This window comes from Rhinopithecus roxellana, chromosome 5 (assembly GCF_007565055.1).
Source record: "Rhinopithecus roxellana isolate Shanxi Qingling chromosome 5, ASM756505v1, whole genome shotgun sequence".
NCBI lineage: Eukaryota > Metazoa > Chordata > Mammalia > Primates > Cercopithecidae > Rhinopithecus > Rhinopithecus roxellana.
This window is the reverse complement of record NC_044553.1, coordinates 170,412,963-170,700,104: the sequence shown is the minus strand read 5'-3', so window position 1 is coordinate 170,700,104 and position 287,142 is coordinate 170,412,963. Positions and strand designations below refer to the sequence as shown.

Here is a 287,142-nt window from a genome sequence, read left to right as displayed (position 1 = left end):
CAAAAGTATGGGGATTACAGGAATGAGCCACCATGCCTGGCCCAAAAATTAGTTAAATTATTTTTTCCTTCTTCTCCTTTTTGCCTTTCCCTTAATTTTTAGTAAATTTAAAAAAAAAAAAAAAGCTACTCAGCTATTTAAACTTTTCACTGTTTTTTAGAGTGAATTTTTAGAGTCCTAATTCTTGTTTTATGTTTTCTTTTTCCAGTTATAGTATTCTCCTTTTAAAAACTCTCCACCACCTGTTCATTTTGGAGTATTTCTTTTTTTTTTTTTTGAGATGGAGTCTCACTCTGTTGCCCAGGCTGGAGTGCAATGGCGCCATCTCGACTCACTGCAACCTCCGCCTCCTGGATTCAAGTGATTCTCCTGCCTCAGCCTCCCAAGTAGCTGGGACTATAGGCGTGCATCACCATGCCTGGCTAATTTTTTTATTTTTAGTAGAGATGGGGTTTCATCATGCTGGCCAGGCTGGTCTCGAACTCCTGACCTTGTGATCCGCCTGCATCAGCCTCCCAAAGGGCTGGGATTACAGGCGTGAGCCACCGCACCCGGCCTCATTTTGGAGTATTTCTTCTTGTTTCACTACATTCATTAGATTCAGCAGGGCTTTTATGCAGACAACATGCTGATAACTGTACCGGGCATTGGGTATACTAAACAATACCCAGTTTTTGTTCTCCCAAAGACTACAATCCAACTCCTAACCACTCAGATTGCTTCATTCCCTCTTTCTTATTATATGTATTTTCTTTGCTAGGGCATACGTATACTTCTTACTAGCCAGTACTCCAGTGTTGTTTTAAAAGGGTTTCCGAATTTCATTTGATGTAGGTATCTTTCACTCATATCCTGGTAAAGTGGCTCAACTGTACCTTTCTCTTGCATTCTGAAAGCATAGGTGATGATATTCCAAAGGCAATGTGAGGTTTGTGAATGTTGGATACCATTGCATCTGTCCATTTCTTCCTGTGGCCTCTGTTAAATGCTGTTATGTATACGAATTATTTTCTCGTAATTGTGTATGATCTAAATTATACATGACTTTGCTTGGTTTTGTTCTTATTTCCAGCATAAAACCTAGGGTTCGTTGTGAGATACAACCCCCTTTTTTTTTTAACTTTGAGAGTTTAACTGACTAATGAAAACTATGCCAATCTTTCCTTCTTCCAGCATTTTAAGTCTTCCACATCAAGCATCTCCAGTATCCCGCACCCCAAGCCTTCCTGCTGTAGACACAAGCTACATTAATACCTCCCTCATCCAAGACTATAGGCATCCTTTCCACATGACACCCATGCCTTATGACTTACAAGGTGAGTCACTGGTTCTTCTGTATTGTCACATAGCATTATGAATGCCTTTGATCTATATAGTTCTCTTCTAGGTGAATCTAAGGAAGAACTGGAAGGTTGAGCCAACAGGGCCTTGAACCCAGGGAACTGAGAGAAATAATATGCTTTTGTTAAAAATACTGACCCACTTCCTGTACTGTCATCAGTAGCCAGTGTTTTACTCCCAGTGGTAAAACTAGTACAATAATCTTTAGATTTTGTGAGCTCCTGAGTACTCTGCAAATTGTTTTTGAATGATCGCTAGTATGTGGGTTTGAATTTTGGTATTTATGAACATTATTTATTTATTTATTTATTTTTTGCCATGGAGGATGGAGTCTTGCTCTGTTGCCTGGGCTGGAGTGCAGTGGCACGATCTCAGCTCACTGCAACCTCCGCCTCCCAGGTTCAAACAATTCTCCTGCCTCAGCTTCCCGACGAGTAGCTGGGATTATAGGCGCCCGCTACCACACCCTGCTAACTTTTTTGTGTTTTTAGTAGAGATGAGGTTTCACTATTTTGGTCAGGCTGGTCTGAAACTCCTGACCTCGTGGTCCTCCTGCCTCGGCCTCCCAAACTGCTGGCATTACAGGCGTGAGCCACCGCGCCCAGCCCTATGAACATTATTTATTGTTCCCTGACTTCAGTTGTAATGCAACAGGCATTGTGGGTAACTATGTTGTATTATGTTTTAATTAATGGTGAGTTGAGACATTTGAAAGTTTTAGTTTTTATTCTAATGAATTTGATCATTTAAAAAAAATTTTTTTAATTGTGTGGGTACATACTAGGTGTATATATTTATCTGATCCTTCTTTTTAAAAGCAGTTTGAAATGTCAGTAGACTCATTTGTATATTTTGAGTTCATAATAATCATATCAAAAAGAATTGTTCTTGTATATCTTTGTAGCATTATAATTTGTATATTAGTCATATAATCTAATAACTTTTTTATTGAAAAAACCATTTATGTTCATTGTAGAAAATTCAACACAGAAACATAAAGTGAAAGTTTCCCTCTACCTATCCCCCAACCCCACTCCCCGGAAGTTATAGCTACTGTGTGTGTGTGTGTGTGTGTGTGTGTGTGTGTGTGTGTGTCAGAGTTTTGCTCTTATTGCCCAGGCTGAAGTGCAATGGCACAATCTCGGCTCACTGCCACCTCTGCCTCCCGGGTTCAAGTGATTCTCCTGCCTCAGCTTCCCAAGTAGCTGAGATTACAGGCACGCGCCAACTTGCCTGGCTTGGCTAATTTTTTATTTTTAGTAGAGACGGGATTTCACCATGTTGGTCAGGCTGGTCTCAAAACTCCCGACCTCAGGTGATTCGCCTGCCTTCACCTCCCAAAGTGCTGGGATTATAGGCGTGAGCCACCACGTCTGGACAGTTACAGCTACTCTTAACAGTTGGTTAGATATCTTTCTATACCGTTTTTTCTACATGTATGAAATGCACTGTCACTATCAAGAACAACAGTGCTATGCATTTTGTAAGCCCTCATGTTGTAATCGGTTATAATGTAGACAGTGAGTAGATGCCCAGAGTATCTGTGATGTTGTAATATATTTATCTACATCTGCGTGTTTTACTTTTCCCCAAGTTTAGATATCACAATGAAGCATTTAATTCATGCCTGTTTACTTGCTCTTCATTGCATTACACATTGGGTGATCTAGAAAAGAATGTTAATTGGAAGGGGACTGCTTGCAGTGAATCCTCAGCAGCCAGGTATCAGGGCTATTCCTTCTTATGTAATAGCCAGTTTGCAGGCACTCAGATCTCTTCTCCCCTCGTGCCACTGCAGTCTGTCAGTTGAATCTGATAGCAAATGAGCAAAATTTTAAGAAAGAAAAATCAGTGCAACAACTTACTTAACCTAACTCTTTCAACTTCAAACTTTCTCACCTGCAAAATGAGGGCAAAAATAATTACATACTTCATGAAGTGCTTGTGAGGAGTAACTTTGAGAGTAGATTGAAAGTTTCCTTAAGAGGAGTCGATGAGAGTATTTGTTAAAAGTACTATGCCAGTTTAAGGATCAGTGTTAAATCTGACAGAGTGATCATGGCCTCAGTCCCCCAAATGGGGTCACAGAGAAGACAAATCATTGCCAAAGCTTAGTTTTCAGCCTTAGTAATCTAAAGATGGGAGAGACGTAAAACATTTAGCTCAACTCTTCATGTTTAAATAAAATTCTGAGTGACATAGCATTTAAGACTTGTATTTGTTTTTGAAGTATTGGGGCATTTGGAAGAGTTTTTCCTTCTTTTTTTTTTTTTTAACTGAAATAATTTTTTTCTTCCACAGGATTAGATTTCTTTCCTTTCTTATCAGGAGACAATCAGGTATGTTATGAAAAATTTACTATTACTTTAATTGTACATTAAAAATACAGTCATGTGCCGCATAATGACATTTTGGTCAATGAAAGACCATATATGTATTCCATAAGATTATAATGGAATTGAAAAATTCCTACATCAATTATAGCCATGGTAACATCGTAGCACAAGGCATTACTCATGTGTTTGTGGTGATGCTGGTGTGAACAAATCTGTGCCACCAGTCATGTAAAAGTATCGCACATATAATTATGTACAATATAATAACAACTACATTACTGGTTTATGCATTTACTTTATTTTTTATTGTTATTTTAGAGTGTACTACTTCTACTTACTTTTTTTTTTAAGTTTGCTGTAAAACAGTGTTCAGTGTTACTCCAGGACAGCCTCATACATCCCAGTTAGGCACATCTCTTGATTGCATCATTTCGTCTTGTGCTTGATTAAATCTTGTGTTGTTTTGTTCATCATGGCCCCTAAGCATACAAAATCCACAGCTAATGTTGCCAGTAAGAGGCCACATCGAGTGATTGACGTGGCAAAAAAATTGAAAGTGATTAAGGACAACTAAAGTGGAAGATCAGTGATGGTTATTGCTCACCAGTCAGGCAGTCCCATTCTACCATATCTACAGTCTTAAAGAACAAGAACAAAGTGACAGAAGCTGTTAAAGGATCTGCTTCATTGAAGGCAACAAGACTAACAAAAATTTGAGAAGGGCCTGTATCAGATATGGAGAAACTTGTAGTGACCTGGATTGAAGACCAGACGCAGAAACATATCCCTCTCAGCATAATGATCATGGCCAAAGCAAAAAGTTTGTTTGCAATGTTTAAAGAATTCAAGACTGGACCCAACAACAGTGTTAAATGTACTGCTAGCTCTGGGTGGTTTAAAGGATTCAAGAATCATTATTCATTATGTAATATCAAAGTGAGTGGAGAGTCTGCATATGCAGATGTGAAGGCAGCTGAAGAATTTTTGGAAACTCTAGATAAGCTGATTATGAAGGAAGATTACTTGCCAGACAAATTTTCAATATGCATGAAACCTCCCTATTCTGGAAATGAATGCCTGAAAGGACTTTCATCCATAAAGAAGCCAAGTCAATGCTAGGTTTCAAGGCTTTTAAGGACTCGATAACAGTCTCGCTTGGGGCAGTATTGCAGGCTACAAATTGAAACCCTTCGTGATCTGGTACAGTGAGAACTCCAGAGCCTTCAAGCATGTCAACAAGCACACACTGCCCATGTACTACACGAGCAATAAGAAGTCATGGATGACTCAGCTCTTCTTCTAGGATGTCCTCCTGAATTGCTATGCCAGCAAAATGGAGAAGTACTATTTAGAGAGTAACATACTTTTCAAGATTATGATTTTTGTTGATAATACACCCACACATCCTCATTTGATTGATGATCTTCATCCCAATATCACAGTGTTGTGTCTCCTTCCAGGTACCACATCTTTGATCCAACCAGTGAATCAAGGAGTTGTAGCAGCTTTTAAGGCCTATTAAAAGATCCTGAGGAGGAGGATCCTTGCCCAGGCTGTTGCTGCAACTGAAAAACACTGAGAAGACACTGATGCAACTCTGGAAGGTTTACAACAGCTATGACTGCATGAAGAACCTTGCTTGGGCATGGAGTGATGTCACCAAGGAGTATGTGAATGACATCTAGAAGACACTGAAGAAGTTTGTTCATGACTTCAAAGAATCTGCTAAGGATGAAGAGGTTGCAGAAATCAACAAGGCTGTGGTTGAGATGGCAAACAACTTTAACCTAGATACGGATGAGGATGACATTGAGAAGCTCCTAGAGATGGTTCCTGAGGAATTGACTAATGAGAATCTGTTGGAACTGGAACAGGAACACATAGCTGAAGAAGGTGCAAGAGAAAAGGAAACTGCAGGAGACAAAAAGAACCTCCAAGAAAATTCACAGTGAAGGGTTTAGCAGAAGCTTTTGCAGACCTCAACAAGCTCCTTAAAAAATGTAAGGCCAGGCGCAGTGGCTCACGCCTATAATCCCAGCACTTTGGGAGGCTGAGGTGGGCAGATCATGAGGTGAAGAGATCGAGACCATCCTGGCTAACACGGTGAAACCCGTCTCTACTAAAAAATACAAGAAAAAATTAGCCGGGAATGATGGCAGGCACCTGTAGTCCCAGCTACTCGGGAGGCTGAGGCAGGAGAATGGCGTGAACCCGGGAGGCGGAGCTTGCAGTGAGCCGAGTTCGTGCCACTGCAGTCTAGCCTGGGCGACAGAGCGAGACTCCATCTCAAAAAAAAAAAAAAAAAAAAAAAATTAAAAACATGGGCCCTGGCTGGACGTGGTGGCTCACACCTGTAATCCCAGCACTTTGGGAGGCCAAGGCGGGTGGATCATGAGGTCAGGAGTTCAAGACCAGCCTGACCAACATGGTGAAACCCCGTCTCTACTAAAAATACAAAAATTAGCTGGGTGTGGTGGCATACACCTGTAATCCCAGCTACTTGGGAGGCTGAGGCAGAAGAATCGCTTGAACCTGGGAAGCGGAGGACGCAGTGAGCCAAGATTGCGCCACTGCACTCCAACCTGGGCAGCAGAGCAAGACTCCATCTCAGAAAAAAAAAAGGAAAACAGGTCCTAACAATGAAGGTTTTCATTAATAGAGAGGAAGGTTTGTGGTACATTATCTACTTACAGGCAAATCTATGATAAAAAAGAAACAAGCTAAGCAAAACACCATGGACATATTTCTGAAAAGAGTGACACCTCCTTAAGAAGAGCCTCACGCAGGCCCTTCAGTGGGTGTGCCAGAAGATTGTTGTCATAGCAAATGACAGCTCCATGCATGCTCTTTTCCCTGAAGACCATGCAGTGGGACAAGCTGTGCAGGTGGAAGACAGTGACATCGACAACCCTGATCCCCCTATGTAGGCTTAGGCTAATGTGTTGTGTGTGTCTTCGTTTTTAGCAAAAAAGTTAAAAAGTAAAAAAATATTTTAAAATGTTAAAAATGGAAAAAACTTACAGAATAAGGATATAAAGAAGGAAATATTTTTGTACAGCTGTACAATGTACTTGTGTTTTAAATTAAGTGTTGTTACTAGTCAAAGTTTTAAAAAATTAAAGTTAATAAAATTAGTTAGCTAATGTTAATTTATTATTGAAGAAGGAAAAATATTTTTAACACATTTAGTGTGGCCATAGTGTACAGTGTTTATAAAGTCTACAGTAGTGTAGACTGTACAGTAGTGTACAGTAATGTCCTAAGTCTTCACATTCACTCACCACTCACTCACTGGCTCACCCAGAGCAATTTCCAGTACTGCAGGCTCCATTCATGGTAAGTGCCCTGTACAGGTGTATTATTTATTTATCTTTTATACCGTATTTTTACTGTACCTTTTCTATGTTTAGATACACACATACTTAGCATTGTGTTACAGTTGCCTATGGCATTCAGCACAGTACCATGCTGTACAGGTTTGTAGCCTGGGAGCAGTAGGCCAGACCACACAGCCTACGTGTGTAGTAGGCTCTACCATCTAGGTTTGTGCGAGCACACTCTGATGTTTTCACAACCACAAAACCGCCTAGTGATGCATTTCTCAAAACACATCCGTGTCGTTAAGCGACGCATGACTGTATTTAAAAGTATAATGTGTAGCCGAGAGAAAGAATAAATTTCCTTGGAAAACTTAAAGGTATTCATACCCATTATTATGGCTTTAAAATTTAAATAAAAATTCTTTCTTTCAGTGGTGCCTGAGTGTATAGTAAGAACAGTGTCTTGGTTTCCAGTACTGTTTTATAAGAAACTGGGCAGTGAGTCATATTGTCTGATAGATTTCTTGGCTAAGTATCTCCTTACTAGCAAGAGGGTGGACTCTCTGCCCCTTCTGCTGCTTCTGAGCATATACTTCTTAGGAAATAGAATTGATAATTGCTTGCAATACAAACTAAAACAAAAAACAATGAAATTTTTATTTTGTTTTTCCTCCAGTTTCAGATACAAAAATGTCTTCTCAAGATCAATGCTCCAGTTGTTACATAAGGTCATTTGATTTTGCAGAATGTCTTAGTAAATATTTCAGAAACCCTAGATACTCAGGCTGTCTTAAATGTAGGGCTGTGTTGTGCTGAGGAGAAAATGTTTTAATTTAGAAGTATAATTAACATTTTTGTGTCTTTTGTTTCCCCTCCCTAGCATTACAACACCTCCTTGCTTGCCGCTGCAGCAGCAGCCGTTTCAGATGATCAAGACCTCCTACACTCGTCTCGGTTTTTTCCGTATACCTCTTCACAGATGTTTCTTGATCAGTTAAGTGCAGGAGGCAGTACTTCTCTGCCAACCACCAATGGAAGCAGTAGTGGCAGTAACAGCAGCCTGGTTTCTTCCAACAGCCTCAGGGAGAGCCATGGCCACACTGTCACAAACAGGAGCAGCACGGACACGGCATCCATCTTTGGCATCATACCAGACATTATTTCACTGGACTGATTCCCAGGCCCTGCTGCTCCCATCCCCACCCCAGATCAAATGAACTTGGCAGAAAGAAGAGAACTTTGTGCTCTGTTTTACCTTACTCTGTTTAGAAAAGTATACAAGCGTGTTTTTTTTCCTTTTTTTAGGGAAAAAATTAAAAGAAATGTACAGAGAACAAAACTATATTTTCAGTTTTACTTTTGTATATAAATCTAAGACTGCCTGTGTGATAAAAACACTTGTTTAAAAAAAAAAAAGGAAAAAAAAGAAAAAACAAGCACCCACAAACCACCTTCAGCTCATTTTTTTCTGGATTCTGAAGATTTTTCATCATTTGTCCTATGGTTTTGGTTTTATTTTACTTCAATGGCATTATTTTATTTGCAATAACAGAAAAGGAATTGCATGTATGAAGTTTTAAATTGTGGGCTTTTCTTTGTTGTGGGGAGGGGGTCGGGGGGATAGTTTGATTTCCATTTTCTGAAAACGACAGACTTGGATTCTGTTTGTGTGTGTGTGTACATATTTTATCCAGCCTTAAGTTATAAAGCTCATCTGTCCCGCTGCATTCCCTGTGTATTTTCAGGACATGGCTCGTGGGTGTGTGTTCATTGTGTGCGTCTGTATGTATTTTTCTGTCATCACTGTTTCCTCTCCTCCCGAGTGTGCATTCAGTTAATATAATCAGTTGCTTGCTTCTTTCAAAGTGCTTTGAAGGTCTTGAACTCACGTGTGAGCATCTTTATCAACTATCCCAATTGCATGTTCTCCATCACATATTCTCTTATTTGCTCTGTACCCCCTGAGAATATGTTTTAGAGATATTGGAATAAAGCTGTCTGGGTAAGGAGTAGGCTTAGCCGAACTATGAATAATACACTTTAGTCTAGTTCTTTATTCTAAATCTGGATTGCCAGTATTGTGTATTTAAACCAAGTCTGTGAATACCTGCTTTTTTTGGCCACAGAGTAACAATTTTTCATGTAAGATCTTCATACCAAAGTAGGAAGTAAAAATATTTTAGAAAGCCCTGTCAGGTGTTTTGTGCAGCTGACAGAGGTAATGTTACATCACCTCAAAAAGAAAGATAAATGGTCAGTTATTCTAAAAATAAATTGTTTGGAAAGTACAATGCACCACATTTTTGTAGAAGTCTACTATTTGATAAACAGTTGAAATTCAAGATGTGTTTGACCCTTAGTCATTTTTACTCTTTGGTTCTGCGTATACCTATTTTCTTAGCATATCTACCTTGTTTATCTTTTTCTTCACCTTTTAACAAGTATGACATAAGAAAGTCATTTTTTTAGAATTCATGGGTCTGATCTACTCTTATTCATAATGGAACATGTAAATATATTGAAAACTGTTTTTCAGGAGAGAAATATGAGTTGGAGGGAAGGAAAAGTGGTTCTACTTAACGTTCCAAAATCCTCATCAGAGAAGGTATGATGTTCTCAGGTGTGGAAAATATTTTTTAGTTGATTGAGAAAGCAGGTTTAACAGAAAACATAAAGAAGGGGCATAATGATTGCTGTTTTTCCAGACTGGATTTTCTTACCACAACTGTTAATGTTCTCAGAGTTGATGAAGGACCACCTTTGTGTATACACTTGTAGTTTTAAACCTTGCATTGGTAACAAAATGATCTACTTTAATCCAGGTAGAATTCAAAATGGCTGTACTTCAGTTGTATGATAAAATTAATGGTTCTCATGACTGTGTGGCATCTAAAAATAATGTTTTTATAGCATCTCTCTGCCACTAAATTGTTGACTTGAATTTTGGAAAAAAAAAAGTTGGTGTTGATATGTATATGTGTGTGTGTATATATGTATTTATAAACAAGTGTGTGTGAGTAACAAGTGAGTTTCATAGTCTTCCCCTACGCATGTGTATTCCACACACAAATGGCTGAGTTATAGTCATAAAACAATTTGCAATAAAAAAAAAACAAAACAGATTGTCGGTTAACTAGGAAACAGTTACGTTTTTTAATGAATCTGGTATTACAGTGAGTAAATGTCATATTAATTTAGGCTAATTTCTAATAGTACCATAATTTGTGTCTAAATTTGGATTGGGGTAGAAATTACTAAAATTGTGGGGAGTTTGTTTTCTGATTTTACATTGCTTTAGGAAACATATGTTTACTAAATCAGCTGTCTTAGGTAAAATGAATAGTTTTCTTCCTGTTTTTTTATGTGTCATTGTTAGTGGTCTCAAAATTCTGATCAGTAACTTTGTGTATGATGCTGAATTATACAAACTGTTTGAATGATCCAGTGGAAAACGTATCCCTCTACGTTCTTCAGTCCAGTTGTAGAGAAGGTTAATTTCCCTCAGTGTCCCACATTTACTATCCTAAGAGAAGAACAGGTAATAGGGAGAAATAAACATAGGGTGGTTTCAGTGGTTTTGGTCATGTGTCCACAGGAGAAACTAACCATTCAGTTGTCTTAATTGTAGTTCATTCCACCCTGTAAGGAGTTTGTTTCCATCAGTTGTTGATTTTCCAAAATGTTGCATTAAGTAGTAGTTGTCACTCTGTTGGCCTCATGGTCAATATCAATCACACTTCATGATCTCTACTAATTACTAGTAGAGTCATGTACTATGTCTTTAACTCCTAAGTTTAAAGAAAAGCACATAGTCACTTCATCTCTTTTTTTCTTAGCCTACCCTCACTCCCCAACCCATGCCAACATTGACATGCTATCTGTGGACAAATAGCAGTTCTCAGAATCTAGTCAAGTTGCCATCATCCCCCTTGCCTTGGTCGTTCATAGTAGGTATGTATATGTTTGTTTCTGTACAGTACTGTGTGTGTGTGTATATTTACATCTGTATGCACACATCTTTGATAAAATAGCTATTTGACTAGCAGGGTTAAAGTGGCTTTTAATTACTTTGTGAGTGTTATTGGATACATCTTTTAAAAAAAAAAATCTGAACCAGAACCATGCCACGCTTGGTTGACTATTTTGAGCATTAAAATTGCTTTACTAATTATGTAGACATTATCACAATTCTGTATCTTTACTGACTTAGGAAAGATTCACGTAAGCTCTGAAAACTCTGATTCCTTGGTAGATTTTCCTTTGAGTCAAGTGTCTGAAATGGAATGAAAAGATATCCTAACTCTAAATTAATATGGAAAGAGCATTGTTTTTAAAACAATTTCTATTTTAAATACATAAAACTTTCAAGATCTTCAGGACTTTTTAAAGCACATTTGAAATTATTTTAGTAAGAATTTTGTTTTATCAATATATGTTGAATTCTGTTTTTTAATTAAACATAAAGCTTAGATTTCAGAAAGAGGGAGGGAAAATAGCTGGTGGTCCCAGAGTGTGCTGCTGTTAATTGTTTAACAAAGGGGAAAATGTATATAAACAGATAGAGTTACCATAAATTCCATGAACTTAAATCTGTGATTCATTGCCTTAAAACTTTCTCTCTTAGAATTTCCATACCGCATGCCAAACCAGTAAAATGGCTTTTAAAAATGTATAGTAGACAATGTCAGTTTGTATAAAAGTACCAAGTGAAAATATTTATTACATGCATTGGAAAAAAAATTGTTTACCTATTGAATGTTACCTGTTTATGTAGAGCTCTTTAGATGTAATAAAAGAAAAGCCTTCAGTTAATTTGTCTTCTGTAAAATAACACTGCTGGGTGTTCAAGGGGACAAAATCCCTGTGAGACAAGTGATAATGGTTTGTGCTTCCAAAGCACCTTTCATCCAGAGATTTCAAAGCATGACAAGTAACTAATATTCTTGCAGCATGCTTTGAGGTAAGTAATGAATATATAGCCATCATTTCCCTCTCTTGTTGAAATATGGCTAGCTCTTTAATAAATCACAGCGTCTGTTTAGTATAAGTCTGTTTAGCATCTGCAGTTTGAATGCTAAGAGCACCGTGGCCTTCTTAACACTAGGTGCTAGAGAAACCAGCTGGAATTTCAGGAATGAGCTTGAAACCAGGACAGGAGTAATATAACAGCCCTTCCTCCAGTAGAGGTTTGAATCGAAACACTTCACAGGATCTTAGGCTCTGGACCACTGAATCCCCTTAATGAGGAGCAGGGAGTCTGTGAAGAGGAGCCCCAGGTTCGAATTCCACACCAGCTGTGTGTTTTTGGCAAGCTATACTTCAGATTCCTGTTAGGCAAATGAAATTCATGAAACTTGCTTTAAAGCCATACTGGGACTATTCAGTGATAAGTACAGACATAGAAAAGCTTTGACGGAAAGTACCCTCATTTTTTATAGCCACAACTTGCTCTTCCTGTCCCATCTAAATCATTGGTATCTATCTCCCATCTAATCTTTGGTATTCCAGGTTGGCTGTGCGGGATTGAAGGTAATGAAATTTAAGCACAAGGACCCCTCACTTGCCCTGGTCCTGGGAGCAGCCCCAGAAATTCTGCATTTCTGTTTTTGTATTCTTAAGGCAGCCAAATCTTATAAACCTCAGATCCCACAAAACATCTGCTTCTACACTGTGCAGACCTGGGCTTCCCAGCCAGATGGTCACAATTTCACCTAGTTGGCATTTCGACCATTTACTTACTCTCACCCCCACAAAACTCTTCTCTGTGGTTCCTAGGAATTCCTACTTACTCCCTTTGCAGTTACACTTGGGGAAATGAGAGTCTCCTTCCTCAGGGCCTTGTTTGGGTCTGAAGCCACACGGCATTGTTGAGACAGTGGCACTAACACTACAACTCTTGCTCCCTGCAGTTTTCCCTGTGCCCAGTGCCTAGTGAAAGATTTGTGTCTTGTACATCTTCCCAAAAGACATATCCCATTTGATTTGGTTTTCTTCTGCTTTAGCCACTAGACAAAGCCGCAGCCCAGAGAACCCACTTTTGATACATAATGAAAATCTTTGCACTTGGAGCCCTGCAGCCCCTCTGTGTTGCTGTGGTACTCCAGCCCTTTTTAGGACTGTGCTGACACTATGAATGATCCAGATTTGACAAGTGTATGGCACCTCTGAATCTTTGGCAGCACCAACCTGGCACCTTCTGGCTAACTCAAAGCCACTCGAACTGGATGGACTTCCAGAAAGCTTAGTGCTCCTACTGTTTTCCAGGGCTATTGTACCCTGGCCATTGCTGGTTCCATCCCCTTATTTCTCTCCATAAGTCCTGGGGAAGTGGCTTAAGGCTATGACCAGTGTGGGCCACTTGAGCAGACCTCCCTGGAACCTCTCTGCCTGGTAACAGAGCCCAGGGAACCACTCAGAACTCTCAACAGCATTGGAAGCCCCCTTCTTGAGCTCTGCAAGGCCAGTGAATTCAGCAGCTCACATCTGGTTCGCTTTGGTGTGAGGTGTAAAGTAGATCACTCTTCCCGCTCTCAGCTGATGCTGCCTCATTGTAGCATGTGTTTTCACGCTGCAATGTTTTCACTCTATACTCTGTGTTTATGAATGAACAGCCTGAGCTTTGTCACTATATCTATTGAGATAGAAATGAGAATTTGTAAATGGGCCTCTGGCACCGCAAGAATTATCGTGTTACAGTTTTTTGTTTGTTGCAGCTTCTCAGCTAGCACTGGCTTCATCTTGGAAATGTGGAAGATGGTTCTAGCCCCCAAATACAGAGTAAGTCTCTTGGTAGATTGCCCTAAAGTCATTAGCTCAATCCTTCCTCAACAGGCTCCATGAGGTAAGAAGTGGGAATCCAGCTTGTGTGAGGGCCCTGAGGCTTTGAGGGGTGAAATGATTTGCCCAAAGTCAGTGGGAAGCAGAAGAGCCAGGACTGGAACCCAGGCCAGACTCCAAACCACAGACTCCTTCCATGCTTGAAAGGGCTGGACTCATGGTAGTTAATAAAATCAATACAAATCTTTTATTAAAAAGATCTGCTCATACCATGCATGGCTGAAATCATCTATTACTGTTGCTAGTTAGCCTTCTATAGTTGGGTAATGTTGTCTTGCCACTGTGTTTGCCATCTCCCCCAAGTGAAAAGAACACTTTTTCTTTTTAAAAATTAATCGCTCTGAGTTTTCAGGCCCAGGGGAGGCTCTCGCATTCTCCTCTTTCAATAGTCCTGTCCAGGAAGGGTGATCTTGTGGATAAATTCATCATACTTCACTTTGCCGTTGGGTTCAATATCTGCTTCCCTGAAAAGATCATCCACTGCAATAAATCACATTAATTTTTCAGTTTGGCTTTAGTGTTCCATTATAAAACAGTGAGTTCTTTGGGGACTGGAGCTCCCCTAAGGTCTTCCCCGAGTGTCCAGTTGACTATTCCTGTAGACCAGGAAGTAAACCAGTGAACAGAAAGGGACAACCCACCGCCGCCCTCCTGAGATCACGGATTCCGTTGAGAACTAATCAGGCTTTCTGCAGGGGCAGGGAGTAGGGAGGTGTACTGGTAAGGATTCGGTCACTGATGCCACCCTGGGCTTTTTTTTTTTTTTTTTTCTTTTTTGAAACAAGAGTTTCACTCTTGTTGCCCAAGCTGGAGGGCAATGGCGCAATCTCCGCTCACTGTAACCTCCGCCTCCCAGGTTCAAGTGATTCTCCTGCCTCAGGCTCACTTGAATTTAGCTTGAATGTAGCTGGGATTACAGGCGCGTGCCGCCACGCCCAGCTAATTTTATTTTTAGTAGAGACGGAGTTTCACCATGTTGGCCAGGCTGGTCTTGAACTCCTGACCTCAGGTGATCCACCCACCTCAGCCTCCCAAAGTGCTGGGATTACAGGCATGAGCCACTGTGCCTGGCCCACCCTGGGCTTTTATTTTTATTTTTTCATGAAAATATGACCCCTGTGCCTGTATTTCTAGAAACCTTTGTCCTGGAGTTTTTACCTTCCACCAGCTCAGCCTGCAGGCAGAGCGAACATCCTCGGCAGCCCCAGGCTTCCGCCTGCCCCTCACTTGCCTGCCTTCTCCCCTAAGCCAATGCTCCTCACTACCCCTTCCCCCACCCCAAGAGAGGACTTAGTGAAAAGCACTGTCTGCTACCATCACTTATAAAAAAAAGTATGTTTGGGGGATGGGGTTTTTCTCATAAAAATAAATCCAACTGTGTTGAGAGCTCACAGCATACAAGACTGCCATTGTTCTCCATCGCTCCAGGAAAAAAAAAAAAAAAAAAAACTTCATTTGCTTGTTTCTTCTGGTTCTGGATTCCTGGGATAAAATACTAGCTTGTCCCAGGCGTTGGCAAGAGCCATTTCAGATTGTATTCTCCACAATGGCCTCTTGGGGCCAACCTACCATGCCTCTTTAGCCCATCCTCATCTCACTGCCCTGTGTCAACTTCCCAGGCCTGGACACCTTCCACACACACACCCCTGCAGTCAGTTAGAAAATATCCTGTGATTCTGTGCTTAACTATCCTCGAAAGTACAATCACCGTGCCTTGTGCCTAAGCTGATAGTAGTTCTGAGTATTGGGAGAATTTGAGGACACTAATTCATCTCATTTTGTGGAGAAGCTTCTACAATCAGCCAGCTGGCTAAAACCAACCTGGGGGGCAGGCCAACATCGGCTCCAGGGCCAGTCACTGCAACCTCTTCCCATCTGGGCGAGGGACAGCACTTAGCTAGGTGCCGAGTCTGAGGACACCTGAGTAGAATAGCCTTTCCACTCCGTCTCACTTCAAAGACCCATAAAAAGCCAGTGCTGAAGTCAGCCCGTCCCAGGCCTCAGGAGGAGAAGGCTTCACCTGCAGCCGTTCCAAGGATGCTTTTTAATCAAACTGAAAATTGTCTTTCGATCACCCAGAGAAAGGATTCCTGCTGCTGGTATCATTCTTCCCATCTCCTGTGGCAAGTGAGAGGGAAATCGGTGTCCCTGCTTGTCTGGAACTCACCAGTTTCTGTGAAACACTCCTCTGCTGGTTATGAGAGATGTATGAGTCTGGGGCCATGGCACTGCTTTAGGACAGAGATCATTAACCACAAAAATAAGGCACTGCTCCCTCTGCTGACTCCACCTGCTCCCTAGAGGGCTGGGCAGTGTCCTGCGGGGAGTCTGGGAGGGAAGGATGGTCCATGTCTTACCTGTCCATGTGAAAATAGCCACAAGAGGTGAGCCTGGAAAAGTGGGGTATGGAGACCCAGCCTGCTGTTGGGCGACTGATTATTTATTTATTTACTTTTGGGGATGAAGTCTCATTCCGTTACCCAGGCTGGAGTGTAGTGGCGCAAGCTCGGCTCTCTGCAACCTCTGCCTCCCAGATTCAAGCTGTTCTCCTGCCTCAGCTTCCCGAGTAGCTGGGGCTACAGGCGTGCGCCACCACGCCTGGCTAATTTTCATGTCAGGCAATTTTTAAACTCTCTGCACTGTGCCTTAATGGCGGCAGCTAAAATCTGAGCAGACTGATTTGTAGAGTGGTAGCTCAGAGGGACCTGAGGGGTCACCTACTGTTCCTTCATTTCCAGCAAGGAAAGTGAGGTGGGAGAGAGGTCTCCCAGCACCCAGGATTCAAACCACAACCTCAAACCCCTCCTCCAGTGGTTTACTGTGATTTAACCAGGGACGGAAAGTCCGTCATTTTGAAGCCTCTTTTCAGTCCCCACTTGTGGCCAAGCCCAGCTCTCCTGTCCCAACCACAGGCCAGCAGGGCAGTGTAACTGGAAACCCCAGGCTCTGAGGTCGGGGTCCCTGGCCTTGGGCAGAGGCAGAGCTGGCTGGCTGCTGCTGCTGTGGCAGAGCTGGGCAGGAGGGTCCGCAGGCTGGAAGAACAAAGACTGCAAATGGCCCGGCGTGGGGATCCCTTTGACAGTGTATACAAAGGGCTTTCCTAGAAAACCCCAGGCTTTGGCCTGCTCTGAGGCAAGAAGGCCTGTTGGGCTGCAGGAAGGCACAAAGCAGAGAGACCCCTTCTCATGGGGCTCTGGGACCAGGAACCCCGCCTGTCTCGGCAGTTCTCCAAGTGTCCTGGCAAAGTTCCCTGTGGAGCCCCCTTCTGGAAGAGCTTAGAGCAGCCTGAGTTGGAAAGGAAGCAAAGCAGCGCCTCAATTCGGAAACTCAACCTCAGCAGCAACTGCAGAGACTGCTGTGATGGGAGGAGGGGCAGGGATGTCTAGACCTGCCTTCACTCCCGCACTGCTGCTGAGGAGCCACTCACTCCCCCTGCTTCTTTATCAGTAGAAGCAGGCACTTGTGCTCCCAGGGGTGTCATATGCACTAGACGAAGCCCCCCAGTGAGAGCTTAAATACAGGGGGAGGCTGGACTGCACGCTCCAGCTGCCCTGCCCTGTGGGGTCCAAGCTGGGTTTCCCCCCAGCTGTCCCTTCACCCTGGCAGACTTCTCCCTGCGCCCCTCCAGGCCCTCTGGTTCTTCCCCAGGCTCCAGTCCAGCACCCACTTATTATGGCATCTGCTCACAGTCTCCTGCGCGTGCATCAACAGAGGTGGTCTGCACCACCCTGGTGGCATCAGCCGGGCTTTGGTGCCCTCCTCCCAACTTCCTAACCCCCTCCGACTGTTGGGAGACAGGCCCCAGGCTGTTACCTTCCTTGTGGGTGAGCTTCTCCCCGAGGCTCGTAAGTTTTGACCGCAGGTCGGACGCCATGATGTAACCTTTCTTCTCCTTGTCCGCCATCAACATGGCTAGAAGAATTTCTTTCTTTGGGTCTTCTTGTTTTATTTGCATGTGCATAATGGTCAGAAAAGTGGAGAAATCCAGCTCTCCATTTCCATCTAGGAAACCCACAAACACAGCAGAGTGAGCAGAGGGAAAAAGGCTCTTGGGAAGCCAGTTGGTCCTCCTGCTGGACCTGCACATCCAGTTCAAGGGCCACCGACCAGGGAACCCCAGGATGTGGCAGTGGTCACAGTGAAGAGGATGCAGCCCCTCCCACCAAGTTCCCACAACGGGCCCCTCACTGGAATGGACATTCTTCATTTCAGCAATGTCCTCAGTGATGATGCTTATCATCACCCCAAAACTCAAGAAAGCGGGCTCCCATCCACAGATGGAGGACTGGGCTCCTCTACTCCCTTCTAGCGCTTCCGTCCTGCCCTGAACTGGAGGGAAACAGGTCCATGTGTCCATTCCACCTTTGACAACCACCACAGCACATCTACCAGGATGGATCAGCGCCCCAACCTGGGGCCTCAAGCCTCAGTCCCAGGCTGGGCTGCTCACCTGCCTTCCCCTCACTGCAGTTTTCACCCCAGCCCCTCTTCCACGCGCCCTGGCTGGGATGTAACTGCAGGAAATCAAAACTTCCCCTGACTACAACTTCCTATTTGTTTAGAGGAGACAGAAATCAAGGAAACCACCACCGCTTTGGAGCTGGACATGGGGGATCTCAGGTATCAGACCAGTGAGCAACCCGCTGCCAGGCTGCAGGCCTTCAGAGGTCCACCTGGGCCCAGCGTGGCCTGCCCCAGGGCAGGATCCCAGTGCCACTGCAGGCATCCTCTAGTGGGGCCTCCGGTAACCCTAGCAGATGGTGGTGACCCCCATGAGATAAGGAAGCTGGGGGCCTGAGACTGAGCAGCAGCCTGTGGGCTCCGAGTCAAGTGTTCTTCCCAGGGGACCCCCTTCCCCTGGGCCAGTCCCTTCTTCCTGAGTGTCCAGCCCCCAATGCAAACAGCCACCCCAGCCTCTGAAACTACTTTTTTTCTTAGAAAAAAATACAACAAAACATAAAATCTGTTTCTGACTGTGAAAAGCCGCATATGTTCTCATTGTTGAAAACACAGGAAACAACAATAAAAGGAATAAAAATCACCCATAATCCCATCACCAGAGAGAACCACTTGGTAACATTTTGGATGGGTTTTTTTCGGCATTTTTTTTTTTTTTTTTTTTTTTTTTTTTTTTTTTTTGCGTAGTTTTTTGGTCAGTCTTTGGTATCAGAAGAATTGGTTTCTAATCCTGATGCCCTCACTGGCTCAAGAACTTAATGGCTGTAAACCTTGATCTTTGCTTGTAAAGTGGGGTTAGGAGAAAGCGAGACACAGTGGCTCATGCCTCTAACCCCAGCATTTTGGGAGGCCAAGGAAGGCAGATCACCTGAGATCAGGAGTTCGAGACCAGCCTCGCCAACATGGCAAAACCCCGTCTCTACTAAAAATACAAAAATTAGCCAGGTGTGGTGGCGGGCGCCTGTAATCCCAGCTACTTGGGAGGCTGAGGCAGGAGAATTACTTGAACCTGGGAGGCAGAGGTTGCAGTGAGCCGAGATCTCACCACTGCACTCCAGCCTGGGCGACAGAGCGACTCTGTCTCAAAAAAAAAAAAAAAAAAAAAAAAAGAGAAAAAATGAGGTTAGGAGAATGCCTACTTCTTAGGGTTTTTGGAGGTAAGCACATGACAAATACTCAACAAAGGGAAATGTTTCTATAAAACATTGGGATCGCTGTCAGCGCGGCTTTTCCCTGGGTTTGGTAAGTCTGTTGGAACGTCTAGATCCCGAGGTCTGTGAGATGAGGTATCACTGATTGCTATGAGGATTCCAGGAAGCCAAAGTAAGGCACAGCACTGCTGATCTGGGGCTGCCACAGCTGGGTCCCCAGGAGGCCTCCCTGCCACCTGCCCCTCACACTGCTGAGCTTTTCACACCTCTACTGTCTGCACCCACCTGCCGGGCCCCTCCCCACTCCCCGTTGTTCCCACCACCACTCACCTATCCCGTGGGTCTGCAGGTGCTGCTGCACCTCCCATGGTGTCGGGCTGGCCCCCAGGCACCTCAAGGCCACCATGAGGTCGGTGGCTTTTATCTTCCCCCTCTGCTGCTTGTCATACAGGGAGAAGCATTCCTTGTACTCTGTGCACAGCCCAGAGGGAGGGTCAGCAGTGTCTGGTCACTCTCCGCCGATGCCGCCTGTCCTCAGTCTCTTCTCCCTCTTTTCTCTTCCCTTTCCTTTTGCCCACTTCCGCCATCCCTCTCTCCCCTCCCGCCCCTCCCAAGGGTGCTAGATATAGCAAATGAAAATACAGGACTACCAAGTTAAACTGAACTCAGAAAAACACTGAATACATTTTAATTGTATGCCCCAAATTTTGCATAGGACATATACTTCTATTGAGAAAGTATTTGTTGTCTGAAATTCTATTTAGCTGGGTGTCCTGTATTTTATCTGGCACTTCCCTTCCTCCCTACTCCCTCCCTTCCTTCTCCCTCCCCCTCCCCCCAACCCTCAGGACTACAACTCCCCACACAGTACTCCTCCAGGGCTCACAGGGCAGAGCAGAAACCCGCAGCAAGGCGTCCAGACCCCCAGGGGACCTCTGCAAACACAACTTTTCTGGACAATGGGAATAATAAGGCCTCAGGATTACTGTGAGAGCCAGAAATCCCAGGAGGCCTGGCAGAGAGTGGCCCTCATATGGTGATATTATCGTCATTACAGCTGGGGCATTTCTGAGCCTATTGCCCTTGCCCTGGCCTCCAGGCTGCTGAACCCTCAAGCTGTCCTTGGACTCGGGCCCTGGTCCTGTTCTTAAGAGACTTCAAGGGGTCCAGCTGGGAAATTCTCCCAAGGTCTGAAGCCCTTTCTCCCTGGGTACTTGGTAGAGGTAGAAGGCAGCCGGAGCTAAGGCTCCCCTAAATCCACAGTCTCCCGGCCTAACACAGCTGTCCCACAGGCTCCTGGCCTGACACAGCCGTCCCACGGGCTCCCAGGCCTAGGAGTCCCAGGAAGGCCAGCTGGGAGTTCGGGGAAAGTCCCTGGGCCGCACTGACTGAACGTCTGATTCGGGGGTAGGTGGGGCTGCCATCAGGACAGGGAGATTCTCATCCAGCCCAGACGAGGTACCCGGGCCTGTAGGTGGAGCCATGGGAACCCAGTGGCCTGGTGCTGGCCATCCCAGGCTGGGGCTCAGGGCTCTGTTCTCTCTCCTGCTTCTCACACCACCCAGGTGGGTCCTTAGAGGCCTGGACAACAGCACCTTAGCTGATGACAGCAACAATGACAGTTCACATTGCTGAGCACTCTGCCCCCAGGCCCTCGCTTCATCCCCACCACCCTGTGACGCGCTCCTCATATTCATTCCCATGTGCAGACAGGGCACTGAGGGCTGCAACACTGACAGCCTGGCTGTGGGCAGCTCTGGCCACCAGGCCACACTGCCTTCAGTTCCAGGGCAAACACGGCTGAGTGCAGCAGAGTGAGGGAGAGGATGTAGAAGGAGCCCCCCCAAATCCCTAGCCCAGACCAGGGGTCCCTTCATATTCCCTAATGAAGGCACTCAGGCCTGCCTGGTAGGATTTCAGGGGGGTCACTAAAGACAGGCAGATTGCCATGTACCATTTAGAGACAAATTCGCGGCCTTTGTGGACAGACTGAGAGGAAACCCCCAGCCCCACACACCTGCCCTTTCAGAATGTTCCAGAGCCTGAGCTTCCAAAGGGGCAAACCAAAGATAGGACCAGGTGGCAGGGGCCGAAGCGGCCCAGAGGAAGCAGGGCCAGAGTCTGGCCTAAGACCCCAGCTTTGATTCCCATAAAACCAAATTGCCTGCAAGAGGGCCCAGTGCCAGACGGGACAATGCCATCACTTCACGTCAGGGGGACAGAGAGAGGGCTGTCCAGTCACAGAGCTTAACCTTAGCACTGCAGGGGGTGCCCCTGGGACTTCTCATGGCCACCCTCACCTTGTCTTTCTGTCTGGGTTTGCCCCTGGGTGAGGGTGGGCCAGAGGCCCACTGCCGTCCCTGCCTGACCTGTGCTGGAAGGTGCTCATCGTACCCTTGGGGTCCAGAATCAGCCTGGATCTGCAGATGGGTGCACTTCACCATTCCCTGACAAGCCCTGTCAGTCACTGGGGACCTGTGGTCCTTGCCAGCAGCAGGGCCAGGGCTCAAATAGAGGCCCACCTCCTAACAAACCTTCACATCAGATATGTGCTGTCTCCCTGCCTCACACGCCTTTGAAGACCTGGAAGGCCAGATGTGAACTTGGAATTCCTGCACTGGAACAGACAGCAGGGTGTTGGAGACCCACCTGGGCTTCCCGCTGGGCCCTTCCTCTACCCTCTCCCCACTCTCCCCCTCACCTCCTGGCTCTCCTTCCTGCTTCTCCTCCTGCCAGGTCGGCCCTCTAACATACTAGCATATATATTTCACCACGTTCCCCTCCCTCAATGGTGACCCCCCGTGAGGAAGGGATTTTTGTCTTTGTGTTCACTGTTGTAGCTCTAGTGCCTGGAACGGGGCTAGCACAAAGAAGAGACACAAACATTTGTTGAATGAAAGGATTAATTGGGTTAAATGAATTGGATTAAAAATCCCCTTTAAGTCTTCTCTTTGAAAAATGCAAATCCCCCGGGACAAGAAAGAGACCTGCGCAAGGCCTAGGATAACACCAGCTGTGCTGGATGTTTAACCATCAGTTCTGATCATAGATGTACTTGTGTCCTCTGCACTGTACAAACATAAAGGATGTGTAGCACACAATTTACAAATAATACGGAAATGTACACTATTCTTTATTATAAATTCCATCTAGGGCTGGGCGCAGTGGCTCACGCCTGTAATCCCAGCACTTTAGGAGGGCAAGACAGGAGCATCACTTGGGCCCAGGAGTTCGAGACCAGCCCAGACAATATAGTAAGACCTCATGTCTACAAAATATTTAAAAATATTTTGTGTGTTGTGGTGCGTGCCTGTAGTCCCAGCTACTCAGGAGAGAGAGGTGGGAGAATCCTTTGAGTCTGGGTGATGAAGGTTGAAATGAGCGGAGATCATGCAATTGCACAGAGCAAGGCTCTGTCTCAAATAAATAAATTCCATCTAGCCACTTGATTACCACAAATGAGTTTTGCCAACTCTTTTTTTTTGAAAGAGTTTCACTCTTGTTGCCCAGGCTAGAGTGCAATGGCATGATTTTGGCTCATTGCAGCCTCCACTCCCACATTCAAGCGATTCTCCTGCCTTGGCCTCCCATGGAGCTGGGATTACAGGCATGCACCACGCACCATCACAACCGGCTATTTTTTTTTTTTTTTTTTTTGAGATAGAATCTCATTCTTGTTGCCCAGGCTGGAGTGTAGTGGTTTGATCTCAGGTCACTGCAACCCCTGCCTCCTGGGTTCAAGTGATTCTCCTGCCTCAGCCTCCTGAGTAGCTGGGATTACAGGCACCTGCCACCACACCCAGCTGAATTTTTTGTACTTTTAGTAGAGATGGGGTTTTGCCATGTTGGCAGGCTGGTCTCGAATTCCTGACCTCAGGTGATTCCCCCGCCTTGGCCTCCCAAAGTACTGGGATTACAGGCGTGCACCACCGCGCCCACCCAGTTTTGTATTTTTAGTAGAGATGGGGTTTCACCATGGTGGCCAGGCTGGTTTTGAGCCCCTGACCTCAGGTGATCCACCTGCCTCGGCCTCCCCAAGTGCTGGGATTACAGACGTGAGCCACCAGTGCCCAGCCCAAGTTTTGCCAACTCTTATATCCATTGCCAACCTATAGTTTTGATTCAACTATGATTTGACAGATGAAGCTGTATGCCAATGAGTGTGATTCTTTTTCCAATGAAAAATCGGATGTGATCTACTGTTAAACTATTTCTCAGCCTTGTACCAAATACATTCATTAAATTGAAACTTATTTGAAATCACCAGCTCTACTGATCACAATAGGGCTGTCTTTTTAACTTTTTGTACAGATAGATGCAGGGATTGAAACATTGTTTGATCCTACATTATTTAATAATGGCTGGCTTTAACATCCTGCTTGCAAAATTCCTAATGGCTCTTGCTAGCTGTAGTGAGCCAGCCCCAGCCTACATGTGGGTGACACCTGCCTGTGCCTGGCCCAGCGTCCAGCATGTAACTGACATTATCCCCCTCTGTCCCTGGGTCGCAGCAGCCTGGTGAGGTGGCATATCCCTACTTCACAGGTGAGAAAACCGAGGCTCAGGGTGATTAGGCTTCAGGTCTGCTGCCTCCAAAGCCCCTCTTCTTTCCACTTCACTAGGCCACCCCATCCAGTCTTTCACACACTCATGAAACATTGGTGGCCACTTTCTTGGTGTCAGATACTGGGAAACAAAGAGAAATTACCTTCTTCCCTTCTGGGAGCTTTGGCCATCCCAGGAGGGAGGGTCAGTGAGCCTTAAAACCAGGCATGGGTGGGAGGATGCTGAGGCTGAGAGCTGAACTCCAGCCCTCAGTCTACCATTCAGTATCACCCTTAGACCTGGACAAGAGGGTGCTGCCCCAGGCCCTGTGTTTTAAAAGTCCCTGCTCCTGCCCTGGCCCTCCTCTCGGGATAAAGAGCTTGAGGGGTCTACATGGAGGTGCCCGCCTGGAGCTCACACTTCCTGCCCCTCTAGCCCAAGCGCGGAATACCCAGAACTCTGGAACTCCTGGCCGGGTAACCCTAACCCCACTTGGCTGGGCTCTCAGGACCCTGCCCTAGATGACAAGGGCCCAAGGTGCCTGTAATTTGTTGTTGTTGTTGTCGAGACACAGTCTCACTCTGTCGCCCAGGCTGCAGTGCAGTGGCAGGATCTCGGCTCACTGCAACCCCGCCTCCTGGGTTCAAGCGATTCTTCTGCCTCAGCCTCCTGAGCAGCTGGGAGTACAGGCACCCGCCACCACACCGAGCTAAGTTTTGTATTTTTAGTAGAGACGGGGTTTCAACATATTGTCCAGGCTGGTCTCAACAACTCCTGACCTCGTGATCTGCTCGCCTTGGCCTCCCAAAGTGCTGGGATTACAGGCGTGAGCCACCGCACCCAGGCCTTGGTACCTGTAATTTTAGCTCCAGTAGTCAGCGAAGGACTCACTGAGAAGGCGATGTTTCAGCAGAGACCTGGAGGAATAGGGACGCCTGGGGGGACTCTCAGGCCCATTGACGTCCACTGTTGGGACAGGTTCAGGGTCACAACCTCAAGCAACAGCTGGCTGTGCCTCCTGGGCCTCTCCTGCCAGGTACGGGGGGCTGCAGTCATGAGGCTCCCCTGGCTCAGGTCTGGCCCCCTGAGTTCTTTGTAACCCAACTCTTTGCTCTTGGCCTTGTGGAAATAGAACCTGCACGGTGTGAAACTGAAGCCTGGTCGAGGGCTGGCAGAATAGGGGACCCAGGGAATAAAGTGCTCACACCCAAACCAGGCTTGATGCCAGGGCAAAGGGGACTCAGTGGACCCCCTCCCATTTTACAGATAGGGAGACTGAGGCGTAGAGAGTAGACACATCCTGCTGGAGAGTGCAAACCTGGCCTCTGTTCTGTCTCAGTTACAAAGCCCCTCCTCTTTCCCTGCTGTCAGCCATACCTTTAATGGTCTCTCTCTCCATCCCCAGTCCCCTCAGTCCCCAAATCCAACTGGTCAGGTTCTGGAGGGAAACCTAGTGGGCTCTGTCTTAGTGCCCTGGCTTGTAAATCATACTGACACGTATAAAGCCACATTTCTATTTTGGAGGCTTACTCCCGACCCCCACCCTGCCGACAGCAGCCTCCCTGCAGCTCTTGGCCCCGTGGGTGGGCCCAGTTCTCCCCCAGCCACCTTCCCTCCCACCAAGAAAACACGAGCAGAGCAAATTGCCTAATGAGACCCATGTTTTGCTGAGTTGCTAATTAAAGAACAAACCCAACCTACCATTAATTTGGTCTTGGGAAAGAAACTTGGCCTGCAGCAGAGAAAGGAAAGCAGTCAGGGGAGGGCTCTCTCACCCCCAGCGCCGGCCAGGCCGCACAGACCCTCACTCACCATCCTGGGGCCCCGGCTGCCACTGGGCTCGCTGCTCCCAGAACCGCGTTCAGTTTCCTCCAGCCTCAAGTCTAAAGTCTGCCAAGCTGGGTGGAGGCCCGGGTAATAAATGCTTGGCTGCCATGGAGACCGGGCCCGACGCCACCAGGGTCAGATTCCAGCTTCCTGAGCACAGCTCATGACCCGCCACCTGGGCAGGTTGGATTTTTGAGGAAACGGGGCTGCGGAAGGCTCTTCCTGGGCTCAGTCTCTGCCTCCAGAAGCCGAAGCAAAGGGACAAATGCCAGTTTCTTCCTGGGAGCCCTGGACTCCAGGAAGGGGTCTTCTCTCTCCTGGGACTCGGTGGGGACACCATCAAGCCCCGACTAGAGTTGGACACTTTACACCCTGGGTCGTATTGAAGGCTCCTCACACACCATCTTGGAGGAGGAAGGGAACCCTTCCAAGACGGCCCAACTCAGAGATGGGCACCAGGGCGCGCAGGCCTGGGGCGCGCAGGCTTGGGGCTCAGTATTGCAGGGACACAAGCTTCCGTGCTCTCAGGCTGGTATTCAGTCCTCCCCGCCTGCTGACTTGCTGAGTGACTGGCAAGTCATTCTACCTCAGTGTGTGCCTCAGTTTCCTCACCAGCTAAATGACAGGGCCGTTGGCAAAATCAAGTGGCCAGCGCACAGCCAGTTCCCAGCCTGTGCCAGTTCACTTCCCGCCTTCTGGGGACTTTACAGGTCGGGGAGGGGCCCGGGCCGGGTCTCCAGCCCCACCGCAGGCTCCTCGGGGGCTTGGAGTGAGGCCTCTTAATGCCAGTTACCCTGGCCAGGAAGGCTCCCCTTTTCTTCCTTCCTCTCCTCTCTCCACCCTCAGCCCCACCCCTTCCGCAGAAGCTGCTGATGCTCCCAAGTCTTCAGGGGTTCGTGCTGCCCCCTCCCCCACAGGAGGAAATGGGGGCAGGGTGTGAGGCTTCCCTGGCTTCTTCCCCTTGAGATCCCACTTCCGTTTGGGGCGTGAGGTTTTTGTCCACAGCTGTCTATGGGGCTCTACACCCAGGGTCCGGCCCACAAGTAGGCGTGGCCGCACAGGTGTGCCCTACACAAGGGCCCCCAGCCCAGGTGCGAGGGATTGCTGGCCAGGGGCTGCACTGCCCATAGGAAGGGGGGCATCGTGCCACTTTGCACACAGGCACAGGGACAGGAGGGGCTGCCTGTGCCCCATTCTCCCCTCCCCTCCCCTTTCCTGACCACCTCTGTGTGGAAAGGGCGCTTCTCCCCCAAATCACATCCCCAGAGTCGCCTCTTTACCCGTTTCTAGACCCAGAGAATTTTAGCTGGGGACTCGACTCCTCCCTGTCAGAGTTTGAGGCCCCTGCTCCCTTACCCCGGGGCAGGGATAGAGGAAAGGCTGCCTCTGTGCAGAGGATGGAGAGAAGGACGTTAAGGAAGTCACCTGGGCTCTGGAAGGCTGAAGGTGGCCAGGCCAACACGCTCTCACCGAATTCCTCTGCCTGTGGGAAGGTGCTCCAGGAGAAAAGAGGTAGGCTCCTTGGAGTTAGGCCAGTGTGCGCTGGGGTGCCCCGGCCAACTCCCTCCTTACGTGTGTAGGTGTCCCCAGGGGGTGCCGCACAGATGGAAAATACCAGCATGGGGCAATGGCTGCGTGGGGGTTCACGACACAGCAACTCACCATGCTGTGGGGCGCACCGTGTGCGCTATACCTCAGCACAAAAGGGAGAAAAGACAAAAAACACCTCCAACACCAACTGCGGCTGTGACTGTTTGCTTTATTCTTGAATCCCGGGTCCCCGTGGCTGGCGGTCCCTTCCCATCCCTGGGTACCACCATGACTTCCTGTGGGTCCCTTCCCTTCTGTCGCCGACTCTGTAGAAGCCCCCATGGGAGGGGTCCTAGGTAGGGGAGGCTCCTCCTCCCTCCAAACCAGGGTGAAAGAGATCAAATGAAACTAAAAGGCAGGAATGAAGTCCACAGGCAAACAGCCCGGGCGGCGCCCTGAGCCTAGTTAGAGATCGACCCCGGACCTAACCGATTAGGTTATCTATAGACTCCAGACGCTGAAAGGACAAACGTTGTGAAAGTCTCTGTCCTGCTCTGTTCTGTTCTAATTACCGGTGTCTGCCACATATCTTAGTCCTGGGCCCAGTACAAGCACATTCCTCTATTTGTTCCAAACTTCCTGAGCCCAACACAAACACATCCCCCCAAACATCCTAGAAACACCACCTAGAGAGCCCCTGATAAGGTCACAACCGTTTGTAGTTTTATTAAATGCGCGGGAACAAATAGAAACTGTTAATTGTATAACTTAGAATATTAACCAATTACCAATTGTGATACTGTGACCAAAAGAATTTCTTTGTACCTCTGTAACCTTACATATCCTGTATGCATCGGACTATAAAAAGCGGGCACATGCATCATTCGGGCCCTCTTGTATGTTGTAGAACGGAGGGACCAAGTTCGAACTTGCATTAAAGATCCTTGCCTGCTTGGCTTTGACTCTGGACTCTGGTGGTCTTCTTCGGGGAACAAACGGTCTGGGCATAACAAGGGGTCATGCTGTCAAGGCAAAGCCTCTGGACCCAGCACCTTGTAAAGGCTTTGATGAGAGGAGCTCCAGCTTTTGCTCAGGGCCTTCGGCCCCACCACCCAGGAATGCAGGTGCTCAGAGCCTGTGGCCAGGCTGCCTGAAGAGCGTGCCACAGTTCTGGAGTGGGAGCAGGGGGACAGAGCTTTGGGTAGAGGAGGGTCACCTGGAGAGCTGGAATGCCAGGGGAGTTGGTGGCGCCCCTGGCTCCTGGGGGCCAGGCTGGCTCCACACCTCTTGGGCCTGAGCCTGGGCAGGGTCTGGAGTGCACATAGCCCCCAGGCAGGGAGAGGGCAGTGACAGGACTGAGCCACTCTTCTGTCCCAAAGCTGCCCCCAAGGGGTGTCAGCAACCCCAACCCACTGACCTACTTTGGGACCACAGGCCCATCTAGTGCAAATGAGGTCCAGACAGGAGAAATGCTTTACTCAACAGCCACAGAGGCTGACATAACCTATGTGACATAGGGTCAGGGTGGGCCTGAGGGATGAGCCAGGTGGTGGGTGGGCGACACACCAGGTCCCCTCCTGGCCTCTGCCCCACCCAGCCCTCTCCTGCACAGCTACCAGAAGAACAGACCAGCCCCAGCAGGGAGAGTGTGGTCAGGTGCAGAGGAGGGCAGGGGCCCGGATCCTGGCCCAGAAACACTCTAAAACAGAATCCAATCCTGAGATGATCCAGATCAAACAGAAACTTGATGGAAATAGTAGAGTCTGAAAATGATGCACTCTACACACACATATACAAGACACACACACATATGAATCCATGCACACACGAATCCACACACACGCACACGAATCCACGCACACACGGCACACCCCACTCATGCTCTCAGTCTCCGGTTACACACTCACACCCACACCCCCCCACCCCTGTATTCAGACACCCTCTATGGCCCACCTCCCACCCAGCAGAGCGCCACAGCCTGGTGTCAGGGACTCAGTGCCGACTGCTGACGTGAAGGGTGTAGAAAGCCCAGGGCTCAGGGACGTAGATGACACCCGGGTACTTCTTCCTGAGAACAGGGTCATTCCACAGCCAGGCGACCCAGAGCGCCACAAGCAAAAGGGTCAGTGTGAAGGAGGAGAAGAGGAAAAGGCCGTTGCTGTCCAGGAAGAGGCGCTTGCGCTTCTGGTGCAGGACGAGCGCCAGCATGGCAAAGAAGGTGAAGATGAAGAGGATGAAGATCTGGCCCTCGGTGACCAGGTACCTGGAAAGGCCAGGGGTGGAGTGAGGCAGCTGCTGTGGCAACCCCATCCCTCCCTGCGCGTCGGAGCCAGGCTGCCCTCCGGGCAGGCAGGAGAGTCCTCTGACGCCAGGGCTCAGTGAACCCTGCCGCTCTAAGCCACAGCCCACGGGCAGCATACTGATGGAGCTGGTATAGTTACTGTGTTTTAGATGTTGATTTTGTTGCCAATATTTAAATAACAGAAAGCTACAAATGTATATTTCTGGCTTCTCTGGTCACATTAAGTTTGTATTTCCACACAACAAAAACTGACTAGAGGAGAAGGCAACAAACAATTGCCAGGACAACAGCAGCTATCCCCGCGGCAGGACGCCGGGGTGAGAACCAGCAGGAAGCGCTCCCCTAACATCTTTCCCGCTCACTGTAGCTGCCGCCCATTCTTTGTAACCCCCAGAGAGCACACGGATGAGCCCCAGCGGGCCATCTCAGCCACACAGGGGACAGGCTGGGGAGACGGTCTAGAGCTGGCCCAGGAAAGGAGGCCCTTTTCATTTTGAGGGAGGCCTCCCATTAAAGAAGGGCCCAGTCCTGCCCCCACCCTGTCCTTCCCATGATACCCACAATCCCAGGGTGACCTGTCTCCAGGGCAGAAGTGACAGAGGAGGGCTAGAGACTGGCTGAGGCTGGAGTCCTCTGCGATGGGAAGAAGAGAGAGTCAGAGGGAACAAAGACCCCAGGCCAGGTGCCCCTATGCCATTAAACCCCCCAGTCTGTCTTTGGCCTCACCATAGTGCTTTACATTTGACAAAGCCCCTCTCTGTCCTCAGCATCCTCATCATCTGAGAGGTAGACAGGCAGGTACCATCATTCCCATTTCACAGAGGTGGAAACCGCAGCCCACCACAGGGCTTGGTGTCGGAGGTGGGTTGTACCGGCCCCAGGGCAACACTGGGGTTCTTGAGATGGGGCACACAGCGAGAGGGGCTTGAGGATGGAGAGAGATTGTGCAACTTCACCCTCTCCTCCCACCTCCCTGCCATACCCAGGCCTGGGCTTCATGGAAACAAAGAGGCCACCACAGGGCATTGTCACAGTCCCCACTAGACACAAGAGGAAGCAGGGGCTCAGAGAGGGCCAGTCTCCCTGGGGCCACACAACAGGTCCATGGGCAAGTGCAGAATTTTGCTGCCGTGGCTCACTCAGTGCCCCTGCCTCTGCCCTCATGCTGATGTCTACTCACCAGTAGTACAGGCCACTGGGCGCCACCAGGAGCAAGGCAGGCCCTGGCATCCATCGCTCAGCTTTAGAGGCAGTAAAGCAGCCGCTGAAGTACGTGAAGAGGATGAGGAAGAAGGGGATGTACCTACGACAGGAAGGCCAGTGCCTTAGAGGCCTGCTCAGCAGTCCCCATCCCCAACACCTCTGCACCCGCTCCCACGGGGTCCCACGGAGTGCCACGTCATGGTTTACAAAATGCCTAGCCTGGGTGAGAGGCGCTCCTCTCCACCCGACCTTGCTTGTGCTGGGCGTCAAAGATGGGACAGAAACAGAAACGGGAATGCAAGGCACGTGTGAGTCAGAGGCCCACAGGCATCCATACGGCCCCGGGCACTTCACTCACTCTGTGGTGGTGGGGGGTGTCTGGGGGGTTGTCTGTCTCATGCACCGCAGATGCCAGCAGCCCAGCCCCACACTAGCCTGGAGACAGAGGCACCTCCCAGGCTAAGGATGGAGGTCCACATGTTAAAAAAGAGAACAGCACCTGCGGGGGCCTCTTGGTGAAGCGCTGCACCCACACTCAGCACACAGCCCCACCCCCACCTCAGACACCTTACCCCAAAATACCACCCTCTCCCCTCTCCACACACTGGCTCCCTTTCTCCCACCTGTGCTGACTTGCACCAGTATACCCGCCTGCCTCTTCTCACCCACACCCACTTCCTGCTGGGGCTCCAGCTCTGTTTCTAGCCCCTCCACCCTTTCCCAACTTTCTGTGGGAAGAGGCTCTGGCAAAGGACAGGGAAACATGGCAGGAGGCCTGTCCAGGGACCCTGGACCAGCTGAGCCAGGAGGATTGACATCGCAGAGCCCGAAAACCTGGAAACACCTGTGCAAGGTGCATGTGCCATGAGCACCAACTCAGGAGTGAGCCAGGTCCAGGGCTGGCCCTCACCTCCCAGCTATGCTGCAGCCCTCAGAGCCCTCCTCCCGCTGGCCTCAGCTTCTCCTGGCTAAGATGGGAGGCTGGAACAGATGATGCCTCCCAGCCTGGGCCCGGGATCTCCTGAGGCTGAGGCCACATTTCTGAGGTCTCCCCTGACTCAGGGGCGGGGTAGGTAGGAAAAGGTGTCCCCCTGGGAGTTCTGAAGAGGGGAGAGCGCAAACAGCACGCCCCTCCCCAGCCTGATCCAGCTGACTTCCTGCAGCTTCCTCCACTCCCAAAGAGCAGGCCCGACACAGGTGGGGGCCCCTGGCTCCGCCCCCACCCTCCACATTACCATCTGGGGGTTGTTTATCAGGGACGTGTCCTCCTCCCCCACCCTCAGGGCTCAGGCTTGTTGAGGGAGGACCAAAGCTGCTCGCTGCCCTCTGCTGGCCACTGCGGGCACTGAGGGCTGGGCGGGGGCAGCGATGCTGGCGGGAAGCTGGGGCCCCGAGCCTGGGACAGCTGTTGGGTCTCCCGGGCAACCTCGGGGACAACCTCACCGGAGGTTGAGCTCACAGCGCCTTTACAGGGGATGAGACTCAACACATGGAGACCTGCGGTCCAGACAGCCTTACTCAGTGTGTCCCTGAGGCCAGTGACAGAGCTAGCTGGTGGTCGGGGCCCCTGGGATAGACAGATGGGCCCATCACTCACCACATGCAGTGACCCAGGTACTCATCATAATAGTAGAGCAGCTCAAAGGAGTCGATCTGAGGCACGGGCAGGGCAGAGTTGGGGGGATGTCGATGTCAGTCCAGGGAGGTGCTGGTGCCCCAAGCATCCCCTCTGACCACGCTTCTCCCAGTCCCAGGCCTCCCCCACTGCCTTATTCCCTACCCGGGGCCTTGCCCTCTGTTACAGGGGCCCAGGTGGGAGCCAGTCTGTGCACCACTTCCTAAGAACACTTGAGCATCCTAGCTTGGCGTAGGCGACGGTGCCCTCACCTAGCAGAATGCCTTTGGTGGAAGGACAGGTGCAGCGAGGGGTGGGGGCTATTTCTTCAGCCTCCCAGGACAGACTGTGCCTCTAGGGCTTACAGGCAGGGAGCAGGAGGTGGCCTCACCAGCGTCTCCGGCTTGAGATTCTTGATGATGGGGTTCTCACGGACAGATAGGTGGTGCTGGTAGCCACTGAAGAGCAGGCGATGGTTGACAGAGTCGCCCACCAGGTGGATGCTGGCACCCATGATGAAGATGATGATGCTCACGTAGGTGACAGAGCGTGGCAGGGTGCGGGGGGACCGCTCGATGAGCTGGGGTTCAGAGTGGGGTTGACAGCATGACCTCACCTCCGTCACAGTATGTGACACCCTCTACTTCTCCCCTCACACCCAGGGTAGGATGGATGCTTCCAGCTGGAATGTCACTCCAAAAAGTGGCTGGTCCCTTTAGCAGGCCAGTCCAGCCTCCAGATCCTCCCGTGACCCCTATGAACCCAGGAGGGACTGGGGAGCAGCACCGCCCCCTCCCACAACTTTACCCAGGGAGGAAAAAGACCAGAGGGCCCAACTCCTTTCCCAAGGTCACACATGAGCTCCAGCATGGAGGGGACAGCCCAGCCTTCAATGCAGGAGTCCAGGCTCAGGCCCAGCCCTCCCACTGTCCCTGGTTGTGTCCCTGGGTGGCTGGCCCAGCCTGCTGAAGGCACCTTCTGATTTCTGAATGGTCCCCACAAACATGAAGAAAATGTCAGGGATGGGGCAGGTGCTTCTCAAATGCCACTGTTGAACTGAAAACATACCGGGGTTCTGAGATTATACCCCTCCTACTTTTGGAGATTTGAAATATCTTTCTCCAATACAAAATGATGGTGATAGTAAATGGAGATACAGGCTGAGCATCCCTTATCTGAAATGTTTCAGATTTTGGATTTTGGAATATTTGCATATACACAATGAGATATCTTGGGAATGCACATGCAAGTCTAAACATGAAACTCATTTGTTTCATTTTTCTTTGAGACAGGTCTCACTCTGTCACTCAGGCTGGAGTATAGTGGCTCAAGAGATCCTGCCACCTCAGCCCCCAGAGTAGCTGGGACTACTCTGTGCACCACTGTGCCCAGCTAATTTTTAAATTTTTTGTAGAGACAGGGTCTCACTATGTTGCCCAGGCTGGTCTCAAACTCCTGGCCTCAAGCGATCCTCCTGCATCAGCCTCCCAAAGTATTGAGATTATAGGTGTGAGCCATCATGCCTGGAAAAATTCATTTATATTTCGTATATACCTTACACATACAGCCTGAAGGTAATTTTATGTAACACTTTAAATAATTTTGCACATGAAACAAAGTTTATGTTAAGTACTTATGTGTAGAATTTTCTCTTTTTTTGAGACGGAGTCTCGCTCGGTCGCCCAGGCTGGAGTGCAGTGGTGGAATCTTGGCTCACTGCAACCTCTACCTCCTGAATTCAAGTGATTCTCCTGCCTCAGACTCCCAAGTAGCTGGGACTACAGGCGCACACCACTGCGCCTGGCTAACTTTTTTGTATTTTTAATGGAGATGAGGTTTCACCATGGTGGCCAGGCTGGTCTCAAACTCCTGACCTCAAGTGATCTGCCTGCCTTGGGCTCCCAAAGTACTGGGATTACAGGCATGAGCCACTGTGCTGGCCCTAAGTTTTTTGTATTTTTTTCTTTTTCTTTTTTTTGAGATGGAGTCTCGCTCTCTTGCCCAGGCTGGAGTGCAATGGCATAATCTTGGCTGAGAATCAAGCGATTCTCCTGATTCTCCTGCGTCAGCCTCCCGAGTAGCTGGGACTACAGGTGCCTGCCAGTATGCCCGGCTACTTTTTTTTTTGTATTTTTAGTAGAGATGCAGTTTCACCATGTTGGCCAGGATGGTCTCAAACTCCTGACATCTGGTGATCCGCCCACCTCAGCCTCCCAAAGTGCTGGAATTACAGGTGTGAGCCACTGTGCCCAGTCAGTTTTTTGTATTTTTAATGGAGATGGGGGTTTCACCATGTTGGCCAGGCTAGTCTTGAACTCCTGACCTCAAGTGATCTGCCCACCTCAGCCTCCCAAAATGCTGGGATTACAGGCTCAAGCCACTGCGCCCGGCTGAGTTTTCTACTTGTAGTATCATGCCAGTGCTTAAAAAGTTTCAGACTCCTTTGGAGCATTTCAGATTTCAGATTTTTGGATTAGGGATGCTCAACCTATCTATAGTAGTTTTAAAGCCCTTATTGGCAAAGTGCAAAGCCAGCAGTTCCTGCTTGTGCTCCCAGTGACATCTCAGGGCTCTCCAGGGTGTAGGACGGAGTTCAGCTGCTGCTGCTGCCTCTCCTGCCACCTGGCTTCTTCCTCTCTTCCCAGTGGGTCCCTGACCTCTTCCTGGACCCCCAGTCACTCCTACCTCAGCCTCCCCAAATGTTTTATGGTTTCCCAAGCACGGCCTTGTCTTCAGGTCCTTCCACCTGAACACCTCTCTGCTTCCCCCGCTGGCACGCCAGACTGACGCTCAAATCAAAAGCCCTTCCTTGGGGGCGTATTTTCCATCCCTCCCAGCAGCCAGCAGCTCCGCCTCCCCCGGGACCCAGGCCCTGGACATGCTGCTCTGCTATAGCCTTCACCCCCCAGCAGCAGGCAGGAGCATGCTTGAGTCAGGACACAGGGCCTAGCACCACCTTCCTGCCAGGTGTGCAAAGAATGGGGATGACGGGGGGGGGGGGGGAACCTGGGACAGTACCTTGAGCAAGAGAAAGGGCGTGATGACATTGTAGGCCATGTGGAAGTAGTCCCCAACACTGGGCTTGTTGAGTGGAAACCATTCGAGAGGGAATACCAGCTGGGGAGCAAATAGAAGAATGGGCTCACCTGGGCACAGCCCCACATGGCCCTCAGGCCTCAAGGGAGCCTGTCCCTAATGCCGCCCACCCCCACCCCTTTCACCCCCCACCCCCATCTGTACACTTAATTCTTTCTGTGATTGCTGGACCTTCTTGGCAGCCCTGGGACAAAGGTTTATCAAGACAGGAAAGCTGAGTCCCAGAGGAGGTAACGGACTCGTCCCCAGACACACAGCAGATGCAATTCCAGGCAAGGCCTGACCCCGTGCCCCTCACCCAGCAGATACCAAATAAATGACCCTGATACCAGCTTGGGAGTTGGTAGGCTTCTCAGGGACTCTGTTCTGACACCAACTTGCTGGGGGACGCTGGGCTAATCCTTCCCTTCCCCGGTCCTCGGTTTCCCCATCTATAACACAAGAGAGGTGGCCCAGAGGGCCTACTTGGACGCTTTGGGTTCTGGCACTCCAAGATCAGTCTCCTGACTGCTAGGCCCTGGTGTGGAGGGACTGCTTCCAAACCAGGTTCAAAGTACACATTAGGAGACAAAGTAGAAAATACGAATGCTCTCGCTACAAAGTGGCTTCAACTCTTCCTTCCCTACCTTCCCAGAGAGACGAAGGCAGGCCAGGGGCAGTTCATCCCTCTGGAATGCTCTCTCTTCTGAGCCCTGGCCTTGTGCAGGCCAGCATGAAAGCCCCTATGCAGGGTCAAAGCATTTCACAACCCCCAGACTGTACTCCTCGTCTCTGTGGATTGAAAACACACGTAATGCCCACAAGTTTCAAGGAAGGATTTAGATGGTTATCTCTTTTAACACAGAAATGCCATATTGGATAAACTAAACCTGCAGAAATAAAACTCACAGAATGCAGCAATCTCAGTCTCTGTCTCCCTCTCTCTCTCACTCAGTGTGCATGTGTGTATCTCTTTACCTACATCATATATATACTTGCTAAAATATTCTGTGATAGCAAAATACCAGAAGTAGGTTGACTCTTCAATCAAACAGGACCAGTGGAATCCCTGATAGTACTTCTAAACCATGGAAGGTTAAGTAGCCATGAACAGAAATGACACTTTGTATGTACTGACATGGAGAGAGATGTATAATATATTCTGTTTTTTTCTTATTTATTTATTTTTTATTGAGAGGAGGTCTCCCTATGTTGACCAGGCTGGTCACAAACTCCTGGGCTCAAGTGATCCTCCCACCTCGACCTCCCAAAGTGCTGGGATTATAGGTGTCAGGCACCAAGCCCCATTAATTTTTAAATGATTTGTAAAAGCAGGGTCTTGCTATGTTGCCAGGGCTGGCCTCAAGCGATCCTCCTGCCTTGACCTCCCAAAGTGCTGGAATTACATGTGTAAGCCACCATGCCCCACCATATGATATATTCTAAAGGAAAACAAGCAGGTTGCAAAATAAAGTATAAAGCAAAATCTCATCATGGTTAGAAGGGAAAAGGATGTATATAAGTGTTTGTATGAACAGAGAAAAGAGTGAAAGGGGTGTTCCCCAAACTGTCAGCAGTGGGACAGGAACGGGGTAGGGAGAGTCTAAGACTTCTTTATGTTACAACTATGTTCCATCTATGACATATTACTTTTATAACTTGTAAATGTTTCTGTTTTTAGTTATTACAAATTTGCAACTATTATGCATACATTTGAAAATCTCTAGCTTATATATGAGCTTTTCAAATGTCTACTCTCCAGCAAGTCCTACTTAGGGTTGCAGTGGTCACAGTAGCTCCGAGCAGGACAGGGGAAGTGATTTGCCCAACAGGAGACCCTGTTATGCCAGTAGAAGCTGGGTCCTAGTGAGTGAGGGGAGCCACGAGCCCACTCCAGGCCTCATCTCTCCCTCTCCCTAGAGCACCAGTTTGATGGGCAGCTTCTTTGGTCCCTGGTATGTGGTTCCTTCATGCTAGAAGAGGGTTCAGAGCAGCCAGTCCAACCAGTCTTCTTGGATAGGAGAGAAATGAAGCCCAGGACAGTGACTTGCCCTAGGTCACCCACAAACTCAACCAGATGCCCCAACTCTTGGCTCAATTCCTCTTATTTTTCCACATTTAAAAGGCAACCTTCAAAGAGTCTGCAGGAAGGAGAACCAGCACCCACCATCACTCCCTGACAGCACTGCCAGGACAGCTTTTCTTTACGCCTATCAAGTCTTTGATCCCAGGTAGACAAGCTCGTTATTGACTTGCAATTAGTCAGCCTGCATGTCATTTAGGAACCTTTTTTCTCCTTAAATATTCCAGCTTGCTCTGTAGTATCCATAATTTCTGCTTAATGGCCAGGAAACATTCTCTATAATGGACATAGCAAAACTGATTTACCCAGTCCCTAATGCTGGACACTCAAGTCACTTCTAAGGTTTGGCTAATATAAACACCACTGCAATGAACATCTTCGAGTTAGAGGATGCTGCTGTCTTCTTGCTGATTATCTGTCTTGCTGCTGCTTCTTGCTGCTGTCTGTCTTGGTGATTTGGTTCAACCTGGTTCACCTGCTTCCAGACACAGGCCAGAGGGGGTTACAGTATTACAGTATGATTGTTCAGGACCACCAGTTCCTCCACAAGAATCGGGGCACAGTATGACTCTTCAGGCCCCCCCACTTGCTGGCAGTTGCCTGATGGGCCAAGTCATAGAGTTAAGGATATGAAGGCATCCAGGCCTATATCCTTATGGGCAGATTCTCGGAAGGGTATTACTGGGTCAGCAGGGATGAATATATTAGGATTCTGGATATTTATATGACAGATAATTCAACCTCGTCAGGAAGGGGCTCTGGGGCCAGGATGCCTGGGCAGATGCTGGCCTCTGCGCTTGCCTTGAGCCAGTTACTTATTCTCTCTCTCCTCAAGTTTCCTCATCTATAAAATTGAGATTAGCAATAGTGTTGATATGAGAATTAAATAAACTGAAACACATCAAGAGCTTAGAACAGAATAAGCATTCGATGTTTAGCCACTATTCTAACTTTGCTGTAATTATTAGTCATTCAATAAAAATGCATTGAACACTTATTGTGTTAGGCACTATTCTAAGTACTAATCTTGCCAAGTTGTTACTTATGAATTACTACTGCTTTCCAAAAAGGCTTTGCTTTTTGTTTGTTTTGTTTTTTGAGACAGGGTCTCACTGAGTCACCCGGGCTGGAGTGCAGTGGTATGATCACGGCTCACTGCAGCCTCGACTTCCCAAGCTCGGGAGATCTTCCCAGCTCAGCCCTGAGTAGCTGGGACTACAGGTGCACATCACCACACCCAGCTAATTTACATATCTTTTGTAGAGACGGGGTCTCACTATATTGCCCTGACTGGTCTCAAACTCCTGGGCTCCAGTGATCTTCTCGTCTCAGCTTCCCAAAGTGCTAGGATTATAATCATGAGCCACCATGCCCGGCCCCAAAAGGGCTTTGCTAATTGGCATGATCACTAGACGTTACAAAGTGCCAGTTTCCGCACTGGATATCGTTATTTTTACACTTGAATTTGCTGAGTGACCTTCGAAAAGTCACTTCCCCTTTATCTTCCAGTAAACTGAGAGAATAGGCCCGGATGCCTTCATATCTTTTGGCTCTATGACTGTGGCCCCTCAGGCAACTACCAGCAAGTTGGGTGGGAGGGGTCTGGGGGCCATGAATAGTCACACTGTGCCCCCACTACCAAATAATGACTTGATACCTGGTAATACCTCACTCAATTTTCTTCACGTTCATCTATTTATTATCTATCATCTATCAATTATCTATCTATCTATCTATCTATCTATCTATCTATCTATCTATCTATCTATCATCCATCCTCCCACTACAAGCAAGGGGCACTGGTGCCCTCCCAGCATTAATCTCTTCTGTGGAGGCCACCACTGGATACTAAAAGATGAAGTAGCCTTGGAGGGCAGGGAATGGTTTCACTGGATGGCATTAAAAATTACCCATGGCGGCCGGGTGCGGTGGCTCAAGCCTGTAATCCTAGCACTCTGGGAGGCCGAGATGGGTGGATCACGAGGTCAGGAGATCGAGACCATCCTGGCTAACACGGTGAAACAAAAAACAAATAACTAGCCGGGCGAGGTGGCGGGCACCTGTAGTCCCAGCTACTCAGGAGGCTGAGGCAGGAGAATGGCGTAAACCTGGGAGGCGGAGCTTGCAGCGAGCTGAGATCCAGCCACTGCACTCCAGCCTGGGTGACAGAGCGAGACTCTGTCTCAAAAAAAAAAAAAAAAAAAAAAAACTACCCATGGCTCAGTCATATATAATATGCAAAATCAGCCTATGCACTTCAACTCCAGAAAAAATAATACTATCCCAAGGTAATAGGGAAGGACGGGTGGGGGGGGGGGGGGTGGATGGGGGGGTGCTCTACTTCCTTTCCCATACTCCTTTGTCTGTCTTGGTGATTTGGTTCAACCTGGTTCACCTGCTTCCAGACACAGGCCAGAGGGGGTTACAGTATTACAGTATGACTGTTCAGGACCACCAGTTCCTCCATAAGAATCGGGGCACAGTATGACTCTTCAGGCCCCCAACTTGCTGGCGGTTGCCTGACGGGCCAAGTCATAGAGCTAAGGATATGAAGGCATCCAGGCCTATTCTCTCAGTTTACTGGGAGATAAAGGAGAAGTGACTTGTCTAAGGTCACTCAGCAAATTCAAGTCACAACAAGTGTCCTCAGTGCTGGTCGGGGCCCTGTGCACCATTTCACACTCACCATGGCAATGGGGCGCCCAAAGTCCAGAACCCAGTTCTGCAGCGTGAAGTAGAACCAGAGGTCGAGGTGGAAGGGAGCTGTGCGGGCAGCCTCATCAGCGCTGACAGAGCCATGCCTGGGAAGGAACCAGACGAGAGAGGTCAGCTCTTCTCTCCTCCTCCACCAAAATCTTCCCCTGAGATCAGCCACAAAGAGGTCTGGGGACTTGAGGACAGGAGGAGACACACACAGTTGAGTTCTAGGAATAGGGTTTTGCTGGAAATTCTGGGGTCTGGCCCTGTGGTCCAGGGGAAGGTGGACTTCAGCTGCCTCGACCTTAGCTTCCCTGTGATTCGGGAAGGAAACAGCTGAACAGGTATAACTGCTGGGGTTTCTCCCCTACTGAATGATGGAGGAAATCAAGTAAGGCAAAGGATGCAGTCATGGTTGAAAAGCATGAAACATGATGATGGATGATGGCAGCTGACCTCAGTTGAGCACTTACTGTATTCCAGGCACTACTGTTAACTGTTTACATGTATTATCTCATTTAATCCTCACAGAAACCTTTCAAGGCTGAAATATTACCCCCATTTTACAAATGAAAAACCTGAGGCCCAAGAGGCTCAATAACTTGCTCAAGGTCACACAGCTAAGGATTTGAACCCAAATGATAGGGCTCCTGAGCTTATACTTTTAACCTCCATCCCATAGTTGAGTCCACCATGATGGGTCTATGGGATGGGTGTGTGACCAGAGCTGGGCCAATCAGAGCCCTCCAATGAAATGGGCCTTAGAGACTGAAACGGGCAGGGCCTCCTGCTCCCTTGATTCCAGCACTATGAGGTCAGGTTGGGCTGCTGGTGCTTCTCTTCTCAGCAGGCCACAGTGGAACCTGAGGAGCCAGCAGAAGCGAGGTGATGTGAGAGACACAGGAAGTGGAGTACCGCCTCACCACATATCTTTGGAGGCCTGTCCCTCTCAATAAACAGTTGGTCATCTGCTGTTCGCAGATGCACTGAAGTTGCAGGACCAGTGCTGCCTCCTCTGGGAAGCCCTCCCTGATGAAGCTTTTCCCAAAGCCCCACCAGCGCACTGCAGGGAGCGCTTCAACGCCAACTCAGTCTGGCATGATGGGGCTGGAATTGTACTCTCCCATCTAGACCCTCGAGAACAGGGGTGACCTTTAAGGCTCTCCCAACTCACCCACCTCCCTAGCAGACTCCAAATCCTCTTTACAGAGTCCCTGCAATTACTTGCACGCCTCCAGGGACAACAGGTGCATGCCATCATGATCGGCTAATTTTTTTTTTTGGTAGAGGTGAGGTCTCACTATGTTGCCCAGGCTGGTCTCAAATTCCTGGGCTCAAGTAATGAACCCATATCAGCCATCCATAGTGCTGGGATTACGGCTGTGAGCCACCATGCCCGGCCAACAGCTTGCTATTCTGTTTTTGATTACTAGGCTTATCAGGAGATCAAGTTAGAAAGGGATCAGCGTGGCCTAGGGCAATACACAAAGCTTGCATGAGAGAAGGGAGTCTCAAAGCAGGGATGGATGAATCTAACTAGGCAGAAAAGCAGGAGAGCAGGGTAAAGGCCTGGAGGTAGAAGTGAAGAAGGTTCTGCATGGAGCGGAGATGCCTGGCTTACTGGAGCCAGAGAAAGAGAAGGGAGGGGCGGTTGGATCTTCAGATTGGACAGATAGCCAGTAACAGTGAGGACTGCTCAGTGGTCTGAGACGAGTGACCAACAGAGGCCCCACCCAGCTCCTTCTTCAGTGGCCATCAGGGTAAGGCCTCAAAAAGCAGACAGTGATAACCTCCAGGCCCAGAGAACTTAGGTGGTGAAAGAGATAACAGCTTTCAGTTTCTTGCTCTGATTCCTCCAAACTGGGCAAAAAGTAGGATGTTCGGTAAGAGGAATAAAGGGATTTTGAAAGCATGAACACTTAGATGTGTGTATCTGGAAGTTATGTGTACCTAGCACACACTAGAGGCTCGGTGACTACTTCTCCTCCACCTCAGGAAGCACCTCGGCCAATGAGAATCCCTGCCATTAGTCCAGCCTAACTTAGTAGGACAGGGAAAAAAAAAAAAAAAAAGAGGGGGGGCTGGGCCCAGTGGCTCACGCCTGTAATCCCAGCACTCTGGGAAGCTGAGGTGGGCAGATCACCTGAGGTCAGGAGTTCGAGACCAGCCTGGCCAACATAGTGAAACCCTGTCTCTATATAAAAATACTAAATTAGCCAGGCATGGTGGTGCGTGCCTGTAATCCCAGCTACTTGGGAGGCTGAGGCAGGAGAATCGCTTAAACCTGGGAGGCGGAGGTTGCAGTGAGCCGAGATCGCACCATTGCACTCCAGCCTGGGCAAAAAAAGTGAAACTATCTCAAAAAAATAAATAAAATCTAAAAAAAAAAAAAAATTAAAAATTAACTGGGTATGGTGGCACACATCTGTAGTTCCAGCTACTTAGGAGGCTGAGACGGGATGATCACTTAAGCCTGGAAGGTCGAGGCTGCAGTGAGCTATGACAGCACCACTGAACTTTAGCCTGGGTGACAGAGTAACAGTTTATCACCAAAAAAAAAAAAAAAAAAAAAAAAAGCAGGCGCACAGAGTGGATACTCAGCAACCAGCTTGCAAATTAAGATTAAACTGGGCGCAGTGGCTCATGCCTGTAATCCCAGCACTTTGGGAGGCCGAGACGGGCGGATCATGAGGTCAGGAGATCAAGACCATCGTGGCTAACACGGTGAAACCCTGTCTCTACTAAAACTTCAAAAAATTAGCCAGGCGCAGTGGTGGGCGCCTGTAGTCCCAGCTACTCGGGAGGCTGAGGCAGGAGAACGGCGCGAACCCGGGAGGCAGAGCTTGCAGTGAGCTGAAATCGCGCCACTGCACTCCAGCCTGGGTGACAGAGCGAGACTCCATCTAATAAAAAAAAAAAAAAAAAGCAAATTTAACTGTTAAACATTCTTTGGCTCTGTTAGAACAATATTTATTAAATACATGGCTTAAATAACATACACATTATATATTAATTTTCAATGTTCAGAGTCAATCCACAGATAAAACATGGAAGATAATTATGGTTTTAAAGCAGCAGATAATTATAGTCTACTTTGATAACATGAAAACAGAGGACAGAAATTGTAGGAAAGGGTGACGAAAGCTAAAGTTAAGGGTAAGGGACTAATATCCTCTTTTTATTTTTTATTTTTTGAGACAAGGTCTTGCTCTGCTGCCCAGGCTGGAGTGCAGTGGCACAGTCATGGCTCATTGCAGCCTTGACCTCCCAGGCTCAAGCAATCCTCCCATCTCAGCCTCCTGAGTAGTTAGGGCCACAGAAAGGCATGTGCTGCCACACACGGCTAATTTTTAAAATTTTTCATTTTTTCTAAAAGGAATCAAAGGCTGGGCACAGTGGTTCATGCCTGTAATCCCAGTACTTTGGGAGGTCAAGGCGGGTGGATCACCCGAGGTCAGGAGTTAGAGACCAGCCTGGCCAACATGGTGAAACCTCATCTCTAGTAAAAATACAAAAATTAGCTGGGCGTGGTGGCAGGCACCTGTAATCCCAGCTACTCAGGAGGCTGAGGCAGAATTGCTTGAACTCAGGAGGTGGAGGTTGCACTGAGCCGAGGTCGCACCACTGCACTCTAGCCTGGGGGACAAGAGTGAAACTCTGTCTCAAAAAAATAATAAAATAAAATAAAATAAACCAAGAAATAGCCGTTGAGTGTAGTTTAAGAGTGTGGACTTGGCCGGGCACGGTGGCTCACGCCTGTAATCCCAGCATGTTGGGAGGCTGAGGTGGGCGAATCACAAGGTCAAAAGTTTGAGACCAGCCTGGCCAACATGGTGAAATGCCATCTCTACCAAAAATACAAAAAATTAGCTGGGCGTGGTGGCAGGCGCCTGTAATCCCAGCTACTCGGGACGCTGAGGCAAGAGAATCGCTTGAACCTGGGAGGCAGAGGTTGCAGTGACCCGAGATCACACCACTGCACTCCAACCTGGGTGACAGTGCGAGGTTCCATCTCAAAAAAAAAAAAAAAAAAAAAAAAGAGTGTGGACTTTGGAGTCTATTTGGGTTCATATCCCAGCTCTGCTTCTAACCAGATCTTCAGCAAGTCACTTAACTTCTTGGGCCTCGATGTCCTCATTTGTAAAATGGAGATAATAGTAGATCCTATATCTCCCTTTTTTTTTTTTTTTTTTGTTTGAGACAGAGTCTCGCTCTTGTTGCCCAGGCTGGAGTGGTGCGATCTCGGCTCACCGCAACCTCCACCTCCTGGGTTCAAGTAATTCTCCTGCCTCAGCCTCCCGAGCAGCTGGGACTACAAGCGCACGCCACCATGCCTGGCTAATTTTTGTATTTTTGGTAGAGACAGGGTTTCTCCATGTTGGTCAGGCTGGTCTTGAACTCCTGACCTCGTGATCCTCCCACCTCGGCCTCCCAAAGTGCGGGGACTACAGGCATGAGCCACAGCGCCTGGCCAGTAGATCCTGTGTCAAGGGTCGTGGTTTAATTAATAATTAATTAATTAAGCAAATTAAATAATTTTTTTAATTAATTAAGCAAAAACTTAAGAGCAGGGCCTGATCCACAGAAAGTGCTACATAGTGTTTGCTATTGTTACAAGCCTATTATTTGAAAATACGAATTTGACTCTGGTAAAGCTAAGCTGATTGTCTGGTGCCAGGGAAGGGTGGGACAGGGATTGCTGCTTTTTAAAACTTGAAGATTTTGTTATTGGATTTATCATGGGCATTAATTATAATATTTTTTTCTTTTTTTTGAGACAGTCTCACTGTTGTCCAGGCTGGAGCGCAGTGGCGCGATCTCGGCTCACTACAACCTCCGCCTCCCAGGCTCAAGGGATCCTGGTGCCTCAGCCTCCTAAGTAGCTGGGATTACAGGCACGGGCCACCACACCTGGATAATTTTTGTATATTTTAGTATGGACGGGGATTCTCCATGTTGGCCAGGCTGGTCTTGAACCCCTGGACTCAAGTGATCCACCCACTTTGGCCTCCCAAAGTGCGGGGATTACAGGCCATGGCACCCGGCCTAATTATAATACTTTCATTATAATACAAAAACTGGCAACAAAGCAGGTGGAAGCTGGAATGGGTTACCTTAAGAGGCAGTGAGCAAAGCACAGATGCAGCAGAGAAAATCCAAGCATCCTAGGAATTGGACAGGATGATTCTGCCTACTGTCTCGAGCAGCAATTATACTGGGAATGGGCTGAGGCCACGCTGTGGGGGGCAGAGACACCCTGGGAGACAGAGAGTTCACGCCTCACACCACCCCCTTGGGAACACCCTGGTTAGTGGGGAGCTCACACAGGAGAAGAGGGACATCACTCCTTAGCAGCCAAAGTGGAGTCGTAAGAGCAGAGCCCATATGTCAGAAACCCTGGGTTTAGGCCCTGGTTCTTGCCAGCAAATGACGTAACCTCTCTGGGCCTCCATTTCCCCATCTGTACATTGGAAGTGACATCTGGCAGCTCATTGTCAAGACTGAGCAAGATGCTAAACATGGGAGCCCCACACAGGAGATAAAGTGGTGACCGTATCTGAGACCCACAGGCTGTTCCCACTGGGCTGTCACAGTTCAGGGCAGTCAGTGACCCCCAACTTGGCGAGGGTTCAGAACAGAGACATTCCACAAGCAGAAGAGGCTCCCCGGAAGAGGGGAGCTGGCAAATGGGTTGGGTGGAGGCCACAGCAGGGATGAAACCACTGGACACGGTGCGGGGCAGACAGCCTGGGGACTCAGCCAGTCAGGCTCCTCAGACAATCTGAGCCTGTTTCCTCATCAGTAAAATAATACTTAATTCACAGGCCGAGGGAGACAGGTGAGCTACAGTACGCGGTCTATGGTCAGTTCATTGTTTCTAAGTGAAAACGGACACGGTCCACAGCTGCTCAGCCCCCATGTCCTCAGCAGCAGAAAGGAGCCCAAGCCCTCAGATTTCTCCCTTCATCCTGGTCGTACCAAAAACTTCCTAACAAGAACTTTGCGCATTGCCAGTGCTCAGAAACTTCCCACGACTCCCCAGTGACTATGGGATAAAGACTATTTCCTTAACCTGTCACCTAGGACAGGAACTAGGGTGAGACAAGCGAGGCCCCCAGGGCCCAACATTTGAGGCGGCACTCACTGTCACGGCTGTGCGCCTACCCCTAAGTTTTGCACTCTAGGCCCTCACTCAAGTCCTAGATTTGCTGCAATTAAAGACCCTTCACAATCAGTCTGCATCCTCCTGTCACTTTCTTTTACAGCCGGAAAGCTCCAACACCACTAAACTCCTTGCCTTTCCCTACTGTTTCCCTGGCTGGAACAGCCTGTCTTCCCTAGGTCCCCTACAGAGTCCTCTGAGACTCAGCTCAGTGCCACTTCCTCCATGAAGCCCTCCAAGATGACCTCTCACTCCCACGTGGGCTCTGTCTCTCCTCGTCCCTACTGGACGGCAAGCCTCTCCCACCTTCACCCTGCCCACCCCCTTACTGCCTGGCACAGAGCTGGGCACACCACAGGCGCTTAAAGAATGCCTGCTGAATGCAGTGAATGTTTCTGGTAAGTAAAACGGGACGAAGGTAGAATGGAGCTCTGCTCGTCCCAACCAGATAAACCAAAAACTGAGAAGGGACCCTCATGCATTCTCTGGACGGGAGCTTCCGCCCTTCTCCGCTGTCTCTTCCATTACATTCGCACATTCTTGGGTGCCCCAGGTCAAGCAGAGAGCCTCCTGATTAACTGCAGAATCAAGTCCTACTCAGGGCTGGAAGGACCCAGAGAACGCGAAGGTGGTGCCCGGAACTTGCGGATGACTTGGGGGCCCGAGTGACTAAGTGTGTGTGTCCCCATCCCCCTGGAGAGCTCTCCCAGCGCCGCGGCTGTCCCGGCGCCGGCCCCGGTCGCAGGGGAGCGCGGGAGGGGCGGAAAACCCCAAACTCCGGGCAGGGACTCCTCCAACCCGAACAACTGCGAAGCGGGGAGGCAGAGCCTCGCTGGTCCCCGGGCTCCCCAGGGGAAGAAGGAAACGCGGAAGCGCAGCCGCCAGGGTAGCGCGCTTCCAAGCCCCCCGCGCTAGGCTCCGCCCCGGCCCGCGCCGCACACGAGGTACCGGCCAGGCAGCCCTAGTAGCGTCACGTGGCCGGGCCCGAACCCCCAGTGCACAGGCGCCTAAGCCGCCCGCTCCCCGCGGCGCGCGCCCACCTGGCCTGCAGGAAGGAGGCGCCCAGCTGCGCACCCGGGCCTCCCGCCGCTCCCGGGTGCTGCCGCCTCCGCGCCGCCTCCATGACTGTCCCGCGGGCCTCTCGGCCCTGCCTTTCCGAGGAAGAGACCGGTTCAGCTCGGCTGGCACGGCGGATGCCGCCGCAAATTCCCAGCGCGGGGCGGTCCCGGGCGGTCTGGGGCGGGCAGGCGAGAGAGCACGGCTCCCGGGAAGAACGGGCGGGGCTGCGGGCCCGGGGCGGGGCGGAGGGGAGGGAGGCGGGGCAGGCTCCGCGAGGGGAGGGCCGGGCGCGGCGAGTGTGGCGTCCTCGCGGGGCGGTGGCTTATGGCCTGTCCGGGCTGCGCGCGTGACCACCAGCGGGCTGGGATGTGTTGGGGTCCTTTGCCTGCCTGGGTACGGGAATCTCTGCCTAGGGTGACTGAGGCCTGGGTGTTGGGCTGGGGCGGGGTAGGGACCTGGAGATAGACTAAGCTGACTCTCATGCACCCGGGGGCAGAGGGTGATGTGGGATTTCCCTTGTTCTTGCGGGTGGAGGAGAGGAGGCAGGACAGGAGACCTGCACGTGTGGCACCCGCGTGCTGCAGCACGTGGGTTGCAAATGTTCTAGTGAGGGGCCTGGGTTGCTGGCGGTGATAGTGGGAAAGAGCGAGTTTGTGACATCTAGAGTCGTGTGGGAGGTACGGTGACTGGGTCCCTGGATGTGGCGGGTGAGGAGAGAGGAGTTCAGGCAGTGGCCGGATTCTGCCCCTGGGTGGATAGTGGAGGCACCCCCCGGGAAGTGGGCTGGAGCAGATTTCGTGTAAATAAAGATTCATCCTTAAACGCATTAAGCTTGAGATGGGTCAGGAAGGCTGTTGGACCGGTGGTCTGAAGCTGAGGCGAAACCTGGGAACTAACCCAGCGGTGAGGCTCTCGTGAGTCACCGGAACATACATGACAGACAGAACCTAAGGGGACAGCGTCCTCAAATGAAAAACAGAACCAAGGGTCAAACCTGAGAACCGCCTGCAGGGCAGATTGCCAGGACTTCATTAGTGGTACCACTTTGAACTAGCTGTGACGCGGGCAAATGGCTCAACCCCTCTCAGCTTCAGTTTACTCATCTGTAACAAGAAGATGCCTATTGCATCTACTACACTGGGGTTGTGATGACTAAATTAAACCCTTAGCAGAGAGCCCGGCACTGGTGGACTAGTTATTAACAGTAGCCCCTCTCGGGACCTAAGGTTTCCCTCCACAGAAAGGTTACCTTCCACACCACTCTCAACGTCACAAACTCTCTCCTTCCATGGTCTCTGTCAGCAGTCCAGCCCCCTCACTAGAACAACTGCAACTACCCTCCATTCTCCCCCACCATCCCCGTGCTATACCAGGCACACGCTACATATGCAGGTCTGCAGTCCTGCCTCCTCTTACCCAGCCTCAAGTCGCTGCAGAAGCGATATGCCTCATGGAAGGGATGTGCCTCAGATGCAAATGCAATGTGCCCTTCCCCTGGCCAGTATCTTTGGTCTGCTTCCCAGACCGTGAGGGGTCTGAGTTATGCCTATTTCTATTCTATTTTCTTTCCTGTCTTTCTTCTTGGGAGATTTTTATTGGGTTTATTTCTTTCCCCTTTGGTCAGAACCTGCATGTCCTTTCTTGGCTGTGGGAGGCTAGGGCTGCCTGCCTGGGAGTCATTTTCCATCAGCCCCATCCTGGGCTCTAGCAGCCCACAGGCCACACCTTAATTCCCACCCCAGCCCTCTGAAGAACACATTTGCTTTAAAGCTTTCTTTGTTTCATTTGATCCACACCAGGTCATAAGGAGAGCAGGTGATGTCTCTGTTTTGCAGCAGAGAAAAACCTAGGCCCTGAGCTGAAGTAGTGTACCCAAGGGTCAGCCAAGGACAGCACTCAGACCAGGCCCCAGACTTAATTCTGGTGAATCTGATCTACACATCTATCTCGGTATACACCAAAGAAGGATTGAGGCTTTCCGCTCTGACCCCAATTTCTTATCCTCTGTAGGCTTTGCAAGCCTGCTGGGCTCCAGAGGGAGGGGCATGCAGTGCCCATGATGTCATCATCGATTTAATAACACTCAGAGGTGGGCTTCCAGCCATCAGAGGATGAGGCTGTGTGGAGGGAGCCTTTCTAGCTCATTTAATCCTCCAATCCCTTAAATACAAACACATCTGCCTTCTTTCTGGAGTCTGCTGCTGCCCCTTGAGTGGAGGGGAGTCCAACCTGGCAGGGGCCGGGCCTTTCTGAATGAACAAGATGAGAATTCTCCCTGTCCAGTGGGATTATCAGGCCCCTCCCTTTCCCATCTCACCAGGACACTTTAAAAACACCATCTTCATTAGCTCTTTAAGTTGCATGGAAACTTGGGTGAGGAGAATAGAGGTAAACTGAGGGATACACATTTTCAGGATCTTGTTTGTGATTATCTGAGAACATGGGCCCTGCACATCAGAAGGGAGTCTAGTCTAAGCTCTCTGAGCTGCAATTTCAGTGACCAGCATCAAGAAATCTTCCAGCTGAGAAGGTCCTTTGGTATTATGCATCTTGGTGGTTTTGACTTTTCTTTTAGTAGAGATTCCTGCTACTTTTCAATCATAGCTCTATCCGATGCCTTTTTTTTTTTTTTTTTTGAGACAGAGTCTCGCTCTGTCACCCAGGCTGGAGTGCAATGGCACGATCGTGGCTTACTGCAACCTCTGCCTCCCAGGTTCAAGTGATTCTCCTGCCTCAGCCTTCCGAGTAGCTGGGTCTACAGGCATGCACCACCACGCCTGGCTAATTTTTCTATTTTTAGTAGAGACGGGGTTTCACCATGTTAGCCAGGCTGGTCTCTATCTACTGACCTCGTGATCTGCCCACCTTGGTCTCCCAAAGTGCTGGGATTACAGGTGTGAGCCACTGCACCAGGCCTGTATCAGATACTTTTAAATGTACCGCCTAAGATGCGTTAGACATACCAGTCTTCCAGCTCCTTGCCACTTGTTTTGTCCAGCTGTTGTGACAATTGACTTCACCCAGGCAGAATTCAACTGCACCTCCTCTCCCCTTGGCCCCACACCCTTGACCTCAGAAGTGCAGGAGTGTTGGACACTCCATGGAGTGAACTTTGACTAGCAAGAGACAGGGATTAGCAAATAAATTTTTCTGTCTTCATTTTTCTGGACAGACTGGCCTAAGTTCCAAGTTCACACAGCCACTTTAAATAAGGTCCTGGGCCGTGCACAGTGGCTCACACCTTAATCCTAGCACACTGGGAGGCCGAGGCGGGTGAACCACATGAGGTCAGGAGTTCAAGACACGCCAGGTGTCGTGGCGTGCGCCTGTAATCCTAGCTACTTGGGAGGCTGAGGCAGGAGAAATTGCATGAACCCAAAAGGCAGAGGTTGCAGTGAGCCAAGATCATGCCACTGCACTCCAACCTAGGCAACAGAGCAAGACTCCATCTCAAAATAAGTAAATAAATAAATAATAAAGAAGGTCCTGTAAGGTCTAGCATCCATCCGGACGGGAGTGGTGGCCAGCTCCGCAGCGCATTCTCCTGTGTGCCCTCTCTCCTCCTCTCTCACTCCCCCTTGTCCTCACTTCCCCTTCCCAGCCAGCGCACTCCCCCATACAGTGTTAGCATACACGCTGCCCTGCTCTGCTTCTTCAGAAAACTGGGCTAAGACAAAGATCTTTCCAGGATGCTTAATGTATGAAACACCTACAAGGGGGGATGCCCTGAATGAAGAGAAGCAGGGCCCCAGGTGCCATCTCTTCTCCCCTTATGGTTCCAAGGCCATGGCCAAGGCACCTCCAAAGGGCTCCCTGGAAAGCTTTGATCTTGCCTAATTCCATCATTCTGCAGCTGAAGAAAATGAAGTGTAAAGCCACACAGCGAGTTAGAAGCCAGGCCAGAATCCAGTCTCCACTCCTAATCCAGTACCCTTTCTATCCAGTCTCTTAAGAGCTTTTGAAAATCTGTCTTTCCTCAAAACATCTTCCCACACTGCCCTGCCACCAGAAGGCTTTGACGGCCCCTGCTAGACTGCAACTACCATCTGAGAGACATGACACACAGACTCCTGAATCCCGAGGCTAGGACTCCAGAAGGCAGATAGAGGAAGTGGGACTAGGAAGGCTCGGTTACTTTGGAGAGACGCAGCCAGGAGGGGCTTGACTAGGGATCTCTATGTGTGGGCGACAAGACTGCACAGTGAGAAGGCTGCACAAGAACAGACAGCAGGGGACTGGGGCACTGGGAGGAGATGGAGACTGTCTTTCTGTGTCAACTGGTATTGCCTGCAGGACACTCCCCATCCGGCTGAAGAAGCTGGGAGGGTGACCAAAAGTCACACTGTGGGGAGACAGAAGAAGGTATTTGCCCCAGGTTGCTTTAATTCAGATTCTTGTGGTTGTGATTACTAGAAACAACGGGGGACAGGTTGATGACAAAAGGGGATTTCTATTACAAGGATTCAGGGGTGTCTTAGAGAATCTAAGCATAAGGATGCAGTTGGGCCTCAGGAACTAAGAATGGTGCTGGGACTTTGGGAGCCCAAGAAGTCGCCACCGGCAACGCTGTTTCCATGTCATCCTTCTCTCTCCCTGCAGACTGGTTTTCCTGGCTTCCCAGGAAATACAGCAGCCGATGGCCTCAGTCAGCAGCTCCCAAGTTTATCTTTCTTCCATCCAAGAGATAAGCAGAATGCTGCTGGCCTCTTCTGGGCCCAATTCAAAATTCCCGCGGAGGGATTCTGATTGGATGGCTTGAGCCAATGCCCACCCTGAGCCAGGCGGTGTACCGATATGGCTGCTCCCTCTCTAACCAGACAGCCAAGGGAAGGAGAAGTGTACAGTTCACGGCCCTGAGTTTGCACATTTGAACAAAAGCCCTAATATAGGAGATTCTGTGTTCTATTTCCACCCCTTAATGGAAGAGATCACTGCCTTATACATGTGGCTATAAATTCAGACCCTGCCCAGAAGCCTGCTGTCCCCACGACAGCCCAGAGCTGAATTGCTCTCTGTTAGCCCCTTCCCCTCCCATCTGCTGCTGAGAGCTGGGAGAAGCTGAGAGGCTCCCAGGGCCCTCCACTGTCCTCCCTTTTTCCTTACCATTTCTTTCACTCTTAACAGTTGACAAAGGCCGGGCATGGTGGCTCACACCTGTAATCCCAGCACTTTGAGAGGCTGAGGTGGGCAGATCATTTGAGGTCAGGAGTTTGAGACCAGCCTGGCCAACATGGTGAAACTCGGTCTCTACTGAAAATACAAAAATTAGCTGGGCTTGGTGGCAGGTGCTTGTAATCCCAGATACTTGGGAGGCTGAGGCAGGAGAATTGCTTGAACCCAGGAGACGGAAGTTGCAATGAGCCAAGATTGCACCACTGCACACCAGCCTGGGTGACAGAGTGAGATTCTGTCTAAAACAAACAAACAAAAAATAAAGACAAACAAGCAAAACCAATAGACATGTATTGTACAATTCCTGCATGCTAAACCCTGATCTCAGTGCTTAATGTGTATTATCTCATTTAATCCTCACAGTAGCCCTAAGGGATAGAGCTAATCTTGGCTCCTGCTTATAGATGAGTTAACTCAGGTACAGAGAAGCTGAGTCATCTGCCCCAAACCACACAGCCTGTCCGTGGTGTAGTCACAGGTGGACCTGGGCAGCCTGCCTCTGGGACCTGCATTCTCCAAAAACCACCACACAACTGCCTGAACAGACAGGCCATGGAGGCTGGAGGGAGGTCTTTCCACAGCCACGGTGAACCACGGGTAATATCTGCTTTGAAATTGTTTCAGAATTGTCAACCTGAACTCTATATAGTCAAACTTTGGAATTTAATCACTTATTAGGGTGCTACAGGAGACCCACAGCTGTTAGTCTTTAGAGAATTTTGGCAGGACATGGAGGCTCATGCCTGTAAGCTCAGCACTTTGGAAGGCCAAGGTGGGAGGGTTGCTTGAGGCCAGGAGTTCAAGACCAGCCTGAGCAACATAGTGAGACCTCGTCTCTGCAAAAAAATTAAAATATTAGCTGGATGTGGTGGCACACAGCTGTAGTACCAGCAACTCAGGAAGCTGAGATGGGAGGATCACTGGAGGCCAGGAATATGAGGTAACAGTGAACTATGATGCATGCCACTGCACTCCAGCCTGGGCAACAGAACAAGACCTGGTCTCTAAAATAAAAATAATAATAATATGGTCCCATCTAGGTTAATTCAGGGCTATGTAATCCTGGAAACTCCAACCAGATTCTCTGAGCCTTGGTTTCTTTATCTATAAAATGAGCATGATCACAGCAGCATCCTCCAAGGTTATTGGGAGGCTCAAATAAAGTGGTAGAAGCCTGATAACTATTATTGTTCTGATGGCAAGAAACATGGGATGCTCTGGAAAGGCAATTTTTAATCCAGAGGAAGTGGTAAGATTAAAAGTTCAGCACCAACATGGAGGGTGTCTAGAGGACTTCCTGGGTCCCCTCCAGCCCCACCAGGTGGTTCAGTGTGCCCCTCTTCAGATCATAGGAATGGCCCTGAATTTCTTTCTTGGCTTTGATTCTATGGACTCTTGAAGCAGGAAACACCATATAAAGTTCTGGTTTTAGAAGCCTCACCTAGAAGCTAAGTGAGAACGAGTCTCGCTCTTTGAGAATGAGTTTCCCTCTTGTTGCCCAGGCTGGAGTGTAATGGTGTGATCTCGGCTCACTGCACCCTCTGTTCCCCGAGTTCAAGCAATTCTCCTGCCTCAGCCTCCCGAGTAGCTGGGATTACATGCCAACACGTCCTGCTAAATTTTGTATTTTTAGTAGAGACAAGGTTTCACCACATTGGCCAAGCTGATCTCGAACTCCTGACCTCAGGTGATCCACCCGCTTTGGCCTCCCAAAGTGCTAGCCACCACGCCTGGCCGGAATTCTTCTGAAGCCCACTGACCTGCCAAGAAAATGAGTCTAAGAACAAATTCAGGTAGACTTGACTAGTCTCAGGTTTTACTAAGAGATAAATACCTCAAGTCACATCATTAAAAGTAAATTGGCTTTACTGAGGCATAATCTACATAAAATAAAACATTTTAAGTATGATTTGATGAGGTTTGGCAAATGTATATTCTCATGTAGCCACTGTCACAGCCATGATAAAGAATAATTCCTTGACTAGTCGCAGTGGCTCATGCTTGTAGTCCCAGCACTTTGGGAGGCTGAGTCAGGCAGATTGCTTGAGCCCAGGAGTTCGAGACCAGCCTGGGCAACATGAAAAAACCCCATCTCTACCAAAAAAAAAAAAAACCCAAAACAACAACAAAAAAACCCCAAAAATTATCTGGGGGTAGTGGCACAGGCCTGTAGTCCTAGCTACTTGGGAGGCTGAGGTGGGAAGATCACTTGAGCCCAGGAAGTCAAGGCTACAGTGAACCAAGATTGTGCCACTGCACCCCAGCCAGGGGTACAGATTGAGATCTTGTCTCAATATAATAATAATAATAATAATAATAACAATAATTCTGGCCAGGCACAGTGACTCATGCCTATAATGCTAGCACTTTGGGAGGCTGAGGTGAGAAGATCACTTGAGCTCAGGAGTTTGAGACCAGCCTGAGCAACATGGTAAAAACCCGTCTCTACAAAAAATACAAAAAAAATTAGCCAGGTGTGGTGGCCTGCGTCTGTAGTGCGAGCTACTGAGGAGGATGAGATGGTGTAACCGCCCAAGGGGTTCACCTTGCCGGCTGCCTAGACAGAGCTGGTTCATCAAGACAGGGGAATTGCAATAGAGAAAGACAGCCATGTAGAGCCAGCTGTGTGGGAGACCGGAGTTTTATTATTACTCAAATCAGTCTCCCCGAGCATTTGGTGATAACTTGGTGGGTGCGGTGAGCCAGGAGTACTGACTGGTCAGGGATAAAATCACAAGGAGTCGGAGCTGTCTTCTTGCGCTGAGTCAGTTCCTGGGTGGGGTCACTAGATCAGATGAGCCAGTTTACTGATCTGGGTGGTGCCAGCTGATCCATCAAGAGCAGGGTCTGCAAAATACCTCAAGCACTGATCTTAGGAGCATTTTAGGGAGGGTCAGAATCTTGTAGCCTCCAGCTGCATGACTCCTAAACCATAATATTTAATCTTGTGATGGCTAATCTTAGTCCTTCTACTACCCTCAAGCTCCTGGCAGACACTGATCTTTCTGTCATCAAAGTTTTGCCTTTTCTTAAATTTCATATTCCTGGAGTCTTGCAGCTTTCTCTGGATGCTTTCACTTAGCGTGATGCTTTTGAGATTCATTCGTGCTGTATCAGGAGCTCAGTTTTTGTTGTTGTTGAGTAGAATTCTATTGTTTGGATGTACCACAGTTTGCTAATCCATGCACCAGTTGAAGGGCATTTGAATTGTTTCCAATTTGGGACTAGTATGATAAAGCTGCTAGGAGCACATCACTGACAAGTTTCTGTGTGAACACATGTTTCACTTATCTCGAGTGAATACCTAGAAATGGGATGGCTGGATCATATAGTGAGGATATGTTTAACTTTATAGGACACTGCACACTGCTTTCCAAAGTAGCTATACCATGTCAAATGATCTTGTGATGGTTAATACTGAGTGTTAACTTGACTGGATTGAAGGATGCAAAGCATTGATCCTGGGTGTGTCTGTGAGGGTGTTGCCAAAGGAGATTAACATTTGAGTCAGTGGGCTGGGGAAGGCAGACCCACCTTTAATCTAGGGGGCATCATCTAATCAGCTGCCAGTACAGCTAGAATATAAAGCAGGCAGAAATACGTGAAAAGACCAGACTGACCTAGCCTCCCAGCCTACATCTTTCTCCTGTGCTGGATCCTTCCCACCCTCAAACACTGGACTCCAAGTTCTTCAGTTTTGGGACTCAGAGTGGCTCTCCTTGTCCCTCAGCTTGCAGATGGCCTATTGTGGGACCTTGTGATTGTGTGAGCTAATATTTAATAAACTTTAATAGGATATATGTATATCTTAAAAACTGCAGATACTCTGCCTGGTAGTAGCAGTCAGGAAAGATTCCCTTCTGGGTTTATAGCAGTAGGTAACCATAGTAATATCCTCTTGATGGAGAGAATCAAGTTGAGCATGTAACTCTCATGGCCTGGAGACTTTTCATCACTGCAATGTGAGAGGAAAGCTTTAAACTGGGTCATCCACCCCCGCCCTTATCTCTCATGCTCCCTTGCCCTTCCAGGATTTTCCTGTGTTGGGCCCTAGCCTGAGTGCTGAGAACAGAATCAGGTCAAGGCAGTCTATACATAATATATGGATTGTCTGGGAATTAGGTTTCTACCTAAAGCAAAAAGCCCCAGTTGTCTGACTTTAAATTAACTATTCATTTGTTTGGCTACAGGATCCCCCATCAAACAATGGGCAAGTTATAATTCTAAATGGACCCAGCAGACAAAGCAGGATCCCTTTCTCTAGCTGTGCAATTAACCAGAGGCAGTTCTCAGTTACCCAATTAGTGAATAGGCATTTGTTAAGCTGTAGCAGGATAAGGCATACACCAAACCAATATTTCCTGCAACCCTGACTGTGCTCCCCTGACAGCTCCATGCGCATTGGCATTGCTCCATGACAGATGATTAAACAGAAACTTGGAGATGGGAGTTAACCTGTTCAAGGCAACCCAGCAGAAGCCAGAGTGGACTCCTGGGTGTTACTGCTATGCTGCTCCTGTGTCCTGGAGAACCAAGTCTACCATGCATGAAACAAGGCAATCCAGTTTTTCAACCAGGGCAGTTCTGAAAACAGCTGAGCAAACTGACCACTGCATAAGATGGTGCTTTCCTCATAAAAACACTGTTTGAGTTGGGAGTTTGTTACTGATTAAGGTCTTGACACAGGTGATAAAAATCTCATATAAATAAAGTTATTATAAATAGATACCCTTATAATACTTTGTTAGTAAAACTATGCTCAGTGTTTATGAGACAGGCCTGAACACATGGTAGATATTAATTACACAAGCTGGCCTATTCCACTGCAAATTTTTTATGCAACTTGACAAACTTTACTATGTCTTTAATAAAATTTAAAACCAATATGCTAACAATGGTGAATGATAATTTTTTTTTTTTTTTTTTTTGAGACAGAGTCTTTGCTCTTGTTGCCCAGACTGAGGCACAGTGGGACAATCTCAGCTCACTGCAACCTCTACCTCCCAGGTTCAAGCGATTCTCCTGCCTCAGCCTTCCAAGTAGCTGGGATTATAGGCACCCGCCACCATGCCCCGCTGATTTTTTTGTATTTTTAGTGCAGATGGGGTTTCACCATATTGGCCAGGCTGGTCTTGAACTCCTGACCTCAGGTGATCTGCTCATCTTGGCCTCCCAAAGTGCTGGGATTACAGGTGTGAGCCACAGTGTCCGGCCTACTGAACATTTCATTAGAAATCCTTTTGTGTGTGTTTAGAAAAGCACTGGGGAAACAATTCAAATGGCTTTGGATTCTTTATAAAAGCTGGGCTGCAAAAGCTTCTTAAGCTGATAAGCAACTTCGGCAAAGTCTCAGGATACAAAATCAATGTGCAAAAATCGCTAGCACTTCTATACACCAACAACAGACAAGCTGGAGCCAAATCACGAACTAACTTCCTTTCACAATTGCCACAAAAAGAATAAATTACCTAGGAATACAGCTAACAAGGGAAGTGAAGGACCTCTTCAAAGAGAATTACAAACCACTGCTCAAAGAAATCAGAGATGACACAAACAAATGGAAAAACATTCCATGCTCAAAGATAAGAAAAATTAATATCGTGAAAATTGCCACATTGCCCAAAGCAATTTATGGATTCAATGATATCCCATTAAACTACCATTGACATTCTTCACAGAATTAGTAAAAACTATTTTAAAATCCATATGGAACCAAAAAAAAAAAAAAAATAGCTCAAATAGCCAAGGCAATCCTAAGAAAAAAGAACAAAGCTGGAAGCATCACGCTATCTGACTTCAAACTATACTACAGGGCTACAGTAACCAAAACAGCATGGTACTGGTACAAAAGCACATAGACCAATGGAACAGAATAGAGAACCCAGAAATAAGACCTCACAACTACAACCATTTGATCTTTAAAAACCTGACCAAAAAAAAAAAAAAAAAAAAAAAAAAAAAAATGGAGAAGGGATTCCCTACTTAATAAATGGTGCTGGGAGAACTGGCTAGCAAAATACAGAAACTTGAAACTGACTGCTTCCTTACACCATATACAAAAATTAACTCAAGATAGATTAAAGACTTAAATGTGAAACCCAAAACTATAAAAAACCCTGGAAGAAAACCTAGGCAATACCATTCAGGATATAGGCACAGGCAAAGATTTCATGATGAAGATGCCAAAAGCAATTGCAACAAAAGCAAAAATTGACAAATGGGATCTAATGAAACTAAAGAGCTTCTGTATAGCAAAAGAAACTATCAACAGAGTAAGCAGACACCCTACAGAATGGGAGACAATTTTTGCAATCTATATATCTGACAAAGTTCTAATATCCAGCATCTATAAGGAACTTAAACAAATTTACGAGAGAAAAACAACCCCAAAAGTGGGCAAAGGAGATGAACAGACACTTTTCAAAAGAAGACATACATGTGGCCAACAAACATATGAAAAAAAGCTCAACGTTACTGATCATTAGAGAAATGCAAATCGGCCGGGCGCGGTGGCTCAAGCCTGTAATCCCAGCACTTTGGGAGGCCGAGACGGGCGGATCACGAGGTCAGGAGATCGAGACCATCCTGGCTAACACGGTGAAACCCCGTCTCTACTAAAAACACAAAAAATGAGCCGGGCGAGGTGGCGGGCGCCTGTAGTCCCCAGCTACTCAGGAGGCTGAGGCAGGAGAATGGCGTAAACTCGGGAGGCGGAGCTTGCAGTGAGCTGAGATCTGGCCACTGCACTCCAGTCCGGGCAACAGAGCGAGACTCCGCCTCAAAAAAAAAAAAAGAAAAAAAAGAGAGAAATGCAAATCAAAACCACAATGAGATACCATTTCACACCAATCAGAATGGCTATTATTATAAAAGCTGAAAAAACAACAGATGCTGGTGAGGTTGTAGAGAAAAGGGAAGGCTTTTACATTGTTGGTGGGAGTGTTTATTATAAAGATACATACATGCATATGTTCATTGCAGCACTATTCACAATAGCAAAGACATGGAATCAACCTAAATGCCCATCAATGATAGACTGATTATAGAAAATGTGTTACAAATACACCATGGAATACTAGGCAGCCATAAAAAGGGATGAGATTATGTCCTTTGCAGGGACATGGATGGAGTTAGAAACCATTATTCTTTTTTTTTTTTTTTTTTTTTTGAGACGGAGTCTCACTCTGTCACCCAGGCTGGAGTGCAGTGGTCGGATCTCGGCTCACCGCAAGCTCTGCCTCCCGGGTTTACGCCATTCTCCTGCCTCAGCCTCCCGAGTAACTGGGACTACAGGTGTCCGCCACCTTGCCTGGCTAGTTTTTTTTTTTATTTTTTAGTAGAGATGGGGTTTCACCATGTTAACCAGGATGGTCTTGATCTCCTGACCTTGTGATCCACCCGTCTCGGCCTCCCAAAGTGCTGGGATTACAGGCTTGAGCCACCGCGCCCGGCCAGAAACCATTATTCTTAACAAACTAATGCAGGAACAAAAACCCAAACACTGCATGTTCTCATAAGTGGGAGCTAAATGATGAGAACACATGGACACATGGGGCCTGTTGGAGGGTGGGGGATAGGAGGAGGGAGAGCATCAGGAAGAATAGCTAATGGATGCTAGGCTTAATACCTGGATGATGGGATGATATGTGCAGCAAACCACCATGGCACACATTTACCTGTGTAACAAACCTGCACATCCTGTACATGTACCCCTGAACCTAAAATAAAAGTTGGAAATTAAAAAAAAAAATTGCAGGCTGAGATTTTGTACATAAACTCCTAATTTCTTTTTCTTTTTTCTTTTTCTTTCTTTCTTTTCTTTTTTTTTAAGATGGAGTCTCGCTCTGTCACCCAGGCTAGAGTGCAGTGGCTCTATCTCGACTCACTGCCACCTCTGCCTCCCGAGTACCTGGGACTGCAGGCGTGCACCACTGCGCCTGGCTAATTTTTGTATTTTTTAGCAGAGACCAAGTTTCGCCATGTTTGCCAGGTTGGTCTTGAACACCTGGCCTCACGTGATCTGCCCGCCTTGGCCTCCCAAAGTGTTGGGATTACAGATGTGAGCCATCGTGCCCGGCCTCATTTCTTTTTGATCAGGTTCTTACTCTCCATGAACAGGGTCCACAAATCGGTGTCAGGGATCTTTGAACTGCTTGAAATTGTATGCCACATGTGTTAAGGATACATACATATTTTTCGGGAATCCCTAGCTTTCATTAGATCTTCAAAGGCCTCTGTGATGCAGTCACAAGTTTGAATCATTTACTTCTTCAGTTTTTTTTTTTTTTTTTTTTTTCGGTTGCAAGCAGTGGAATCAAAATCACTCCACTGACTTTAGAGGAATGTTCTGAGTGGGAATAATGTTTTTAAGTAGCCTGGATTTTCTGTTTTTGGCAGTGATTGAACTATTAATAAAATATCTGAAGGGCTTCCTCCCTATTAAACAAATGGATCCTGGAGGTGGGGTTAGGGGAATGCTTTATTTAAAAAAAAAAAAAAAAAAAAAAAAAAAGACAGGGTCTTCGGCCAGGAGCCTTGGCTCACACCTGTCATCTCAGCACTTTGGGAGGCCGAGGCGGGCGGATTGCCTGAGCTCAGGAGTTCGAGCCCACCCTGGGCAACATGGGGAAACCCCGTCTCTACTAAAATACAAATATCTGGGCTTGGTGGCGTGCTCCTGTAATCCCACCTACTTGGGATGCTGAGGCAGGAGAATTGCTTGAAACCAGGAGGCGGAGGTTTCAGTGAGCCGAGATCGCGCCACTGCACAGCAGCCTGGGTGACAGAGCGAGACCCCGTCTCAAAAAAAGAGAGAGAGTCTTCCTTTGTCTGCCACGATAATAGCTCACTGCAGCCTTGACCTCTTGTGCTCAAGCCACCCTCCCACCTCTGCCTCCTGAGTACAGGCGTGTGCCATCATGCTTCACTAATTTTTACATTTTTGGTAGAGGCAGGGTCTTGCTATGTTGCACAGGCTGGTCTGAAACTCCTGGCCTCTAGTAGTCCTCCTGCCTCAGCCTCCCAAAGTGCTGGGATTACAGGCGTGAACCACCGCACTCAGATCTCCCTCGTCCGCCCAAAAATGCTTTTAATGCATTGCTCGGTTCCCCACCACTAAAATCAAACCAACAACAAAGTTGTGGCGCTGAGACTGCGGTAGGCAGCCAAGGAGCGCACAGGAAAGGTCGGGCTGCCTTCAGGACAAAGGTTCAAGTCGGCTGCTACTGGGAAGCCTGCCCTGGGGCCAGTGACGACGTGGGGGGATCTGACCCAAGACTCCACATAAGCTTAAGTTTCTCTAAGGGACTGCATATTGTCACTGCCACCCCCTTCTGAGGTCTCCTCAGCGTCGCAGAGAAGGCGAGAACTACATTTCCCAGAATCCTGTGCCACGTGGGGCTTCCGCAGAGCCTGCAAATGAGAAGTCCTGGTAAGAGATCTCTGATATGCAGGCGAAAGGGAGAGGGCGCAACTTTGCACAGGTGCCGCAGGCGGACGCGCAGGCAGACACGCATTTGCTGCAGCTTCTGGGTGTGCTTCTTGAGAGTCACCTGCAGTGGTGCTGCAACCCGAGTGAGTGGGTGGGAGCCTCCCGGAGGCCCTGGAGATTAGAGTGGCCTCAGAGCAAGCCCTTGAGCTCCACCCACTTGGGTGCTGCAGACTGAAGTGCTGCGGAAGGCTCCCTTACCTTTGCTCCCCCAGCCTCCAAATAGTTGTATGAACCTCTATTTCCCTGTATCCAAAACCTAGGTATTTGGTATGCTAATGATATATTTCTTGCCTCTTGTTTCCAAATTCACTTTTTAATACCTGTTCTGTGATAATGGGCAACATTCCTTTAAACGTATCTCCTTATAGTGAGCATAACAAGCCTATTCAGTAGAGGGCCCCGGAAGGCCATTTAGGGGAGGAAGACGCTTCTCCTGCTGGCTCTGGCTCTGTATCTTCGATGACTGGTGAGAGTGAGAGGCCGTCCGGTGGTGCACTGTCCCGGTCAAGCATCCAGGACACAGTCCCTCGGTGACCTCAAAGCCTCTGCCCGGCCTGGTAATCACCTGCCTGAGGCCCTCCAACATGGACAGTGGCTGCTTCAGGCCTTCTGCCCCTAGTGGTGCCTTAACTCCTTCTCTGCACCTGCATGCTCCCCTACCTGATTGCTCACCTGGGCCCCAGAAGGTTGTTTCTTTCCTGTCCAGTGACTGAGGACAAGCTCTGGGCCAGGCCACCTTGTGAACTTCTCTGCCATTCAGTGGGCAGCAACCACATCTCCAATGAGGTCTGAACCCCAGCTCTGGGGAGGGAGGCCCTCTCAAAGTTTGCCCTACCTTAGGTAGTTTCTCTTACCCCTATAGTTCTCTTGACATCTTGTAGTTACTTTTTAATCATCGATTAATTGATATGTATATATTTTTAGACAGAGTCTCGTTCTTTCGCCTAGGCTGGAGTGCAGTGGCACGATCTTGGCTCAATGCCGCCTTTGCCTCCTGGGTTCCAGTGACTCTCCTGCTTCAGCCTCCCAAGTAGCTGGGATTACAGGTATGCACCACCACATCCGGTTATTTTTTTTTTTTTTTTGTATTTTTAGTAGAGATGGGGTTTGGCCATGTTGGCTAGGGTGGTCTCAAACTCCTGACCTCAAGTGATCCACCTCGGCCTCCTGAAGTGCTGGGATTACAGGTATGAACTCCCGCGCCTGGCTTCTTTATGTTAAATTTCATTTGTTTAAATCACTGTGTAGTTTCTGTCCTTTGATTGGACACGGATAGATACATTTGGAATACATAGGGCACAGGGCTTCTGTTTTCCTAACTAGACACTGACTGACAGAGGCTAACATAGCTCTATATCTATCAACACCCTGGCACCTGGAAGAAGCAAATGTACATGCTATTTGGGGTTTACTCTTCTGCTTAGGTCTTTGGAACTCATTTATTCATTCAACAATGATTTGTTAAGCACCTGTTACATTTCAGTCATGGTTCTAGATAATGGGAATATAGCAATGAATGAAACAAAAGTCCTACCTTGCATTTCTCCAGGAATGTATCAAACACAGAAGGAAACAAGCCACCATGAATGAGAACAGATGACAAAAAATAACACATTTAGAGCCCTAAACTTTTTGGTTATTGAAATTTCAATAGCAGATTTAAAATAACTAGGTAGGAAATGTTTAAATAAATAAAACATGGTATCACAGGAATAAGCAAGGGATGAAAAAGACAAATAATAACACATGTTGGTGAAGATGTGGACAAATTGGAAGTTTCATATATTCCTGGTGGGATTATAAAATGGCACAGCCCCTTTGGAAAACAGTCCAGCAGGTCCTCAAACTGTTAAATATAGAGTTAGTACATGACCCAGCAATTCCACTTCTAGGTACAGGGCCAAGAGATCAGAAAAAAAGTCCACAGAAAAACTTACACATGAACGTTCATAGGAGCATTATTCATAATCGCCAACAAGTGAGAACAACCCCCAAATCCATCAACTTGTAAATAAATTACAGTATACACATTCAGTGGACTATTATACAGCTATAAGAAGGTACTAAGTACTGATGTAACATGGTTCAACCTTGGAAATATTATACTAAGTGAAAAAAGCAAGTCATAAAAGGCCATATGCCGTATTAGGCCATTTATATGAAATGTCCAGAATAGGCAAATCTACAGAGACAGAAAGTAGACATAATGAGGACAGAAGGAAGCTGATAGTGATGGCTAATGGATACAGGATTCCTCTTTGAGTTGGTATAAATGTTCTAGAATTAAATAGTGGTAATGACTTCACAACTTCTGTGAATATACTAAAAACCACTGAATTATATACTTTAAAAGGTTGAATTTTATGACATGTGAATTATATCTCAATAAAGCTATTAAGAAAATAAGGCAAAGACCTTTGCAATTGATCAGGCATATCTGAAAAATAAGCAAATAGAAATTTTAGAGCTTAACAATTTGTTGACATTACAACTGAATGGAGGCCAGGCACAATGGCTCATACCTGTAATCCCAGCACTTTGGGAGGCAGGGTGGGAGGATCACTTGAGGTTAGGAGTTCAAGACCAGCCTGGGCAACATAGCAAGACCTCTATCTATATAAAAAAAAAAATTAAAAAATTAGCTGCTGTGGTGGCATGCTCCTGTAGTCCCAGCTACTGAGGAAGCTGAAGCTGGAGGATCCCTTGAGCCCAAAAGGTTGGGGCTGCAGTGAGCCACAACTGTGACACTGAACTCCAGCTTGGGCAACAGAGACCCCATCTCTAAAAATAAAATGAAACAAAACAAAACAACAATAACAAAAACTCAATGGACAGACTAAACAATAGATTAAATAAAGCTGAGTAGTGAATTGGTAAATTGGAAGCGAGATTGAGAAAATTACCCAAAATGCTGCACAGGGAGTTAAGGAGATGACAAACATGAAGGAAGAGTTAAGAGAAGACAGGGTAGAATGAGAAAGTCTAAAAAATATCCAATCAGAATCCCAGGAGGAGAGAGTAGAGAGAATAAGAGAGAAGCAATATTTGAAAAGCTAACCACTAGATAAGAATTTCCAGATCTAGTAAAAGACACGAGCCCACAGATAAAAGAAAGACAACATACATCAAGAAGTGGCTCACAGCCGGGCGCGGTGACTCACACCTGTAATCCCAGCACTTTGGGAGGCTGAAGTGGGGGGATCAAAAAGTCAGGAGTTCGAGACCAGCCTGGCCAAACCAGTTTCGTTTAGTAGAGCGAAACCCCGTCTCTACTAAAAATACAAAAATTAGCTGAGCTTGGTGGGCTGAGCTTGGTGGCGGGCGCCTGTAGTCCCAGCTACTCGGGAGGCTGAGGCAGGAGAATCGCTTGAACCCGGGAGGCAGAGGTTGCAGTGAGCTGAGATTGTGCCACTGCACTCCAGTCTGGGTGACAGAGTGAGACTCTGTCTTGAAAAAAAAAAAAAAAAGTGGCTCACGCCTGTAATCCCAGCACTTTGGGAGGCCACAGCAAGCAAATCAATCAGGAGATTGAGACCATCCTGGGCAACATGGTGAAACCCTGTCTCTACTAAAAATACAAAAATTAGCTGGGTGTGGTGGCGCACACCTATAATCCCAGCTACTTGGGAGGCTGATGCAGGAGACTCACTTGAATCAGGGAGTTGGAAGTTGCCGTGAGCTGAGATCATGCCACTGCACTCCAGCTGGTGACAGGGTGAGACTCTGTTTCAAAAAAAAAAAGAAACCCACATCTGGAAATGGTGTAGGGAAACCACAGAGGTCCAAAAGCAAAGATCTTAAAAGTAGCCAAAGAGAAAAGAAACCTTGTTTACAAAGAAACAAAAACTATACGGTGGCAGGAACAGTGAATTTAGAAGACAGAAAAATATCTTCAAAGTATTAAGAGAAAGTTAACCCAGAATTGTGTGCCCAGCAAAACTGTCTTTCAAAAATGTATGTAAAATAGAAACAGGAAGGTGAAATAGGGACATTTCAGAATAAAACCGAGAGATTTTTACCACTAACAGACCTTAACTAAAATAATTTCTGGAAGATATACTTTAGGAGGAAGGAAAATGATCGCAGAAAAAGGGAAACATGGCCGGGCGCGGTGGCTCAAGCCTGTAATCCCAGCACTTTGGGAGGCCAAGACGGGCGGATCACGAGGTCAGGAGATTGAGACCATCCTGGCTAACACGGTGAAACCCCGTCTCTACTAAAAAAACACAAAAAACTAGCTGGGCGTGGTGGTGGGCGCCTGTAGTCCCAGCTACTCAGGAGGCTGAGGCAGGAGAATGGCGTAAACCCGGGAGGCGGAGCTTGCAGTGAGCTGAGATCACGCCACTGCACCCCAGCCTGGGCGACAGAGCGAGACTCTGTCTCAAAAAAAAAAAAAAAAAAAAGGGAAACATTTCTAAAAATATATAACTTATCATTTCAATGCAAGAAAGAATGATGAGCAAATAAACTATTAAGTATGTAAATAATTCCAAAAATTGTCTGCAAAAAACTTCTAATGAAAGGTGATGATGGTCTATAATTTGTGGGGTTAAAAAAGGACACACACAAATACTGGGCAATATTTATAGATGGGTGAAGGAGGCCCGAGGTTGGTGGGGAGAGTTAGACTGTTCTAAGTTCTTTGTATTCTTCTAAGTGAAGGTTCAGGTATTTGTTCACTTTAGACGTTGTTAAATGTGCATGGTACAATTTCAAGGGTAATCACTAAAAACAGAAAATGTGTAACTTCCATACCAGTAAAAAGTAAAATAGAATAAAAAAACAAAAATCAAATGTAGAAGAAAAAGAAAAAAAATAAGTTTAAAAAAGGAAAACAAATGGAAAGCCAAAAATTAGTAGGGTGAAAATCTAAATATATCAGTAATCACAATAAGCATAAATGGACTAAACAATAAACTAAAAGACACATTCTTAGACCTAAATTAAAAAATATATAAGACACACTTAAAATAAAAGGACAAGGGTGTTTGGACGAACGGAGGCAAGATGGCGCAGTTCCGGGTTCTTCACTGTCAACTTTCCCGCGCCGGGGAAAGACATTGGTCGACTGCACAGGCGCAACCCGACCTCCGACGGAGAAGAACCGGAACCTGCCTAGCCACGCCTACTGCCCCGCCCTTGACCCGCCTATGTCCCGCCCACTGCCCGCCCACTCCCGGGCCCAGGACATAAAAGCCTCTCCCGGCTGGTGCGCGGTGCGAACTTCCTCGGCCTGTCCTCGTGCTGACCTAGGAACCTCGTCCAAGAACGCTGGAGCAAACTTCCTCGGACCCTCCTCGTACGTGGGACCCAGGAACCTCGTTGGAGAACGCCGGAGCGAACTTCCTCGGCCCCTCCTCGTACGCGGGACCCAGGAACCTCGTCCGAGAACGCCGGAGCGAACTTCCTCGGCCCCTCCTCCTACGCGGGACCCAGGAACCTCCTCCGAGAACGCCGGAGTGAGCTTCCTCGGCCCCTCCTCGTAGGCGGGACCCAGGAACCTCGTCCAAGAGTGCCGGGGTGACTTCGTCGGCATCCACCACCAGAGACCGGTGAACCTCGCCCCTCCCTCACATTGGTTTGTAAATAAAGTTTTTTTTGCCTTGCCTACTTGCCTTTTCTCTGGCATTTGCTCTGGGGGTCGCATTAAAGCAAATAAGCTGGTGCCGAAACCCGGGAGGAGACCCCTCCTCAGGGCCCCCCAAGGTCCCAGGAGCCTTCTCCTTTCACGCCCCAGACGGACCAGGACCTGGACATCGCTTTCCCCACCTCCAAGTCTCCTAGGGGTGAGTACCTTTTGCCTCTCTCTCATATTCCTTGGCCAGAAGTCCTGCGCAGGCCCAAGGCTTTTTTTTCCGGTCACCAGGTGACCCAGGGAAGTTCCCAAAGGCAGAGACGTCTGCCCAAAGGAACTCCATTCCGTTCCGTGGGAGACCCGTCCAGGACGGAGACGTCCGCCTGGAGGTAATCTCCATTCCGGCTCCAGGAGTCTCTCACCGGTCTCTGGTGGCTCCAAAGGACGCTTTGTAGCCAGGTAGAGTTCGGTTTCCGTTTCCGCCTATTGGCGAGAGGAAGGCAGTGGGAAACCCCCAATCCAAAATACCTAGAGACTCCCCTTTAGGGTGTCTTCTAAAAAACCTCAAAACTTTGCAATTAGAACAAGATCTCAGGCGAAAGCGACTGGTGTTCCTCTCCACTGTGGCGTGGCCACAATATAATTTAGACAATCAGTCTCAATGGCCGCCTGCGGGCACTCTAGACCGTAACATTTTAACCGACCTCAGTAGTTTTTGTCAATGCTTAGGCAAGTGGTCAGAAATTAATTATATACAAGGATTTTGGGCCTTGCGTTCTCGTCCGGACCTGTGTGGCCGGTGTTCCTTGGCTCAAGTCATGTTGGCTAGGGACGCAGGCCTAACAGGGTCCGAAAAAGAGGAGTCATCTTTACTGTCTGAGTTGCCCGAAGACCTTACTTCCCCTCCCTCCCTTCCACTCCTGCCCTATACTCCACCTCCCCCTCCCGCTTCGGCCCCACCTCCTCTTTCGGCTCCACCTCCCCCTCCCGCTCTCGTGGTTGTCCCGCCTCCCTCCTCAGCCTCTCCCACCATTGTTGAGGCTACACTTCCCTCCGACCCCTTGGCACTTCCACCTGGTCATCTTAGTTCGCCTATCTCTGCCCATACCCGCTCTAAAGATTGCCTAGCTGCCCCCGCTCCTACTCCCACCCTATCCAACCCCCTGCGGTCTTAGCACCCTTGCATGAGGTGGCCGGAGCAGAGGGGGTAGTTGGAGTTCATGTTCCCTTTTCATTAGCAGATCTTTCAAAGATTGAAAGACGCCTAGGAGATTTTTCTGCCAACCCTACAATTTATACCAAAGAATTTAGATACCTTTGCCAGGCCTACGATTTAACCTGGCATGATCTCCAGGTTATTCTTACCTCTACTCTAAACCCTGAGGAGCAAGAGCGCATCCTGGTGGCCGCCAGGCAGCATGCCAACCAATTACACTTAACAGACCCTGCCTTCCCACTAGGGGAACAAGCAGTCCCCTCTATAGACCCAGACTGGAACTATCAAGTAGGCCAGCCAGGCCGCTGAAGACGAGATATGATGACTCAATGTCTTCTGGCTGGTATGCAGGCGGCCTCAAATAAGGTAGTAAATTTTAATAAACTAAAAGAAATTATTCAAGGTCCAGATGAGAACCCGGCCACATTTTTAAACAGGCTAACTGAGGCTTTAATTCAATACACTCGGTTAGACCCAGCTTCCCCAGCTGGGGCCACCATTCTATCATCATATTTTATTTCACAATTGGCCTCGGATATTCGGAAAAAACTCCAAAAGGCAGAGGATGGACCTCAAACTCCTATTCAAGACCTAGTCAAGTCGGCCTTCAAGGTCTATAATTCAAGGGAGGAAACGGCTGAGGCCCAACGACAGGCCCGCCTAAAGCAGAAGGTACAGCTCCAGACTCAAGCCTTAGTTGCTGCTTTGCAGCCTAGCCGTAACCCAAAACTGGAGAGCAAAACCCCTGGAGGCTCAAAGACAATAAAAGGGGCTTGCTATAAATGCGGTAACCCAGGGCATTGGGCTAATAGATGTCCCCAGAGTCCCCAACTGCCTGAGCCAGTGCGGCCGTGCTACACGTGCGGAGTAGCTGGACACTGGGCTAAAAAGTGTCCTAACCCTCGTCTGCCAACAACTCCTTGTCCAGCATGCCATGAAGAAGGGCACTGGAAGTCTGACTGCCCCACCCTGAAAACGGGCATGGCGCCTCAACGTGATGTCCCTTCTCAGGACCCTGGGAGCTCCTTCCAGCTCTTACATCTGGATGACGACTGAAGGTGCCGGGACTCGGGGACCCCCATCACCCTCGCCGAGCCGTGGGTAACTCTCCTGGTAGCGGGTAAGACAATTACTTTTTTAATCGACAGCGGGGCTACCTACTCTGTTTTGCCGTCTTTCGAAGGGCCTAGCCTTCCCTCCAATATTTCTGTTGTAGGAGTCAATGGCTCCCCGTCCAGCCCTCGAAAAACCCCACCCCTTAATTGCTGCCTGGCCAATAACTATTTTGCACACTCGTTCCTCATTATCCCCTCATGCCCCACTCCCCTACTGGGCCGAGATGTTTTAAGTCAACTGAAAGCCTGTATCTCCATCCCTACTAGCGCCCCCCACCCTACCCGCCATCTGCTTCTAGTATTGACTAACTCAAATGACTCCAACAATCCTACTAACCCTTTCCCCGATTTCCCCATTCCTATCGACCCCCAAGTGTGGGACACCTCCACTCCTGTCGTGGCGGACCATCATCCACCAATACTTATAAAACTTAAGAAACCATCTCAGTTTCCAACCCGCCCACAGTTCTCTCTCTCCACAGCACTTATGAGGACTAAAACCAATCATTACTAGGTTACTCAGCCAACACATCCTTATCCCCATTCATTCTCCCTGTAACACCCCAATCCTACCTGTAAAGAAGGCAGATGGAACTTTTCGGTTAGTGCAGGATCTTCGTCTTATCAACGAAACTGTTTGTCCCACCCATCCGGTAGTTCCCAACCCCTATACTCTTCTTTCTCTCATTCCACCTAATACAACACACTTTACTGTACTGGATCTAAAAGATGCATTTTTCACTATTCCCCTGCACCCAGATTGTCAGTTTCTTTTTGCTTCTACATGGGAAGACCCAGACACCCACACCTCCACCCAACTGACATGGACAGTGCTTCCCCAAGGGTTCCGAGACAGCCCCCATTTCTTTGGGCAGGCCCTAGCAAAAGACTTAGCCTCCTGTCCTCTTACCAATAGTAAAATTCTCCAATATGTAGATGACCTTTTACTCTGTAGTCCCACAGGACAGGACTCTCTTTTAGACACTGCGATCCTCCTTAATCATCTAGGATCCAAAGGTTACTGAATATCCAAACACAAAGCTCAACTCGCACAACAATGTGTCATATATTTAGGTATTGAGATCACTCCTACGACGCGCTCTTACTACAGACCGCTTAACTCTAATACAAAATATTTCTCCTCCTCAAGACGCTAAGGAAATTCTATCCTTCCTAGGCCTAGTAGGATTTTTCAGACACTGGATTCCTAATTTCGGAATCTTGGCTAAGCCTCTATATGCAGCTGTCAAGGAGACTCCCCAAGGACCTTTGTCTAACCCAAAGTTAATCTATAAACATTTCACTCACCTGAAAAACTGCCTTCTCTCACATCCTACTCTCTCACTCCCAGACTTCCAACGCCCCTTCCAGCTTTTCACAGATGAAAGACAAAAAGTTGCAGTGGGTCTTTTAGCCCAATCTATAGGCGCCACCTACCGCCCCGTGGGATATCTATCTAAACAATTAGACCCCACCGTACAAGGGTGGCAGCCCTGTCTTCGGGCCCTAGCAGCAGCAGCCTGTCTAACCCAAGAAGCAAAGAAACTCATTAGGGGTGGTAACCTAACAGTCTTCTCTACTCACCGCCTTCAAGATCTTATTGCCCACAGAAGTTTTAGCCATCTAACCCCGTCCAGGCTCCAACTCTTTCACCTCTTATTCATAGAAGACTCCACCATTGCCCTAGGAGTCTGTTCCTCTCTGAATCCAGCAACCCTACTTCCTGACCCTCTCAAGCAACCTAGTACTGAACACTCCTGTCCAGAACTTTTAGAGGCCCAACCACCTAGTCACTTACATTTACATGACCAGCCATTGGAAGGCTCACAGTTAACCCTATTTGTAGATGGCAGTTCTTTTATAAATTCTCTAGGAAACAGACAGGCAGGATACACGGTAATTACATCTTCTGCTGTCCTAGAAGCTAAGCCTTTACCACAAGGAACAACATCACAGCAGGCAGAACTTATCGCACTAACTAGGGCTCTCCTCCTATCCAGAGGAAAAACGGTAAACATATACACAGACTCCAAGTATGCCTTCTTGATTGCACACACCCACTCTGTCATCTGGAAAGAGAGAGGGTTCCTAACCACCAGTGGTACCCCTATAGTCAACAAAAAACAGATACTCAAACTGCTAGACGCTTTATCAGCACCTTCCAGAGCAGCCATCATACACTGTAAAGGTCATCAGACTCCATCTAACTCGGTGGCGGCTGGCAATAACTTTGCTGACACCACTGCCAAGTCGGCAGCCGGATTCTCCACTCCCACGCTTCCCTCTATTTGTTTTTTCTCTCCTCAATATACCCCTACTTATACCCAAGAGGAAAAGACCGAACTATTACAAGATTCAACAGCCAAACTAGCCGCAGACAATTGGATTTACCTCAATAATAAATTAGTTATTCCTGACCTGAAACTCAACTCCACACCATTCTAAAAGACATACATAATTCCCTACACATAGGACCCAAAGCTTTATATAACCTCCTAAGCCCCCTCATTCACTGCCCCACACTTATGAAACACCTAATTATAATCAACCGAGAGTGTTCCACATGTCTCAAGTCAAACCCTCAAGGTGCATTGCGCAACCCCCATCCGAGCCATCAACTCAGAGGGCACCAACCAGGCGAAGATTGGCAAATTGACTTTACCCACATGCCAAGGCATAAAAAAATTCAAATATCTCTTAACCCTCGTTGATACTTTTTCAGGATGGATAGAAGCCTATCCTACTACAGGAGAAACTGCCAATATAGTTGCCTCCATACTCACTGAACACATTATTCCTAGGTTTGGCCTCCCGCTCACTCTTCAGTCTCACAACGGCCCAGCATTCATCTCCAAGGTGTCCAACAGGTGGCAGCCCTCCTACACATCACCTGGAAACTCCACATCCCTTATAGACCTCAGTCTTCTGGTAAAGTAGAGAAGGCCAACGGGCTCATTAAGCAGCAACTCACCAAACTCTCCCTTGGGACTCGACAATCGTGGGTAACTCTCCTTCCCCTGGCCCTAACCCGGCTGCGAGCAGCCCCACGGAGTCCAACAGGCCTCAGTCCGTTTGAATTAGTTTACGGCCAGCCCCTCACCCTCCAGCAGTTACCCACCCTTTCTTCCCCACTGGCAACTTATCTCCCATACCTCACCCTCTTGAGACAACTCCTGAGACAACATGCAGAACTAGCACACCCCTCTCCAACAGACACCTATAGCCCACATCTCTCTCTCAGCCCAGGAGACCAAGTATACTTAAAAGATATCCAAGCCAAAGATCTTCAGCCTAGGTGGAAAGGCCCCTATACTGTCCTCCTATCCACATACACAGCAGCCTTCCCCTAGTCATCGGAGTCTCCCTGGCCGCCTCATTAGTGGCGTCAGGGCTTGGAACTGGGGCACTTGCCCACTCGGTACAGTCTACCCAATCTCTAGCAGCTCAAATCCGAGAGGCCATAGAGGCTTCAGCTGAAAGCCTGGCCTCTCTGCAGTGTCAAATTACCTCAGTGGCCCAGGTAGCAGCACAAAATAGGCAAGCATTAGATTTACTTACTGCCGAAAAAGGAGGAACATGTCTCTTCTTAGGAGAAGAATGCTGCTATTACGTAAACGAGTCAGGCCTAGTAGACACTAACATCCAAACCCTAAACAGGATTAAAGCAGAATTAAAAACCTACAATACCCCCTTCACCCCCGGACCACCGGTATGGCTGCTGCCCATAATACAGCAGATGCTCCCGTTCCTAATTCCCATACTAATCCTCTGTTTTGTCTTATGTCTTGCTCCTGTTTTAATCAAATTTCTCCGAGCCAAAGTTCAAGAGATCACGCGTGTCACCTTCAACCAGATGCTTCTTCATCCGTACATCCAAATACCAACCATAGACCCCAACCTTAACAACATCCCTTGACAGCAGGAAGTAGCCAGACAGACCACAGCGCCCCTTATCACTATTATCAATAAAAGGTTGGACTGTTTGGACGAACGGAGGCAAGATGGCGCAGTTCCGGGTTCTTCACCGTCAACTTTCCCACGCCCGGGAAAGACATGGGCCGAGTGCGCAGGCGCAACCCGACCTCCGACGGAGAAGAACCGGAACCCGCCTAACCACGCCTACCGCCCCGCCCCCGTCCCGCCTATGTCCCGCCCACTGCCCTCCCACTCCCGGGCCCAGGACATAAAAGCCGCTCCCAGCGGGCGCGCGGTGTGAACTTCCTCGGCCCCTCCTCGTGCGCGGGACCCAGGAACCTCGTCCAAGAACGCCGGAGCGAACTTCCTCGGCCCCTCCTCGTACACGGGACCCAGGAACCTCGTCCAAGAACGCCGGAGTGACTTCGTCAGCCTCCACCGCTGGAGACCGGTGAACCTCGCCCCTCCCTCACATTGGTTTGTAAATAAAGTTTTTTTGCCTTGCCTACTTGCATTTTCTCTGGCATTTGCTCTGGGGGTCGCATTAAAGCAAATCAAAGGGAAAGATGAAAGTAAAATGATGAAAAAAAGATATAGAGGCAATACTATTAAGTTGGTGAAAAAGGAATTGTGGTTTTTGCCATGACTTTTGTGACAACCTAATAGTTAAAAGAAAGTTGGTGTAACTATATTATCATTAGACAAAATAGACTGTAAGAGATAAATAAGGACTTTATATAATGATAAAAGGTTTTATTTATCAGGGAAATGTAATAGTTCTAAAGTTGTGTTCCAAATAGTTATAAAGTATTGACTAAAATAGCATCCAAATATATAAAATAAAAATTTATAGAATTATGGAAGGAAATTGACTGATCCACAAACATAGTGGGTTATTTCAACACAATGCTCCCAATTATTGATGAGTCAAGAAAGATTTGAATAACACAATTCACTAGCTTAATTTAGTGAATTTAGTGATATAAATTACCCTGCATTCAACAATCAAGGAACAGACATTCTTTTCAAGTGCACTTGGAATGTTTTAAAAAGTTGACCATATAAAAGGCCATAAAACCAGCCTCAACAAATTTCAAGAATCTGATGTACATAAACTACATTTTATGACCTGCAAGCGTAGATTTAACTTAAGCAACCAAATTAGAAGTTCATAAAAGAAAGGTAAGTGACATATCCCCTAGGTTTTGGAAATTAGAAAGCACACTTCTAAATAACTTATAAGTCAAGTAAGAAATCATGAAAGAAATAAAAAGTACAGAAACTGATAAAAATTATACATATCAGGACTTAGGGATACAGGAAAAATAGTAATTACAGGGAAATTTATAGCTTTAGCTGCTTTCATTAGAAAAGAAAAAAGACTGAAAATTAATAAGCTAGGCTTCACTGTAAGAAGAAAAATACTCCCAACAGAATAAACTCAAAGAAAGCATAAGGAAAGAGATAATAAATATAAAGGTAAAAATTAATGAAGCAGAAAACCAACAAACAATAGCGATGATCAACAAACCAAGGCCAGACAGGGTGTGGTGGCTCATGCCTGTAGTCCCAGCACTTTGGGAGGCCAAGGCAGGTGGATCACTTGAAGTCAGAAGTTCAAGACCAGCCTGGCCAACATGGTGAAACCCTGTCTCTACTAAAAATACAGAAAAATTATCTGGGCATAGTGGCACATGCTTGTAATCCCAGCTATTTGGGAAGCTGAGGCGGAAGGATCACTTGAACCCAGGAAGAGGAGGTTGCAGTAAGCTGAGATCGTGCCACTGCACTCCAGCCTGGGCAACAGAGTGAGATTCTGTCTAAATAAATAAATATATAAATAAAAAATAAAATAAAATAAATAACAAGCCAGGGAAGGGTCAGATAAAATAGATAAATGTTGGGCAAGATGCCTTTAAGAAAAGGGGACAGGGCTGGGCGTGGTGGCTCACGCCTGTAATTCCAGTACTTTGGGAGGCCGAGACGGGCAGATCACTTGAGGTTGGGAGTTTGAGACCAGGCTGGCCAACATGGTGAAACCCTGTCTTTACTAAAAATACAAAAATTAGCTGGGCGTGGCAGCGGGTGCCTGTAATCCCAGCTACTTGGGAGGCTGAGGCAGGAGAATTGCTTGAACCTGTGAGGCGGAGGATGCAGTGAGCTGAGATCACACCACTGCACTCCAGCCTGGGTGACAGAGGGAGACTCCATCTCAAAAAAAAAAAAAAAAAAAAAAAAAAAAAAGGACAGTAGCATTCACAGATAAGCAAGAATATGAATGAAGAACAGAAGAAAGCTGTAAATATGGAAGAGATGAAAAAGATAAACATGCCATAAATAACATTACCCTAGTAAATTTGAAAATTTATTAGAAAGGGAAACATTTCTAAAAACATGTAACTTACCAAAGCTGCATCAAGAAAGCCTGGAGACTTCCAGTCCCAAACTGGTGGTGTAGAAGCAACTTGGCTACATTCCTTCCCACAGAAAACCAGAAACAAATACCCAGTGCTGAGATGATCGGCACAATTCCAGCAATTTTCCAGAACCCAAATATGAGGATGAGGCAGTTCCTGGAGTCATGGAGAAGTGAAAAAGCTCTGAGCAGTCAGTAAGATAAGTGGATTTCTACATCCACAACTCCTCTCCCTATAATCTGCCCAGCACCAAGTGCATGGGCAATTTCCCCTGACTTGTGATTTCTGCACTGGAAAAAGTGAGATTGAGGTAGACGACTAGCTTTCCCACCATTGCAGGTTTCCTGGCAGGAGACCTTGCCTCTGCCTCAACCCATGGGAAGCATCATGATTGCCTGAAGGAAGAAATATCTCTGAGGACACAGAGACCAAGGAGGGAGGTGAGGATACTATCCCTAGCCCTGGAAAACACTGTTCTGTAACTCAGCCAAAGAGGACACCAAATCAGAGTGGCTGTTTAGCAGCACCACACTGTAGCAGTTGCATTCCACAGGTCGCCTGGGCACGAATCCCTAGCCAGCCTATCCATACTGCCAGGATATCTGCTCTGGGACCTCCCCAATTTGGAACTTCAGTGTTCCAATTGTTTATTAGAGCCAAGGCAAACCTGGGCTTAAGGAATCATCTAGTGCCAAAAAGGAGGCAGCGACCTAGTGGAAAACAAACAAACAAACAAACAAATTCAGCAGTATATTACAAAGATTCTATAAGCAAACATACCCAATAAAAAGCATAACAGGCCACACAGAGAAGACTTGAATAAATAACTAATCTTTCAATGCAAAGATGTAGATGTATATCCACAAGAAACAACAGGAAACAGAAAACCATGACCACCCCAAACAGACGAAGCATGGAACCACTGATGACCCTAAGAAGTTGCCAATATGTGAGCTCTCTGACCAAAAATTAGCAGTTTTAAGGAAACTCAGTGATCTACCAGATAATACAGAAAATCAATTCAGAATTTATTAAATTTAGCAAAGATACTGAAATTAAAAAAAAAAATCTTGGAACTGAGAAACACATCTGCTAAATCAAAAAATTCACTAGAGACTCTTAACAGCAGAATGGATCAAGCAGAGGAAAGAATCCATAAGCTCAAAGATAGGCTATTTGAAATTACATAGAGGAGAAAAAAGAAAAAAAGAATACAAAGGAATGAAGATTGCCTACAAGATATAGGAAATTGCCTCAAAAGATCAAATCTAATAATTATTGGTGTTGAAGAGGGAGTTGAGAAAGAACAAGGGGTACAAAGCTTACTTAAATAAATAATGAAGCTGATTTGAGTAATAATAAAACTCCGGTCTCCTGCACAGCCAGCTCTGCGTGAATTACCCTTTCTCGATTGCGATTTCCCTGTCTTGATGAATCAGCTCTGTCTAGGCAGCAGGCAAGGTGAACCCCTTGGGTGTTTACAAATTTGGTGGCCCTTACAGGAATTGCCCTTGTGGCTACCTGCCTGTGGTTCAGTGGCCCCCCTCCAGCGATGGATCCAGAAGCCAGCCCAAGCGGCCACCTAGTTCTCTTGGACTGGGGGCTGACTCTGGTACTCTCTCTACTGGTGGGGTGCTGCCGACCCAGTGCGCATGGATTTAATTGCAATGGAGAAGTAGTCATGGGTAGACATCCCTTAATTGTAGCCCTATCACAGGGTGTCTGTGTAGCCCCATGCTGGGGTGTCACTCTGTAGCCCCATTGCAGAGTGTCTGGATTGGTGAGTATCCTAGGTGCTGCCAATGCCTCCTTTCTTTTCCTGACTGGGTCTGTACCCCTATGGTGGGGTGTCTGTTGCCCTATTCGGGGTGTCTATTTGTAGCTCTACCATGGGGTGTCTTGTGTCTGTAGCCTCATTGTGGGGTGTCTGTTTGGCTCCTGGGGGCTCTCAGTTGGCTCTTTCTAACTAGTAGGAAGAATCCTGGTTTGGAAGACTTCTCAGTCAGGAAGATTTCAAGGCGGTTTCTCAGATGGCGAATAGGATAGTTTGGAAGGGAAACTCTTGGAGTTCTTGATTAGAGATCTAATTTGGAAGGCCTTCTGTCTGTCTCATCTTTGTGTGTGTTTGTATATGTGGAAGGGATCTCAGAGGGGTTGCTGATGGAAGTCCAGCAGGTCCAGCTCAGAACCGTCCTTATTTGTCTAGTCACATTCGATGTGCCCTAAAGAAGGCTCAACGGACCTGTTTCTTAGGGTGACTGTCTGCTCTTTGCCTCGCCCAGAGATCTCATTGTGAATTACCATTTGGAGGTCGTCCCTCCCCATCTGGAGTGGATCAGAAACAGGGAGCAACAGGAAAAAGATTGAGCTTTGCCAGGCTGATATTGGGTGCTGAACAAGGTGACTAATGTCTGTTTTGTTATGCGTATTTTGCTGGGATGGAAAATGTTAATTTGGTTCCCCACACAGCCCGTTGGGCAGCATCTTGCAAATTAAGAATGTTGCCTATGATTCCATAAAACAGCAAAGAGTGATTTTTCTCTTGTAAAGTGGCTTGAACCCCACAGCTATAGCAGAAGTGAGCAGGGTCATCAGAAGCCACTCCGTTCTGGAAGCTGCAGTAAAAGGGAACCCAGAAACCTGGTATGACAGCAAAAAGGGTAAGAAATTCTTACCGGCCAGGTTTCTGGTCTCTCTTTCTCTTTCTCTGTCTGGGTAAACAGTAAACTATTGGTCTCCTCTGCAAGGGTTTGACTAATAGAAAAAAGGGTTTGTGAGACTAATCTTAGGCGGTAGCCAATCTGCTGTACATTGTGCAAAGAATTTGTCTTTCTGTGTTCTGTAATGGAGAGAGGGGTATCACAGGATAGAATGTGGGTTTAAGCCCCCTATAAGCTCACTTTTCAAGCCAGCTTGGCAGGCTGGTCAGTTACAAACCTTGCTACGGGTCCCTGAAACCAATACTGGATGAAATTCCTGTCTTGTTTTGTGTCCTTAAGAGCTTAACCTTGTGACCATGTGGGGATACTTTCTCTGGGTTTTCGCCATCCAGAGGACAGGAATTCTGGGGTTCATGTTGTAATTAGTCCTAAAAATTTTTCTTGAGCAGTTAAAAGCCTTGCAAGCTTGAAATTGGCTTCTCTAGGCTCCTTCTGGGGAGAGCAATAGAAACTGCTCAATGCTGAATAGCTCAGTGGCTAAGACTTTATCTTCTGACAGCAGTGGCCTGGGTTCAATTGTTGGCTTCTGGAGTGATTCCTTTCTGGTTTGTTGTTTGTGTAACTTTGCCATTTATTGAGTTTTTCTCCCCCATAGTTAGCTTCTGATTTCCTCTTTTGAATTTTCCTTTCTCTGAACTACCTTGTGGAGATTCTAAATCTTGTAAAAAAAGAAACTGCTTACCATGTCTTTGAGGCACCTAGGAGGTTACCTCTGGTAAAGTTCAGAGGCTAGAAATACTGGCCACTTGGCATAGCTAAAGTCAAGTAGTAAGAGATTTGAAAAGATTTCTTTTTTAAAGAGCACTATGGTTAAAAGTCAGCATAATTTAAAGTGGATAAACAAGCTATAGATATATTTAAAGGCTTTTATGTTTTTCTCTTCTTGGAACTTGTTTTTCTGGAAAAAGGTTTTTTCTTCTCAGTCGACTGAATTATTTTTCTCCTTTTTTTTTTTTTTTTTTTTTGTCTTGCCACTCTTAATGCACACATAAGAGGCCCTAAGATAACTTCTGGTAGCCTGGGACTCCTTGGGAAAAACAGAGGAGGCGCCACAGACCCCGTTTTGGGAAAAAACTTCTGTTTTCCTCATGAAACCCCAGGAATTAAAAGCAGATAGATCCCTCTCAAAATCAAAGGCTCTGTTCTGTTTTGCATTGTGTTATCCGATGGTTTTGAGTTTTGGGGGGTATCAGAAATTACTTCACATTATGATAACTAGGTAGGAAATGTACTTTAGGGGATGGCTAATAGTAGTTATGGAGGGATACTTGACTCTGCACACTTGGATCAGAGACATTGCTCTTGGCCACCTGGAAGATAAGGAGACATCCCTGCCCCACACTGCGAGATGAGGCTCCCGTGAGAGATGGGCCGATTACAAAATGGGCTGATTGGCTTTGGGTTGCCTTGAATGGAATGCAGGGTAGAAGCACTGCGCGGTCTTCTCCCACAGTATTTCCCTCCTCTTGGAGATCCAGGATCCCATATAAAATGGCACCCTTAATTTTGGGATCTGTCTTTGCCTTCATCTGCTTATTTGCTGCTTATTTGGCCCAGAAACGCATGCTTTCCCGGCCCTGTTCCTCCAAGGGCTTCACCCTGAAGCCAGTCATCCAATTAAGAAACTGGCAAATGAAAAATTTTACAAGTGCTGAATCTTCTATCTGTCTTTGTATTTATATGTATTGTTTGTTTATATATAAAAGAGCTCTGATTAATTTGCTTAGAAAAGTAAGTGCTTAGACTGGGCATGGTGGCTTGCGCCTATAATCTCAGCACTTTGGGAGGCCGAGGTGGGTGGATCACCTGATGTTAGGAGTTCGAGACCAGCCTGGCCAACATGGTGAAACCCCATCTCTACTAAAAATACAAAAATTAGCCATGGTGGTGCACACCTGGAATCCCAGCTACTCAGGAGGCTGAGACAGGAGAATCGCTTAAACCCAGGAGGCAGAGATTGCAGTGAGCCAAGATCATGCCACTGCACTCCAGCCTAGGCGACAGAGCAGACTCCATCTAAAAAAAAAAAAAAAAAAAGGAAAAGAAAAATAAGCGCTTAAATAAAATATTTTGCCAGAAAAATAGAAACTTTAATGCCTTTTTGCTCATGTGACTTTAGTAATCATTTGGAAATAAAGACAGTTTTAAAGATTATTGGTAAAATAAAATATCTTGAAAATGTGGACATTTGGTCTAACTTCAGGTCAGATATCAGACTTGCTAAGTGCTTTAAGGTCAAACTATTTCTCTGACTTTTGAAAACTGTTTGATTTCCCTACTTTGGAGCATTAGATGATAGATAAGGCCTGGGGACATATGGAGAGCCAGGCCCGCCAGCTATGCTAAGCGTCAGACCTTATCTTCATTTCTGGCTGATGTCCTAGGCTCCACCCCAGTACATAATTAAAATCACTTACCAGGTTTTTCACTAAAAATAAAAGTTGCTAAGATTTAACATTGTAACATGTAGTTGAGACCACTGGAGAAACAGTTTTACATACAAGGTGTGTGGGGAATGTGCTTTTGGTAAAAGATTATAAAAAGTCACAGGAATATATGGCTTTTGTTAAAGGGAATGTAATTTTGTCTATTCAGATGATTTTAAAGATTGTCTTAACCTAAAAGAGTAATGGAACAAAACTGAAGGTTTAAGCAAAGTGAAAAGGGTTTGTAAAGGGTTGACCTTGTGCTGGGCGCGGTGGCTCACACCTGTAATCCCAGCACTTTGGGAGGCCGAGGCGGGCGAATCACGAGGTCAGAAGATCGAGACCATCCTGACTAACATGGTGAAACCCCGTCTCTACTAAAAATATAAAAAATTAGCCAGGCATGGTGGCGGGCGCCTGTAGTCCCAGCTACTCGGGAGGCTGAGGCAGGAGAATGGCACGAACCCAGGAGGCGGAGCTTGCAGTGAGCCAAGATCGTGACACTGCACTGCTTACGGCCTGGGTGACAGAGCAAGGCTCTGTCTCAAAAAAAAAAAAAAAAAAAGTTGACCTTGTAAAAATTCTGTGAGTATAAACAAATTGGCTAAGATTAAAAGGAGTTATTTAACTTTTTTCCTTAGGTTAAAACATTAAAATCATACTGATGTGGGGCCAGAATCTAGGCCTATTTTTCCAAATTACAGGGTTTTCTTAGAAAATTAATCTGCTGTTTGATGGAAAATTGTAAAGGATTCTAAAAAGTTTATGAAAATCTTACCTTGGCTGCGTGTGGTGACTCACGCCTGTATTCCCAGCACTCTGGGAGGCTGAGGCAGGCGGATCATGAGGTCAGGAGATGGAGACCATCCTGGCTAACATGGTGAAACCCCGTCTCTACTAAAAATACAAAAAAAATAGCTGGGCGAGGTGGCTGGCGCCTGTAGTCCCAGCTACTCGGGAGGCTGAGGCAGGAGGATGGCGTGAACCCGGGAGGTGGAGCTTGCAGTGAGCTGAGATGGTGCCACTGTGCTCCAGCCTGGGCAACAGAGATAGACTCTGTCTCAAAAAAAAAAAAGGTAAGAAAATCTTACCTTATGGTCAAACTAGTTAAGACTGGATAGAGACATTTTATTTTAAAAACTAGCTTTGGCAGGCACAGTGGCTCATGCCTGTAATCCCAGCGCTTTGGGAGGCCGAGGCGGGCATATCATGAGGTCAGGAGATCGAGACCATCCTGGCTAACATGTGAAACCCTGTGTCTACTAAAAATACAAAAAAATTAGCCGGGAGTGGTGGTGGGCGCCCGTAGTCCCAGCTACTCAGGAGGCTGAGGCAGGAGAATGGTGTGAACCCGGGAGGCAGAGCTTGCAGTGAGCTGAAATTGGGCCACTAGCTTTAACATTAAAGCTTTAACATTAAAGCTTTAACATTAAAGATGCACTAATGCAAAATAATAATAATAATAATAATAATAATAATAATAACAGAAAACTTTCCAAAGCCCAAGAAAGTTATAAATATCCAAGGACAGAAAGATCAGAGAACACCAAGCAGATTTCGCCCAGATAAGACTACCCTAAGGCATATAATAATCAAACTCTCAAAAGTCAAGGACACAGAAAGGATCCTAAAAGCAGCAAGAGAAAAATAAGCAAATAACATATAAAGGGATTCCAATTCATCTGGCAACAAGACTTCCACAGAAATCATAAAGCCAGGAAGGAATGGGACAGCATTTTCAAAGTGCTGAAAGAAAAAAAAAAAAACTGCTATCCAAGAATACTGTATCCAACAAAGCCATCCTTTAAGTATGAAGGAAAGATAGTCTTTCTCTGATAAACCAAAACTAAAAGAATTCACCATCCCCAGACCCATCTTAAAAGAAATGCTAAATGGAGTTCTTCAATCTGAAAGAAAAAAACAATAATGTGCCAAAAGAAAACATTGAAAGCACAAAACCTACTGGTAAAATTAAGTACAAAGACAACCCCAGAATACTCCGATACTGTAATTAAGATGTAAAATTCACTCATAACTCTAATACAAAGCCTAAAAGAGAAATCTATCAAGAACAATAGTAGCTACAGCAACCTGTTAAGAAATAAGCAATAGTGGCTGGGCACGGTGGTTCACACCTGTAATCCCAGCGCTTTCGGAGGCCAAGGTGAGTGGATCACTTGAGGTCAGGAGTTTGAGACCAGCCTGACCAACATGGTGAAACCCTGTCTATACTAAAAATACAAAAATTAGCCAGGTGTGGTGGTACGTGCCTGTAATCCAGCTACTTGGGAGGCTGAGGCAGGAGAATCATTTGAACCCAAGAGGTGGAGGTTGCAGTGAGCTATTGCACCATTGCACTCCAGCCTGAGTGACAGAGCAAGACTCTGACCAAAAAAACCCCAAAAAACCAAAAAAACAAAAACAGAGAGAGAGAGAGGGAGATAGGCAATATAAAAATATGTGAATTCAGATAACAAATAGTCAAAATGTGGGGAGATGGAGTTAAAGTGCAAAGGTTTTATTTTGTTTTGTTTTGTTTTTGGTTTTCCTTTATTTCTGCTCTTTTTTGTGATCTAAGATAAGTTATCATCTCTTTAAAATAAGTTATCAGTTTTTTGTAAGCACCATGGAAACTATAATGCAAAACCTATAACAGATACAATGACAATAAAAGGTGGCCATTCGTGGTGGCTCATGACTGTCATCCCAGCATTTTGGGAAGCTGAGGCTGGCAGGTTGCTTGAACCCAGGAGCTTGAGACAAGTCTGGGCAACATGGTGAAACCTCATCTCTACAAAAAAAGTACAAAAATTAGTTGGGTGTGGTGGCACATTCCTGGAGTCCCAGCTACTTGGGAGGCTGAGGTGGGAGGATCACCTGAGTTGAGGGAAGTTGAGGCTACAGTGAGCCATGATTGCACCAGTGTACTCCAGCCTGGGTGACACAGTGAGACCCTATCTCAAACAAAACAAAACAAAACAAAAAACAGAACAAACAGAAAACAAGCAACAAAATGACAGTAGTAAGTCCTTACTTATCAATAATATGCTGAATGTACATGGGTTATTCAATGTTATTATTAGGTTTCATTGGAGAATTCAGTCAATTCTGTAATTAAGAGACAGACAGTGGCTGAATGGATAAACAAGGCCCAACTATATGCTGGGTGATATTAACTAATATGTTATTATCACATGAACACAATCAAGAATAAGAAACCCAACTTAGCAATAGAGACATAGACTGAAAGTGAAGAGATGGAAAAAGATATTCTATGCAAGTAGAAACCAGAAAAGAACAGGAGTGGCTACACTTATATCACATAAAATAGACTACAAGTCAAAGACTGTAAAAAGTGACAAAGAAGACCAATATATAATGATAAAGGGGTCAATTTAGCAAGAGGATATAACAATTATAAGTATCTATGCACTCAACACTGGAGCACCCAAGTATATTAAGTAAATATGAATAAACCTAAAGGCAAAGATAGACTGTAATACAATACAGTAGGGGACTTCAACACCCCACTTTTCAGTAATAAACAGATCATCTAGACAGAAAATCAACAAAGAAGCATCAGAGTTAAACTACAAACTAGACCAAATAGGCCTAACTGACATTTACAGAACATTTCACCCAACTGCTGTAGAACACACATTGTTTTCAGAAACACATGTAACAATCTCCAAAATAGACTATATCTTAGGCTATAAAACAAGTCTGAACAAATTCAATAAAGTAGGAATTATATCAAATATCTTTTCTGACCACAATGGAATAAAACTGGAAATAACAACAGGGATCTCAGAAACCACATAAACACACAGAAATTAAACAACATGCTCCTGAACAGCCAATGGGTCATTGAAGAAATTAAGAAGAAAATTTTTAAAATATTTCAAACAAATCAAAATGGAAATAAACATAACAAAATATATGGGATATGGTAAAAGCAGTACTAAGAGGGAATTTCACAGCAATAAATGCCTACATCAAAAAAGTGAAAAGATTTCAAATAACAACCTAACAATGCACTTCAAGGAACTAGAAAACAAGAAAAAACCAAACATATTAGAAGGAAATTATTAGAATGAAAGAAATAATAAATATCAGAGCAGAAATAAATGAAATTAGACTAAAATATAGAGAAGATCAATGAAATGGAAATTGGCTTTTTGAAAAAATAAAATTAATAGACCATTAACTAGGGTAAGAAAAAAGGAGAGAAGTCCCAAATAAATAAAATTAAAAAATTTTTAATTTTTAAATTAAAATTAAAAATTAATTTTAATTAATTTTTACATGGGCATGATTACAGGCGTGAGTTGCTGTACCCAGCCTAAAAATCTGTAGCATTTCTATGCAATAATGAACTAGCAGAGGAAGAAATCAAGAAGGTAATCCCATTTATAATAGCTGCAAAAACAACAACAACAAAAAAGAACCTAGGAATAAATTTAACCAAAGAGGCGAAATATCTCTTCAAGGAAAACTACAAAGCACCGAAGAAATATATTGAAGAGGACACAGCAAAATGGAAAGCTATTCCATGTTAATGGACTGGAAAAGTTAGTTGTTAAAAGTGATAATTCCACCCAAAGCAGATTACAGATTTAATGCAATTGCTATCAAAATACCAATGATGTTCTCAACAGAAATAGAAAAAACAATCCTAAAATTCACATGGAACCACAAAAGAACTAGAATAGTGAAAGCAAGCCTAAGCAAAATGAACAAACCTGGGTCAGGCATAGTGGCTCATGCCTGTAATCCGAGGCTGAGGCGGGTGGGTCACCTGAGGTCAGGAGTTCAAAACCAGCCTGGCCAACATGGCAAAACCCCATCTCTACTAAAAGTACAAAATTAGCTGGGTATGATGGCACATACATGTAATCCTAGCTACTTGGGAGGCTGAGGCAGGAGAATCGCTTGAACCTGAGAGGTGGAGGTTGCAGTGAGTTGGGATCGTGCCACTGCACTCCAGCCTGGGAACTAAGAGTGAAACTCAGTCTAAAAAAAAAAAAAAAAAAAAAAAAAAAAAAAAGAACAAATCTGGAAGCATCACACTGACTTCAAAATATACTACAAAGCCATAGGAACCAAACTAGCATGTTATTGACATAAAAACAGACACATGGACTAATTGAACAGAATAGAGAATCCAGATATAAATAAAAGCATTTACAGCCAATTCATTTTCAACAAATGTGCCAAGAGTATATAATGGGGAAAGGATAGTCTTTTCAATAAATGGTGCTGTGAAAATGAAATAACCATATGCAGAAGAATGAACTATACTCCCATCTCTCACCATATACAAAAATCAAATCAAAATAAATCAAAGACTTAAATCTAAGACCTGAAACTATGAAACTACTAGAAGAAAACCTTGGGGGAAATGCTCCAGGAGATTGGTCAGGGCAAAGATTTTTTATGTGTAAGACCTCAAAGGTACAGAGAACAAAACCAAAAATAGACAAATGGGATTACATCAAGCTAAAAAGCTGCTGCACAGTAAAGGAAACATCAACTAAGAGGAGATAGCCCACAAAATAGGAGAAAATATTTGCAAACTATCCATCTGACAAGGAATATATAAGGAGCTCAAACAACTCAATAGCAAAAACAACAAACAGCAACAACAAAAAACATTCAATTAAAAAATGGGCAAAAGATCTGAATTGACATTTGTAAAAAGAAAACATACAAATGGCTGACAGGTATTTTTTAAAATGCTCAACATCACTAATCATCAGGAAAATGCAAATCAAAGCCACAATGAAATATTATCTTACCCCAGTTCGAATGACTTTTATCAAAAAGACAAGGAATAGCAGAGGCTGGGAAGGATGTGGAGAAAGGGGAACTCTCAAACACTGTTGGTGGGAATGTAAATTACTACAGCTGCTATGCAAAGCAGTATAGAGGTTCCTCAAGAAGCTAAAAATAGAACTACCATTTAATCCAGCAATTCCACCATTGGGTATATATATCCAAAAGAAAGGAAACCGATATATTGAAGAGAGATTCGCATTCCCATGTTTCCTGCAGCACTATTCATAATAACCAAATATGGAATCAACCTAAGTGCCCATCAATTGAATGTATGGATAAAGAAAATGTGGTATAGACATACAATGGAATACTGTTCAGCCATAAAAAAGAATGAAACTCTGTCATTGTAGCAACATAGATAGAACTGCAGGTCATTATGTTGAATGAAGCCAAGCACAGAAAGACAAAATATATCTCATGTTCTCACTCACATATGGGAGCTAAAAAGTGAATCTCGGCCGGGCGCGGTGGCTCACGCCTGTAATCCCAGCACTTTGGGAGGCCGAGGCGGGCGGATTACAAGGTCAGGAGATCGAGACCACGGTGAAACCCCGTCTCAACTAAATACAAAAAATTAGCCGGGCGTGGTGGTGAGCGCCTGTAGTCCCAGCGACTCAGGAGGCTGAGGCAGGAGAATGGCGTGAACCCGGGAGGCGGAGCTTGCAGTGAGCCGAGATAGCGCCGCTGCACTCCAGCCTGGGTGACAGAGCGAGACTCCGTCTCAAAAAAAAAAAAAAAGTGAATCTCATAAAGATAGAGAGTAGATTGACAGTAAGGGAAGAGTGGGTGAGGGGATGGAGAGGTTGATTAATGGGTAAAAATACACAGTTAGGTAGAAGAAAGAAGACCTGATGTTCAATAAGGTGACTGTAGTTAACATTAATCTGTTGGACATTTCTCCTTTTTTTTTTTTTTTTTTTTTTTGAGACGGAGCCTCACTCTATTGCCCAGGCTGCAGTGCAGTATGATCTCGGCTCCTGCAACCTCTGCCTCCTGGGTTCAAGCGATTCTCCTGTCTCAGCCTCCCTCCCTGTCTCAGCCTCCTGAATAGCTGGGATTACAGGGGCACACCACCAGGCCTGGCTAATTTTTGTATTTTTAGTAGAGATGGGGTTTCACCATGTTGGTCAGGCTGGTCTCGAACTCCTGATCTCATGATCCACCCACCTCGGCCTCCCAAAGTGCTGGGATTACAGGCCTGAGCCACTGCACCTGGCCACTATTGGGCATTTCAAAATAACTAGAAGAGAATAATTCAAATGTTCCTAGCATAAAGAAAAGATAAATATTTAAGGTGACAGCTATCCCAATGGCCCTGATTTGATTATACAAATGTACCAAATTATCACATGTACCCTGAAAATATGTACATCTATTATGTATCAATGAAAAATAAAAAAACTAAATTCCTACTAAAGAAAAGAAAGCCCAAGTAGTCCAATAGCTATGGGATAAATTGAATCAGTGACTTAAAAAAAAAAAAAAAAATCAAGCCGGCCAGGCACAGTGGTTCATGCCTGTAATCCCAGCACTTTGGGAGGCTGAGGCAGGTGGATCACGAGGTCAAGAGATCAAGACCATCCTGGCCAACCAACATGGTGAAACCCCACCTCTACTAAAAATACAAAAATGAGCTGGGCATAGTGGTGCATGCCTGTAGTCCCAGCTACTCGGGAGGCTGAGGCAAGAGAATCTCTTGAACCTGGGACGTGGAGGTTGCAGTGATCCAAGATCACACCACTGCACTCCAGCCTGGGCGACAGAGAGAGACTCCGTCTAAAAAAAAAAAAAAATCAAGCCTAGATAGTTTTCACATAATTCCTAGCTGATTTTCATGGAGCAAATGATACCAAACATCATAGCTTATCCTAACCTAACTTAAACATGCCCAAAACACTCACATTAGCCTACAGATAGGAAAAGATTAAAATTCGAATTTTGAAGTACAGTTTCTATTGAATGTGAACCACTTTCAAACCACCATAAAGTTAAAAAATTGTAAGTTGGGGACTGTATTTGCATTCTAATTTTATACTATTACAAAGAATATCAAAAGAAGCATACTTCTTAACTCTGTATGAGGTTAGTATAAACTTGATATAAAACTAATTAAGGACTGTATGAGAAAGGAAATAACAGACCAGAATCTCTCATGAACGTGGATGGAAATATTATAAACAAAATATTAGGAAACTGAATCCAACATTATGTAATAAAGACAATTTATCAGGGCTAAGCTGGATTTATCCCAAGAGTATAAGAATGATTTAACATAAAATTCATAACTTTAGTCCATCACATTAAATGGATTAAAGGAGAAAAGTTATATAATTATCTCAATAGATACAGTACAGGCATTCAGTAAAAGTTAACATCCATTTATGACAAAAGCTCTTAGTAAAGCAGAAATAAAATGAAACTTCCTATTGTTAAAAGGTTATTTTTTAAAAGCCTATAATCTTAATCATTCTTAATGGTAGATCACTGTAAACATTGTTCCATTAAGAGCAGCCAAAGATAAGGTCAGGCGCAGTGGCTCACACCTGTAATCCCAGCACTTTGGGAGGCGGAGGCGGGCAGATGGCTTGAACTCAGGAGTTTGAGACCAGGCCAAGCAAGATGGCAAAAACCCATCTCTACAGAATATACAAAAATTAGCTGGACATGGTGGTGCACACCTATAATCCCAGCTACTTGGGAGGCTGAGGCAGGAGAATTGCTTGAGCCCAGGGTTTGGAGGTTGCAGTGAACCAAGATCACCCCACTACACTCCAGCCTGGGTGACAGAGTGAGACACTGTCTCAAAACAGAGTAAGGCAAAGATGTCTGCTATCACCCCTTCTAGTCAATAAGGTGAAGGGTAAGACAGAAAATCATACTGTTATTATTTGTAGGTAATATAATTGCGTATATAGAAAACCTCAAAAGAATGTACAGACAAATTATTAGAATTAATAAGAGAGTCCAGCAAGGTTAACTGCAAAAATACAAAACTGGAAGAAGGTATTTGTGACATACAGAACTGACAAAAAGTAAGATCTAGTGTGTGTGTGTGTGTGTGTGTGTATGTGTATGTGTGTGTGTGTCTGTGTGAATATTTTTTTTTTTTTGAGATGGAGTCTTGGTCTGTCGCCCAGGCTAGAGTGCAATGGCATGATCTCGGCTCACCGCAACCTCCACCTCCCAGGTTCAAGCGATCCTCCTGCCTCAGTCTCCCAAGTAGCTGGGATGTACAGACATGCGCCACCACACCCAGCTAATTTTGTATTTTTAGTAGAGATGGGGTTTCTCCATGTTGGTCAGGCTCGTCTCGGACTCCCAACCTCAGGTGATCCGCCCATCTTGCCCTCCCAAAATGCTGGGATTATAGGCATGAGCCACTGCGCCTGGCCTTGTGTGAATCTTAAAATAAGAAAGAGACAAACCGGTAGGAAGATGAGCAAAATACACGAATAGGCACTTTACCAAAAAAGGAAACATAAATTACCCACGAACATGAAAAGATGCTCAACCTCATTGACAATCAGGTAAATATAAATAAATGCCACAAGAAGATAGCATTTTACTCCAACTCTGTTGGCAAAAATTAACAAATTTAGTATCAAGTGCTGGTGAAGACATGCATCAGTGGAGCCTCTTTTATACCACCAATATTGTGTCAATTGGAACAATCTTGATAAAGACTTTGGCAATATTTTGTACAATTGAACTGGATATATTAGAGGGAAATTCTTGCACACGCATAACAATATTCATTGCAGTACTATTTACCAAAAATTGGAGCCTATCAAATGTCTACTGATAGGAAAATAGAAAAATAGTGATATATTCACAGAGTACATGCACTATAGCTACACACATCAACCTGGTAAAATATAATGTGTCAAAATGGCACACTATGGAAAACTAAATAAAGTCAAACTTGTATAAAGCTCAAACAAATAAACTAAACAAGATCTTGTTTAGTGATATCTATGCCTATGATAAAACTACATATTTTTAAAAATCAAGCATATAGTCAATATGAAATTCAAGCTAGTATTACCTCTGGTGAGGAGGTAGAGCAAGACAGGAAAGGGGAATACAGGTGGATGCATGAATAGGCAGTGTTCTAGTTCTTAAGTTGAATGGTGAGTTTCTAAGTCTTCATTTCATGTTGCATTTGTTCTTTTGATGTATCAAATACTATAGTTTAAGAGAGCTGTAGTTTCCCTCTTTCGCCACTACATGGCAGGCTAGCACCTCAGTGAAACAGGTCCTGAATGGGAAAGGCTGGTGTAAAGGGACATGTACCTAACGCAGTATTCTAGCAGCATTCTAATTTCCCCACAGGGATACAGATAAACTAGGGCCTGATGTTCTCAGAGTGTTTAAATGCACAACCACAGCATCTCAGGTGTACATCACTGTGGCATGGATCTTGCAGCCACGTGACTGGGTTTTTTGTTTGTATTTTTCCTTTCTTTCTGCCTGGTTATGTAACTATGTTTGCAAACTTAGAAGTCTCTCTGTTTGAATGTTGAGTTTTATTTCTCAGAATGTTCCGATATTTCCCAAGGCATTCATTCCTAAATTAATAACATGGAGCAGGAGGGCAGTCCCTCATGGCAATTGACACATCTAACTTGCACTTTTATGTCTAATGTTTTGGTGCTGTGTTTTTCACCACTAGCATTAGAACCACTGTTTAATAATGTCTGACGACACTATTGCAATATATAAAGTAATACTTAAAATTTAGTACCAATCAATGTTAAAATAGCAATGCAACAGTCATCGAAATCACTCACGGAAAGTCTGGTGCCAAATAGCTTATTGACGTGATGTGATTGATGTGATAGTGACAAATGTCGGCAGGTCCTTCTTTTTTAGCAGCCAATATTATGCCACCAGTGGTGACACACAAACAGCATAAAGTCTAACTTCTATAAATCTCAAACAGGCAAACTCTACAGTATCTTCTTTGGTAATACCTATGCCTATGATAAAACTACATTTTTTTAAAAAATCAAGAAAATGGTTGACATGAAATTCAAGCCAGTATTCTCTGGTGAGGAGGGAGGGCATGATAGGAAAGGGGCATAGGGAGCACACAGGTGGATGCATAGCAGGTAATGTTCTAGTTCTTAAGTTGGATGGTGGTGTGAGCCACCCACTTGCAGCTTCATGCTCTAGACTTGCCCTGTCTGCTACCATAGCACTAGACACATGTGGCAAGGGAGCACTTGAAATAAGATGTGCTGTAAGTATAAAATACACACTGGAGTTTGAAAACTTAGTATGAAAAAAAGGTCAAATGTCTCTTAATAAATTTTAATGTTGATTACATGTTGAAATGATAACATTCTGAGCAGTGTGAAGACGAGAAGACAGCAACCCCAGGACAGATCAAAGCCCACGCCGCTGCATCCCACGTGCCCAGCGCCTACGTCCTGCCGCCGTTGCCGCCACCACCGTGCCCAAGAGAAAGGCTGAAGGTGATGCTAAAGGAGATAGAACCAAGGTGAAGGACGAACCACAGAGACGATCCGTGAGATTTTCTGCTAAGCCTGCTCCCCCAAAGCCAGAACCCAAACCTAAAAAGACCCCTGGAAAGAAGGCAGAGAAGGTACCCAAAAAGGAAAAGGGAAAAGCTGAGGCTGGCAAGGAGGGGAATAACCCTGCAGGAAATGGAGATGCCCAAACAGATCAGACACAGAAAGCTGAAGGTGCTGGAGATGCCAAGTGAAGTGAGTGCATTTTTGATAACTGTGTACTTCTGGTGACTGTATAGTTCGAAATGCAATTTTTTATCAAGTTTTATAAAAATGTAGAATTTTGTTTTACCTTTTTTTAAAGCTATGTTGTTATCACACAGAACACTTCATTGTGGTTTTTGGGGAAGGGGCATATGTCACTAACAGAATGTCTCTGAAGCTGGAGTGATGTGGGGAAAACCCCTTTCCCTTCTAGTTTTGGGAGACTTGCTCTTGGCTCCCAGGAGGGGGGATTCCCTGACTTTGACACCCAAGGCCCCTTGGCACAAAAGCCTCGTGGGATGGAAAAACAAATTCGTTGTTATGTCCTCTTCTCCCTTTCCACCTTTCAGCATAGACTTAACTCTCTTAAGCCCAGACACCTGTTGGGACCTGACCCTCAATAATTGGCTACTGGTGTGTCAGACAATCTGGACTTTCCAGTGATGCCACTGAGATGGAACCCCTTGAAAAAGCAGTGGTTCCGTTTCTAGATTGTGGATCTTCAGAAAAATTCTGTCATTTTCATTTCATTTCCTGAAGGTCAGGGTCAGCTCGTGAAATATTGTTAAACAACATGCTAAATGTGAAATATCAACCTCACTCTAAACTTTCCCTGTTCAGAGCATCAGATGAGGACTTCATTTGGGTTTTACAGTGGCTTTCTGATTTTGGGTAGTCCATTGAAGGAGGGAGTTTGAAAGTCGCTGCATACTGTTAACGATTGTCTGCCCATGTCCTGCCTGAAGTGCCATGATTGTTTATGCACAGTATCTTTAATAAAGCTGGATACAGTTTGGCTTGGGAAAAAAATAATATTTTATATATGTTTGGTTAAATGAAATATTTCAATTCATTTCACCTGTTTCTTTTTACTTTTTCTTTCGTTTTTGGAGTCAGGGTCTCCCTTTGTCACCAAGGCTGGAATGCAGAGTTGCAGTCAGCACTCACTGAAACCTCAACCTATCAGTTTTAAAAGATCCTCCTGCCTCAGCCTCCCCAGTAGCGTAGCTGGGACTATAGGTGCGGGCCACCACTCCCGGCTAATTAATTCTTGTAGAGACAGGGTTCCACTATGTTGCCCCGTCTGTTGTCCAACTCCTGGCCCGAAGTGATCCTCCTTCTTCGACCTCCCAAAGTGCTAGAATTACAGGCATGAGCCACAGCCCCCAGCCTTTGCCCTCTTTTTTTTTTTTTTTTTTTTTGAGACGGAGTCTTGCTCTGTCTCCCAAGCTGGAGTGCAGTGGCGCCATCTCGGCTCACTGCAACCTCTGCCTCCCAGGTTCAAGTGATTTTCCTGCCTCAGCCTCCCATGTAGCTGAGATTACAGGCACGTGCCACCACACCCAGTTAATTTTTTGTATTTTTAGTAGAGGCGGGGTTTCACCACGTTGGCCAAGCTGGTTGCAAACTCCCGACCTCAAGCGATCTGCCTGCCTCTGCCTCCCAAAGTGCTAGGATTACAGGCGTGAGCTACGGTGCCCGGCCCTTTTTCCCTTTTTAAAATGTGGTTACTAGAAAATTTAATATTACATATGTGGCTCGCATTGTATTTCTGTTGGTAAGCACTGCTCTAGACGTTATTACCAATACGGTACTTGTGTATTACAGCACTCGTGTATCACAGTATTAGTTATTACAATACTGTCTTTGCGATCCCTACACACGGGGCTGGCTTCAGGGGTGTGGGCAGTGCAGTCGCACAGGGCCCCACGTTTAGAAGGGCCTCGCCCTTGGTTTAATGCTCTGCTCTCATTGCCTTCAAACCCTTACTTTTACCTTTCAATTTGAGTTTTCTAAGCGAAGTCTCACAGGACAATGGAGACTGCGCCAGTGGCTTGAAGGCTCGGCTCAAGCCCGCCCCACCTCCCTCCCTCCTAAGGATGGCTCCCAGTGTCTCTGGCCGGGGCCTGCCTCTTGCCGCTCCTGCCCAGCAACGGCTGCCATTTTCCCCCCAGGCAAGGTCCTGGGCGCGGCTCTGGGGAGGGTCAGAGTGCGCGTCCCGCCGTGTCGTGGGGCAGGGTATGGTGATGGCCACGCATCCCTTCCCCGGGCTTCCCCGGCCCACCTGGATCTAGGGACTGAGCGCGACTGACGCAGAGGTCGCAATACCGCTGGGGGCTGTTTGGTGCCATGGGGTTGGGCCGCGGGCCCACTGGGAGAGACACCTGGCCTGACTTCTGCAGGCCTCTCCCCGCCAGGGAGCGCACCGGAGCGGTGCCCAGGGGCTGGAGGCAGCGGAACGCACGCGCCCGACGTCGCTGAGGGCCTGCGCCGGCCCCAGATTATCCTCGTGCCCGAGGGAGCGCGCCCGCCTCTGGCTCCGAGCTTGGGGGAGGGGCGGCGTGGGTGAGGGAGGATCCTCTTTCCCTGGTTCCAATCTTCCTGAGTCGTTGTAGTGCTGTTTGTCTCTTCTGGTTAGTCAGAGCAGCCTCTGGGGACAAGCCGTAACGTACGATTTGGGTAACTCGGTGATTCCACATTGCACAATATGAAGATAAATGGTAAAATTCATGCTAATAATTTAAAATTGTATTTTTTCTTTATTTAGAAATTTTCATAAGTAGCATATAAAAAGCACAAAAAGTCCGGAGAGAGAAGGCTAGAATCTAGGTAAAAGCTTTTACTTGCCTTTTGAATAAGGCATCCTCATTTTGCACTGGACCCACAAATTATGTAGCCAATCCTGCTTCCATAATCTAAATTTCAAGCACTCTAGGCTCTGGCCACTACTTTTCGGTTGTCCAGAACCACAAGTCCAGCAACCCTTTGATTCCCATACGACCTACAATTAATCTTACCACCTTTTCTCTGGATATGTGTGTGTGTGTGTGTGTGTGTGTGTGTGTGTGTGTGTGTATCCTGGCTTCCCTCCTTTCCTGGCTTAAATTTCATTGTCCACTATTGTGGTCATTCCTGTGGATACACCCTGAACTCCCTTGCCCCGTCTCCGTTCACAATACCCATCTGGCCCACTCTAGTAAAGCCCAACTCTCTGCTCTGGCGGTCTCTTAGGCTCCACTAGGCAGCCCTGGGTGCCTCACTCTGCAGTCTCCAAAGAGCAACAAGAGGGGAAGCCCTGATGTGCAAGAGCTCTTCATACCTCTGCTTTAAAGTCATACTTCCCAAGTTCCATTGGCCAGCACAAGTCACAGGGCCAAGCTCAGCCTCAAAGGGTGGACAAATAGATTCCATCTCTTGATGAAAGAAGCTACAGAGTTACATTGTTAAGGGGCTCATGTCCATAGATGAAGAAAATTTGTGGCAATTTTTTCAATCTACAACAGACTTTAAAAGGAAAGAAAGTATATCTTAATCTTTATCCTCCCGGGAGGTATGTTAGTTTCTGCAAATCTGACTACTGTCTCTAGGAACCTCAGTTATTGAGATAACAGGAAGGAGAGGGGCAACTTTGTCAAATCATTAGATTCTCCAGAATTATGTTGGTCTGGTCACCATACATAAGGTGACTACTGCTTAAAAAACTTTTTTTATTTTTAGACAGTGTCTCAGTCTGTTGCCCAGCTGGAGGGATTACAGCTCAATGCAGCCTCGCCCTCCAGGGCTCAGGTGACCCTCTCACCTCAGCCTCTTGAGTAGCTGGGACTACAGGTGCTTACCACCACACCCAGCGAGGTTTTTTGTTTGTTTGTTTGTTTGTTTGTAGAGACAGGGTTTTGCCATTTTGCCTAGGCTGATCCTCGAACTCCTGGGCTCAAGCTATCTGCCCGCCTCAGTCTCCCAAAGTGTTGGGATTATAGGCATGACCCACCATGCCCAGCCCCCACAGAAAATCTTTTAAACATCTATTGAGTACAATGTTTTGCATGGATTATAAAATACTTGCTCTATTTCCTCATTATCATTGAGGAAATAGAGACAAAGTAGTTAAAATATATGCATGAAGTCACACAAGTAGTAAGTGGCAGAATCCAGATTTGAATACAGGTCTGTTTCAAGTCAGAGCATGCAACCACTATGCTATGGTATCTCCTAATGCAGTTTGTTTCTAAAATAACGCTTGCTTCATGTGGCATAAACGTGGTGATAAATACAGACGGTTCCTGACTTATGATAGCTTGACCTGGGATTTTTCCACTTTATAATAGTACAAAAGCAATACACATTCAGTAGAAACTGTACTTTAAGTTTTAAGTTCTGCTCTTTTCCCAGGCTATGGTACTGGCATATGTGGTAGGACACTCTCCCATGCTGGGCAGCACCAGCGAGCCGCAGCTCCCAGGCAGCCACTCGATCATGAGGGTAGACACCTGATACTCTACAGTGGACTGTGTTGCCAGATGATTGTGCGCAAGTGTAGGCTAATGTCAGTATTCTGAGCATGGTTAAGGCAGGCTAGGCTAAGCTGTGATGTCAGTAGGTTAGGTGTATTAAATGCATTTTCAACTTGCATATTTTCAACTTACAATGGATTTATTGAAACATAGTCCCATCCTAAGTTGAGAAACATTTGTACTGTTTTTCAAAAAATTTTCATTCTATAACTTTATTACATATAAGCTACATATCCACTTAACTTCTTTAGTGAAACATGATGAAATTATTTGTACATATTATATCCCAAGGAATCAGAGACAGAGACATAACATATAATAGCATAGTAATGTTAGACCCCATACTAGATGGTAAAGTAGATTGTAAAAGTCATAACTTGTATATCACCATTTAATGTACTTTTTAATCTTTTTTTTTTTTTTTTTTTTTTTGAGGCAGGATCTCACTCTGTTGCCTAGCCTGGAGTGCAGTGGTGTGATCATGGCTCACTGCAACCTTGACCTCCTGGGTTCAAGCGATCCTCCCACGTCAGCTTCCCAAGTAGCTGGGACTACAGGCACACGCCACCATGCCTGGCTAATTTTTTGTATTTTTTGTAGAGACGAGGTTTTGCCATGTTGCCCAGGCCACTCTCCAACTCCTGGGCTCAAGCAGCCCTCCTGCCTCGGTCTCCCAGAGTGTTGGGATTACAGGCATGACCACCACACCTGGCCTTAATCTTCAAAGAAAGAAAGATTGTTCTAAAATTCAAAGAGAGATATTCTAAAATTTATTATTGAATAGGTAGGACATGCACACAGTACAGTAGTCTCCCATTATCTGTGATTTCACTTTCTGTGGTTTTGGTTACCTGCAGTCAACTGCCATCTGAAAATATGAAATGGAAAGTTCCGGAAATAAACAATTTATAAGTTTAAATTTTGTGCCATTCTGAGTAGGATGAAGAAATCTCTTACTGTCCTGCTTTCTCTGTCTGGGATGTGAATCATCCCTTTGTCCAGAGTATTCATGTTGTATGTGCTACCAGCCTGTTTGTCATTTGGTACCCATCTTTGTTTTGAGATGAATAAACATACTATACATAGGGTTCAGTACTATCCAAGGTTTCAAGCATCCACTGAGGATTTTGAAACATGTCCCCCAAGGATAAGGGGGGCTTCTATATACAATTTAAAAGGCACACATATATAGCAAACAGTTTGGTGGCTTTCCACAAGGTTTTTTTTTTTTTTTTTTTTGAGACGAAGTCTTGCTCTGTTGTCCAGGCTGGAGTGCAGTGGCACAATCTTGGCTCACTGCAACCTCCACCTCCCAGATTCAAGCGATTCTCCTGCCTCAGTCTCCCAAGTAGCTGGGATTACAGATGTGTGCCACCATGCCTGGTTAATTTTTGTATTTTTAGTAGACAGGGGGTTTCACCATGTTGGCCAGACTGGTTTTGAATTCCTGACCGCAAGCGATCCACCCACCTTGGCCTCCCAAAGTGCTGGCATTACAGGGGTGAGCCACTGTGCCCAGTCGCTTTCCACAAGTTAAACATAAAATTTCCATGTGACCTGCCAATGCTGCTCCTTGGTATATAACAAAAATAATAACGAGCTCAAGCAAAAACTTGTACGCAAATGTTCATAGCAACTTTATTTGCAATAACTAAGAGGTAGAAACAACCCAAATGTTCATCAATAGATGAATGGATCAGCAAAGTATGGTATAGCCATACAATGGAATATTATTTAGCTACCAAAAGTAATGAAGTACTGATGCAGGATACAACATGGATGAACCTTAAAAACCTTGAAAATATTTTGCTAAATGAAGCCAGACACAAAAGACCACAAAATGTATGATTCCATTTATATGCAATATACAGAATAGACAAATCATAGAGACATAAAGCAGATTAATGGTTTCCAGTGGCTGGGGGGCAGAGGAGTGACTGCTTTATGAGTACAGGGTTTCTGTTTGGGGTGATGAAAATGTTCTGGAGCTAGATAATTGTGATAATGACATAAAATTGTAAATGTACTGAATGTCACTGAATGGGATACTTCTAATGCTTACAATGGTAAATTTTATGTTATAGGCATTGTACTACAAAAAGAAGCCTGAAAAGGGGTACACAAGAATATAGAGTAAAAACTGAGAGGCTGACTTGGGGTTCACTGCCTATGAGTTAGCACTGGTCTGCAAGGAGCAGTCCCATTCAATAAAATATTGCTGTCTATACATATATTTTAAAAAACACAAAACGAAGACAGCAAAAAACTTTAAGTCTTCCTCACATCCCTGTCTTCTAGCACCTAACTTCTTTCCCCAGAAGTCACTCCTGCTATCAATTTGTTCTATATTTGTACTGACAAATTCTGTGCATCTATGAACACATATATTTATATTTAGTTTAACAATATTTTCATATAATTATAAAATATTGCAGTATCATATACCTACTGTATTTTTTTCCCTTTTGTTCCCCAACCCCCCAGTATGGAGATTCCTCCCTTTCACTACCAACACAGAACTAACCCATTCTTTTACATAACTATTCAATGTTCCTTTGTTTGAAAGTTTTAAAATTTGTTTATCCTCTTTTGATAGAAATTTCCGTGCTTTCCAATCTTTTGTTTTCTTTTACTTTACAAATATCTTGTGAGTAGTTACCCTAAATCAGGGATTAGCAAACTACAACCCAGGGGCCAAATCTGATCCACCACTTGTTTTTGTCTGACCTGCAGGTTAATAATAATTTTTCATTTTTAAATGGTTGAAAAAAGTTTTAGGCCGGGCGCGGTGGCTCAAGCCTGTAATACCAGCACTTTGGGAGGCCGAGACGGGCGGATCACGAGGTCAGAAGATCGAGACCATCCTGGCTAACACGGTGAAACCCCATCTCTACTAAAAAAAAAATACAAAAAACTAGCCGGGCGAGGTGGCGGGCGCCTGTAGCCCCAGCTACTCGGGAGGCTGAGGCAGGAGAATGGCGTAAACCCGGGAGGCGGAGCTTGCAGTGAGCTGAGATCCGGCCACTGCACTCCAGCCTGGGCGACAGAGCGAGACTCCATCTCAAAAAAAAAAAAAAAGAAAAAAGTTTTAATTTCTGTCTCTCAGGTTGGAGTGCAATGGCACGATCTTGGTTCCCTGCAACCTCCACCTCCCAGGCTCAAGCAATCCTCCTACCTCAGCCTCTCAAGTAGCTGGGACTACAGGCACTCACCATCATGCCTGACTAATTTTTGTACGTTTTGAAGAGATGGCATTTCATCATGTTGCTCAGGCTGGTCTCAAGTTCCTTAACTGGAGTGATCTCAAAGTGCTGGGATTACAGGCATGTCCCACCTTACCCCATAACCCGCTTTTCACATGTATGAATGTATCCACAGGACAAATTTTTTTAAAGTAAAACTGTGAGGTCAAAGGCAATGTGCATTTTATAATTTAATAAATATTACCAAATTGCTCTCCATAGAGGTTAAATCACTTTACACAGTTTGACCAACACTGTATGTTTTCAAACTTTTTGATCTTTGACAATATGATAGATTTTTTAAAAAATGTATAGCACAAGCTATCATTTATGAGACAGAAATTTGAACCCTGATTGAATATTTACAAATATTAAGGAATTGTTGTTAATTTTTTAGATATAATGATGGTATTTTGGAACACTGAATAGGTATTTTGGAAGATATTTTGCTTAGATATGATGATATTTTGGTTATATATTATTGAAAGACAGACTAAAATAATTATTAATGAAATAATGCAATGTCTGGGATTTGCTTCAAAATAATAGAATGGGAGTGCATGTGGGATGGGGTATGGATGAACCATGACTGACTATGAGTTTATGATTGTCAAATCTGGGTGACGTGTACTCTACAGTTTTCTCTTCTTTTGTATATGTTTGAACCTTTCCAAATAAAAAAAAAAAATTCACTTCCAAAAAAAAAGGAGTGACCGAGAGGAGAGTAATTGGAAACAATGAATCCAGACAGCTCTTTTTAGGAATTTTGATATTTAAAAAAGAAGGGGAAAAAGGCCACTAGCTAGCAGGATCAACAGAAAGATATATTTTAAAAAGAAATTTAATTATTCAAGTATTGCATATGGGTGGAAAATGCACAGCACAATGAATGATCAGTAAGTGAACATCCCTAAATACGAACGAAAAGGTTTACTTATTGGATTTTTTGGTAAACATTTTGTTGATGTATAACTTACATACAGTAAAGTGCGTAAACATTAAGTATACTAAACTCGATGGATTTCAACAATGAGTTGTCCCCATGGAACCAACACCCTAAGTCAAGAACAGAGTTGTAAATCACTGTGGTGTCTGCAGGGAAAAAAAAAAAAAGAATAGAGCTGGGTGTAGTGGTGTTTATCTGTAATCCCAGCTACTTGGGAGGTTGAGGCTGGAGGATCACTTGAACTCAGGAGTTTGAGGCTGCAGTGAGCTGTGAACACGCCATTGCATTCCAGCCTAGGTGACAGACAGAGATCCGGTCTTTAAAAACAAAACAAAACAAAACAAAACAAAAACAAAAACAGAAAACATTTCCAGAATGCTAGAAGCTTCTTCCTTATCTCCTTCCAGTCAAGCAGTCAATACTCCCCACAAAAGGTAAACTCTCTTGCCTTCTTTTGAACTTTATATAAATGGAATCAGTACAGTAGTGACTGTTTTGTGTCTGGCTTATTCTGCTCAAGATGATGTCTGGACATTCATCATGTTGTTGCATGTAAAGGGCATTCATTCTCTTTTTGATGTATACAAATACATAATAGTAGAACATTCTGATGTATGAATATAGCAACAATTTATCCATTCTACTGGTCATGGACATTTGAGTTTTTCCAGTTTGGGACTATTACCAACAGGGCTGCTATAAACACCCTAGTATATGCTTTTTGGTATACATATGCACTCATTTCTGTTGGGTATATACATAGGAGAAGAATTGCTGGATAGTAGAGTATGCATCTTTTTCACTGGTGGGCACCACTTTTCCAAAGTAGCCGAATCAATTTCTATTCCCACCAGCAGTGTATGAGAATTGTTATGATCAGTTTTTTAAAGTTAGACACTCCAGCAAGTGGACATCGGTATCTCAGCGTTGTCTTAATGTGTACTTCCCTGATGACTAATAATACTAAACTCTTTTTTAAAATATGCCTATTGAGCATTCGAATATACTCTTTGGTAAAGTGATTGTACAAGTCTCTTGTTCATTTTCCCCCTTGGCAGTCTTTTTCATAGTGATTTGTCAGAGTTCTTTATATATTTTGGATCTGAGTCCTTTGTTGGATACACAACACACAACACACACACAAAATAAATATTTATATTATTATATATTATATAAATAAATTATATATAACATAAATATTTTCTCTCAATAGTGTGTATCCTCTATGTTCTTCTTCCTTCTCAAGATTGTCTTTGCTCTTCTTCATTCTTTGTAATTTCCATATAAATTCTACTGAGCTTTTTTACTTCTACCAAAAGAAAAATAGGATTTTGAGTGACATTGCATTGAACCCAACGAATAATTTGGGAAGAGCTGACATTTTTACAACATTGTGTTTTCCAAAGTATACACGTTAACTATCCTTCCATTTACTTAGGTCTTTAACATTTTAATTTAATTTAATTTTTTTTTTTGAGACAGGGTCCCCCAGGCTGGAGTGCAGTGTCACGATCCCGGCTCACTGCAACCTCCGCCTCCTGGGTAACAGAAAAACCTGTTGATCAAGCAAAGTAAGTCTGAATACTTATTTTAGTACTTACTTTTAAAGTAAGCGGGTAGGGCATAAGTTGTGTTAGCCTTACTGCAGAAAGGAAGAACACTACCTCGATAGAGAATTAGTAGTATGTCAGAGGGAGATTTCGAGAAAGGATATTTGTAGGATTTGGGGGTCTGGGCTCAAATAGTTTAAGATGGTCTTACAAAGAAAGAAACTGATGGGAATTACGCACAGTTTATAACATTTAGAAGAGTTAGGATTAGTAGACACAGAGAAGTAGAGGTCTCCATGCAAGCCTTGATAAATAAACTGTCATATACGTGAGCTTTTTGCCTATTTGAGCAGTCTGTTATCCTGACAGGAGAGTTCTTTGGCCAGATGAGCAAACTGTTTTCCCCAATATGTTAATTTCTTGAAGCAAACAATAAATGTTGGTTTACCACGTTATCTTCCTGGGCAAGAATTTCCTAGAAGACTTGTGTCATGTTGACCCAAGTGGTCTTAGTCCTCAGTCAACAATACCAACTTCTTAGTCTGAAATCTCCTGTCTCATAAAAGTGGAGACCTATTTTTGCTGTCTGTCCTTTCTATACTGTGACTTTACTGTGGGTAGGGCATAAATCTTATACTCCTGAATGTGGGGTTTGTTTATTTTTACATATTTGTAGCCAAATATATATTAATTATTACTTATAATAAATGCTTTTTTCTTCTTTTTAAAAACTTAATAGTGCATCACAATAATTTTCACATTATATTATACAATCTTTATAAAAACTATTTTGATGGTTCTATTATTGAGATTGTTGAGGTTATATCATTAGCTAGATTCCAAGAAATTGAATCACTGAGACAAAAGGTATAAACCTTTCTAGAACCTTCATAAATATTATCAATTGCTTTCCTACACTTGATCTTAGCCAAAAGGCTGAGAAGCGATCAATTGCTTTCCTAAATAATTTTACCAATTTCCACACCTTTCAGCCAAATATGAGGAGTCCTAATTTATCAAACTCTCTGTAACACTGGATATTAATATTTTAAAAAATACTTGCTAATTTGCTGTTGCAACTGTTATCTTATTTTTATATGGATTTATATTTGTTTGATTCCTAAAAATGTTCAGATTATTTTCATATACTTGTTTGCTGGTTCTATTCAATTCTTAAATTATTTGTTGTATTTTTCAAAATTGTACTCAGGTCATCAGGTGGAGAAAATTAATTAATTGCATTTCTCAGTTCATAGTTTATTGTCCTCACAGGTTAGTACAATTGCTCTCTTGAAATTTTTCTTTTTTCTTTCTCCCTTCTTCTCTGATTCCTACCATACATACTCATTCTTTTTTTTTTTTTTTTTGAGATGGAATCTTGCTCTGTCTCCCAGGCTGGAGAGTGCAGTGGCATGATCACGGCTTACTGCAACAACTGGCTCCCAGGTTCAAGTGATGCTCCTGCCTCAGCCTCCTGATTAGTTGGGTTTACAGGTGCCCACCACTACGCCTGGCTAATTTTTTGTATTTGTAGTAGAGACAGGGTTTCAGCATGTTGGCCAGGCTGGTCTTGAACTCCCAACCTCAGGTGATCCATCTGCCTCAGTCTCTCAAAGTGCTGGGATTACAGGTATGAGCCACCGCACCTGGCTCATACATACCCATTCTAAAGCATTTGTTATACATCCTTAAATATATACCTTGCATGTATCCTTAGAAAACATGTATTATTATATTGTTTGTATATGCTATTTAATGAATAGAATCTAGTTATAAATCTCATTCTGTTTCCCCACTTTTGCACTTGACCCTATGTTTGTGAGGCCCATCAATGGTGTTTTATGCATATCTATTCCATCACTTCTTTCTCCAGCATTGTATTTTCATAGTGTACTACATATTAGTTGCAGCGACACTAGTTGCTGTAATAAACAAACCCAAAAGCACATAATGCTGAACACAAGTGAAGTTTATTTCTTGCTCTTGAAATCCAAAAAATGGGTATTCCTCATTAGTGTGTAGGTTTCTCCCCAGTGGTGATTTAGAGAACCTGGCTGCATCTATCTTTTGGCTCTGCCTTCTTTAACACGGCTTCCAAGATGGTCACATCCACCTGCATTGCACTGGCAGAAGGTGAAAGGCATAAATATCTTGTGTGAGAGGTTTTCATGGGCCTGGAATAGCAACATCATTTCCATTCATATTCTTTGACTAGACCTCAGTCAAATGGCTGTGCCTAACTGCAATGAAGACTGGAAAATGTAGTCTATTTGTGTGTCTTGGAAGAAAAGGAGATAGATTGAGCCACTAACCAATCTTGCCAGAGTGAGCAGCCATTATAAGGTTCTTCTCCATTTGTGATAATGAATACCTAGGTTGCCCTCACTTCCCCACCACTCAGATAAAGCCATGAAGAAGGTCCTTGTACATTTCCTCCTAAAAACCTTTGTGAGTTCTCTGTGATAAACACTAACATTTGGTTTTGCCTATCTAATTTTTGCCATTCTGACGTCCATGTATAAAAAGTGGTATCTTGTGATTGCATTCCTCTGATTACTAATAAATTTGAGTATCTCTTCTATTTTGGGCTTTTGCTTCTGTGAATAACTTGTTCTTTTCTGATGCTATTTTTTTTTCTATAGGGTTTCCTGTGGCGTTTTTTTTTTTATTGATTTGCACGAGTTTTTATATAACCTAGAAGATAATCACTCTTTTGTTTTAGATATTATAAACAAGTGCAGAAAGCACATTCTTCTCAAGTACACATTGAACATTTCCCCCAGATACACCACATGCTGAGACATAATCAAACCTTAACAAATATCAGAGGAATGAAATCCTACAGCTTGTGTTCTTCGACTGTGGAATTAAGCCAAACATCTATCACATGTAGCTAATAATACAACCCCCAACTGCTTTGAGATTTGGTAGGACTTCTAAATAACTTATGAATAAAAAAATCACATGAGATTTAGAAAATATTTTGAACTGAATAATAATGAAAACACAACAAACCAAAACTTGCAGGATCATTACAACTAAAAGTTCTCAAATTTAAATCTATTGCTTCAAAAATATTCAGATCATAACTTCATTTGTTCTTGTCTAAATTCTTTTTTGATTTCCTACATCACCAAACCTAGCAAAATTAAAAGGCAGGATAAGAGAAAAACCACTTATGAAAACAAAGATAAGGTGGAAGAACAACAATATATTTTAAACTAAGAAAAAAAGGCAAAGAAAACTGTAGCTTGATGTATTTGAAAGGTTTGCATCATCTTGGTATGTTACATTTGCTGTGTAAATAAGTATGTTAGAGAAGCTGATACAATTTCTTAATTTGATTCTTGTAATAAACATATATAATTTTATTTTATAAACTGTAGGATGTCAGCCAGACAGTGATTAGAGGAAAATGTATGGCCTTAAAATGTATATATTAGAGGCCGGGCGCGGTGGCTCAAGCCTGTAATCCCAGCACTTTGGGAGGCCGAGACGGGCGGATCACGAGGTCAGGAGATCGAGACCATCCTGGCTAACACGGTGAAACCCCGTCTCTACTAAAAATACAAAAAACTAGCCGGGTGAGGTGGCGGGTGCCTGTAGTCCCAGCTACTCGGGAGGCTGAGGCAGGAGAATGGCGTGAACCCGGGAGGCGGAGCTTGCAGTGAGCTGAGATCCGGCCACTGCAGTCCAGCCTGGGTGACAGAGCGAGACTCCATCTCAAAAAAAAAAAAAAAAAAAAAAAAAATGTATATATTAGAAATGAAAAAAAAAAAAAAGACTAAGAATTGGCTGGGCAAGGTGGCTCACGCCTGTAATCCCAGCACTTTGGGAGGCTGAGGCAGGTGGATCACTAGAGGTTAGGAATTTGAGACCAGCCTGGCCAGCATGGTGAAACCCTGTCTTTACTAAAAATACAAAAATCAGCTGGGCGTGGTGGTGCCCACCTGTAATCCCAGTTACTTGAGAGGCTGAGGCAGGAGAATCGCTTGAACTTGTGAGGAGGAGGTTGCAGTGAGCCAAGGTTGTGCCACTGCACTCCAGCCTGGGTGACAGAGCGAGACTCTGTCTCAAAAAAAGAAAAAAGAAAAACAAAACAAAACTAAGAATTGAAAATCAGGAATCTAAAAGAAGGGCAATCAAATTAGGACCAAATAAAGAAAAAGCAAAGAAGTAATAAAGAGCAAAAATTTGTGAAATAGAAAAAAATTTGCAATATGGAAAATAAATCCAAACATTCATTCTTTGAAAAGGTTAAAAAAATTGATAGGCCAGGCACAGTGGCTCATGTGTGTACTCCTAGCACTATGGGAGGCTGAGGTGGGAGGATCGCTTGAGCCAAGGCTAAGGCTGCAGTGAGCTGTGATCATTTCACTGGATTCAAGCTTGAGTGACAGAGTGCGACCCTGTATCCAAATAAATAAATAAATAAATGAATACAAATTGAGAAACAGTAGTAAGACTAATTAAGAAAAACAAAGAGAAAATATGAATTACCAGTATCAGGAATGAAAAAAGCAGGCCATAAAAACAGATGCTACAGATATTAAAATGATAAACAGACATTATAAAAAAATATATGCTAATAAATTTGAAAATTTGAAGGAGGTGAATCAATTCTTTGAGAAACCCAACTTACCAAAACAAACATAAGAAAAAGTACAAAATGTGGCCAGGCACGGTGGCTCAAGCCTGTAATCCCAGCACTTTGGGAGGCCGAGGTGGGCGGATCACGAGGTCAGGAGATCCAGACCATCCTGGTTAACACGGTGAAACCCTGTCTCTACTAAAAAATGCAAAAAAACTAGCCGGGCGAGGTGGCGGGCGCCTGTAGTCCCAGCTACTCGGGAGACTGAGGCAGGAGAATGGCGTAAACCCGGAAGGCGGAGCTTGTAGTGAGCCGAGATCTGGCCACCGCACTCCAGCCTGGGCAACAGAGTGAGACTCTGTCTCAAAAAGAAAAAAAAAGAAAAGAAAAAGTACAAAATGTACATATACCTACATCTATTTTAAAAACTTTAATCCATAAGTAGAAACCTTCCCTCAAAGAAAATACTAGAGGAGAAAAAAGGGAAAATTTCTCACCTTTCAGGCCAGCATAACTTTGATATCAAAATATAACAAAGTTATTACAAAAAGGAGAAATTACAGACTAATGTCTCTAATAAATAATAGAAGGTGGCCAGGCGTGATGGCTCACACCTGTTATCGCAGCACTTTGGGAGGCTGAGGCAGGTGGATCACCTGAGGTCAGGAGTTCAAGGCCAGCCTGGCCAACATAGTGAAAGCCTGTCTCCACTTATTAAAAATATAAAAATTAGCTGGACATAGGGGCACATGTCTGTAATCTCAGCTACTTGGTAGGCTGAGGCAGGAGAATCACTTGAACCTGGGAGGCGGAGGTTGCAGTGAGCCAAGATGTCATGACTGCACTCCAGCCTGGGTGACAGAGTGAGACTCCGTCTCAAAAAAAAAAAAAGTTTTATCCAACTCCATTACTCAGGAAACCTCTTCAGAGCCCTCCTTGTCTGGAAGTTCCCTGACACCAACTCCAGGAGGCCAGAGCTTGGGTCTCAGTTGTACGAACTGGAGCTGGTTACTTAACCTCTTTGCGCCCAGTTTTCTTCGTCTGTAACATGAGATCTTGTTACCTAACTCACTGGCTCACAAGCTCAAAACAGAGCGAGAAGAACATTCGAACACATTGCCGGGGGAGTGTAAACTGGATGTATTTTCTGGAAAGTAATTTGGCTAGATATATTCAGAAAGATTCAATTCTTGTGAGCTAGTAATTCCATTACTAGAAATTTATTATTGGCACATAATCAGATATACAGACAAAAATGCAAGTAAAAAGGTGTTCGTGGCACTGTTGTTTTAATAGTGATATTTTTGTAAACATCTTGAAAGTCCAACAATCAGGGCATGGCCACCAAAATTATAACACATCTATTCTGAAAAATGCAGCCATTACGAATTGCTGCAGCAGAATGTTTGGTAACATTGGAAAATGTCCATGACTTTATGTTAAATGAAAAGAAAAAAGATACAGAACTCTTTGTGTGGTATGGCTCCAATTTTGTTTCATGAACTACATATGTCTATGGGCTTAGAAAAAAGACTAGTGGGAAATTTACTGAAAATCTGGTTGCTAGTGGTATAATTCTATATACATTTAAAATCAACATTTGAAATATTGTCCCAGCATTCCTCATAAGCATGTGTTGCTTTGTTAATAAGAGAAGCAAATATTTAAAAAGTAACCCAAATTAAAATTATTTGTGGGAAACTGCTTTGAAAATCATTGTGCTACACAAATGTGAGATGTAAATGCATTTCTGGGGCTTTAGAAGCACAGACGGATTCCTGTTTAAATCAATACATTTGACTACAAGGAAGATAAATGGCTGAGTGGGTGGCCATGTTGGGCATGGCTAAGTCAGGCGCTCTGCCTGCCCGTCCGCCCCTGCAGCCCAGTACTGAGAGTCCTGCCAGCCCTAACCCCTGCTTGTTTTTCTTCTCCCCTTGGATCCACCACCCAGCTCTTCTTCCTCTGGTAGGTATGAACGAGTCTGTCTGGTCTTGTCTGCTGAGTGAATCATGCCTCAGAAATGGGAAATGGCCTCAAGGCCAGGGCCTGTCTCCATGGAAGAGGTAGGACTAGCCTCAAATATGACATCAGCGTGAGTGCTGAGGGTTTCGCTGCAGCTTCCAGGCTAGATGGCGGGTGTGGGTGTTGTCATGTTTCTGGGCTTCTGGGCCAGGTCCTGATGGAATGCTAAAGTGATTTGACGGGACGCAGGTGAGGAGAAGGCTGCTTCTCCTGTGGTATGATTTGAGGGCATCCTTAGGTATCTCTGGTGCTGACTCACTCCCCTCCCATCCTGAAATCACCATTATAAAAACTCCTTTGCCAGGGAAGACAACTGACAGGAGTGGACACGGAGGCTCCTGCTGAAATGCACGGGGATGGCACAGGGCAGCAACATCTCCTAATATTAGCACTGAGGCTCTGGAATCAGTCAAGCTTAGGTTTGGATCCCAACTCCACTACTGCTTGGGGACGTCCCTTGGTGCGACTGACATCTGTAAATGATGACAAAAAGCACTTACATATACAAAGCAGATGCCAGGCACAATTCTAAGTGCCCTTCTATTAACCCACAACAACCTTATTAGGAAGTTACTCATAATCACATCCATATTACAGAGGAAGAAATTGAGGCATGGGGTGGTGAATTAACTTGCTCAAGGTCTCACAGGATCAGCACTAGGATAAGTCCACACCCAGTGTGGCTCCTTTGCTTTTAATGACCATGTTTGGGAATCTTATTGGTATCAGATGGGATAATAATAGAAACTATGACTTATTAGGGGCTTACTCAGTGCCAGGCACTGGACTAAATGCTATATAGGAATTTTCTCATTTGTTCATCCCAAATGCGTGGATGAGGCAAGAACTATTGTTAGGTGCTAACATCACCCTGGCAGGACAGCCAACTGTATACAAAGTCCTGTGTTAAGGGCTGGGCCTTCAGGAGATTGCTATGGCATAGTTAAAATGTGTCCATAATAACTGTGATTCATGGTACAATCATAGCTTGACGGAGCTGGAAGAAAGCTTAAAGGTCATCTGGTTCAGACTCATTTTTACTGATGACAAGAACCAGAGTGTGTGTGGGAGGGTGGTGGGGAGGTTTATTCCTTTATTCCTACAGGAGTTTTGGGAGAAGATTTAGTGAGATGATAACAACAGCCAGCACTTACTAAGTTTGGGTGCTATGTGTGCTTGTGTGTTCATCTCGTTCAACCCTCTGACCAGATGAGGGTGACATTATTATTATCCCAGTTTCACAGATTTGGAAACTGAGATGTTGAGAAGTTGAGCAAGTACCTTGCCCAGCGGCACACAGCTAGCAAGTGGTGGAGCGAGGATGCTGCAGACTGGATTCCAGAGCTCGGGTGCTGAACCACCATGCTCAATGCCATCCCAGTTACAGAAGGAGGTTAAAAGGCCTGGGAAGAAGATGGACTAGGTGGATGGGAAAGGCCTTTGGAGACTATGAAGTCTTGTACAGACACAAGTAATTACTGGAAGGAGGTAAAGGTCCCAAGAGAGGTATAAAGTGGTATAGACCTCAGGGCAAAATCAAGGAAGATATCCAGGATGAGATGGCGTTTGCTCCTGGGGTAGGAGTGAGGGCTGTCCAGAGTATGTGTGGGATGGGGGTGGGGTTTCCTCCAGCCTTTCCCCATTGGCACGGGATGGCTCAGTAAGTTAGTTAATTGGCTCCTTAGCACAAGTGAAGAGACCAGGACCACAGAAAGCTTTGGGCACCTAAAGCTGGGGTCCTGACCGCAAAGAACATGATGGGTGGGGAGAACTGAGAGGGCACAGAAGGTTGGTAGCAGGTGGGGTGGGGGTGGCCAGACAGCCTGAGTTCAAATCCTGGTGTTCTCCCACCGTGTAGTTATGAGGCCACAGACAAGCTGCTCCACAGCTCTCTGCCTTAGTTTCTTCATCTGAAGAATGGGAATGATAATAATGGTATGTACTTCAGAGGCTTGTGTAAATATAACATGCTTATCTGTGTGAAATGTTTACTGTGATGCCTGGCACAGACATTTCTGTCATTCTAAGCCCAGGATACCGATTGGTACCACTATCCAGAGAAGAATGGGGTTAGAACAAAGCAGACACACGTCTATTTCAACCTACTTTCCTGGTAAACCTAAATCTGGCAGAGATGAATGGCTTCACAAAATAACACAGACTAGCCAGCCCCTCTCCTCCATCCTTGGTTTTGTTTTTGCCAATCACTAGATTTGCTTTTCAGGGAAAGAGAAGGAGAGTAGGAGACAGAGAAGGCAGAGGCCAGTGGGCTGCCAGTTCTGTGAAACCGGGCTGATAGACTGTCAGTGGTTTCTGAATTACCACTCTTATTTCTGACATCATCCTTGTGCAGCTCTGTCGGAATTTCTGAACTCTTGTGAATTAGCCTCCACAGTCCCTTGTATACTGTGGGTTTACTCTCCATTCTTAGAGGCAGACACATTCTTGCAGAGAAAACGCAGATGGGGACAAAGTCCTTTCTTGAGCAGGTTAATGGCAAAATAGAAGGATGACTATCACGGGGGCAGGAGGGGAGTAAGAGGAAAGAGAAACCAGTATGTACTGAGGCACCCCTTCATAGGACCAGGCTTGGTGAAGAAGCTGGCATGTTCCTGTCACACCAGCCCGGCAAGGAAAGGATTTAACTCCATTGTAGAGATGTAGAAACTGGCCCGGAGCCACAGCTTGTCCATAGATGTGGAAATCCCACCCAGATCTATTCAACACTGAGTCACCCTCTTTCTCTATAGTACGTGAAAGGGGTATAGGATTAAAACAAGTGTCTTTACTCGTGCTTGAAAAATAACATTTTTGGGTGCACTTTATCTGAGAAACTCCGTTGACTCAGAGCTGCAGGCTGGGTTCACCTGCTTGGAAAAAGAACGCTGCATGGAAGGCATGGCAAATTCTGCTCATAGGCCACTATAATGCCTAGGAAGCAAAGTGCGGGGAAAGGTCAGTCCTGCCTTGTTTCCAGGTGGAAGGCTGCAGTTTGTTGTCATCAGCAAATCAATCTCCATCAGGATATAGCTACTTGTAGTTATGTTTTACTATTGCACATTTGCTCACTGGCTTTCTGTCCAGGGAGGGGGAAATAGGTCAGAAGCACAAGGAACTATTTCTGGGCCCTGGCCTTTGGGAAAGCAGCCTTGTCCTGTTTACATATCCTCTCTCCAGATTTGCACAACCTAATCACAGAAACATCACCCTCTAAGCCCAGGTAAACAGGCAACTGAATAGTCTCCAGTCAGCCAATAGCTATTAAGAAACCAAGGGAGCCCAGAAGCCTATACTAAGGAACTTTGATAAGCACAGAAGAAAACAGCAGCCCAAGCCTCCTGACTTTGGGCTGCTGGAGCAAAGATGTATTCCCATCTTGGGGAGGAGGCCACACAGTGCAAATTCTGAGCCCCTCTCCAGCATGACCCTTGGAGCAGTCACCCCTTATAGTACCCATCCGGTTACACCACCAAATTGAGGTAGCGAGGGCAAGAGGAAGAAGGAAGTCTGTTATTCAGCAATGAGTCTGGATGAATCAGGTCTCCCTTAGAAAACAAAACTGGAAGAAGGGGCCTCTGTCTGAACTTTTACATCATCTTCTTCAAAAAGTTGGTTGGGAGTAGAATGTAGAATGATTCAGGAACATAATAGGGTAAAAGGTTATGAGGAGAGGGTTTTTGTAAAGAGCTAGGCACTCTTCCAGGTCAGCTTGTGCCCAGGTAATCAAAGTGTGTTGGCAGGGGAGAGGGAGGGTGGTAGGGAGACGGAGATAGAGATATGGAGAGAGGAGACAGATGGTAGATGAGGCGCATGCTTGCTGTACGGAGCCAGAAAAGGAAGTCATCACACATCTGAATGTGTCCTTGCCAAGTTCCCAGAGACCAAAAAGCCTGGGTCTGCCTGTCAAACATTGGATTTTCTTATGACCCTGAAGTCCCCATATAAACCAGCCAGCTTCCCCCACTTCCCTATCAGCTATTTCAGAGATGCTACCAGTAGAATCTTATCTTCAGCCCTTATTACCAATGCTGTTTTTGTTTATGGTAAGGAGAAAAACAACTCTAGTGTTTCCGTAGGGATCTGCAGTAAGTGGGTAAAGCTGAGCTGTAGAAAGGAGAGAATTTGAGAAGTGACCCAAACCTCCACCAATAGCTGCAACTGAGGTGAGGCCTTTACCTCCTGGAATTGGAATGGTGGAGTTCAAATAAAATAATGTGTGTGAACTTGTTGAGCCGAGCCCTGTCCCCTGGAGCCACATAAATGCATTTGTTCTTTCTCTATGGTAAATTTTGTCCTTTGGGGAAGGGAGGAAGAAGGGAGGAAGTCACTTTCATATTGAGCTTTTTGAGACTGTCCCTGCAGCTTCATCACCTACCATCCACTCCTACCATCCTAATCCAAGGCCTCTCCCCCTATCTACTCATGCCTTCCAGAGTTTATTCTCCACGCAGCAGCCAGAGTGATCTTTTTAAAAAACACAGATAGCATCTTGTCACTTCCCTCTTTAAAACCCTTCATATGTCCCCATCACAGAGTAGACTTAAACCCCTTTGCTCTGGGTTATCAGGCCCTAATGTGTGTTGCATCCTCTGACTTCATCTCCTATCATTCTTCCTGTGGCCCACTCTGCTGCAGCCACACTGACCTTTCTGTTCCTGAGCTCACCAGACTGTTCCCTCCTCAGGGCTTTTATATTAGCTGTCCCCTTTGCCTAAAATACCCCCTGTTCTTGTCAATTGTCATAGAAGTCTTGTCTGATCACCCAAACTAAATGAGTGCCCCCATCATTCTATTTCATTTGCTTCAGAGCAAATGGTAATGATACCAGTTCAACTGATCTTGTCTATCATTTGTGGACTTGTTTGTTCCATTACTGAATCCCTAGTGCTAAGCAGAGCCTGGCACATAGTCGACCTCTAGTATTTGTTGGATAAATGATCGTTTCAAATCCTAACAACAATCTTGTGATGTCTGTGAGAAAACGGAGGTTCTGCTGGATCAGGATGAGATACCTGCTCTGACTGAACGCGGGACTCGCTTTCCTTCCCAGGATACCTCGCTCCTTCCACCGCAAGCGCAGCTCCCCTTCGCTCCCATCTTTCTCTCACACTTAATCCCTTTCTCCGGGAACGTCAGGCTGTACTTCCAGTCCCTTCTCAGAGCTTGGTGCTGTGGCTCTCAAACCCTCCCACATTTCGGGGACTCAGAGACGCCGCCCTTTTTCTGAAATGGACCCTTCAAGTACGCGCAACCCCTTCCCTAACCCCGGATCAGGGGCAGAAAGAGGACCCGCACCGTCTATGGTAAAATAGGGTAGTCTCCTTAGCCCACCGGCTTAGCCCTTTCACTCCGCCCCCCTCCCTGGCTGGAGACCCTCAGGGCCGTGTAGGGGCCAGGAGGAGGTTCCAGGAGTCAAGGGCACTGAGGACATCCAGGCCCAAACTGGGGATGGGCCAACTGCGCGCAGCAGAACCTTTCTCCACCGGGGCCGCGTGTGCCCGCCGGTCGGCTTAGGCGGAGACACCCCACTTAGCGTCCCTCCCGCTCCCGCCCTCTCTTCCCGGCCCTGTCTGCGAAAGCTCGCCTTCCTCCCCGCCCAAGTTCCGGCGCCGCTCCTGCGGGAGCGTTCCGCATCGCCCCGGGGGCCCCCACGCTAGGATCTCCGAAGCCGTTGGCAGCGCCTGGCACTTCTGAGCTCGGGGGACGAGAGGCTGAGGTTTCCTCCAGCCAGGGACGGCGAAGGGCGGAAAGCGCAGGCGGAGGCAGTGTTAGGCCTTAGGCCGGGTGGGCCGGGTGGGCCGGGTCAGGCGAGACGCGCCCATCTTTCGCCATCCGGGGCGCGCGAGGTCCTCTCGGGACCCGGCCGGCGACCCGTACCTCGGGCACGCGCCTGTCGCATCCCGCAGGAAGGAGGGGTCCGGCCTGAGGCCCGGGGCGGCGGCCGCCATGGAGATCCCCTCGGCCCAGGGCCGGCGCCTGGGACCTGGCGGGCGGCCCTAACCGCCTTCCTCCCTGCCAGGGCTGGGTCGCGGACGTGCCCCTCGGTCTCCTCCGCGTTTCCGCCTTCCCCGGGCCGCACTGCTGCCTGGGCGCGGCGGCGGCGACAGCGCCCTGTTGAATGGGCTGTGAGGGCCCAGGTTTGAAGCGCTGGCGAACGCGGCCTCCGGGGGCGCACAGCAGCAGCAGCGGTGGCGACCAAACGGGTGTTGGAGTTGGCGGCGGCCATGGAGGGCCTGGCTGGCTATGTATACAAGGCGGCCAGCGAAGGCAAGGTGCTGACTCTGGCCGCCTTGCTTCTCAACCGGTCTGAAAGCGACATCCGCTATCTGCTTGGCTATGTCAGCCAGCAGGGAGGGCAGCGCTCCACGCCTCTCATCATCGCAGCCCGCAATGGACACGCAAAGGTGGTACGCTTGCTCTTGGAACATTACCGGGTGCAGACTCAGCAGACTGGCACCGTCCGCTTCGACGGGTAGGTACATCCCAAGCCAGCCTCCTTTCCGACGCGCGCGGACTCGTTAATTCACGGGCCCTCCCCTCCCTCACCCTCTCTTACCCTCTCTTCATGTAGGTACTCACTTCTTCCCTTTTTGTACCTCCTCCTGCCCCACTAATGCCCACTTCATCTTCCAGGGCTAATACTCCATTCCATGTTTTGCTGCCCGTCCTCATCAGCCCCCTACCCCTTATTCCCTCTGTGGGAAGATAACCACACCCTCGGCCTTGAGATCTCATAGATAGTCGTCTTCTCTACTAGATAGTCTGTTAACAAGCCATTTGGAGGAGGTGGCTGCCTTTCCAGGTTTTACTTTTAGTGGAACTGGTGTTGTAACTGATCAGAAATTAAGGAGGTCAGCAGTTAACATTGATGAACTCCGAAAGAGTTATTTGAGCATCCATTTTTACCCCCTTCAATTGAGTGGTTCCATAAAACCTTCAGTGGGCTGCTGGGCGTTAATGTCAAAATAAGCACCTAGAACCAGCAGCAGCTGCAGCCTCGTGAGGGATTGTCACGCAGCCAGACATCTCAAGACATGATTCCGATTCCTCCACATTGCTCGGTGTAGATATATTGGCTACAAAAATGGCATTGGACCTGATGTGGGAGATGATGCCATTCTTAAATTACATCTTATCCTGTGATGTTGTGGGGAAGGTTGATCATTTACTGTTAGTCGAGGTGGGAAGTTTAAAAATGCACACTGTTATGCCTAAGATTTGCCCTTGGAGTTTAATAGTACGGATTTTTGGGTAATTGACCAGAATTGTCAGGTTTGACATTATCCTCTTATTTTAACATGTTTTACAGATTATATGTAATTATAACATGTTTTACAGATTACAACTGCATAATAATTTTGCTACATATATTTTGGTTGACTTGTGCTAGTACGTAAGCTATTTTAGTATTTTTTTTTTCTTTTGAAGTCAGTAGGGTCTGAGCATAAAAATATATATCTTTAGTTTTGGTGATTAAAAACTGCCTGGCTAAGACTCGATTGAAAAAGCATTTCTTCTTTAAGATGACTAGGGAAATGTTCTGTTTCGGTTGATTCTTTTTTAGGTTTAAACAATGAAAGCTTTTTCTGTTTTAGATGAGTGGAAAATATTCATAACATTACATCTTAATGAAATGGTAGCCCATGGGTAATGGCTTATATCACGGGTATCACCATTATACACATTAAGGAGATGTTTTTATTTTTCATGTTGACCAAAGATGGCAACCTGATTCATGTTTGCTTTTCCTTACTGGCTTCCGTGTCCTCTCTGTAACTCCTTGCATTCCCGCACTTAGAGAAGGAGTGAAGCACAGTGACCTCTGAACCTCCAGTACCATTTCAGCTGTATAAGCACATGCAGTCATTGAGATATGAATTTCTGTAATAACAGCTGCTTGGGAATACTGCTACTGAGGCAATGTGCATAAGGGAGAATAGTGGGGAGAAAAAAGAGTTAAGAATTTCGAAAGGTTTTGCTTTTTGCCCTTTTTTTCAGTCATCAAAGATGTTTTGAGGTGGCAATTAAAAGAACCTGAAATGACTAGAAATGTAGCATTGAGCCTGTGTAGTGGCTTGTCTTGCCCAATGTTCTGTACTGGCCAGAGAAATTAATGAGTTTGGTAAGTAAACATTTATTGAACACCTACTGTGTGCTAGGTTCTGTGGTAGGGATTGGATATGCAGAGATGAATAACATATTCTTCTGTTGTGGAGGATGACAGTCTGGGTGTGGGGAGAGAAATTAATAACATAAATGAGTATTTGCAGATGCCATGCCATTTAGGGTTGTAGAATTCATTTGGACCACTGAGGGAAAACAGAAAGGAAATCCTCAGTTTTATCTGGGGAGGGGAATCTGGAAAGGCTTCACAGAGGAGGTGATGTTCGAGCTGTGTTTTAAAGAATAGCAGTGGAACATGAAGAAGAGGGGCAACAGCTTGGTGCTCTTGCAGTGACTAGTGTTTCAGTGCTGTTGCAAAAAGGGATTCAAGTTGGAGCAATTAAGAAAGAGATTGTGGGAGACTGGAGAGAGCTGGAGACCAGATGATCCCCTTATAAAGTACTAAGAGTAAGACTGGTGAAACTGCAATCTCAGATGTTTCCATCATTTATGATTTCATCTCCTTGATTCCGTATATCAGTTTGGCTTATGGATTATTACAGTTACGAATTAGCTGCTATGTAAAAATAGTTTAGTCTTTATTAAATGCTTATGATGGGCCTAGCCTCTGTCATTTTCTGGAGGAAATGTAAGGTACAGGAAATCTAAGGTTTCTACTTTTGAGAAGCTTACAAATTAATTAATAAAAGAGGTATTGAAGTTCCTGGCCCTCTCTGCCCATTCACACCCTCTGTGAGATTATTTTGCCGTTTATCCCAGTCATTTTAGCATTTTAGAACCAAAAAAGAGTGTGATGATTTCACTTTGCATTTGTTTCAGCCATTGTGAAAATGTTAGCCTGAGTACATTAACAATAGAAAGCTGACTTGACCCTTGGGGGCTGACCATTGAAAAATACACAGCCAGCACCGCTCCCCTCCCCAACCCCAACCATTGGCACTTGAGACACGTGGCCAGGTAGGGAAGCTGTGTGCTGAAGTAGATTAGCGATTCTAATTTTTAGTCATTCACATGCTATCTTCACAATTTTTGGCCAGATTGTTCAGTAACTATCCTGCTGTTTACTTAATAAATATCTTTTCTTTAAATTGTCTGTTATTTGCTTGATAGTTGTCTTTAGAATGTTTTACTTCTTAGCTTCATCCTGTGTAATTGTGGGTTTGCTGTGTGTTTTGTGTGTGTGCGTGAGAGACATACATTAAAATAAATATTAAAGAAAGTTTAAAAAAGTCTGTTTTACCTAAAAACTTCTATAATACCTTAGGAAACTGAAGTGGATTCATGATAGAGCCTCGAGGGGAAAGGGACCACCTACCTGGAATAAATAGCCATTGATATATGAGTTCTTGTTCACATTTTTAGGAGTAACATTTGAGATTATTTTACTTGTGGCTTGACATGTGAACACCATGTTGATATAGATGAGTGGACAAGAAGAAAAGTCATATGAGTGGGAATGAAAGAAGATCCCTTAGTTGAATAGTGGGAAGCTGTTTGTTAAGAATGTTATAAAAATGGAACAGAACAAGGGGGAGGTGTCATGTGACCATGGAACATTGTGCTGGCCTGAGTTCTGAGGGTCTGGCTGCTATCTGCCAGAGTTTGTGAAGACCACCTGTCCTTGAAGGGGTTTGTTGATGTGGATGGGGAGAATAGGACCTCCGAGAATTTTGAGGCTTGGGTGTTGTTACTTTTAAAGTCAGTGCTAGTACTAATATTTATGATAAATGTTCAGGTAGAGGAAAGGCATGAGGGGCATGCCAGTATTTGACTTCATTTAGAAAGTCATTGTCAATATATATTTCAAGGAATTACATTTCATGTAATACATGATTTTTAAGGACCTTGGTTAAAATAAAGTGTGGATCATTTATATTTAATGAATTTTTATTTCCCTTTCAAATGTTTGAACCAGGCATTTCTATTTCAGATTGAACCAGGTAATAGATGAGCTCAGCCTTGTGATCAGAAATGTTATCTCTTATTGTGAAAAGTTTCCATCATCTGATGCATGCTATTTGTTTGAAAAGGTGAATATCAGATTATAGTTTCTTGATTTGAAGATGAATACATAATAGAGAACTTGCATTGTAATTTTGGACTGGGCCTAGAAAGACAATTGCTTTATAGTGCTTCTCCTTCAGGAACTTAGTAAATATTGCATTAATTTTATCTTTAATTTCTGTTAAATGCATTTGGTATTTTGTTTTGAGGCAGTATAGTCTTATAAATTTCAGCTAGATTTTATAGATGGAGGAATATCATAAATGTTAGTATTATAATTCTCTTTAATCTGTTTAATATTTTGATTAGATGTAGAAATTCTAAATTTACCAAGGCTAATGTTTCTAAAGGACCAGTCTCGTGAAACATTCTGCATTGAATTCTTTTGTCATAGAATATATTTAAAATTTTTAATTGCTTCAATAGAAATAGGTAATTTGAACTTTTTTGAGGCTCCTGTCAAATGACTGTAGCTCAAGGGAAAAAATGGAAATTATTAGACTATACCAGGAAAAATATTAAACTGACCAAGTAGTTTCCGTTATAAAAACCAAGTGAATACTTGTAATTTAATTTTTACTCTTACATCGTAGATTCTGAGAAGTTTGAGATCAGAAAAATATTTTAATCACTTTTTGTCTCTTTTCATCTCTAAAATGAGGGTAATGTTTTCTTGTAGGGTTATTGCTAGGGTTAAAGATAATGTGACTGCCTATTTTAATCGAACATTTCTTGAGTTTGAAGTAGTTTAGATTCCTGTTCCCTGGCTTTTAATAATTACATATCTTAAAAACCAGGCCTGTTGCAGTGGCTCACACCTGTAATCCCAGCATGTTGGGAGGCCTAGGTGGGGAGATAATTTGAGCTCAGGAATTTGAGACCATCCTGGGCAACATAGTGAGACCTCAACTCTACCAAAAAAAAAAAAAAAAGGTAGTATGCAGTCTCAGCTACTCAGGAGGCTGAGGTGGGTGGATCCCTTGAGCCTGGGAGATCTAGGCAGCTGTGAGCAATGGTGCTGTGCCATTGCCATGAGCAGTGATTGTGCCACTGTACTTAGCCTGTGCAACAGAGCAAGACCCTGTTTCAAAACAAAACAAAACAAATCCAGTGCAAGGAAACATTGTAACTATGTAATTGTAACTATGTATTAACTTTGTATTTTTTGATTATATTAACAATCAGTTTGGAAATGTTCTTTAAATTGAAACAAATGTTTGAACAATGATGTGTACTGTGTTTCCTTATGTTTGATGCATTTTATGGTATTCCAAGTACTTTTGTATTTTTAATCTCGTAAATTTTTTTTTTTTCTTGAGACGGAGTTTCGCTCTTGTTGCCCAGGCTAAAGTGCAATGGTGCAATCTTGGCTTCCCGCAACCTCCGCCTCCCGGGTTCAAGCAATTCTCCTGCCTCAGCCTCCCGAGTAGCTGGGATTACAGACATGCACATCACACCTGGCTAATTTTGTGTTTTTTTAGTAGAGACACGGTTTCTCCATGTTGGTCAGTCTGGTCTTGAACTCCTGACCTCAGGTGATCTGCCTACCTCAGCCTCCCAAAGTGTTGGGATTATAGGCGTGAGCCACTTCGCCCAGCCCTCATATAAACTTTTTTATTTATCTGCATAATAGTTAATATTATAACTATAATGTAATAGTATAATAGGGCATAATAATAGTACCTACCTCATAGGATTATTGTGAAGATTAAGTGAGATATTTTGCGTATTCAGCAGTGAATACAGTGCTTGGCATTGTACTTGGTATAAATTACCAAAGTTATTTGGTATAAATTACTTGAATTGAAATTACTTGAAATTGAAATTACTTGAAATGAAAGTATTTGGTATAAATTACTTATATTCATTTAAACTGTTTTTCTTTGAAGTCATTTGTGCCTGTTTTTGTTTATATCTGTTTTTTTAGAGGAGGTATATCTAGTAAAGTGCATGAATCTTGTATACAATACTGTATAATGAATTTTTAATATGTTTACATCCATCTAGTCACCTTCTAGATCAATGTGTAGAACATTTTATCACTCTGAAAGTTTCCCTTGTGCCCCTTCCCAGTTTCCTCCCTTTCCTTCCCAGAGGTAATGATTATTTTGACATCTGATAGGGTGTGGCTATGTCCCACCCAAATCTTATCTTGAATTCCCACATGTTGTGGGAGGGACCCGATGGGAGGTAATTGAATCATGGGGGCAGGTCTTTCCTGTGCTGTTCTCCTGATAGTAAGTCTCATGAGATCTGATGGTTATGATAAGGGGGAGATTCCCTGCACAAGCTCTTTTTGCCTGCTGCCATCCACGTAAGACGTGACTTGCTGCCCCTTGCCTTCTGCCATGATTGTGAAGCCTCCCCAGCCATGTGGAACTGTAAGTCCAATAACCCTTTTTCTTTTGTAAGTTGCCCAGTCTCGGGTATGCCTTTATTAGCAGCATGAAAATGGACTAATACAACTTCTGTCACCACGGATTAGTTTTGCCTGTACTTGAACTTCCTATAAGCAGAATTATATACTCTTTTTGTCTGACTTTTTTTGCTTAAAACAGTGTCTTTGAGATTCATCCATGTACTTGCATGTATCAGTAGTTTTTTTAATGATGTGTGATATTCCATTGCATAAATATACTACAGTTTATCCATTTCCTGTTAATATTTTGGTTGTTTCCAGTGTTTGACTGTTATGAATAAAACTGCAAATAAAACTACAGTGAACATTTGTGTATGTTGTTTGGTAGACATTTGCATTTAGTTATCTGGTATATACCAAGGAGTGGAATTGCTGGGTCCTCAGGTAGGTGTATGTTTAACTAACAGATATTGCCAAATAGTTTCCCCAAAGTTCAACAACCAAATTACATTGCTACTTGCAGTTTCCACCAGCAATGAGAATATCAGTTGCCACATCTTGCTCAACACATTATTGCCCTGTCAGTCTTGTTAAATTTAGCTATTCTGCTGGGTGTGTATATTGGTAAACTGGTTTTAATTTGCATTTCTCTGTTAAGTAATTATCTTGAGCATCTTTTCATATGCATATTGGCCATTTGGAGATCTTTTGTGAAGTATACTTGTTCAGTCTTTTTTTTCTTTTCTTTTTTTTCCTTAAATTGAGTAGAGACAGGATCTTGCTGTGTTGTGCAGACTGATCTTCAACTCTCGGCTCAGACAGTCTTCTTCTTAGCCCCACACAGTGCCGGGATTACAGGTGTGAGCCACTGTGCCTGGCCACTTAATCACTTTTTTTATAATGTTTTTTGATTAATGGAAGTTCTAGTTTTAATGAAACCCAATAAAATACTTCCTTTTTCTTTAACAGTTAATGCTTTTTTTTTTTTTTTTTGGTATTGTGTTCAAGAAATTGTGATCAACACTAAATTCATTAAGATAGTCTGTGTTTTTTTTTTTTTTTGAGAAGCTTTTATTGTTTTGCTTTTCTCAGTATAGGTCTATACTGTGTCTCTAATTTTTGTGTGTACTGTGAGGTAGGAATCAAGGTTAATTATTTTCCATATAGATTATCTTGTTGCTCCAGAACTATTTATTAAAAAGACCATATTTTCTATGTGAATTTCCCTGGAGCCTTTGTCAGAAATCAAGGGATTCTGTATGTGTGAATCGATTTCTGGAGTTTTTTTTTTTGGTCTGTTGATAATATTATTCTGTCCCCATGCCAGCACTTAATTTTAATTACTGTAGTTTGTCCTCTAGCTTTATTTTTCTTGAAGATTATCTTGGTTGTTTACATTTCCATATTCTTTTTAGAATTGGCCTGTCAGTTTGTTCTTTCTTTCTCTTTCCCTTTCTCCCTTTCCTTCGTCGCCTTCCCATTGTAGAGAGAGGGTCTCGCACTGTTGCTCAGGCTAGAGTGCAGTGGCCTGATCATGACTCATTGTAACCTCGACCTCTTGGACTCTCTCACACACACACACATATATACCACACAACCTGCTGGGATTTTCATTTGGTTTATATACACTCTATAGATCATTTTGGGGGAGAATTGACATCTTAACATTATAGAGTCTTCTGGATCATGAACATGGAATATTTTCCCATTTATTTAGATTTTCTTTACTTAGGAGTGCTGCTTTGTAGTTTTCAGTGTAGAAGTCTTGCACATTTTTCATTAGATTTATTACTAGTTATTGGTATTTTCTGATGCTGTTGCAAGTGGTATTTTTTTGACAGTAAATAAATGTTTATTGAACTTCACATAATCATGACAATAAAAACATAATAAGTGAATTTTAATTAAACTGAATTGTTTGCAAAACATATAGTTGGCATCACTGATGTAGTGTCTTATTTTCTTGATTGATTCTTTTTTTTTTTTTTTTTTGAGATAGAGTTTTGTTCTTGTCACCCAGGCTGGAGTGCAATGGCGCAATCTCGGCTCACTGCAACCTCTGTCTCCTGGGTTCAAGCGATTCTCCTGCCTCAGCCTCCTGAGTATCTGGGATTATAGGCGTGTGCCACCACTCCTGGCTAATTTTTGTATTATTAGTAGAGAAGGGGTTTCACCATGTTGGCCAGGTTGGTCTTGAACTCCTGTCCTCTGGTGATCCACACGCTTTGGCCTCCCAAAGTGCTGGGATTACAGGCATGAGCCACTGCACCCAGCCTGATCCATTCTTTAGTTAAAAAAAAAATCAATTAACAAATGCATTTTTAAAAATAAAGATTAAAAAAGATAATTTTAGGAGGCTTCTGATCTTTTTTGAGGTATATCTTACCTACAGTAAAATACAGAGATCTTAAGTATGCAGTTTGATGAGTTTTTTCCCTAAATATCCATTCATGTGACTGCCACCCAGATCAAAATATAGGACATTTCCAGTACCTTCAAGTCTCTTCCCAGCCAGTCCTATCCTCTTCTCTGTAGGTAACACTGTTACTGAGAAGGCTTTTGTTTATAAATATTTTGTGTCATTATTTGAAACTGAAGAAGTAATTGCTTAAATTATTATAAAATGAGTATTTTCAGTAGAAGTGATAAAGGGTATTGTTTTTTGTGTTGATGTTAACTGGGGTTAAACCGTGATATTTTTATGTCTTAGTCTGTTCTGTGGTGTTATAACAAAATACCTGACACTGTAATTTATGAACAGAAATTTATTTCTCATATTTCTGGAGGCTGAAATCTTCAAGATCCAGGTGCTGATAGGTTCAGTTGTCTGGTGAGGGCCGTATCCTCCAGAGGGGAGGAATGCTGTGTCCTCACATGGTGGAAGGTGAAAAGGCAAGCCAGTGGAATGTTGCTAACATCCCCTTTTTTTTTCTTTTCTTTTTTTTTTTGAGATGGAGTTTTACTCTGTTGCCCAGACTGAGTGCAGTGGCACGATCTCAGCTCACTGCAGCCTCTGCCTCCCAGGTTCAAGTGATTCTCCTGCCTCAGCCTCCTGAGTATTTGGGATTACAGGCATGTGCCACCATGCCCGGCAAATTTTTGTATTTTTGGTAGAGATGGGGTTTCACCATGTTGGCCAGGCTGGTCTTGAACTTCTGACCTCAAGTGATCTGCCCACTTCAGCCTCCCAAAGTACTGGGATTATAGGCGTGAGCCACCACGTCAGGCCTAACGCCTCTTGTATATGGTCCTTAATCTCATTCACAAGTGGAGGAGCCCTCATGACCTAATCACCTCTTCAAGACATCACCTCTTAATACTGTTCACATTTGACAACACCTGAATTTTGGTGGGGACACATTCAAACTGTAGCACCAGGAGCATTATTCTCTTTTCCACTTCGTGGGGGATATAGTTTGACCAGTGTTGTAAGGTTGTATAGTGAGAAGCTCACTAGTGAGGTTTTTGGTATGTATATTTAATTGCCCTAGCGAATGTTCCTTTGATCAACCTTTCTTGTTAACACTTCCAAATATACTTACTGCTTCTAGCACAGTAGACTATCTCCAGCAAAAATCTACTTATCAGGTCTTTTGGTTAGTGGTAAAAATTTGAGAAATTGAGGTTGGGGAAAAATTGACAGTAGAAAGGTGGGAAAGATTGGACTCTAGCAGTAGTCTAATTTTGTACGTTAAGTAGTGAACCTAGCACATATCAGATGTTTAGTAAGTAAGTGATAAATATAAAACCACAAGTCCAGTCATGTCAGAAGATAACTGCTTGGTTTTCCAAAAGTGCGAATTATTTCCTGCTGTTAGCTTTTTCCTATAGTGGTTGATTGAGGAACACACACAGACAAGCAGTATATGCACGCACATATACATATATGTTTTTAAAACTTTTAAATTGGAGCATGATGTAACTTAGAGAAAAATGCACTAATTATAAATATATAAAAATTTCACAAAGTGAACATATTTGTTTACTAGAGTCCCCTTTGTGCTTTCTCCCATTCACTTCTCTCCCCAAAAGTAACCAGTATCCTCACTTCTAACACTGCAGATAAGTATGTAAATGTAATAATATAATACGTGCTGTATTCATCTGACTTCTTTTTCTCACCATCAGGTTTATGTTACCTATTCATATTGTGTAGGGAGCAATATTATTTCATTCTTATTGCTGTAGTATAGCACTCAATTAGCTTAGGGGAAACTTAATCTGCTTTATTTTTTTCTTCTTAAAGCGGCTTTAATGTAGGGTTGGGGTGGCTTTCCTAATTGTCAGAAACTGCTTGCTGCCTGGAGGCTACTGGGAAGGAGGAACATGTTCTTCTAGGAACCAGTGAATCAACTTGGTGGTGAAGAAGCTACCTCCATACATTTCCTCTGTGTCTTCTGAAATGAATTTACTTTTGCTAGTAGAAAGTTGTTGATTTTTTAGGTTTGTTTTTTAGGGTTATATAGTAACAGTAATAGCATATATTGAGCTTTATATTAGGTATAAGTACTATGCAAAGTGATTTCCTTAAATTACCTGTTTTTATTTTCATGAGAACTGATGTTTTATTAATGTTCTGGAGAGTGAGGTCTTGGTCGGTGCGAGTGAACACATCCTTTAAATGTATGTTAGGCTGTGGCCTCCATTATCTAACTGCTTATTCTTTTCATGTGTAGGTATGTCATTGATGGTGCCACTGCTCTTTGGTGTGCAGCTGGAGCAGGACATTTTGAAGTTGTTAAACTTCTAGTCAGCCATGGAGCCAACGTGAACCATACCACAGTAACTAATTCAACCCCCCTGCGGGCAGCATGCTTTGATGGCAGACTGGACATTGTGAAATACTTGGTTGAAAATAATGCCAACATCAGCATTGCCAACAAATATGACAACACCTGCCTAATGATTGCAGCATATAAGGGACACACTGATGTGGTCAGATACCTTTTAGAACAACGTGCTGATCCCAATGCTAAAGCACATTGTGGAGCCACAGCATTGCACTTTGCAGCTGAAGCTGGTCACATAGATATTGTGAAAGAGCTGATAAAATGGCGTGCTGCTATAGTAGTGAATGGCCATGGGATGACGCCATTGAAAGTAGCTGCCGAAAGCTGTAAAGCTGATGTCGTTGAACTGTTGCTCTCTCATGCTGATTGTGACCGAAGAAGTCGGATTGAAGCTTTGGAACTCTTGGGTGCCTCCTTTGCAAATGACCGTGAGAACTATGACATCATAAAGACATACCACTATCTATATTTAGCCATGTTAGAGAGGTTTCAAGATGGTGATAACATTCTCGAAAAAGAGGTTCTTCCACCAATCCATGCTTATGGGAATAGAACTGAATGTAGAAATCCTCAGGAACTGGAGTCCATTCGGCAAGACAGAGATGCTCTTCATATGGAAGGCCTTATAGTTCGGGAACGGATTTTAGGTGCTGACAATATTGATGTTTCTCATCCCATCATTTACAGGGGAGCTGTTTATGCGGATAACATGGAATTTGAGCAGTGTATCAAGTTGTGGCTTCACGCCCTGCACCTCAGACAAAAAGGTAACAGGAACACCCACAAGGATCTTCTTCGATTTGCTCAAGTTTTCTCACAAATGATACATTTGAATGAAACTGTGAAGGCCCCAGACATAGAATGTGTTTTGAGATGCAGTGTTTTGGAAATAGAACAAAGTATGAACAGAGTGAAAAATATTTCAGATGCTGATGTCCACAATGCTATGGACAATTATGAATGTAATCTCTATACCTTTCTGTATTTAGTGTGCATCTCTACCAAAACACAGTGCAGCGAAGAAGATCAGTGCAAAATTAACAAGCAGATCTACAACCTGATTCACCTTGATCCCAGAACTCGTGAAGGTTTCACCTTGTTGCATCTGGCTGTCAACTCCAATACTCCAGTTGATGATTTCCACACCAATGACGTCTGCAGCTTTCCAAATGCACTTGTCACAAAGCTGCTACTGGACTGTGGTGCAGAGGTGAATGCCGTGGACAATGAGGGAAACAGTGCCCTTCATATTATCGTTCAGTACAACAGGCCCATCAGTGATTTTTTGACCTTGCACTCCATCATCATTAGCCTAGTTGAAGCTGGAGCTCACACTGACATGACGAATAAACAGAATAAGACTCCGCTAGACAAAAGTACAACTGGGGTATCTGAAATACTACTTAAAACTCAAATGAAGATGAGTCTCAAGTGCCTGGCTGCCCGAGCAGTTCGGGCTAATGACATTAACTACCAAGACCAGATCCCCAGAACTCTTGAAGAGTTTGTTGGATTTCATTAAGTGACTGGATATGTAAAGTCGTTTAATGTGGTGCTAAAAAGTAAAGGACTTTAATCACAGACAGTAGAATTATGTGTTCATAAATTCTGCTTTTCTTTCCACTAGCCTTCCTCCCATCCCATCCTTCCTTAGTTCTGTATTTGTTTTTCTTGCCTCATGGTAATTGATTTCAGACAGACTTTAAACAAAGCCACATTGTTTGGTGTAATGATAAGGTATTTGGATATTGGTCACCTATTTGTCTTTTTTTTTTTTTTAAAGGAACAAATATAAAATGTTTTGTTTATGTAACAAGGGACATTTATAATTTTGAGTTGATAATGTTTTAAACAGCTGCTTACAAAAGTATTTCTGTTAAGCCTATGTCAGCATGTTATCCATGCAGCAGTTTTGAGGATTTTATGAAGAAAAAGAGCTAAAAAGGAACATTAAAAGGAATGGGATATCCAGGTGTTCTGCACATGCCAAACTGCTGTAGATAGTTTTCACTCTTCCATTATTTATACGGAGTGATGCAGCACATTTTAGCATTCAGGAGGATTTTAAAAAAATAGCTGCAGATTAATCTGGAAAATGTGCTAATTTAATAGTTACAAATTTATAAAGTTAAATCCATTTGAAATTGTTGCATTATGCTGGGTAGTATATACAAAATGGTTATCATCTTAAACCAACTTTTCAGAGAATCTTGATGGACTCTGCCTTTAGGCTTGAATTCTTCAAAGTCTATTTTAATGAAATTTATCTAAATTGCAGCAGTCTATTTGATTCAGCTCATAGACATGTACAAATTATGAATGCTGTTTTCTTATGAAACAAATTGTCACAGTGTAGCTATACATTCTATTTTTGTCCCCTTTTCCCTTTTCCTCCTGTATCTTTTAAAATTTGGAAACTACTTTTCCAGAAGGCATTATTTATGCCTCCCTAATAAGGTATTTTTATTTATGACAGATGAAAAGGAACCAGGATATTTTTGAATTTTTTCACTTTCTTAGTTTGTGACAAGAAGTAGAAATATCACTAGTGTGGTATAGGAACTTACGTGTTTTTTATGATAAAAATAATTCTTAATGCCACTTGAAAGGTAATTTTGTCTGAGAGCTGCAAATTTTTCAACCACAAAATGTCACTTATTCCTACAGGCTATACAGAGGTCTTTATGGTTTTTTTGTTTTGTTTTGTTTTAATGGCAACATTTTAACTGTCAAACTAAAATGGTATTCTGTGATTATCTTTTAAGCATTACAGAAATTCAAGTGAAAGTTATACACTTATTTCTATTGATGTTAAAAATGAGAATGAAAGCAAAATTAGCTGTATCTGTAATTTTCTCTCTAGTGCCAAATGAATGCCTTAGCTACTCCTAGTGCATGGTACTGTAAGTGAAGACCTGCAGCTTTTTTTTTTTTTTTCCTTTAATGAAAAGCATTATAATGATGTAGCAGCATCAGATATAAACTTAAAAAAAATAAGGTTTCAATTAACATTTTATGTATGGATAATGCTTTGTAAAGTATAAGAGAAAGGTTGCAGTTGGATCAGTATAAAACAATGACCAAGCCAAAATCAGCACCTAGGGCCTTAAATAAAATAGAAATACCCCACAAAATGAAATATTTTGAAGGGTGGGAGGGGACAGAAGGGGGGACTATCCCCCAAGGATGCAAGATACTTTTTACAGTTGCTATCATTATACTTTGTGTGTCTTCTTGCTTCAGTTAGGAATATTTTGATGGTAAATTCTGTCATGGTAATAGATTTCTATTTTCCTAACCTGAGATTTTACAAGGAAGGTTTTTAGGTTGGCTTAAATGGAGGTATTTGAGTGAGCCCTAATTTGAAAATTACCAGACTTGATCCTCCTGGTATGAGTCAAGGAAATACTGTACCTTGCTCTTAGCAACTCTCAGTGGCCTGAAAGAGAAAATGCTCTTCTTCAAGGTGAGTGAATCATGCTTTTCCACAGTTCAGATCAGACCCTTTATTTTTCAGACTACAAGGCCTGCTTATTGGACAGTCTAAGGAATAACTTTGATACTTGGTATTCAGTTGGTTCCATTATTAATGTATATTATTTTTATTTAAACATCAAAACTTAAAATATCAGATAATGTTGCATGTTTTAAAAACACATTTCATCCCTTTGGCTACCCAGGACCAGCACTATTTAAGACACTGCTTATTTATAAAATGAGGATAATGATTATATGTACATATTCAGATATCAAAATTTAATGACATTCTATTTTGAGAAGGGAAGACAATGCTGGAGAAAAACTGTTGATTGAAATGCTGACAGGTTGGAGAACAAATTTGAAGACAGTGGAATAAACTATGAACTATGCTAATGGTAATTAGATTTTTTTTTTTTTGTTTAGTATAGTGGTAAATTGTGTAGTATCCTGCTGAGAATCTAATTCTATCTTGTAAAATCAATCCAAATGTGTATTGTGAAACACCTGTATAAAATCATTTTTGAAATAAGTGATCTACATGCCTGTTTTTTTTAAATGTTTTTGGTAGAATTGTTTTAAAATATGTTTAGCCAGACCCTTCCCCAACTTAATTTTTTTTTTTAAAAAAAGGAAAATAGGTAAGAAAATGATAGTTCTATATCTTAGCCCTCTGTGAACTCTAGGCTGTCTCCATTTTGCAGCCACTTTGGTCATTTGATGTTTACTATTGGTATACTTATGCTTTGAATTGTATCTCTTCATTGATGGTATTACAGATTCAACCAAAACTTCTCTGTCCTGTTCAGTAATTGTTATATAAATCTGGATGAGCTATGGAGGCCCAGATGGATGTTTTCATTTGCAAATCATGAGAAACTTAAGTGAGTTTTATGCACTTGATAGAGTTGGCAAAATTGAGCTATTGAGTTTAAGTTAACTATTTAACTCAAGGAATGGGCAGCAAACCCATCCCCTCAATTGATAAAGAAGGGGGAGCGTTTTTACATTAGAACTGACACTGACAACTAGCTTTTTCAGTCCACCCTGGTTGCTCTAGTAGGCCACAGCCCAATCATGTTAAGGTTCTTTGCTGTGGGAATTTTAAAGAAACCAAACCCAAAAGCAGACCATCTGTAAGCTTTGGTCTGCTTGTTTCTGAGAAGGGTTTTATTTCATTATACTAATAGTGGACTAACAATTGGTAATTGTGAGAACTTAGGTATGATAGCATTGTTTGAAGTAAAATATGATTTGGGGGCAGCAGCTTTCTAAATACCAACTCTGTTTGACAAATGTTTTGAAAATTGAAATTTCAAGTGAGCAACACCCTGTTAAGAGTTTCCACTATAGTTGAGGCAGCTACTTTATGAATAAGACCACTTTGGGTTGTTCAAACAGAAGCATTTCTTTTCTTTTGGAATGGGGTGGGGTGAGGAGTGAGTTGCCAGACCTTTGATTACAGTTTGCTGGTTTAGAAACAGCCAGTCAGTGGCTGAATTAGTGAATAGATGAATGAAAGTATAAAGGACTTGTTTTTTTATGGTAGATTTTCTGTAAGAATAAATGTTCCTTTTCAGATTAGTCAGATGTATTGATGCACACATGACTATTCTGGTTTTCTCACTGACTATACTATAACATTAAAAAGGGGTTAAAGAAAACAAAACTCTGCCTTTTGTGCTGTGAAATATTTTTAGTCCAGAGGTTTTAAGCTATGTGTCCATTCCTGCTCTGAAAATGCATAGCTTTTTTCTGGATGTCATCTCTTGAAAGTAGAAAACTCCTATGTGTATATCACATTGCAGGGCTTTCTTATGTATTTCTGGCAGACTTTCCCAAATCTTTAGATGGACTGGGTTGTACAGCATGCCCTCCCCCAAATATGGGATCTGAAATAAATACTACACTATTGATAGTGGAGATATATTAATTTTTAAAACTGTAAAGTAAATGTCTCTAGTCTAGGTCTGTGGTGTGTACCTTTGTGTTAATGTATAGGGAAGAGACAGTGACTTGATGGTTATGGGGAGTATATCTTGATGTGTGTACAGGGGTAAGTATTGCTAAATTATTAACAGCTTTTATTCAGGGTGAGTCATGTGATGAATGGCCTAATCAGAAAAATGAAGGAGTGAAGATGCAAGCTTGCCAAGTGATGAAACGAACACGATTTTGTATCTATTTTTTATCAGGTGTTGTAAAATTTGTGCATGGCTTTTTTTTTGTTGTTGCTTAGTAACTGGTAGAGAAGAAAAGATGAGGAAAGAAACTCAGCTTTCCTCACCAGTGTTTTCAGAGGTACCCAGTTAGGGAGTAAAATCTGACTGGCCTAATCAATGGAAAAGACCCTGTCCTTTACCCCATCCTGCAATCCTCCGTGTAGAGGAACTACATTGTTGTATTCTAGTAATTCACTGTGATTTATAACAAACCAGTGATGTCATTCTATTGTGCACTTTTGTCAAACCATTTATGTGACTTTAATAAACATAGTAAACTTGCTGACTGCACCAGAGGTCCATTAGTGATTTATATATTGCATGACATTTTCTATTTGCGTTTGACATGTAGAGTCATTTTTAGTTTCATGGCAATTGACAGTCCTAATAACTCAGCTAATTTGAAACTAACAATCTTGCTGTGTAAAAGGAAAAAATGGTGTTTGTGTTCAGTAAATGTTTGAAAAAAACTACTTTGAGGTTTGTGTCTTTATTATTCAGTGTGCCGTAGTTGCGATGTTCTTTTGTTGAGTGCCTTAAAGTTGTCAAAGTTATATATGTGCACGGGAAAAAATTCAAATAGTAAAGAAAAATTCAAATATTTTTTTTAAAGTTCCCTTTTCATCTCTCCCCGCCTCCCATTTGGACGCTGCAGAGACAATCACTATTAATAGTTTTTTGAGTAGCTTCCCAGAATGTTTCTGTGCACATATGTATTATTTCTCCTTTTCAGTTTTTAAAATGCAACACTATTCTGTATCTTATCTTTTTCATGTAATATATCTTAGGCATTTTTCATTTCTATATGTATAGATTTTTAAAACAACTTCATAGCATTTAATTCTGTTGATGGATTGAAAATGTATTTAACTAGATTGTATTGATGGACTTTAGGTTTTCAGTTTGTGGTATTTCAAATAATGATGCAGTCAATATCCTTAAGTACAATACTTATAGGACATATTCATTCCTAGCACTGGAACTTGGTTTAGTGACTACTTAAAATCTTGACAGAAGTTACCAAATTGCCTTCCATCTTTCTGCATCTTTATTGACATTAGATATTACTTAATCATTTAGTTTTTTCAAAGTTGTGATTAATGAAAAATAGTATTTCATGGTTTGATTTGTACGCCTTTATTATGAGTAACGTTGAACACTTTCATATATTTATTGACTGTTTGCTTTGGGGTTGTGTTTTTTTTCCCCCTACTTGTTAGAAGTTCCTTAGAAGTTTGAGTACATTTTCTCTGTCATATAATAGTTGCAGTTTATTTACTTTATGGTACTTCTGTATCCAAAGTTTACATTTTTCTATAGTCAAATTTATCACAATTAAAAAAATGGAGTCTTGAGTTTTAGATCCTGCTTGTAAGGCTGTCTCTATTCCAAGTTGTATGTCTTCCCTCCCCCCCCCCCCCACCATGATCTATTTGAAAGAGACACTTTTATGGCTTCCCTTTCCTTCTTTCTCCTTCTCTTCTTTGGTTTAAAATTTTGGTTTTCCTAGAATTTGTTTGGTTTTTATTTGTTTGTTTGTTTGTTTGTTTTTTGAAACACGATCTCATTCTATCACCCAGGCTGGAGTGCAGTGGTGCCATCATGGCTCACTGTAGCCTTGATCTTCTGGGCTCAAGTGATCCTCTCACCTCAGCCTCCCAAGTAGCTGGGACTACAGGTATGTGCCACCATGCCCAGCTAATTCTTTTCTTGGGGGGTATTTTTTGTAGAGATGGGGTTTTGCCATGATGCCTAGGCTGGTATTGAACTCCTGGGCTCAAGCAGTCCTCCCACCTCAGCCTCCCAAAGTGTTGGGATTACAGACATGAGCCACCACACCTGGCCTTGGACTCGTATTTCTTCATTTGTCTTTTTTAAGTGGAGAGGTGGGAGTGGCTAACTTTTTTCATTATTATATGTTTATTTTTCCAGATGAAGTTTGGTGTCATTTCATCATGTTAAGAGATTATTTCATTTAGCATTGAATTAACAGATTTAGGGACATCTGTGCAGTTCTGCATTTCTGAATCTTTTTTTTTTAATCCAAAAGAAAGCTGTGTCTGGTTAGGTAAATCATACACCTCTATCCAGAATTTTTTTTTTTTTTTTTAGGTTTTTCTTTTTAATGAAAGTCTTACAACTATTTTCCTTTTATTAGCACTACGTACTTCTAAATATTAATGTTTTTACAAAAGCACTGTAATTTTTTTTTTTTAAAGAAATACATTTTCAATTACTTCTTTTGGATGTCCCAGATACACTAATCATTTGCAAGTAACAATAATTTGGCCTTCTCATTTCCAGCATTCACACCTCAGGAGAGTATTAAAGGGTGGTATTGGAGCACACCCTCAGGACATGTTTGTTTTCAAATTTAGATTCTGAGTGGCTATTCCAGTCTCTATAGAGATCTGAAAAAAACTGCAGCCCTCTCATTTTATAGTTCAGGACACAAGCCCAGAAAGGCCGCACAAGGACTAAGTGTGTCATAACTGAGAGTGGGCTCTGGGTCTCTTGACCCACTGAGCAGTGCTCCTTCACTATGAGATGCCAGTACTAGGGAAGCTCACCTTCAGATCTCTGCTGGGTCACTCCCCGGCTGCAATACCTAATGAGACCACGGAAGTCATCCAGACAGGTTTTAAAACATTTTTTTCTTTGTTTCAAGTAGTGTCTGCTGTATGACAGATGACTAAAGAAAATACTGGCAGTACTATATTCAGATACTTGACCTAGAACATTTCAGTATGAGAGAGGCAAACTTTAGATAGTTCAGAAAACCTTAGCTTGTTGGCAAGTTTAGACAAAAATATATTTTCTAATTTGCCTGTGCTTTAAAACTGGTGTGCTCAGCTTTTGCCTTAATCAACGGCAAGATACTCTTGCAAATTGGTGCTTCCTGAACACCTACTGTATTTCAGGCACTGCACCACAGATACGCATACAAAAATAAGAGACCAGCAACAAAGTGAGACCCCCTTTCCACACAAAACTTAAAAATTAGCTGGGCATGGTGGTGCACATCTGTAGTCCCAGCTACTCGAGAGGCTGAGATGGGAGGATCACTGAAGTCCAGGAGGTCGAGGCTGCAGTGAGCTGTGATTGTGCCACTGCACTCTAACCTGGGTGACAGGGCGAGACCTTGTCCCAAAAATAAAAAGAAGAAAGATGGTCTCTCTCCTTGATAAGCTTGTTCTCCAGTTAGATGCACCTATTTGAAATATGATTTTCTGTATTTCCTCTAATTTTCTAAACAAAAGTTATTTTTTGACTCTGGCTTGGGCCACCTTCTGAAAACATTTCAGACACATCACTAAGTTGCTGCACATCTTTTTAAATGCAGTGCCAGGGAGATAGTCCAGGAGTTTGAGACCAGCCTGGGCAACATGACACGACCCTGTCTCTACAAAAAATACAAAAATTAGCTGGGTGTGGTGTGTGCCTATAGTCCCAGCTACTCGGGAAACTGAGGTGGGATCGCTTGAGCCCGAGAGGCAGAGGTTGCAGTGAGCTGTGATGGAGCCGCTGCACTCCAGCCTGGGCGACAGAGCGAGACACTCTCAAAACAAACCATGCAAAGCTGATTAAAAGGGTAAGTCCCTCAATGATAGTGCGCCTCCTTTAAAAATAACTTTCTGCTTGCACTCTACTTTGCACTTGATAAGTTTGCTAGGTACAGTTTAGCATACATCTTATTGAAAAGTTTTGGAGTCCAGGTGCAAGGCTTATAATTCTCTCTTCATGCTAAATCAGCAAGGCTCTGTTCCTGCTTCAGTTTCAGTTTTGGAACATGCTGTCCTATTTTAGCATGATGTTGAAACTAATTGAATAGACAGTGACACAAAAGCACTCTGCAGATTTTTATGTGGCCAATTAGGCCTGGCTGTCCTTTGAGCAGAGAAGAACCTAGTTGATGTTAACACTAACATAAAGATAGTTTGGGAGTTTTTTTTTTTTTTTTTTTGTAAGAAGGAGTGCAGAATAAAAGCTGGAACCACATTAGCTAGCTGAAGGTGAAAGCAAAGACCAGTATGATGTTGAATAAAAACAGGGGACCGGCCGGGCGCGGTGGCTCAAGCCTGTAATCCCAGCACTTTGGGAGGCCGAGACGGGCGGATCACGAGGTCAGGAGATCGAGACCATCCTGGCTAACACGGTGAAACCCCGTCTCTACTAAAAATACAAAAAAACTAGCCGGGCGAAGTGGCGGGCGCCTGTAGTCCCAGCTACTCGGGAGACTGAGGCAGGAGAATGGCGTAAACCCGGGAGGCGGAGCTTGCAGTGAGCTGAGATCCGGCCACTGCACTCCAGCCCCGGCGACAGAGTGAGACTCTGCCTCAAAAAAAAAAAAAAAAAAACGGGACCATTCATACTAATGCCTGTATTTAAGTCACCCAAGGCACATTTGGATGGTGGGGAGACTGCTTGTTGGGGCTGAGGCATGGGTGCAGTGAGTTATGCCAGGAAAGGAACATGATTAAGCCAGCGGTCTCCATTACAGGCTGCTTGGCATCCTGGGCTTGAAGCCAGGGGACTGACTCAAGTCTAGTGTCTTATTCTCAGACAATATTGATGCTAAAACCTTTTGAATACTGATGGAGGTAGCAATTTACCTTGTAAAGACCTCTAGGGATGGAAAGGTCCACACTGTCTCCCAGAAGCTCTTCCACATGTCCCTGGGCAGAGCTATTCCATAGTATCTCCATTGTGTTTGCGTTAGCACTTCGCTCTTTTCACCTAGATACCGGTCATGTTAAGAAACATTACCTTCCTTAACAAAAGTAAAACCCAGAAACTCCACTGGGGTTTTTGCTGATTTTCTTTGCTGGCTGCCACCAAGATAGTCCTCAGCACAGCTGAAGGGCATCTAAAGACAGGCCTGGCAGTTTAAGAAATGGACATTGAAGATTAGAGCATAGCAGAATATTACTATAATATCATAGCAGAATATTATAGCTGTTATGTAATATTAAATCCAGATGGCTGTTCTATAAGTTTAATGTGCTTAGAATTACCTCATAGAACTTGGATCTGTGGTCTGAGGAGGAACTTAGGAGTCTGTGGTCTGACTGAGGCAGTCCTGGGACCACTCAGCTCTGCAGAGATCTTCTGCTTTATGAGGCACAATGGGCTTGGGCACAACCCCCTGTTTCTTCATCTTCTAGCTTGGATATTCACTTACCTGTTGATGACAACTCTCAGCCATTAGAGTCATCTAGGGAAGTTGGAAGCAAATTTGGCCCCTCTCCCAACCAGTGAAATTGGGATCCATAGTGGGTAGGGCCCTTGCAGTGGTCACTTTTAAAGCTCCCAGGTGGTTCTAAGGTGCAGCCGGGATTGAGAAACACTGTTAGCATAGACTTTGCTCCCTATAAGATGCATCTTTGTTTGCTCTACCAGGCACTCTTTTTTTTTTTTTTTTTTTTTTTGAGACGGAGTCTCACTCTGTCACCCAGGCTGGAGTGCAGTGGCCGGATCTCAGCTCACTGCAAACTCCGCCTCCCGGGTTTACGCCATTCTCCTGCCTCAGCCTCCCGAGTAGCTGGGACTACAGGCGCCCGCCACTTCGCCCGGCTAGGTTTTTTGTATTTTTTAAGTAGAGACGGGGTTTCAACGTGTTAGCCATGATGGTCTCGATCTCCTGACCTCGTGATCCACCCGTCTCAGCCTTCCAAAGTGCTGGGATTACAGGCTTGAGCCACCGCGCCCGGCCATCCAGGCACTCTTGAGGCTCATATTGGACATTTATACTTCAGAGTAAATAGATTCAGAAAGGGAGACTTGATAACAGAAATTGAGAGGCTAAGGGTCTTGATACAACTCTCAGTTTGCCTACCTTTTGACCACTTAGTTGGTCTTGGTGTAGGTCTGGGGAAGGGTGTGAAGGGACTGTGGAGTTCTGGAATAAGGGCTGCCTGTCTCTGACTGCGAGTCCAGAGGTTGCAATTCAGTGACCTCTGGGCTGCATTTGACCAGCAGGTACATTCTGTTTGGCCTGCAGTGTGGTCACAGGTAGCAGTTTTTAAAAATATGAATGCCAACCTCTAAAAATCAGGTTTTCCATAAGAGTATTCTCTCAGATCTGATGATATTTGATGGAAGACTTGGTGCTAAATCAAACAATGCACTTCTGAGTGGGGGTTCATTAGTTCTTATTTAGCCAGGTTACCCCATTCATAATAGTGATGACTGAAATGGAATATGATTTAGCAACATTTCCTTCTGATTCTATTAGAAGGCAATGGGTTTTGATACTCAAATTTTAGTTTCACCATTTTCACCTTTTGCTGCACATCAAGCCCTTCTGAGGCTGCGCTTGAATGACAGAATCTGGCTTGGGAGATAGCAGTCCTGGGTTTAGTTTTGGTTTTGCTGTGGGAGCCTAGGGCTCTCTGTGGTTCTCAGTGTCCTCATTTATGCAAAAACAAGATCAAATTATTTCCACGGTTCTACTTACTGGGATTCCAAGACATGAATGGCACAAGAACAGAATGGAGACGCCTTGGTTTAAGTCAGAGTGTAAGAGGGTTAACAATGAAACTGGCCTGGAGAAGTCTGGGAGGCGCGAGAGGGAAGAGCTGGAACCAAGGGCAGAAGCTACAGTGAAACATTTGGGTCCTAACTGTCCACACTGGCCATAGATGGAAGGGTGATCTTGGGAGAGAGAGCACTCCGCCCCTAGAGACGCCACACACAAGCCAGGCAGCCACTTGGAGGGCATGTTGTGGGCAACAAATGGCGGATGAGTCCCTTCCGACACGTAGGGGGGAGGAAGCAAGAAACCCCCTCAGCCACTTCCTCTCCTTCAAAGGGGAGTGTGGCTCACTGTGATGTGTTCTGCCCACAGAATGGGATGTCAGTGCTTGGTTGTTTTTAAACACTGTATTTTTAATTTTTCAAAAATATTTACGACAGTAAAGGTCGTACTGTGCACAGGGGGACAGATGCCTTTGATGTGTCCCCCTTTCATTTCTACCTCAAAACAAGGTTAAGGCATAAATTACTCCGCTGGGCACCAGGCATGCCCCTTGTCCTTGGGGCATTATCGCTGGTCATACCACTTGCCCTGGGGGCCGGCGGATGAGATATTTGCCACCGAGGCTGCACAGGCTCCGGGAGTCCTTGCACGCGCTTTATTCAGTGCATTCCAGAGGGCACCCCTCAACAGCGCTGGCCAAGCCCTTCCCTGTGCACTGGTTGGCATAAGGGAAGGATGGGAGGCAGTGTGTGTGTGTAGGTAGGGGCTGATACAGGGAGGGGCTGATACAGGGAGGGGAGGCTCCCACCCCTACACCTGCTGCCCAGCTGCAGCCGGGCCAGTGCGTCCATGTCTAGGGGCAGCCTGCAGCAAGAAGACATGTGGGAATGCACAGCCCCAGGGATCGTGTCATCCACATGCTTCCCATGAGGTACCTGGGAACAAAAGTGGCCTGGAGGGTTGGCAGCTGAGAGCAAGGGGCCACAATTGGTGGGGGAATGTGTGAGTTGCGGTCAACGTGAATGCACTTGGGTGCAGAGCCCGGCTGCCTCTCATCTCAGGGCAGCGTCCAGTATCCTGGTCCCACTTGCCTGGCCATCAGTCTCCGCATCTCAGAGTCTTTCTTCATCCCTGGCTCGCAGCTGTCACCATCAAGCCCTTGGGCTTGGGTTCATTCTTTGGGAGCCCCAGGGGCCTATCTATGGGGAAGGGAGTGGGTATGACTTGGGAGCCAATGGAGGGGTGGGAAGGGTGAGAGAAAAGGGCAGACTTCAGATCTGTTCTGTCTTGGGTCCTTCTGGAACTAGAGGCCTGGAGTGTGCAGATTGGGTTCGTATTTACAGTCTTCCTCCCTGGGTTTCTTTGAAGGATGGGGATAATTACGAATTCCTAGCACCTTAGTAGCTGGGGCAGCAAATGCCCTCCAGAGAGCTTGAGGGAGGCCTTGGAGTGGGCCTGGGTGTGTGTGGGGGTATCCCTTTAAATCCCTAGGGGTCTGTGTTGGAGGTGTCCCAGCCTCCCAGTAGGGCAGTTCCACTTAAAACCAGCTTGAGTTCCATTCTGGAGGGAGCAGGCGCCGTTGCTCAGGAGATGAGTGAGGTCAAGTGCAAAGCCAGCTGGCTTCCTCTCCACTCCAGCTCGGTGGGGCCACAGGCCTGGGTCTGAACACTGCCTGGACAGGTGTCCTGGCCCCCATCAACTCAAAGTCTCCTCTGGAGCCTCACTCCAGCACTTTGGGGGTGGGGTCCAGACCAGGCTCCCTTCTGCGCCTGGCACTTTTGAAGAAGCCGAGCTGTGAGGAAGCAAAGGGAGACGTCTCAGAGGAGGACAGGGTGGACAAGGCCTACCCCTGCTTTCCCTCCACTACGCTTCCTCAAGATTCCTCCCTCAGGGCTTCCTTGAGTACCCCAGCTCCTTCTGAGCACCCCCTCCTCCAGAACTGCCTCTGTGGACTGGAACACAGTGGATGAGACCATGGGTGGCATGCAAGAAGTCATGCTGGCTCCTACCACCTTGCTGTGTGACCAGCCCCAGCCAACATCCCTCTCTGGGCCTCCTTCATCTGTAGCAGGAAGAGGCTGAGACCCGGGGTTTGTAACCAGAGCTTCAGAGACAGAGATGGACTTTGGGAGGTTTGTTAACAGCTTGACATTGTTGGAGAAATTTTGTGCAGTTGTTTGTACTTGCTTTTTTTTTTTTTTTCTTTCTCTATTAATAGGAACCTTAGTTCTCATCAGGTTCTCAAAGGCACCCACAGATAGGTTAGAGCCATAGTCTGAGTGCCCTCTGTTGGCCCTAACCAATGTGTCTGCTGTGGTAAGGGGGTGGGGTGCCAGCTCCCTTGGAGAGGAGAACATGGCAGTGGCCACGAAGCTCCAGGGGCTGGAGCCTGAGCCCACCAGCCAGGATGCTGCTCCTTCCCTCCCCTGCAGGGGACCTCACCTTCCACAGTGCCAGGACCAGCAGGGCCAGCAGCAGGAGGCCCCCCAGGGTGCTGCCTACAATGATCCAGATGGGGACCTGCCAGTCCTCTTGCTTGGAGATCTCAAACACGATCTGCAAAGGGAGGGGGGCCAGGCCAACAGCATTACTGTTCTGGGGCTGGGGTTGCAGCCCAGGAGGTGCAGGAGGGTGGAGACAGCTGGCACCTGGTGGGGGAGCTGCATCCTCTTCCTCAGGGGGATGCCAGAGGGATGGGTGGACAGGCCAGCCGAGGCCTCAGGACGACCAGCACCTGAACAGCCAACACTGGGTTCAGTGGCCCAGGTGATCCTGCCTCCTTGAAACACTTGCTGCCTTTGGCCTCAGGCCCCGCCACTCCCTGGATCCTCCTCCCACCACATGGGCTACTCCTTCTCCCTTTGCTGCCTCTGCATCTCCTCCCGCACTTCTAAAGGTCAGTGTGTCCCACGGTTCAGTCCTTGTACCTCTTCTTTTTCTAGAGTCACTTCCTGGGTGAACTCAGGGCTGACTTTCCCATGAGTCACGGTAGGCATGGTGCCAAGGCCCATAACACTTTTAGGAGCCCATGAAAATGTTTACATTTCTTTTAAAATTAGAGGAAAAAATGGAATAGAATCCAGCTTGGATAACATTTTTTTGTCTTTGTGCCAACACAGTTATAAACCATAATTTTAAATATTTTATTCCTGGCCGGGCACGGTGGCTCAAGCCTGTAATCCCAGCACTTTGGGAGGCCGAGACGGGCGGATCACAAGGTCAGGAAATCGAGACCACCCTGGCTAACATGGTGAAACCCCATCTCTACTAAAAAATACAGAAAACTAGCCGGGTGAGGTGGCGGGCGCCTGTAGTCCCAGCTACTCGGGAGGCTGAGGCAGGAGAATGGCATAAACCCGGGAGGCAGAGCTTGCAGTGAGCTGAGATCCAGCCACTGCACTCCAGCCCAGGCGACAGAGCGAGACTCCGTCTCAAAAAAAAATAAAAATAAAAATAAAAAAAATAATAAATAAATAAATAAATATTTTATTCCTGTGGAGAAAGGTGTCCCAAAGGCAAAAGTGGCCAGGGCTGGGAAGGTCAGAAAGCAAGTCCAGGCCAGCTCCCTCAGTCCTGTGGCTATCACCGTGTACATGCTGGCTACTCTCACATTTCTATCTTCCGCCTGGATTCTCCACTGAATTCCAGGCTCATACCGACCGTCTCCTGGCCTGCCTGGCAACTGTAACAGGCCCCTAACCAAGCTCTTAACACCCCAGCCCCTCAAGCCTGCTCCTTCTAATTCTTTCTCACCTAAGCAAATGGCAGCACTATCCCTCCACACTGCTCAGGCCAGAAGCCACATATCCATCACTGACCCTAACTCTCACACCCGCACGGAGCCCAGCAACAAAGTCTGTCCACTCTATCTTGGAAACACCTGGAATGTGGCCACTCCTCCCACCTCCTGGACCTGAGCGCCCTCACATCTCCTCTGGAGACTACAGAGCTGCCCGACTGCCTCCCCTGTGCAGTCTGTTCTCAGCACAGCAGCTAGAGGGATCCTTCTAAACAGGAAGGCAGGCCCATGCTCTGCTCTGCTCAAGCTCGCTTAGAGTAAAAAGTGCAGTCCTGGCCCTGGCCTGCAAGGCCCTCCCCTCTCTGGTCCCACCTGTCTTGCTGACCTCACCTCCTGCTCCCGCTTGCTCTACTCTAGACTCCGGCCACCTGGCCTCCAACATGCATGCCATGGCGTGCCTGCTGCAGGCACTGCTATCCCCTCTCCTGCAAAGGTTTTCCTCACACAGCCGCAAGACATTTCTGTCTTCCTCATGGTCTCTGTCTGATGTCACTTTATTGGAAAGGCTTTTCCCACCTCCCCTGTATAAAACAGCATCCCCTGGCACTCCACCCTTAGATGTGTGCCTTTTTCTGGGTGGCCCTTATCACCAGTTGATAATGTTTATATTTATGTTTATTGCCCGCCTAGAATGTCAGCTGTAGGAGAGCGGGGGCGTTGTTTTGTCCCTGCTCTATCCTCAGAACCTGGAACTGTGCTGGGAATGCAGCAGGAGCTCAGCTAACATGTGGAGTGAACGGATCACCCGCAACAGCAGACAGGGCCCTGCTTTGGCCACTGACTCGCTGTTCAACTTGAGGCGAGTCACTGTCCCTCCTGCCTCATCTGACATGCCTCGGTGTGCATACCTGAGAGATGGGAGTGGGGACAGTGCCTCACAGTGTTGTGAGGCAGGGCCCTTATGTGTGCTCTTTCTGTCTCTCAAGGCGAGTACCTGGCTCTGCCTCCCCAGCGCTGGCACCTAGCACAGAGCCCAGCATACAGGGGCTTAATTTCCGGGTTGCTGGATTTCTAAAAGAGAAGTGAGGCATCCACAGAGTATAAGAGGAATTTTTTGGGGGGTTGAGTGGGGGTGGAAGAAGGAAAAGTCACCTAAAAGACAAGCATCAATGTGAGAAGAAGGGTTCTCTCTCTCTCTCTCTGTCTCTCTCTCTCTCTCAATCTCTGTACGTGCAGGATATGTGTGTGTGTGGGGGTGCCTGTACCACACCTCCCTCTCTTGGATGCCGGGAACATTCCAGCATCTTTCAAGATTCGGTGCAAACAGTCTCCAGAAAGCTTTCCAGGGACGTCTCTTGCTCTGAACCGCTCCCCCTGGGCCTGTGCTCACCCCTAGACTGCACTCACCCGTTTATTATCGCTGTTTCCCTGCCTGCCTAATTTATCTGTTTCCCCTTTTGGGGCCGAAGGAGTCGTAGGAGAGACACCCAACAAATGCCAAATGAATGAACACACAAAACAGCTCCTTAGGTGGATCCTGATACCCCTCTGCCTGGCATCCCCCAGCCCTGGTTGTGATTGGTTTTTGTTGGGTTGTTTTATAAGGGATGCTTCCTGACCCTGCCTCTTTGCTCTCCAGCATCTCCCTGGGGTCAGGATGGGAGCTTACTCCGCCTCTGTAACAGAAACACTCGCCTGGAGCCCAGGCTGGCATTTCTGGGGTGTGGCCAGTGGAGGGCAGCAGCATCCCGCGCCCTGCTGCCCCGTCTATTTCCACAGGACTGGGCTTTGCTTGCTTGCTTGCTTTTACAAATGTATTTCTTTTCTTTTTTCTTCCTTTGCTACTTCTTCCAGGAATGGGCTTTTCTTTAAGACTTCACTTCTTGCTGGGTCTCACGCAGAGTCTCACTCCTTTCCCGGACCCCGAATGAAGCCAGTGTGATCTGTAACAATCTGCTTTTACCCAACTAATAAAGAGGCCAATCCCGAGGCATCTCCCATCCTTTGGTCTTCACAAATTCAGTTCACACTAGACCTCTGGACCTTCCTTAGTGTTGCCCCTGAGGCCCATTTGTCTTGCTTTTTCCCCTCTCCTCAGCGGCCGCCCTCACAGCCCTCAGGTCTGCCTGATTCTCTGCTGCTGGGACATGCAGCCAGGGGTTGTAGGAAAACTCTAGAGGAGTGCGGCCAACCCTTTCCCACGCTGTCTGGCCTAAGCCCAGTTCTGGAGGGCTCCCGGGGCTCACCTGGCGGCTGGGATCCTCCTCACGGAAGATGAAGGGGCTGTGGAACTGCCTCTGCAAGGCTGCGTTGACCATGATTTTCATGGATTTGTACTTGAGCTGTGCAATCAGAAGGCTCGTCAGAAGCTGGCCTGGAAGCTTTTCTTCCCGTCCCCTCCCCAGGCAGCCCCAGGTGGAAGACATCCCAACAGCCACCCCCTTTCCCTTCTTCCTTCCAGCGCAGCCCAGGGGCTCTACTTACTGCTTTTAGGGACCTCAACCACAGGTTTCCCAGTAGATGGAAATTGATTTCCTGGTTGGGGGCCAGCCGTATATTGCAATTGATGGAGACGACATCAGAGTTGCTGTGATTCTGAAAGAGAAGATGGGTCTCAGGGCTGAGCTGCTGGGCTAGGGGAGCAGGCGGCGGCAACACTGCTTGAATGACTGGGGCTCTGCTCCTGGGGGCAGGCGCAGAGGACAGGGGACAAGGAGAAATTTGGGAGTGGGGGACATGTGCACTGCACCTGCCAGGGGATGACTGAAGGACAAATGAAGGACGGTATATCTGATGCTCCACTTGACGCTGTGCATTGTGACCGGCCTGGGTATATTCCAGGGACAGAACTTTGGTTCAACATTAGGGAATTCTATAAATGTTTCCCATCACCATATAAACACATTAAGATAAAAATTCTATGATCGCTGCAACAGATGCAGAAAAAGTATTTTAGGAAGTCCAACTTCTGTTCATGATAAAAACTCCCAGGGAACTTCCTGAATCAGACAAAAGGGGTCTTCATAAAGTTCATGGAAAATGTGTATTATGGAAAAACTATGCATGGATTCCAAAACCTTTTTTTGCACCAAAATAAACTTGTATTAACTTGTTGTAACCTATGTGAACAGGATCTAGTTTGAGGCACTAAGAAGGACAAGACATCAGTTTGAGAAGAGCCCTATCAGAGCACATGAATTCTGCTACAATTGAAGCAAAAGCAAACATCAAATTTATGGCGAAACTTGAGTGGAAGAACAGTGAAATCATTGATGCGTTATAAAAAATTGATGGGGATGATATCACAAAGAAATCAGCAGTTTGCAGATGGATAACTTATTTTAAGAAGGGACTAGAGGGCCGGACATGGTGGCTCATGTCTGTAATCCAAGCACTTTGGGAGACTGAAGCAGGCAGATCACAAGGTCAGGAGATCAAGACCATCCTGGCTAACCCGGTGAAACCCCGTCTCTACTAAAAAATACAAAAAACTAGCCGGGCGAGGTGGCGGGCGCCTGTAGTCCCAGCTACTCGGGAGGCTGAGGCAGGAGAATGGCATAAACCTGGGAGGTGGAGCTTGCAGTGAGCTGAGATCCGGCCACTGCACTCCAGCCCGGGCGACAGAGCAAGACTCCATCTCAAAAAAAAAAAAAAAAAAAAAAAAAAAAATACAAACAGCCAGGTGTGGTAGCATGTGCCTGTAGTCCCAACTACTTGGGAGGCTGAGGCAGGAGAATTACTTGAACCCGGGAGGCGGAGGTTGCAGTGAACCGAGATCACACCATTGCACTCCAGCTGGGTGACTGAGCAAGACTCAGTTTCAAAAAAAAAAAAAAAAAAAAAAAGGAGGGGTTAGAGGACACTGACACTGAAGATGGAGCTTGCAGCAGATCATTCATATCAATTTGTGAGGGAAAAAATAATCTCGTTCAGGGCCTCATTGAAGAAGCCTGACAATTAACAGCAGAACCATTAGCCAACACTATAGACATCTCAGTTGGTTTAGTTGACATCAATCTGACTGAAAAATTAAAGTTGAGCAAAATTTCCACTTGACGGGTGCCCAATCTGTTGCACCCAGATCAGCTGCAGAAAAGAGCAGAACTTTCAATGGAAATTTTAAACAAGTGGTATCAAGATCCTGAAGCATGTCTTCAAATAATTATAACAGGTAAAAGGTGGCTTTGCCAGTACCATCCTGAAGACAAAGCACAAAAAAAGCAGTGGCTACCAAGAGGTGGATGTGGTCCAGTCAAAGCAAACGCAGATCAGTCAAGAGCAAAGGTCGTGGCAACAGTTTTTCGGAATGCTCAGAACATTTTGCTTGTTGACTTTCTGGAGGGCCAAAGAAAGAGAACATCTGGTTATTACGACAGTGTTGTGAGAAAGTTAGCCAAAGCTTTAGCAGAAAAATGGCTGGGAAAATGTCGCCAGAGAGTCCTTCTCCACCATGACAATGCTCCTGCTTGCTCCTCTCAAAGGGATTTCAAAAAGTTCGTGGAAAAATGGAATTAAAAGATAAAAATTAAAAATTAAATTTTACGGCCGGGCGCGGTGGCTTAAACCTGTAATCCCAGCACTTTGGGAGGCCGAGACGGGCGGATCACGAGATCAGGAGATCGAGACCATCCTGGCTAACATGGTGAAACCCCGTCTCTACTAAAAATACAAAAACTAGCCGGGCGAGGTGGCAGGCGCCTGTAGTCCCAGCTACTTGGGAGGCTGAGGCAGGAGACTGGCGTAAACCCGGGAGGCGGAGCTTGCAGTGAGCTGAGATCCGGCCACTGCACTCCAGCCCGGGGGACAGAGCGAGACTCCGCCTCAAAAAAAAAAAAAAAAAAAAAATTAAATTTTACTTCTCAACATAAGCTCCATCAAGTTCAAAACACTTTTGTAAGCAATGATACCAACCATACAGTCCGTTCTTAAATAACTAAGTGTCCTGGGAATTTAACCATGTCAATGCAGTCCCTTTTTTTTTTTTTTTTTGAGACAGAGTCTTGCTCTGTTGCCCAGGCTAGAGTAGAGTGGCACGATCTCGGCTCACTGCAACTTCTGCCACCTGGGTTCAAGCGATTCTCTTGCCTCAGCCTTCCGAGTAGCTGGGACTACAGATGCACGCCACCACAACTGGCTAATTTTTGTATGTTTAGTAGAAATGGGGTTTCACTATGCGGGCCAGGCTGGTCTCGAGCTCCTGACCTCATGATCCGCCTGCCTCGGCCTCCCAAAGTGCTTGGACAACAGGCACGAGCCACTGTGCAGGGCCTAATGCAGTGTTTTTTTAACATTATTAGCTGAGGAAAAATGGGTGTCCTTTAAATATATTTTTTTTAAGATTTAGCAAACCAAAAGAAGTTAGAAGGAACCAAATCAGGACTGGAAGGTGGATGCCTAATGATTTTGAAATCCCCTCGTGTGTGAAGCCTATAGCAATGATCATATTTAACAATCAAAATAAAAATAAATTCCTTTAAGTCATCATGATTAAGGTAATCCTGATGATTCTGTCATCATCATATCTATTTACCATTGCACTGGAGGTCTTAGCTAAAGTAATACCACAAGATCATTTATAATATAAGGATTAAGTGGAGAAACTAACGTTGATGGGAAATCCAATCTTCAAACAAAATTTATTAGGTGAAAGTTGCTAGTGTTGCTGCCTCGCTGCCCACCTCAACCCCAATGCAGCCCAAATCTTTGGCAAAGCACGCTACCCTCAGTAAGTGCTTTGTTGGGGGCACTTGTCTGGGGAAAGTAAAACTAAAACAGCGAAGATTGTTGTCTGGGTAAAGAACAGTGGAAGCAGGGTGAGGAACTGGTATCTGGAGGCAGAAGCAACCCTGAGAAAGCAAACCGGAAATGAGCAGGTGTTTTGGGAGGGCTGTGGAAATTGAAGCCGATCTGCATTCCATCTCTAGGGCAGGAGGCCCCAGCTGATGCGGCCAAATGCCTCCAGTACAAGCCATGTGCGTGTTCCAGTGTTCCGCTTCTCTCTGCTTCTCTGTATCCTATGGGTCTGCTTGGCCCAGGTGCAAGTCCACTGTCCCCACCCCTTTCTGCTCGTTTGCCTGGCACACCACAGGCTGTGACCTTGGCTTCTCAGACACCCACTCTGTGGGTTTGTTCCACTCCCTGTGAGATGGGGGACTCACACAGTCCAAGAAGTCTTTTCCTCCTTCAGTTTTTTCTTGGTTTGGGGCTGGGTACATATAGGTGCTCAGTAAGCTCTTACTGACAAGCTGTTGGATCAGGAGGGAAATGGGCCCCACAGCGCTGGCGGCACGCCTCTAACCCCAACCATTGTGGCTCTCTGCATGGGGGACACTCACCAGCTGCGGAGCACGACTCAAGTCTTCCTCCATTGGGGTGGGCCGGTACTCAGTGCTGTTCCCCCAGATGTTACAGGACGTGTTCGCCTACATAAAAGACACGGACACACACACACACAGCCTCACAACCAGCTCTGGCAGACGCAGGTTCCCAGAGATGCTTCTTTTCTCCTCCTCTAGCCCTGGCCCTGGAGAAGGGAGCTGGGGTCTGGGAACCTGGGGACACACGTAGGGGGAATGTCTGTCTCCTTCTGGTCCCCTCCCCTGAGCCGGCTCCCAAGGGCATCGGTACCTGATCGGTGAGGAAGTCCCTCAGCTTCAGCAGGCGGTTGCCGCCCCTGGTGGCGATGGGAACGGTGATCTTCATCATTACCCCGTGGATGGGGAACAAGCCCAAGTTCTGGATCTGTGGCCAGAGACGAGGGGGTGTCAGTACAGTCAGTTGAGGGGGGCGGAAAACAAGGTCCACAGGGGCCAACCAGGCCCTGGGGGTGGCAATTCCCCCACCAGGCCTGGGAAAAAGGCCCACTGAAGGCCCCTGGTGTTTTCACTGTGGAAGCTCCCACGCTCTGTCAAATTGTGGCCGGGGACTGCACGGACGAGTGCAAGAAAGCCTGAGAGGGGAGGGGTGGCTGGAAGCTGAAGACAAGCCAGTGGGGATCCAGAGGCCGGAGAGCAGGGGCCACCTCCATTTTCTTTTCTTTTCTTTTTTTTTTATAAGACTGAGTCTCGCTCTATCACCCAGGCTGGAGTGCAGTGGTGCGATCTCGGCTCACTGCAACCTCCGCCTCCCGGGTTCACGCCATTCTCCCGCCTCAGCCTCCGGAGTAGCTGGGACTACAGGTGCCCGCCACCTCACCCGGCTAATTTTTTTTTTTTTTTTGTAGTTTCAGTAGAGACGGGGTTTCACCGTGTTAGCCAGGATGGTCTCGATCTCCTGACCTCGTGATCTGCCCGCCCCAGCCTCCCAAAGTGCTGCGATTACAGGTGTGAGCCACTGCGCCCAGTCCACCTGCATTTTCAACTCTTTTTGGCTGGGGTGGGGATTTTGTAGAGGCCGGGGTGAAGACGGTGACAGCAATGAATGCATTATGAGATGGAATCATTAATTAACAAAGAATGTATTACTAAATAGCGAGTACGTGATTGTTCACATTCCAGCAGTGTCACATTTAGTGCCAGGGCAGCAGTGATTCTAAGCAGGAGTTTAGAATCAGAAAGATCAGGAATCTAATCCTGGGCCCGCCACCACCTATGAGCTGTGTGGCCCTGAGCAGCTTACTAGGCCTCTCTTGAACAAGCCATGCAGGGCTCAGTGTGTCTGAAGTCCAGTATTCAGCTGTCAGCCTGTCCTCAGCTTTCACGCAGCCTAGGAGAAGTTGATAAACTTACAGCAGTTCTGGGTTGAGGGAGCTATCAGGGCCCACTGTAGCAGAGGCTCCTGAATTGCCTCCTAACTCTCATTCTCCCTTTTTCCTTAGTGACAGAACTGAGACTAAAAGCCACATTTCCCAGCCTCCCTTACAGCTGAATCACAATGTTTTGGATAAAGAGCGGTCACTGAAAGAGTGAGGAACTGCCAGGGAGGTCCCTTAATAAAGAGGGAGCATGCTCTTCTCCCCTTCCTCCTCCCTGCTGCCTGGAATGAGAATGCAATGGCTGGAGCTGCAGCCATCTTGTACTGTGAGGCAAACTGGAGGCTGGTAAGTTCACATCGAGGATGGTGGAATAGAAGACCCACTCCTGGATGACTCTGTGAAGCTGCCAACTCTGGACTTCTTTTATGGGAGAGAGTAAACCCTAGTGTGTTTAAGCAACTGTTTAAAAATTTTTTTAAAGAATTTTAGGCAACCACACCCTATCTTCACCCATATGTCTCCCACTGCAGTCCAGTTGTTTTTCAGAAGACTGAGAGGCCCAGAGAGGGGAAGTGACGTGCCTAAAGTCGCACAGTGGGTGGGTGGCAGGGTTGAGACTGGTCTCCGGGCACTAGTGATGATTCCACATTCCTCCCCTCCAGGATGGGGGTGCTCAGATCCCATCGTTCCCCCTCCACCCGGCTCCCCTCCAGCCTCACCCTGAAGATGCAGCTGAAGGGAGGCCCGATACCATCGTATCTCTCCAGTGAGCTATTGGGCTTGACCTCGTAGTGGCTCAGGCTGCTCCTCCTGCAGAGACAGAGGACAGGGCTGTCATGAGCTCAGTCAGTGCTGGCTGGAATGACAGATGAATGAAAGAGGGAGAGGGCATGTGCCGGCCTCCCCTGGGCCACAAAAAACAGGTTCCCTCTTGTGTCAGTTGGGAGTGAGTGTCATGTTGGAAGGATTCTGAGCCTTCGCAGGAATTAGCGCTGCCATGGGTGAGCAATGTCTGCCTCCTGGGTGGGTGGGCGTGAGTCAGAAGAGCCAGTTATTTCATCCCTGCCCAGCCTGTTTGCCTAGGGGTGTAGCTGCTTTTCGGAGTGACCGTGCCACTGTGCTGCCTTCCACCCTCTAGGGATGGCTGGCGTGGGAGGGCCTGAGCTTCCTCTTCGTATCTGCTGTTCTGCCCTGACTTCTCCATCTGTCCATGAGCTCTCAGAGGACAGGGGCTGTTTCCTCCATCCGACTGGGGGCCAGTAGCGTACCAAGGGGGCGGGGGTGGGAGCAGTCTGTCTTTTGGGGAGGAGTCTTTTCCCACTGACGTTGTTTAGATGTGCTGGCGTAAGATGATAATAAAAAGTAGACTTATGACAGATATTATTACTGTTTTTAAATTCTCTACAGACCATGCATCCACTTGTTGCCTATGCCAGGGGTGGACGCCTCCCACTGCCCCCACCCTCCCTTCTTGCCTCTGCTAGGAGCTCCCCAGGGCCGGGCCTGTGTCTCCTCCTTCCTCTATTTTGATATCCCCTCCCGATATTGGATGGGGGGCTGTACTCTCTGACCCATCAGGGACACTCTTGGCTCCATCCATAGTCCCTTAGTGCTGGTGTCTGGCCCTATTAGGGCTCATCAGAGGGTACCACCCCCCTTAGGCCTCCGTCCTCCCACTCCCCATGCCTTCCCTCTCCGGCGGCCCCTGGAGCCCGGCCCACCTGGTGAAGAGGACGTCAGCCTCGTATTTGAGGTGGAAGCGTAGAGGGGCCACGTTGTCTTCCTTGGTGCTGTCCTGCTCGTTACTGTCACTGCAGGGAGAGCCAGGCAGCAGGGTCAGGAAGGGGTTCAGCACAGGCAACGGGAAGGGTCTGAGGCAGACTGCGAAAGGAGCACGCTGGCTTATCTGGGGCTGATGGGCACCAGACAGGCCAGACAGGGAACCTGAGGCGTCTCCTAGGAGAGGAAGGGCCAGAAGTGGGGATGGATGATACCAGCTCTACCTGCTGCCCCTTTAGGTGGAGTGAGGGGAGGGCTCTGGACTGGAGCTGGGAGGCCTGTGCCTGGCCTGGCATGGACCGGACCCCAGTCTGTTTGCCTCCCTCACTGGGCTGCCCGTCTGTCAGGCTGTCAGGCAGGCCAATCCTGCTGCCTGCCGGATTCTCAGGGTCTGTGGGAGGCGACACCTGTGGCAAAGGCTCGCCCATGGAGGAGGGATGGTGAGGAATTCACAGTAGAGTCATTCATTTATCCCTGGACTGACCGGGGACAGCTCCCACAGGGCGGCCAGGGCCACTCTGCTGCCACGAGAAGGCTGGGAGTGAAATTCAGAGACATCTTCAGGGGGGTTCTGTCCAGTGTGCCTCTCTTCATATCTGAGCACCATGAACTACTGGGACAAATCATTTTAGACATAAAAATGTACGATTCTTGCTTGCTACATAGACCGAGTTTGATTCCCTTTGGAAGCCTTACCCCAGGATAGGGGTTTGGTTAGAAAAGGGAGACCCACCACACACAGATGCACCCCCAGAGCCCCCTCCTACATACACCTAGTTCTCAGACACCACCCACAGCTGTGCCAGAGACACTGCTCTGCAAGTGCATGCTCATTTCTCCCGTGAAGACGGGACTGGGTTTTCTAAGAACAGGGCAGAGCGCAAGGGAGGCCTTGCCAAGTTTGCCACGTGGCGTGTGAGAATTCTACCACAATGCGCAATTCATTTAACTGTAGCTAGGACGCGAGCACATGTGGGGTGTGAGTGCCCAGTGCTTCTGTGACCTCTGACCTGCGCGTGTGTGTGCTGCAATGTTAGTGTTCGGTTTGTCTGGGGTATTTATTTCTTGGCTAAGGATTTTTGCCATTTATAAGGCTCCAGAGTGGACAGAATCCCTGTCCTTCCCCACATAGAGGTAATTCTGCACAAAAGAGACATGTATTTACTACTGACACAAAGTGATTCATGGTGTCAGCACATAGCAAGCTGCCTCTGAGAGGCCTGGGAGACAGACAGACGGACAGGAAGACCCACACAGAGTAAGAAAAGGCCTCTTAAAAATGGGAGAGAGGTGACTAGGACAGGAAGAGCCCTGGATGGGGAATAGGATGAGTAGTGTTCAGCTTCCAGCTGCACAATTCACTGCTGTGTGTCCTTGGGAAATTCACTCACCCTCTCTGAGCCTCTTTTCTTAACTTGGAAGATGGTGTGGGGAATAACCCCTGCTTTGATGATCTTAAGGGGCCTCTGTGAGGACTGAGATTTTTGCCTGTACAATGCTTTATAACTGTAGGGTTTGTGAATTACTGCTGTATACAGGGTTGTCTAAAAGTAAAGGGCTGACATTATTATTTATCACCCAAAGAATGAAGAGTGGTGGCAACACAAGGGGCAACAGGTTGGCCCACACCTGCAACAGATGCCGGCTCACCTCCCCACCCCGTTCCCTCCACTCAAGGTTGGGGCAGTAAGGGACAGGGCGTGGGGCGGCGGACTCAGTGTTGGGAGGAACAGTCGCTAGCAGCCAGAGAACTGGGCCCCAGAGTAGCAAGCTTGGGGGAGAAGGAGCAGGCACGGCCCTGACCTGCCTGCAGCGAGCTCGATCTCCAGGTGGTGTAGGAAGATGGATTTGCTGAACTCAAAATCAAGACGGAAAGCCACCTGCAAGGAAGCGGTCGCATGTCTGGGCATTGCCGGGACCAGCCCCGCCCACTCCCCACAGCCCACTCCCCACAGCCCCCTGCCGGGCTTGGGGAGGGAGAGCTTGCTAGGGGGTTGGGGAACTGCTGGCTGGGAACAGGCTGGGAAAGGGAGGACCAGGTGCTGGAGAACGTGAGCTGAGCTTCAGGGCTGCTGTGGGGACACAGCCAAAGACAACAGCTCCCACAGTGGGGTTTCTCGGGGCTGAGCCAGCCCCCCTCCCTCTTCCTCTTCTTTTGTTTTTAACAAAAGGCAACCAGAAAGCAGCAAGTCCAGCTCCAGACTCTGTCTGCAGGATTTTTAGGGTAGCGGGTCTTGATGGCAGGAAGGGCCAACGGCCATTACAGGATGTAGGGGCCAGAAGCGTTTGGTACGACCGCCTCACCCACCTCTTCTTTGTGTGTGATGGGGAGGGGATGGCCCGGAGAGGGATGAGGGCCAGTGGCCACCCAGCAGGCCAACAAGGCGTCTGCCCCTTGTCTGGCAGTGCTCCTGCCACACTGCTGACCTGGGCCCTGATGCTCCCCTTGCCCTTTGCCCCGCGGTGGGGAAACATGCAACCCTCCTCGCCTCCTCCCCGCCCCACCTGGGGGCATTACTGGGACTTTGCACAGACACCTGCTGCTCTCCCCGGTCTCACCCTCACGAGGTTTCCCAGGAGACCTCAGCGGCCCCTTCTCTGCAGGAGTGGATGGGCATGGGTGGGGAAGCCTGGGCTGTGTCCTTCTCCATCCCCACTCCTGGGTTTGTCAGTGCCTCAACCCAGAAACTACACCTTCAACTTGTTTCTCACCAGGGAGGTGCTTTGCTAAGGAGCCCTCATCCCTGCTCCCATTTCTTCCACTTTCCCCAGCCATGCAGACCCTGCTCCTGGGAGCACAGCTGCTGCCTAGCTGGCTCCTGCCATGGCTCCTCTCTGATTCCCAAATCCGAGCAGCTTGGCCTCAATTAGATCTTCTCCTGCTCCAGAACCTTCTGTGGCTGCCCACTGTCCAGGGCTGATGTCCAAACACTCCCTGCAATCTGGTGTCTCCCTCCCTTTCCCAGCTACTTTGCTTCTCCCTTCACACACCCACCCTCTATTCACATGAGCTCTTAAGCACAGTTGGGTGGTAGGTGCTCACGAAATGGTAGTTTCTCTCCCCATCCCTCCCCATACACAGCACAGTGGCAGAGGCCAGAAATCTGAAAAACTTGTGAGGGTGCAGAACAGTGGGACTGGCTAAGGGGAGGTAGGAGACTAGTGGCTGGGAGTGGTAGGAATTCTCTCTGAGTTAAAGGATGGGCTTCTAGCCTGGGGATGGTTGGCTAATTTGGTCACTTGCATGTCATTTCATGGGAGAAAAGACAAATAAAAGCCACCTCAGGCCTCCCACCCCTCCCTGGTCTTCTGTTCACTCCTGTTGCTCTTGCCTCCCTCCCCAAACTCCCTGTGCCTCCCAGTGCCCACCCTTGCCCTCCCCGACTGTCCCCAGCCTCAACCTTGGCCTTGGCCCTGAAGAAGGGGTAGCTGACGTTGCAGACTTTCTTCTGGAGCCTCCTCTCCTCATTCACACACTCGATGTTACCGTCCGAGTCCTCCTGGAGGTGGGTGGCAGACACCATGGCAGCAGTTAGGCGGGGCCTGGGACCAGGTCTGGAGGCTCCCTTACCCCCAGCCTGCACCCCCCTCCGCAGGGGCCGCCTCAGCCCCTGATACCCATACGGAAGCCCGGACCACAGCCCTTCTGACATCTGAGATCCCAGAGACCCCAGAGGCCAGGGTGTGACTTGGTTCCTGGTACTTGGCTTGACATGGGATGGGATACACTCAGAGGCTGTCGGGCGGTGGCAGGAGAATGGCAGGGGCTCATGTATGCGTCTCATTTTGCTCATCTGTTAAATGGGGATGACAGTAACTATCTCATCTAGTTGTTATGAGGATTACATGACGCAATGCACATAAATGCAGCGCCTATCCTATGTCCTGCCTATTGTCATCACTCATATGTGGCAGCTACTGTTAGGATGATTATTTGTCCCTGCTGAGGGCTCTGCACTGTTGGGCACACAGCTGTGCATGTCTCTGGGCATGCATGCACCCGTGTGGATGTGAGCCTGTGTCTGTGGACACTCTGTGTGTCTGCATGTCAGTGCATGTGTGTGCATGTACCTGCTGCATGTATACGGAGCATGTGCGTTTCCCTGGATGAATATGTAGGCCACTGTGTTTTTGCATGTGTGTGCAAAAAGTGTGTGATCAGACTAACACATCTGCATTTGGCTGAGAAGGGTGCTTTCTCTACTAGAGTCCCCCTTGGCTGGATGTTGGAGAGAGAGAGGAGAGGAATGCCGACCTCGCAGCCATGAGCGTTTCCTGGGTTGGGGATGGGTGGCGGCACCTGTGAAGGTGGCAGGTCCAGGCTAGCCCTGCACCCCTCCTGCCGTGTGTGGGGACACAGCACTTCATAGAACGTGTCTCCCACTTCTCTTTACCTCCACTCACTGCCAAAAGCTCTTCTGAGCCACAGAAACTAGCTCCATGATTCCCTCCCCAGGATTAGGAGCAGGCACGAGACTGGCCTTGTGAAGTCTGAGCCAGGGAAGCAGGGGAAGGCGGATGCTGGTGTGGGGCTTGATTCCCTCCGTATACCTGAAATCCAGACAGACACAAGTCCCCGGGCAGGAGGGGACTTCGAGAGACCATCAGGTGGGCTCTTCATCGTCAGCCTGGACTGTCACTCTGGGCAGTGGAGAGGGAGTGGGGTTGGGGCCCAGGCCTGGGCCTGACAGAAGGGACTGTGGCTGCAGATAGGCCTTGAGGTCTATTTGAGGATGGGGGAGCCCACTGAGGAGGAATGGGGGGCATGAGCAGGCAGCTCCTCGCTTTCCTGGGGTGGCCTCCCTTCACTCAGCTTCCCCTCCTGGCTGCAGGAACTGCTCCTGTGTGTGTGGCAAGCAAGGGGGGTGCTCGGGGAGGGGTGCTGGGCAGCGGTTCTGGGGTGGAGAGGACAGACTGGCCCAGCACCTGTCTTGCCTGGCACACTGGGTTCCACATTGACACTGAGATCCTCGAGGACCGGGGCCATGTATGAGGGTCCTGGGACCCCCAACACCGACACATGACATTGATGTCTGAGTTTACTCAACAAACTTGTCTTGAGGGCCTTCTATGTGCCCAGCTCTGGCACAGACATGGCTAAGACAAGGCTCTTGTCCCCTGGGAGTCGAGGGTTTCAAGAGGCCAGCACTTGGAGACTGATGTTTCTTCAGAGCACACGAAGGGCTGTGCCAGATGCTGTGCGGGCTGGAGGGCTGCCTGTGGCCTTGGAGAGCTTCCAGAAAGATACCCCAGAGAGCAGGGCTGAGGACTATCCTTGACCACAAAACGCAGGCTCAGGCACTGGCACCAGCTGTGGGGCGGGAATTCCGCTCTGCTGCTCACCAGCTGTGTGGTCCCAGGCAGGCCTTAATCCCTCCCTATGCCTCAGTTTCCTTCTCTGTAAAATGGGGACACCACCATCACCACTACCACCACCACTACTGCTATGCCCGAGGCTGCTGCAAGGTTTAAGTGTACGCCAAGTGCTAGCACAGCGCTGGACGCCATGAGTGGGCAATACGTGGATGGTCACCAAGTAGGAGCAAGAGCCTCTCGGGCAGAGGAGAGAGGAGTCCCAGTTGGGGGTCATGGTGGGAACGAGCAGGGCTTGCTGGGAACAAGGTGGCCCGTGGCAGGGTTAGGGGAGAAGTGGCAGGAGGTGGGTGGGATGGGCCTTGAATGCCACAATGAGGAGTCTGGAGTTTGTTCTGACAGCAGCTGGGAGTGATGAGAAGTTTTAACGTGGGGAGGAACTGGTTCTGATTCTCGTCAGAAGGACCTTCCAAGCAAGCCCGCAGGGTACACTGTTGGTAGAAGGTGTGGATGGCTGGTGGCACACGCGTGGTGTGTGTGCACCTAACTAGGGCCCAGGAGACAGGCTGAAGGGTATTCCTCTCCATGTTCCCAAAGGGCTCAGACTCCCCTGGTGCTGGTGGTTCTCAGCCCTGCCTGCACACTGCAGTCACTGAGGAAGCTTTAAAAGCCTCCCAACACTAGGCCCAAACCCAGAGCAAATCAGTTAGGACCTCCAGAGAAGGAGTCTGGGGGCAGGCTTTTTAAAGCTGTCTTGTGATTATTTTTTATTTAATTTTATATTTTTGTAGAGATGGGGTCTCACTATGTTGCCCAGGCTGGTCTCAAACTCCTGGGCTCAAGTGATCCTCCCACCTCAGCCTCCCAAAGCGCTAGGATTACAGGCATGAGCCACTGCACCCAGCTTTCTCGTGGTTCTAACATGCAGCCCGGACCCCACCTGGCCTTCCTTTTCCTCTGCCTCAGGCAGTCTGGGCAGGTTGCTGAGGTCTTACCTTCTGGATCAAGCTGGCAAACTGCAGGTTTGCTGACTGTGAGATATTTAGGACTGTGCTGTAGGCGTTCTCGCCCCTGTTCTCCAGTGTGGCCTCCACTGCCACTCGCCGGCGTGTGCTCTCTATGATGAAAACTGTGGTGTCGAAGGACAGCGTGTATGCGGAGCAGTCCTGCGCAGGCTTCCTCAGCACCCTCTGGCAGTACTCCCTGAGAACAAGAGAGCACCAGAGATTGGGCAGATGGAATGAGGAAAGCAGGGGTAGAGAGGAGCCCCAGGGTTGGGGCAAAAAGGTGGGTCTGGGCACTTGACTGGCCTCTGCTCATGGGAATAGCCACTGGGAGAAGAGGGGAAATGGATGGCAGGGCTGGAAAGAGCTCACCCTTCAATACCACTTCCTATTTCAAAGGCCCTTGGTGTCCCCACCATAGAGATCATACCCTCCGCTGAACCCAGAACTCTTATTTGACCTCACCACTCATGCATCACCACTCTATGCATCCTGTTTCCCTTTTGGCCTTGGCTGCCAGGAAGCTCAGCACTAATGTAGAGATAATCGTTATTTTAGCCTAACTGGTTAGAATATGTGCTCCATTATCCTTCTACAAGTTTTGAATGTGCTATTCCTCTTTATTGTCTATGTCGTGGTATATATGTTTTCTATCTAAATCATCTCATAGTTGAATCAAAGTTGAGCATAAATTATTGGAAAATATGTTACATAAATTAAGAATATGATATTGTTGATTATTTTCCCTGGTATGTTCGTTTGTCTCTTCCAGGGGATTGTGGGTCCCCTGCTCCCCCTCTGCTGGTGTCCCTGGCATCTTTCCATCAGAAGGATTGGAAAGCCCAAGGTGTTCAGCCAGCAGGCTCTAGAAGTCACCTCATTGGGGGGCTGAAGGACAAGCACTCAGAACTCTGAGTCCCCTGTCTCTGCCTTTCATCTATTTTGTAATGTGGGCTCCAAAGAAAGAGTTTCTTTTTTTAACAAAATTTGAGATTAGATTAGACTAGTAGTTTCATATTACAGAGGAGACTTTCCTGAGGTTATGCAGGAGTTGGAGGTAGAGCCTGGGCTAGAACACAGGCTCCAAGTCAAGTGTTTGATCCACGCTGCCTGTGAGGAGGACATCCAGGAAACAATCCAGGGCCCCAGGAGCCCCAGAACCTCTGACAGTGAAGGGGAAGGGGCGAGGGTGGGGGTGGAAGGAGCCAACTCACATGGCCGTGGGCAGGTCACTCCGGGCATCCAGCACAAGGTCAGGGACACAGTGCTCATCCTCATTGCAGCCGTTCCAGAAGGGCACCTGGGGCAGGGAGAGCCAGGTGTGGGCAGCTGGGTAGGGACCCGCAGCCCCTCGCCCTCAACGTACACCAGCATCTGTGTCCACCACACTAGACATGCGCTGGCTTTCCTGCACTGTCCCCAGACACCACACTGCTCTTTCTTGGGCTTTTCCATAGACGCTTCCCTCTTTAAAACGAGGCTCAAAACTCAGCTCCTCCTGGTTCCCCTCCACTTCATAACTGAGCTGATAGCACAGAACCCCCACCCCCACTCACCCAGCAGAGCAGTTCTGGTCAACATTTATTGATCGTCTACTGTGTGCGGGCAAGGGCTTTGGTACTGGGGATATGAAACAAGGAAGACGCAGCTTCTGCCCTCAGCTCATGGGGGAAGATTGGTGTATGAACAAATAACTAGTGTAAAATGTGCGAAAAATCCAAAGAGAAGTGCATGAGGAATAGAAGAGGCAGAGAGGAAAAACAGCTGTTTTGGCCTGTAGGAATTCAGGGAAGACTTCAAGGAAGTGACAGTGGGTCAGAGTTCTGAAGGACCGTCAAGGTAGCTGGGTGGACCGGGGTGGAGGTGGTGAAGTCCAGGAGGAAGGAGAGCCTGATTCAGAGGCCCTGGGGCAGGAGCAGGACAGTGAGTCGGAAATGATGGGTGGGTCAGTGTTGCTGTGATAAGAGGCACAGAGCTGAGAAAGAGGAAGAGATGGTCATGGGCCTGTGTTTACAGGGCCTTGGGGTCATGCCTTGCAACTGGTAGGAGTTGCCAAATGCCTCAGGCAATGAGTGTCCTGACAGACCTGCATACTGAAGGCTGCCCTGGTTGCTGTGGGAGAATGGAGTGAGAAGATGGAGGTTCGAGGCAGGGAGGCCATTGAGGAGGCTGCCACAACATTCAGGCAAGAGGTGATGCTGGTGTTGGTGGTGTGGTAGTGGGCATGAGAGGAGAAAATAGGTTACTGACCCCAGAGGCGGGATCAATAGGAACCTGGAGGTTGTCGGGGCTGAGGGAGAAAGGGGTCCAGGGTGTCGGCTGAGTTTCTTTTTTATGTGTCTGGAAGGATGATCATGGCATTCAGTAATAAAAGCAGGGGTTGGCCGGGCGCGATGGCTCACGCCTGTAATCCCAGCACTGTGGAACAGGCAGATCACCTGCGGTCAGGAGTTCGAGACCAACCTGGCCAACATGGTGAAACTTCGTCTCTGCTCAAAAATACAAAAATTAGCCAGGCGTGGTGGCGCACACCTGTAGTCCCAGCTACCCGGGTTGCTGAGGCAGAAGAATCCCTTGAACTCGGGAGGCAGAGGCTGCAGTCAGCCGAGATCGCACCACTACACTCCAGCCTGGGCGAAGTGCTTGTGGCCCACTGGGGGCGAGGACCTCAGCAGGCAGCTGGATATTCAAGCCTGGAGCTGAGGAGCGATAACTGTCACTACCAACAACATAGCCCAAACCAGGGACGAGGAGTCACAGAGTCATGTGTATCTTCAATTCATTACCTTTTCTCGAAGGAGCGCTCTCTGGCCCTCACTCAGATCCATGCTCTCTTGCTTTAGGCATGGATCTACCCATGTCGCCCCCAGCTCCCCACCGCAAGGTGGATCTGCGGCTAGAAGTAGGCCGACCTCAATGGCAGCCAGCGAAGCCATATCCAGGGGTCGCTGTGGAGCCGTTGGGAAAGGGACTTAGTTCCAGATGGGGGCTTTACGGCATTCTAGCACCAAAGTTCATCCTGGTGACTTCAAGTCTCGAAGAAAAAACTGCCCGCTCCCACTAGGCATACTGTTTAAGAAGTTTGAGAACTATATAATGACCTTCAGAAGAATTTCTATCTGGCTGATTAAAATAAGTAATTTAATGTAATAAGCAACTGTTACCCTCAATAATATGGAATGGCTCACTTCCCCAAGAGGCCAGATCTTATGATATTAGAACAGTGCTGGCCATTTAGTAGAGGCAAAGTAAGACTTTTAGAATGATGGGAGGAATGTGTCTCACTTGCTGGGGGCTAGAAATCCAGATAAACCAGAGTTTTAGAAACTTAGCTGCTCTTCAAAGTTTTCAGCTCTGTTTCTCACCTTTTCTTTATAAGGTGAGAAAGAGATTTACATGAAGCCGCAACCTGCCTTTCCTATTTCCCTGCCTTGGTGATGCTGTCAGCTCTCGAGGAGTAAAAGCCCATCCTCCCTGTCTCCGAATGTCTGAATCCTGCCTAGCCTTTAAAGTCCGGCTAAAGGCCGCCTCCTCCAGGAAGCCCTGGCCTATCATCTGATTGCTTGATTGTATGTCCTCTGAGTGCATTCTGCCTCCCACCTGGCCTGTGCTGCTCATCACCACCTTGCACGGAGATCGTGGGTGTCAGAGCAGGGATTACCCTGTGTGTTAATCTGCACTGTGGGCTTCAGCCTTCTTGTGGGGTAAGTGCCATGTACTCATTCATTTGCCATAGTGACTTTGTAATTACTGCGAGAGGACAAAAATGACTTAGTGCACCCAGCTTTCCCCTTCTTCCAGCTCACTAACGAGGAATCCAACTTTGCCAGCCCAGGGGTGCAGACTTAGGAGGATGGAGGGGAGGTGTGAGGATGGGGGTTTGGCGGGGGACTGTGGGAGGCCTCGGGAGAGGGGTGTGGAGGGGCTGTGGGGGATGATGCGTGTGAAGGAGAGAAGGGGAGGTTTTCAGGGGCATTGCTGCGGACTGTACAGTCCTTTCCTGGTGTTGAAGAAATGCAAGTAAGAACTTGAATAATTAACTGCTTCCTGGCCGGACTGTGTCACTCACACAGATGTTGCTCAGTGACTGGACCTCACAGAATGGCTTAAGAGTGCCGTGGTGTGTTTAAAAGTTGTTTCCTGAATCCTCAAGGTTCAGGCATTAGCTATTCCATTTTACAACTTTTGCCTGCTCTTACAGCACAGCAGCAGAATTGATCACTGCCTGACATTTTCCTTGAGTGGGATTTACATGGAGTTGCAGCTGCAGGGAGCATCTGAATGTTAGATGTCAAACATTTTGGATGCCCTAGAGCCAGGGATTAGAAAATGTGGTTGAGGGATGGGGCCGCTTCTTTCTGGAATGCTTAGGAGCTCTGTCAATCAGTTAAAACACTTCTTTTTGCAATGCTTAGGAGCTCTGTGAATCAGTTAGTCATCTAACAAGCAGAACTCCGGGCTCTAAGAGTCACTCTCTGGTCTCCATTGTCCTCATCTGTAAAGGAGGGAGGTGGGTGATCAAGATCTCAGATCCTTTCTCATCCCGTGATTCTTGGTATTTCTCCAGTGCTCACCCCTTATTCCCCTGTGCTGGGGATATGGGGAACCTTAAACAGGAGAAGGCCTGGGCCTTGCCCTTAAGGAATTGATCTGCTAATACTCAGCACAGGCCCCGAGGGAGGTGGGAAGGAGCCACACTGTGGGTTTGCCGAGACAGAAGGTGGGGAGGCGAGGTGAGGGATGGTGTCCTCTGCACCTGGCACACTCAGGCTCTGGCCTTTGGGGAGGAGGTGGAGGTGGGGGTGGGGTTCATGCCTGAGGTATGTGCCCTGTACCGAGATGTACCGAGACTCTGAGAGTGGTGGGCCAGCCGTCGTCCAGCATGGGGCCATGGTCAGGGTCCTCCAGGGAATACTCGGCTGAGAAGGTCACTGGCTTCACGTAGTCAGCAGTGTCCTGGGGGTGGAGACGAGCGCAGGGTTGAGGGAGGAGAGAACGTCATTTTATGAGCCAGGACCATGGATGCCGAGATAGAACTTTCACCTTCCTAAGGTGGCAGGGCAGCTGCCCTGTCCCCTCAGGATGAGTCTGCGGGTGGATGGAGGTTTCTAGCAGGTCTGTTGGTGGGAAGAGTGTGCCTCTGTGAAAGGAGCTCCAAGCTCAGCTCATGCCAACCTAGCTGCCTGGCTGTTTCACCAAGCTCCTGAGCATCCTTCAGGGCCAGACTCCCATTGCCCGGATACCTTGGCCTCCGGGAAGCCTGGCAGTGCCGGCCTGCATCCCACCCCACCCACCACTCTGTTCAGACCAGTTACGCCTGCTGCTCACGTAGCATTTGAACCATTTGACTGTGGTCACTCTTCCTTCCCAAGCAAGGAATGGGCCTGGAGCCTCCCAGCATGGCCCTAGCACTGTAACAAGGGCTTCAGCATGTGGAATGAGTGAATGAACAAACTCGTGAGCAAGACAGGGGCACTCAGGTTGGTTCTGAGCATAGATGGGAAGTAAAAGGGTTGCTTATAGCTGCCTAAAAATTTCCCCTTGGAACTTGCAATCCCTGATTATATAAAGGCAGTGGCTCTCAAACCTGAGCTGGTATCAGAGTCCCCTGGGAGCTTGTTAAAATATGGGGTGCTGGCCCCACTCCCAGAGTTTCTGAGTCAGAACATGTGAATTTCCAAGTTTGTGGGGAGGATGAGGACGCTGCTGGTGTGGACGCATCTCAGGGGACCCCTTAACAGGGATGTGCCTTTTCACACCTGCTCACGTCTCTGACCTCTGGCCATTGAACTACTGGGGCCAGGAGGGCTCTGAGTGACCCTGCTTGCATCTCTGAGGCTGGAGCTCTGGATAGAAGTAAACCTCTCATCCTCTTCCTTAGCTATAAAATGGGGTACCAGGCCACTACCCTGCTCGTGACATCACTGGCGCCCCTCTCTGTCTCTCCTCCCGTTTTGCACATGCCACTGCCTCCTGGACCTGGCCTTCAATTGTTAGCTGCTGCCTGCTTACCCCTCCCTTTGGGGCTGTGCCCCCCACTGGCTGCTCCTGGTTCTCTCTGCTGGACCTACTGAGCCCACCTTCCTTCCCTCGGCATCTGAGAGTGGCAGGATAAGAGGTTTTGGAAGGAGGTCCAGTGAGGTGGTATGTAGCATGTCTCTGGGGCATGAGGTGGGATTGTGGAGTGGCCAAGTTCAGGGGATACAGACCCCGGCTGGCTTCCTGAGGTCTGCTGGGGGCTCAGAACCAGCCAGGCACCAGGTGGACTCTCTGCCTCTTCCACGGCAGGTGCTCCTTCCTGTAGGAGCTTGGGTTCTGCTAGTGGGGCTGCCAGCTCACCAGGACATGGAAGTTGATCCTCTCACAGAGCTCCTGGCCGGAGGAGAGCAGGACAGCTCTGTTGGTGAATCGGTCCCCGCCCTCGTCCAGGTGGGCCCTCGGTGTATACCGCCTCTCGTCCATGGTGGCATTGTATCTGATGCCTGCAGGAGGGGAGAGGGCAAGACCACAAAGGTGGAGCCACATGCCCATCCAAGACTGTCTGCCTCCTCCAGGAAGCCCCCCAGGCTGGCCAGAGGAGAGCTATTCCTTTCCTCTCACGAGCCCCAGTGTGGGTGAGAAACTCCCACAAGGAGAGCCAGTGATTGCATGAGGAAGGGAAAGGAAGGAATCAAAGAAAAGGGGGAGGAAGAGGGTGGAGAAAGAGCAGGAGGAAGAAATGGAGGGAAAGTAAACACCGCAGACAAGTTGGGGAGACAGGATGTGGGGCCAGGGCGGTGCCATGTTGAGCCCCTGCTGCAGTCAACAACCCCCTCCGCCTCTCCCTCCACCTTCCCTGTCTCTCCCTGGGCTCTGGGATTCCCCTCAGGGCTGGTCAGAGCCTTTGCTGGGTGCTTCCTGTCACACCAATGAGGGCTGGCCAGCCCCTTCCCACCAGCTCCTCAAACCTTTGACTCCATTTTGGGGCATAAAACCTGCAGCCTCCTCCCCTTCAATTAGGTTTTGCCAATTCCAGGAAAGACTCAGTCCCTTCTCCTGTTCTCCAGCCCGCCCGCAGGTTGCTGCTGGCTCTCCTATCTGTCTCCTCTCAGGGATGGAAGTTGAAAGAGAGAGGGGCACAGCCCCCAGGCTAGCCTTTGTTCTCATCTTCCTTTTGGTCTCTGTCTGGTCCTGCTCCTTGGCTGAGATGCTCTCTGAGTCCCCGTTTTCTGTGCCAGTGCAGACAGTCCTGGAACCTGCAGCTCACTTCCTGAGACCACCTGGACCCGGGGCTGTCAAGAGGAGGTATCTGACTCCAGACTTAGCTGGAAGTGACCCTCAGAAGGAAACTGCCCTGCTGCAGACTCACACCCACTTCTGAGCAAGGCTCCCTGCAGCGAACTCACACCCACTTCTGAGCGGGGCTCCCTGCTGCTGGGGTCTCATTGACCTGGACTTCTGGTTTCCAGCACCCCCACTGTAAGACTCCTGGGTCTGCCTCTTCCTCTGCATCCAGGCAGACTTCTGGGTTTCCGCACCCCACTTTGCTCCACTGGCATCAGTCGTGTGTTCTGATCCAAACTCTGCCCCCAGACTGTTTCCTTCTTCTCTTGTCCTCCCTGTCATGATCACCCCTGCTCACTGCCACTCTCCCCCTGGCATGACATCCCCTCTTTGCTCTTTGGAATGACAGCATCAAATGGGGTCCAGTGGTCATCCAAGGTGGCTCTAGGGCGACCTGGCACTCAGCATCCATTTCAGGAAAAGCCCAGGCTTTGAAATAGAGTAAGGTGCAGGGGAAGACTGGAGCCGGGGGGTGAGGAGAAAGGAGAGGCCTGCTTTACCAACAGTTGTCGTTTGGAAGTGGGGTGCCAGGAAGACGGGCGTGAAGCAGAGGAAGGCGGCCAGGCAGGTGGCATCCCTGCCACTGCGCTTGCAGTCTCTGTGGAAGATGTTGATCTTGGATGGCTCAAAGTGGAGGCTGGCATTGATCTGAACCACAGGGCGGGACCTGCGGGAGAAGGGCCAGTGAGCTGGGGTGGGGCAGGGGCTCAGGCTGCCCTGCTGTGACCACGGGGAAAGACAAGAACCAGATGCGAGTGGAATCTGCAAAGCCACTGGAGGGGGTGAGGTGGAGGATGGAGGGGGCTTTGGATGTCAAGGGATTGGCAAGAGGGAGCACAGGGGAAAGAGGGGCTCAGCCACCTCACAGCCCCTCCATGCAGCCTCTCAGCACTTTCCCCCAGGGGCTGTGCTCGCTGTGGATCATGCTGACTCCCCTTTGTTCCCTCATCACCTTTTCTAGCAGTGGTTCCCCACCTGGATGCACGTATGAGTCATCTGAAGAGCTTAAAAAAATCCTGGTGCCTCAGCTACACCCTAGGCAAAACCACATCAGAATCCGGCCTTTGCAGATTTTAAAGCAGTGCCTCTGAAATTTTCGTATGTGTGCACGCCCCCTGGGGATCGTGTTAAAATGCAGATTCTGATCCAATAGCTTGGCACCGATTTTGCATTTCTAACAAGCTCCCAGGTGATGTGAACATTCCATGGACCACACTTTGAAGAGCGAGGCGTTAAAGTACCCCAGGTGATTCCAGCATGCAGCCAGCACCCATCCACCCCCACACCACCCCATCCAGGTAACCAAGGAAACACAAATTTACCCTTATATCAGCCTAAGTCAAATGTAATTAGGAACGAAACCTATTGCCTCTCCCAACCATGAATGTAGATAGAAAGAAATAGGAGTAGAGTGGCTTAGAGGTTTCATAGCTTCAACGTGATGATCTGTACCAATACTCTGTTCTTCTTGGCATAAAGGTGAACAGCACCTCTGCGTTGTAGAGTGAAAGGGTGGATTTGAGTCTTGGCTCCGTGGGTTCCTCACTAGACCTTGGCAGGTCACATGAACTCTGCGATGGGGGATTGTGAGGATTAGAGGAGGTGAGAATGTCCTTTGACAGTGTAGAGTGCTGTGTCAACACAGTGGGTTACATCTGAAGTTCTCAAACTTGACTGCCCATTGGAATCACTTGGGGAGTTTTAAAAAAATTACTGCTGCCCAGGTGCCTCCACAGAATTCTGCTTTAATTGGTGTGGGTAAAGCCTGGGCAATGACATTTTAAAAGCTCCCCGGTGATCCTAATGGGCAGCCATGTTTGAGAACTATGGGGCTTGACCATAAAGTCTTCCCAGAGGACTCTGGCCCACAATTTCATCACTATTTAGGTAGCACATAAGTGTGGACTTCAAAGGCTAGAACTTGATCCAATCATTTCTGTGATTCTGATTATCCTGGGGTGTGTGTGCATATGTGTATCTTGTTTCCTGTAGAGGAGTTTATGTGTTACTTTAAAGACCTGCTAGGTTCTGTATACCCCTCTCTCCGGGCCTTGGTCATCTGCCTCGCTTTCTTGGTTGGAACCAATGCAGTGAACACCTTTACCACACCTTGCAAGCCCAGGCTGCTGTTGCTGCCACCACCACCACCACCAAGGACCTAAGAGCCCCCACATACAGCACAGACCTTCGAAGAGACAGACCCTACTCCTGTACACTAGTTGGGCTGCACAGGCCCTGGCTTCCCAGTGCTGCCTAGAGGGCCAGGGGACACCACCAGGACTGTCGGGCAGCAGATGCTCTGGCCATGACAAATGAGGGATCTGAAGGAGCCACAAGTCTGCTGCCCCCCCTTCTTTCCCTACAATGGGCTGTGTTATGCCACACTGGAAATGCCGAGATGCTGAGCAAAGAGCAGTACGCGTGGTGAAGACAGGCTGGCTTGCTTGGCATCTGTGCTCCCTTCCGGCTTCACTTTTGCTTCTGGGATTGCACCCCACTCCCAAAGCATTCAAGAGGCTTTTGCCTCAGGCTCTGTTTTCTAGGGAACCCGGAAGAAGACATTTCCCTCTTGGGTTGTAGTAGCCTTGCGAACAGGAGCCCGTCCTTTCCTTTATTCTCCCTGTGAAGTTATATATCTCTGTTCAATGCCTTTTTAAAGTTGCAGGGCAGATAAAATTGCATTTATATAAAATTATAAGTAGCGGAAAAAGGACTGGGAGAAGATATGCCGCAATATTAATAGTGGCATTGTTAAGGTGATGGCAGGCTGAGCGATTCTTTTCCTTATTTTATAAATGTTCTTCATGTTATTGTATTTATGATGAAAAATACCTCATCAACATATATGAAAAAATACTCGAGGTCTTTTTTTTCTGGCTCAAAAAGTAGTCAACATATGGTAAAATCAATGGGTGTTTAGGAAGCATGAAAATGAAGCCCCGAAGAAAGGAAGCAAGAAGTCAGAGTGCTTTGGAGGAAAGAAATCTCTGTATTAGATAAACATTCCTCCACGCCAGGGTAGAAGGAAAGGTCCTCCCAGATGGTAAAAATATGCTCAACTTGCCCCTGCAAGTGTTATAGCTTGAAAAGCTGAAGTGGAAGACATGCTCGAGTAGCCAGAACTTTTAGGACAAATTCTAACAGCGGGAGCTTTTGGACAGGACTTCAATTTATATTGAATTTACACTGATTCCACCAAAAGGAAATGTGTAAGCAAGTTGGGGTAAGAACAGGGTGAGTCTAGCTGAGGGCAGTTAGAGACAAGAGAAAAAGATCCTGAAGCCCGTTTTTAAAACCCCTGCATTCATTGTGACCTTCAGGGGAGCCCAGGAGGTGGGAACAGTGGGGAAACCAACCAGAGAACCACAGCGTTGCCAAGGGCTCCCACTGCCAGGTCGATGAGCCCATCCTCATTGAGGTCCAATTGCCCGTGGATGCTGCAGCCAAAATACTGGAGGCCGGTAGCCAGCTCTGAGGCTGTGATTCTCTGCAGGGAGCAGGAAGAGAGGGGGAGGGCATGCACACCATGAGTGTGGGGGCGGGCGGCCCTGAGCTGCAAGAACAATCAGGAGCCTGTTTGAAATCACGAAGAAGCTTCCCCAACCCAAAGCAATCTCCTCTCCTGGCCTGTCATGGCACCTGAAATTCCTACCATTCAAGTCATTCTTTTGGATTAAAATATCGTGTCTTAAAAGAGTTCCCTATTAAGTGTAAATACATGTTACCTGGCAAGCGACCCATCCACGTCTCTCACACTGGTCTAGTTTTTAGGCTATCTTACTAATAAACCGTGGGCAAAAGGATGATCCTCAGGGGATGGGACCCAAGACGCGTCGGTTTTGAGGTGGGCACGATTTCTAGCACGAAGCGTTTCCAGAGAAGAGTGAGCCCAGAAGAGATGCTCCACTGGTAGGCAATTGCATGTGTGCATGTCTTGGGAGGAGTGAGGGTCAGGTGCCAGGGATTTGTTGTTGTTTGTTGTTGGGGTAGGATAAAGGTAAGCAGGGAGAGGGTGCCAAAGTGGGTGGTGGGGGGGGGGGGATCCTGAAGGTAAAATGTGACCTTTTCAAAATTTCCACGTGGGGAAGCATGACCAGGACAGATTGCCATCCGTTCCTGTGAGAGGGCATGGAAGAAAATCCTGAACCAGATAAGGCACAGAAGCTCCTGGGACCCCTGCAGCCCCATTTGCTCCATCCACTTCCCCGGGGAAGACTGACCTGCTTAGGTGTCTTCAGGATGCTGCCTCGGAAGCCGTGGAAGATGTAGATGGCTCCTGCGTGGTTGTCCTCGAGGGGGGCTCCCACCACCACATCGTCATAGGAATCCTGGTTGAGGTCTCGAACTGAGGCAATGGAGGACCCAAACCGGGCATTCTGGTAACTGTGTGAATCCTTGAGCGTTCCGTTATAAACAAACCGGTTCTGCAAAACCAGGGGCAGAAAAAGGCTGGGGAGGGCTTAGCAAAAGTCCTCAGGCTCATAATTCCCTCTGCAGGCTGCTCCGGCATCCTCTCCCCACTCCATTCCCCCAGATCCCCGTCTCTGGCTATATGAGCCCAGCCACAGAAGAGGCTCTGATTCTCCCCAGGCCTGGCTCCAGCACTGGCCTCGCTAGTAACCCATTTCCCTCATGGCTACCCAAGTTAAAGCAGAGGCTGGGGCCCCTGAGAAGCTGCCCAGCCCCTGCCCAGCTGTACCTGTCTCAGCTCGTAGACGTACACCTTGCCTCGCTCGCGGCCCTCGCTGAAGTACATGGGTGCACCCACCAGCAGGACATCAGTCACACCATTGCCGTCAATGTCCACCGAGGTGATCTCACTCCCAAAGTAAGAGCCTATCTGCGGCACGTGATGGGAGAGAGGAGTGGGCTGGCTGTCCAGCTCGCACAGCCCAGAGTCCTTGCCTCGCCGGCAGAGGGAAGCCAAGGTCATCTTTTGACTCAGAATTTTTGGTGAACAAATGGGTCCTCCCTTCTCGTGCGCTCCCTCCCTCTCGTCTCCTTCAGAGCGGACTGGCCTGTTTTCAGTTTGCCCTTCTCCCCTTCCCTCTTTTCTTTCTGTCATTATCCCCTTCCCACTCTTCTTTCTTTCTGTTAATTTTATTGGTGGTCATTTGTCTTGTGTGTAAAGTGAAATACTGGCAAAAAGTAAGGAGAATATTTAAAAGTATGAAGAAGAAAACAAAAGTTACCCACAATCCTGACATCCAAATATAACTACCATGAATGTTTTAGCAGATTTTCCTCTAGTTTTTTTTCCCCTGAGGCATGTTGCCTATTTGTACTTGTGTTTTATTTTTACGAATTGGAGTAATAATGCAAATATAGTTTATATACTGATTTTTAAATAAAACAATATATCATCAACATTTTTCTATGATGTATTATATTTTCATCTACAACATAATCACTGATGATTCCACAGTGCTTAAAATTATGCATGTATCATAATGTATTTAATCAATTATTGCTGGACAGTTAGCTTTTTTTTTTTTTTTTTTTTTTTTTTTATTTTTATTTTTTTATTTTTTTTTTTATTTTTATTTTTTTTTTTTTGAGACGGAGTCTTGCTCTGTCCCCCGGGCTGGAGTGCAGTGGTGCAATCTTGGCTCACTGTAGCCTCGAACTCCTGGGTTCAAGTGATCCTCCCACCTCAGCCTCCTGAGTAGCTGGGACCACAGGCACTTGCCACTGCGCCTAACTATTTTTAAACATTATTTGTAGAGATGGAGTCTCACTATGTTGCCCAGGCTGGTCTGGAACTCCTGTGCTCCAGGGATCCTCCCACCTCACCCTCTCAAAGTGCTGGGATTACAGGTGTGAGCCACTGTTTTTAATTTTTGATGTTATAAATCATTCTGGCATTAGCATCGTGAATGGTGAACTACGATTTCTTTCAGTGTCTGAGCACTTGCTGTGCTCCCCTTCCGTTTGGGGTGCAGTGCTCCCCACTTCAGTGAGGACACCATCCACCCCCTCCTCAGAAACCCAGAAACCCTGACTCCGTCCTCCATCTCTCCCACCTGCAAATCTGCCAGCAAGTCCTACCTGGTGGGTGCCAATTCATCAACTACTCCCTCCTGCTTCTTCCCTAGGTGAGGCGCCTTCTAAAGGGCCTTCCAGCCTCAGGTTGGCCCCTTCAGCCCACCCCCATGGCAGCTGGCGTGGCCTCTAACACCATTCCACCTCTTGCTTTTGGGGTGGTATCTAAACTCTCCAGCAGGACCGTGCTGGACCAGCCTCCCTCCCCAGCCTCTGTCCCCACAAGCTCCTGCTCCCAACGCAGTGCTCCTGGGTCCTGCCAAACTGAGTTATTTCTCTTCTCCAAAAGCCCCAGGCCTTGGCCGGCTTCCAGGCTTCCCTCTGCACAAGCTTTTCTCTTGCATGCACTCCCCGCCCCTGCGTCCTCCCCAGATCATCCCCTGCCATCCCTCAGGTCTCAGCTGAAGTGTCACTTCCTGTTAGAAGCTGTCCTTGACCTTCTCCACTCCGCTCCCTGCCCCTTTTCCATGTGCCTTCAGCTCCACACTCCTCCCACCAGCCCCTGTTCCCTCTGCTGGGATCCTCATGAGGGTGGGCATTGAACCTGCTGTGTTCCCTCTGGGCCAGGGTACTGTGCCTAGTACACAGAAAGTACTTAATTAAAGCTGGGTTTCTAAGGAAAGGGGAAGGCACCCTGTTCATGGACAAGCCCTGTTTGGGATGGTTTATAGCCTTGGGTTAGCTCATGTGAGCCCTATGCTACTAGGAGAGAGAGTCATCCTCATTTTACAAGGGAAGGAACCAAAACTCAGAGAACTGGAGTTTCTTGCCCAAGGTCAGAAGGCTGGTCACCTGGTCACCGCCAAGCTGGTTGGAATTGGGGTCTGTCTGACACCCTGGCCCATGACTCTGCCTGCCCCATCCTTCTCTGGCTTAGTGTGTTTTCAGAAGAAATCTATTCTCAAGGATTAAAAGCTGTTAACTGAGGAGAAAGATAAAAAAATTTAGAAGAGAGGAAAGGGAAATAGTACACATGGGTGGGAGAGGGAAAAGATGTGCCTACATAAAGTAACTAAGAAGCAGACAGAGAGCAAGTGAGGGAGGGGGCGGGAGAAATTTGTCTAAATATGTGGCCTCAGCTATGTGGGTCACCGCGATTTGGAATTCACTTAATTTAGCTGCCTTCAGCACTGTGGTTTCTCCTTCGGATGTTGGAGGCGGAACTGGGCAGGAAAAATGTCATAAATTCATCAGCAAATTCCCTCCAGCTTTCAAGGTCTAGCCCTCCATTCCAAAAGAGTTGGCCCTGGGCGAGTGTGGGCAGGCAGGGTGGAGGGTGAGAGCTTCGCCGCCTGGAATGGCCTGCACCCAAGAAACAGGAGGAGGAATGGCAGGAGGGTAGCACTCTGCAGCGAGAGGGATTTAGGTTAGACTTGGTGAGGAGCAGGTTCTCACAGTGACAGGCCAAGGGCAGTCATGGACTTAGGAGACAGGGCTGTTCCCAGGCTCAGGAGAGCTGACAGGGAGCTGGGGACAACATGGAAGGGCCTGGACAGCACTCAGCTCTGGCCTAGAGAGGGCACGGATGCTGCTGGTCAGGAGGAGCCCAGGACTGGTTTTGGGGTTATTGGGGGTCAGGAGATGGCATGATGCAGGCAGCCCTACCAAGAGGTTTCTTGGCTTGACCCAGTCATGAATTCACCATAGAACCCTAGAAGATCCACATTGCTTCCCAGGAGCCCAGTTTTCCTCTGCGCTGGAAGTGACTTGGATTGGAGCCCTGTTTTCACCACCAATGACTCTTATCATAGCTTTCCAATTTGCATTCATCACTGTCCAACACAGCACTCTTAGCAGCACAGTCTGGTTGCCAACCACCTCCCTGTGGGGCAGTGGCATTGGCAGCCTTCCCATTCCTCATTGCTTCCATTCCAGGAAAAAGGAAGCAGCTGGCATCCTGGAGGACCCATGGGGCCTTCTGTGGGTGGATGCAGACTCCTGCCACTCCTGGAAGCATGAAGGTGGCTGGAGGAACATGACTGCCCTTCGGAGCACCCAGTGGCCCAGGCGTGCTGTATTCACTGCCCTCCCATTTGTCTGATCCGCCCCTCTTCCCTCCGTCCCTGCCCCGGGCTCCCCCTCCATTACCTGCTGGCCCCGCAGAGCCTGGTGGATGGTGAGGCTCCGGTTGTTGTGCATGGTGAACAGGATGACTTTGCCTGTGTGGTTGAACCGGGGGGCTCCGGCCACATACACCCGCCCCTGCCTGGAGGACACGACCGATGTGACTGTGTACCCTGCCACAGGAGGAAACAAGCTGATATTTGGCACCGTGTCCTCAGCAGGCCTTGCTTGGCCCGGTGCATGGCTCGGCCGTGCCAGAGGATGGGCCAGAGGTGGGGTAGGTTCAGGACCAGCTGAGCAGATTCAATCATGCAGGGCTGTAATTCCTAGGGGCAGCTGGGGAGGCCTGGAAGAGGCAGGGCCCAGGGGAGGGGTTTGGAGGGTAGGGAGGACTCACTGCACCCCAGCCCCTACTGGAGAAAATAAAGGAAGCCAGGTGGGGCTGCTAAAAGACTAACTTGAAATGCACACATCCCTCCTTCACCCGCTCATGAGCACGGCGGAGGGCAGCAGGGAGTAGGGCAGACTCTAGCCTCACTTCAGTTAATATTGGGGATACTTTGTTTTGGTTCCCCACCAATCTTCACTCTTAGGGACGAACCAGTGTCCTCTTTATTACCACAAATGCCTGCTAAGTGGCCCACTGAGGACTAGAGTGTTAACCGTAAAGGTGGAAGGAATTGGTCTGCTTCAGATATTTATGTGGGGTCTCAGGGATTCTTGCAACCCCAAAGCTTTGCAGACTCAAAGGAGGAAGCTCCCAGGCTCCTGTCAGTCCCATACGTGCAGCATGCCAAAGAGAAAGAAATGGAACCCCAGGGGCTCTTTCGGAAAGGCTGCCAATCCCTGCTCCTGGTATGGCTGTGCCTGATCACTGTGAATCTCATCACCCATCCAGTGCCCAGGAAGCAAATGTGCAGCATCTTCAGGCAACTCTCCTGAAAGTGGGCTCCAGCAGGTGTGGAAAGCCGATTGCATCCCAGAATCCCACTTTCTGCCAGATAATCTTGGATCCCAGATTTTAAATGGGTGTTGGACTTTGTTGACAGTCCCTGGGCTGTTTCTGGGGAACAGATGTCTCTTGCAATGCACGTGTGTGAGTGTGTGTGCACATATATGCGTGTGCATATGTGTATCTGTGTGTGTAACACTGTCACTTGGGTCCCATTGGCTGCTTCCAGAGTGGCTACAGGGTGTACAGATAAGCTGACTCAGTGCCTGGGGGTGAACCACCCTGGTTCCAGACACAATAGTTTTCACTCTTGAGGCTGTACTTTGGGAAATGAGGCTTGACAGGTCCATAATATGAAGACCTCACAAGGGGTGGCTAACATGGCCATGTATTTAGAGCAACCATAAATATATGGGTGGGGGGAGCTTAGCCTTGTGGTGTGGAGCAAAGGTTTCTTTTGAGCTGAGCCCTCAGTGGCACTATTGAAAATGTTCTCAGTAGGCCTTGAGTTTCTGGGCCTGCTTGGAAGGAGGGGCACTGAGACGCAGTCTGGGGGCCAAGTGTCCTACGGGCAGGTGTGGGTCAGCATTCAAAACTCACAGAGCTTCCTGCCTTCCAGCTGTCTGTAGGCAGCACCTTTGGTTCCCAGGCAACTCTCTGGCCAGCAGTAGGGGCCATTCTGAGGCTGGGCCAGCCTCCCTAAAGGCCTGATGAAAGGGTAGGGCCATGGCCCGAAATCTATACTGCACCCCCAGTAGAGGCTGGGAGCCGGCCTCCTGGTCTCCTTCCCCTGTAGTGCTCCTCTGGGCCTGCTTGGAAGGAGGGGCACTGAGACGCAGTGATCTGCCTTTCTGTTTAATGCCTTGTAGCACCTGCATCTTGCGCCCCGTCTTTGGTTTCCTTACTTTCAGCGCAGTGCTGTGCACTTGGGAGGAAACACAATGAAACACGAGTGATTCCAGTTTCTAGTTAAAGGGTTGGTAGCCTTTGTTCTTCCAGCATCTTTCCCAGTGTTTGAGCATTTGCCAAGGCAAGGACTCCAATCCTTCTCTCCTTTATTTGTGCTTTTATCTGAGCTCCCACCTCATTTGTGTTATAATTATATGTGCACACGTCTGTGTCTCTCAGGAAGCAGCTTGAGGGCAGGTGCTGTGTCCTGCTTACCACGGCACTTTAGCACGGCACTCTGATAGCATCAACCGCAGTGCTCTGCAATTCAGGTTTAACACCTTGCGAATTAAATGGGCCGCAGGCCCTAGAGCCAGGCGCTGTTGGGAAACTTCTAGGGATCTACACTTCTGGATTTTCTAGCACAGTCCTGATTCCAGCATTTTGCCCTTTTGTCAGCTGAGGGTCCCATGGTTGGGGATAGAAAACAGGGTAACCACAGTGTGGGCAGAGTCATAGGCAGGGTATTGGCTAAAGAGCTGAGGAACAAAGGTCAGGATGGGATGAAGCACCAGAGAGATGGACACATGGACAGATTCGCTGTCCACTCTGGGTGGCCCAAGTTCATGGAGGAGTGGGGTCTGAGGAAGCCTTAATGAGGAGTGACTTCACAGAGAGTGGACTTGGTTCAGAAATTCAGAAAGACCCAGAGACAGTGGGGAACCCCCTCTTGCCGGCCTCCCCTCTGGCCCTTCCTTTAGAAAGGAACAAGTCTTGGCAAATGGGACATGGCTGGGGATGGCCAGGTGACTGCTCCTGCAGAGCTGGAAGGTGACTTTGGCCAGCAGGCTAAGGCCTCGCTGCTAGGACCTTCACCATCGATGATGTGCGCTTCTCTAGATATCCAATTCCAAAGTGCTTCATGGGCAGCGACTTCTGCCTTGATTATAAACATTAAGAAATAAAAACAAGTGCAGATTCCACTCGACTTGCGTTTTGCCTTCAGAAGGCAGGCTCAGTGTACTGGAACCCCAGTCAGCCCCAAAAGCTTTAAAGGCACAACAACAGCTGACCCAGAGTCTAGAAGCACCCAATGAAACACATTGAAGGGAGCGGGGAACTGCTTGTCCTTTATTCTACCTATTGATGGAGTGCCTGTTATACGCTGGGCAGGGTGCTTGGCATGGTGGCTACAGGGTGGAGAGGAAATGCCCCCAGGGATGCTCTTCAGAATTGGGTGCTTGAATTAGCCCAGAATATACACAGCAGGCCCCCCTCTTGTGTGTGGGCTGGGGGTTCTGCAGCCCCTGGGTGCCCTCCCGGCCCACCACCCGCCACCCTCCCCTCACTCTGGGCTCTTACCCAGGTATGCACCGTGGTTCTTGAGCTCCTCGGGGAACTCTTTCAGGTAGGACTCGCGGAGAGGAATGACCTTGCCGGCACTCGTCTCCTTTAGCACAGCTCCGTTCCAGTCATAGGCACCAACGGCTCCCAGCAGAACCCCATCCTGGCATTGGGGAGGGGATACACATCAGCACCTGTCCTCATGGGCCTGTTGCCAGGAGCCACGTCACGTCCTGTGACCAGTGACGCCCCTGCCAGCCACCTCAGGCACCTTCTCCTGGGTGCATTATTTAGCAACGTAACTTCTGGCTGGGACTCTTGGCTTTTGAATGAGCCAAGGAGACTTTTTTGCCCTATTCCATCCTTAGGAAAAAATGGGTCAAACTGATCCCAAGGACAGGAACTTAGGGAAAAAGGAATGTTCTAGAAACAAACTGTAAATCCAGGGCCAAACCTCCATCCCTCCTTGGGTTTCAAAACCCTCTAGGGACCCTCTCGCCACTGTCCACTCCTGACATTTATTGAAAGAGGGAAAGGGTCTCCTGCACTTGCCCTTCTTCAATATTTCTTTGCAGTGTCTGAGTTGCTTCCCTGCATGTAAATCCTACTCCTTGGTTTCTTCAGCAAACATTCACTGAGGTCTCCTTTGTGCCAGACACTTGTTTGGTGCCAGGGATATTGTCCTCCGCCCCCCAGCCACGCCCCCTGCTCCCTGCCACAGAGCTTGAGGATACAAAAAAATACTCAAACAAACACGCAGTTGCAAACTGTGATCAGTGCAATCAAGGAAAACCACAGTGAGGCTGAATCTAGATTGAGATGGGGGTCAGGAAAAGTCTTCAAGGTTGTTATGTTTAACTGTGCGCCTGAAAGATGGGTAGGGCTAGAAAGAAAGAAGAGCTGGAGAAAAGGGCCAGGAACAGCCTGTGCAGAGGCCCTGAGGCTGGAGAGAGTGCAGAGCCTTTGTTCCTAAGGAACTGAACGCTGTTCAATGGGGCTGGAGCACCAAGTAAGAGGGGAGGAGAACCTTGACATGAGGCTGGGCAGATAAGCCAGGGCCACCTCCATGACAGCCAGCACCCAAGGCACTGGTGCTTGGGCTTGTTTCTCAGGGCTTGGAGGGTCTTGTTCTACCCACCAGTTGCAGGACAAGGGGAAGCTGCAATGCTTGGACAGGAAGACAGGAAACTCTGGCTCCTTGAGGGGAAGTTTCCAGGTTACTGACCCCACGGCCCTTTCTTGAAGACTGGGTCCACTCACCCTCTCTCTTGTGTACCCCCGATGCCCTGCTTCAGCAAGCCACACAACTAGTGGGTACAGGCAGACAAACAGCCAGCACTTGGAAGAGGAAGGAAAATGACCAGGGACAATGAGGGGCCCAAGGAAGGTGGTGGAAGCAGGGAAGGGCTGCCTTTTGGGTTACCTTGGTGATTACAGGGGTGGGGGCAGACTGTCTAGATCCCAGCTTTGGGCTTTCAAAACACAGGCTGGTAAAGTCACCACTGTCTCCCATGGAACCTTCCCTGAGCCTGGCTGCCTGGCTGCCTGGGTGAACTTGAGATTCCCACCACTTTACAGAGTCAAGCTGATCTTATCAAAGGGTTAACATATCCTAACCCTACAGAGGTAGAACTGACTGTTCAGACAGAATGTTTTTACAGCTATAAATAAGTTGGTCTTGGGAGAGTCAGTGTGCTTGGTTATGTTTCACATTGCACTTTCTAATTAGCCTTCTTCCTCCTACTCTGTGCTCGAGCCTCAGCCTAGGAGGCTCTGACAGTCTGTCTGGGCCAGGACGGGAGCCAGGAACTCACATATTCGCTGTCCACAAAGTCACCGCCAACATTCCTGCACGTGGGGTGTGCTGTATTCTTTGTGGAATACTTTCTCACCAGGCTGCCCATCTGGGCCCAGAGGCCTTGTGAAATTAGAAGGGCAGATGTTCATTATCTGCACTTGACAAATGAGCCGTGAGGTTCAGAGGGAGAAGGGACTTGCCCAAGGTTACACAGCAGGTCAGAGGCAGGGCTGGGGCTTTGACCAGACAGGTGAGTAGGGCCGAGAAGAAAACATCTCTCTGTTTCCCCAAAGCCTGCTGTGGGTCCTGCTTTCCATTTTCCACCTGAACCCTCCTGAGGGAGGAGCGCACTATTTGGGGTCTGACTTTCTTCCTTTCTTTCCTCCGTCTCTCTGCCTGCTGAGTCCAAGTTTGTAACTGCCGACCAGGCTTCTGTGCTTCATGGACAGGCCTTCGAAGATGAATTTCTGGCTCTGCAGATGGCAGGGAGCCTCTGTGATGTACTGAGAAGGGCTGGCTTGGCCCAGCGTCCAGGGATTCAGCTGGGGAGACCCCTCACACTGACTCTCCTTGTGGGAGCTTGGGGAATTCCGTCCTGACTTTTGGGTTTGGCAACACTGGGCCAGGCGATTGCTTACAGTCTCCCACCTCATCCCATTTTAACCCTGGCAGCAGCTGCAGTCTTGGGCCTGCAGTGGGAGGCCCTTTCCTGAGAGTGAATTTGTTGTGGCCAGGGGGAGTCTTCTGAGGATGAGGACACTGTGAGGAGCGGTCAGGTTAAGGCCAACGAAGCAAGCCTCAGTATGTCACAATCTCTTCCCAGCTGGGGAAGCCCAGACATTTTGAGTTTAGAAAAATCTAGAAGGGCGGGGAAAAAGAAGAGAAGGGACCAAATCCTTAATAGGGGAAGCCAGGCATGTGGGCCCAGCTGGCGAACAAACAGTGGGCATTCCCAGGAAGAACCGTGTCCCCTGCTCTGCAGGCCTGGCACAGGCTTCCTGTTTTATAGCCTCCTTTCCCATCTGAGGTCACCTGGGCTCCCGCCAGATATTACCAAGGTGTGCCTGGGTGGCCTTGCACAAGGGGACCTTCCCCACAAGCTGATTTTCCTGGCGTTCTGTGCAGACATGAGGTCGCAGGCTTGGCAGCTGTCAGAAGGTCCGAGGCCTTCCCAAAGGACATTGTAGCTCTAGCACCTGCAGTGTGTGTAGCTCCCACCACCGGACCCTGCCAGCTGAGCTCTCAGCTGCCCTCTGACCTGGCCTCTGAGGCAGTCTTGCCTTCCCAGCTGAGCTGCATGCTCCCAGGGCGTGTGACCATATCTCTCAAAGCTCTGTGTTCTGGTCAGTCCATGTCTAAGCCAGGGTTGGACCACAGCCCCGGCAGTGGAGGCAGCATAGTCTAGGGCAGTGCTGCTCAACGGGGACAGTTTTGTGCCCTAGGTGATATTTGGTTGTTACAGCTGGGGGTAGTGGTGGGGGTGCTATTGGCGTCTAGTGGGTAGAGGCTAGAGATGCTGCTAACCATCCTACAATGCACAAGATGGTCCCTTATGGCAGAGTTATCCAGCCCAAGATGTCACTAGGGCAGAGGTGGAGGATCCCTGGCCCGGTGGTGAGAGCAGGAAGGAGCTCTGGAGTCAGAGGCTTCTGAGTTCCACTTCTAGCTCAGAGCTAGCTGTGTGACCCTGTTCTCTCTCTCTCTCTCTCTCTCTCTCTCAACCTTGAGTTCCTCAGCTGTAAAACAGTTCTGTTGTGAGAATCAGCATTTTTAATTCTTAGCAGGGTGCTTGGCAGCCAGTGAGTACTTGGGACATGGTAGCTTTTCTCGTTCATGAATCCATCTGTAAGCATCTCCTGGGTGGTCGGAAGTCGAAGAATAAGGTGTCACAGTCACGTTTGTCATTGCGGTAGCGTGTGAGAAGTGCTCTGATTGAGTCAGAGACTGGCTACTTTGGCAGTCCCAGGAGCAGGTGAACAACTGAGACAGGAAGTGAGTGCATAGTGGGGTTAGAAAAGGCTTTTAAGAAAATCTTCCTTGATTTATTAGTATATCTCAAAATGAACACTTCCAGTTCCAAGCCTTGATTCGATTTCACAAATATTCTTCAGACATCTACTAAGACAAGCTCAGAGAGGTCAAATGATTTTTCTGAGCCCACACTGCCAGACAGTGCTTCCCTCTTGCCCAGCAGTCATGGAATTAGCATACTAGGTGCCAGCAATTCTTCCTTCTAGCTCTTTTTGGCTTTTGGGAGGTAAGACTGTGGAGCCAGGTGGAGGTAGTTGCTGGTGGTGCTGTGGGCTGGTGTGATGGGAGACCCCCTAAAGGACACCAAGGCTGTCCTCCTCCCCAGACTCCCGAGAGTCTGAGTCAGAGTGGCCGAAGAGGGGTGAGGCTCTGTTCCCAAGAGCCCCTTCTAAGGCACATACACCATCTGGAGGGTGGATTATGCTTTCACTAATTGCTTGGACTCTTAGAAGGCTTGTTTCAACAAGCCCGAAGTGGGCCCGAGGAAGGGATGAATGGCCAGGAGGCTTGTGGGCAGGAAAGGCCCAGAAACAGGCCCTCTGCCTATCTGTGGAGGAGGGGCCCTCACCAAGTGAGGGGCTGGAATCCGGCAGCTAGGGTGAGCAGAAGGGGCCGTGGGGACCAGGGCGCACTACACTGACTTCTCATTCCCCATCAGAGAGTTGGCTGCCTCCTGTCAGAGGCCCCAGGAAAGAGGCCCAGGAGTGGGCACTAGGGCATAGCCTTAGGACGTGGGGCCAGGCTTAGGAGGATCCGAATGAACCAGAAATGATTCCTGCTACCAGGAGTCAACCTGCAAACCATCGGGACCAGTGTGGCAGAGGACCTCAGCCGTTGTGTCCTGGACTGCGGGGGAGAGGGCCAGGAGACCATCTTGACGGCCTGCCCAGCCTGGCAGGTGGAGGAGTCTATTGTTTAGGTCTAGGGGGGACAGGAGGGGTTTACAGCTTCCACAGGTCAACCCCTCAATTCACCATTATTCATCAGTTTATCTCATTTTTTGTTGAATCAGATACGCAAAACCAGTTCAAATGCAAAACCCTTAGGGAAGATTACACATCTAAAGCTTCAGCCACTAAGAACCTTAGCGAATAGCCAAGACCCTTCATTGTCTAGATCTCAATCCCAGGAGGGCCTGTGAGATGAACATGGGCTGAAGAGGCAGGAGGGTGGCTGGGGTAGCTCAACTGGGAATGTTTATACCTCCAGAGGGGGACTAGACTCTAAGACTCTGTAATCCCATGGGCCTTGAGGGGAAGATGTGGAAGGGGAAAGAGGACTACAAATAATTGATGCGCATGAGTGACGGTGTGCAGAGGACCCTCCCACACAGCTCAGCTGGACTGGACCTGTTTCAAAACAGAACCGAGCCCTGACCCTGTTAGGTCATCATGTGCAGGGTCAGTGACCTCACCTTTAGGTACAAGAGAAAAAGGATCTCTTCCCATCTCGGGTGAGTCACGGAGGTTTTTGTGTAGACAAGATCTACCCTGATAAAACTGCTTCCCTCTGTAAACTTTTGGAGTTCGGGCAGATTTAGGATTCTAGTGTAGGAAGGCGGATGCGAAATCCCTCCAGCTGAGCCCTGTGTGGGAGGGGTCCTCTGCACACCGTCACCCATGCACATCAATTATTTGTAGTCCTCTTTCTCGCTCTGCATCTTCTCCTCAAGGCCTGTGGGATTATAGAGTCTTAGAGTCTAGTTCCCCCTCTGGAGGTGTGAATCCCTTCTCCCAGCTTTCTGGCAGATTCTTGCAGCTCCTGCTTGATTACCCAGCTTGACAGGTAGTTCACTACCTCAGCAGACAGCCAGCACTAATGGAAGCCACTCTGGCTCTTAGTGACTTTTGTGTTCATTTCCAAATCCTAATGGAAGCATTAGCTTAAAAATCTATTCTAAAGTTTGACCAGGGATCCACAGCTAGCCTTCCTGATGGTAATTTTTGGAATACTTTCTTTCCCCTTTCTGCAAATCAAGACTAGAGTTTCCAGCTCCACGGGTTTTCCAAATGACTCGGACGTTTTGCCTTCAGCCTGGAATGTAATGTTTTGGGGACTTGGACTCTGTGGGTGTCAGGTGATGTCTTGGGGTCTCCCCTCTACCCTGGGCTCCAGTCCTTTCTCTCTCCTGTTGCTTTTACCCTTGCTAATTCAGAGACTGATTTCCTTGCTCATTAAGACAGCAGCAAACCAAGAAAGGAGGAGCCGGGCCTTTCTTCTGCCATCTGAGAACATTCTACTAGGGATCTCTCCTTCTGCCAGAACTAAATAGACCCAGGGAGGCCTCAGATTCCTTCAGTATCTTTTTGGGCAGCAGCTGTTTGAGACCATCTGTGGCACTTCTGGCAGGGAGGAAGTCTGGGGGCTTGCCTGGGAGACAGACATATTCAGGGCAAAGTGGAAAGGCTGGACCTGATCCCCAGGGAGGCCTAACTGACCCTCAGAGCTGAGGAGCTGCACTCCTGGGGACAGGATGGCTGTGGCCAATCATGGTGGCATCAGCGGCCTGGCACTGAAAGACCTCTGTGCTCTAAAATAGCCACCTAGTGGCCAGTCACAGCGCCAGTGAGCCCATCATGCTTGCACCATTCTTGTGCATTTGAAAGTTTTTTTTTGCTTTCGTTTTTAATACTAAAGAGTCTCCAAATGTGATCGTCGTCTCTTTTAAAGTCCAATTAGATGAAAATGCCAGGGGTGAAGGAAGAACTAGGGTATATGGGAGAGGCAAGCTGGGCCCCTCTGCCTGGGGAACAGAGAAGTTGAGCATGTGTGCAAGGGCTTGCACATGACAGTCATGACCTTGACTTGACCGAAGTCATGTGCTGGGGCTGTGAGCTCCTGGGTCTCCCCACTCTGGAAGCTGGGGAACCTGCTGATCCTGCAAGGATCACCTTGCTCAACACTGAATTGCTTGGGCCACTTTTAAGGCTCCGCTCAAGCTTTCCGGAGTCCCTGACACCCTGTCTTAATGTCCTCTTCTTTTTAGATTCTGCGATTCCTAGACATACACAGATCATGATTTTAGAAGCAGGACAGTGAACTTATTATTTAAGACTTTTTCTCCCCAGCTAGGCTATGAACGGCTGTCAGCTGAAATGTTTCTTTAACGTACCTGGTACAGAGCCTGACACACATGAAGATACTAAAAAAATGTCTGTAGAATGGACAAAGGAAACATTGGGACATTCATTTCCTCTTCTGTCCCCAACACCAGGGCTGACCTCTGAGCTGTGCCAGAATATCGCACAGTGTATGTCCACAATGCTCTCTATTCTCCTGCTTACTGCTACCCAGGACTGCTGAAATCTGTGTCCTTTAGGGGCTGCTCGAGTGCCAAGCCCTCCCGGATCTTTCCCTGACCATCCCTTCTTTGAGCAGAGGCCCTTCCTTCTGTACTACCCTGATCACATTGCTTTGGTTAACATTAGGCATGACCATGTCTCCCCCAATTCCCCGCATTGAGCAGGGGTCTTCAGATGGGGGGCCTTCAGGTGTTGGACACTCTTACCTAGGAGGCATCTATAGTTTCTTTCATCCTACTCTCAAAGCTAAGAAATGCCATTCAGGATTGTTTGCAAGTTGATTCCTGGTGGCAAGAATCATTTCTGGGTCCTTTTGGTACTTTAGTGGCATTTAACAAATGCTTGTTAGATTTAATTAAATTGCATTTCCTCGTTGCATTCTCTAATCAGCTCTGACCTCAGAGTCTGGAGACCAGGACTGGTCCTGCCAGACCACATGACTCTGCCGGCCCCCATGTGAACAGATGCTCTCACCTCTCTGTGCTGGGCTCTTTACCCTCAGACTCTGAGCACCTTGAGGGCAGGACTCCCGCCTCTGATTCTCCTGGCATCAGGCTCGGGACCCAGCACAGAGAAGGCACTGAAAAGAGTGGCTGATCCAACCACCTAAAACGGGATAACTATCATCACCTGCCATCCTTGTAGGGCTGTTCTGGCATGAAATGAGGTGCAGGAATTTCCTGGAAAAGTTTAAACCGCTGTGCACATGTAACAGGGCTGCTATTAGGACAGGGCAGCTACATTTACATCTTGCTGTTACTCAAGACAGTGGGCATGAAACTGTCCAGATGCAACTCAGAAAAGTCTGAGTGTGAGTGGCATTTCCGTCCATCTGCCAGCTGCATGTCACGCACGTGTCCCCTTCCCCTCCAGTTTGGAAGTTCTGACTCACACCCCCGGAGATTCCCTCTCACGGAGCAGCTGCTTGGTCTAGAGGAAAGAGCATGAGACCAATATTTTTCTCACGAATTTTACTCCAGCAGGTCACTTAACCTTCCCATGCCTCCAATTCTTTATGTGTAAACTAGGAACAAGGAGTCCTCCCCTATCCGCCTCCCTGAGGAGTTAGGAGAGGGCAATGGGAGGATGACAGTGACATGTAACTAGGATGCACTAATGGGCCTTCTCTGGTAAATTAGGAGGAATAAGTACACTCTCATGGTGCCGGCCCAGGCAGAACACACACATGCACACACACACATGCACACACATGCACCTGGCTGTGCAAAGCACACCCACGGGAGCACGTATCGATACTGACAGACGTAGTTGGTATGTTTTCCCATGTGACAATCCTGGGCAGGACTCTACAGTACATTAAGCATATTCACAGACATGGATTCTTCTGTACCCCTTGCAATCCTGGGAGGCTCCAGCCCCTTCTTATGAAGCACCACCAGGTGAAGCACACAAGCACACAGAGGGGGAGTGATGCAGAGCCCCAGATGTCACATGTTGCTTGTGACACCACACCCCTCTCTCTGTGGGCCAGCCCCCAACCCAGGACCTCTGCAATCTGATGCAGCACCCGCGCAGTGGGGGTGCCTGTGAGTCACCTGCCAGAGCACAGCTGGAACATCTGGATACCCTCCCAACATTGACATGGGGACACGCCCTGGCATGTGCAGGCCTCCTCGGGCACTGGAACTATCCGAGGCACGTGCCATTGGCTTTGTCACCTGCCCTAGATTTTGCACAAGGCTCTCTGGACTGAATGGGAAGGTGCACCCCGCACCTCACAGGTGAAATTATGGGATTATTAACTGTAGTCCATTCACTTCTGAAGAGGGCTTAAGACGATATAAATAGGTGGAAGACCTCGACTCCCCTCTTCCAGCCCACAGAAGATGGGAGGCAGAGAGACCCTAAGAAAGAGAACCCGAAGAAAGAGAGAAAGAGAGAAGAGCCAGCCCATCTGTGAAGGTGGATGACAGATCGAGAGAGCAAGAAAGGGAGAGTGCATGCCCTGAGAGACAGAGGCGGGGCTCTCTGGCGGGACCTCCACCACGTACCTCCACCACATGCGAGGAAAAGCCTGTCTGCGACATCTCCAGCCCAAAGGAGGTCTCGTTCTTGTTGGTGCCTGCAACAGAATGACAGAGAGATGTCAGGTCTATGCCCAATCACTTAGCTCCAGACAGAGCTGCTGCTCAACCCACAGCTCCTGCTTCCTTGGGGCATCATTAGGAGGTGGAGCTCTCTTTCAAGGGGGGGCTCTGAAGCGGAGGCCGGTAGGGTGCCAGCCTCCTCAGCTCCCCCCAGCACTCTGTGCGGTGGGGAGCACCACACACCTTCCAGGTGCCCATGTGGGTTGTTACTGGTAGCCCACTTACTTCTGAAAAGGGCTCGGGACAAATTATATGACAGGGCATGCATACCGTAAGACTGCTAAAATTGGGGGGAAAGCAAGCAAAAGTGCACAGAAATAGTGTATGTTTTTGGCAAGAAATGGAATTTCCCACTTTGTTCATTCCTTTTATTCACTAGCTTTGGTTCCAGATGCCTTTGGATGGACCTCAAACATCAAATCCACCCTCAGAGGGAGGTCTGTCGCCACTGCAGATTTGCGTAAGAAATCCCATGAGTGCTGAAAGCCTCTCCCCACGGAGGGGCTCCCTGAACACATCATTGGAACCAATGTGCTCATCATCCAAGGCAACCATTTTGAGGAGAAATACACAGATTTGGATATTTGAGTTCTGGAGTGGGTGTCAAAGCTCACGTTCATACTTTATATTCATCTGCCCTTGTTGACGAGGGCCATTTTAGTCTCTTTTCGTGTGCCTGTGGCTTGTCATTTCCAATGCACTGCAGACTTCTCAGGCTTTACATGGCCTTCTATTTCTTTTTTTAATCCTCCCATATGCCCAAAGCCCGATATTGGAAGGGCTCACTATAGCAATGGTGGAAATGAAATTCGTGCAAATCAAATAAAAAATTGAGCTTAAATCACAAGGAGAGAGGCAATCTGAAGGACTCTGCCAAAAATAAGAAATGCTTTTGGTGGAGTGGAAGCAGTTGGCATATAGGGATTAAGGGTTTCAGGATACGGAGTCAGACTCTGCTAGGTACAAGCTAGGGTTGCCTGATGCAACACAGGATGCCCAATTAAAACTGAATTTCAGCTAACAAATAAATTTTAACCTAAGCCTGCCACACCCACTGTATTTTATTTTTGCAAAATTTGGCAGCCTAGTTCAAAGTCCATCACCCTCCCAAGCTGTGAGATCTTTGGCAGGTCACTGAACTCCTTTGAGTTTCAGTTCTCCCAGTGGTAAAACTGAGAACATTAGCAAAGTAACCTTTCAGCATTGTTCATAAAACGCACAGCCTCACGTCCGGCACAGAGTAATACTCAGTTGTTGGAATTTATGACTTCTTTATTTCTGGGGACAGGGTCTGGCTCTGTTGCCCAGGCTGGAGTGCAGTGGCATGATCTCAGCTCACTGCAACCTCAACCTCCCAGGCTCAAGTGATCCTCCCATCTCAGCTTCCCAAGTAGCTAGGACTACAGGCACACACCACCACACCTAGCTAATTTTTGTAAAATTTTTTTAAGGAGATGAGGTTTTGCCCTGTTGCCCAAGCTGGTCTTGAATTCCTGAACTGAAGCAATTCACTCACCTTGTCCTCCCAAAGTGCTGGGATTACAGGCGTGAGTCACCATGCCTGGCCTGGCATTTATTTTTATGGAAGACTTTTGCTAAGCCATTCCGTTTTGTGGGATTGGGTTGTGCTCTGTGGAGTTTACCTGATATAAGCCCAGGAGAGAGTGGATCCCCTCTTAGCATGCATTGCTCACCTTCCAGGCTGAAGATTCTGTCCCCCAGGGCATCGACAATGTCCTTCAAGGCAGCCTCATCAGTGACATTGAAGAAGTGCTTGTCATCGGGGTCACTGGCGATGTATTTGATTTCATTTAGAAAAGTTTCTGGATTGATCCCCCTGCGGTTGTAGTAGCCCAGGACCTGCCAGGGAACAGGGGCAGGAACCACAAACCAGAACATAGCACAGACTTTCCCATATACCACACGGCCTAGACCCTGGGGACCCCAGGGTGGGCTGGAGCCAGGGCCGGTAGCCGTGAGAGTTCCTCTGGATGCCATTTGCATGTGGAATGGACTCTCTTTTAGGGACAAGATAAGGCCTTTGTGCGAAGCTAGGGTCTGGGAGCTGGGAGGTTTGGAGGTGTGTTCCAGTTTTCTGAGGTTCCAGACTCTCCCTGGCAATGGATGGGGGCGGGGAAACCCAAACCCACAGCTTTTGCGGATAGGCCAGAGCAGTGCAGAAAGATTCTCAACTTGTTGTTTAGAAGATGAAATGGGAGGCTCTTTTGAGGGCCTGGACACTTGTGATACTGCCTGGAACTAGTCCCTTGGAGTCCCCGGGGATTTGATGGCAAAGCCTCTAAGAGACTATCAGGAGCCCTTGGGCGGGCCAGGACTTACGGCCACTGCATATCTTGTTACGTTGTCTCTCTCGCTTTGCTGGATCACCTTCTCCAGGTCTGGGCTGTCGTGGGACTCTCCGTCTGTGATGACAATCATCACCTTCTTGGCCCCTTTCCTTCCGCCCTTCTGGAAAGCCTCTGAGCTGGAAGCCAAGCGCAGGGGCAGGGTCATGAGAAGGAAGTGGGATTGGGGCAGCCGCTCCTGCAGAGGGGCGGCCACAGAAACCAGGACCAAGTCCCCCTTGGGCAACCTAACAGGTGCCAGGACCTTGAACCAAAAAAGTAGCTGGATTGAGATGGCCAGAGCTACTCTTTCACCAGCTGCTCAGAAGGTTCTTAGATCTGTTGTCTTTAAATGAAATGTTGAAAAGCTCCTTTGGAGTCCTGATCTTGCTGTTTTGGGCAGGCCAAAGGGATGAAGTGGACCTGGGAGGGGAGTTCAGGGGCAGGTGACAACCTTTAGAGGCATTAAGTCAGTGGTTCACAACTCCAGCTGCTCACTGGCATCTTGTGGAGTGAGCCTTTAAAAACTGTTGGCTGGGTGCGGTTGCTCACGCCTGTAATCCTAGCACTTTGGGAGCCCAAGGCGAGCGGATGATCTGAGGTCGGGAGTTCGAGACCAGCCTGACTAACATGGCAAAACCCTGCCTCTACTAGAAATACAAAACTTAGCCGGGTGTGTTGGCATGTGCCTGTAATCCCAACTACTCGGGAGGCTGAGGATTAAAATTGCTTGAACCCGGGAGGCGGAGGTTGCAGTGAGCCGAGATCACGCTACTACACTCCAGCCTGGGTGACAGTAAGACTCTGTCTCAAAACAAACAAACAAACAAACAAACAAACAAAAACTGTTGATGCCCCGGCCTCAGCCAGACCCCTGAAATCGGAATCTCTGGGATGGTGGCCTGGATATTAGTATTTGTATTTGTTTGTTTGTTTGTTTATTTATTTATTTATTTATTTTTTGAGGCGGAGTCTCGCTCTGTCGCCCGGGCTGGAGTGCAGTGGCCGGATCTCAGCTCACTGCAAGCTCCGCCTCCTGGATTTACGCCATTCTCCTGCCTCAGCCTCCCCAGTAGCTGGGACTACAGGCGCCCGCCACCTCGCCCGGCTAGTTTTTGTATTTTTTTAGTAGAGACGAGGTTTCACCGTGTCAGCCAGGATGGTCTCGATCTCCTGACCTCGTGATCCGCCCGTCTCGGCCTCCCAAAGTGCTGGGATTACAGGCTTGAGCCACCGCGCCCGGCCTGTTTATTTATTTTTAATTGAGACAGAGTCTCCCTCTGTTGCCCAGGCTAGAGTGCAGTGGCACAGTCTCAGCTCACTGCAACCTCTTCCTCCCAGGTTCAAGCGGTCCTCGTGCCTCAGTCTCCTAAGTAGCTGGGATTAGAGGCCTGTGCCACCACGCTTGGCTAATTTTTGTATTTTTAATAGAGATGGGGTTTTGCCAGGTTGGCCAGTCTGGTCTCGAACTCCTGGCCTCAAGTGATCCGCCCGCCTCTGCCTCCCAAAGTGCTGGGATTACAGCTGTGAGCCACCGTGCCTGGCTGGCATCAGTATTTTATAACGTTCTGGTGAGCATCCAGAGCTGAGACTCACTTTCCTTAGTACTGAAAACAGGATGTGCCAGGGTGACTCAGCATCCAGACAACACTGACCCATAAAATACGTGCGATGAGGCCTGACAGAGCTCTGACTTCCTCACAAGGATTGCTTTGATTCTATTTTGGGAAACATTAAGTATCAAATCCATGACAAATATTTCTCTTTCTCACTTTTTATTTTGTTTTCAGTATCCGGAGCATGAGCTCAGCCCACCTATCAGGCAATCCAGCCCAGGGGACAGCAGGGTTGGCACCTCGACCGTCAACCTGGCAGACAGGCTCTTGTAGTGGGCCATTGGGCTACAAAGTGTGAAAAACTGGCTGCCAAATCACCATTGGCTTTTGGTGTCCCTGTGGCCTGACTTCCTTTAGACCATGAGGTTCTGAGGGGTATAGACATGGTCTCACTGAGGAGTCTGGCCCAGAAGTTATAATTTGCCAATAAGGACCTAAAAATAAATGTTACTCTTAGATTCTGACGTTATTCCTCATGAGTCTGACCCACAGCAAGGCAGGACAGGCCACAGATTTAAGCTCTGTAGTGACAGGTTAAAGAGCCACATGGCTTTGGTATCGCAGGTATCTCTTCTTACATAGCACACTGAAGAATGGATGAATGGATGCATATGATTTAGGAGTTGAGGAATTTACAAAAGCTGAAATAAATTAGTTTAGAACATCTTCAAACTACCAGCAAAGAGAAAAAACATCCACCATTCTCTTAGCAGTGCTCCAATATGCTGGATATGTTGCCTTAAAAAACCCACTAATTTTAGTATGTGCTGTGGACTGAAGCCTGCAGAAGCACGTGCCATATGACGAGAGCAGATTTTGAGCTCAAGCTCAACCCAGTAGCAGGAGAACTCTGCTATTCTTTCCAAGGAGATTCTAGATGCTTCCGTGACTGCACGGAAGGGCCAGGCCCAGGAATAAAACGCCCTGCAAAAAAGCATGGCAGGAGCAAAACATGTTTTATTATATATGGAGCCAAGAAAAATGTCAGGATCATATTTCCATAGAGTGGAATAGTGTGAATGTCATATGAATCTGTAATCGTGTGAATATCAGCATGAATCATCAGATTTTAAATTGTGATTCTGCACTGGGAAAGGGACTTGGATTTGTTCGTTTGTAAATTAGATTATACATTCCTTGAGAGCAGTGAGAGCTTTATACTAACAACAGGCTCCATGGGCCTAGAAACCAGAGTGGCCCATGGAGATTGAGGCCAAGCTCGTTTCTGCTCAAAACCTGCACAGGTTCCTCTTTCTCTCGGGGAAAGCCCAGGTTCTGACAACGGCTCCCTAAGCCCTCTGAAATCTGGCCCATTTCCTCTCTTAGCTTCTGGTCCTGCTCACTCACCCCCACCTACACTGGACTCTTCGATGGTCTGGAGTCCTCAGGCACACCAAGCCTTTGAGCTGTTCCCTCCCAGCCATCTGCTTGCCAACAACTCCCTCACCTCCTTTCAAATCTCCAGTCAAAGGTCATCTGTCAGGGAAGCCTTTCCTCACCGCCCTGTTCATGCTGATTCCGTACCTGCCCTCTGCAACTGCTCCGCTCCCCCTACCACACTTCATTCTCCCCATAGCTTTCATCTCCTTCTAGTATGCTATGTTATTTATTTATTTGTTTATTGTCTGCCTCTCTCTCTAGAATGTCGGCTCACGAGGACACAGTATTTGTACCTATGTTGTTCACTGATCTAGCCCTGGTGCCTAAAATAGTGAGAGGCACATAGTAGATGCTCAATAAAGTGTTATGTGGCCAAAGGTAGAATCACACCACGTTGTTCAGGGGCCCTCTCCGCTTCCCTGCTGTACATAGCTGCCAGGCTCGTTTTCTTAACGTGTATATCTGATGATTACACTCTAGTACTCAAGAACCTGCTATGACCACCCATGCTGGTTTTAACTACAACATCATCACTCCCACCATCTTTACATGGCTCACTTCCCACCAACATGAACCCCTTGCTGTGGTCAAGAGGAGTGCATCTCTGAATGCAAATGTTCCTTGACTTTCCCTCTCCTCTGCTGGCATCAGGGTGGAATGTCTTGTGTGGCACGTCTTCTGTTCACCTCTTTATGTTGGAATCCCAGGGTCTTCCCAGGACAGGTCCAGTGCTGCCTCCTCCTGGCAGTTCTCCTTGGCCCCTCCATGGGGGCCTCTCCCTCTCTCATCCTCACTGAGTCAGGGTTAGGGTGAACACTTGTCACAGCCCTCCCATCAGACTGTGAGCTGCCACAGCCAGGACCCACAGGTTACCGACATCTTCATAAGCCCTCATGTTCATGGCCTGAATCTTTGCCCTTTCGTAGGAGCGTAGGATAAAAAAATGCATTAAGAATAAACTGAGTGAGGACAGAAAACCTTTCACCTTAAAAGGCACCAGCTATAGTTTGGGACTTGAATTTGGCAGGTTGGGAAGATCAGAATTTCGACCTTCATTTGAGGTGAAGATTGCAACCTCAGCAGTGCTCATGAGTCAGGGATGGTTCAAACTACCTGGTGAGTCACACACAAATAATTGACCTGAGGTTGGTGAGTTGTAAAGTCAGGTCCAAATAGTGGGTTTTATTCCTGTATGAGTCAGTTAGCTTCACACTGAGAAAGTGAGAGCTGGTGGTTATGGGCTGCCTTCCTTGCCCCAGCCATTTCACAAGGGCCTGCTGGGAGTCTCAGGTCTCACCCTGATGAAGGCAAAACAAAAGCAGAAGAACGGCCCATTCCTTGTGAGGATGAATAAGGAGCCACCTTCACATGGAGAAATGCTCATTTAGGAAAAGCTTGAGCAAGTTTTATCAGCAAACAGAAACACGCTAGTTGAGCAATGACTTAATTGTAAAGAGTTATGAGGTTGGAAAAATCTTAATCTTTTGAGCACACAAAATCACAATACTACTATATAGTTCTTTTTTTCTTTTCTTTCTTTCTTTCTTTTTTTTTTTGAGATAGGGTCTGGCTCTGTTGCCTAGGTGGAGTGCAGTGGTGTGATCTTGGCTCACTGCAGCCTTTGCTTTCTGGGCTCAGGTGATTCTCCCACTGCAGCCTCCTGAATAGTTAGGACTACAAGCATGCACCACTATGCCTGGCTAAGTTTTGTATTTTTTTTAGTAGAGACGAGGTCTCATGGTTTTGCCTAGGCTGGTCTCAATCTTATGGGCTCAAGTAATCCTCCCACCTCAGCCTCCCAAACTGCTGGGATTACAGGTCTGAGCCACTGCACCTGGCCTCAATAGCTCTTACATTGTGGATTTTTTAAAAACACATCAACTAACCCTACATAAGGTGGGATCATAAGGTAACAGGTCTGTGGTCTCAACAAATGTAGCAGAACTCATATTTATAGGTGTAACATTTAGACATTTAAAAACTAAATGCCTTTCACACAGTCATCTTATGAGTTTAGGTCTTGGCTCGAGAAATCTGGGGCATTGCTTTTAAAATCGGCTAATTTCAGTGGGGGGATGACCACCATGTTTTGAGCAACAACATTACTGGAATAAGCATGCAGACTTCTGCATGGACAACATCTAGGGATAACATTTATTTGGATGAGTGAGTTCTGGTGTGATTTTATTTTACTTTTTTATTTTATTTTTTTTGAGGCGGAGTCTCGCTCTGTCACCAGGCTGGAGTGCAGTGGCACCATCTTGGTTCACTGCAACCTCCGCCTCCCGGGTTCAAGCAATTCTCCTGCCTCAGCCTCCCAAGTAGCTGGGACTACAGACGCATGCCACCATGCCTGGCTAATTTTTTTTGTGTATTTTAGTAGAGGTGGGGTTTCACCAGGCTGGTCTCAAACTCCTGAGCTCAGGCAATCTGCCCGCCTCAGCCTCCCAAAGTGCTAGGATTACAGGTGTGAGCCACGACGCCCGGCCAAGTTCTGGTGTGATTTTTAAGGAATCAGCCTCACTACTCTACAGTCTCAGGTGTCAGATTTGACTGCATTCTTTCTACTCTATTGATGACTAACTCTCCATAAGAAGACCCCACCCTCACAGAACCTACTTCTTATAGAGTGTCTGTGGCAGAAGCTATTTTTCAAAGTTGGCTGCAACAGTATTCCCCATCCTAAATGCTCTTCTGCAAAATGACCTCACTATTCATCCATCAAGGCAGAACCAACTTCCCTTCCCCTTGAATCTGGGCTAGGCTCAGTCATTTGCCCAACCAACAGAATGTGGCAGAAGTCATATTCTGGGACTTTGAGACCAGGTTATAGGCAGTCTCCCAGGTCCTGCCTGGGTCTCTTGGAAAGTTCACTCTTGGGATGCTCTCTCTAAAACTCCAGTTGCCATGCCACAAGGAAACCAAGCCACATGGCCACATGTGGGTGTTCAGGTCACCAGTCCCAGATGAGCTCTCAGCCAACAGCCAGCAACAACTGCCAGTCATGTGAGAACCTTGAGATGACAACAGATCCAGGTGACACCAGACTGCAACCACCTGAGAGGACCCAAGAGAAAACCAACCAGCTGAGCCCAGTCAAACCCCAGAATTCTGAGGAATTAAGAAATTATTGTCTCAAGGTACTAAATTTTGTGGTAGTATGTTATATGGCAATAGATAACTACAATTCTTCTACATTTTTTTCTTTACCGTGCAAATTCGATGCCAAATGCTGTCCGGGTCTCTGTTCCTCCTCTCTGCTCAATGTGGCTGGCAGCTTCCACCACGTCTTTTACAGACCTGTAGTCATTGAGGTGAAACTCATGCACCACATCTTCTCCATACTGCACGACTCCAACCTGCAAGGTAGAGGAGAGGGCAACAGAACATTTTGACCCCCTGAAACTTAGAATTTGAGAGTGAGGATCCCCGGGAGTTGTTTTTGTGTGATAATTCAGAAGGGAGGAGGGCTGAGGACCTTTGCAAGAAAGTAACCACAGCCAAAGGGAAGTAAGTTCTGCAAAGTTCTGGGAATGAATGGACAGCTTGGTGGCACAAGAAGGGGTGCATATAGAGAATGGAGACTTTGTGATTGAAAGAAAGGCCCAACAGTTATGCTTCTTTCTTAGGAAAACAAAAGCGGAACAGAGAATCTAAGTCCAAAATATTACGAACAGTGTGGGTGTAAGGTCACAGTGTTTACCAAACTCCAAAACTGAGGTTCCTTAAAACTTGTTAGAGAAGAGGTTCTTTTATCCCCATGGATGATAAAATAATGACAATATTAATAGCTTCAAAATAAACAAAAAGCTTCAAGACCTATGGTAGGAATAGAACGATGAAACGTTCCTACTGGATGAGCCCACACGGTTTATTTGGCACATGTGCCCTTCTAATGCTGGATTTTCACCTATGATACCCTAAAAGATGATCTTCTGGTGGTGGGGAACTCATTACTTCATGAGAAAGTCCACTCCCTTTTTAACAGCCCTAATTGTTACAAATAATTTCTTAGATTGACTTGAAATCTGCCATCTAATAACTTCTAGTCATTAGTCCTCACTCAGGCAGAATAAAAGGGAATGAATCTACCTCGCTTTAGCCAGGCAGCATTTCAGATATATGAGCCTAGCAGCCCTTACCTCCTCTCCTGCCATCTTCCCTCCATGATCTATATGTCTAATTCTCCCCTGTGCCTCACTCAACAGGGCTCTAGCATCCACTCAACCATTCCCACCTTCCTTCTCACTTTTTAGCTTGTCTAAGTCTTCATAGGTGGTGTGTTGTGTCTGACCTGTGAAGTGAGCCCTCCCCCAAACTGTCATTTGATGTGCTGCACTGGAGAGGAGTGTCCTGAGCTGCAGCGCCTGGGTGCCGGCTGGCCCTACTACCTCTGTCCTCTTACCTACACCTCCTTTGTGCACACACAGATCTCGCCTAGACCTAAGGCAGCATCTACCACAGGTTTGGGTGGCCCTGTTCAGAAGAGGGCCCAAGAGATGCTCACCTGGATCTGCCCTGGGCCAATGTAAAACTTCTTCAGGATGTTGATGAGGAAGTGCTGAACCTCCACCCAGGGGTAGATGCTGTTGGAGCCATCCAGGACAATGACGATGTCCATGTAGGTCTGGCACCCTGGGAAGTGGGGACACAGTTATGGCTACCCAAGGAGCAGTGTCTGTGAGTCTCTGATACTCTGGACGATTGTTCAAAGGACGAATGAATGACTCTGCTCCATGTGTGTAATTCCCTGGGCTGGGAAGCTGTCCCTGGGCTGGACATTTATTTGGGCAATGTGAATGAGCCCAGGAAGTCCTGGCTATGTCCCACCACTCTGCTGGCTGTTTGAACAAAGCTTAAATAAAGCCCAATCACTTCTATTCCTAATCAGGGACTGACCACTACCAATTGGCCAATGCTTCCGAGGCAGCCAGCACTGCTCAAATCAGTACCTTGTTATCGTTTGTTTTGCTGTGATGAGCAGGCGGCATTTACCACTTACAGCCCTAATGAATGGATTTCTTCTTTTAGGAGGGAGATATGATGTCATGGCTAGAAATGTGGGATGTGGCATCACACTAACTCCTGGCTTTGGCACTCCCTAGCTGTGTGACCTAGGGCCAGTCACGAAACCCTCAGCCTGTTTTCTCTTCTGTAAAACAGGCACAATGATAGTAAAGAGTTGCCTAGAGTCACTCATGAGAAGACGCTTCTAAAGGGCCAAGCACAAAGCAAATGATCAGTAAATCTGAGCTGATCGTGGTTTCACTTTTTTTTTTTTTTTAAGGAAACCACTGAGTTAATATGGTACTGATATCATCAGGTCAAGCTCTCATGCCATTATCTCTGCCTCTGAATATAAAGGTTGCTTTATGCTCTTGTAATATTAATACTAAATTAGGCTGGGAGTGGTGGCTCACACCTGTAATCCTAGCACTCTGGGAGTCCGAAGTGGGTAGATCACCTGAGGTCAGGAGTTCGAGACCAGTCTTGCCAACATGGCAAAACCCCTTCTCTACTAATAACACAAAAATTAGCCAGGAGTCAAGATGCACACCTGTAATCCTAGCTACTCAGGAGGCTGAAACATGAGAATCGCTTGAACCCAGGAGTCAGAGGTTGCAGTGAGTCAAGATCGGGCCACTGCACTCCAGCCTGGGTGACAGAGTGAGACTCTGCCTCAAAAACAAAACAAAACAAACAAATAAACAAAAAAACTAAATTAAAAGGAATAATGAAAATCAACAAAGAAAATTAAGAAAACATTGGCCATAACAAATGTAAAAAAAAAAACCCTCCTCTTTTAAAATCTAGGTAATTTATTTCTGTTTGTCAGCTGTTGGAGTTACTTTGAAATATTGCATACACTCTGCGTCTGGGCATCTGCTCATTTTTATTGGTGAGTTTTTATACTGCTATAAAATCTTCTTTATAACAATGCTGCATGAACCTTTTGTGTGTTAACTGTTCCAGTAATTCTTGCATTTCGAAGAGGCACTATGTTGAAGTCAGTGCTGAGCAGACAGAGGAAGGTGGGGGTGGCTTTGGGTTGGGACGCCTGTTGCAGGCTTTGTGTTTAGCAGAGCATTTTAGAAGCATTTGGGCAACTTGAATGCTCTGCCACTTCTTGTCCCATCTGCATACTGAGTACAGCACGTGATGACCTGACACTCCTGGCCTGGCAGAGCCTCATACACTTGTCCTTTTCTGGTTTAGTTCAGCTCTACACACGTGGACTGAGCACCTGCTATGTGCTGGAGCTCTGCATGGTGCAGGCGGCAGTGGGAGTGACCAAGACAGAAATGCCTTGATTTGCAGGAGTTCATAATCTTTTAACAGGTTATTTTTATTTTTATTTTAAGCCAGCTTTATTATTAGAATGTATTTATTACTGCTGATTTCTTTATTACAATTTCAAATTTTTCTTTTTAAGACACCTTGGGAACAAACTGGTTTGAGGGCTACGGTTCCTAAACATGACTGAACACTCCTTTGGGGAGCTTACAAACACACACACTCACATGCACGCACGCACACACGCATGCACATACTCCTACTGAATTAGGACCTACGTGGAGGTGCCCTGGAATCTGCATTTGATAAGCTTCAGAGCAATGCTGCTGGTCAGCCACATGAGGAGGCCTCCACCACATGAGGTTCAGGGACCGTAGGATGGTCACATCTTGGCCTGGAGGGACTAGCTCTAGGGGTGGTGACATTCCCCAGTGGACCCCACACGTACCCTGACCTCAGGCCTCCTCCTGTGCCCTGGCTCTGCCATTTCCTCTGTCATTTTGTGTGAATAGAATCCACGTCTCCTTGTCCCTCAGAAGGACCACCTTTCTGACCCTACTGGATTGATGCTTCCTCCTACTCCCTTCCCCAGCCCCCTCTGACTGGGCCCTGTTGTCTGGAGGGTGGCTGCCGGCAAGCCAGAGGTGCTAATTCCCGAACCCTCCATAAAACAGGCAGCAGCCGCTTGGGTGATGGTATTTAGTGCAGAGGAAACATTGAGGCTCAGAGCCAAGAAGTCTGGGCTTGTGGGAGGCAGGGTCTGAGCAGTAATTCCCCAGGTTTTCTTGGCGGGTGGGCAATGAACAAGAGGTTTTATGTTCCATGAGGCTCTGGACAAGCTGGACAGAACTCCCTGCTGTCCAGGAGCACTGGTTTGGTGGAACTATTACCAAGGAGATTTCTGTTCTCCCTGTTCCTTCACCTACAGGGATACTGCATTGCACAACATCAGGGGGTGCCATTCACATGGTAGTCTAAGTGAACAATTTCCCCAGAATTGTGCAGTGCACAGCTTGTCTGCTGCATGTGCTCGCCAGCTAACCTCCTTTATACCCAGGGTTTCTGCAGTGAGCCTCCCTTGAGGCCGGGACTGTCTTTGAAACCTTAGCTCATTTGCTCCTCACTATCACACTTGGTAGAGGGAGGCCAGGATTATGACTCCCACAGAGGCCCAGAGAGGTGGAGTGATACATTCCAGGTTATTCGGATAGTTGGGGCAGGGCAGGGCTAGAGTCCAAATGCTGCTTTCTAGCCACAGGTTGTGGTGCTCAGGGCCCAAGTCTCTCTGGACCGTCCACTGCTCAGCTTGAGGTTGCAGATTTGAAACCACTTACTTTGGAGAGCTGGGGCCACGGTCTTGGAGAACCTGAAGTTGGAGTTGACTCTTGAACACATTCCTGTGGTGTAGTAGGAGCTCCCACACTCGTGAGACCAGAGGGGGCTGCAGGCCTGGGGAGGACAGTGCAGACCCCTAGTCAGCGAGGGGCCTCAGAGAGGATCCAGGTCCAATGGCCTGAGGCCCAGTCCCCTCTTCCATGACCCAAGACAGACTTCTCCTATCCGAGGGGTGAGGGGGTGAGGGGTCGTCTTTGGGTCTAACTGAACTCTCTCTTGCTGCAATGTGTACTAGTTCCTTTGGTTTCAGGTCTAATGGAGAAAAACTAATCTTGGAGTCTCTTTCATTGTTTTTTCAAAGCTCCGTTCTCCATCTCATCATTTAGGAATATGATACTTCCTCACGCTACCTGTCTACCCCACTCACCCATCCATCACACGGGATCTGGGGAAGCCTTTTCATTCATGGGTGTGAACCCTTCAAGGGTCACTAGAATAACTCCTCTGTCTGAGAGGTCACCTGAAAGGCCTTCCTGGGCAAAGTTCTAGGACTGGGTCCCAAAAACATACCATGGCTCATATCGGGGCAGGGGAAGAGAAGAATGTCTGTATTCTTTCTGTGAAACGTTCTACCAAAAACAGAGACGTCAGTCCCCATTGAAGGACCGAGTGATGAGTTCTTCTCAGAGTCATTGCCATTAAAAATGAAAGCTCAGCTCCATGCTTCCATTGCTATTAGGAAACCCAGAGCTGATTTTGTGCTGTAATTTCCTTTGGTTTAGGGGAGTAAGTATTCTACTTCCAATCCCTTTCTTTAATTACTTTATTTTTAAGCCCAGACCTTAAAGGTTATGTTTTATGTGTGTACTTTGTTGAAGCTGCTGTACATAATGTTTGGAAGTGGGCGGGGGGGGGGGGGTGTTGGGAATAAAGAATGGACAGATGGGTGGATGGATAAGTGGATGGATAGACAGATGATGGATGGATAAGTCGATGGTAATTGGATGGATGAATGATGGATAGATGGATGATGAATGGATGGATGGATAAATGGATGGAAGATGGATGGAAGGATGATGGATAGATGTGGATGGATGGACAGATAGATGAATGGATAATGGATGGATGATGGATAGTGGATAGATGATGGATGAATGGGTGAATGAATCATGGCTGGATAGATGATGGATGGATAAGTAGATGGATGATGGATGGATAGATGATGTATGAATGGGTGGATGAATTATAATGGATGGATGATAGATGGTTGATGGATGAATGGGTGGATGGATAGATGGATGAATGGATAAGTGGATGGATGATGGATGAATGGATGATGAATGAATAAGTGGATGAATGACGGATGGATGATGAATGGTTGATGGATGGATGGATGATGAATTGATGGGTGGATGAATGATAGATAGATGATGGAGGCTGATGGATGGATGCAGGAAGGAATAAATGGAAAGATGGATGATTGCATGGGAGATTGAGGGTGGATGGATGTATATAGACAGAGAGGTAGATGAATGCATGGATGGTTGGATAGATGAATGGAGGAATGAATTGTTGAGGGGGGAATGGACTGATGAGTGATTCAATGAATAGGTGACTATAAACCAAGGATTAACCTACTCACAGAGGCCCCAGAGAATATATCACACCATTCCTCTCAGACCTTCATACCACCTTGTGAAGAAGAAATGTGATAAGGAGCCTGAGAAATGTGATAAGGAGCCTGAGAGGGAAAAGGGAGTAGAGACAAAGCCCCTGATGGATATGTGTGTGGATAGGGCCAGGGATCCTGCTTTGCCCCTGGTTATGGCTAATGAAGGGCTGTGGGCTAAATATACATCAAGGCATCTCATGACTTTCCCTGGCAGAGCCACTATGTACTGAAGTCCCCTTGCATCCCAGTCATCTTCTTATCTTCTTGTCTTATTTGTCTGATCTAATTTGTCTTGTGATTCATGCCCCAGATGTCTCATTTGTCAGTAGAAATAGACAAGAACAAAGACTGACACAAGCACCCCCATCTAAAAATGGGTAGTAATTTGTACTGGGCTTTCTGGGGTAAATTTTCTCTGAAATCCTCTCTTGCAACTGTTTCTAGGAACCATCAGTCTCAGAAGGATCCTGTTTGAACCCCAAGCATTGCCCATACTCAAGGCACCACTCCAAGGTGGTGGCAAGGAGCAGGCAGTGCCAATCCATCATGCCGCCCACACTCGCTACTGTGTGCAGAACCCACACGTGCTTGCCTGGGCACAGAACAGAGACCTGTAAGCAGGGCCTGCTGTTGTCTGTCCCCCAGGGTCCTGTTAGACATTACTCATTTGTTTGTCGCCTCTTTCCACCAGAGTGTAAGCTCCAGCAGGGCAGGGTCTCTATTCACTGCCGAATCCTGGTGCCCAGCACTGGGCTTAGCACATACTATGGTAAGTGCTCAGAAACATCGTTGTTTAAACGAATGAATGTTTCTACCACCTCAACCCAGACATCCCCTTTTCTTTCTTCCTTGCGAAGGCCTGTCTCTTTAAAAACAAAACAGAAACCTCCTCCAGCCTTCTTCATCTAATCCTGGATAGTTGAGACGCCTTGTCACTGTGTAGCCCTTCCCTTGGCTGTAGTAAATCTGTGTTTACTTATTTAAGGCATCCCTTCCAAGTCTTCTTTGGGAATGTGGTGCAGCCTGCTTCTTTTTTCAAGCCTAGAGCAGAGATTTGACCTCCAGCCCAGACAACTAGCTCCCCAAGGGAAGGGACAGTCCCCCATCAGACTTGTTGGCTATCTGTATTTTTTTGTGTGCCTTTTCTGGCTGTTCCTCCCTTCCTCAGGGTATGTACATAACAGGGCTCAATTGTGTCTTCTGCCTGGACTGTCCCTGCCAAAACACCCAGGGTCCTGCCACCCAGAATGGTGTAAGCAGGGAGCTGGTTGGGGAGCTGCTCCCTGGAGCACGCAGGGCCAGGCAACTTGGATGGAGTGGGGGAGAGTGGGTGTACAGTATGCACATGAGGGTGTGTAAGGAGACGCTCCACCCCTCCCCACCTCCACACCCACCTCTCCTGACTGCAAGCAGTGGCAGGTGGCTCTTACCAGGAAGCTGTTGTCCTTGGGGTTGGTGGCGAGACTAAGGCCGAGGCGCATGTTGTCCTTCCGCTCGGACACGTTGGACAGGGTGACCCTTCCTGGGGTGGGGAGAGAAGCTCAGCTTGCAGCCCCCTCCTGCCCGCCCTCTGCCCAGAGCCTGCTGCTGGTCTGGTCACCTGAGGTGCCTCCCCGATTCTCCCTGACCCTGGGGACCTCTGGCTCTCAGGGTTTACAAAAGGCCTTCCCCCAGATGTACTTTCAGGACTTCCTCACAACTACCTGTGAGATGAGAAAACTGAGTCTCAGAGAGGCCAAACGACCTGCCCAAGGTCACACAGTAAGCACTCACAGAGCCTTCCATCTCCTAGCCCCACAGCTTTTCCTCCTCCAGCCATCTGACTGGAGCCCCACTCCTCCTTGTGCCCCCAAACATGCCATGGCATCCCACCTGGGCTGGCTGCTTCTTCTTCTTCTTTTTTTTTTTTTTTTTTTTTTTTTTAGTAGAGACGGGGTTTCACCGTGTTAGCCAGGATGGTCTTGATCTCCTGACCTCGTGATCCGCCCATCTCGGCCTCCCAAAGTGCTGGGATTATAGGCTTGAGCCACCGCGCCCGGCCTGGGCTGGCTTCTTCTGTGCAGTTCCCCTGCCAGGCTTTCCTCCAAGTCGACCCCCATCCACACATAACCAGTCCTGTGCCAACTCTTTCCATGCCTGCTTCTCTGCTCATCTGAACAACCAACATGTGACAGCCGAGAGAGTTCCCTCTCATGGGTAACAGACAGTCAACTCAACAAGAGCCTTCCAGAGCTACCAGGCCTTGCCCAGATATGCCATTCTGAAGGTGGCTGCCAAGAGAGGTACTTAGGAGCTGGGTTATCAGCCTGCTGGGAGTAGGGAGAGGGTCAGCTTGGCGGCAGATTAGAATAAAAAAAAATTGCATCACTTAAGGTTTTACCAGATCATCCTGGAGGCCACTGAAAGAAGGGAAGTGAGTCTGAATTCCCTAGAAGTGTGCGTGCGCACACACACACGTGTACAGGAAGAGGGAGTGGGAGAGGCTAGGGAGCTAGAGTGTGCCAGCCCTAACCTGCAGTGTGAACAGCTCTGGATGGCTTCCCTGCCTGGGGGAGGAGTAATTTCTTTTCTTTTCTTTTTTCTTTTCTTTTCCCTTCTCTCCCCTTCCTTTTCTTTACTTTTCTTTTCTTTTTTTTTGAGGCAGGGTCTCACTGTGTCACCCAGGCTGGAGTGGAGTGGCACCATCACGGCTCACTGCAATCTCCAACTCCCAGACTCAAGCAATGGGAGGAATAATTTCTAAGGAAGCCTCAAGCAAGAATGGGTTGCATCACGCTGTGTCAGTGACTGGAAGTGTGAAGAGTCGGCCTGGCTCCCGGGACACACAGGTCAGGAAGGCCAGCTGGTGCGGGAGTCTGGGGGTGGGCCGCTGGCAGAGCCCAGCTTGTCCGACACGGACTGTTTCGTGGACTGGAGGGTGGGGGCAGCTGTGTTTGTTGTTTTGCCTTTTTGGTTTTCCTCAGTTTGAAGCAAGGCTCCTTTTGAAATCTGCCCCTCTTGACTGTGCTAAGAATGACTAGGCTTGATTTCTCTTTTGTCTGTCCAAACAGGCACGAGAGAAAATAACAGTAAAGCCCCGGTGTTTCTGAGATGCTTTATCATCTACAAAGCACCGCGCACACCTGCCCTTTCAGGACCCCTCATGGTCCTGGGAGACCCGGGGTCATCATTTCCATTTTACAGATGAGAACATCGAGGTATAGAGAGGGTTAGTTACTGCCACAAGGTTACGTGCTGGGAAATTAAAGAGCAAGATCTTTAGCCCAGACCATGTGACGTTTCATCCTGAGTCCTGTTTTTTTTCCCATCTAATGGCGTCATGGTGGCAGTGGGAACTAGAGGGGCAGCTCCATGCTCCACTGGGCTGGGTAACCCTCGCCCCCTTCTGGCTAGAATTCTGCCCTCCATTTATTTAAGGGACTCAGCCCTCACCACCCTGCCTCTCTCTTTCCTCCCTCTCCCCTGGGACTGACGTTTGTAGTGAAACTGTGCAGCTGGTTGAGACAGAGGGGCAGGGGAGGAAAGATCCCTGTGTTGGAGTTAAACAAACTCAGGTTCAAGTCCTGCTTTACCCTACCCCTCTGTGAGTGGGAGAGACTCACGCCTTCCTCAGCAGGTATGGGTGAGGGTCCTGGGTCCAAGCCTCTCCCCACACAGGGCCTGGCTTTGAGAACCACGTCACCTCCCCCAGCCCCCGCCCCTCATTGAAAACCCTGACTTTATCCAGGTGTTGGAGGGACAGTGCCAGTGGTAGAGTCTTTCCCACTGAGGTGTGAATGACTGACACCCACTTAGCCTTCCCTGGAGAAAGAAGAAAGAACATTCCTGGCACTGTGCTGCCCAGGGCCTGGAATGGCCATAGGAAAACCCAGGACTCAGGTTTCCCAGCCTTGGATTTTCCACTGTGGGGCGAAACTGACAGATGTTCTTTCTGCCATGCATTTTCTTCTCAGTGGGAGAGAGAGAACCACACCTCAAATGAAGAGTAATTTTCCTCTGTCCCAGCTCACTTTGCTACCCACTGCCTCCTGGGCTTGTGCCCCAGCTCAAAAATGTTTTTCAGGGTCTGATGGCTTTATGCCTCCTCCTCCCTCTAGAGAGAAATGGGGTCCACATTGCAACAGAGAAGAAAAAAAAAGATTGGTTCACGAATCCACGTCCCTGCCTGGACCAGAAGCTTCTCTCGGTGGCTGAGGCCCTCAGCAGAGTGGTCACTCTTCCACCACCCCCCAATCTCATTGCCTCTGTCCCAACTACATGGCCTTTCTTTATCTTCTCCAACAGGGCAGACTTGTTCGTACCTCAGGTCCTTTGTACTTGCTCCTCCTTTGTCTGGAGTGCTCCACCCCCACCTATAACCTTCTCAAAAACTACCTGCTCAGAGAGGCCTTCCCCAACCACCTTGCTAAGGTAGAAATCCCTCTCCACTTCCACCACCCCCTAGCCACTCCTATTACAGCGCTTGGTTTATTGCACAGCATTAATCCCTGCCTAAAATTATCCTGCTTCCTAATTTGCCTACCCTATTACCTTCCCCTTCCTTGGCCTCTTGTTCCTGCCATATCCCCAATAACTAGTACAGTGTTTGGAACATGCTAGGTGCCCATTAAAAGTTTGGGAACAGATTAGACCCAGAATGGATGCTAAGGGTTGTTGAGTCCAGCTTCCTTGCTTTACACATGAGTAAACTGAGGCTCAGAGAGAGGATGTGAACTCCCATGGACACACCGCGAAGAAACTGTACAGCTGGAAGGGGACTCTAGCATGGCCAGTTTCAGAAGCCTGTGCTCTCAGGGTGCTGATGACCTGGAACCATACGCCACCCACCAGGCACCCTCTTCCCTTAGACAATTTCCTCACTGAAGCTTGGGCCCCAGCTGTGCTGGGTTTTCAACTTCCCACCCATGGCGCTGACGCAGATGTGGACAGCGGGAGCCTCCGGGACCATGTGACAGACAGCTGGCTGCCCTGGGGAGTTCTTTGGGCTTTCTGTTGGATGCTGACCTTTTCATCCATCAGCTTATCTCTTGAATCTCTGCCATTCCCATGAGACCCTGCTGCCCTTCCTATCTGCTATCTCCCAGGGAGCCCCACCCCACTGCTCTGGGATAGGGGCCCCCCTCCTAGAAGGAGGAAGGCCCAGGGTCCTGGTCCTAGGGAAGGTCAGTCCTCCAGGGCAAAGCCTAGAATTGCAGCTTGTCAGCCAAAATGGAACTTTTTCTCCCTTCTGAGAGCAGAGCAAGCAATGGCCCAGCCGCTGTCTGACCTTTAGGAAAAGTGGGAGCACTTTAGTGGACTGGTGTGTGTGCTTAGTGGATACACGTTTGCACACACATAAGCAGACACACACATGCATGCAAACACACACGAGTAGATTTTAGGAGGGCTTCGGAGGCTGGGGGCTGTTCACAGCATCTCCCTGTTCCAGAATATGCCTGAAAGTTCTTCAGTGAGGAAAGGCTTGCACTTCCGAAGTGCAGTGTTGCATGGTGGTTAAAGGGATACCATAGCCTGTATGGACTGGACTCCAAGCCCTGCTCCTTGTGAGCTGAGTGACCCTGGGCAGGTCCCCTCACCTCTGTATGCTGTCATTACCCATCTGTTAAATGGTTAAATCCCATATGGGTGTTGTGAAGATTAAATGAGTCCAAATGTGCCTCACATATGGTGAACATTATCTAAGATATCTGAATGTTAGCTATTGTTGTTATTATTTCAAAATCAGGAAAAAGACAGGAAGTCCTTTTTCTTTCTCCTGCGAGAGAAAACTTTGAGTTGAAGGGCAGTGGCTGAGTCAGAAAGAGGAATGGCCTGGGACAGCTAGGGCCTGTGTTGATTCCTGGTGGGCCTCTGGCAAGCTGTGTGGCTGTGGGAAAGTTGCCTCCTCTCCCTGGCCTCAGCTTCCTCATGTGGAATGTGGGGGCAGTGACATCAGCTGGGTCACCTCGTGGGGTAGCAGGAAGGAGTCAGTGTGACCATGGACATGGGCGTGCATCAGAGCCTGCCTTGTGTTAGACAACCGTTGGCCTCATTGTGAAGAGACCGCCAGCCCACGTTACCCAGGTTGAGTTTGGTGCAGTTCCCGTGGATCACTGGACACTTGTACACGTCTCCCGTCTTCTGGTGGCCATTGGTTTCCAGTGGGGCGCCCACGACCAGCCTAGGAAGGAAGAGACGATGAGCAAAGACATTGGGGGAGGTACTCCTTCCCGGCAGAGGATGGAGCCTGGTGGGCAGTGTGGAGGTGAAGCTGGGTGGGGAGGGTGGGAGGGAACCCTGGAGGTGTGAACACATGCAGATCCTCAGGATGGGACCACTGTCTCCCTAGGGGAGGGATGCTGGGCTTTCAGCATAAAGTCATGGGACCTGTGGCCCATTCTAGGCCCGTGCCTAGGTACAGAGATGAAGACCACATGGGCTCCACAACAAATGGGATGGAGGCAAATCCCTGGTGGAGGAGGGGACAATGTTTGAGCTGGGTCTTAAGGGATGAATATGAGTTTGTCAAATGACAAGAGAGTGGTAATGGAAGTCATTCTGACAAAGGAATGATGTTTCTGGAGCCACAGAGTCTTGACCATCTGCCATTACCTGAAAGGGGCCTCATTCTTCATCTTATAGGGAAGCCTTTAAGCTGGTGCCCCAGAGTGGGTCAGGGTGGACAAGGCAGCCAGTGGGCGGGCCGTGCAGCGGGAGCTCCTGCCTTGAGCCTATGCCTTTGCGACCTTCTTTGGAGAAAGTGTCTTTGCAGATGTAACTAAGTTAAGGTTCTTGAGTTGAGATCATCCTGGATTATCTGGGTGGGCCCTAAATTCAATGACAACTGTCCTGAAGAGGAAACACAGAGGAGAGGCATGGGGAGAAGAGAGACCTGAGAAGACAGAGGCAGAGTTAGGCGAGATGCCGCCCCAAGCCAAGGAGTGTCCGGGGCCACCAGAGCCAAGGAAGCATTCTCGCCTAGAGCCTGCGGAGAGAGTGTGGACCTGGTGCTGCTGCAGTTCAGGCTTGCGTCCTTCAGGACTCTGAGGGAATGCGTTTCTGTTGTTTTAAGCCACCCAGGTTGTGATCATCTGTTATGGCGGCCCTAAGGAACTAACGCACCTGACTTACTTACTTACATGTATCTAGGGAAAAGTGAGCAGCCACTCCTTCCTGGCCCGGCCAAGCCCCAGTAGCCGTGCCCTGGAGGAAGAGCCTGTGACCTTGGAGGTGTGGCTGTGGACTCACCCCCCTTGATGCTGGGGAGAGTTCTGCCTCAGACTGGAGGGTCCCCAGGTCCTGTCCTTTGTGCTCCCCAGGGCCCTCTATGCCTCATCTCCCACCCACCAGAAAGCAGCTCCATCACGGGGGGCCAGAGTGTCCCAGGATTCTGACCTGCCCACTGGGTCTGAGGCACGTGACTCTGGCACACCTGGGGTCCTCTAGGCCTTGGGTGCCGGTCTAGTTCTCTACTCAGGCCATATACTAACAGTGGCTAAGAACAGTAACCCTCCCCAGGGACAGTGGCACTCTGTGGGAGGGGACACCACTGCCCACAAGAGCCCTGAAAGGCTTTCGATCCCAAGGGATAGAGAACGGATGATGGTGGGATCTGGCACACAGGGACAGGGGGACTTTCCGGAGCTTTTTAACCTTGCTCTTCCAGCAGCTTCCCACTGTCTGGTGACATGGCCCAAAGAAGAAGCTACTGCACGCCAGCTGACTTAGATGGTTGGGAGGAGGTGGCCAGGAGGTTCGGGCTGCACGGGACTTAAGTGGCTTCTTGTGGTCCATTGCTCCCCCCGCCCCGGTCCACCTTGACACTGTCAGGAAGGAAAGCCAGGTCTGAAGTGGGAGTTAACAGAACTCTGTTTGAAATTAAGCGTCTGTGAAATAAGAGCTGAGGTTTCTCTCCTGGGGAGCCAGATGCTGGCAGATTCTATATATATCCCCTTATTAAGCCTGCCTATTTTTGACTGGCAGGAACTAATTGGACCCATAAAATCTGTTTGTCTAGACGAGGTGATTTTTGGCTACTTAATTCTGCAAGTGATTGTGTGGTCAAGGCTGCTCCATCCTTGAGAGAGAGAGAGGGAAAGTGAGAGAAAGGAAGAAAAAGGTCAGTAAGAGAACCCTGGGCTCTAAGCTTACTTCTCTGGGGCTGCTCTGGTTTTCGAGGTTAACTTGACACGTGTCCAAGTCTTCCTGAGGGACACGGTCCTCCTGGGCACTCTTGCTGGATAGAGGTGCACCTCTCAGGATGCCTCTGGGAGAATCAGGTGCAGCATGCTCTAGATTAGAAAAGCCATAGCCAGCTGGATGCAGTGGCTCACGCCTGTACTTCCAGTACTTTGGGAAGGTGGGCATCTGTAATCCCAGTTACTTGGGAGGCTGAGGCAGGAGAATCGATTGAACCCAAGAGAAGGAGATTGCAGTGAGCAGAGATCATGCCACTGTACTCCAGCCTGGGTGACAGAGCAAGACTCCATCTCAAAAAAAAAAAAAAAAAAAAAAAGGCAACGAGAAACAGAAGGGGCCATATCTAGGCAGGCTACGTGCAAAGACTGGTGACTTCCCAGAAGTCATGTGTCCTGGCAGTGGCTGAGGTGGGACAATCTGGCAGTAAATTCACTAAGTCACTGAGACCTCGAATTTGCAATGAGACCGGTTTTGTCCTTTTCAAAGAACAAAGGCCATTCCCTGGGTCCCATCTCCACTCTCCCAGACCTCATTTCTCTGGGAGTCCATAGTACTTCACGAGGTAGGAGGACAGCGCTTACTGTCCCCATAATACAGATGCAGAAACTGAGGCCCCAGGAGGGGAGCTGACCCAGCCTCAGAGTTGGTTTGTGGCAGGGCCGGGACTGGAGTTCTCCTGGGACTGCTTCCTCTGCATTGTCTCAAATGTTTCTTTGCCATGAAAGGAGGGCCTGGGTCAGCCCTTCTCTTTATTCCTGAGTCTGGGCATTGCGTGTGCCTGTTGGGCTTGAGGTTTTGAGGACATGATTCAGTCTCAGTTTGAGGGGATAACTGCCGAAGCGCAGGGAAAATGTTCACGTCACCACTAAGACCAGCCAAATTGCCTGGGGTCTGGCAGCCCCTGCCACCCCCTGTGGCCTCAGCCTTATATAGCCATCTGCAGCCTCAGGGCCTGCTGCGTCTCTCGGGGGCTTGATACCCTATACCTCCTGGCGTGGGCACCAGACGGCACGGCAAACCCCAAAGGTCGTTGCGAGCATCCGGCCCTTTCCATGGGCTGTGTGCTGTGAGTCACCGGCTGCGGGCTCTCAGCATTCTTCCTGCGGAGGCGCAGGGAGCAGGGATTCGGTTGATGGGAAAATGGGCACGAGGCATTCCAGCCACAGCCCTGTAGGACCCTTTCCCTGGTGACCAACCTCTAAGAAGGGGCTTGCTGAGAGAGGATGCTCGCTGTGGAGATTGCCACTGTGGAAGGCTGGATGTGGCCCTGCTCTGTGCTGGGCCCCTTGGCTCCCTGCCCAACCCAGGCTAAGACAAAGGCCCCCTGACTCCAGCGCCCTCCCACCTGACTCTACCTCACACCCTCTCCAACAAGGCCCTTTGGGGACTCATCCTGAATTCTGCTTATCCTCAGCTCCATTCTTCCAGGCAGTTTTGGTCTCTAAACTTTTAAAATTCAATCTCCTGTGAGAAAAAAGATGACATGTACCCCTAATTATGTGTAAGTGTATGTGTAAATTATACCAACATAAACTGTCCGATTTTAATTAACTGTATATTAAATGTTAGTAATTCTATTTTTTTCAGATAAAGTATTAACCTAAATAGAACTCACATTATTTTATTTCTGTACTCCAGTATATAGTCCAGCACAGTCCCTGTGGTGTGTGTATCCCACCCTGGAGACCATCCCTTTAAAATCCAACATAAATTCCCACCTGCTCCAGGAGGCCCTCGGTGATTACCCTGCCCTTTCTCATATAAACTGGCATGTAATCCCTGCTGTCTGGTGTGGCCAATGTTGTAATGTCATGATTCCCTGAGGTCTGAGGTGTCCTGGATTGCCCTGCTGCACCAGTGTAGGGTGATCCTGAAGGCACTTGGCAAAGAGGTGCCCAGTGACCGACCTAACCTTCTGTAAGACAGTCTGCAGCAGGAGCAACTGTGGGAGCTTTTGGCTTTGCCTCAGACCTAAGAGAAGCCCCCGAATTCAATCCTTGGAAAGAGGGTTGCTGAGAAATTGAGTACTTTCCATGCATAGGAGTTCAATGGAGTGACCCAGCTTCCGTGCTAAAGTCAATGTTGACTGCTTCCCTGATTTCCATTTCCTCCTTCTCAACAGTACTCATTTCTGTTTGAGGATCCAGGGAATCTGAATGTATTCCCAGTCGCAGGGATGGAGCACATAGCTTATGTTAGGACAGTTTATCCCCCAGCTGCAGTGATTGAGTCAGGGTGGGCCAAAGACTTAAATCTCCCCAATCAAAGTGAATCTCAAGACTTGTGCTTGGGATGCAGAGATCAGGGTGGTCTCTTTTCTCTGGATGCCGTAGTGAGTGAATGCAAGGCCTGGAACTGTTGGGAGTCACCTTGTGATGATGAGGGGTATGAGCTGATGCATTGACAGCGGGAGAGCTGAGAGAAGCATAAAGAGAAGGAGCTGAAGTCCTGCTGATGCTGTGAACCCCTGGATCAAACGGTACCTGAAGCCTACTACCACTAGACTTTTCAGACATAGGCACAATGACTACCTTTTACTGCATAGTAAGTCTGTGAGGTTTTAGGTACTTATAACTGAAAACATCCTAATGTTTAGAGTGTACAAGGCAAAAAAGTGCACATAGTTAAAATTACTCCTAGAAATTCCGTATGTTATTATGCTATAAGAAAAACATGGCAACCAAGACCAACAAGGGAGGAGCAGATTCATATCCCCTAACTCATGCTCCACCTGGGGCCTGGACTTACTGAGGGAGGGGTGGGTGGAATCGCCAGCACCATGTTTATTATTTCTCTCTTGTTGTTTAAGTGAATGCATAGAACTTTCCCCTGGCCCAGACTTGTGGGAACAGAAACCCTTTTGTCCTACGTGCATCCCACTTACAACAGCTGCTTAGACAGGGAACACGGCATTCCAGATGTTTCTGGTTACCTGGTAACAGGCCTAGAGATCATCAGAGCTGGGAGGAAACATGCAGGTTCCTTGGGCCAGCCTCAAATGTGGGATCCAAGGCCAGGATGAGAAGTGCTGTGTCTGAGTCCTCAGAGCAGGCAGTGGCAGAACTAGACTAGTACATGGTGTCCTGACTCCCAGGGTAGTGCTTCTCCCAAGCCATGGAGGGCAGAAAGCCCAGAGGCAAGGGCTGGGGCTCTAGGCCCTGTCAGACTTTTACAGGGGTTGTGTCTGCTGAGGCAGGCAGGAGCAGCTTAGTTCCCTAGCAGATGAAATGAGCCCAAGGGCATGAATTGAGTTCACTGGATGCTAGGGGAAGGAAGAAGGAACCTCCAAGGATGGGCCCACCTCTGGAGGAGGTCCTAGGACCAGAGGATGGCATGGACTGCCTAGGAAGGGAAGAATGTGGGTTCAATCCCCTCCCTGACGGGCCTCATGGCCTCCCTCTGCAAAGCCTCAACCTCACATCCCGGAAAATCCAATTATCATTGGTTATCCTTTTCATTTGAATGAATCACTTTCAATGCAATTTAATTGCACTTGATTTTGATCTCCAGGACAGCTTTGGGGCTGGCAGAGCAGTTTGTGTCTGAGGTTCAGAATGTAGGTGTGATGAGCCTGTAGAGAGACACTGATCAGTTTCACAGCCAGGATTCCACGTCCTGTGCTCTTTTTCCCATTGTGAAGAACTGCAAAGCTCAGTGCCCAGAGAGGAGTGAGGTCTGCCCTCTCTAAGGCCAGCAGGGCCTGTCCCCACAGGGGCCTCTTACCTCTCTCCTCTCTCACCCCATTCCCTTCTTCACCTGTTCCTTTCTCTCAGCACAGCCCCCGCCCCCTTAAACCCACATGGGCCCTTTGTCTCTTTTTTCTCCTGGTTTCATTTTCCTTTTCTGAAATTAGATAGGGGCATCAGGGAGGGGTTTCACGGGAGGAGCCGAGAGAGAGCTCGAGGGAACAAAGGGAGATTATTCCTTTAGTGAGGCCTTTCTCTCCCTCTCTCTCCATGGAAAATGGAATCTCCTCCAGCCCCTGTGAGTTTGGTGGCTAATGGGTTCAAGATGGGGCTGGGGAAGCGCTGAGCGCAGCAAGTCCAAATGCCTGCCCGGTGGGGGCCCCGGGGCTGCCCTAACTGGGGGTTGGGTGTAGATGGAGAATCTGGCCCAGGATCTGCCCAAGGGGAGAAGTTAGCACCTTCAGGTCTTCCTGGGCTGACTGCAGGGGCTTGTGGTTCACCTGGGCGCACACATCTGGTGAGGCCTGGCCTCGTGGGGGCTGGGGAAATGAGAGCCCCTTATTCTCCCTCCATAAAGTCCTATCAGACACTGGAAACCTTTGTGTGCATTTTAAACAGGGACATGTACATGATGATTAATTTTATGTGTCAACTTGACTGGGCCACGGGGTGCCTAGATATATGGCCAAACATCGTTCTGGGTGTTTCTGTGGGGGAGTTTTTTGCATGAGATTAACACTTAGATTTGTAGGCTGAGGAAAGCAAATCGCCCTTTCTAATGTGGACGGGCTTCATCCAATCAGTCGAAGGGCAGAACGGAATAAAATGACTGACCCTCCCTTGAGAAAGAGAATTCTCCCTGGACCCTCCCCCAGACCATCAACAGAGGCTCAAACTGGGGGTGGGGTCCAGCGTTTGTGTTTTCACAAGCCCTCTAGGAGACACTGATGCATGCTTAAGTTTGAGAAGCATGAGAAGTGCTTATATGGGGGAAACAGAGGCATGGCGACTCTCACTGGGCTCGAAGCCCCAGATCCATGTCAACAAAATCCACCCTCTTCACCATGCCTTCTGAGGCTCTGTATCACCTCATTGATCTCCTCTCTTTTTTTACCTGGGCTGCTATAAACTGCTGTGCACAAGTGGGTCCTCTCCGCCATCATCTAGGGCTCATCTCCAAGGCCAGCTCCCCAAAGTGGCCTTTCCTGAAGACCTGTCACTCTCTGTCTCACCAACCTGCTTTGCATTCCTCAAGTGCTTTGCAGTGTCCGATGCTGGCTTCTTTGTATGACTTTTCATTGTCCTTATTTCCCTATACGATTTAAGCCCCAAGGGAGCTAGGATCTTGCTGGTCAAGTGGGCAGCCACAAATACCCCAGCACCCAGAACAGCATCTGGCACAAAGTGGATCCTGGAATGAAGTTTTTGTATGAACTGGTGAATCACCTGGCTTAGTGGGATGCCTGTGACCCAGTAGCCTGCAGCTTGGGACCACTGGCTGCCAGCTGCTTGCTTTTGTCTTCCAATATAGATTGACCCAGCTGGGCGAATAGAGCAAGCTCTGGCAGGGGAAGCCAAGGTCATTAACTGCCTTGGGCCTCAGTGTTCTCACCTACCCAAAGGGACTGAATATTATACCTGGGCTGCTCACCCTTCAGGGTTTTAACGGGCAGTGGTTTCCGCCCTTGCTGGTCATCAGGATCGCCAGGGGAGGTGCAAATGCAGGTTCCTGAATCCCACCTCCAGAAGGTTCTGACTCAGCCAGTCTGGGACATGGCCCAGGAATCTGCAGATCCTCCGGGGTGTAGAGGCAGGATGGGAAACCCTGTTTGAAGGATCTGCTAAGGAAGCAGGTAGGAGGCCCTCTGGCCAAGTGAAGCAACACTTCTACCCTGGGAACTTCCACTGTGTCTGGGGATCATGACCACAGCCATCTCTGACCATCTGGCTCACCCAGATTGATTTTATCTATTTATTTTTGAAAAATTTGTTTTATTTCTTTTGGTCATAAGAAAATATGTAATAAATAATACTTTAATTGGTTCAAAAAAGTATTAACGTATTTAAAAACTGATTTTTTTATTAAAGGTAATACACATTTGTTATCTAGTGTTCATGTTGCAAAACTGTGCAAAGTAATATTTTTGTTTTGGTTTGTTTTTTGAGACAGAGTCTCCCTCTGTTGCCCAGGCTGGAGTGCAGTGGTGGGATCTCAGCTCACTGCAACCTCCACCCCCCTGGGTTCAAGTAATTCTCCTGCCTCAGCCTCCCTAGTAGCTGGGATTATAGGCATGAGCCACAATGCTGGCTAATTTTTGTATTATTAGTAGAGACAGGGTTTTACCATGTTGGCCAGGCTGGTCTCAAACTCCTCACCTCAGCTGATCTGCCCGCCTCAGCCTCCCAAAGTGCTGAGATTACAGGCGTGAGCCACTGTGCCCGGCCCAAAGTAAAACTGAAAGCCTTCTCCCTCCCCTGCTCAATCCAGCCTTCTATGGAAAACTACTATAGCAGCAGGGATGCAGACAATCTAGAGGACATCCACATTTTAAAAACTGGAATCATTCTACATATGTGGTTCTGTAACAGGCTTTTTCCATTTAATTATTTTGTACGTGGACCTATTTCTGTGTTAATATCTATCAATGCCCCCCTTAGACTGTGTGACTAGGGCCCCTGCTCTTGGTTCAGCTCCAACCCTTCTCTAGCTGTGCCCCTTCCTACGGGATGAGGAGTCCTAGGGGTCAAAAGGACAGGACACCTAGAGCCACTGTCCTCCTACTCTGGGTGGTTGGGATGCTGGAATCTCCTGCCCAAATAGCCTGGGCCTGAGTCCAGGGCCTGTGCAGGCCTCTCCTCTAGACCTGTCTTTCTGATAGAGAAGCATACCTCTGATGGCAGTAGCCAAGGAGCGGCCATTTGCAGGGCTGTAGAGAGAGCTTGGGTGTGCAGGCTGGAGTGTCTACATGTGTAATGCCCCCCAATTATTGAGAGAGAACCAGAGGTGGGAAGAAAAGATGGCAGGTCATGGACCAGAGCCTCTGTTTACTTTCTTGCCTCAGGGTGGGCCTGGTATAGATAGATAATATAGTTTTGCCTCCTTCTTTATAGTGGTTGCACAGTGTTAGACTTTTTAACCATTCTCCTGTTCAGGGAGACTGAAATAAACAGTTTCATTCCTCTTTCTCTTGATAGACATTCAGGTACTTTGGCCAATTTTTCTTTTTTTTTTTTTTTTTTTTTTTTTTTTTTTTTTTTTTTTTTTTTTTTTTTTTTTTTTTTTTTTTTGAGGCGGAGTCTCGCTCTGTCGCCCGGGCTGGAGTGCAGTGGCCTGATCTCAGCTCACTGCAAGCTCCGCCTCCCGGGTTTACGCCATTCTCCTGCCTCAGCCTCCCGAGTAGCTGGGACTACAGGCGCCCGCCACCTCGCCCGGCTAGTTTTTGTATTTTTAGTAGAGACGGGGTTTCACCGTGTTAGCCAGGATGGTCTCGATCTCCTGACCTCGTGATCCGCCCGTCTCGGCCTCCCAAAGTGCTGGGATTACAGGCTTGAGCCACCGCGCCCGGCCGGCCAATTTTTCTTGAAGCTGGGCATGGTGGCACGTGTCTATAATCCCAGCTACTAGGGAAGCTGAGGCAGGAGCATCAATTGAGATCAGGAGTTCAAGACCAGCTTGGGCAACATATCAAGACCCCATCTATAAAAAATAAAAAATTATCTGGGTATGGTGGCATGTGCCTGTAGTCCCAGCTACTCAAGAGGCTGAGGCAAGAGGGTCACTTGAGTCCAGGAGGTCAAGGCTGCAGTGAACTATGATCATGCCACTGCACTGCAGCCTGGGTGACAGAGAGAGACCCTATCTCTAAAAAATAAAAAGTAAAAAAATTTCTATTGCATATCCTTTATCAATACTAATAAATAAAAGGCCTCTATGCGTAAGTAGCTATGGGTAGTCATGAAGTCAGTAAATACAAAGCCCACATGCTATCCTGATGGCTGGACGTAGAGGTGGCCCCTCTCGGGTTGGGCACACACCTGTTGACAAGCATTATCACAAACGTCACCTTCATAGTCGACATTTGGGTCTCTGGTTTGCACTTGACAACTTTTAGGTCCACCTCAGCTGACATCCAAACAGTGATTCTTTCCTAAGTTGCAGAAGTTCTTAGAAGAGAAGAGGGAAGAGTGAGGGAAGGTGACTGCAAAGGAAGTTCTCAACCCATTTGGAGGGAAAATGAGAACCTCTGCCACCGACTATGTGGAATAAAAGTAGCCAACTTGTGCCATTTAGAGTGTCTGACATTCGAGTGTCAACCTCTCAGCACCCCTCCCCATCTCACACCCCAATGCCAGTCACACGCAGCTACTCATCCGTCTGTTTCTCAACATTGCCTGCATTCTCTCCTTCCCACCTCTGCATGAGCAAACTTCTCATCTCAAACTCTCAGTCTATCCTCCTTCCATCCACCCTTCAGTGCCTCTTCCTCCAGGAAGTCTTCCTTGGTCTCTTAGCTGAAAGCTCTTTCAATTCCTATGAAGCTTTGTCTATACCTTTATTGTTTGTGTCTTTTCTCTCCTCTAGATAATTTGCCTATAGATAGCAGAGAGAGAGAGACCCTGATGCATTTTCAAATCCTCCCCCAGTGCTGGTCAAATCCCTTGGACACAGTCAAGGCTCAACCACTGTTTGCTGAGTGAATACATGATGGAGGAAGCTGCTCATTTTGCAAAGACAAGCTGAGTCTTCACTTTGCTTCTTGGGGTGTATCTGGCAGCACAGCTGGGCCGAGCTCTTCTGGGTCCCGTCCACAGGTGGACAACCAGGCTTGGTAAGTTCTTGGCTCAGCTCTCTCAGGAAGGTGGCCGTGGTCTGTTCTTCCCCCAGAGAGGCTGGACATGCAGTGTAACCCCTCGCCCTTCTCTTTGCAAGATGCCTGACAAACCCTTGCTTATTTTTCCAAGTCATGCTCAGAGGTTTTTTTCTTTCCACTGTATAGCAGATTTCTCCTCCAAAAATGAAACATAAACACAGCAATAGTTTGGACAGATGTTTCTCAGCAGAATGTACAGCTTTAATTTCTGGTATGTGTGAGTCTGACAGCTTCTCAGCCATTGCGTGGTAGGAAGGAAACGGGCCTAAGCATTTCCTGCTCTCTGATCCGGGCCGGTGTGCTTGCTTTGGCTCATGAATAGGATGGTGACTCTTTAAATATGGCCAGTGAGGTATACACACCCAACTGTCTCCAGCAAACCACAGCCAGGCAGGTGGTCCAGCAAGGAAGATATTCCCACTGGACTGGGGAAGAAAGCAAGGCCCAGAGAATGTCACGATTGGCCCCAAATCACGCAGTCAGGCAGAGGATGAGGCACAATTGATACCCTCATTCTTCCAGCTGTGTCCACCAGCCACAGGGATTTGGGTAACACAGAAAAAGGAGATGACCTGGACTTAAAAGGACAGATACTCTTTTCTTGTTCATGGGCCTGTTGACACGTGCATGGCTATCTCTAATCTATCCCCAGATGGGTTAAGCGACCCATGGTGAGTCACCTGCCATCTCTGAGCCTCAGTTTCCTCATCTGTAAAATGAGGGACTTGGACAGGTTCCGTTCAAAGAAGTGATTAAGGAGCACTTGCTATGTGCTGGGCTCTGTGAGCATAAAGATGAATGAAGCACAGCCTCACCCCTAGCCCATTGAGGGCAGGGAGACCTGTACCCGCTGAATTTAGTGTGGAGGACATGCCGCAAGAGGGGTGTTCAGGTGTGGCAGGGCACAGAGGAAGGGTTCCTGCTCTGCTGTCTGGGGAGCCTTCCTGGAGTGGGAAACTCCTGGACAGAGGCTTGCACAATGAATAGGTATCATTCAGGTGAAAAAGGGCTGGGGCTCACAGGGAGGGCTGCGCATGGCGCCGGCGCTCATGTGCATTATTTCTATGCTGCCTTCCATGATGAAGGCTGGGCCTGAGGTGGGATCTGGAGGGACAGACAAGTCCCTGCCTTCATGGAGCTTGTGGCAGAGTCATCCTCAACAGGTTCATCCCTGTTCCACCTTTCTGACTTTCCAAGTCCCCTTCCTTCTTGCCTCACTTGTCCAGAGAACTCTACTTAAAGTGGTCCTAAGTACAGACAGATGGTTAGACGCCTACATGGTTGACAAGCACAGCATTGTCCCCCAGTCAGGTTGCCCCTACCTGCTTTCTGGGATTCTTAACTTCTTGCCATTAGTCATCCTTCTTTGGATTCAGGCCCCGAGGGCCACTCTCAGTGTAAGCCTGGAACGGAGTTAACCTGTGGATCCATGGGAACTCACAGACCTCTTAGAAAAAATTAAGTCAGTGATTCCAGCACCTGGCTAGGCATTAGACTCACCTGGGAATTTTGAAAATATGGATTACCAGGGCATCACCTCTACAGGGTCTGTCTTTGTAATTCTTAGACTTGACTGAGATATCTGCATTCTTTTTGACCTTTCACAGGTGATTCTGTTTTGTGGCCAGCTTTGAGAACCCCTGGATTATCTTATCAGGTGATCACCAGGCTTTAAGATGATGGAAAACAGATAATATGGGGATAGAGAACAGGATGCCCAACCAAGAAATAAACAATGGGACATGCGCGCCTCTCCCTTCAAAGCACTTTATATGAATAAACAAATAAATGGATGCATGAATGAATATTTTAGGGGGAGTTTATTATGTACCAGGGATTGCGCGACGGGTGTCCCTGACTTTGACCTAGTCTTCTCAACCCTGAGGCAGAGACAGCATTCCAATTTTTTTTTTTTGAGATGGAGTCTTGCTCTGTTGCCCAGGCTGAAGTGCAGTGGCGTCATCTCAACTCACTGCAACCTCCGCCTCCTGGACTCAAGAGATTCTCCTGCCTCAGCCTCCTGAGTAGCTGGGATTACAGGCATGCATTGCCGTGCCCAACTAAATTTTGTATTTTTAGTAGAGATGGGGTTTTGCCATGTTGGCCAGGCTGGTCTTGAACTTCTGGCCTTAGGTGATTTGCCCACCTTGGTCTCCCAAAGTGTTGGGATTACAGATGTGAGCCACCACCCCCGGCAACATTCTCATTCTGAAGCTGAGGAAACTACAGCACAGAGAAGTCACCCAGCTGGTTAAGGGGCAGCTCTTTGGCCTCACTCTCCTCCCCGGGCCTCACCCCACCTCTGGCAGGTGGATGGAGTGCAGGAGAGCAGAGGACGCAGAAGCTGGCTTTGGTTTACATCAGGGAATCATTGTTTACATGGACTCCTTCAAAGTCTTTTCTGTCTGGTTCAAAGCTCAGATTTATTTTCCTCCTCTCCCTCTGTGTTGTGACAAAGAGTCATCCTTACAGAATTATTCTTATTTCAAGAAACCATAAAGAAACAGAAAGGCTGTGGGCTAGCTTCATTGGAAGGTGAAGTGTGTCATTACATTTTCAGAAATGTCCTCCTCCTGGGTTATAAAATTATTGGCTCAGCAGTTGGGAAGTGGCAGAAGAGAAATTGCAGAGAGGATCTGCTATCACAGGGCGAGCCATCCCGGAGCTGGGCCAGGCCACCAGCCACCACTCACCTGATCTCCTGCCTGAGTTCGCTTTAGTAGCCCTTCCAAACTTTGCAAGGAAAATTTAGAAAAACAAGAAATCTGAACATCTCCCATCCAGGGGCCATGGTCCCCAGACCCTTTAAAACAAGGACATCCAGTTTTGGGCTTCTCCAAGATTTACCTTGGGTCACACCCAGACTTCTAGAATCATTCTCTCCCTCCCTTTCTTCTTCACCATCTGCGGGCCTATGCCAACCACTGAAGAGGCCAAGATGAATAAAGTCAAGCCCTACCCTTGGGGGCTCACAGCCTCCCTTCCCTCTTTTCTTTCTTGTTGGCATTTTATTTTCCATCTCATCTTTCCTCTTTCCTTTTCCCATTCCAGTTTCCATTTTCCTTGATTCGCTTTTTCTACAACTCTCTTTCCATGTCTGTCTACATTATCATCTCAAGGTGACTCATCACAGATAAACCAGGAAGAAAAGATTCAAGAGGGAAAGCAGCAATTCAACAGAAGATGACAGAAACCTTGTCAAGATGGCCTCAAGTTGATAACAAGCATCGTGCTATTGGTTGTATGTCTGAGGGTTGTGGCTGCTTGGAAGAGAAGGCACTGAAAAAGAAAAGCGATTTGAAAGAGTTTGAAATCCCAAGGAGCAGCCGGGCGCGGTGGCTCAAGCCTGTAATCCCAGCACTTTTGGAGGCTGAGGTGGGCGGATCATGAGGTCAAGAGATTGAGACCATCCTGTCTAACACAGTGAAACCCCACCTCTACTAAAAATACAAAAAATTAGCTGGGCATGGTGGCGGGCTCCTGTAGTCCGAGCTACTTGGGAGGCTGAGGCAGGAGAATGGCGTGAGCCCAGGAGGCAGAGCTTGCAGTGAGTCGAGATCATGCCACTGCACTCCAGCCTGGGTGACAGAGCGAGACTCCATCTCAAAAAAAAAAAAAAAAAAAAAAAAAAAAAAAAAAAAAAAAAAAAAAGAAAAAGAAAAGAAAAAAGAAAGAAAGAAAGAAAGAAAGAAAGAAAAAGAAAAAAGAAATCCCAAGGATCCCTTGATTCCTCATGAAGGAGTCAGGGAAAGTTAGAAGGAGGTATTTTATCCAAGCCTGCAGAAAACAAGGGTTAGATAGTGATTAATTATAGTTAAAATTAGTGAGAAAAGGAATGTATGGCACCTTCATTTGTTTTTCTAAGTGTATATAACCTTAAAACACGCACATTGCACCTTGTGGTTTTCAATAAGAAATTCAGTTTTTCACATTTTACAGCCTAACTGAATGGAAGCACATGCTACCCTGAGGGTATCTATGGAAAGCCTCAATGGTTGACTAGAGGAGCCATTAGAGGGCTATCTTGCTCCCTCTAGTGTCAGTTATGATCATTGCACATAACGTGCCAAGGAGCAATTAAAAACAGTACCAGCCTTGAAAATTCAAACCTATGAAATTATAGAAAGCCACTCTCAAGATACAGGGAATTTCAACATTTGTTTATTCTCCACCTCATATGAAAAGCTCCCCTTTCCTCTCCTTCACTGGACTTAGGAAGGATGTTGGCATCGCAGAATGAATGGTGTTGGCTTCAGAAATGGAAAGGAGGTTGCGGGGAGCCCACAGGCTGCTGTAGGGGGAGGCTGGTGAGGGAGTGGGAAGAGATGGGTGGCAAAGATGCTGAGTTGGCAAACCCCTCTGGCTTTCCTGAACTGCCCACGTTAAATTTATTTTCTCTCTTGGAAGTTAGTAAACAGGAGACTTTCTTTTCAATATTTCCACTACCGAGATTGTGTGTCTTACCTCTAAAAGCATACAATGGCTGGCCTCCTGCCTTTCCAAGTTCAGCACTGAGGACATTCTATGGCTCTGAGGAATGGCCTTAGAGGCCTTAGAGGGTGGAGTTGAGATTAGCTCCATCTCTGGTTGACCAGTTTTTGTGTGTGTCAGAAGTTTCCTGGCCCCTCACTGACATCTCTTCAATTTCTGGGACTTTCTTGTGTGGTTTGGCATTAAAAAAAGAGAGAGACAGAATGAAAGAGCAAAGAGAGAAGAGGAAAAAAAAATCACCCAAGAGATGCAAGGAGCCTTAGGAGCTGTTTGCAGGCCGCATCCTAAATCCACTGTGCCCCAGACTTTGCTCTTGGTTCTGGGGCTACTGTTCTCTCCTTGGTCATTTTCACTGCTGCTTTGTGCGTTTGAGTGCCTGAAATGCCCCAGCTCCTGCCAGTGAGGATGAATGTCTGGATTTCCACTCTCCCAGCCCTCTGCGGCTCATTTTCTTGTCTGTGTGTGCCTGCCAGGGTCTGCTGGGTGGCTTGGCCTGGGGCCTTAGGCCAACGTTTCCCCACGAATACAGTTTTTCCTCTCTCCCTCTCTCTCTCTCTGTCTCTCTGTCTATCTCTCGTGCGCTGGGTGGTTTCATCCTATCCCAGGCTTCGCTTCTGTAGTGATTTATTCTTTAACCAGAATGAGTCATGATGCCGGATTTTATTTGTTCCAAGAGAAAATAGCAGAGAGCGTTTATGCGCTGTGGTGTTGGGAGCCTGTTCTGGGGGCCTAGGCCAGGAAAAGAGTAAAGGATGTTCCTCAGAAAGGCTTCCACAGCAACAACCAAGGCTGCCCCAGGCCTGGCAGCCTGCACTGTCACTGATGAAAAAGGGCAGACTTGTGTAAGATCCATCTTTCTGCTCAAAAACAAGCCCCAGAAGCCCTTTCCTCAAAACCAGCCCCTGGACACCATACCCTTTTCTCAGGGCATAGGCCGGTGTAGGGAACTCACTCATTCAGCCTCTGCCCCGCAGTAGACACTTAAACACCATCTCTTATTTCTTCCTGAAAAGAACCCTCTGGGATTCACATCACCATACCCATTTTGCAGATGAAGAAACCGTGGTCCAGAAAGTGGATGTATTGTGCTTGAGTTTCCATGGCTTGGAAAGTAGCCAAGCTGCCAAGCTGGGAAGGGAGCTCAGTTCTGTGATTTCGAAGCCTAGATTCTCCCTGCAGTGAGGAGCCACGCAGACGTGCCTTTGCTTCCTCTGCTGAGGCAGAAGGCCTGTGTGTGCTCCGTGACAGCACTCTCTGCCTGTGAGAAAGGGCTGCAATGGGAGCTGGGAAACCTCTGGGTTTGGAGAGGAGGAAGTGGCTGGGCCAGAGGGCATCGCTCCTGGGCCTAGGCTCCACAGCTGGTTTTGTGGATTTACTCCTCATGGATTACCTTTGCAGTCAACCCAGATTCCACCATAGTCAGCCTCTGGTTTTAGACATGCAAGACCCTAGTGAAAAGGCAAATTTGTTATCTGGGAAGGTCAGTACCTAAAGCCACTGTAAAAGGATGAATGCCTCACCCCAACTAGAATTTAGTTTGGGTAAATGTCATCTAGAAAGTCTTGAGACATGAGATCTGCAATGGTGGGTGAACTGCCCCTTGGGTAGTTTTCACCTAAGTGCTTGTTAAGCCTGGTGGAAATGCCACAGAAATGGAAGCAACTCTGGGCTGGGGGCTGGGAGATTAGGTTTGGTCCTGGCCCTCCCACTGACTTGCTGTCTGACCTTGGTCCAGTCTCTTCCTACCTCTGGGCCTCAGGGCCCTCATCTGTAAAATCATGAGGCTGGGGCAAATGATTTCTCAGACCCCTCCCAGGCCTGGGGAGGAGCTGCAGCTGATGGAACAGCTCGAAGGCCAACCCTACCCACAGGCCTGAGTGGTCCATCTGCGCCTCTGGGGCCTGTCTCCAGCCACTCTGTCCTTCCCCACCCCACCATCATCTCTGAGAATTGGGGTCTTCTGAAGATCATGGGAATGGTGGCCCCGTCTTCAGGTTACGGGGCTCTCCCCTCTGCCTGGAGTCTCCACAGGTAGAAGACACTGTGTTTATAGAGAGGTCCCCAAGGAGAGATGGGTATTAACCTGATCAACCTATGCCAGATCCCAATCCCCGTCTTCAGGTTACGGGGCTCTCATGGATCCACTCCAGCCCTGATCCACTTCAGGGGCTATGGCTGCCCATCCACTGTGTGATGCCAAGCTTTGGGGGGTGGTAGTGGTAGTGGTGATGGTGGGTGTTGGAAGGATCTGCACTTGGCCATGGTCGATGATTTGCTCCTAAGCCAGGCAAGCTGCTGGGTCTCCCTCCTTACTGCCTCACAGTCCATCCTCAGGACACCCAATCCCACAGCCCCTTCCATGTCTGGCCACACAGTGCAGAGGTCAGTTGCTGCAAAATAATCCCAGAGTATCCTTCAAAGAGGTGGGAAGGCTGCCCAGGACCCTTTGTGACTCTGGGGAGTCAAGCCAGCATGTCTGTCCCTCCATGGCTGAGGGTGATGAGAGTGGGGCTTAACATGCTCCCTTTTCCCCAAGAGAAGCTTCAGTTTCCCATTAGGACACTCCCCAGGATTTAGGAAACTGAGGCTCCGGTCGGTTCTGCAGGGGGCAGCCCATCTCCCAACGTCCTTTCTCTCCCTCTCTACCAGGATCCCCTTTCTCCTTTTTCTCCTGGTCCAGGGACTCTCCCTCTTGCTGCCCTTGTCCTTTTCTCTGTGCACACTCTCTTCGCCCCACCATGGGAGTCTGCAGGCCCACTGCTGCAGGTGGGCGCTGGGAGTCTGGATGGGGCTCTTTCTCCTTCCCTCCTCTCGTGGGTAAAAGGCAGGCTGATGAGACGAAAGACACTGGCAGCTGCAGAGAGAAGCAGGGAGAGGCGGGACAGGGCAGCCTCCCCTCACCTTGGCCACCTCTCATCCCCTATCTCACCCATGTCTATCAGAGACTCGGGGCAAGGGAGTGAAGAGGGGAAGGAAGAAAGAGAAGGGATGTGGGAGGAGGGGATGAGGGGAAAGGAAGGGGAACAAGGAGAAAAGTTGAGAAAGTAATATGAGAAATCCAGAAATCAGTTAGAGGAAACAGGCAAAGAGAAGGAAAACGGATGGAAAAGTAGAAGAAGGTAGGGGAAGAGATAAGAGGGAGAGAGGGAAGGGGCCTCTGGGTGCATTACAAGAATGAAGTACGAGCAGATTGCCTCAAAAATAGCACCTTCTGCCCTCCCCACTTCACCTCCAGCCCCACCCCTGCTGTCTCTGGGCTCTGCTCTCCATGGCCCCACACATGGAGGCATCTACACAGTGATTCTGCCTCTGCCTGTTGTCACCAGCTTAAGACCCTGGGAATGGCAACCACTAAGTGTGTGTGGTTCTTAGAGTGCGGTTCCCAGACCGGCAGCACCAGCACTACCTAGGAAGTTCTACAAAAGCACATTCTCAGGCCTCACTCAGACCTACTGAATCAGCAACTCTGGAGGTGGGGCCCAGTAATCCGATTTAGCAGCTTTCCAGGGATGCACGCGCGCTAAGGTTTGAGAATCATTGCTGGACAGTAGTTCATTCCAGACTCTTTACACATGACAGTAAATCCTTGCAGAGACTGGAGATTTTCTGTATGTGTTAACGTATATTATGAACATTCCTTTACATCCGCAGGGCTCTAGTCCTGGTAGAGGCTGCCAAGTGCTGTGAGCTGCCCAGCCAGGCCCCTTCAGCTGCTTCTGGGAGAGGCACTCCTGGCTGCTGCTAGAGTGCTAGGCACTCCTGGCTGCTCCTAGAGCTGGAAGTTCTCACGATGCTGCACCCACCTTCATCTTCCTCACAATCCTCTCCTCTTCTGCCCCCGGACACAGCACCTCCTCTGACCCTTCTCTCTCAGCCTTCTCTTCCTCCTCCCTGCCCATACCTATGGACGTTCTGCATTCTGTGGTTCTTCCTAAGCCCCGCTTCCTTCTCCTTGCTGAATGGAGCTCTCCTGACGCACATCTGGGTCTCAGCCCTAATCTCCCTGCCAAGCTGAAGTCCCCCTTCCCTGCACCTGGATGGCCCTTGGATCCTTCAAACCAATGAGTCCAAAGCTCAGCTCACCTGAACTTCCAAAGCCTGCCCCCTGTTGCTGGATTTTGCTTTTGTACAAAGGATGCCACAGTCTTCCTAGTCAGCAAGATATGTCCTCAATCATCCTGCAGCCTCTTGCATCTCCAAACTTGCCTCCTTCTGCTCTTGCCCTAGCTCACTCTACTCCAGCTTCCTTGAACATCTCAAGCATGCTCCTACCTCAGGGCCTTTGCACTTGCCATACTCTTTTCTCAGATAACCACGATTCTCTCAGATTCTTCCTTTCCCTCGTGTCTCTAATGACTATCATCCTGTCATGGCGGCCTCCTAGACAGCCTGTATAAAGTTGAGCCCTCAATTCAACCACTGTTCCCAAGCCCACTTACCCTGCTTAATGCTTTTCCATTGCACAGATAACTATCTGACAGATGATGGACAAACTAATCATACGTTTTGCCCCTCCAGAAGAAAAACTCCATCAGAGCAGAGACCTTGCAATTCTATTCACCATTGAATTTCCAGAACCTATAACAGGTACTCAAGAAGTATTAATGGAATGAATGAATGAACTACTGATGTTCATGAAGCACGCCCCTTTCTCGAGCCCCCACCCCATAGCTTAGGTGTCCTCTTTGCTCACCTAGACCTCTACAGCCTTCCCCCTTGGCTCCTCACCTCCAGGGTCTCCTCCCTCGATTCCATCCTCCACATGGTAGCCAAATTGATCACCTGAAATTATAACTCTGGTGAGCCACTGTCCTGCTCTAAAACCTCTAATGGCTCCCTATTGCCTCCCAGATACAGTCTTTTCACTCTGCTATTTAGGAACTCCATGGTAGGATCATCACTCTCCCAACTTTGGGCCTTACTTCTCTGCTTTTTGTACCTTCTCTCCAGTCAAATGGGACAGCAACCTTTCTCTAAACGCAGTTTCTTCTTTTCCATCTCTGTACTCTTTCCCATGCTGTTCCCTCCATCAGCTGTACTCTTCTCACCCACGTCTACTCTGAACATTGGAATCCTATCCACCTGGAAGCCTCCTCCTTCACAATCCACTCTCAATCCGCTCCACCCCCGCAGCCTCCTGCTATGTTGGAAATTAACTCTCCCTCCCATGAACACCTGAGATCCTTTCTGTGTGTCCCTCCCTTGGGATTCATCTGAGATCAGGGTTCTGTGAACATACACCTTCTCTTCCAGGTTGGGCAGCACTTGATCGCCCCCCAACCCACTTATGCAAATACACTTAGTGCTGGGCCCTGTGGACACCACAACCTCGCTCTCATGGGGCCAGCAGTGTGTCTGGGGAGGGGCATGGCAGCCCTGGGGCTGAGGCTGCCTCTGCTCTGTGTCCCCTTGGGGCTCACCAGGCCCCTGCCCTGAGGCAGAGAGAGTAGACAGATCTGGGCTCCAGTCTTGCCTCTGCCTCTGACACTTACTAATTATGTCATCATTTGGAGTCTCAGTTGCTTTGCCTGTAAAATGGGGACAAACCTACTTCCCCTACAAGTTGCTCCTGTCTGTGCACCTGTACCCAGGGAATTCACCGAGATCTCTTGTTCTTAGAGCCCACCGTGCCCCTAGAGAGTCCCCTTTTGGAGCTCACTGGGGACTGGCAGTCTTCTGCTCCCTGGCGCCCTGGAGGAGAGGAGGAGAAACGTTCTGCCTTGCCGACAGCTGAGGCTTCTCCTCTCTCCAGGGATGAGAGCTTCAGTGAAAAATGGGAAACTTGTGAGGCCCAGCTCTGTTTTTTCTCAGCACCAGGAGGCTTCCTGCTTCAGGGCGCCAAAGGCTCAGAGAGGCCCTCTGCAAACCCTGCATCGGAGCTGCTGGGACATCAAATGGCCTTCCACTGAATTAATAATTTCAATGTAAATGCAATAGAATCATGTGGATTAAATTTCTCCGAAAATACACAAGGGCTTAAAAAGCAGGGGCAGAGAACACTCAGCCCAAGAGGAATTTGTTTTCTCTTTCCTTTTTGTGTGTCTGCGAGTGTTGTTATTGTTGCTAAAACCAAGGGATGTGAAAAACTGTTCAAGATGTCTGAAGCGTTGGTGTATGGTCAGCTTTGCTGAGTTTGAGCTCTGAGTTGGGAGTGAGGTGGGCAGAAGGGGAAATGTTAAGAAAATAAAGTGACTGCCCCACCAGATCTGTCCTCTCATCCTCCAGCTGTTTACTGCAGGCCCTTGACATTCAAGGAGGCTCACAGCTGGTAAACGGGGCATATCTCATTGGTGCCTGAGGGGGGAGTCAACGGTGGGTTCTTCCCTGGGGGCAATGCTGGGACCTGGATTTGGGGCCAGGGCTGCGGACTGATGTTCTTTCTCACTGGAGTCTTTCTGTCCTACATGCTCAGTGGAAACAGCGATCTTCAGGGGATCACAGTCTCCCTGCTAGTGTCCCCTGGGAAACTCTTTCAAACGCAGCTTCCTGGCCTCCCCAACAGGCCCAGGAGATGCAGACCAAGGCACATAAGCTCTGCCTGAAGTGTTGGAAGCCAGGTCCACACCACAGAGGCAGGAAAAGCCTAGGTCAGAGGGAGCCTCTCCATCAAGTCAGCAGTGGCCTGCAATGACTCAATCCTCGTTTCCTGTTTTACTGATTATAAAATACAATCATGTTTTGGGTATTCTTTGATCTTGCCTGGCTCCCTGGGACAGATATGCTTATTCCTATTTTACACATGGGCAAATAGAGGTTCGGGAAGGTTGGCAGAAGTTCTCCCAAGGTTCTTCCTCCACGTGGCACAGGCTTCGAACTTCGAACCTTTGTTCCTGTCCTTCCTTTGGGGTACACCCTGGCATGGAGCTGAATCAATACATACCACTGGGGTCATGCTTAATAGTCAGCCGATGTCTCCTAAATGACGCTGGCATCAACCTCTCCTTTCCAGGATCAATACCCATAGGATCCTAGGTCTGAGTCAAATTCTTGGAATGCTGCCCATACAACAGGGAAGATGGGGCCAGAAGAGCAAGCAGGGAGGGGAAAATCAAGTAGGATTTGTGGTGGGGTCCTCACAAGTGGGGACAGAGATTCTAGAAAGGCCCAGTGTGCTTCTGTCCATTCTGGAGGTGGCTCAGTTCTCGGGGTCCCCAAGGCCACCCTCTCTGTTTCTCAGCTTAGTTGTGGCAGTAACATGCTGAGGTTCAGTGGCTGCAATGGGTGGGACCCTGCCCACCTGGGGCACCATTTCTCTCCCACAATGCTCCAGGCTGCACTCAGATCAGCAAAAGCTGCCAGGAGTTGATTCTGTCATATCTTTCTGCTCTTCTATGCCCAACCTCCAAGATCACGTTCAAATGCCCTCTTCCATGGAGCCTTCCCAGAGACCCCAGGCACAGTGATTTCTCCTTTCAGAGTCTGGCTGAGTTTCTGTTGTGAGGAAGATGCTGCGTTGGCTGCTCTTGGGCTGCAGGGAGATGAAGCTGGTGTCCAACTGGGGAGATGGGCCATGGGCCTTAGTGACTCCAACACAAAGTTGAAAGTGATATGTGTCGTCAGAGAAAAGGCTTGGGGAGGGTAAGGTCATTTTAGGCTAGGAGAAGGGTTCAAAAAGCCTTCAGGGAGAAAGTAGCCTCAAAGATGCATATAATTAATGCCAGGTCATATTTGACTTGCATTGGTTTTAAATTATTTCAAGGGTATTAATGTTGCCTCCTTAACTGGTCTGTGACTTATTTGAGAGTGAAACCATGTTTTACTCATACCAGTATTTTGCAGAGTCTAGTAAAATTCATTAACAGAAGCCGAATAAACAAATAGTGGTCAAAATAAATTCTGTCTTGGAAAAGTCAGTTCAACTTAATCTTTAACCTTTCATACCATGTAAACAATATGGATATGGATGTCATGTGTCTTATGTCTGGGCTGGTTGAAAAAAGCTCAAATCCTTAATTCAGTCTGCCAAAGTAAGTTCTCTGAGCACCTACTAAATGCCGGGAATTACACCCCTGATTTCAGGAAGAAAGATAATGATACAGGCAACTACTATTCAATTTGATAAGTGCTATGAAAAGAGAAACACAGAATTCTATGGGGGCAGCTTATATAATGATGGGAAGGGATGGTCAGAGAAAGTTTCTCAGAGGAAGTGATATCTAAGTTGATAAAAGAATATGAAAGAGGGATTTCAATTCTAGCCATAAACAACCATGTAAACAGCACAAAGTATCTAAAACAACTATTTTCAGGCACTGGACAGCAATCAAAGCAGAGCTCAATACTTGTAAGAAGAGAAATACAGAAGCTGAACACCTATTCACTCCAGCTTTTCCTCTGAGGGCATTTTCTTTGCTGTGGCATGGGGAAATGGATACAGACAGTAGCAGTCTTGTTGGATGGAGGAAATAGGGATTGAAGTTGGGGCTGCAAAGATGAGTAGGATTTGGGAGGAGCAGCGTACTAGAAAAGAGAGAACAACAGAAAAAGAGTCTCAAAAGCTCTGTTGAAAGTTTCCCTCAGATTCTTGGCTGACTCCTAAGCTGTGTATGCATAGTGTGATACACTGGAAAATCTATCAGAAAACAGCCAATGGGAGCAGAGATTTTAGAGGTTGCCTCCTAGTCTTGGAGGGAGGTGTTGGGGTTCATGCCCAGTCAGAGAGACCTTAGTGAATACTCTGGGATTTCATTTGAGACCCCAGAAAATCTATGCTCTAAGAGTAAAGACCATATCCTAGGAATAAGGGCAAAACTAGGTTAGACCTATCTATCCTCACCATTGCCCAAACCATACCTTGGTAAGATCTAGATGATTTCACCAGTAATTTAGCTGACTATCAGAACAAAACATAGCTTTCTTTAAAGGAAGGTAAAGTAATCTATAGCTTTGATAATGTAACATCCACAATATTCACAATATTTACAAAGTAAGTAAATAATCAGGAAACATTGGATAACCATGAGATAAAATAGTCACTAGAAGCAGATCAGAGATGATCCAGATATTGGAGTTAATCAACCAGGACCTCAAAATAATTATAATTAATGCGTTAAAGAAAATAGAATAAGAGATGGACAAATGGGATCAAGACAGATTATTGTGACAGAATTAGAATCTGTAAAAAAAAAATCCAGTGGAAATTCAGGAGCAAAATAAAATATCTGTAATAAAGAGTATATTGAATGGATTTAGCCACACACTGGATACAGCAGAAAGCTGGATTAGTGACCCTGAAAACAGGTGAATAGAGGATATCTAAATTGTTTCATACCAAGAGAAAAATTGAATAAAAAACTGAATGGAAATATGAGAAACATGGCGAGAAGACCTAACATACATACAATTCAAGTTTAGAAAGAAAATGAGAGAAGAAATAAAAGCTGTATTTTTAAAAATGAAGGTAAAGAATTTTCCAAATCTTATTAAAAGCATCAATGCAGATTCAAGAAGATTTGGAAACCCCAGGCAGAACAAATACAACAAAACTACATTTGGATTCATCATAGTCAAACTGCTGACATTAAAGGCAAATAAGAAAGCAACCACAGGAAAATGACATATTGCATTCAAAAGAATGATACAACTGATGGTTGACATCTCAACAGAAACTGTAAAGCCAAAAGACAATGGAATGTCATTTTAAAACTCAAAGAAAAACTACATAAAAAATACTTCAGAAATTAAGGTGAGATTAAGATCTGTTTAGACAAACAAACAAAAACAAACAGAAAACCCAACTCCCAAGGCTGAAAGAACTATTGTTAGCAGACTTATACACAAGAAATACTAAGTAGAGCTCTTTGGCTAAAAGAAAATTATCTCAAATGAGAGCACAGAATTATATAAAAGAGATGAAGAACACCAGAAAGGGTAGTTATGTGGATAAGTAGACATAAATATTAACAACTTAAAGCAACAATAACAATAATGTCTTGTGGAATTTATAACATATGCAAAAAAGGTAAAATATATGACAAAAATAACACAAAGGACAGGACAGGGAACTGGAATCAAACTGTTGTAAAGTTTTTGTGTTACTTACAAAGTGGTAAAAACACTAATTGCAAGTAGATTGTAAATCTGTATTAGAAATGAAAATGGAGATATTACAACTGACACCACAGAGGTATAAGAGACCATTCAAGACTACTATGAACATCTATGCAAACAAACTAGAAAATCTAGAGGAAATGCATAAATTCTTGGAAGCATACAACCATCCTAACTTGAATCCGCAAGAAACAGTAATTTTGAACAGATCAATAACAAGCAGTGAGATTGAATCAGTAATTTAAAATATTGCCAACAAACATCTAAGAATTTAAATTATATAGCATTTCTCTTGACCACCGTGGAATTGAATTAGAAAAATAATAGAAAGACAACTAGAAAATCTCCAAATATTTGGAAATTAAAAAACACATTTCTAAGTAACCCATGGTCCAAGGAAGAAATCAAGATGAGAATTAGAAATTACTTTAACCTTAATGATAATGAAAACATCAAAATTTGTAGGATGCAGCTAAAGCAATGTTAGAGGAAATATATAGCCTTATATGTATATTTCAGAAAAGAAGAAGGGTCAGGAAGTCAACAATTTAAGTAAGAAGCTAGAAAAAGACAATTCCAAAAAATGGAAGAAATAATTAAAATAAGAATAGAAACCAATGAAAGAAAAATCAGAGATTCAGTAGAGAAAATCAGTAAAGCCCAGAGTTGATCCTTAGAAAACATTAACAAAATTAATATACCCATAGCAAGACTGATCAAAAACAAGAGGAACAACACAAATTACCAAAAAGAGAAATGAAAAAGAGGATCTATAGATCTTATAGACATTGAAAAGATAATAGGAGGCTAATATCAATATTTGTGGATAAAATTTGAATGAAATGCACAAATTACTTGAAAAACCCAAGTTACTAAAATTAACAGAAGGAATAGCAAATCTGAATAATCCATTATCTTTAAGAAGTTGAGATCCATTCCAAGATGGCCGAAAAGGAACAGCTCCGGTCTGCAGCTCCCAGCGTGATCGACGCAGAAGACGGGTGATTTCTGCATTTCCAACTGAGCCTCCACTGGTGATATACAGGCAGACAGTGCCTGGAGTGGACCTCCAACAAACTCCAACAGACCTGCAGCTGAGGGACCTGACTGTTAGAAGGAAAACTAACAAACAGAAACGAATAGCATCAACGTCAACAAAAAGGTCATCTACACCAAAACCCCATCTGTAGGTCACCAACATCAAAGACCAAAGGTAGATAAAAATCACAAAGATGGGGAGAAACCAGAACAGAAAAGCTGAAAATTCTAAAAATCAGAGTGCCTCTTCTCCAAAGGATCGCACCTCCTTGCCAGCAATGGAACAAAGCTGGATGGAGAATGACTTTGACGAGTTAACAGAAGTAGGCTTCAGAAGGTCGGTAATAACAAACTTCTCCAAGCTAAAGGAACATGTTCGAATCCATCACAAAGAGGCTAAAAGCCTTGAAAAAAGTTAGATGAATGGCTAACTAGAATAAACAGTGTAGAGAAGACCTTAAATGACCTGATGGACCTGAAAACCATCGCATGAGAACTACGTGACGCATGTGCAAGCTTCAATAGCTGATTCGATCAAGTGGAAGACAGGGTATCAGTGATTAAAGATCAAATTAATGAAATAAAGTGAGAAGACAAGGTTAGAGAAAAAAGAGTTTGTTATGTGTGAATTTGATCCTGTCATTATGATGTTAGTTGGTTATTTTGCCCATTAATTGATGCAGTTTCTTCATAATATCAATGGTCTTTACAATTTGACATGTTTTTGCATTGGCTGGTACCAGTTGTTTCTTTCCACGTTTAGTGCTTCCTTCAGGAGCTCTTGTACAAACAAACAAACAAAGAAACAACAAAGCCTCCAAGAAATATGGGACTATGTGAAAAGACCAAATCTACGTTCAATTGGTGTACCTGAAAGTGGTGGGGAGAATGGAACCAAGTTGGAAAACACTTTTCAGGATATTATCCAGGAGAACTTCCCCAACCTAGCGAGGCAGGCCAACATTCAAATTCAGGAAATACAGAGAACACCATAAAGATACTCCTCGAGAAGAGCAACCCCAAGACATATAATTGTTAGATTTGCCAAGGTTGAAATGAAGGAAAAAATGTTAAGGCAGCCAGAGAGAAAGGTCAAGCTACCCACAAAGGGAAGCCCATCAGACTAACAATGGATCTCTTGGAAGAAACCTTATAAGCCAGAAGAGAGTGGGGGCCAATATTCAACATTCTTAAAGAAAAGAATTTTAAACCTAGAATTTCATATCCAGCCAAACTAAGCTTCATAAGTGAAGGAGAAATAAAATCCTTTACAGACAAGCAAATGCTGAGAGATTTTGTCACCACTAGGCCTGCCTTACAAGAGCTCCTGAAGGAAGCACTAAACGTGGAAAGAAACAACTGGTACCAGCCAATGCAAAAACATGTCAAATTGTAAAGACCATTGATATTATGAAGAAACTGCATCAATTAATGGGCAAAATAACCAACTAACATCATAATGACAGGATCAAATTCACACATAACAATATTAACTTTAAGTGTAAATGGGCTAAATGCTCCAATTAAAAGACACAAACTGGCAAATTGGATAAAGAGTCAGGACCCATCCGTGTGCTCTATTCAGGAGACCCATTTCACATGCAAAGAGGCACATAGGCTCAAAATAAAGGGATGGAGGAAGATCTACCAAGCAAATGGGAAAAAAAAAAAAAAAAAAGCAGGCATTGAAATCCTAATCTCTGATAAAACAGACTTTAAACCAACAAAGATCAAAAGAGACAAAGAAGGCCATTACATAATGGTAAAGGGATCAATTCAACAAGAAGAGTTAACTATCCTAAACATATATGCACCCAATGCAGGAGCACCCAGATTCATAAAGCAAGTCCTTAGAGACCTACAAAGAGACTTAGATTCCCACACAATAATAATGGGAGACTTTAACACCCCACTGTCAACATTAGATCCACGAGACAAAACGTTAACCAGGATATTCAGGAATTGAACTCAGCTCTGCACCAAGCGGACCTAATAGACATCTACAGAACTCTCCACCCCAAATCAACAGAATATACATTCTTCTCAGCACCAGATCGCATTTATTCTAAAATTGACCACATAATTGGAAGTAAAGCACTCCTCGGCAAGTATAAAAGAACAGAAATCACACCAAACTGTCTCTCAGACCACAGGGCAATCAAATTAGAACTCAGGATTAAGAAACTCACTCAAAACCGCTCAACTACATGGAAACTGAATAACCTGCTCCTGAATGACTACTGGGTAAATAACGAAATGAAGGCAGAAATAAAGATGTTCTTTGAAACCAATGAGAACAAAGACACAAGGTAGCGGAATCTCTGGGACACATTTAAAGCAGTGTGTGGAGGAAAACGTATAGCACTAAATGCCCACAAGAGAAAGCAGGAAAGATCTAAAATTGACACCCTAACATCACAATTCAAAGAACTAGAGAAGCAAGAGCAAACACATTCAAAAGCTAGCAGAAGGCAAGAAATAACTAAGATCAGAGCAGAACTGAAGGAGATAGAAACACAAAACACCCTTCAAAACATCAATGAATCCAGGAGCTGGATTTTGAAAAGATCAACAGAACTGATAGACTGCTAGCAAGACTAATGAAGAAGGAAAAAGAGACGAATCAAATAGATACAGTAAAAAATGATAAAGGGGATATCACCACTGATCCCACAGAAATACAAACTACCATCAGAGAATACTATAAACACCTCTACGCAAATAAACTAGAAAATCTAGAAGAAATGGATAAATTCCTGGACACATACACCTTCCCAAGACTCAACCAGGAAGAAGTTCAATCTCTGAATAGACCAATAACAGGCTCTGAAATTGAGGCAATAATTAATAGCCTACCAACCAAAAAAAGTCCAGGACCAGACGGATTCACAGCTGAATTCTACCAGAGGTACAAAGAGGAGCTGGTACCATTCCTTCTGAAACTATTCCAATTAATAGAGAAAGAGGGAATCCTCCCTAACTCATTTTATGAGGCCAACATCATCCTGATACCAAAGCCTGGCAGAGACATAACAAAAAAAGAGAATTTTAGACCAATATCCCTGATGAACATCTATGCGAAAATCCTCAATAAAATACTGGCAAACCGAATCCAGCAGTACATCAAAAAGCTTATCCACCATGATCAGGTCGGCTTCATCCCTGGGATGCAAGGCTGGTTCAACATACACAAATTAATAAACATAATCCATCACATAAACAGAACCAGTGACAAAAACCACATGATTATCTCAATTGATGCAGAAAAGGTCTTTGACAAAATTCAACAGCCCTTCATGCTAAAAACTCTCAATAAACTAGGTATTGATGGAATGTATCTCAAAAATAATAAGAGCTATTTATGACAAACCCACAGCCAATATCATACTGAATGGGCAAAAACCGGAAGCATTCCCTTTGAAAACCAGCACAAGACAAGGATACCCTCTCTCACCACTCCTATTCAACATAGTGTTGGAAGTTCTGACCAGGGCAATCAGGCAAGAGAAAGAAATAAAGGGTATTCAATTAGGAAAAGAGGAAGTCACATTGTCCCTGTTTGCAGATGACATGATTGTATATTTAGAAAACCCCATTGTCTCAGCCCAAAATCTCCTCAAGCTGATAAGCAACTTCAGCAAAGTCTCAGGATACAAAAATCAATGTGCAAAAATCACAAGCATTCCTCAACACCAATAACAGACAAACAGAGAGCCAAATCATGAGTGAACTCTCATTCACAATTGCTACAAAGAGAATAAAATACCTAGGAATCCAACTTACAAGGGATGTGAGGGACCTCTTCAAGGAGAACTACAAATCACCACTCAGTGAAATAAAAGAGGACACAAACAAATGGAAGAACATTCCATGCTCATGGATAGGAAGAATCAATATTGTGAAAATGGCCATACTGCCCAAGGTAATTTATAGACTCAATGCCTTCCCCATCAAGCTACCAATGACTTTCTTCACAGAATTGGAAAAAAAAACTACTTTAAAGTTCATATGGAACCAAAAAAGAGCCTGCATTGCCAAGACAATCCTAAGCAAAAAGAACAAAGGGAGGCATCATGCCACCTGACTTCAAACTATACTACAAGGCTACAGTAACCAAAACGGCATGGTACTGGTACCAAAACAGATATAGAGACCAATGGAACAGAACAGAGACCTCAGAAATAACACCACACATCTACAACCATCTGATCTTTGACAAACCTGACAAAAACAAGAAATGGGGAAAGGATTCCTAGCCATATGTAGAAAACTGAAACTGGATCCCTTCCTTACACCTTAAAAAAAATCAATTCAAGATGGATTGAAGACTTAAATGTTAGACCTAAAACCTTAAAAACCCTATAGGAAAACCTAAGCAATACCATTCAGGACATAGGTATGGGCAAGGACTTCATGACTAAAACACCAAAAGCAATGGCAACAAAAGCCAAAATAGAAAAATGGGATCAATCAAACTAAAGAGCTTCTGCACAGCAAAAGAAACTGCCATCAGAGTGAACAGGCAACCTACAGAATGGGAGAAAATTTTTGCAAGCTACCCATCTGACAAAGGGATAATGTCCAGAATCTACAAAGAACTCAAACAAATTTACAAGAATAAAACAACCCCATCAAAAAGTGGGCAAAGGATATGAACAGACACTTCTCAAAAGAAGACATCTATGCAGCCAATAGACACATGAAAAAATGCTAATCATCACTGATCATCAGTGAAATGCAAATCAAAACCACAATGAGATACCACCTCACGCCAGTTAGAATGGCAATCAACAGATGCTGGAGAGGATGTGGAGAAATAGGAACGCTTTTACACTGTCGGTGGGAGTGTAAATTTGTTCAACCATTGTGGAAGACAATGTGGAAGACAATTGTGGAAGATCCTCAAGGATCTAGAACTAGAAATACCATTTGACCCAGTGATCCCGTTACTGGGTGTATACCCAAAGGATTATAAATCATGCTGCTATAAAGACACATGCACACATTTGTTTATTGTGGCACTATTCACAATAGCAAAGACTTGGGACCAACCCAAATGTCCATCAGTGATAGACTGGATTAAGAAAATGTGGCACATATACACCATGGAATGCTATGCAGTCATAATAAAGGATGAGTTCACGTCTTTTCCAGGAACATGGATGAAGCTGGAAGCCATTATTCTCAGCAAACTATCACAAGGACAGAAAACCAAACACCACATGTTCTCATTCATAGGTGGGAATTGAACAATGAGATCACTTGGACATATGGCGGGGAACATCACACACTGGGGCCTGTTGTGGGGTGGGGGCCTGGGGGAGGGATAGCATTAGGAGAAATACTTAATGTAAATGATGGGTCCATGGGTGCAGCAAACCAACATGGCACATGTATACCTGTATATCAAACCTGCACGTTGTGCACATGTACTCCAGAACTTGAAGTATAATAATAATAATAATAATAATAATAATAATAATAATAAAAGAAGTTGAATGTAAGATGAAAAACCTTCCCACAAAACAAACCTAGATGCTGTACTAGTGGATTATCCTAAACATTTAAAGAAGCAATAATACAGATCTTATGTTCTACCAGAGAATAGAAAAAAAATGAAAACATTTCTTAGCACGTTTTATGAGCTCTGAATAACTGTAATACAAAAACTTGATAAGAGCATTTGCAAAAAGAAAATTTACAGGTCAATATATCTCATGAAATAAAACAGATACAAATACCCCAACAGAAACAAAATTCCCGAGAATATATACATACGAGAATACAGGGTGACTAAATGAGGTTTATCCCAGGAATGCAAGTTTGGTTTAATAGTTAAGAAAAAAGAAATCAATCCAATCAATCAATCAATCAATCAATCAATCAATGTAATTAACCATATTAATAGAATGAAGGAGAACCTTTTGTCAGGTGTTGCAGAAAAATCATCTGATAAAATTCAGCACCTATGCACAATTTTTTAAAAAACCAACCTCAGAAAGCTATGAATAGAAAACAACTTCTTTAATCTAGAGGTATCTACAACAAGTAAATGAACAAATTAGGACTAACATCTTATTTAATTATGAAATATTGGAAAAATTCACTATCATAGCAGAAATAAGAAAAGAATGTTCAGTATCACCACTTCTTTTTGACCTTACACTGAAGATCCTAACCAGTGCAATTAGAAAAATAAAGGTAGGAAAATTGGAAAAGAATAAACAAAACTGTAATTATTTCAGATGATCTGACTGTACACGTAGAAAATCCAAAGGAATCCAAAAGCGAGTTATTAGAAATAATAAATCACTTTAGTAAAGTTGCTGGATGTATTGTAAATATACAAAAATCAATTGTATTTTTATATACTAGTAAAAAAGATTGAAAAATGAAATAAGAATATTTCATTTTTAACAGTATAAAATATAAATATATAATATATAATAGTGTAAAATACAAATATAAATATATTTATATTAAATATAACATATTTATTATAATATGATTTATATTAAATATAATATAAATATAAGTATAAATATTTTTATAGTATAAAATGAGTAGTATAAAATGAAATAAAAATTTTATTTCTAATAGCATAAATGCAAATATGAAAATAAAAATATTTATATTAAATATATATTTATTATGATATAATTTATATTAAATATAAGTATAACTATATTCATAGTATAAAATGAAATGAATAGTATAAAATGAAATAAGAATAGTTTATTTTTAATAGTATAAAATATAAATATATTTTATATTTTATTAATGCAATAAGAGATAAGTAAAACTTACACTGAATATTTCAAAACATTATTAAGATTTCATTTTCTCCTAAATTTATCCATAAAATTGAATATATAAATTCAGTATAACTCCCATAAAAATTTCAGCAAATTTTGTTGGAGAAAAACTGACAAGCTGACTTAAGAATTTATGTGGAAACATAAAGGATCTATCATAGCTAAAATAATCTTGTCAAAGAAAAACAGCCCCATTAAAAAAAAGGCAAAGGACATGAACAGACACTTCTTAAAAGAAGACATACAAGCTGCCAAGAAACATGGAAAAATGCTCCACATCACTAACCATCAGAGAAATGCAAATGAAAGCCACAGTGAGCTATCATCTCACACCAGTCAGAATGGCTATTATTAAAATGCCCCAAAGTAACAGTTGTTGGCAAGGCTGTAGAGAAAAGGACGTGCTTATACACCATTGGAGGGAATGTTAATTAGTTCAGAGTTTGGAGATTTCTCAGAGAACTAAAACTAGAATTACTATTTGACCCAGCAATCCCAATTACTGGGTATATTACCCAAAAGAAGATAAATCATTTACCAAAAGCACATGCACTTGTATGTTTATCATAGCACCATTCACAACAGCAAAGACATGGAATCAACCTAGGTGCCCATTAATGGTGGACTGGATAAAGAAACTGGTGCATATACACCATGGAATACTACACAACCATGAAAAAGAATGAAATCATGCCCTTTGCAGCAACATGGATGCGATTATTCTAAGCAAATTAACACAGAAACATAAAACCTAATATGGTGTGTTGTCACTATTATAAGTGGGAGCTAAACACTGGGTACACATGGACATAAAGATGGGAACAATAGACACTGAGGACCACTAGAGTGGGGAGGGAGGGAGGGAACAAGACTTGAAAAACTACCTATTGAGTAGCTCACTACCTGGGTGATAGGATCACTTGTACCCCAAACCTCCGCACAATGCAATATACCCTTGTAACAAATCTGCACATGTACCCCCTGAATCTAAAATAAAAGTTGAAATAAAAAAGAAGAGAAAACCAAATATAGAGAATTCACACTACCTGACTTCGAGACTTATTTTAAAGCTGCAGTAACCAAAGCAGCTTTTTGTTTGCTCAAATTTAGATAAATAGACAAATGGAATAAAATAGAGTCAAGAAACAGGCCCATATATCTATGGTCACTCGATTTTCAACAAAGATGACACTAGAATTCAATGGGGAAATTAGTCTTTAACAAATTGTGCCAAATCAATTGGTCATCCATATGAAAAAAAGAAAACAAAAACCTCTGACCTTTATCTCACACCTTACACAAACATTAACTTGGGATGAATCACTGACCTAAACAACAAAGCAAAAACATCAAACTTCTAGAAGAAAACAGAGAAGAATATCTTCATGATATGCGGAGAGGTGAAGATTTCTTAAACGGGACACACTAAAAGCACTAACCATAACAAATATTGATAAATTAGATTTTATTAAAGTTAAGAACTTTTGTTTATCAAAAGATGCCATTAAGAGAATGAATAGGCAAGCCACAGACTAGGAACAGATATTTGCAATGCTTCTGTGTCACAAAGGATGTGCATACAAAATATATATATATATATTTTAAAGGCCTTTAATCAATAAGAAAAAGACACACAGCACAATCTTTAAAATGGGCAAAAGACCTGCTACAGCATTTCACAAAAGGGGATACAAAAATGGCCATTAAATTTATGAAAAGTTCCTCAACATCATTAGTAAATAGCGAAATGCAAATTAAACCCACCGTGAGATACCACTACACACAACTAGAATGACTAAAATTAAAATGACTGATAATGTCATGTGTTAGTGAGGACATGTCACAACCAGAAAGCTCTTATTTTACTAGAGAGAGTTTAAATTGGTAAACCACTTTGAAAAAAATACCTGGCAGGTCCTACTAAAAAGTTAAACATAACTACCCTTCAACTCAGCAATTCTATCCCTGAGTAAAAACCCCACAAAAGTGAGCACATATGCCCATCGAAAGACACGTACATGAATGCCAATAGCAGCATTATCTGAAATAGCCCAAAATGGAAACAATCCAAATACAGTAAAGTAAACACTAAACTTAAATACATTGTGGTGGATTAATACAGTGGAATACTGCTTATCAATGGAAGCATGAAGTACGGTTCATTTAACAACATGTTAAACCTCACAGGCATAATGTTGAGTGAAAGAGGTCAGATACAAATGAGCACCTACTGCATGATTTCTCCTCTATGAAGTTCAAAACTAATCTGTGGAGATAGGAGTCAGCATAGGGGGTCCCTGGAGGGGCACTGACTGGGTGGGGTGAGTGGGCACCACCTTCTGGGAAGCTGGAAATGGTGTACATCTCTGGGAGGTGATTGCATAGTAGTATATCACATGGAAGTTCATTAAGCCATACACTCAAGATGCCTACACTTTATTGTATGTATGTTATACCTCAGTAGAAAGATAATAAGTAAGATATTTCTTTACAAAAAGCAAAAAGAATATGAGAGAATTAGCCAGATGGTGGTGGGGTGAGCAGAGAAGTCAGGAGAGGGCGTCACAGAAGGGAAGAGCATGTTTGAAGAAGATCTGGGGAAACAGCAATGCTGCGATCGTGCCATGTGGCTGGAGCGTTGAGCACAGGTAAGGGGGTGGGGGAGGCACAGGAAGGGAGAGAGGCTGGGGAGGGTAGACAGGCCAGAGTGGGAAGAGGGCAGCATAGAACATTGATCACCAGTGTTCATGTGATCTCTTGACTATGCAAGGGCTTCTAAAAGGGCCATGCAGAGGCCTGGCCCTTTCCATCCCAGGAAGGATGGCCTTCTGCCAGCTAAAAACCGAGTGGGGAGGAGGATGACTAACCATAAATGTGGTGAGAGATCTTATTGGGGTGATAAAAATATTCTAGAACTGATTCGTGGTGATGGCCTCATAACATGGTAAATTTTCTTAAAAAAAAATCATTGACTTGGACACTTGAAATGAGTGAATTAGGTGATAAAATATGTTGAAATAAAGTTATTTTTAAAATTGGAGGTGAATCCTTTCTTCCTCCTGATTGCCCCTGCTCTGGAGGGCTCTCGGGGATCTTTCCCACCCTCTCCCTCCACTTGGTCTGGCTCTCCCTCCCCTTTGCCCCATTGCTGCCTGGGTTTCAGCTAGAGAGCACACTCACACCCACCCTCTCGGAGACACCCCCAGCAGTTCTCCAGGTAGACAGGACCAGGGGCTAACAATTGGTCCCCAGGTGGCTGCTACCTGTGCTGTCACATAACCCAGAGAAGGAGGGCTCGTTCATTCCCTTTTCACAGATGAGAAGACAGAGGGCTTGAGAAATTGAACACTCCAACTTTCATAGTCAGGAGCAGAGCCTGTGCAGCCTCTGACCTGCTGGGACAGAGTCAAGTCACTGGAAATGTCAGTCTCCATGTGAGGGCCGGTGGGGCAGCCACGGGGCAGGATGGAGGGGCTAGGTGTGGAATGGTACAGGGCTGGGTGTGGGCGGCCGCCCTCACTCACCACTTCTTGCCACTGATATCATGCTGCTGCACTGTGTAGCCAAAGAAGGCGGTCCTGGAGCCAGGGATGACCCGGGGCTTCCTGGTGTCCATGTTGAAGGTGTCCGTGAACCCTGAGGCAGGGGGAGAGGAGAGGAGAAGAGAGGAGAAGCAGGGGAGTCAGACAGGCAGAGGTGTAGGCCTTGGGCTGTGTCAGGACCCACTGGCAGGTCATGAACCTTGGAGGGTCTTGGCTGTGGGATGAGCATGTTTCCCCATCTTGGGGAGCCCCTGTATGAGATGGCTGACATAGTCTCTGCCTGGAAGGGCCCACAGTCTGATGCGAGAGATTCCACCCCTGTCCTGGGGGAGCCTGATACGGTTTCATTGTGCATCCCTTCCAAATCTCATGCTGAAACAGGATTCCCAATGTTGGAGGTAGGGCGTGGTGGGAGGTGTTTGGGTCATGGGGGCGGATCCCTCATGAATTGCTTGGTGCCATCCCCTTGGTGATGAGTGAGTTCTCACTCTGAGTTCTCACAGACCTCGGTGTTTAAGAGTGTGGGGCCTCCCCACTCTCTTTCTTGCTCCCACTCTTGCATGTGACACGCTGGCTCCCCTCTGCCTTCCACCATGATTGGAAGCTCCCTGAGGCCCTCATTAGAAGCAGATGCTGGCACCATGATTCCTGTACAGTCTGCAGAACAGTGAGCCAAAATAAACCTCTTTACTTTCTTTCTTTCCCTCCCTGCCCTCCCTGAGACAGAGTCTCACTCTGTGGTCCAGGCTGGAGCACAGTGGCTCGGTCTTGGCTCATTGCAACTTCCTCCTCCTGGGTTCAAGCGATTCTTGTGCCTCAGCCTCCCAAGGAGCTGGGACTACAGGGACACGCCATCGTGCCTGGCTGATCTTTATATATATTTTTTAGTAGAGACAGGGTTTCACCGTGTTAGCCGGGCTACTGTTTTCTTTATAAATTACTCAGTCTCAGGTATTCCTGTATAGCCCCACAAAGAAAGGCCTAATACAGACCCTGTACATGGATAGGGGAGGCATAAAACCTGTTCTCAAAGAGACCCAGTCTGAATGGAAGACCTGTCCTTCCCCCAGGGAATTCCCGATTCTACCAGAGAGAGACAGTTGCCCTCCTTCTCCATCACTCCTTCCTCCCACCTGCTGCTTCCGGCTTTTGTTAGTTTCTTCTTTTTTATCCCTTTCATTTTCTTCCTCTCTCCTGTTCTCCCTTCTCTTCCCTCCTCCTCCCCTCATTACCCCCTCTCCTATCTGCTGAAGAGTCAGGGAACTGACATCCCCCTTCCCCTGCAAGCCTGAGGTCCCAGTGGCCATGGGCTCCGGCACTGGGCTCCCCACTTCCCTCTGAACCAGTTGGTGAAGCTCCATCTGGCTTTGGCAGGGGCTACTTTTTGGCCGGGGCAACTGAAGTGAGCACAGAGAAAGCCCCATGACCCTTTTGCCCTGCCCCAAGGGTCGCCCCTGTTTGTTTAAGTCACCTGTCAATTAACTAATTCACTAATTCCTCCTGGCGGGAAGCCTGTGTTAAGCCAAATGCTTTATCCCTTTGGGCAAATCACAAGAAATAACAAAATAACAACTCACATCTGTGTAATACTTTCGGTTTCTGGGCCTCCTCACATCTGCCATCATTTACTGTCACAGGACCTTGGAGAATGAGTGCGCATCATCCTCACTTGGCAGATGCAGTTGGTACAGCACCAGAGAGGTTAAGAGGTTTGTCCAGGGGTGCACAGCAGGCCAGTGGTAGCATCAGACCTAGGACCTCAGACACCTACTCTGTGACGCCTCCCCACCACAAAGCATTTTCAGGGCACATCTGGCCTTGATACCCATCCAAACTTGGGACCCATTAAATTTGAGGGGTGGGATCTTGCCACGAGTCAAAACTTTTAGATAAGTGAAAATGAATTAGCAGAACAGACTTTTATCATTGTGGCCCCTTTCACATGTAGGGTACTTATTAAGTTGCAAAGACCATTCACATGTATGTTATCATTCGATCTCTGTGACAACCCTGTCAGGTGGGCAGCAAAGGGAAAACAGAGGGTCAGAGACATTAACTGACCTGCCCAAGGACCCAAGCCCGTTGGTTAGGGCCTCTGAATTTGAGGGTTGGGCCCGCACACGAGTGCCCCACTCTCCTTCCCCCTGGGCACTGACCCCCTGCTCAGTATTCAAGGGTGAAGCCCTGGGGCACTTATTTGAATAAGGCCTATCGTACAAGTTCCATCATTAGAGTCATAGAATTAAAGGCCCCAGAGGTAAAACTGAGGAACCTTCAAGCAGGGATGTTAGATACGTGTTATCTTATTGAGCATATGCCAATTGATCGTGGGCACTTCTGGAGCACTGAGTTAGGAAAGATTCTGAGGTCAAGCCTGGGCTCAGCAGGCAAGAGGAGTGTAACTGATAGCAGTACCTGCTACGGGTTCAGGGGAAGACAGTGGCGGCAAGTGACTATGTAGCTGTCAACTCTGTCTTCATGATTCCTAATCTGCCACATGGATTTAGTGTCATGGCCCTGGAGTAGGGGTTGGGGAAGAAGAGTATGTGGACCCGTTAGTGCTTTGTTTACAGAGCCCATGGCATAAATAAACTTATCAGCCTGGTTAGCAGCAGGCGGCCTTGGAGAAGAGGACTCTGTTCAGGTAAACACAGGATCCTGAAGAACACACGTCCCTGGCCAGTGAAGGCATATCACAGAGGAAAGAGAGAGAGACACCAGTGTCACCTGTGCAGAGCTGGGAGCCTGGTGGGCACAGGGGGGTTACAAAAGTAGTGTTGCAGTGGCAGAGAGAAACTTACCCTCTCTCCAAATCTGTCTCAGGAATGAACACACACATATGCACACATGCACACACACACTCAGGTATACATGTATGCATGCATGTGCACACACAGACACACCTATGCACAGACCACATACACCCTGATTGTGGACGGCCCTTTGCCTGGCTTCCTGGTGCCCACTAGAGACTAGGACTTCCCCTTCCTGCATCTGACCCAGCAGGAAGAGGAAAGTGTGTTCTAGCTGTCAGGAAATCCAGACCACCTACCACTTCCAGGCCTACAGAGGGGTGAGGGCCAGTGAAGCTGAAGCCACAGATTGTGTCTTTGGGGCCTTGTCCACCCATGCCCTCTATCAGTGCTTCTTGTGCAACCATGGCCAGAGGGACCCTTCCAAGACCTGTGAGATCCCATCACCTCTCAGCTCCACCCCCTCTATCAACGAGTTTTCCACCCCATCAAAGCCTAGGCCAAACTCCTCATTGCAAGGCCCTCCATGATCTCACCCCATTCACTCTGCCCCACTAATTTCTACCCTCTCCTCCTCCTCTGCTCCAGTCACACTGACCCTCTTGCTGTCCTTCCAACGTCAGACTCGTTCTCTGCTCAGCGTCTTTGCCATGGCTGTTCCCTCTTCCTGGAATGGTCTTCCTCCCATACCTGCAAGGCTCCCTCCAGTCTTAGAATCTCTGTTTCAATGCCATCTTGTCCATCACCAGACCACCACAACACCCCGGGGATTCCTTCCTGTGCCCCATTTTTCCTCATAGCACTTATCACAAACACATGACATTTATTTGTTTATTGCCACGTGGCTGATATTTAGAATATTCCTATAGTCTCTAAGTGCCATGGGACTCTGCTGTGTCCTCACTGCTGTATCCTCAGTGCCTTGAATGAAGGTCCAGCTCATAGATATTGGTTGACTGGACAGTTAGAGACCAGGGCCCTCGTTTGTCTGGGACAATCTCTCCCCTCAGTGAGGAAAAGGAGAAAGGAACGAATGATGAGCACTGATATACTCCAGGCATGATTCTAGGCATCTAACCATGAGTTTTACATTAATCAATGAAATCTCACACCAACCCTGTGAGACAGATATGATCACACCTCTGGGATATTAAATAGTTTTCCCCAAATCACTCAACTGGGGACAGATTAGCTGGAAAAATGACCACATATCTTGGGGTGCCGGGGTGATGTGTTCTCTTCCCTCCCTAAATCAGCCTTTCATAAGAAGCACTCACTGGAGAGAAGGGAAGATTCCTTTCAGAGAAGAGGGTCTCTGCTTCTTGTCCTAGGTCCCACCGCCTCTGCCTTTGGGTTCCAGTTGGGAGACGCAATGGGAGGGAAAGCCAGCCACCCGTATTCCATCCTGCAGCCAAAGTGAGGTGCCCAGTGAGGGGGTGGTGGGGATCCAGGGGAAGGTGGGACTAGTCCTAGACAGAGCCCCAACCTCATTGGGGACAGGATTAGTGAAATCTGGCCCCAAGGAAGAGGCATTAAATTACAAAGTGCTGGTTTCTTCCCCAGAGACAAGTTGGCATTTGCTTCTGACCAAACCGAACCAACCAGAGAGTGGATTTCCTAAAAATGATGTCAGTCAAGTCCATCTCTCTGACCTCGGCTCCTGACAAGATCTCTGGCCTCCTCCTTTTATGGTAGATGGGTTTCATGTTTGGGGAAAGTACTTTTCTCAGAGATTGATGACTGCCAAATACCAACAAGATAAAATAAAGTTGTTTTGATGGGAACGAACAGGCCGATTCCAGAGACGTTGGGAGCCTGGTTGGGCAACTTGCCACTGTTCTGCCCTTGACATTGATGACAGAGGGGGAAAAAACCCACAATTCCTGGGCTGCTGTCCTGTGGGCCATGGTCAAAGTTACGTCAGCTGTTGCTCCCTTTCTCAGAATCTTGTCTGTCTTTCAAAAAAAGCATCAGTCCCGTCTCAAGAAGGGATAAAAATAACATCAAGCCAGAGCATCACTTGGGGCTCACAGTTCTCAAAGCCACTCCACTCCCTGCAGGTTAAGGTGGAGGCCAGGTGGGGCAGTCCCGGTCCCAGGTGCTGAGGGCTGCTGGCCAGCATACGGCTAAGGCCATTCAACAGCTCAGCGGGGAGAGTTCGCTCCAGCTTAAGGAGTGTCTGCTGTGCTGTTCCATTTCCCTGCCTCTCCTCCTCCTCCCCAGTAGCTTCCCAGGGATCTTGGGAGAAAGTCCAAAATGTTCCATGTGGCCCCATGGCCCTCAGCCTCTCCCCAGGCTTGTCTTGTGGGAGTTTTCCTCTGGGTCCCTTTTCTGCTTCCTCAGATGCACCTTGCTTCCTCTGCCTCAGGGCCTCTGCCTGTGCCATTTCCTCTGCCTGAGCCTCTCTGATGAGCTTCCCATCACCTTCAAACCCCACCATAACTGCATGTCCTCCCCTGGCCTCCCCTGGGAAGCTTCTCTGATACATTGATTACATCAGATCTTGCTAAGATCTCATCACCCCTGTGCCTTACTAATGGGTGACTGGTGACCTCTCCTTTTCTTATCACATTTAGTAATTCCACTCCATGGATGTGACTATCTGATTACTCCTGTCTCCCGCATCAGGACTCAGGCTCCATGAGGGCAGGATAGGGTCTGTTCACTATTCATTGTTGGGTCTAGCACTTAGCACAGGGGATGAGTGGAGAGCAAAACAAGAAGAGAGATGGGCCCTACCAGCTTGAGAGAGTGGCTCACAGGAAGCACGTGGAGTGCAAGTGTGCCCTGCAAGCAGATGTCATGGTTGTTAGAGAGAAGGACCATGTGGGCTGGGTGCTCAGGAAGCTTCTGGAGGTGTGATTCTGGCCTTGAAGGGCCATGTGGAGGAATAGGTGAAGTGGCCCAAAGGTGTTCCTGGTGCAAACGTGGAGCCAGGGAAAGGAAGAGAACAGCCTACTTGGGTGGAGGTGTCAGGAATTGCCCCGCTCCCTCTGCCATCCTGCCAGGCTCCTTGAGAGTCAGGCCAGACATGAAGAGAGGATGGGCTTTCAGTTCTGGGAGAACTTGGTTAGAAGCCTGGCTCTAGCACTCATTCATAAGTGGGTGACCCTGGGGAGTTACTCTCCCTTTCTGGTTCTCAGTTTACTCATCTATAAAATAGGAATAAAAATATCTATCCGGAAAAGTGGTTGGCAAGACTAAAGGGAGTAGCAAACCTCTGGCACTGCCTGGTGCAGGGAAGATATTCAATACTTCTTGGTTGAATTGAACTGGATCAGGATGCCCTGTTTCCTGAGCTGGCCTCAGTGCTTTTGCCCATGCTGTTCACCTTGCCTGGAAGGCCTTTCTTCCCTTTGTCCTACACTTTCAAGGCCCACCTCTGATGACACCTCTGCTACAAAGTGATCCTTCCTCTGGGGCCCTCAGCATGGGCTGCTCATAGCTCTGTTACTCCCTGCCCTGCATAACAGCTGCCTTCCCACCTGCCTTGCTCTCTTAGGTTATATGCTATTCAAGGCCACATCCATGAATGGCTTTTATGTTTGGCCAGTGCCCAAAAGATGCAGATAGACTTGCCTACTGGATTTCTCACCTTCTGAGAATCTGTTTTCAGAATCAGTACCTGTTGGCTCCTCCTGCCTTAGTTTACTTCCTAGCTCCCTGATTTAGGTACTGATAATAGGTACTGATGGGTAGTACTGATACTCTACCTATCGGTACTACCTGATTAGGCAGGTACTGATAGTTCCCTACCACTTAGATAACAATAATAAAAATAATTGTGCACATGCACAAAGCTCTTACTATGTACCAAGCTCTATTCTGAATGTATTTCATGCTTATAACAACCTTTTGGAGTAAGTATGTTATCATTGTCATTTTAAAGATGAGGAAATTGAGGCACAAAGAAAGTCAGCAACTGGCCAAGGTCATACAGCTAGGAAGTGGCCGGGATGACTTTGAGGCCTCATGGGTCCTGTGCCATCCAGCCCATCGCCATCAGGTCTTCCTCTTCCCTTTGAGTCACCCACTGTCCTCAGTTTCTTGAGTCCTCCCTGGAGTGGCCTCAGCCAGGCTTGTCCCCTCCTACACACCTCTTCTTCTTCAGACTCATCCATCCCAGCCACATGCTCTAAGATCCTGCTCAATACAGAACTGACTGGTGACTTCCGGATCACAACAAGTGGAGTATAGCAGACCTGGTATACCAGAAGGATGGGGCCAGAGTCCCAAGGGCCTTGAAAGTCTGGATGAAGCACCAGTCTGGAGCTGACGGCCAGAGGAAGCCGCTCTGTGGAACCTAAGCGTGAACACCTCCCAGCAGCCTCCCCACAGCCCTGCCCCAGGCCTCTGCTGGTTCTTTGGGCTCCTCTCCATATTGCAGATGCACCTGTGTAAGCAAGAGCTTTCATTTTCCTTGGAGGGAGGGTGCTGGGATGGGGCGAGGGAAGCAGGGTTTATCACTAAGAATCTCTGGTCTCATCTTCCTCTTCCAGTTTTACTTGGACCCCAAGAATCTTCACATCTAAAAGCAAATCACAGACAGGGAGAGGAGGAGGGATAAAAGACCATAAGCTGGCCTAAGCAAAAAGATGTGGCAAAGTGAACTTCTTGCTGCTTTGGGGGAAAAAAACAACCGATTCGAAAGTGAGGAAGTAATGAGCTTCAGATGGCTGACTGTTCCACATCCTCTGCATTACTGCCCCTTTTGCCCCAGCGAGTAGGGAACATGTGGGGGTTCTTGCTCTGCTGTCAGCCAGCCTTCCCTTCTGCCCAAGGCCATCATTTCAAAGAGGCATCTAGAAAGGCAATGCTAGGTTTGGGAGCATTGCTGGAGGCCCAAGGACCCTAGTCTAGCCTCCTGTAATAGGCACTAGTGAGACAGAGCAAGGGAGGGATGAGGGGATGTGGTCCCCACATCAGAGAAGCTTCTAGCTAGCTGAGGGAAGAAGGTCTCCATTAGAGAAGAGCTTGGGGAGTCCTCTGACTCTGAGGAGAAGCAGGGATCCTGCCCTTGGGGACCTGCTGCACTCACGGGAGACCTAGTAACTCTGCCCTCACCCTGGGAAGCCCCCAGGCAGGTGGGGAGTGTGCGGTTCCGCCCCCATGGGCAGGTGCATGGCCAACAAGGAACTCACAGTGGACTGTGAGCGTCCCATGGGCAGCAACTCTGCCTGCATTGCCACACGGAGGGTGTGGAGTGAATATTTAAGTAATAGGATTAGACGTGTACACTGAGCAGAGCTGATTCCACACAATCTTCTCCCCATCTAGGACTGAGCAATGTGAGGAGGAGAACTAGGTTCTATTTATCCCTTTATGCCACCATAAGGCCTGGTGCTCAGAAAAATGTGTTGAGTTAAAGTAGAAAATTCAGCTCTAACAACAACAAATTATCAACAACAACAACAACCCTGGAGTGGTTTCACCCAGGCTTATCCCCCTCCCACACACTCTTTCTTCAAGACCCACCCATCCTGGACCCATGCCCTCTGCTCGCTGCAGAACTGATTGGGGGCTCCCTCATCACAACAGGCAGAGCACAGGAGACCAGGTATACCAGAAGGACACAGCCAGAGTCCCAAGGGCTTAAAAGTCTGGATGAAACAGCAGATGGGAGCTGACAGCCAGAGAAAGCCCCTCTGTGGCAGAAGAGAGGAACTGGAGGCACAGCGATCCCATAACTTGTCCCAAGTCACACATCTAGTGGGTGGCAGAGCTGGGATACAAAAACAAGTGGTCCTGCTCCAGCTTGCGTCATTGGTCTCAGTTCTTCACTTCTCTGTATGCACACCCTTTGCCTCGGGACTTTGCAATTCCTGCCTCTAAAAGAGCAGAGTATATTTCCCCTAACCACTTGACTTTGGGCTAGGCCGTCTGAGCAGAAGTAATGTGTGCCCATCCCCAGCCTTGGCCTTAGGATGCCTTATCTATTTCTGCTTCCTTGCACTTCTGGCAGCAACGTGAGACGTCTAGTCCACTGACCCCAGGAAAAGAGTGAGAAGTATTCAGAGCAGAGCTGCCCCAGCTGAGTTGTTGCTCCAGCCCAACCTAGCTGAGGTCAGCACCCCCAAACTCACGAGCAAGCCCAGTGAGCCCAGCAGAGCCACTCAGTTGAGCTTAGCTTGGACCGGTTCACTCCCCTACCCTCAGCTGACCCCAGATATGTGAACTAAACAATTATTATTGTGTGCCACTGAGATCTGGGGGGATTATTTGTTACAGGACATTATTATAGCAATTGATAATTGATGCAGCTTAGCTCTTAAGTGATGGACCATCAGGGAGGAGGAACAATGTCACAGTGATTGGACAAAGACAAGGAGAAGAGGAGCTGGGGATATTTGGGGACTCGTGGTTTCTGGGATAGTACCCCAATCATTTCCTACTCAAGATCTCATCAGAAAGGCCCAACATTAGGCAGGGCTGGGCCTGGGTCTACCCTGTCAGAGAGAAGTATGGTCTAAAAAGCAAATCATGGCCTTTTCCTGCCTCAGCCATGCACCAGCCTGATGGCTGGGTTGTCCTGGATCACTCAAGGAATGGCAGACGCAGACCCATGGCCAGCCAGGCACCCGACGCAGATTCTGTGCTCTGGAGCAGCTCTGTGCAGAACGGAGCCTCCAGAGCATGAAGCCTCCTTCACTTCATTTTCTCTCTTTCCAGTTGCTAGGGGGCATGACACAAACTCCCCACTAGACAAGTTATCATTAGGTCAAAACCGGTGTGTAGCAAATATGTTATGAGGGAGGGGTAACTTATTATTATTATTATTATTTTTGAGATAGAGTCTCGTTCTGCCGCCCAGGCTGGAGTACAATGGTGTGATCTCGGCTCACTGCAACCTCTACCTCCCAGGTTCAAGCAATTCTCCTGCCTCAGTCTCCCAAGTAGCTGGGACTACAGGCATGTGCTACCACACCTGGCTACTTTTTGTATTTTTAGCAGAGAGGGGGTTTCACCATATTAGCCAGGCTGGTCTTGAACTCCTGACCTCAAGTGGTCTATCTGCCTCGGCCTCCCAAAGTGGTGGGATTATAGGCGTCAGCCACCGGCACCCAGCCAGGATTTTATCTTTAAGAACAAGCAGAAATTTTCCAGATCAAATAATCTGTTTAGCCTCCAAACTTTGTTTTCCTACAGTGAATTCCACATTTTTTGAACAAAATATATACATGAAAAGTAGACACAAGAAGTGGATGTTGGAGTTAGGACCGGGGGTAGGGAGGAATTTCCCACCCTCAGTAGCAGACCTAAAACACTTCATTGAAACCTTAGGGTCTCCTGGAACACAGTTTGAGAACTGCTCTATCGAGTTTAAAAAGCTTGTTGCTATAAATGAGAAGACTAAGGCCCAGTGCGGGGCAGTAATGTGTCCAAGGTCACCAGACTCTCTTCATACTTATCTAGGTTCACCACCACTCCTTCCGTGTTAATCTGCTCTACAGCCCTTCAGTTCAATAAACCTCTGTTTGGGGTCTATGGAGCTCCAGTTTCCATGGTAGGAAGTGAGGACACCAAGCTGGCTAAGACGTGACTTACAGTGTTCAGAGCTTACAGCCCCGCTGGGCAGACAACAGACATGTTTGTAAGTCAACAGAGCCTGAAGTGAAGGCAAGAGAAGTTTGGACTGGGGTGGGGTGATCTGGGTTCTAATCTCAGCTTTGTCATTAACTCTGCTGGATGTCCACTGAGAGCCCCGAGGCCTCTCTGGGCCTCAGCTTCCCCATCAGTGAAATGAGAGGCTCCTGCTCTGTGACATCGAAGACCCACCCCGGCACATGTCAGTGAGGTTCCCTTGGGCAGACGCGCAGCTGACTTCCAGTTGTCGGCACTCGAGCATCTGTCTTGAGTCTCAGCAAATAATTTAGAATTGGAAACCAGGCAGTGTGGAGGAATGCAAACTCATCTTAATGTTGGCCGGAGCCAAGCGCATTTAGGAAGGGAAATCTCCAGGCAAAAATGATAATATTTTGCATTCCCAGGCCAAGAAAAGAACGAAAGAAAATCACCATCAAACGTTTGGCATTGTCCAGGCCCCGGCTCTCTCTCTCCCTTTGCCTGCACCATGGAGATTTGGCTGCAGGGCCCTCCTGCCCTGGCCAGGGCTTCTGGACACACCCAGATGTCAGAAAGACAGAGGCCTTGGTGGGGGTCCAGGCAATGTGGTCACTTTTCCACGGAAAGCCCAGCCTAGCCCCAGAGCTGGACTGTGCTGCTGAAACCTCGATGAGGAGACTTAGGGCAAGTGGGCAAGAGGGCACCATGGCTGCCATCAGACCACCTCTTAATTCAAAACTGGCGGATGCCAGGCAGGGAGCACCAGCTCCTTGAGGCATGACTGTGGCCTCGGAACAACAGAGGCTTCTGTCTCCCTGAGGTCTTCTAGGAACGGTCACTGGGGGGATGGGGGGCTGGAAGGCAGAATGCTAAGGTCAAAGGCCACAGGATGGACTTCTGACTTTAGGACCGCTGGTTCCAGGACTCAGCAAAGGGGACATGGGAGTATAACAACCCCTCCTGAGTGCTGAGACCACTGTGGTGAGAACTAGGCTGGACATCAGAAGACCCGGTTTCTCGACTGGCTATGTGACCTGAAACGAATACTTTCCCTCCCTGGACCTCTGTCTCCTCTTCTAGAAAATGAGGAAGCAGGGCCAGGTGGTCTAAAAACATTTCCAGTACTGATGTTCTGAGTCTGTGTGTTCCTCCTCCTCTGGACTTATTTCCAAATCCATCTCCCCTCAGAGGGGAGGAGCAGGCAGACTGGCACTGGGGGCACTCCCATGGGCAGGCAGACGGCCAGTGCCTCCGCAAGTCTATCAGATTGGCTTCTGGGACTGAGGACATTCCCTCCTTCCCCTCCAGCACTGGGGTCCAAACAAGTGTCCCTCAGCCTCAAGCCCCTCAAGAAAGTAAGCTGTAACCCTTCTCCCCACGGCTTAGCACCCAGCTGGGCCTGCCCTGCTGCTACAGTTGCAGGCTGCCACTGGGGCTAGCCTGGTGATGCCAAGCCAGTTCTTACCATCCCGATACCCTCCTGTGCTCTAGAGAAAACTTGACCAAGCTTGGGTCTTTCCAGGAGAGGGATGCATCCCTCCTCTTTATTCTTGCAAAAGACACCCCTGTTTTCTGGCTTCTCTGATCAACTTGTCAACATCTTACTTCTCTACCAAACGACTGCCCCTGGGTGGACTGCTTGTCTCTCTGCTAACTGGGCCTTATCCCCCTGCCTTTTGCTCTGAAGGAAGCTCTATGGGGTCTCTTCTGCTCCTTATTCCTCCAACCACAATATCAGCGCCAGCCACCGGCCTTCCTCGTCTCTGGACGTGTCTCTTGGCTTCCCCAGCCTCTGTGCAGGTCAGAACGCAGCTCACTGGAGAAGACGGGGAGGAATAACGGGAGCAAGAGATTATTTCTCCTGATGGAGTCTAGAGAAAGAGGAGGGGTTCAAGAGATGGAGGGTGCTGTCCATTTGAAGGCTGGATAGAGACTGGCCACAGAAGGGAAAAGAGACGGATTTCAGCAGCAGAGGGGGCTTCTGTGGAAAAGCGTCATCTGTCCCCATGGTATGAGCACACCACTCATTTCTCAGCGGAATCTCTGGGGGAGATTATCTCATTTGGGAAACAGCACATCCCCAGTCCACACCCACTGCTGCTTCTGGCAGGGAGCGGCTCCGAGCGCGCCAGTGATTTGAGGCAAGGCCTGTGTCATGGAGCTGCAGTCACGGTGTCCACCTTCCCCGGGAGGAGGAACCCTAGATAGGGATGTGCTCGCATGTCCTCCCGAATGTTAAGCATGTGAAAAAGAACACACCAGGAAGCAGAGAGCTTACGTGTGTCATGAGGGGCTGGGAGCCAGCACTAGGTGATTTCCAGGGTCCGCTTCAGCTGAGAGTCTTGAAGATTCAGCGGGCCTTCATGTGGATGCTCAGAAAGAGTGAAGCAGGTGCTGCCTGGCGCCAGGGCTGAGCTTATCAGATGAACTTGATATTCATCCAAGAAGGGCCTAAGCAGATATTCATCCAAGAAGGGCCTAAGCATCCCTCTATGCAGGGCAGCCTGCCATTCACCCACCGTCCTCTGTCAATTCCACCTCCCCTCTCAGCCAGATCCTGGCACGTCCTCATCACACACACTGGGTGCCTGCAACCTTGGAGTACCCTGGCCCTGGCCTCCCTCCCTCCCTCCAACTTTAGTCTTGTCATCTCATCAAAAGCCTTACCTGTTATCTGTCCCATCCCCTCAATGTCCTGTTCTATGGTAGATAAACTAATGCTTGTTAACGAGTGACTTACCACAACAGCCTCCCCTCAGCCATCGGAAGCATTTGCAGCTGTATATGAGGAAGAATTCTCCAAATCAGAAACAACCAATCAACCAGGGGCTGGGCAGCCTGTGGAGGAGTGAGGGTCCCTTCGCTGGGGTTGCGGAGGAGACCAAATGCCGATAGGGCAGGTGGCATGCGGGCTGAAACAGAGACCTTCACAGAAGCATCCGGAGACAGGGAGACAGAGAACGAGCAAGGGCTGGTTGGTGAAAGCCTTGGCTGCCCTTTGTATCTTTTTCTGAGAAACCAGGAGTTAAGCAGATGTCAAGCTCAAGGAAAACAGGACTAAAGCTTTAAAGCAGCAAACAGCACATTGAGGTGGACTGTAATTAACACTGTTTTTCCTCCAAGCCCTAGACAGCCATCTCATGCCTTCAGAGAGTACATGGGTCATCTCCTTCAAGAACAAGGGTCATGGCGGGGCACGGTGGCTCATGCCTGTAATCCTAGCACTTTGGGAGGCCGGGGCAGGCAGATTGCCTGAGCTCAGGAGTTCGAGACTAGCCTGGGCAACACGGTGAAACCCCGTCTCTACTAAAATACAAAAAATTATCCAGGCATGGTGGTGGGCGCCTGTAATCCCAGCTACTCGGGAGGCTGAGGTGGGAGAATTGCTTGAACCCAGTAGGTGGAGCTTGCAGTGAGCTGAGATCATGCCACTGCACTCCAGCCTGGGCGACAGAGAGAGACTCTGTCTCCATAAAAGAAAAAACCAAAAAAAAAAGAAAAAAAAAAAGAACAAGGGTCACGGTTTTATGAAAACTAGTGTATTTTTTCTGTCTTACATCATTTATCATTTTCTCTGTGTAGGAAAAGTGATCAAAATGGACCTCATCTTTTTCTTTTCTTTTTTTTTTTTTATTTTTTTGAGACGGAGTCTTGCTCTTTCTGAGCGAGCTTGTGGGACCTTGGCCTCAACGTGGCCCGAGTTCCTGAGGACCCCATATTTGACCCTACTGAGCCCAGGCCTGCCCTTTGAGCTCCACAATCAATTTCCTGGCTGCTTATAGGACATTTCACTTGGATGTCTCATAGCATCTCACATTTCATATGCTGGAAAAGGAACCCAGGTTTTCACTTCCAAAATGGTTTTTCTTCCCATTGCAGGAAATGGCATTACCACCCACCAGACGGCTCAAGCCAGAAGCTTGGAAATCATTCCTTATGATTTTCCTTCACTTCCCATCAGCAAATCCTGCAGGTTCTAGCCCTCAGTTTCTCTCCAATGTGCCCATTCCTCTCTGTCTCTTTTGCCATACTTGGACTAAGCCACCCTCTTCATTTCGTATCTGGGCTTGCACTGGAGTGTTCCAACTGGTCCCTCATTCCAATTTTGCCCAGTTTCAAGCTATGCTCTTCACAGCAGCCACAGTGATCTTTTCAACAGTGTCGACTAGATCCTGGCTCTGCTTAGCCCCCGAGAGTCCCTCCATTGCATTTAGAATAGATTCTAGACCCTTCCCAGGGCCCAGCAGGCCCTGCGGATTTGCCTTCTCACTTACTACCTTCCAGCCTCATCATCTTCCTCTCTGTTCCTCAGATATACCAAGCTCTTTCCCACATTGAGGTCTTTGCACTTGCAGTCCCCTTTGTCTGGGACATTCTTCCCCAAGAACTTTGCTCACCTGACTCCTTTTCAACCTCCAGTTTTAATGCCATGGCCTCTGAGAAAGGAGAATCCATTGCTATGGAGAATCTGTTCTTCTCCTCCCTCACAGCATCTTCTTTATGTGTTTTACAATTAAAAATAATTACAGGTGGTTATGAGAGCTGTTTGCCTGCTTGGACACTGTATCCTCTCCCAATGGAGTTTAAGTTTCACAAAGGAAGGGACCAATGTGTGCTGGAGTCTGCATACAAGAGCTGATTGTGTGCAATCTTCCCATTCAGTGATGTTATGTTGGTAAACTGAAACTGACCATGGTAGGAGGATTTACATCATGGTAATTGGCAAATATTACAAATAAGAATGATAGGAACTCTTTCCATCCCATCCTAAGAGCCAGAATCAGTGTGTCTGTCTCCCCACTTTATCCTTAGCTTCTAGAACAATGCCTAGCTCACAACAGGTGATCTATATACGTTTGTTAAACGAGAAGGAAAAAATGAATAGAAATATTCAGGCTTCTAAGACCCTAACCTGCCAATAAGGGGTTAAAGGGGAAAATGATAGAGCCTCAGGGAGGGAAGGAACTTAGAGTACTGGATTTGGCTTCAGAAGTCCTGGTTCTATTGCCAGTATGGTTTCTAAATTGCTTTGCAACTTTGGACCAGTTTCTTACTTCACATGGCCCTCAGTTGTCTTATCTGTGAAAGGCACACACAGGACTAGATGATTTCAGTCCCTGTGTAGGATTTTTAAAAGCATATTTATGTACACCTTTACCACTTTCTTTACCCCCTCAACCCCCTTCCTGAGGTCACTTTTACTACACAACTTCAGAGGAAGCTGTTTACATTGTAGTGATGCAAATCATGTAGCGCACAGCCAGTACAGCTGTACGTGGCGGCCCTGCCCACACTGATTCTGGCTTCAGGCCATTTCAAATGGAGCTGAATTGGACTGTGAGTCCCTCCCTTTCCTGGCATTCTAACCATCTCAAAGAGCTCAGACAGTTTGGTTTTGGTTTTCCAACTCCTAAGCTTGTCTCCTGCTTGTCATGGGTGTGTGGATCAAGAGCCCTGTGCATGTGGGATGTGCCCCAGCCCAGAGTGTTTGGGCAAAATAAGAGCAAGACAAGGCTCAGGGTATGCAATTTGTGGCAGGGCTTTCCCTCAGACGAGAGGAAGTAGGGTGAAGAGGACCCAGAGAACTACTGGGCCAGTCTGCCCTGCTCTTTGAATGCAAACTAAAAAAAGGAATTGTGGGGGCCCTTCCCTTCTAAGCCTGCCGGGCCCGCCCTCCAGTGGATATACCCACACCCATCCGAAAAGTTCTCTGGCTGCATGGAATTTAACATAGATCCACCAGATGCCATTGTCTAGGTTTGGTGGGGATGGCGGACTTTGGGGAGTGCAAGTGTTTTTGTTCTCTGAGGGTTATGCAGAGGTCTTTTTGGTTTTCAGTACAAGCCAATTTTTCATGGCTGCAAAACCATCTCAAATGTCTGCTGCTACTTTTAGTTCCTTAAAGGAGTCAAGGGCTCATGACTCCATCTGCCTTTGCTAGAAAATGAAGGACTACCATGCAAAGTGGTGAGCCCCCGTCACTGGAGGGATGCAAGTCTAGGGTGGCCATTTGTTTGGGATGTTCAGGCTCTGTTAAGGGCCCTCCCAGGCAGATACTTGGTGCTGAGGCCTCTCAGGGAACTCCTGAGGCCCAGGACCCCTCATGAACCTGTGCATGAGGAAGGACCAACCATGCACTGAGTGTACCCATTGTTTGGAAATAGAGTCCCTGTTGTCAACTTCTTTCTACTGTTACATCTGGATTTACAATCAGGATCGAGGTTCTGGCTCAGGAAATGTTCATGGCAGCATGGAAGCATAGTCCCTAAAGGGCTTTTAGAAACATGAAGGCCAAACGTTTATATTAGAAGTGATAGAATGGAAGTCTTGAGAGGTTTGGATTCTGGCTCTCTTGTTTAGCAGCAGATGTATGACCTTGGGCAAGACACTTGACCTCTCAGAATTGCAGTCTCTGGAGTCAGACTGCCTGGCTTCAAACACCAGGCTGTGACTTTATCATCCGGGTGATCTTGGCTAAGTTACTTAACTTCTATGTTAGCTAGTATTACTGTTGCCATTAACGTTTATTGAACACCTCATCCCTGCCAGACATTTTGTTTGTTTTTGGGCATTATTTCTCATTTTTATATTAATCCTACAAGGTAAGCATTATAATTTTTGTTATACATTCTATAATTTTTGTTATACATTCTATATATTGTTATATTTTTGTTATACATACTCTAAAGAGAGGAAGTGAGTTGCCCAAGGTCACATACTTAAGTGTCGAGACCAGTGTTGAAACCTTATGTCAGTGGAACAGGCTCCTAATATGGACTTTGTTAAGTTCAGACTCAGTCTCTCCACCTGTGCAATGGGTTTCATGTCATCTCCCAAGCCACCAGGGCAGATTCTGGTTTGGTGGTTCCCAGGGATTGGACTGTAATCTGGGGTCTATATTCAGCTCCCACCATCTTCTCTGGGCACTCCCAGCTCCTTCTTGGGTGCTAAACAACATGGCCACATTCTGTGGCATATGGATGATGTCTGAATCACTACCCTTTTGTGGGAAATGAGGCATTTTAAATTCCTGCTGGATGCCCCCCGCCCCTTGTTTCCTAGGAAGTCCCATTATATAACTAGGTTTACACTGTGTAAAAACAAGGCCATTCCCCTGTCTCCTTGTGTCATCTCAGAGCCATAGTAAATAGTAACGAACAGCATGGGGCCAGCTGGGCCGACCTGGACTGCCTGCTGTGAGCCAATTTACTCCTTTCTAAGGTTCTCCTCCCTTCCAGGGCCCTTCCTCCCTTCAGCAACCTTCCTTGCCCTGCCCATTTGTAAGTGATGCTCAATGGCCACCAATCTCTTCTTTTCTGGAAAGAAAGTCTTTGATAACAAGTGGCCAGGGAAACGTCAGGAATGAATGTGTACCCACCTAGTGGCCTGGGGTCATAAGAAGGTTGATTGGCTTATCCAAAAGGGGTAATTGATTAGTAAATGGGATTTCTAGCAAATGTGACAGGCTGGCGGGGAGATTTTAACTGACTGATTGATTCATTCTTGAACTAGTTACCACTTGTGTACTCTGGCCAAGTATTGCTCTGGGCCCTGGAATGCATAAGGAAACTCAACAGACAAAAATCCTTGTTCTCAGGAAGATTACATTCCATTGAAGCAGGCAATATACAACATGAATAAATAAAACAGGTAATAATGTGAGATAGTATTAAAAGCCTCGGAGGCCGGGCGCGGTGGCTCACGCCTGTAATCCCAGCACTTTGGGAGGCCGAGGTGGGCGAATCACGAGGTCAGGAGATCGAGACCATCCTGGTGAACACGGTGAAACCCCGTCTCTACTAAAAATACAAAAAAATTAGCCGGGCTTGGTGGCAGGGGGGCCTGTAGTCCCAGCTCCTAGGGAGGCTGAGGCAGGAGAATGGCGTGAACCCAGGAGGTGGCGGAGCTTGCAGTGAGCGGAGATCGCGCCAGTGCACTCCAGCCTGGGCGACAGAGCGAGACTCTGTCTCAAAAAAAAAAAAAAAAAAAAAAAAAAAAAGGCTTGGAGAGACTAAAGCAGGGAAAGGTATAGGAGGGGAGTTTATGCATTTGAATGCATGCAGGAGGGTTGAATTTTAGGTAGGAGCCCGAGGTAAGGCCTCAATGGGAGAAGCATGTTGGAGTAAAGACCTGCAGGAAGTGAGAGAGGTTCTCGGGGAACAGCATTCCAGGCAGAAGAAACAGCAAGTGCAAAGTCTAAGGTGCCTGGTGTGTTTCACGAACAGCCCGGAGGCCCTGGGGGTGGAGCGGAGTGAGCCAGTGGGGAAGGCACAGAGGATGAAGTCAGAAAGGCAGGGGAACCAGATCACACGGGACCTCTTACTCAGAGTAAGCCCTGGAGGGTTTGGAGCAGAGCAGGGACATGACATGATGTGACCTACATTCTGGTGGCAGCCCTCTGGCTGCTGGGTGGGAGATCCTCAAGGTACAAGGCCAGATGCAAGGAGGCCAGTGAGGGGGGCTGTCGCCACAGGCCATGGGAGCTTTTCTGTCCCCTTACCCCTCATGTAACCTGACTCCTGGCCTTCGTCTTTTGGGCTGAGCAGAGTGGGGAAGACGGATGGGAGATCAGAGCCTTCACACAAGGGTGATGTGGGGCCAGCCTGGGTGGGGGTGGCGGTGAGGGGCTGGGTTTCAGATGGGCTAGAATGCAGACAGATCCATGCTGAAAAGAGAGGACTTTATGTAGCCCAGAAATATGTACAATTATTATTATGTGTTTATTAAAAATTTTTAAAAAGAGAGTTAAGAGCAGTGATACCCTCAGTGGCAACTGGGACACGTTCAGGACGACGGCAGGGCCTGCTGCTGAGCCTGCCGGTGTCTTTGCCCCTGGCTGGCCTCACCATCAGCAGCAAGCACATTCCACAGCTGACGTTTGGCTTGTGGTCTGGCCTAGCCCTCTGGTTGGTTTCTTCTGCTCTAAGAGGCTTTTAAAGTCAGAATTTGAGTTCTCTTTAAGTTTGGGGCATGAATCACTGCTTCTGGGCCTGGAAAGGGGTGGAGGGACAGAGGCTCCGTGCTGCGGGGTGCTCTGCCTCACTCAGGCTCACACCACTGAGGCACGTCTGTGTGAAAGCTCCCAGTCAAACCACTCCAAGTCTGACTACTCACTGGCATGCTCCCAAGAAACATTCCCCCCTGCCTGAGCGCCACCTCCACCTGCCCACGAGCACTACAAAGTCATCGTTCAGGCCTGACTCAACTTCCCCTGTAAAACCTCTAGTCCTCTCACACCTCTCTTCAGGTTGGTGACACCGCCCTTGGTCTCCCAGACACCTTTCCTTTTCTGGTGACCGGGCCCTGTTAAATTCTATCCCCCTGGGTTCACTCCTTTTGCATTTCACCACCTCACTTCACTCTGGCGTCCCCTTGCTGGGTTGCTCCAGTAGCCATCTTATCATTCCACCTGCTCCCCATCGTAGCCCTGCTGTATCCAGCCTCCCCCTCCCACCTGAGGAAGCTCCTCCAAGCACAGATAGAACATGTCACTGCTCTCCCTCAGAAACCTTCCATGGCTCCCATCTGCTAAACCCAAATGCCTTAGTTGGCTTTCGGTTTCCTCTCAGTGACCTCAGCCCACTGTTCTGTTCTTGCCGTTCCTCACAGGACACACTCCAGCATCCTGCCAACCAAACCGCAGGCAGTTTGCCCACATGAACTCTCTACCTAACCCTCTTGCTGCCAGACCCAGTCCTTCTTGCATTTACAAACAATCTGTCTCCACCTCTCAAATCCCAGAGTCCCTTATCTGTAGCTGTCTCGTAGTCATTACTTCCTCCCTTGCATTGTAGTTATTTATCCAAAAATCTCTCTCCTGCTAAACCATAAGCTCCTTGAAAGTCAGGAGTTATCTCTTCTCATCTTTTATCCCCCAGAGCACCTCCCAGGGCCTGACTCACAAAGGCTATTGTGCTGTCACCTCCTGGAGTGCATGTGCAAAGAAATTTAAGACATTTACCCTGCCCTTAAATAGCTTTCCATTTACTTGGACAGAGAGTTCTTTTGTTCATTCAACACATCTTAATTGAGTGCCTGCTATGTCTGGTGCTGTGCAAGACCTGGGGGTACAGCGGCTGATTAGAGATATGGTCCCTGTTCTCCTGGTGCTCTCTCTGCAGCAGGGGAGATGTGCAGTCAGCTGGAATACTGTGTGGTGGGGAAAGTACAGGATACCTTGGAATCACACAAGTGGGGGCCCCACTTGACTGATTGAGGGGGTCAGGGGAGGTTTTCAGGAGGAAGTGGTGACCAAGCAGAGACCTGAAGAATAAGTGGGGTGCAGCCAGGAGAATTGAGCGGGAGGGTAGAATCAGACATAGGCACCAACAGGAGTGAAGGCCAGGGACAGTTCAGTGTGTTTAAGAAACTAAGAAGCTCGGTTTCATTGGGGCTGCTGTTGGGGTGTGCCCGTGCCCAAACGTATGGCTCTGTTAGAGGTGAGTCCTGAGTGCAGGCCATTCCTACCTGGTCTAGTTGGCTCTGTCAAAGAGTCTGGACTCAACCCAATGGTAGTAGAGAGCCACTGAGGATTTAGGGAGGAAAGGAAGACAGCTCCGTTTGTTTTTGAGCCTCACTTTGACAGCTGTGGAGAAAGCTCTGGATGAATGGGGGCAAGAGGGACAATGAAACCTGAGCTGGGGACCTTAGGGAGGTCCTGGAGTCCCCCTGCTCAGCCCACCCCCCAGGCCAGCCTCCTTCTTGCTGACGGACTATTCCTTCCTCACCCAGCCTGGGCTTGTCGTTGCTGGTGTTCCATCCCGAGTCAGGTGATTCCTTCGCCTGAACCCTCACTTCAACTTCAGCAGAGCCCAAGATCACAGGGTTGGAATGACCCTAATGGACTTCGATCAACCCCTGCCAACACCTCCCATAACCCCCCGCCCCAGTGCTGGTGCATCTGTCTGTGGACAGCTCTGACTGGCATCCTCAGCCAAATCAATCTATCTGTAGCTCTTCTTTGGTTTTCCTGGCCTCCCCCTTGGGACCACACAGGGATCAAGTAGCTTATGCCTTGTAGGGGACAAGGAGAGTATCACCAATGAATCACTCCCCACCTACCAACTCCAATCTGCAAAGTCCACCTTGCACTCAGCTTCTCAAACTCTCAAGCTGTGTCTCCAACCCAACCCAGCTGTGAAGCCTGTAGCACTGCAGGCTGGGCAGTTCCAGAAGGACTGAGAGTCAGGAGAACTGAGAACTGGTTAAATCTTGGCTTTACCGCTGGTGTTGTCTGACCCCAGGCAAGTCATTTCCCTTCCCTGGAGAGTGTTTGGTTTTTTATTTTTATTTTTTTGCTTGATTGGGGACTGGGTTTACATTATACCAGTGATCCTCCATCTTGGATGCCCATTAGAATTATTGGACAGCTTCGAAAAGTGTCCCTGCTGGCCCCAATGTGGAGAGTGATGATGTGTTCTGGGGTGGGGCCGGCACGACAGTTTTCTTCTACATCGTTGTTCTCACACTCACCCAGGATGAAGGACCACCAGATCTGCTGGTCCCTGCCTTCCCTCCTAGCACTGACTCTCTACAATTCCATGCCAGAATGAGATGGGAGGCCCATGTGGGCAGGTGAACAGGAGTCACCCCTGATTTAGAAGTGCTGACCCTGGAGGACCATGCCAATATAAATACTTGGGGCTGCCGAAAGGCCAGGAATTTTAAGTACCAGCTTCTCAAGTCTGCCAAGGTGGAAACTCCAGAGCCCAATGTTGAGGATGCAGAGATCCCCTAAAAAGGTTCCCAAAGAAGTCTTGGGGCAATAACTGGAGACAGAATCATCTTCATTCCATGGCTTAAAAATGACCTCACAGCCCCAGCGTGTGCCTTTAGAACTGCTCCACGGACATCCCCTGCCCTCCACGTATATCAGTGTTTGGAATGAGCCCTGCAGTCTGTGGGATCTGTGGGGCGCCTTCTGCATGTTCCTTGAGGCAGAGACTGTGCTTTATCTAATTTGGAATTCCCAGAACTTGGAGGTGCCTGGGGCTTAGTGGGTGCTCAGTACATGCTGGTAAAATGGACAGGCCACTCAGTTTTTTTCATCTGTAAAGTGGGATCATGGTGTCTTCCTTGCCAAACAACAGGCCCATGGGGAGAGCCATGTAAGCAGGGCTGGTTTGATGAGCGCTTGGCCTGTACAGTGGCTGAGGGCCTCGTGTTCACAAAGGCCCTGCACTTGGTAAATGCTCTGCTGTGGCCATCTAGAAATTAATAATAATTTTAGAACAAGGGGTCTCACATTTTCATTTTGCACTGGGTCCTTCAGATGAAGTAACTGCTCCTGCATGTGTCATATGTGGTTTGAATAAACCCAGAGAACCCTGCCTACAAACTATTGATGGGACTTTATTATGGCCACCGATCTCTGAATGTAGGTGGCTTTGAGTGCCAGGGAGAGAGCAATTCCAGGAGATGGAGAGGGAATGGAGACTGCTTTGTGCCTTTCTGCCTGGAGGAAGTGGGGACAAGGGCTTCAGTTTCTCTATCCATCCAATGAACACACCTGTCTCAGCAGGACCTCTGACCTCACCTGGCCTGGCCTGACTGGAGAAGGAATGTCGGGAGTGCTCTTTGCAGAGCTACACCCACTTGCCCATTCCACAATTTTTCCATGGCCTTCCTGAGGCCCAGTCCTCTCATCTTCAGGGAAGAAATGGGTCCTGAAAATCCGCAGGGTCAGGATTTCTGGTTGTCTGGCCCAGCTGAGTGATGCTGCTGGGGGAAGAAAGCTGTCAGCACCAGCTGCGCAGGCAGGAACCCCTTCTCTGTGTCATCCTGTTTGGAATCCCGGAGTGCATTGCTATAGCAACTTGCCTAATTCACCCCACATGCCACGTGGAAAAACCTCTGCCCGCTTTAGAGCTGCATCACCCAAGCCACAAGCCGGGTTCTTCTACATTGTAGAATGAGGCTGCCCATCAGCAACAAAGGCTGGGGTAGGACGTATCTGACCAGTGATGCAGTAGGGGGCTGAGTGGTTGGACTACACCAGGTAGGTCTTCCAGCCTCACCTGTTTCATCTGCTGGCTGGCCCTTGTGCCTGACATCCTACCATTAGCCCTTTATTCCTTGGGCTAAAGGCACAACCAGTTGAAATGGAAATCCCTCTGGGTAGAACACATCACGTTGTCATCACTTATTAGTGCGGTTCAACGTGAGTTAACTCATTAGGCCTGAAGCTCAAAGAAGGTTCTGATTAGCAGAATGGGAGCAGGCGGGGCAGGCAGGAGAAGGTCACCAAACCTTGACCCTGAGAATGGGCTGGAATGACAGCCCCTGGGAAGTCAGTGTTCCAGAGTATTGGGCACCTGGGGGCAGGTGGCAGAGCCCGGTGGGCCCTGAGCCGGGTGGGGAGAGGGGAGGGGGAGAGACGTTCTCACATAATAAGTCATCATAGGAGGACCACTTCTACCAAGCCAGCATCTTGTTGGAGGAGTCACTGTCTAGCTGGGCCTATAAACTGGTGCCCCTGTGGGGGTGGCTGTTTGCATACTGATCTCAATTCCCCAACAATTCCCCAATTCCTCAGTTCCTCAGCTATTGAAGACAGCTCCTTCAACAAGGACAACTTACTGTCTTTCTGTGCTCTCAAGGTCCATTTCCTGAAGAGAGTATGGTGCATGGATTAAAAGTAATGGCCCTTGTAATCCCAGCACTTTGGGAGGCCGAGGCAGGCAGATCACCTGAAGTCGGGAGTTCAAGACCAGCCTGGTCAACATAGTGAAAACCTGTCTCTCCTAAAAATACAAAAATTAGCTGGGTATGGTAGCACAGACCTGTAATCCCAACTACTCAGAAGGCTGAGGCAGAAGAATCACTTGAACCTGGGAGGTGGAGGTTGCAATGAGCTGAGATCATACCACTGCACTCCAGCCTGGGTGACAGAACAAGACTGTCTCAAAAAAAAAAAAAAAAAAAAAAAAAAAAAAAAAGCAGTGGCCTTGGGATCAGAAAAATCCTGACAATGCCTCTTAGTCTATCGACATGACCTTGGATAAGCCATTTAACTTTCTATGTGTAACCCGGTAGTGGAATGGCAGAATTGTAGTAGTGACTTCGTGCAACTGTAGCAAGGCCTTATTGAGATGTGAGAAGGTGCTTGACACAGTGCCTGGCATCAATCAAATATTAAATGATGGGAAGAGTAATAATGCTTCTGTTAGCTGGGGGCTTATTGGGTGCCAGACACTGTTCTCAGCACTTGACACAAATGAATTACATATGGACCATTTAACCTGATTGTTGCCCTATGAAGTCATTATTCTGACCATTTTACAGTTGAGAAAAATGAGGCCTGGGGGGCTTATCCAGAGTCACCCAGGTAGAAAGGATTTGCATGCGGGCAGTCTGGGTCCTAAGCCCACACACATGCTGATTATTCCTGCTGCGTGGTGAGTGCTTCAGTGAAGGAGGAAGTGAGAAACAGCAGGGAGGGGGTTTGGCCTCACTGACTTTTTCCTCCAGGTGGGATTTCACACGTCTTGTGACTCAGGTCTTAAGTATACAGTATGAAAACTCTCCATGGAATTTTTTTGCAGCTCACTTATTTTAGATTTACAAGATGACCAACACCAGTCTCTTCCTCTCCTTCTCCTGTCAGTGGTAACAAACTTAATGGGCATTTGATGAAGAATTCACACAGTTAGTATCTGCATGATGGGGTTGTGGAGGGTCGCCCTTGGACCACAGCTTCTATAGAAAGCACTCCATGCTGAAGATGTGTGGGTGTCTTTGGAGCTCACGACTGCTTAGGGAAAAGTTCCAAATGGCTATGAATCCTTGATGGTAGCCTACGGTTGGTGGGGAGTGGGTGGGCAGGGAAGGGGACTTCAGTGATTAGGATTAGCAGAGATACCATTTTTGAACCGTATTAGAGGATTTTTAAGGCTCATTTTGCAGCTGATCTTCCCCGAGTCAGCCAGAGCCCATCACTGCCTGGGGAGGGTTATGATGGATTCTAGAACAATGTTCAACTTTGACTCCCAAAGTAAGCTCTGGAAGCCCATGATGAGACAATAACACCCAAAGTCAGGCATTGTGGAGAAGATACAGGGGCTTTTAAAATTCCCCAAATTCTCTTCTACATAGCAAGAGCCAAGCCAGCTCAGCTTAGAACATAGTTTTATCCTAAGTGATAGGAGCTGGGGTGTTGGTGGAAGGGAGGGAGAGTGGAAGGGAAGGTCCCTGCTGTTAGAAGAAGGAAGAGCTCCCCACTACAGGAGGGTAGAAAAAGAGGTTCAGAGAGGGCAAGGTTGAGAGGTAAGATACTGTCTGAGTTCTTCCAGGGCTCACAGCCTTGTGTGGATGGGCTGGGAATGGTGGGACAAGCGTGGAGATAGACATCCCATCTCTAGGGGTCCACTACGGGTAGAGTTGGGCGCATGGTGAGTAAGTAGAAAAAGAATGAGACTCCAGGGCCTGCTTGTGATATGGAAAGATCCAGAAGCTCCTCAGCTAATGGTAGCTGAGGGGCTTGCCTGACAAGTTCCCAGGAGGTGGGCGATGGGGTGGCGAAGTGACAAACTTCCCCTTCTTCCCTGCTTTCCACTGGGAAGGAGAGGCTGGGAGCAGGTCTTGGACCTCTGTAGCCTTTGTACACCCGTGGTGTCTAACACTGTGCTTTTCCACAGGATACTTTCTGTTGGGTAGGACCTCCACCCATAAGGGCCATGTTGCACGGTATAGGCCTTCTCTACTTTCACACCACAATACATCCACATCAAGAGCATACTGACTTCAAGACAGCCCCGATGGCAAACAAACAAAGAAAACAACAACCCTGAGTTCTTATTATGATCAAGAGTTTGGGCCAAGGCTTTGGAGGAGGGACTAGGAAAGTCTTAACTTATTTGGGGCCCTGGCATGTATATCTCCTCTGATTCTTCAATGCACTTCCTCTAAACTTCTCTTGCAAACGTGAGTTTGAAAATTCTCTCTCTGTGTCCTTAGATCCTGAAGAGTCAAAACCTTGAGTGCTGCTGCTGCTGCTGATGATGTTGGAGAAGAAAGACAACCTCCTTGAGTGCTTAATACATGCCTAGCACTTTCTAAGCATTAATCTTTGTGATAACTCTAAGTTCTATTATTACCCCCACTTTGTAGGTGAGGAAACTGAGGCACAGAGCCATGGAGTAACTTGCCAAGGGCATAGAGCCTTAACCGGTAGGGCGTAGGCCAATCCCAGGCAGTGAAACTCCAGGGCCTCCACCCTTACACTGTGTCTGATCTCCCTTTGTGTCTTTATGGAGCCTGGCAGATAACAGGTGCTCAGCAAAGATTATGCTCCTAAGAATCATCACCCTTACTACAGATAGGTTATAACTGTAAAGCTCTGGTCAATTGATCTCCTCTCTCTTTGGACTTGATTACTTCTTTTTTTAGGCTTTCCTGATAGTTTTGTCTACCCCATCACGCTGTCCAGCCTGCAGCAGGAGCTCTGGGAGCTCTGGGAGAGTAGATGCTCTGAGGTCTCACTCTCAACGTGGCCTCTGACAGATTCCCTGCCCAGACAAACTGCCATCACCAGTAGACAAGCTTCCCGGTAATCCTCACATTGAATCCATGCAATGCACGGATGAGAGGTCAACATCAGTCCTGTCCTGGAGCCTGAGGAATGAACCCAGTGATCCCTGAGACCCTTCTAGTCTTCAAAGTCCACACTGACCAGAGTGGTTTAAAAATATTCATCATCTTCTTTAATTAGTCTCAGAAAATAACACTCCAAAATACGAACATTCTCACTTTAAGGCCCATGCACACTCTACACACTTTTTCAGGGCCAGTTCAAATGATATCTCCTCCTCCAGGAAGACTTCCTTGCTTAATCTGGCTGAAATTGAACTTGTCTTGTTTGAACACCGAGCCCTTTGTTTCCCCGTGCCATTCACGCCCTCGTGCCTCTGTTTAGCTTTCCCTGGCCTTGGCTTGTTCTCAGTTACAGGCAAGACCCAGATTGCACACATGCTTGGGCCCCACCCCCAGCTCCTTGCAAGCAGATGTCGTTGTTCCAACATTGATTGATATGTTTAATGAATCCCATATTTCAAGAACGCAACTGACCAGACGTAACTCAGGAGTGGTTTTTGCCATATAAGCAGAGCTCTGAGTCACAAATCCTGTGTCTTCAGAGGTCCTTTAATATCCTTGTTCTTCACCACCTCCTCCTTGAGTAGCAACAACATTAACAACCATTGATTAAAGCCTACTGTGCACCCAGCCCTGTGTTAAGGTCCTTTCTTACAGTGCCTTACTGCATCCTGACGGCTTGACTGATAAGGAATTTGTGTCTCCATTCCTCACATAAGGAAACCTGTTGGAAAGGTTGCATTACCAGTCCGATATTGAACAGCTAGCGGGATGTAGAGCCAGAAGTGGAAGCCGGGTCTGATTCCAAAGCTATTGCTCTTAGCTTCCTGAGGTCCAGGCTGTCCTTAACCCCTAAGGCAGCCACTCCTTCCCAAGGTTCTGATGGAGCCATCTATCTGGAGTCACACAGGACTGCGTCTCTTTTCTTGTGGCTGGATCGCTTTTCTTGTGGCTGGATCTCGAGTGATATGAGGACAGCTCCTGGAGAAGATTCTCCCCTCCTGTCTAAATGCACCTAAATGGGCTTGGCCTCCTCGGCAGCTGGCTTCTAGATGCATGTTGGCCTGGTGGCAGTTCTTCCCCTGCTCTCCCTTCCAAGCCCCCACAGCTCAATGCATCCATGATTGTTTTAAACTGTGACTCTAGGAGTCCACTAGCCAGAGGCCCATTCAACCATGGGCCCTCTGAGAAGCTCCTCTGCAGACCGACAGGAGGGCGGACTTGCTTTTCGTGGTACCCGGGGAATGGGGCAAACGGCTGCGGGATGGGGGTCTCCACCTGAGCTCCCTGAGGGCACCTCTCCCACTACCACCGCATCTGACCCCCACTACTGGCCCCAGCTCGGGCCTGGAGCCCACGCAGAAGGGAAGGCAAGGTCGAGCGCCCACGCCCGCCAGGCCAGTAACCTAGGCGCTGGCCCTTGCTGGAGCACTGGGCCGCCTTCCACAGAACAGCATCACTGGCGGCCGCCCCCCTGGAGGGTGGAGCCGGAGCGCCCGGCGTGTGACGGCCGGGGCCGGGGTACCCTAGGGAGGAGAGCCCAGAGCTGGCCTCCCGCTCCTGGCCGTGCGCCCCTCGGACCGGAGGTTCCTGCCGCGCCCAGACACCTGGAGTGCATTAGGCGGCGGCGCGCGTCTAGGCGACGGCGGCTTTCCCCGGATTATTGAATAATTGCATAATTCCGAGCGCGGGTTGGGAGGCGATGCTGGGTCCCTACCCCGGGTGTCAGGTAACGTTTCCCGGGGTCCTACGTTGCGTGGCTGCGTCCCGCCGCTGCTGGCCGGGCCTACGAGGGCTAGCCCCCGCCTACTGGCCATAGCCCAGGGGCTTTGCTCTGTCTTTGGCCGGAGGGACTCTGGGCTGCCCTCATCCCCACCCCTCAGCCCTCCGGGGCCGCCGCGCCAGCTCTCCAAACTTTGAGATGCTTCCCCGGAGCCAGGGAGGGCAGCTGGGGCACACTCTCTCGGCGTTGTCCCCTTCCCCAGCCGGGGCCGCGCGCCCTCGGCGCTCCCGGGACACCCGAGTGCCACTGGCAGCCGTGCGGGAACCCCGGCGTGGGCCTTGGAGGCACCCAAGGCGCCCAGGAGGGTCACCAGCTCTGGGCGCTTTTCAACTCAAGCCTCTTCAACTCTTCCCAAACACACCAGAGTCCCAGTTCTCAACAGCCTCCGCGCACCTCCCTCTTGTTTGCGAAACTTGACGGAACCGCTAGACTGGGGCCGGTCCCTAGGGGACCCACGTCCCCAAGAGCAGCCAAGGTCTGACCCTGGGAGGAGCGTCGCGTCCCGATCTGGCGGCTGTATCCAAGCCCCGAGGGCCCAGGGAGGGACTCCGAGAGGCAAGGGGAGGCAGAGGGTGAGCACGTACCTGGCCACAAGCTGAGGGCCCAGGCCACCACCAGGCCCCTAGGCAGGTCCATGGCCCGCGGTGCGGCGGTGGGGTCCGGTGTGCAGCGGCGGCGGGGGGGCGGCGAGCCAGAGCGGCAGCCTCCTCGGCGCGGCGCCTGCAGCCTGCACTGCGCGGGGCTCCGGGCTCCCTGACAGCAGCGGCTCATTCAGAGGAAGTGGGAGGGCTCGAGCGGCGGGGAGGGGCGCCGGACACCACTCCGGCTCGGGCTCTGGGCCACCTGGGCAGGCGGCGCGCTGCCTCGACGCGCCTCCACAGCGCTCCTTCTCCGCCAACCCCACGTCAGCCTCTGGAGAAAACTCCAGAGAACCGCTCCTGGGAACCCCCTCACCAATGTAGCACCGCACGGCCTCAGTCAGATTCTGTTCAGGAAAAGCGGTTTCTATTCCCATTTCCCAGTAAGAAGAGATTCACAAAACTCAGAGGGTACCCAAGTTGACCCAAGTTGACTGAGAAACACCTGCTGGAACTCAGGTCTCCCTTGGCCAAGTGAGTGGATGTCCCTCAAAGGTCCATTCTGAGACATCCCGGTGTCTCCCCGCACCCTGAGGCTTGAATTGTAGAGGCTACAGTGTTTCTTCTGACCCTGGAATACGTGCAGATTCGTCTCCACTGCCACTCCCCAAGCCTCCACACCTGAGGCATTCCAAAGCACCCAGGAACACCGTATACTCCTTCTTACCCTAACATGAAGCTCTTCTTTGGAACCCTGCCACCTTCTTTCCCCCTTCTAATCACTGACAGTTAAATTCAATGCACATTTATCTCAAGAGCTTTAAATCCAGGCCGTGGACCTCCACCGCGTGTGTGGAGGCTGGCTTTTCCAGCAATGGAGTAAGCCAAGGCAGAGGGTAAGATGGCCAGGATGCAGGGAAAGCCACAGCACAGCGCCCTTTCCCCACTTTCTCAAGAAAGGCTTCCTTCACCCCCTCTTCCCGTCCCCACCAGGTAGGGTCCCAGACACATGCTGATATTCCCCAGCCCGTTCTCCCTCATTTCTCTTCATTGTGCTTAGCAGAGGAGCTAGACATCAATTGGTGTGATTATTTGACTAACTTTTCTCTCCTGTGCAGACTGAAAACACCAACAGGGTAGAAATCTCTGGTTCACAACAGAGGACTAAGCCCCCAACACCCAAGAACAAAGTAGGTGGGTGGGTGGATGGATGGGTGAGTACAGGTGGTATGTGGGTGCACAGAGGATAGAGTGTTCTATCCGGGAGGTATTGGATGGGCTTCCCAGAGGAGACGATGTTCAGACAGGGCCCCTGAAGATGAGCTGGAGTTTGAGAAGACCCAGGTTAACATAAGAGAAGTGGGCATTGTGCTCATCTCCCAACCTCACTCTCTTTCGGGTGGCTATCTGGGTTTTACTTCAGTATCTTCACCTCTCCCATTCAGCCACAGACTTGGGGAAGGTGATTCTGTCCCTGGGGTGTGTGTGTGTGTGTGTGTGTGTGTGTGTGTGTGTGTGTGTGGAGGGAGGCATGTGGTTCAGGCTGAAATGAATCAGTATGTTGCCTTTGCCAGCCCATAGTTTCAGAAAGGGCAATATGACAAAAGAAAAAGGTGTTCCGGGAAGCAAGCTTTCTTGCCTTTCTAAAAGAGCCCCTAGAACAAACAAACAAATGAACTAACTTCTCTTCTCCCCTCTCCCTCTCCTGCCTCCTCTCCCAGGCTGGGACAAGGAACTTTGTAAGCTCAGAACAAACAAATGAACTACAAACAAATGAACTAACTACAAACAAATGAACTAACTAACAAATGAACAACTAACAACTAACTAACAAATGAACAAACAAATGAATTAACTTCTCTTCTCTTCTCCCCTCTCCCTCTCCTGCCTCCTCTCCCAGGCTGGGACAAGGAACTTTGTAAGCTCAGAAGTTGACAGGGTCAGGGTAGGGAAGGAAGATCTGGCCTCGAGATGAGGTGGACACTGGATGACAGAATGGAGGATCTTGTTGAACCTCTGAATGAAGCCACCCCTTAATCCTGCTCCCCTTGGGACTTACCAGTTATGTGACAGTGAGTTCCCTTTATTGAGTTGAGTTTAAACCAGCTGAGTTGAATGTAGAACACCCTCACAGCTAGGGAATGAGCTGCAGCCCACGTCCCTGCCTTGCACAAATCTCCAGGTGTATCAGAATGACCTGGAGTACGTGCAAAGAATGCAAATTCCCCAAGGATCAGGGCATGCTGGTGGGTGCCCCAGGCACCTCTGATGTGTGGGTGGTCTGCAGCTTGCGCTTAGAGTCTGCACGCTGCTGGCTGAAGGGGCGCACTGTGGTGGCTGTCCTAGCTGCACTGCTGCTGGTCTCGCTGGTAACAATTCTACCATTCATTCACCTTCACCGTCCTCACAGGGGCCTGGGGATCGATCTGTGTGCTTTTGTGTAACACGGGAGGAAGGGGGGAGAGGTGTGCCCTCATTTGTTCTTTGAACAAATCCTACTGTGAGCACCTACTGTGCCCCTGTGCTCTGCAGGACACATGGGAGGAGAACCCCACACTAGGGGAGCTGGTGATGGAGCCAAGGCGACGAGACATGACCACGTATTTATTTATTTAATCACAATCTGCTATTTATTAATCTATTTAAAACCATTTATTATTTCATCACTATTAAACATTATTTAACTCACACCGAAGGCAGCAGCATATGAGTGACAAGTGCACAATCCAGACTCTAAGGCTGGAGAACTGCAGAGAATTTGGTGAAGGGCTTTATGAAAGCTGTGATTTCTGTTGAATAATAATAATAATTCTTTACATGTACTCAGTGTTTTAATTTATTTATTTATTCATATGCCATAAACTGTACCATAGAATCCAGTAGTTTTTAGTATCTTCACAAGATTGTAAAATCATCCTCACTAATTTCACAATATTTTTATCACCCCAAAAAGAAACCCTGTAACAGTGAGCAGCCATTTCCCATTCCTTCCCACCAGCCCCTGGTAACCACAAATCTATTTTCTGTCTCTGTGGATTTGCCTATTCTGGACATTTCATATAAATGAAATCATATAATACGTGACCTTTTGAGTCTGGCTTCTTTCCCTTAGCATGATGTTTCCAAGGTTCATTCATGTTGCAACATGTATCAGTATTTCATTCCTTTTTATTGCCAAGTAACATACCTTTTGTTTATCCATTCATCAGGTGATGCTTATTTCTGTGTTTCCACTTTGGGTTACTGTGAATAATGTGGCTATGAACATTTGTGCTGCCAGTCTTGCTGGTAACAGTTCTACCATTCATTAACATGGCATAATGTTAGCATAATATTCATACAAGTTTTTGTATGAATGTATGTTTTCAGTTCTCTTGGGTATATACCTAGGAGTGGAATTGCTGGTCATATAGTAATTTTATGTTTAATCATTTCAGGAACTGCCAAACTGTTTTCCACAGTTGGTGCATCATTGTAGATTCCTACCAACAATGTACAAGTGCTCTGTATAGTGTTTTACTATTTTTGAAATCCCTTTCACATCCATGATTTAATTTAATACTCAGCAGTCTTGTACAAAATTGTATTTATTTTTTATAGATAAAGAAATTGTATAGTTGAAGGTTCTTTCACTTGCAAGTGACAAAAATTCAACACAATCAAACTGAAGCGGAAAATAGAATATAAAAGGCCGTGTAACTAGGAAGTGCAAAGGTGTCTGTCTGCAGGTATGGTTGGATCAAGGGTCTCAAATCAATGTTACTGTTCTCTCTCTGTCTTCTCTTAGTTTTGCTTCACTCCATTTTCCTTTCCTGCAGCAGAAGAGTTTCTCTGTCTGTTTAGCAGTCCCAAGCTTATACTTTATAGATTCTAAAGCGAGAGAGACAGTCTCCCTTTAGTAGATCCAGCAGAAAAGTCTAGGGCTTTGGTTCATGCCCACCCCTGAACCAGTCCTAGTGTCTAGAGGATATGGTGCTATAATTAGCTTAGTTTAGGACACAAACCTAGCCCCATGACTTGGGAAGAGAAAGGCACCATGACTGACAGCCCCACCAAAACCACATATTACAGGAGGACTTTCCTAAAGGAACCAGAAAAAGGGGGATGGTGAAGTATACTGGACAGACAAATCCATGGTTACTAAAAAATCTAAGCTCAAAGTAGCAATAGATTCACCCAAGATTCCACATCATCTATGTGGCAGAACTGAGATTGGAATCCAGCATTCTGACAGCAGATTGAGAATTAATCCCAACATCCCAGCTAGGTGGAGGGAGCGCGCATTTCAGGCCAAGACTGCATGAGCATGGTCAGCTCAGAGACAGGTCCTATGGGCAGCGTCTGTGGCTCCCAAGCTTTCAGTCTGAGCATGCTCCTCTGGGAGGACCTCAGCTTCTCTAGGGAGGGAGAACGAGCAGTGGTCTGGAGCACTGATGACAGAGGCCTTGGCTCAGTTAGGACCAATGCATTCTTTTTTGTTTTCTTGGAGATGGAGTCTTGCTCTGTCGCCCAGGCTGGAGTGCAGTGGTGCAATCTCGGCTCACTGCAAACTCTGCCTCCTGGGTTCAAGTGATTCTCCTGCCTCAGGTTCCCGAGTAGCTGGGATTACAGGTGCCCACCACCATGCCTGACTGATTTGTGTGTGTGTGTGCGTGTGTCTGTATCTTTTTTTTTTTTTTAAGTAGAGATGGGGTTTCACCATGTTGGCCAGGCTGGTCTCGAACTTCTGACCTCAAGTGATCTGCCTGCCTTGCCTCCCAAAATGTTGGGATTATAGGCAGGAGCCACCACACCTGGCCCCAATGCACTCTTCTTCCAGAAAAGTTATTGGGGTGCCCTGATCTGCACTCATTTCAGAGAGGTGTCTCTCTTTCTAACCTTTCTCTGAGTTTTTCACCTCTCTGACCTCGGGTGATCAATTGTCCTGGTTTGCCTGGGATTAAGAGCTTTTCCAGAATATAGGACTTCACTGTCAACATTGGGGAACCATCTCTGGCAAACTGGGATGAACTGGTCTCCCTGTGTCTATCTTGGGCCCTCTGCCTCACTTGCTCCAACTCTCTTTTCCAATACTCTTCACTCTCTTCCACTCTCGGGTTATTTCTCTCCACCCTTCTCTGTCCTGCTCCTGGGTACCTCCAATGCAGCCAATCTCCACAATCAGACTGGGGGCTCCACCTTGAGGCATTCCCTGGCTTCTAGGCTCCTTTCTGCCCTTGCAGGGCCCCCTCACGGATCTTATCTCCTCTCTGTACTATGAGTTGTTTTGTGCTTAGGAAATGCAAACTTTTTTTCAAAGATAAACTTAAGCAAACTTTACAGTTACTGAGAAGGCACATCTTCTGCCAAAAAGTGATATAATAAATCCCAAAGGGAAAAGAAAAAAAAAGAAGTTAAAAAAAAAAAAGGCCACCAGATTGCCTTGTTATCTGCTGTTTGAATGATGCATGCCACTGTTCTGGACCAATGACTTCTGTGATAGGAAGTGGCTGCATTTGTCACGCACAAGTGTGCTTAGAGGGTGTCCGTTGGTTTTTATTTGTCATGCCAGGTCTCAACCCCCAACAACAAAGTGAAGCAGGTTAACTTTGAAGAAGTGTGTTTACACCAGTAGTGTATGTTTGTCCCGGCCACTTTCCACTTCAAAGTCTAATCCGAAATGTTAGAGCCGGGTGGATGCCGCCATTCTTCCTAATCCTGTGCCTGCGGGTCAGTGACTGGAATTTCTACAAGGATCAAGCCCTGTACACAACCTATACTGAATCTAGAAAGTTATTTTGTGATCTCCATTTCTCAAGCCACAAGTATGTACAGCATTTGCAGTAAAGATATCAAAGGCAAGGAGCATGGCCACAGCACAGACACGCAGGATGGATAGGGAAACAGCTCTTTGAAGAAAAAGTATGTCAAAGGGTATGAGAGAATAGAAATTGCTTTAAAAGTCTAGAGGTGTCGGTGGATGTTCCAGCTGAGAGGTCATTTCTGAGGGGGTTTAGCTGGGCTAAACCCTTGACATTGGACCAGACTGGAAGCACCACATCAGAATTGAATGTCACTACAGCAATGTGAAGAATACCTTCCATTGAGAAGTTAGTATGGGCTAACTGCAACTCTTGCATCATTTCCTTCAGTCCTCAGCACCACCCAGGGGATTTCCAGGACTTCCATCCTGGTCCTGGGCTGGGCTGAGATGTCTGGGAGAAGCCATGAAAGTGAGGATCTGGGTGCAGTGCACAGGGGTAAAGAGGACAGTCTTGGGAAGCAGTCATGACGTGAAACAAGACATGCAGCAGAGTGCGGAATTCCCACGGTACATAGGGTTCATGGCCAAGGGTGCAGCTTGGCAAGGGAGCAGGAGTTGAGCCATTCTATTAATGCATTTACTGGCCACTCTCCTGGGGATGGAGTGACAAACCAGATGTGTTCTTGCCTCTCCACAAAGCTCCTAATCTAGGAAAGGAGACAAACATGAACGGTAATAATCAAAACAACAGCTCCCATTTATTGATCACTTACTGAGCTGGATGCTTTCCTCATATTTCCTTTAGTCTTCATGACAACCTTACAAAGTGGTATAATTACTACCTGACTTTTACAGAGGAAGAACTTGAGGATCACTGAGGTAAGGTTTCAGAACTTGTAAAGGATGACCCAGGATTTGAACCTGGTCTTGCCTGATTCCAGATCCCAAGCTCCTAACCACTTGGTTTCATTGCTTTTTGGCACTGGATGGTAAATGGGACTGTGATAAGGGCTAAAATAGAAGTGTGAACAGAGTACCAGAGAAGCATATAGGAGGACCAGAGAAAGAGATCACCTCAGAGTGGGCCTTGGAAGTAGCTTTTCAGAGGTGAAGTGAACACTCTAAGTAGAGGAAATGCAAGCATACCAGAGTCTGTGCAAAAAAGTCAGCATTTGAGCTGTTTCCAGGGAGTGAGGAATAGTCAGAGGTGGCAGAAGTGTGAGAACAGCATAAACCCAAGTTTCAGGTTCCCGCCCCTTTAAGGGTAAGCTCTCTCTGGTGTATTTGGAGAAAGGGAGTTTGCCTCATGATTCCCGACTCCCTTGGAAACCACTTCTTTGGTCTAAGTCTGGTCAACTATAAGTCTCTCCATTGGCAGAGGAGGCAATGTACACATTTGCCCCCTCTCTGTGGGCTTTCAGTGGGCATGACGGGAACACACACACACACACACACGCATGCATACATACACATGCAGCAATAATAAACAATGTTCTTCAGATCCAGCACAATCAAATCCATGTTAAAGAAGAGAAACATTTCCTTAAGTAAACCTCAGATGTACACATGACCCCGAATATTTTGAAGATACCATTTTCCATTATTTCTCAGAGCAGTATTGGTTCTTTCTCCCACTTTCAGATGTTGCCTAAGGGTTATGAGTCACTGCAGCCAGCATTGTCTCAAATGCCAGGGACAGATCCCCTGGAGGACTCTCTCTGGCTATACATAAGGCTCTGATAAAGCTTTTACATTTTGATCTTTTTCTTTACTTTGGGGAGATTAAATTTTTTTGCAGAGGGGGGTGGGAGGGAGTGATAAAAAGATAAGAATTGAAAAATAATTTGGAGTCACATTGCAGGGGATTTTTAATGTCATAATGTGGAGTATGGCTTTCATTTGATAAGTAATAGGAAGACTTTGGAGACTTGCAGGAGATGGGGGAGACTAGGGTAGGACTGTGTCCACACCAGTCAGAAGGACAGAAGGCTGTGGCCTTTCTAGCAGTTGAGGAAGATTCTGTGAAGGAGGTGTCGTTGCCTTGTGGATGATTTTTCAGATGCCTCCTCACACTCCCCGAAGGCACCTTGTGCTTTCATAGCCATCATTTGAGCTCCCATAAAGATGATGTCTTTCCCCACCTTGGGCTCCACAGTTGCTATGTCCTCTGCTCACCTGAGTGCCCTGCACCACCCTGCAGCCCTGCTGCTCATAAGATCAAATCTGTGCCCTGCCTGCCCTTCAAGGCCCTATTTAATGGGGGCTTACTCCTGCCTTCCTCATTTTCTTTCCCACCTCTCTCCAAAACAAACCACGAACTCCTGTCTGGGTAGTACTCAGCATCCCCCAGATATGAATAACAAGACCTATAACCATCATTGATGAAGACCTAACCGTGGACCAGGCACTGTGCTGCGTGCTTTACCTGACTTCATTCAATCCTTCAGCATACCCTGGGTCTTTTTATTCCCTCTAAAAGGATGGCATTGAGTCTCTGTCAAAACCCCAATATATTCCCTTGGCATTCACCATTCCTGGGAAAGCCAGATCTTATGGCCTCCAACCAAAAGCCCAAAGGTGTTCTCCAGCTCCTGGAGCACCTCTCAGCAGACTGGGCATGGTGTGGCATTAATGGGAGCAGTCCTCAACCAATGACCAATGACAGCTGGTGGACAAGTACCCCAGCTCCCTCCCCTCCAAGGGACCACTCTGAGGTGTGTTCTCCAACAATCTCCCAGGAGTCCCCAGTGGGATTGCACCCCAGTCACACAGAGTGGTAACCGGCTCACTGCTGCACCCTTAGCTTCCTTCCTTGTCTTATTTCTTCATTGCTTTGACAGTGCTCTCTGGGATCACTTCCTCCAAAGAACAACTTACACTTAAGCCCTTGTATCAGAGTCTACTTCCAAGAAAGCCCAACCTATGGCAAATGGTTTAGAGAAGTGAAGCAACTTGCCCCAATTTTCATAGTGAGAAAGTAGCAGAGTCAGGATTTGAACCCCCGGGGTTGTGGGAGCAACACTGATAGTTCCTCCAAACCATGCTAATTATATTGCCTCCAGACTTGCTCACATCTGTCCAAGCAACTGGGATGTCTGGGAATGCCGGAAACTCTGCTGTTTGAGTTTCTGGCTCTGGGTACACTCCTTGAAAAAGAATATCCCCTTTGGGAAGTAGATTAACCTATTAAACTAGTATCAGCCATTCACCTGTAGTGTGAACTTATTTATCACATCGTTTTCTTCCCCAAGTTCCCTGAACAGAGGAGGAGTTTTAACAGGGAAGAGAAAGGATATGAGTTTGTAGTGAGTGTGGGTCAGGAGCACCAGCCCTCGTACAGCTCGAGGGCCCAGGAGGAGAAAGAAGACCTTCAGAAAGGCAGCTGAGGGAATGATAAAAATTAGCACGTTCTGTTTCTCCATTTAGCTGAGAGCTGGTCCTAGCCTTCTGGGCTGGTGTCCTCGTTCTGGAAGGGTGTGCAGGAATTTCTGAATATCACAAGTTGCATAACTGATCTTGGAATTCGAAGAGGAGAAGATAGGCGAACACAACCTAAGACAAACCATAAAAAAGTTCCTGACTAATGAAACTCACCAGCTAATCTCCACCTCCAGCCAGCCTTGTTAGTCAGCCTCACTAGCCCAGTAGCCAGAAGATAAAAACGATGCAGCCATCCTCTGCTTCCCCTCCATCACAGGATTGAAGGGCTGGCCTTTTTCCTGTGATCAAATGCCTCGTAGGCCAGGGCAGCCACCAATGGGTGCCGGCTTAGAGACTGCTTGTCTACACTTACTTCTGCAAAGAGGACAACCTTCTTGTTCTTCCAGGGAAGGCTCTCCCAGACTGCCCCAGCTGCTGCTGCTCATCCCCAAGCATGTCCCAGAAATAAACATATCCCAGGAAATTTGCAGCTGGGGGCAGAGGCCAAGTGGTGGTGTGGAGGAGGGTGGAGGTATGATGTGTGTGGGTGTTTTAGTTAATGTTTGGGTAACAAATGCTTCTGTGAGCATTTTTTCTCTGCTAAGCATTAGCAGAGAAAAATGTGGGTGCAAGTGTTGGGCTTAAGGCCTCTTGGGAGTGTTCCCCTCAGTGAAGGCCAAAAATCAAGCATCATTTGGAGGGTTATTGCAAGGGAAATGGAGCTAGCATTTTCCCTGGTCTTTGCAGAGCCTCAAAACAGGCTCTGCAAATGGCTGATGGCCTCTGAAGTTGCTCCTGGGGCTGGTGGATAGGAAGGTTAGTAGTTAAACATAGGCTCTGTGGTCAGAAAGACCTGGATTAGAATCCCAGCCTGGCCCCTCAATAGCTGGGTGACTTGCCACTTACAACTATTTACTGCCTATAAAATAAAAATGATAAAACAGCAAGCTCTTACAGAGAACTTACCAAGTGCCAGACGCACTTCTAAGCACTTGACTACATTAACTCATCCAATAATCACAGCTCTATGAAGTTGGTGCTATTGTCATTCTCATTTTACGGATGAAGAAACCGAGGCATGGAAGGAACCATACCTTGCTCAAGGACACTCGATTGGTAACATGGTGGGGCCTCGGGATGGTGTCAGGCAATTGGGTGGCAGTGCCCTTGACCACTCTGCATCTTGGGCCACTGTAAGGAAGAGATGAAATGCAGCCTTAGAAAGGGTTTGTCACAGTGCCTGCCGCATGACAAGCTCTCAATAAATGTTAACTTTTATTATTAACAACACATGAAACAGCATGCAACAGACTAGTTGAACTTTCCGCATCATTCTGAGATTCTTAACAATGCCTGACATTTGTTTAGTTCTGTATATAGTTCAAGGGGCTTTCTGAATTATGTCTCCTGTAACCCTCCTTGAAGCCCTGTGAAGGCAGTGGGCAGTTTACAATGGGCTTGAGAAGGTCAGTGACTTGCACAGGGTCCCATACCAGCTCTCCAGTCATTCCATCCTTCATTAAGTCTGTATTGATATCCCAGAAGCGGAATCACACAACATGTGGGATGAAAAAAAAATCCCAAAGCATCATCAATATGTGACCCTTTAATGTGTTTAGCTCTGATTCTATGTACACAAACATTTTGATACTCAGCTGTACAAACTGTGATACAGCAACAATTTATCAGTTATTCAGATTCTAACTTTTTACAATTGGGATCTGAAGGGACGATAACAAAAGTGGATACTACAAACATAAAATCACCTGAAAATAAAATAAAATAGGAGATCAAGAGTAAAGCAAGAGAACTGACATTTTTACAGCATTTTCCAGTTCATAAATATGTGATCTCATTTCAACCTCATGACAATCCACTACTAGCCGTTATTGTGCCATAAAATTTGGGCTTAAAGAGCTACTGTCATAGAGAATATAGGACTATGCCCAAACCTCCTGCCCTGATGGAGTTTTGCCTGTGTGCTTTTGTCAGTTACTAAGAGAGTAGTGTTAATGTCTCCCACTACATGTCAGTAACACTCTGGAGCTAGAATGCTTGGTTTCAAATCTCAGCCCTGATACTTTACCAATTCTATGACTTTGGGCAAGTTACTTAAGCTTTTGGTGCTTCAGAATTCTCACCTAGTAAGTGAGGGTACCTACTGCATGCCACAGTTGTGAGGGTTAAATGAGCTAGCACATGTGAAGTGAGTGGAAAAGTGCTTGGCACAAAGTAACAAAATGCTATCTTCTTATACAAAAATAAACAAAACTATCTCCCTCAAAAAGTGTAGAATTGTGTCTCTCCTTGTAGTTCTGTCGATTTTTGCTTTGTAGATGCTTAGGCTAAGTAGTTAGATGCGTACAGATTTTGAATTGTCATGTCTTCTTAGTGACTTGAACCTTTTATTATTACAAGTGTCTTTATTTTTAATAATGCTTATTGCCTTACAGTCTACTTTGTCTGATATGAACATGTTTTCACTGCCTTTTTTGGTTAGTGTTTACATGGACTGTCATTTCCCATTCTTTTCCTTTCAACCTTTCTATATCTGTGTTTTAGACCTATCTCATGTAAGCAGCATATAACTGCTTATAACAGTTATAACTGCTTATAACAGCATATAACTGATGGCCTTTAATAATGTCTCATAAAATTCAGCAAGAATTTTCTGGTGAATCTTCTAGAGTTTCTAATGCAAAATCACCTACTGCTGGCATAGTGATTTTATTTGGTTTTTAAATTTAACCTCTTCAACTTTTTTTTAAATTGGAGCACTTAGTTTATGTACATTTAATTTTATTGCCTCTATACTTGACTTGAAATTTACTATCTTAGAATTTTTTATTGTCCTGCTTGATTTATGTTCCTTTTTCTTTCTTTCTTTTGGATAGATCATGTGTAATTATTCTATTTCCTCTCTGTTATGTTGAAAGCAATAAACTCATTTGCTATTCTTTAATGTTTCCTTGAGATTCCAGCATGTATGTTTGCTTGATAAAGTGCTAACATTATTATAATTTGTATCCTCCTCTCATACACTGCAGGGGCCTCAGCACATTTACCCTACAGCTTCTACCCTCCTGATTCAAAAAAAATTATTTTTGTTTATTCTCTCTATATTTCAAACACCAGGAGTCATTTTTTTTTTTTTTGCAGCCAGTCAAAATGTAGATTTATCTATATATTTACCATTTTTCTTGCTTTTCTTGCATCTTCAACTTTCCATATGGGATCATTTTTCTCCTGCCAGAAGAATATTATTTAGTGTTTCCTTTAGGACTAGAGTTTCTGGTGTCAAATTCTCTCTGTTCTTGTTTGTATGAAAATGCCATTATATCATTTTTATTTTTAAAGGCTATTTTCTCTGGGCATAAAATTCTAGACTGGCATTGTGTTTTCTTTTAGCACATTGAAACTATCATTTCATTGTCTTCCGATTGTTGTTTTGGTTGAGAAGTCCATTTTCAGTTTAATCTTTGCTTCTTTGAATGTAAAGTGTCTTTTTTTCTCTATAGCTGCCTTTAAGATTTTTCTTTGTAATTGTGGCTTAGAGAAACTTTGCTATGTTGTGGGTTTATTTTTACTTATTCGCCTGAGGCTTCTTTTATCTGTGGATTTAAACCTTTCGTTAGTTTAGGACAATTCTCAGTCATCACCTCTTCAGACATTGCGTCCATCTCATTTTCTCTCTTCTCTACCACTGGGACTCCAACTAAACACTTGTCAGAATTTCTAACCAAATCTTAATGTATCTCATCTTCTCCTTGCAATTTTTCAATTTGTTCTTCCTATTGTTCATTCTAGATACATTCTTCTTCTCTGTCTTTCAACTTATTAAGTCTTCCTCAGCTGAATCAAAATCTATTCCTTAGGTTCTTAATTTTGATTATTTAATTTTTTAGTTTAAAATTTTCCATCTGGCTCATTAAAAATTCTCTGTTAAAAATTTAAATCTTGTCTTTTATCTCCTTAAGCACAGTAAAAATTATTATTTTAAAGTCTGGGTCTGAGAAACTGGAGTCCTTATGGTTTATTTATATTGTATGTTGTTTCCTCTGATATATATATATGTGTGTGTGTGTGTGTGTGTGTATATATATATATATATGTATGTATTTATAGTCTTGAGTAATCTAGGTAAATTCTTCCTCTAAAGGGAACTTAGTAAACTGGACAAAATATTTTCCAAAACTCAGTTTGAAAGAATGAGACTATATATATATAGTCTTGTTCCTCATGTGATTCATTATCTTTGTGCACAGGTCATTGTACTTGAAATTCTTGTTTGTAAAAAATAAATTGAGAACTTGAATTTTATCTTCCAAAGATAATCATTTGCTTCTGCTAGGTTCTTGAGACCATTCAGAACACCTGTATCCTGTTAATAATGTTATAGGAATTGAGACTTTTTTGGGTACCCAGACATTTAAAGGCTGCATTACAGTCTAGTGAGGACTGGTGTACTGACAGATCTCTCTCGCTCTTAGGGCATAACCCTTTTGGGTTTTAAGGTGTTAAGGATTTACTGTGATCCCCACTGTGGCAGATCCTGAACTACAACTTTTTCTCCTACCCACAAATACTGTAAAAAAATGTTTCCCAGTCTCAGTCACATCTTCCAGATTTGCAAATGCCTCCAGGGCAAAAGCAGCCCCAAATGCCAGGCTTACATCTTTGAGTTTCCTTTCTCTTTCAGATCTCAGTCCAGTAATTCTTTTTACTACCTTAATAGTTTTCTCATTCTTTCAAACT

At 46.9% G+C, this 287,142-nt stretch overlaps 5 protein-coding genes, 1 long non-coding RNA gene and 1 pseudogene across 10 annotated transcripts in view; 3 read left to right on the top strand and 4 right to left on the bottom strand.

Moving 5' to 3' along the window:
• Nucleotides 1–11,809, top strand: part of PIAS1 (protein inhibitor of activated STAT 1) — a 149,846-nt gene extending 138,037 nt beyond the window's left edge. The window contains exons 12-16 of one of the 3 annotated variants that reach the window (XR_004057492.1): nt 1,174–1,316; nt 3,643–3,680; nt 7,878–8,563; nt 9,534–9,602; nt 10,834–11,809. Coding sequence is in view for 1 of the 3 variants with exons in the window: in XM_010363627.2 (XP_010361929.1) it covers nt 1,174–1,316; nt 3,643–3,680; nt 7,878–8,171 (475 nt within the window). In the remaining 2 variants the exon portion in view is untranslated. Of the gene's footprint in view, nt 1–1,173; nt 1,317–3,642; nt 3,681–7,877 lie in introns of all 3 variants that reach the window. The other 2 variants (XR_004057491.1, XM_010363627.2) reach the window with 2 other exon arrangements.
• Nucleotides 11,810–13,997: 2,188 nt separating this feature from the next.
• CALML4 (calmodulin like 4) lies at nt 13,998–27,856 on the bottom strand. Its single transcript, XM_010363629.2, is given in 6 exon segments — nt 13,998–14,314; nt 17,648–17,836; nt 19,774–19,914; nt 25,690–25,720; nt 25,801–25,855; nt 25,857–27,856. Coding segments are annotated over 6 exon segments (813 nt in total). The 5' UTR covers nt 26,156–27,856; the 3' UTR covers nt 13,998–14,216.
• Nucleotides 27,857–28,011: 155 nt separating this feature from the next.
• Nucleotides 28,012–47,769, bottom strand: CLN6 (CLN6 transmembrane ER protein). Of its 3 annotated transcripts, none has more exons than XM_030931607.1 (7): nt 47,524–47,769; nt 40,310–40,424; nt 35,484–35,582; nt 32,857–33,045; nt 32,448–32,503; nt 30,828–30,950; nt 28,012–29,608 (listed from the first exon to the last, which is right to left on the bottom strand). In XM_030931607.1, exons 1-7 carry the CDS (start codon nt 47,604–47,606, stop codon nt 29,338–29,340), a joined length of 936 nt encoding a protein of 311 aa, XP_030787467.1. In that variant the 5' UTR covers nt 47,607–47,769; the 3' UTR covers nt 28,012–29,337. The 3 variants fall into 3 exon arrangements, with proteins under 3 accessions (XP_030787467.1, XP_030787468.1, XP_030787469.1); XM_030931609.1 differs by lacking the exon at nt 28,012–29,608 and adding an exon at nt 29,615–30,571; XM_030931608.1 differs by lacking the exon at nt 35,484–35,582 and having other exon boundaries at nt 47,524–47,766.
• A 56,252-nt stretch (nt 47,770–104,021) lies between these two features.
• LOC115898071 lies at nt 104,022–104,142 on the bottom strand (annotated as a pseudogene).
• Nucleotides 104,143–115,362: 11,220 nt separating this feature from the next.
• On the top strand, nt 115,363–133,259 carry FEM1B (fem-1 homolog B). Its single transcript, XM_010363632.2, has 2 exons — nt 115,363–116,282; nt 126,974–133,259. The coding sequence occupies exons 1-2, from the start codon at nt 116,035–116,037 to the stop codon at nt 128,607–128,609; spliced, it is 1,884 nt and encodes a 627-aa protein (XP_010361934.1). The 5' UTR covers nt 115,363–116,034; the 3' UTR covers nt 128,610–133,259.
• Nucleotides 133,260–139,653: 6,394 nt separating this feature from the next.
• On the bottom strand, nt 139,654–273,428 carry ITGA11 (integrin subunit alpha 11). Its single transcript, XM_010363633.2, has 30 exons — nt 273,231–273,428; nt 243,940–244,051; nt 207,346–207,446; nt 202,717–202,808; nt 199,614–199,728; nt 196,493–196,620; nt 195,196–195,344; nt 188,985–189,129; nt 188,339–188,504; nt 186,549–186,619; nt 177,424–177,568; nt 174,246–174,394; nt 170,815–170,955; nt 170,336–170,539; nt 169,472–169,602; nt 166,616–166,782; nt 165,132–165,274; nt 163,638–163,748; nt 160,007–160,092; nt 158,784–158,991; nt 155,877–155,975; nt 154,279–154,355; nt 152,418–152,507; nt 151,416–151,506; nt 149,631–149,744; nt 149,339–149,425; nt 145,488–145,598; nt 145,250–145,345; nt 141,707–141,820; nt 139,654–141,056 (listed from the first exon to the last, which is right to left on the bottom strand). The coding sequence occupies exons 1-30, from the start codon at nt 273,415–273,417 to the stop codon at nt 140,985–140,987; spliced, it is 3,702 nt and encodes a 1,233-aa protein (XP_010361935.2). The 5' UTR covers nt 273,418–273,428; the 3' UTR covers nt 139,654–140,984.
• On the top strand, nt 203,934–219,758 carry LOC115897733. The gene is made up of 3 exons (XR_004057513.1): nt 203,934–204,114; nt 217,733–217,979; nt 219,629–219,758. It is a non-coding gene; the product is annotated as an uncharacterized LOC115897733 (long non-coding RNA).
• Nucleotides 273,429–287,142: the final 13,714 nt, after the last annotated feature.

Bases quoted from the DNA above. Each gene is read 5' to 3' on its own strand.
- FEM1B (XM_010363632.2), top strand. From the start codon at position 116,035: ATGGAGGGCCTGGCTGGCTATGTATACAAGGCGGCCAGCGAAGGCAAG. The intron at 116,283-126,973 runs GTAGGTACATCC...TTTCATGTGTAG, and splicing joins GGCACCGTCCGCTTCGACGG to GTATGTCATTGATGGTGCCA.
- ITGA11 (XM_010363633.2), bottom strand. From the start codon at position 273,417: ATGAGCCGCTGCTGTCAGGGAGCCCGGAGCCCCGCGCAGTGCAGGCTG. The intron at 177,569-186,548 runs GTACGTGGTGGA...CCCCAATGCCAG, and splicing joins TTTCCTCGCATGTGGTGGAG to GATGGGGTTCTGCTGGGAGC. The intron at 165,275-166,615 runs GTAAAGCAGGCC...CCCCTCCTGCAG, and splicing joins CTTCCAAACGACAACTGTTG to GCATCAGATACAATGCCACC.
- CLN6 (XM_030931607.1), bottom strand. From the start codon at position 47,606: ATGGAGGCGGCGCGGAGGCGGCAGCACCCGGGAGCGGCGGGAGGCCCG. The intron at 30,951-32,447 runs GTGAGTGATGGG...TTCCTGTCGTAG, and splicing joins TACCTGGGTCACTGCATGTG to GTACATCCCCTTCTTCCTCA. The intron at 29,609-30,827 runs GTGAGTAGACAT...TGGCCTTTCCAG, and splicing joins CCCAGTGGCCTGTACTACTG to GTACCTGGTCACCGAGGGCC.